Here is a 274394-nt window from a genome sequence, read left to right as displayed (position 1 = left end):
CAAAGGCTTTAGGGGACTTCCATGTTCAAGGAAATAAATTATTTTTGTAAAAAGACAAAGGAACAAATTCAGTATAAGCCCTTGACATCTGCTTCTGGCAGAATAGGGTATCTTTGCTTCACAACTATACATAACATACTTGGAGGCTGCAACTAGATAGTTTGTCAGCAAAGGCAATGCTAAGTAATTCCTTTTTTTTTTTTTTTTTAATTTATGGTACTCTCCATGCAGAAAAGGACGGTAGACATTATAATTTCTGAGGTATCATACTAGTTCAGATTTAACCAGGTCAAGAAGCCTGAAGAAGGTATTAATCTTCTAGAAGTCCGTGGCAGAAAATGAGATGATATTTCTGTGCTGGTTAAACTCACACTGTTTCTGTTAAGGAAGTATTTCATTATCTGGACAGGCAGAACCCCCAGGCCCTGTAAGTTATATAGACAGCTGTTGCCATCTTTCCAGTCATCCTGAGATTTTTCCTTTGAAAAAAATATCCAAAGCACTTGTTTCTTGCTGAAGGTATAAAAATGGTCCACAGCTCAGAAGGGAGCAATGGGGGAAATTGAGGCAAATTATCAACAATATTGTGAAACAGGATGCAGAGGCTTATCTAAAGCAAAACCGCTTTCACCACGTCCTTTCTCCCCTTCCTCCACTAATCCCTACTCTTCCCCAACCCTAATGGGATACCAGAGGGCCAAGAACTTCTGGTTTAAATCTTGCTTGTCTGTGTTGATACTTGAAAAATACATTTTACCCACATGACCATTACAAAAATTTTAATGTGCCGTTGAATAGGGTCCCTACTGGGTATGCAATTCCAGTGTAGATTACTTCCTTTTTTAAAAATTGCCAATGCACAATTAGCAGCTTTGAATCTGTTTAATTTTCTTTCCCAGTTGGATTGGAATCCATTTTGAATGAATCATGGAAAAGAGAGAAGAGGGAAAATGTCCACCCTCAAATGTAATTGCTATAGATAAATTTCACATGCAATGCCATCCATAACAAATTACTTCATTGGTCATTGCCCAGATATCTCCTCTTTACATCCCTCCACAAAGACAACAATGTCATTAGTCATTTCTCTGGCATCTCTTGCTCGGCTACTGCCTTCTTTCCTGGGCTCATCCCCAAACTGGACCCTTGCAAACCAGCTCATTCTCCCTAGAAACTGAATTGACTGCTCCTGTTCCCCTTTTGCCTGTTTTTCTGATGGCCAGACCCATTTCTGCCTTTCAGACAAAGCATGGTAGCAACAAACCTATCAAATTATTCTTGGGGAAAACAGGCAGATAAGGAGATGATGGAATTACCACTGCCATTGACATTTTTTCCTTTTACCTTTTTGCCTAATATACAGCTGGTACATTAGGTATCAGCAGGGAAATTACCTTTTCTTATTTCAAAGCATTTAAATAAACTGTTTTCTGAATAGTAGTCAAAATCATAAGTACATTGGGGTTTTCGTTTTAATTACACTAGATTTAAGAATTAGACGGTGTATATAACAATCTTCACTAAAATACTGAATGAGCAATCTTCCATTTCACATGGGGTTTTTTAATTGTAAATTGTCAGAACAGCACACATTTCTCCCATTAGCAGGGCAGTGCATCACTAACTGCTTTTGACATTTCACTGACATCTTACAAGTGCCTAAAAATATCTGGATAGATCCTCAGCTGGTGCTGATGTTATCTTTGTAAAAGTCAATAAAGGCATCAAAACTATTGGTTGAACAGAGGCACTCCTGTCTGACTGCAATGGGAAGGAGAGAGTCACAGTCACTGTCACTGTTTATATAATGCTTCATGCCATTGAAGAACAAGTACTATTTCATTTTCATTGCACCATACAAACCATATTCTTTAGCATAGAATTTGAGTGATGCTACAAAGTAGCATCTTTATCATTCTACAGAACAAAACACTGGTGCATAAAAAAAATTCTCTCTGCTACCAATGCATTTAAGGAACAGGCATTGACTAAAACCCTGAGTCAAGGACATGCCATGGGAGCCTGAGGGCTTTGCTTCTTTATAGACATTGAGGAGCTCTATTACAGATATTGTTCTGGAGGATATTACTTTCCTTGGACAGAAGGGCTTTTTTTTTCCTCCACATTTTTCAGAGTATTCAGTCTTAGATAGCCACGACATTTTTATTTCCTATGTAACCCAGGAGAACTTTCCTGTTCTAGTTTGGGGTATGAAGGAGTCAGAAATTAAAACTACTTTTGAGGTTAGGATGAGTGCATGATGGACATCTGACTGGTGATGGCCAAGTGATCCCAGCCTGCTGAGTTGCTCTGTCAGCTGAGCCACAGTGAGTGACAGACATGGTGTGCACTCTGAGTCTATTCACACTGCAAACTGAAATGCTTTAACTGAAACTACTAAGAACAACTCACTCAGAGGTTTAATCATTTTTGTCATGGCCTTTATTCTTTTAATACTTAAGGAAGAAAAAACCCCAACCTTGTCTGAATATCAGCTTGAATCACTTTAGCTAATAATTAATTAAACTGAATATCTCCACAGGCATTTTCAGTCTCTCAGGTTCATATTTCAGTTTAGTTAGAACTCCACCTAATTGATTTAAGTGAAATAATTCTGTCTTACAAGGGAATATTATGAGATAGGTTTTTGCAACAGTTCTGTGCAGGTCAGGCTTATGCTTCTGCTACATTCTCCACTCATGCTTCTCTAAGTTTGCAAGAGGAAACAGTTAGCATTAGGTTACCACTGCGTGATGGTTGGTATTTAATTGTCTTTCCAGTCAGACCTGGCTAGAGGAGGACTTCAGTATTCATTTTGCTGAAGAGCCCATGCCTATTCAGTAGTGTTAACAGCAATCAGGAAATTTAAAGGAAGTACCTTGACTATCTGCTGCTTAGATAGGTGGGTCTTATTACTATGAAAGAAAAAAAGAAAAACCAACCAAGCAAACAACATTACCAAATAACACGATACTTCAAGAGAAAATCTCTTTTCTAGTAAATGAGTACAAGAATCATTATTTAAAGTATGACATCACACTAGCTGCTTTTTTGTAGTATTTCCTAGCTATATTCAATTAATATGGCACATTAGACCTTGTAAATCAACACTATTAGCTTTGAAAGGAACTGCTTGTTTTTTGAGAACATTCCAGGCCACAAACACTTTTTCCAGTGAAAACTGAACAATTACAATAAGATTCTGTTTTGGTACGAAAATAGGAAATGATGCTAAACAAAAGGGAATGTTTATTTAGAAATTCCAAGGCCATTAATTTATATTAAGAAACTGTTTGTGCTCAGAGGCCATAATCAAAAGGTGATGTGAATCATTGATCACAAAAGGACTTTATAGATAAGGAGCAAGTGCAGTGCTGGGTGATTGTATTATATATTAACAACTTTCATGAACAGCTTTTGCTGATTCATTTGGCAGGAAGTGAGCTGCCAAGAGAGATTTCTAGGGGAGGAACAATCAACAATATTTTCATATAAAATAACCTCCAGTTACTGTATTGTTCTCACAACATTTGATAATGAATGTTTTCCTGTTCAAGAAAAAAAATGCATAAATTACAAAAACAAAGGCAAATCTGGTTTAGTGTTACACTGCTATAAATACACACACAGGCAAAGTAAGGGCAGGGTCTGATCAATTAAAAGATTGGAAAAATGGTAAGTGCTCCTTGTGAAATTGCTGCACAGTTTGGAATTAAAGATACAGTAAATGCTATCCTTTTTGGAGGAAAAAAAAGTCACATCTTTATCTTTGTTCTTGGCTCAGAAGCTCAGTGGCCGTGACACACCTGGGATTTTGTCCAAAAAGCAACACTTGGTTTCCATTCAGGAGAGCAGGACCTCCCCAGCCAGCAGTACTGAGCCACACTGCAGGGTAACACCTTGCTGGGAGGCTGTACAAATGGTAGGAGAGCTTCATGCTTGAAACATTGCAACTGAACCACTGCAGGCAGACCCAACACAGCAGCACATCCACCACAGCCCAGAACATGAATGTCACCAGGCCAGCCCCCCCAGCAGGCTCCAGAGCACCCCATGGCACGGGGACAGCTTGTGCCCTGAGCAGCACAGCCAGCCAAGGAGGGGGGGCCCACTGCTACACCACTCAGGAGAGCTGGGACCTCTGTTACAGAAAGTGCACCAGGGACAGTCCACACCGAGGGGACACGGTGTGTCCGTGTGTCCTCTGCCATCTGGCCCACAATGCCAGCAGGCATCATTCAGCTTTCTTAAACACTTTCAGTGCTACCACTAGTACAAATAGAGAAGAAAAAAAATGCCTTCAATTAATCTTAGTTATAACTTGATGTGTGATGGCAATGCCCAAAAGCAGTGAATTTGGGAAGTCATGATGGAGGAAACAGAACAGGAGAGAAAGCATGTACAAAGGAGCTTCTGAGAGGAAAAGATGCTGCAGTATATCTTATAGACACTTTCTAGCTGCTCTTTCTGCTGGTTAGATGTTACTCACAACCAGTTGTGTAGTTCTTTAACACAAACTTTCCTGTTGTAACATTTTCTACAGTTCTTGTCCTTAGATGCAGGGTAACTAATCAGAAGCAGATTTAGGAAGCAATCTATTACAATGACTAAGAAAAGTTTTAAAGAATTTAAGAAGGAAAAAACCAGAAGCCAACTATGTTGGCAGTTGTGGATTTTCATTCAGCACAGACCTGGCAGAGCTCTGGTTCTTTATCTTCCTTTTTTTTTATTATTATGAAACATGTAGCTGTTCTCCAGTTCAGGAAATACTAATTAGGCAACCATGGAAAGGAAAGGCAACTCTTGCTAAGGAAAAGTGCTGTGTGATAAGCTGTCATGAAATTTCACTAATTCTACCACAAATGATCACCAGGGAAAATACTGATTATCAAAAACCTGTTAGTCCAACATGTAAAAATATCCTAAAGTAAGGATTTAGAGAGTTTTTAAAGCTGGAATATCTTGAAATGTTATGTTCAGTAAGCAAAATCTATTAGCATAACTGGAGTCTGAAATCAAGATAGAGTTTGTGTACAGTTAATGTACATTCAGACTTTAGAAATGGTTTAAAATATCACGCATTGATGCCATATGAATACTCACACTCTCACTTCTCCTGGTTGATCTCATCCTGAGAACACAGATAACAACCCATTGTAAGATTTAGGCTGTCCTGATAATGTAGCTCATCTGAGTGACAACTCAACAAGAAACTATAGTCTGCTCATCAAGCTCTGCACAAAAGAGAAGATTAAATAATTAATCAAGGCAAAGCCCAGCTAGTGGGAATAGCAGAAATTCCTGACTTAAGAATCATTGTTAATAAAATATTTGAAGCTATTTGCATACTGGAACTTACCAAGACAATGAGGGTACTATAAAACAAAATTACAAAATCGTAGAACAACAAATTGCATTCTACAATGTAAGCAGATTTTGGTAATTAAAAAAATTAAAGTCCAAATTATTATTTAAATTGTATTTCCCCCTTTGCATACAGCAATCTACCTGAGATACTAAAATTCCTGGAAATATTATCTAGTGAAATTAATGAATAACAAATTCGTATTTTTAACACATCCTGTCTCCAATGAGTCAGGAAAGACATTAAAGATATTTGGGCCATGTTAAGAATAAAACAAAAACATTTTTTACATCAGACTTGACATTAGGAAGCAAGGGGGATGCACTGAAAAGATTAGAAAAGATTAATTCCTCTTTTCATTATCCAGAGGGGTACATTTATAAGAGAAATTAATAAAAGGCACAGACAAGATGCAATTCATGGAAAACACGTGATAATGGACCTTCAGCAGTTCTGGGAAGATTGAGATTTGCACTGTATATAGGGATTCTCATAATGTTGGAAAGCAAATAATTATCTCAGAAGAATTGCTAATGATAATTTAAAAGATATTTTTATTTTCTCTTCTCTTCTTTTATTACTGCTGGGTGAAACTGTCCTACAGTTTGATAGTCCTATCTATTTCAAAAATTGACAAGCTGAAATAAAAGGTGATTTAATATATTTATATGCTCATATGTACACAACTTGTATGTTAGCCATTACCTGACACCCTCCTCCCCCATCTCTCAGTGTAACATAAGCTTTACATTTACAGTTTCCTTTTCCTCTTAAAGGCAGTGTATCATTTTCAGAGGTTATGAGCCCAACAGTGTAAATTTTGCAGCTTGAAATGTAGCATATACATTGTCTCCCATGTCTACTTCAAAATGTTAGGGGAAAATTTGCCTGATAGAGACAAAAAGCAATTAAGTCTTCAGTTTTATGAGGGCTTTTTTGATGCTTTGACTACAAACTTTCAAAAGGCACAGAGGTATTTTCCTTGCCCAAGACAAGCAACTGGCAGACTTGGAGCCTACCACAGACCACTGCCCAGGCACAATGGGAAGGAAAATCAGTCTTACCTCTGGATTTTCCTGTGTGTTTAAATCAGACACTTAATGATTTTGTTTTAATGTAGGGTTTAAGTTTGAATAGTACTTTAAGCACTGAACTGTCTCCTTAATGTTTGGAGGGGATTAAGTTCAGAGTTCATTGTGTTGTCTGTCATTTTAAAAAGATTAGATAGTTTAGTTCGGCTCCCACTGGCTATGTAAAAGTCTCTGTATTTATTGACTGTCTGGAGTCATTATCAAAGCTTCTAAAACCAATCGACACCTTGTAAACAAAAGTCCCATTATTTTAGTGATCCTGATAAGATTTACATGATATCCACATTTTTGTTATGATCGATTTAACTGTTAGAGATATTCATACTGTAACAGGTTATGTGTGATAAATGATTACCAATTCAATTAGCAAATTAGGTTTTACATTGGTTTGGAAAATACAAATTAATGTAACCCATCCTAGTCTGTCAGATGTAACTTGTAGTTTTGAGTTTGGATCAGGAAAATTCTAAAAAGTTTCAAATATTCTTCCAGGAGAAAGAGATCCTTTTGAAGGGAGAAAATTATATTTTAAACTTGGGGGTCATTCTGGTGACTATTAGTAAACTGAGAAATAATGTCAGGTGGAAGAGTCTGATGTCATAAAAGAATAGATTTTCTTTCACATAGTAAGAAAGGTGTGCACCTTTAGACTACTACTATACAATTGTTAAATTGTATTAATTGTTTATTTTCCACTTATCTATACAAAAATCAGTTGAATTAGAGATTTCAGAGTCATTCTCAAGAAATGACTAAAGGGTTTTGGTTGGTTTATAAAGGGGCAAAGATAAATTACAGGCTGTCAATTGAACAATCACATTGTAAATATCACTGACAACCAGTCCCATTTCTGATGCCCCAGGACTTCCATTTGTAAGTCATGTGCTCCAAACACAGCAATGAATTGCAGTCTTTCATAAAGAGAATGATGCATTTCACTGTATTTAATTAGAAGATGGGTTATAAAACCATAAAGCATAACTGGCAGACTAAGCAAGTTCCATTGGATTTTAAAAATTTGGCATAATTTTTACAACTGTCATGGGAATGGTTTTTTCACCATTCATGTAAGGAGGTAAGTTAAGGTACTCCAGGAGAGGTAAAAGCATTTTTTTAGGCCTGATGGTACAGTTGGTTTAAAAAAAACCCCTGTTTCTCAATACCCAGCTTATGCTGTGCATATCATGGTAGGGCTCTCACATAAACCGATTTTACAGAAAGCCTTTTCCTATTGAACTTCAGCTTACATTGTGCAACAAGTCATTTTTGTGGTGATCCATCTGCTGAACATTTGTTTGCTGACATCTGATAAATACTTGCTACTTCAAATGTTAATCAAATAGTGTTAATAAATCAAATGAGTTTGCTAAAACCTGGTATGTTGAAAGTGCCAAGGTATCCTGTAATCTATGTCAAAAGGATCAATAGAAGCACATGAAAACATTACCACTGTGGGACAATATTGATTTTTGTCTTAGAAATACTTACTTAGCTCCTGAAGTAAATCATTAAAATCAATGAAAAATCTTCCATTGACTTCACTGGATGTTGAGTCAGGTATTTAGACTGATGATTTCTGGTTCAGGTACTGTTTTTAAGTTTGCGGGTGTAGAGCAGAATGGGGGCCAGATCCTTAATGCCAAGTTCCAGGTATTTGGGTGATGCAAATTACAAGGAGTAGCTCTGGGAACAGTTCCATTGCAAAGTTTCTCAGGGAATACAAATTTGGAAGGTTTGCATGATAGGCAAAAGTTTAATCTGCCTCTATTATTACTGCTTCAGTTTGTGTGACTTGGTTTTTCAAACTTAAATAATCTTTTTCATCATTTTGAAACACAGTGCTTAAGTAATACACCTTCCCATTAGAATTATTTCTCAAAGAATTTATGGCCTTCAATGTAAAGGTCTGTGTAATGGGATTACAACCATAACAACTACACAATAGCATCATTAAGGGTACTTCAGTTGCATTTACTTTCTCAGTGCTTGAATTTATTGCTATACTGTAAAGTGTCTATTCAGAAAAAAAAAAAAGTTTAGTTCCATTTACAGAGCTGACTTTGCCTGAGAGAGATTAGAAGTAAAATTATTTGAGATAGAATCAAAGAATTCCATCTTTTTAATTAGTCTGTTAAAGGCAGGAGCACCTAAAACAAATATTTAACTCTGTTGTTGAACACTACTGCCAAAGTCATGAAGAGGAAATTTATAGGGAGCTCTAAAGTCACTTGACAATTATTTCCTTGGGTTATGACTTCTCAAATTGCTGTTTATTGCCAATAGCACTATATTTCAACATAAATAGGATTCATGGGATTAGTGCACTATCCTGGTAAAGATGTTTAGTCTTCACTTTAAATGAAATATGGTAATTGAACCCTTTTCTTCTTGTGTAAGAAGTGCCTTTAAACAAGGCTAGCTGTTTTTATACACACTAATGAATCTCTAGCTAAAATACCTTTTTGATCAGAAGCCAGGCTTGCCTTGTTACCTGATGTTCTCTGTAAACATAAAACATGAGGTGAAGAGGGGGAAGAGGAAGGGTAATGTTCTAATAAGAAAGAAGACTTAACCAATACTACTTAAAATACTTGATCAATGGGATTAAAAATGAGAGGGAAAAAAAATCTTTGGCCAATAAATAGCTAGTTCAAATCCAGCCAGTTAAGTGTTTTAAAAAAAGTAGTTTGAACATTCTTGTTTTGTTTTAATAAGCTTGATAAACTCCCCCCCCATCCCCCCCCGCCCTTTTTTTTTTTTTCCTTTTTGGCAGCTTAGTTTAGCAGAGAGACCAACAGGTCACCCTTAGAATGATCCCCTTGCAAGCGAAGTTAAAGAAAGCTCATCATTCACAATGAGATTTGCTTTGTCAGAGCTGAAACAGTTCCAAAACATGCAGAAAAATAAGGGACCCCATCTCCCTGCCTGCTACTTTAACATTTCTACTGGTTTCAAGATAGCAAGAATTTTAAGATCTCTTTAAAGAGTTGAGTGCATCACTGAGATGCTTATTGATGGGGCTCTGAAAGTCCTATGCCAATAGCAGTCAACATCTTTGAGAGTCTCAGAACACTTTTTCCTGAGTCCTTTAATTCTTCCTTAGCTATAGAGGTCATTGCAGGACTGTTTGCAGGACCAACATCCCTCACCTGAGGATCTCCAGCACAAGCTTTTCACCTAGGCAGGGGTTCACTGTGGGGCTCTGTGGGCACAACACAATGTCCTGCTGTCCTGTATGGCCTCATTGCCAGCCCGGCAAGGAACAGGATTGTTCTGCTCTGAGCTGGAGTGGGCTCACCTTGAGTGCTGAGGGCAGTTCTGGGGCCCACAATATAAGAGAGTTATAAGGATATTAAAGAGCACCCAAAGGAGTACAGCAAAGCTGGTGAAGAGCCTTGAGGGAAAGCTGTATGAGGAGTGACTTGAGTTGCTTGTTCAGCCTGGAAGAGACTGAGGAGATACCTCATTGCAGTCTTTGATTTCCTGGTGAGGGGAGGAGGAGGAGCAGACACTGATCTCTTCTCTCTGGTGGCCAGTGACAGGACCCAAGGGAACAGCCTGAGTTGTGTCAGGGGAGGTTTAGACTGGATCTTAGGAAAATGTTCTTCACCTAAAAGGTGTTTGGGCACTGGAATGGGCTTCCCAGGTCACAGCATCAACCCTGACAGAGCTCAGGAAGCATTTGGACAATGCTCTCAGGCACATGGTGTGACTTGGGGACGTTCCTGTGCAGGGCTGGGAGTTGAATTTGATGATTTTTGTGGGTTCATTCCAATTCGGGATATTTCATTAATCTATGATGATTCTGCCTGGTGTACTAGTATTTACCTTTTGGTAGTGGTACAGATCTGGTGAGATATTCCTCACGGCACTTGCTGATTAATTTGAGAATAAATCACTCATTGACTAGTGCAAGAATTCAGAGTTAAGGATTGGGATGGCATTTATGCAGTTAACCAAGTCTATGCACACACTCATCTGTCAATTGTTGAAGCGCTGGACACTCCCAATTTCTAGAGGTCTAGACAGGCTGTAAAAAAGGGAGTGTTTAGCAGAGTCCTGGTTTTTATAGGCTTAGAAGCTTCCCACTCACAAACCGGAAGCAGAGAAATTTACACAAACAGTAGAACTCTCAAAAACCAAACCAACCTCCAAACTCAATTCCTCAAAACAGCTTTACAAGGTCCAAAGAACTTTTGTCACTCACAAAAACTCTTGTCTAGCATAAACTCCCACATTTTCACAAATCAGACTGTTCATAACCTTACAGACATAGGTCTTCTATAGACAGTTCACCAGATGTGAACTTACTCCAACAAGGACTCCCATCAAACTCTTAAAAATTGTGAAACTAATTTTGAATTTTTTATGTTGGTTTATATTTAATATTGAGTCCAATCTTAGGATCTCACCCACTACTTCTGTAATGCAGTGCAACAGTTCAGAAACATATGTGGCCTATGCCACATATCCAATCATAACCCAAAGCCATTTGCTTCGGTTTTCAAAGGTCTTGTGTCAATCATACAATGTCACAATGCCTCAGTAACCAATAATCATTTTTTGGCAAACTTCATTTTAAAAATGATAAATGTGCCAAGCACTGAAAGCTGCACCATCTTACTCCAGCTTACTCAACTTCTGGGTTTTTAGTGCTTCTAGAGCAGTGAGCAACAAGTCCAGGTTCCAGGTTTTGCATCTACAACAAAACCACTTAGTTTTAGATGTCCAATTGGCTTCAATTCAAAGTACTCTTTCATTCATCATTAAAACATCCAGCAACGAAAATGCCTTTGACCTCAACTTCAGTCTTTTTATCTAAACTCACATGTGCATAAAGATATTCTTTCTTGCAGATAGTTTTTCAAAGACCACTTAATATAAAGTGGACAATACTATGAAAATTTAAAATAGAATAATACAGTAATTGTATGATGGTAATGTATTTATACAGGTACATAGCTAAGATTCAAAAGACAACTTAGTCATTTTCCAGTGATGAAGAAAAAATGATTCAGGGTTTACAGTAGCACTTAATAAAGAGCTTAGTCATTTTCCTGAGAATAATTTTAAAAGTCTGTGTTCTTAAGCACAATGGAGAAATACGTAAACCATTGCACAGTAATGTTACGATAAACTTTGATACTTGTCTTTTTTTAACTGCTGAGGCAGCTGTGATTAATTTTTTTCTGGGAATCTAATTACTTGTAATGTGCTTTGCTGAGTAGTTTGCTGCAATCAGTTTTGTTTGTACAGTTTGTATTTCTAACTAATGGCATATCCAGGATTAAATGTTTTCATTTTTGTATTTATTTAGCCCTTTCAAAATTTTGACTCATGAAATCTAGCAGGATATATTCAAAGTGCTAACTCATGAAAAGAGGTAATGTGTTAATAATTTGTTATTCATGCCTGTAATAAGTTACACCCCTGACTCCTAGTATCTTTTGACCGAAGAAACACCATGGAATTTGATGTGCTCTTAATGTAATAGCTGAGGATTCTGGTAGTGCTAAAAAATCCTTGTCAACACCTGGATCTGTGCTACACTTATTCTATTAATTTTTGTAAATACAAGTTCTAAAGAGCAAAACTGGCAGGTGAATTGATTCACCCTTCCCCAGGATAACAAGCACATTCTTCAGATCATTAACTGAGTCAAGGTTGATGAGAAGTTGTGGCTACCCTTCAGACATTAATTTATGTCCCACCTTTCAAATGCACCATTCTTCTGTGCATCTGGGATTACAGCTCTCCATCTGCAGAACACTCAGACTGGGTCATCAGAAACTGAGTGTGTGAGATGACAAGTTGATCTACAAAGCCAGGGCCTCTAATCTTAGGGTCAGATCATCCCTTCCCTGCCTGAATTCAGAGGCAGACATGTAGCTTATAGATGCACTGCCCAGCAAGTCACACTGCTGAATACAAGCATGAATATACTCATTGCTCAAGATTTGCTAACTTTTATATCTTAAAGAAAACAAAATTACAAATGTCTTACAAATGTCAAAAGACAGTACATCTTCAGTGAGTCCCTATAAAAGCCCCACTGAAGATGGGCCATGTAGCACATCCCACTCCAAGTCACCTGGCCAGGAGTGTCACTGTCACAGCACCCACACAGAGCTGCTTAGGACTGGGATAATATGTCTCCAGAGACAAATACAACAGCTTGTTCTCCAGCAGGTTGAAACAAGATAAAAATAATGATTCAGGAAACAAAAACGAATCCTATGTTTACTTAAACGTGACAGCATTTTGTTGTTGTTCTTAAAGAGTCTCTCTGTGCTCACAAACAGCTCTGATACCCACAGCAGTGTGGAACCACAGACTAGCTACTGGGAATCACAGAATATTCCCAGCTGGAAGGGTCCTACAATGATCATTTGGTCTAACTCTATAGTGAATGGTCTGTACCTGGATTGAACCTGTGATCTTGGCATTATGAGCATCCTGCTCCAACCAGCTTACTGCTCCTTCGAGGGAAAGAGACACCAGCTGTTTCACAGATGGGGGCCTGAAGCATAGACTGATTGCATTAAATACCTTGCCCAATATAAAACTGCAAATGAGTGGCAAAGCAGAAAATTGAACCCAGATTTCCCAAGGCCTAGCCCAAGATTCTCAGCACAAGTAGATGTATGCTTTGCAAAAGTGGGTGCCTCTGATTTATTTCTGGTACTTCTGGGTTCTGATGAGGCTGGAAATATTCCAGCAAAAGAAGGAAGTGGAGATGAGTATGAAAAGTGAAACAAATACACATGTAACCAAGCTTCTTTGCCAACCTTAAGCTTGGTTTAAACTTAGAAAGTTTTTTTTCCAGGACAAATTAATCTCTAAATAAAAGTCTATGACTTGTGATATGAATTTCCTTTTTAAAGCAGGTTAATAACTGTACCTAAAAATACGAAAGAGAAGAAAGCAATTTAGGAAGTCAGACATTCAAGGTTCAATCTTAACTTACTGCTGAGCATAATCTTATTGCTGCCCAAAATGTTGGATCTGTTGCCCAGGGCAAAAATTTCCTGACCTCTTTATAAACTTGATCAAGGAAGAAGAACAGCAGAAAATATACTGGATACAACTGCTTCTCTTTACTTTGTCCCTCTCTTAGCTGGCTGACTGCAGGGTCTGCAGCTATTGCTCCCGGTGCACGAAAAGCAGCAGAAACTGTGGCACAAAGATTGAAAGGGGGCTGTGCTTTGTCATATCATGTAGCTGGCTTTGTCATATCATGTATCATGTATCAAACTCAATTATGTGAGAAAAATTTGGTCGCAGATTAAGGCAGAAATATTTTTCAGACTGAGATGAAGAAGGGCATCTCTCTTTTGCTCTTACTTGCCTGAAGTATTTTTCCATACTGGTACCACCATGACTGTGCAAATGTCGTGGTCTTTTGACCAGCTATAACTTCTGTGGGATAGAGAAATCCATCTCTGACAGTCATTGAGTAAAAACAGACACAAAGTGAGGTCCACTATTACCCTGTCTTGTAGGATAAGTTAAGAGCAGGCATGATGGTTTACCACGATCACATACAACTTGGTAAATCTGTTATACTTGATATTTTTAAAATAATCCAATAAAAATAACTAACATTTACAGAAAGACTATATGCTCTGCTTAGTATTATGGAGCCTACATTTCTAATCAGGTACAACGTTCCAGAAACTCAAATTTATCTATTGGAACCACAGACAGAAATTTGCACACATTGTGTAGAAGCCTGTCTGCATATCCACTGTAATTGCTTCAGCTTCCAGAAGGCAGCAGATTGCTAAAATCGGTGTTTTTCAGTTTAGCACCATGCTCTCAACAAGATGAAAACAGCTTGTGGTAAATATAATAGCTAGCAGCCAGAACAATGGCAATTAGGACAAGAGCCTAAATCCTGTGGTGGCTCTGGAAAATGTGTGAACGGTCTTGCTAGTGTAGTGATAAGAAGTTTAAATTAACATTCATTAGCATCGCTGCAAGTCCTACAGCAGCTCAAGCCAAGAAATCATTAAACTGGTGCTTCTTCTTCCTGGCTAACCTTGGTTGGATTTAGGCAGAGCTGATGTCACCTTACATGCTTTTCCTAGCGGAGATAAGGGCTCTGAATTAGGACCGAAAAACCCCAAACTGAATGACACCAACGCCTCCTCCATGCCCCCCAAAAATACAACCCCTCTAAAAATAAAATTAATGTGAATAACTTTTAAAAGAATCACTGAAGGATTTCTATGTAAGGCATCAGCTTAATTAGAAAGATATTAATTAATAATTTGGTTGTTTAGACCTTTTGTGCCCACTCGAGTTCCCTAGTCAGCAAGCCATAGACTCTCCAGAGATGTGGACCTGCTGTACATCCTCAGTGACACTTCGGGTACCATCACCTACTTAAACATTGAAGACTTTATTAATAAACAAATATAAAAACAAATAAATAGAAAAGGGCAGTTGAGTTGTAGAGTGCAGTTGTAGGGTAGCGTGAGGCTCCACAAAGCAGAACTACAAAAAACTTCCAGTTTTCACTGTGCAAATGTGTGTATGTGAAAAACTATATGGCTGATTATTAGCTGTAAATTCTTTTTCACAACACTGATTGTTCATATTGATTAACAAAAGCAAGGTTTCCCTCACCCCCAGTGAAAATGGACATATTCTTCATGAGGCAACAGTGCACAGTTACTTCCTGCAAAGTACTGTTATTTTCAAAGTAAAACTATTTTGAAGAGCAGGACAAGTTTTCTTGAGGTAGGTTCCTGACTTTCACTTTTGCTATATAATCTAGCTGAAAGAAAAGGGGAGGAAAGTTCAACTTCTTTAAAAAAAGTCCTTAATTTTATGCACTTTCCTGTTTTCTGGTCAGCAGTGAAAGTTCATTCCTCACAAAGGACTGACAAGGCTCAAAATTACAGCACACAGCAGCATGTCCTACATTTTTTAAAAAATTTCCTCAGCTTTACTGAGTGCTAAGGCCCACATCACCCCTTCTGTGGAAAAAGTGGTAGGAGGCAGCAACCAAAGGCAAGAAGACAAAAATAAAGTGCCTCTCAGGGTTTCCTGGGCATAGCATGGCAGAGTGGGAAGGAGTGGAATTAGAAAACTCAGTTATTTCCCAGCTTGCATTCCAGGATTGACAGGATTCTACCAGTGTCTGCCAGGAGATCGAGCCATCCTTGCAGGTTTGGGCTTTGGGGTCCTTTGTTCAGATGGGATGGCTCTGCTCAGGTCACATTGCTGACTGGCTCCCCCAGCAGTTGTCTGATGGGATTTGGAGTAATCTCCTGATCATGTTCATCAACTAATAGAAAGTCAAAATAATTGGAAAAAGGAGAAGAAAAAGTCGTCCATCAGTTTCTGCGTCCACCTTCTAATAATAACTTTTTCTTTCGCAGGGAGAAAAGGAGACATGAAGAAAAGAGAGAGTTTTATTTTGTCTTTTACTGCTGAGTAATTTAAACGATTTTCCCTCCCTTGTGTAGTACTACAAGGTTTTACTAATCAGAGGTCATGTTACATCACGGACTTGAGAGTGGATACTATCCTACTTTCGTATTCTCAGGTCTGCATCTATCACGTGGCTAAAACACACAGCAGAAGTGTGCGGGAAGGGACAGACACGGACATGAAGCTGCAGCTCCGCAGCCTGGCCAGAGGGTATCGGGCTGTGCGATGCCCGGGCATTTATCAGCCAACCTGGAGCCAACTTGTGAGGAGCAGAAGGGCCAATACAGTTGAGCAAGATACTGCGAGGGGCGTGGGACAGGGTGGTGTTAAAAACCAGAGTCAGCGCAGAGGAGCTGCTGCTTGGAGCAGAAGTATTGCTACACAGTTTGAATAGACTTCCTGTGGCTGCCCTGAGACAACATCTGGCAGTGCAGCCTGCTGTGCTGGAAAGGGAACTCCTCTGGCAAGCCTAGAGAAAATAGAAACATAACCACGAAGGTGGGAAAGCAGGTTTGTAACCTGCACCCAACCTCCTACAGTAACTGTTTTTATTTGTTATAGCCTCATTAAGCTTATTTGACACATAGTTGTCTAGATAACCATCTACCATTTCGGATTTGTGGGAACAATAGCCAGCTGAAAATACAAGGATTCAAAACTGTAGAATTATTTTTTTTAACATAAGCAGACACCCCAACGGTGTACACCAAGTAAACCCCATCTGAGTCTGGGGTTTTCAAGTTTCTTTGTAGAAGCAATATTTTTGTTTTCGTTGTAGTTTACATAGTAAAACCAGGCAAACCATGTCACTGTTTAAAAAGCGATAAATTTAAAAACAAGAAGTGAAACAGTGCAGATACCTGAAACTACACCAATTCTGCTAGCTTTGCTACCCTACCAACAGAAATAGTCCTGTCCTGTTTAGATAGACTTTGTTTTGTTACATGACTGCATATGCAGTGAAGTGATATCAAGTCCTGAGGGTCCACTCCTTTGATGAGTTAAGCACACAAAGGCCCACATTTTGATGCAATCTGATATCATATATTTAAGTCCTAGACAAACTGCAACTGTGAGGAAGTGATAAACAGAACTTCCTGCACAAAGCTGCCTGAGATAACACTTTCCATGGACTGGAAAAAAAGAGACATGATTGCTACAGAACTAAAAGGGAACTGTTCTGCTCTTAATAAATAACCCTTTCTTTTTCACGTGGCTATTGCAAAAGCCAAAGCACAAGTGACTAAGATTCAGTAAGCTGTGAAGCTGTTCTACTCATACACTGCTGAAATGATTCTTAGAGGAACTACACTTAATTCTGAGCTCTAGATCCATGTTTGCCCAAAGGCTTCTGTGCTGCAGCTGCAGCCCTGCAATTCAGAAACCTCCTAGCTAATTTTTAAACTTACATTTTAAAGAAAGTTTTAAAGAAAATGAAACTAAAAACTTTAGTCAAATGGAGAAATAAGGAGGGATTGTTTAACGAATAAGGCTAGATTTGTCTTCTACAAGGGAAAAATCCTGTAGGAAATAGTATTAATTCCTTCTCATGGAATTTCCTCCCAATTTTGCATCAATGTCACCTCAAAGTCCAAGAAATTTTATATATTTGCAATTACTTTGAATTCATTTTGTGATTGTTTGAGCAGCCAAGTTTTCTTCATACAAAGTCGTGGGGGAAATGAGTTTCAAATGTGAGTATTTAACATACACCAGAATTTGTCTGGGTTTTTTATTAGAATTTAGAAAATATTTGAAATATGGAGGTATTTCTTCATATACAAACTGACTAGAGCACAAAATAAAAAATAACATGGAAGTTAAAGGCCCAAAGCACATGCAATTTCTAATACAAAGTATCGAGAATTCATAATAAACTGGTTGGTTCAAGGGGGAACCAACACTTGAAAAATACTTACACATTATCAAATGCACAGAGAAATCACTGAAGTCTGGAAGATATTCCACAGGTGCTTCTACAACAGGTCACCTACTATGCAGGCATCTACTCTCACCTCACATGGGGATGTCCTAGAACTAGCCTTGACATCAAGTGCTTCTTCTGAGGCACCAGAAGGCTCCAGATTCTGGTCATTACAACCTGTTCTGAATAAAGTATCTTATACAGAAGCTATATATCTTATCAGTTCTGTGCATTCCTTTTTAACCTTCTGTTTACATTATTTTTTGAGGTGGTCAAATTGTGTTAGGTGAGAGAAGGAACTGCAGTATTTTTAATATCAAATGCTACCTATTTTTGAGACTTTAAAAAAAACCCATCTGCTGCTATTGGAAGTTTAAGAAGTAATAAGGGAAGCAAAATGATTGATTAAATTAATGCGAGCGCTTTCTGGTGATATTCTCAAGGAATTGCCCTGTACAGTGTATCTTGACACATAAAGAGCCATAATATCATCATTTCTTCTGGTCCCTTTTGTACCCCACATGCTGCTGGTTGGGCCCATACCTTACCAGGGTCCCTGCTGCCAGAAATGGTCAGAGCAGTGCTGAAAATGCCCAGTGCCGAGCTCAGGCAAACCAAGGCACAGCTATCTATACAGGGCTTTCAGTCTGTGAAACACCAAGTTATTAAAAACAAAATGGCTTTTCAGCAGCCTTTTTATTTGTCTCGTTTAGAAGCTGGTCTAGAGCAGAGCCACACCAACAGGGCACAGCTTCGGCAGGAATCTGTGCATCAGGCAGGGAGGAGAGCAGGAGAATCAGATCTACTCTGAAGAAATGGTAAATGAAAGCAGAGTCCAGTGATTGCTGATAATTCTGCTGTCAGGGAATGTGGCTGCAGAAAACAGAAAGCCTAATGATTCTTTTTCTGATGGCCTCTTAGCTGCATACTTGAGCCAAGAACCAAATGCTATGGGTGACTACAGGCTTCCTGTGATTTATGAGACAGTAACTACCATAGGTGGCAGCAAAAAGTAAAAAAATTAAAATAATAAAATACTCAAGTGCTTGTCAATTAAGCATTTTTCCATTGTCTCTACATTGTATTAGAAATGTGGAAACGCACTCATTTTTGATCGAATTCAAAATTGATTGCTTTCCCTTTAACCTTGCATACTTCCTCATTTTATTCTAAGCACTTGTACATTCCCTTCCCTGGAGAGATTTCTCTTGCAGATGAATTAATCAGTTTGATAACAATTTATATGTTTCAGGTGCAAGTTGTTTTTGAATAAAAAAAAAAAATTAAATTACCTTTCTTTGGGAACTCAAGGGCTGCTTATTCACTTGGGAATTGTGGTAAAAACGATTGAACAAACATTTTTATCATTGTCAAAACAAGTTTCATTTTCATTATACTAGGTTATCTTGAAACCAATATTTAGTATAACACTTGAGTGACTAGCTTATTGTTACTGAGATAGCCCAGTGATAGGCACCTTAGAAAGAATAAAAATAGGTAGTGCACTAAACTATAAATGGCAAACATTCTCAGTCTCCTCCTCCTTTACTATGAATACAACTGAAAATCTTCACATTGGTGGTAATCTCTTAATGGACTTGAGCTCTTTATCTTGGCTATGAATTAATTATTGATTTTTTCAGCTGCAAATACAAGCCTGCCATGCAGACACTTGTGGCTACAGCAAGAGGGCTCATCTGATGTGAATCAGTGGACAGAGGAATATTGTGCGTCAGCAACTGATCCTTAAAATAAATTAAATGTCACTTAAATATTGTAAAAACAACAAACAAAAACCCATTTGATTTTTAGTGTTGCAAATGGAACACTGTGCCAACTTTGCTCTGCATAACAACTCTCAAAAAGCTCTGCTGGGAATGTTTATATTGTGTTTCTATCCAGATTTCATATTTGCTTTGAATTGTGACAACAGTTTGACCGTTTTCATGTTAAAAGTTTCCTGCCTTTGTCATGAAAGGCGCTTTTCATCAATACAGACAAGAGTCATAACAGGAATTCAGGACTACTGCTGAAACTTTATGAGCACCTGGCTGGAAGTGTCGAGCCTCAGCATCACCCCCACATTCCCCTTCAGCCCGTGTCTTCAGGCCGTGGCAGTGCCCTGAACGCCCCCGAGGAGAGCACAGGGCACCCGGGCCCAAATCCTGCTGCTGCTGCCCCTCCGGAGGGACAAGGGCCGGGCAGGAGGCACCAGCCAGGTCTGCAATGGGGGGACAAAGAGATGTGAGATGGAGAGGAGAGCTTGGGGCAGGAATCTGAGTGTAAGGGTGGCAGAGAAAAGGCTCTGCTAAAATGCTCTTGGAGATGACTGTCTCACATCCCAGCCAATTTTGGTCAGAATTTATTGTTGTGTAGGTGGTGCTTTCGAGTATAATCTGACAGAGGATTTCAGAATGGACTGTAACTGTCCTGCTAATCTTAACTGCACATTTCAGAGCCTCTGAGAATGCCACAGAAATGCTGATAACATTAAACTAGCTATGCTATCAGTTACAGAAAATATGTACATGTTTAAAAATTTGGGGGGAAATAGTAGTTTTCTGTTCTTGTATGATAGAATAAGAACTTTTGCAGGTGTGCTCAGATCCTTCTGCAGTGCGAAAAGCAAGCAGTAGAAAACATTTTAAAGAGGTTTTTATGTACCTCAATACACATACACTTGTATGCATAAATGGAAAATCCTTGGAAATTTAGAGCTCACACATATACTTGCATTTTAGTTTGTGTTTTGATTTTTTACATTGAACGCTGCAGAAAAGTTTGTTGTTTCCACATGCACCCCTCAAGTCAAGTAAACTACCTATGTCTCAGTATCTTGAAATATATTGACTTCCCCTTATGGAAAATTCTACTTGAGAGACAAGACCATGCACAAGACTGAAATAATACTGATCAGGCAGAAGTCACAGTGTCTTTGACTAGAAGAATTAGTTACCTCAAAATTCCATTGCAATGAAGAGAAATCAGAAAGTATGATTGGCCTTTTAGCTTGTTTTAGTTGAGTAACAAATAGACTGAACTTCCTTTTTTTTCAAAGTGTAGTCAAATAGAGATTATGCAAAGTGTACAATTCTAAACAGCTAATTAAGCAGCAAACCCAAATCTTTACAGCTGAATAAGCTGCTTAAAAAAAGAGGGAAAAAAAAAAAAAGCCAGAAAATCTGTGTCAAGTTAAAAAAAATCTTCAGCTTCTTTAGCAATTCATCTCCCTACCTGGTTTTATCTGTGCAAAAAACAACGATTTGAAGGAATCAGCATATTTTCCTGTCAGAGCACTCTCTGTCTGAAACTCCCAGGGGAGACATTGCTTCCTAATCAAGAAAATAAACCATCAAGAAGGTAAAAGAATAATGCAAACTACTATGATACAACTCAGCTTTCCAGTATCTCAGTTCAGGACGAAAACCTAATTACGTCACACCAAAGAAACGAGAGCGTCTCAAACTTTTCCAAAGGTCATTTTGACATGACCTATGAGCTGTGTGTGCTTTCTTTCCATCATATACATACAGAAAAAAAGAACAAAATATAAAAATAAGTTTTAATGATATTCATATACTTCGGGACACATGTGTGTCTTAGGATCTCCTAATGTATTAGGATCTCCTAATAACTGCATAGTAAAAGACAATTCTGAGTTTTTTCCTTGAAGTAGACTACACTTCTAGGACCATGTAATTCCACTGGGTTTAGAGAACTATTCAGCACAGTGAAAATGCATACCTCAAAAATGAAGTATTTATCCATGCTTCCTACACAGTGACCTTTATGTTATCATAGAGTCACTCTGGTAAAGCAAAGAGTAGTGGCAGAGTTTGTTTTCAATGCCTACTTGAAAAGTCCTAGGATTCTCTGGACATTGATCAGTCAAGTGTAATTTCTTTAAACTTCAGCAAAAAGTTACCATCATCTTGTAGTACTTTTTTTGAAACCTGAAGAGAATCAGTTCTTGGTCAAGCACCACATTAGTCCGTCACAGAAGGTTAACCCCTCAACAGTGTAATTTAATGCCTTTAGCTGCTCATTATGCACACTAATGGACACACCAAGCTATGAGAAAACAGCCAACACTATTCAGGACTCGTTTTAGCAGGAATTGCATTTGTAGTACTTTCTTTTTTATCATATGTAGACTGTTTCTTTCCAGCAACCATTATCGTAGACAGCTGTGTTCAGAGCAAAACAAAAGCTAGCAAGCTTTATACAAACAGGCACCAAAGCCCCTTACCACTCTCTTTTACTTTTTGAGGAAACACTTAGAAACATCTTGTCTGGATTAGGACACAGTTACTAAACCTATATTATCAATTTCATTTTCACAAACCTCCCATCATTTGTTTAAACATTTTCTCCACATCTACATTTGTTTAATGGTGAACTACTTTATGTTGCAGGTCATCCACTGCTGTTGGGGTATTTAAGCTTCTAAACAACAACAACAACAACAACAACAAGGTAATTCTGAAAAAATACTTCTGTAATAAAAAAAAGGAAAAAAAAAGACGACGAGAACTCAGTGCTTTTCCCATCTTTTATGATAGAAAAACCACTTTGAATAATGGCACTATTACTAGATCTTTACCTTAGCAGCCAGGAATGCTTATTCAAGTACTTTGCTTATATTATCCCGTTATCTGGGAGTGGGGTCTTCAACAGTACAGAAAACTATGTGAGACATTCTTGATACTCTATTTAACTTACTTTACTATGGCTCCAAGGTGTTAAGTGAAGTCTGTCACTGTCCCAGAAAAGTTCCTTAACTCTGTGGCTTTCACAAACTTATATAACCCACTTATCTTCCAATTCACCTGGGGATTACAGAAAACCTCAGCTGAGTCGCAGCTTTTAATGAGCTTACCCAGGAGCACAAGGCTGAGATATCAAGATTGTTCCTCCTCTGCAAGGCCATGGCTCAGACAGGAGTACAAAGACAACTGTGTCAGAGCACAAGCCAAACCTGCTTCCCTTCTTCCTCTAGCCAGACTGCCAGGAAAAGGCTGACTATTCCATTTGTGTATATCATCTCCTAAACATGGTGGGTCGCTGAATTTCAGCTAACTCACAACATCAAATTTCTACCTGTGCTGGAGGTTAAGATGCATGATTAACAAGCATCCTGAGGTTACATGCCTCAAAGGGCTTGCTCAGGTTACCTATCATTATCTGCACAAGCTTTGCTGAAAATTAGATTTCCCAGCAAATTGAAGCTAACCTGAATGCCTGCCGTGAGTGGAAGATGCAGCCCTGTACCTGCTCAGATGAGTGTTCTTAGCATGCCTCTTCTGAGTTATGAGCAGTCAGGAAACCATGCAGCCAGTTAGCTCAGGGGACTTCTGCTGAAAATTAACCTGAAAAAATACAAATAAAGTGGTTAGTTTTCACTAGCGGGAGATTTCACAAAGTGTGTGGGAACAATGACTGTGGAGAAAAAGACCAGAAAAACTATTTTGGCTGCAACTTCTTAAAGAAATGATGGTACCGTCAGGAAGGGACTGAGAGCTAGGCCCGGGCTTAGTGGAAACTCTTTGCAATGGCTTAAAACTGGGTTGTTTTGAAATAGTACGTTTGCTTTATATTTCTATGCTGCCGCCTGCTGAGGATGCTAAAGAGCTCAGCAAAGCTCACAAACAGCTCCTTGGTAGGTATTATCACTCCTGTTTTACAGGATTGAGGTTGTGGACAGAGCTTGGATCATTTGCCTACAGCAAAAAGCAAGTTAGTGGAAGGGAGACAGAAAAACAAAGCCACTGCTCCTTGATTCCCACCACTATGTTAATTAATAAGTCGATTGTGACCAACATGCAGAACATTAAGAAATGCCCCCTGAGCATTTACTAGCAGGTTAGGCAAATGAGCAGCTGTGTAGCCACACCAGTGCTTGCTCTGCTGCACAGAGCAGAGCACACAGGACCAGCACCCCTGGGGCTCTGCACCCTCCCTGAGGAGGCACCCTGTAAGTCTGGTCAGGACAAACAAGGGTAGGCAACTCAGCAAAGGCACAAGGTAGGATTTAGACACAGATACAACCCCAGCAGATCCTAACATCAGGTTCACATCCTGAGGGTGCAGAGTGTTGGCTGGTCTTAACCTTGTCCTGTCCATGGTGGGGCTCTGCACCCTGCACAGGATCTTGCTGGTCACGAGATACAGGAGGGAGCCACTGTTTTGTCATCCCTGACAAGTCAAGAGGAGTGTGCAAAGCCATGTGTGGCTGCTGTTCTGTTCTGTTCTATACCACTCCCAGCTGGGAAAACAACTATACTATAATGCTATTGAAGGAGAAAGAAAGTATTTGATTTTATTCCATTTTACAAACATACATTACAAACATAAGGGTACAAAAATCTTTGTTATTGCTTTAAAGCCCATATGAAGCCTTGCAATGGAGAAAGCAATACTTTACTGCTCTGTTTAGAGTGGTAAAAATCAGATTAACACCCACTTTATCATAGACCCTGCTGTTCTGTCTTTCCTTCACACCACTTTGTATTGACATGGAGGATGGCACACACTGTGGGGTAATGGATATTCAGATCTCACCTGTTCAAAAGGGAGTTGCTAGTTGGCTGCTAAGTATTTTTATCTTGTGGTTTTATTGCCTTCCCTACAAGAAGCAAACAAGATGCTTCTGCCCTTGAAACCATGAAGGTTCAAAGTTAACATGGCCCTCTGAGGTGGCACCAGAGAGGTAACAAGAGCTGATGTGCACAAAACATCTGTCTACACCAAGTTAAAATTTGGTGTGTACTGATTCATTTTCATCTGTTTTAAGTATTAATAGTGGTGTTTGTAAGCATTTTTTTCTTTTTGCAGAAGTCATCTTAACATCCTAATTCTCTTTTTATCTCTCAAAAACTTCCAGCTGAGGACCCTGTTATTTATAACACATGCTAAATTAAAAAAAAAAAAAAAAAAAAGGCAAACTCTTCTTTCAGCTAATTCCAAATATGCTGTATTTCATTCATACAGACTTTGGGCAATATCTGTTGTTCATTTTTGGAGGAAAAAAAATCACACATAAGAAAGACTTGGGCAGAACTGAGGCATTGAAACTTAAGTGTGTGATGCAGCTCCTTCCCCTAACAGCAGGGGCAGATTTAATTTCCCTGGCATTGAGCCTTTGCTGTGTGTATGAGCAGGCAGGCCTTTCCCAGTCTGACCACTGTTGCTGGCCTTAACACATCTTAGATATTTTGTCTTGTGAGTTTTCTGTCTGATGCTAGAAGGGGGGCTTACCTCTTTTACTCCTCACAAGCATTTCTAACCACTAATAGAAATGCTGGTTTATTGACCCAGAATGTTGACTCAGCAGAATCAGGTATTTCTGTGAGGACCTTGCAGCAGGATAACAGCGATGGCAGCCACAGGGGATGGGAGGACTACCTCACAACAAACCTGGGGGCTCTGGTGACACATCGCTTCTTTATGTCCAGCTTGTTCACAGGGGCTCATACGTCTCTGCAGTTGTTCTTGTTCTGCCTTGGCAGAAGCCCAGGAGTGAGAGCAGCAACAAGGATGGGACAGAAGTTCTTTGGAGGAGAAAGGTGACCTGTGTCCTGGCAGACAAGTGTTCAGTTCTTCATCACTTCCCAGATGCCAGGGGAACACCAGTCTGGAGATCTTAATCAAGGAAGCATCTGGATGTCCAATTTTACTGCCTTTCCCAGCCAGCTAGCATGCCAAGTGCTTCCTCTCAGTTCCTACACCAGGATGTGCATGAAACTGACCCATGACATTTAGACAAAATGAAGCCATAAAAGGGAGCAGAGCAATGTCTGAAAACATTCACTGGGCATGGATTGCCATCGGAAGTGACCTACATTAGGAGAGATTTTCTAGACAGGAACAGGAGCTAAAAATGTAGGCTCCAACATCTCATCAGCACCACAGGGTTTAGCAGCTCCTCTTTCTTTGTTTCCCACTGCATAATATCCCAGGCACAGACACGAGCAAACATTGTAAGAGAAGTGACTATAATAAATAACCTATATTAATCATGGAACTTTATAAAATAAAATAAACACTGTAGGAGTAATAGTTTCCTATGTCGTTTTATCCTCTGAATTTCTGGAGTTGATTGAACTGATATTTTACAGATATTTATCACAGCTTGATTTCAGATGCATCCGCATGGATTCAGAATAAACAGCACAGAAACAGTGCAGGAACTTTGAGCTTCCACTGCTATGACCAAGAGCAGAGCATAACCCAGTGAAGGACATCCTGAGGCCAGACTTGGGAAATGCTTAGAAGATCCAACACAACCAAATCCTTTCAGGCAGGAGTGCCATACTATAAACAATATATTAAAGGCAACTTCCTAAAACCTTTCCTGGAAAGAAATTTATGTCATAGTTAAAGGCATTTCCCCAGCATTTTCATCTTTGTTCTTTCAATCTTTGATAGTGTGGGAAGGAAATCAGACAGCTTCTGCTTATTGCTGCTACCCTTCAATTCTACTGATAATAGTTGTGGAAACATACACATAAGAATAACTTCCTGAATGAAACAATATTTAGCGCATATAGAAGCCTTTGTTCTTGCTGCCTAGAGAATATATAGTTATACACAATTATGGTGACTTTTACATGACCACTAGGATGTGTGAATGCTCTCTTTGAAAAAAGAAAAGCAGCCAAATCAGGTGGGTTTTTCCACACAGAAGGGACAAACAGATATGTGCTAGCTCCATTTTTCTTAAGCCAGTTTTATCATAACAGGAAGTATTACTCATTCTAAAATTGATTCTGAATTATTTTACAAAATAACTATGATTATAGTGAACTGAACAGTGGACAGAACTTTCCCTTTTTATTTTAATACCTTGAACAGATTGTTCAAAAGAAGCAGCTGGTGTGTCACTAGCTGAAACACGTTCAGTCACGAGACTGAAGATGTAGGGATTTGATAATCCTGCCCTCACAATTATAGAGAATCTACTTTTTTTTCTTTTTGACTCAAGCATAAAAATAAGAGAAATTTATGACAAATATACTTGTCACAGCAAGATGATAAAAATACGAAGCAATTTATTTTTGCCCAGTGTTTAGGCTTTCTAATTTTGTAAGACAGAATTTCCCCAGATTAGACCTGCAGATTTAAATCCACACTGTTTTGATATGGCTTTATGCCGTATCAGTGAACTGTAATAGACTTCACCAATGGTAACAAAACCAATGTTTTATTTCATTTATTTCAGCCTAAGATGGCAAGGACATAATAATATGTTTCTCCATCCTGCCAGTTGCCTGGGTAAACAGTAAATATTTACAAGATTGAGGCATGTGGGGAGCAGTGTTTAATTAGAGAAGCAAAGTAAAAATCACTCTTCTGCATTGAATATATTGGCTTTATACTTTGAACAAACGTAAGTGCTTTTTAAATTGAAGTCTGTAAAACATCCTGATGACTGCTCCTTTATTCTTTCTGAGTATCCTTAAGATTGTAACCTTAATATATATTTATAATTTTATTTTAAATCTTAACCTATGAATGTCTCTTCCTTTTGTTTTCTGACTGGGAGACTGAGTGTGTTATTTTGGGGTTGAGGTATTGCTGACAGTCAGATCTCCAGGAGGAGGCCAGGATGGCTTTGTCCACCACATAGGAAGAGAGGGATTTTATTCAGAAATTCACTGGAGGCAGTTAGGCTAAAACCAAATACTTGTGAAAATCTCATCCTAGTCAGGATGGATGGTCATGTTATTTCATGCTCTGTTTTGCTGTTAGGTGACTACATAGAGGTTTGGGGTTTATGCCTGCCCCATCTAAATGGTGGTTACATAAATAATACACTGGCAAGCCACCATGCTGGCCCATCAGCCAGTGAGTATGCCACCAGCAGCAGTGGTTGTGTGGGAAAAGGAGACAAGAAGTGAAAGAAGAAAAAGAAGTTGTGTGAGTTCTTCCTGCCCTTGGTTTGTGTCTTCTTTCTTTTTTTTTTTTTTTCTCTGTATGTCTGTGTGCCTGTGTCTCTGTGTGTGTGTCCACTCCCATCATTTCCCTACTAAAGCTGTGGCCAGGGCAACCCTGAGAACTGTGCATGTGAACAGGAGCATCTTCAGCACATTAGAGGACTTCAAAGCATAGCATTCACCATTTCCAGTAACAATGTTAAAACTGCGAGTTGCTCTGTTCCAGAAAAGTCAGAAAATTGAGAAAAGCATATTTGTTTTACACATCACATAGGTTCTTATTTGCATTACGATACTTTTAGTCCCTAGCTGCACATTTTCCAATTTCTCTTTGACAGTGTTACGGGGTCTTTGCACTTCTTTTTCTGTTTTTGGAAGGAGCTTTTAATGAAAGACCAGATTAGCACAATAGCAAGAAAAGAGACTGAAAACAAACTCTAAAACCTGGTGCAATAAAGAGTGCACTGCGAAGAGCTGGCGACACCTCTGCTGTGTGACCCTGGGCAAGCCTGTGCCTTTTTGCTCCCTTTCCGCTGAGTAAATAGATGCCAGAGGGGCAACTCTCTGTGTACCAAGCTCACACGTGAAAGCTGCTGAGACAGTGAGATCACAGAGACCTTTGCTTTGGTGTCATCATCCTGGAAAGACAGAAGTACTGAATCAAAGGCATCAGGTCTTTCATGTGAATAAAGTGCTGATCCCACAAGCTCTGGGGCCTCTGCTGACTGGCACTGCTGAGCACAGAAGAGCTGCCTTTCCACCAGGTCAGCAAACAAAAGGTGCTGTTCCAGTGGTCCCAGAGGCTGATGCCACCTCTGCAGGTTCCCATGAGAATGTCAATCTCCATGCTAGCACAAGTGCTGATCTCAACCCACCACACAGATTATTTTGGCTTTTGTAGCTCCAGTTGTTGGGCCTGGAGCATAGGAGGAAAGCAGCTACCTGGGCTTGTCAAACGCATACCATGTGAGTTGGTGTTGGTAGAAGGGAAGCTCTTTATCACTTTTAGCTACACAGATGACCCCATTTCCTAGCTGGAGGAGGACTCCAGGCCCTGAGAGCATCTCTGCCCCTCCTTCTAGGCCCTACAGGGAGGACAGGCTCTCTCACACACCCCAAATGCTGCCACAGCATCCAGCAAAGGCAGAGCCTCTGTGCCCCTGGGGACAGCACAGGGGGCGGAAGGGTGAGCCCAGGGAAGGAAGGAGTGGGTGGACTGCAAGTATGCACAAATATGCATGCCTCTCCTCCCACCTTCTAGTGGGTCTTACTGGAGAAATTGTTTTAATTCCCCATCTTCTGCCCTTCCCAAAGCAGAGGGAGAAACTAAAGCCCTGTTGCCCAAATCACCACCAGCTGCAGGGGAGGATTATCGTACCCTTGGCTGGTCATGGCTGAACACTATCAGCAAGGGCAGGACAGGAAGAGAGATAAGCGGCACCTGAATTTCTTGAAACAGTGTCCTCAGGTTCTGGACATCTCCACAGAGTATAAGCTGTCAGTGTTGGAACTATTTTTCCTTCTGTTTTGGTGGGGGGGAAATGAATTAATGCCCATAAATTGAAAAGCACTGTTTTTAACATCCTGAGTAGCTGACTCCACGTGTTTCCTTACCAAAATCCAGCCACCAAAGGCAAATGCTTATTTAGCTCATGCAGATGCTGACATCGGCTTCAATGGGATCAATCAGGAAAAAAAAAAAGCAAAGAAAATACGCAGCTGGATGAGTTGTACTCTTTACAAGTCAGTGATTTGACTGTCCTTGCACTTCTGGAGACAGGGCGAAGTTCAGGCTTGACCTGAAATTCTGCAATACATTTTGTTTAGCTAAGTGTAAAAATATGCCAGTCTTCCTAAGTAGACACATATATCGTATTTCTAATGGTGATACTACACTGGACACTGAGACTCTTGGGCAACTCACTCACTAATTATCCAAGAGTGCTTCAGCCAGTCCTGCAGGAAGCCATTCCCTGCCAGGGCAGGTGAGGGACCAAGCACAACATGTTTGAGTAGCCTTTCTTACTGGTGTCACATTTGTCTTTTTATTATTATTTCACCGATTTTATAGAACCAGCAAAGCTCTAATTCTGCGAGCAGAGCCTGATGAAATGGAAGTTATCACGAGAGAAACACAACCCCCTGTCTCATTTTTAACCCCTCCGGCTGCCCCAGCTGTCCCCTGCAGCCCAGTCAGCAGATGGGCGACACAGCACCCACTTCTAAACCCATGGAAGATGGAGGTGGATTAGGAATAAGTGTTACAGAAATGTTTCATTTACAACAAGATATTCCCAATGCAGATCTTTTGAGCACAGGATACCTGATACTGGCATACCCACATTATATGTAAGAGCTGGGGTGCAGGGTAATATGTTGCCCATTCTGACAACCCTGCCTGGGTAAAAGCACACACCTGGAGGGGATTTTAGAGCTAGAGGATTCTCTGAAATCATCTTGTCTAGTCAGCAGGGACCATATAATTTGGTCCATTTCAGTTTTGCCTTTTTTTGTGGAAAACCTTTTTTATTGCTACCAGTGCATAAAGGAAACTATTAAAAATGCCCAAGCAAGGGGAAAAAAGGTCCTATGAAGAAGAAACTCAAAATAAGGGAAGAAATGGAAATCCAGTGGTGGTTTTAACTCCACTTTCAGCTACCTTGACAGAAAGAATGCAGTATTTAGATAACTTTTGGCCACTTAGTCAATTAAAGCTATTTTTGTACCATTAAAACCTGATTTATAGTCTAGAACTTATCTACTGTAATACAGCCAAATGAACTTTAGAGATCAACCTTTTATAAAATTATCAAAACCAAAGGTTTTAGGCAAAAGACAATGGACTCCTCTCCATAGCAGCACAAGTGCTACAAGAGGCAGCTGTAATGGCATAAATGGACATTTTATCAGCTTTCTGTCAGGGACTGACAAAATCATGTCAAATGAGGCATTAAAGCTCTACTTTTGAAAAGTGTGATAAATACCAGCTAATCTACTGACATAATATATAGTGAGTCAAATATTTAGTTTTGCATTAAATCTAAATCCAACATTAGAGCATTTCCTCTTGATTAAAAAGGATAAAATGTAGATGTTATTTTATGCTCCAGTTCCCACACGTAATTAATGCTCAACATTCAGAGCTGTTTCTGACATTATAAATGTGTTAGTAAACATGTCAAGGAAAGGGGGGAGGCACAAAGGAAACAAGTGCAAAATCTATATGCTTAATTCATATTCCTCCATTTGCAGTGGCTAATATGTTATTGCAGACACTATTTGCAGACACTTGCCCTGCCAGTGAGCAGCTAACTTCCCTGATTGCTTGTATAAACAGTCTTCCAGATCAGGAGACAGACGCTGTAAGGGAGTTCATAGCTAATTTAATTTTAGTATCATTAGGAATTAAAAGCAGGGCATTAATAGATTCACAATAAATGTTGGCTAGGCGCTATAAGCATTGCATGATGTGACTATTAAAAGCCTTAGTATTTGTGAGTGATCACATGGAAAGGTTTTTCAGAAAGCTTATTGTCTTGGGAATAAGATGTACCTAGCTAGAGAAAAGATTACTGCTGAGATATGACAAAACATTTCAGTGGTTTTGTATCATATATTACTGATCTTAGTGGGCAAGGGAAAATTATGCTTTTAAATGTATACATATGTATAAGCTAGTTAATGACCTACTCATATCTAGAAGTAGAATGAGACAAACCCTCATGAATCACTGAAATATCTTAATTCATTATACATTATATTCCCAGCATTATCCTTTAGCTGGTTTTAGGAAGACAGAAGTTTGAGAAATGTGTTTTATAGGCAAGTACTATGACCTCAGACTCTTGTAGTTTCAGAATACACTGCACTTTAATTGCTTCTTTTCTAAAGAATATGTTTCAGAAAACTTAAATGCAATCCAGTGCTGTATAAACTGGCATGAGCTCAAGTCAACTGAAAAACAAATGAAAAACACAAAGTAATAAACACCTGCCACCTTCATTTTAGGAAATGTGTTGATTTATTTTTTAGAGAAAAGGTCTCTCTAGGCTGACACTCCTTGCTAAGTTTGACACATAAATCAGCATTGTGCAACCTGCAGGATTTGGTATAGCTCATGCTACCAGAGAAATAGTTCTTCCTACTCTGAAGAGCATGAAAAATCACTGGAAATAAAAACAGGATAAAAATAAATAAACACACAAACACAACAACAACAAAAAAGAAAAATACAAACTAAGAAGACCTTACAAGATGGTCTTCAGAATGAAGTCTCATTATATTCAAGAAAATTGCACCTTTATTCTTCTATTTTACTTTGAAAATAGAAATTAAATGGATGTCTGTGTATCAGCGTGTAGTCTTCAGGGCACAGGTTACTAGATATTTGGCATCTAAGAAGCTTCGTGAACTTTAATGCCAGTCAAATACCTCAAAAGTTGTTTATCAAGAGTAGCAAGGCAGCCTCTGCCAGTGCACAGGTCTGCAAGGGGGAGGAGATGGCACATGGAAGTGAACTCTCTCGCAATTCACCCTTTTGGTGGGTAGTTGTTTTTATGCAGTTTCCTCATTTTCTTATCTCAAAACCACAAAGACCCTAAGCAGAATGATAGCTCAGAACAGTTCTGCAAATATTTGGCCCAGGCACTTTCCTGAGCTGGCTACTCCTATAGCTTCTCTCTGCAGGGTCTCCTGGGCACGAGGACTCAGCTCACAGGAAACTTTCCAGGCTCTCCTTTCCATCAGGATGGCTTTCCTGGCCCACTTACCAAGCAGGAAGTCAACCCACTGTTGATATCAGCTATCACCAAGAATTACCTTTGAATCAATGCTTAAAATGTTTAACTGTTCCTGTAAAAAAACACATCCAAATTTGCTATCATTGCAAAAACTGCAATGGTAAACCGAGTTACACAGGCTATACTCCATCCAAAAATGAGTTTGTGCTATTTTAACCTGAGAAAAGTTGCAGCACCATTTTGGACAGACTCATTGACCACAATAACACTGGCACAACAAACTTCTCTGGCTTGACAGTATGAGTGAGTCTTGGAAACGTTCTACACAACTTCTACTCTTTCTGCCCAATTTTAAAGTCAACAAAGAGCAGTGCAGGGCCAAAACCTCCTCCACCCCACACCCTTAAAAGGCAACACCCAAAATAATAGAAAACAAACCCAAAGTCCAGACTCTGAGTAGTTTTGCCATCTGAAATATCTAAATCAATGTTGTTTTATTAAAAACTGGGTTTTGTCCTTTTCATGCCCACCATCTTGCATAGCAACACAAAATACTTTCTGGCACCTACCTAATATTAAGGAAGACTCCCTGTGAATATCCTCAAATTTGAGTATGAGGATATAAATCTCATAATTTATATCACTGCTTTGTGCAGAATGTAATTGCCAATTTACATAACATCAAAATGCAACACTAGCAGTTTTATTTGCCTTGCACTTTGCACTTGAATTAAAGTACCTAAAAACTTAAGTAACAGCCATACCAGTAGTTTAGGAGATACTGATGTATGGGAACTTCAAGAAATAACAGGTAATTATAGGAAGACAGTTATATTTCCTAAGAAGTTTGGAGGTATGTGCTCCAAGATTGGGAACTGGCACATTTCCTTGTCCATGCTGTGTGCTTTTGTTCCCTTTTATATTCTGAGAGTCATTTTTTACTCCAAAGAGGTTTTAAGTAGCATGTGGACTGGCACAGAACCAGAACCAGACATTGATGGGAATATACCCAAAAACTGTGAAATCTTGGTGTTACTGAATTTCTTCTAAATTATTTCTCTACTACTACTACTACGTCTTATTAACCCTTTGCAAAGGGGGCTAAAATCAATCCAGGTCTTCCTTCATCGCTCATTCTGGGACTTGTTCATAACCTCATTACATCTTTGCACTGAGAGAAAAACATGTCTAGCTCCTTTCTGAGAGTTCATCAAATTCATGTGTCTGAAGTCACACTGCTTGCAAGAATGAAGAAATTCATCCCAGATTCCTTCTGCATGGAAACCAGCTGTCTTTCTCTGAACTGATTTAAAAACCAAACAAAGTACACAAGGACAGAACCTTTGACCCATAGGTTTTGAAAAAGGCTTCCTGCATAACTGTATGACCATTGATTATTGATCACTTACCTTTTCTGGCACAGGCATCTTGCAAAATGAAAATGTGCTAACCTGAAAGAATATGTTCCTATGGTGTCTGAAAATACAAAAAGTGCCACTGACTGCCCGCAGTGCTCACACCAGCACTGTGCACACTGTGGCATATAGAATCCAGGAGGTGCTGTGCAAAGTCCTCTGACAGCTTCCAAAGTAACAAGGCGAGGCCCAGGATGAGTTGTCCTTGCTGCTCTGGAGTCCTCAGAGTATCATCACCTTATGCTGCCCTGCTGGTGTCTTCAGCATCTTCACAGTGTGGGGCTTCTTCCTCTACAGGGATGCTAAATGCTGTCTTAGTTTACTTTTATCCTTAAAATAACTTCTGTTGCATTACAGGCACTGAATAATTTCTTGCATTTATATTTGAAATAGTTAGGATATTAAAAAATCGTTATTTTCTACTTCTATATTCCACCCTGTTGATAAAGTTCGAATAGAAAAAGCCTTAAAATACAATAGAAAAAACCTTAAAATATTTAGAAGTGGTAGTCATTCAAAATTTCTCACGTGGAGAAAGCTCATTCAGATGCTAAAAATATCACATGTTTACACTTGTAAATCACCATTAGCAAATGATTTTCCTAATGCTTCAGACAATATAGTAGCAAAGTGCAGCTGCTTCAGCCCGAATGGTATTTTAGTGATTTTTAAGAACTTAATGAGATCAGGTAATTGACTAGTGAAGCTAAAAATTTTACCTTCAATTTAACAATCAACAGCTCAGTACATCAGCATAATCATCTTTGCCCCTCCACCTCACTGTTATTAAATCAATATGTGGGTAGCAGTTGTCTAAGAAACCACTTCCTCTGTGTTTCTAAACCAGGGTTCAGGACCCATTTTAAAGCATTTATTCAATCTGTCTGGTGTAATTTGCAAATAATGGAAAGTATGTAGTAATGCAGATTCCGTAATCAACTAAGAAAAAAAATAAGGCCATAATTCATTTGTTATTTAATGGCATTATTTATCCTACATTTGTTCTGTTGCAACCTACAAATAACTTATTACTTTACATACATTTTAAAGTATCATCGTGTGTGCCTCATTTGCCAGTGCGAGATTTTTCCTCATTCATACAGGAAATCAGATTGTATGGGTTGTGTTACTAAATCCTGTGACTGATAGCTCAGGAGACAGTCATGAGGCAAAAGTATAGTCTTTGAAAAAAGAAAATACAAAATGTCAGAAAATAATTTTGTAGGGAAACTCCTTCCAAGGGTTATATTACAACACAGCAATCTCATTTTGGAGTGGTTGATGATGAATCAATATAAACCGCCCTCTCCAACCACAACTGTGCATGTAAGATATTTATTACTTCAAGCACAAGAAACTTCTGCTGTCTTGCAAAAGACCCTGAAGTTGGCCAGTTGCATCCTACCACACACTAGTCTCAGAAGAGTTCTGGTGTCATATCACCCACGGACCTCTGTGGCATAATTCTCTTCTCTAGAAAAACATTTGTTTCCATATGCAAGTAGCATATATTTTGCTACAGCAAAAATAGCAGTGAAGGTTAAAAAGGGATAAAAACACTGTACTTTTCCATGTAAGTATTTTTTTAAATTAAGATATAAATATATTTTATTGTAAGCTGATATTCACCCTCTGCACTTTCTGTGAGTATACCCCGACTGCCCATACACTCCCAAAGGCTGTGGGGTAGGGGTAGCTGGTGGAGCAAACCAACACTGAGCATCGTGAAGAGTATTCATTATAGAGAGTACCATGGGCAGAAAATGGGTGTCTTTTGTTCAGCTATTGCAGTGTCAGCATTCTCTTCCCGTACCACAGTATAGGAAGCGGTGAACAACACAAAGACTATCTGCATACAGTTCTGACTGAGATTTTCGAAAGTGACTAGTGATCTGATGTTGAAAAGAGTTACCATAATGAAAACATCATCAGATGAAAACATCTGATGATGAAAGGAGTTACAATAAAGAGAATGATTTGGGGGAAGAGCTGTACATCTCCTGCCTGCTAACAGAGGTGAGAGAGGTGGCAGAGACTGCCAAGAGCTGCCATCTTTGCTGCTGCCACTATTGCTGCTGTTCCACTGAATCAAATTAGAATGCTTCACTTACAGTAAAATGTTCATGAAGTTGCAGGGAGTATTGCACCAAGGAGACAATATTGTACCTGGTGAATTACTGTAAGTAAAGGGCCAAAGCCTCAGGAAAGAGTTCAGCTCTGCAGGGCAGACCTAGATCCCAGGGACTGTACTGACCACTAGTTTATCCCAAAATCTTACTTGGATGGAAAACTTCAGCCTGGTCCCTGACAGACTGTCAGATCAGTCTCTGCCCTTTACCCAAAACAGCAACTTTCCATTATCTGACAAACTTCAGGTGGAATTTTTGGTTTGCTCCACCACCTGCATCAGGATGCCATGGGGCTGCAGAGCTACTGTCCCATCCCATTATTTTTGCCCCTGAAGCCTCTAATACTACAGCTCAACTCCCTTGGCTGTTCTCACCCTGACTTATACAGCCCCGTATTTGTTTTCAGCCAACAGAGCAACTCATTCGCAGTTCCTGCCCACATCTCACTGGCACTGACATGCTCAGAGATAAATTTAATCTGGTGTCTTACTACCACAGAGCCCAGAATCAACCAACGAAACACCCTCAATGAGCCAAACTTTCTCTGAAGTACTGGCGGGGCTTCAACATCCACCAGCCAAAAATTAGTGCAGACCTTTTCCTTAAAGGGTTATCATCTCTAAACTCCTTACAGCAACTTGGGCTATTTCCAATGTACTTTTGGGAAGAACTGCTAGGGTAAGTCCCTGGGAAGTAAGCTCAGCCACTGGTCCATCCTTTTGCAGAACTGGGTCCTTCTATACCTTAAGACTACAACAGATCTCTCTGATTGACTTTGTGTGCTAGATTAGGCTTTTGGCAGTGTAAGAGGGTTCCTTATTACACAGAGAAGGAAGTGGAAGAACTGATGTGGATAAAAAAAGTTACTTCTTCCCCTTTTAACCTGTGATTTTTGTCCTGATAGTTGCAGTAAGTCATTGAGATACAATTGCAGGCTAATGGGCAGTCCTGACTCATTTTAAGATGGCTCTACCCTTATGTGGGTGTATTCTAGGACAAGAACTCTCAGTATGTCTAGACTAGGATAAAAGCTGTGTTTTTAAAGACACTACCTAACAAGGTTTGACTAACATGATTTGTAACCTTGCATAGACAGGACAAGTCAAATGCTAAAAGGTGTTTAAAAGTGTTTGCTAAGCCGTTCTAAAAATACAACTTTTATACTTGTCTAGACAACGACAGAATACTCCTTACAATGGCATGCCCCCTGCAACAGCCAAGGAGTATAATAGCATAGGAAAGGATCACTAAGAATTTTCTCCACGTAGGTTTTCAAAGCAATGGCACAGATCGAAGTGCAGGGAAACCCTGAAGGGTCTGTCTAGACAACCAGGTAAAGAGGATCCTTTTTTTCAGTAGATTTAGTTCAGTCTGGAAGTCTTTTTTCAAAAGCAAGACCTACTAAGAGTCTACTGATATAATCTGCCAAGGTTTAGCAGGTCATATTCTGGGCTCCTCCCTGACTGCAACTCAGCCTGCCTGTTAAAAGTTTTGAGGTCTATGTGTCAGTCAGATGGGGATTTTTAGTCCTTAAATAAGCTTGATTGAATTAAGTCTCCTGGAAACGGCCCCTTCCCTAAGGCTGATGAGATGGCAGCTCATTTTTCATGCCCATTCAGTCTTTTGACCCAAATAATTTCCCTAAACTGTACCAATAAATGCAAAGTTCAGTTTGTCTTTAGTGTCAGTATTTCTACCTGACTGCGAGCACCAATCCATTTCCTACAGAGCAATTCGTTTTGACTTTGACTTCGTTAGCACCAAAATGTGCTTGGACAAAACCCTTGATCAAACCTGCTCCCTTAAACAGCTACTTGAAAATGTCTAGCCCACATGCTTGCACACACACCCACTCTAACAGTCGTCTTGTAAAACGTCAGCAGATAAATACTTAGTCATTAATACATATCCTTACACTGGTTTGCTCCTATCAAGCTTACTGGAGAGTGAAAAAATCAGAATATCTCTTTCCCAGAATTGTGCTAGTATCTTTGACAAGTTGAATAATACTTTCAAGAAAGAAAAAAGAAAAAAAAATGAAAAATGAAAAAGTCACTATGACAGTTCTAAACCAAGCATAAGCACAGCCTCTCAGACTGTTTATTATCAGGCTCTGTCCTGCTATGCAAAAAAAAAAAAAAAAAAAAAAAAAAAAAAAAAAAAAAAAAACCTCCACAACAACAACAAACCGAAACAGAAACAAACCCAAATAAACAAAACAATAAAAACCCCAACATACCCAAACAAACCTTTCCATTCTATTTATTATTAAGGCTTAATGACATAGGTGAGTATCAATCTATTAGGAAAAAAGACCTACCTCTCCATTAGTCCCATTAGAGATTATGTCTTTATAACATGGGTGGGTATCTAACATTCAGGAGAAAATTCACAAGTCACCAACTCAATTGAAAGACTCTGCCAAATAATAATTTGCTGGTATAATTCAAAGTGACCAAAGTAACACAGTCTGGGTGTGCTTGAGACTCCCGGGGTTTAGTGGTCATTTGTCAATAGCTCTCAGACAATGGAGCTGTGAAACGGAGCCACTTAAGTTAACATGATAAGGCTTTTACACGATTGTGTAAAGTTTTTTTGGCCTTGACATGCACCATCTGAAATATTTTAGAAATACACATTGGTTTCCTGTTTTGGATAAATAGGAATAAGCAAACCTCCTATGCTCAGGAGGCCTGGATCTAGTCCATGATTCAAAATAAGACAGAGACTCAACTGTCAGCAAAGCCTTTTTGGTAAGCTGTTATCACCAAAGACCTGGACAAAGTCCTTACTAAGCCCAAACCACTGCTAAACGTTAATGGGAAGTTGATCTGAATCAGATCAGCATGCTCTGACCTGCTGTTCATGCTTCTTTCAGGTTTACAGCTCTGTCTTGAAACTTTCTCATGTGCTAAAATGCTGACTTCAAAACCTAACATTTTGCACACATATATATATATATATATACACATACATACGTAGCTAAAAGGCAATAATACCTATGCACAGATTTTATTGTCTTTTTTTTTTCTTTTTTTTTTTTTCTTTTTTTTTTTAATGTGCTCTGAGGAGACATTTAATAGCAGATGTCTTCCAGGCCTAATACCATTTCTTGTCCTCCACTAAACCGAGCGGATGGATAAAACTCCTTTTATCCGATATGACCAGAGGAAGGTCCTTTTCAGCGAAAGCGAACAATTAGCAGCCCTGAGTTATTATTTCCTATTATTGTGCAATAGAAGAGGCTCTGGACATTTCAGTGTGAAGGATTAAAGCGACCTGCTTTGCAAACATCGCGTATCCGCCCTCCTCCTCTCCCCGCCCCCGCGGCAGCACGGCCGGCGGGCGCGGACGCGCAGCCCCACGCGTGTCCCGGCCGCGGGCCTGGCTCGGCTCTGCCCCACCCGTGGGCCAACAGCCCGGGCCGGGGGCTCCGACCACCGCCACGGCTGCCCCGAGCCGGCCCCGGGGACGCGCCGGCTCCGCCCGGCCCGAGCATCCCGCGCTGTGCCCGCCGCCGGCCCGGGGACCGCGCTGCGCACGGAGTCAAAGTACACAGCGGCTCGGTCGATAGCCTATTAGGCTAGAAACAGTTCTGCATATCAAAGGCCGACGAACCTAATGACTAAAAATATAAGTACCTGACCCGGAGGATTAATCACACACTGTCAAGCTGAAATTGGTGCAATTCTTCCAATCATTAACGTTTTGCTTACAAAAATGTGCTTTTCTGTTTGTTTTTCTGCTAAATGATAACCATTTTCAAGTTGAATCGGCTGATAAAAAAGTCGAAAACAAGACGGGAGTTGTGCTGGAAAGGTCATACGTGCCAGTTTGGCATGGAATAGCCAACGGGCAAACAAACAGGACGGAGCAGGGTGGCACGGAAGGGGCTCGAAGGTTTTCCCGAACGGTGTAAAGTGCTTTGGCTGTTTTTCTCCTGCCAAAGAGACCGCCCGTGGAGGGACACTCGTCCGCCCCGCTGTGGTCTTCCCCACGTCGGTCTCCCACGCGTGGAAATGAGCTGGGGGAATTAAGGACAGCTGCTGGGGGATTAGATTACTTCTCGCCGGCAGCTCGGCCGGCCCCGCCGGTGTATTTTACCTCCTAACCCCCCTCCCAGGGTGGGCGGGTGAGCAAGGACCCGACTTTATCTACTGCCCAGCCTGGGTTACAGCGCTGTTTGTCACCTGTCGCGACACCCTGGAAATCCACATCCCTGGCCAGGCGGCTGAAGACGGCGCATCTGCGCTCCCCACCTGCGGGGAGCCGCCAAATCCCTGCCACGGCTGGGAAAGCTCCCGGGCTGGCGAGCCCTGCTTCTCTGAACCCCGTTTCATGGCCCGGGACGCGACCCCTCGCCGTTCCTCGGGCAGGGTCCCCGCCCCGCCCATGGCACCAGGCCCGGCTGGCTCCCGGCTTGTCCCGGCCGGAGAACGCCGGCATCAGCCCGTGTGGAAATGGGGTTTGCCCGGCGTCCACTCTCAGGAGCCGCCGCCGGCTGCCCACGCCTCACGGCCGCTCTATTCCACGCGTGTTCCCATTTCCACGCGAAAGCACAGCCATAACACGAAGTCGCGTTGAAGAGGTAACGCCGGTCTCGTTCACCTTGATACCGGTCGGGACCGATAACAGATAAACAGGCGCGGACGGCATCTTCCCGAGCGCTCTGTGCTCCGCTTCCCGCCCTCACGACCCCGTCACCCTCCCCTGCGCAGCTGCCGGCACTCAGGGCGGGCTGTCCCCGTCCCCGTCGGCACCCGCGTTGAGACTCGCGACGGCAACCCGAGCGAGGGGAAAGCCGAAGGATGGAGGAGCGATCTCCTCAGCGCAGCCCCGCTATGAGTTGTCTGCGCCCGTCACCGCTGGGGCTCGATCCCGGCGCAAAGGCGGACAGGAGCCCCGGAGCGGCGTTTAACCAGGGGCCCGCGTCCCCGGGGCCGCCGTGCGAGCGGGGCCCTGCCGCGGCGCCGACCGGAGCAGCTCGGGGGGCGGCCGGAGCCCGTGCGCGGCGGGCACGGGCAGGGACATAGAACCCCCCGATCACTTCTCCTCGGGCCCCGCTCATGAGAGCGGTTTTCGAATAAACCAAAGTTCAAGCCACTTAGTCAGAAAACTCAGCTGATGTTTCTCAAAGAATTAACTCGCTTAGAAGCAGCATCTTGTCTGCTCTAAGGGCCATCCTCCCTCGCCAGTCACAATATCTTTCTAAAAACATTTCTTGGCACTAATAGCCTCCGTGACACTTGGCCAGGTGTAAAGCCCTGTTCTCTGGGTACTCACTGTGGCACCTGGAGGGGCTGAATACCCACGCGGGTGCTCACCCAGGCTGCCGCTCCTGGGGCGATTCTCATACCCCGGGTTCCACGCTCCTTCCCCGGGTCGACGTAATTTCGGAGAAAGGCCGATGAATAACCACTGTTGACTCAGGTGGGTCAGCGTCTGCCCCGGCTGGGGTCGATGCCCGGCCCTGAGCAGGCCCCGCCGGCCTCGCTGCTCCGCCAGCCCGCACCCCTCCTACAGCCCCCCAAGGTCAGGGCGACTCGGGGGTCAACACCCACGCTTCCAGCCTAGGCTGGCCAGCCAGGTTTTCCTGCTCCTCCTGCCACAGAGCCCGTTTCGAGTGGCCATGGACACAGATAAAACCAAAACACGGGGTGGGAGGCTGAAACACAGCAAAAAAATATAGGGAGAGCCCACACGAGACTCCTGCCCAGAAAGCTGTGGGGTGACTGGCACAGTACTGAGGGAAAAGCTACTTACAACACACCTGGCAGAGGAGAGATTTGGGGTTTCTCCTGCCAGTAACTGGACAGCCAGTGCGGCGAGTGTTGCAGAGTTTAGGTTTATTTCACAGATATGTCCATCAAAAATTAAATACCAGGTTTTGCCTTTTTTTTTTTTTTTAACACTGAACAAATATGTACAAAATATGAACAATGTGAGGTATAAAAACCACAAGACTTTTAAAGAAAACTAGTATGTACAGAAGCAAATATGTGTACGATAGGCATTATCTTCCCATGGCTGTGTGCCTCACTTACACCCTTGCAGCTGATACCAGTTTCTGTCCTGCAGCAGAGCCCTATTGCTCCCTGCATTTTCTTCTCCAATATGAAATCCATAAAAAACAGTCCTAGAGCTTTTAAAGGAGAAAATTTTTTTTTCTGCAAATGGAACCATCCAAACTTTTGGATGAGGCAAAATTCTCAAAAATCTGAGAAGGCACAGTTCATCTCGCATAGGAAGAAAAAGGAATCTGTCCGACAACTCTACCTGACAAATCGAGGGACGTCTCAGTAGAGAGCACCACGGCACATAAAAGGGTGTGAGCATAAGGCACTTCTCGGGATGGTCAAATGCCTCCCTATTTCACAGAACATGTTTCTCTGCTTACAAAGGGCGTTTAAATTAATCTATTTAAAGTACGTTTGTTTACACATATAAAGGGCTTATTCCTGGAATCCATACTCATTTCCACACTAGTCAGAGCTTTGCCTGATCACTGACAGCAGCTGATTCAGACCCTCTCCACCACCATGAGTACAGACAGAGTGCAGGATTATATTCCAGTTAGAACATTGATTATTGTACAAACATATCTTACAAATAATTAAATACAAACCACGGTCCTTTAACCAAATTAGATGCCAAAACTGAACTGTTTGCAAAAAATACATCTTTCTTTCTTTCTTTTTCTGCTCATTATAAAATTAAGTCTATTTGGTGATGCTTTTTTCTTTCAGTGTAACGGTGAAAGTTTTCTCCTGTAGCACAATATTCTTTCAAACCAGCCCCTGGTAAAGTGCAAGCCGAGTTAGGGTCCACTCTCTGCATGGGACTGTTAGTGGGCAGCAGTAAAATAGCCTTTATCGCCTTCAATGTCCACTTCTTGGTCAGAGTCATCAGAGACATCTGACTCCAGCTCCTCCTGTGAGGCTGGTGAGGGGGTGTACTGTGAGCCATCCAGAGAGACCTCCTTACCCTTCTGCTCAGGGCTCTGGCAGCTCTCCGGCCTTTGGTCACTGTGACTGTCAGCACCTTCTAATTCTTCTTTTTTGGTGGCCTGGGGGTTCTCCTGCAATGAGAGAATCCTGCTTGGTACAGAACTACAGGCCACAGAGACAGGAGGCTCAGGAATTCCAGGTGTGCTGTGTGGGAAAACCACCTCGGGTTTCTTGCAGAAAAAGGCAGGTGTCCTGCTGCCTCCCTGGGCCTCCTGCCTATAAACCTGCCCGAGTGGGACAGGGCTGGGCGAGGGCTCTGATCCCACTCCCTCACAGCCACAGGGGCTGCTGCCGTGAATAAGGCTCCTTGGCGATGGTTATCACAGCCACTTCAAAAGAGTCAGGAGCTGCTGGAGCCCAGGAACCTCTGAACTTTTGTCTTTAGCAAAGCAAATGTTTATTATGAGTCTACAAACACCGACACACAGCTTCCTCCTGCCCTGATCTTTCTTTAATTACACCCGGCAGCAAGTGGAGGGATGTTGAATCTATCAGTGGCCCAAAAGCAAATGGAAAAAAATTACTAATCAAGCTAAAACTCAACATTAGAACAGTCACCACTAAAACCTGACTAAAACCCTAATTTGTGAAGGCAAGAGTAGCCCTGTGTTGGCACTTCTCTGGAGAGCCCAGTCCCCTAAGGGGGCATGAAATGCTACTCTAAAGAAAAAGCAGGCAGAGACATGCACCCATGATATAACCTCGCGAGCTCAGAGAAATGGATGTGACTGAATGAAAAGGAGGAAATGACCTAAAATGGCTGAGATCCCAAGCGAGCTCTCCGGACACTGTGGCATGGGTTGGGCCATAGCTGGTCTCTGGCCAGAATAATAGGACTTTATTAAAAAATCAACTGAAGATTGACTTAAACTCAGGTGAAGGTCACAGAACAGATTCATCTAGAGCATGGTACTGTGATTAGTTTTCTTTTCTTTTTCTTTTTCTATTAAAAGCTAGTTTGCCAGTAAAACTTGCGAGTCCATGTCACAGTTACTGAAGCCAGACTCAGGCCAAAACATTGGAATTTTTCAAAAATATTTGAGCCAAGGGACCTCAGTTTTGCTGAGCCAGGCACAGTCCCTATATGCCATAAAAATCCCTAAATAATTATCTGCTTGAGCATGGTTTCTATGGGAAGGGAAACTGCTTTAACATCTTAGCCTCATATGCTGTAACTGCTTATGGAAGGAAAGTTAAAGCTACTCAATTTTCCATGTGGCTCCTCAAAACAAACAAGCTGTTTGTACCTGCCTTCTCCCGATGTTAGCAAAATACATTGACTTCTGTTTATTAAGAGAGGGCGTTTTAAAACACCAGTTAACATGCTCAAAAAAAAAACCTGCCTAAGTAATTTACTGGCAATTACTTATCTTCTCCACGTTAATTGGCTAAACAACATATGGGTTTACAAAACAATTAGTGTGGAGTTTTAATAGGTGGTGTGTGAAAGATAGGCATAATTGATATAGGAACTGCATTAGAAGCTTTTAACGTTAGTGCTGCCTGAACGAGCCCTCATGGATTCCAGCATGACTATTTGTCTTTTTAATCAAGGTGAAGAGGTTAAACAGCCTTTCAGATGACTTCTGCATACAACCTGGAATAGGCGAGCACGGGCGTAAGATAAGACAATTAAAATACTTATTTCTATAGAAACAGAAATATCTACCTACCTGCTTTAGACGCCTCCATTTGGCTCTGCGATTCTGAAACCAGGTTTTGACCTGAGCAACGACAACGAGAAAAGGTGCGGGGTAGTCTTAGAGGCAGTAAGTGCCTGGAGCCCTACCCAAGCCACAAGCAAAAAGCAAGGACCTGCCAAGCACCCCTTCCCTGCCGACCCGACCAGATTCCCGGGAGCGACGCACCGACAGCAGCTGCAGGGCAGGGCCTGGAGCGGCCGGGAAGGGGGTGCGGTTCCCCTGGGCGGGGGCACAGCCTCACCTGCCTCTCGCTGAGCTGCAGCATCTTGGCCAGGCGCTTCCTCTCCGGTGGGGAGAGGTATTTCTGCGTCTCGAACTTCTTCTCCAACTCGATGGTCTGGTCGTTGGAGAAGCGGACCTGGCCCCCTTTCCTCTTGTGCAGCGGCCGCTGGATGAAGGGGCTCCACAGCAGCGGCTTCCCTACAAAGAGAGGCACAGCGCCGAGGGTCACTGGCCGGCCGCGGACACGCGTGACCGGGGAGCCCCGGCTCTGCCCGGGCCCAGGCCTGGTAGCGTGCCGGGTCCAGGGCTCGCTAATTTCCTTCGCCTGATTTTGTTTCTCCCAGTTCCTACTCAGATCTTTCCCCTCTCTGATTTTTTCCCCTTCGCCAAACAGACCAGTTAAAGTCACTCTACGGGCTTTGGCAACATTTCCGTCAATGTGTTTCCTGTTGGTCTATCTCGCAAAGAAAGAGACGAGAAAAAAAAAAAAAAAAAAAAAAAAAAGACCTTTGCTTCCTTCTGCTCTTTCACCGCGATGCCCTAAAGAAACTGACTCCCTTTCGCTGAGCCAGTGCTCGGGCCCCTGCGGGGACATCGCGGGGCTGGGCAGGGGTGATGCGCCAACAGGAGGGCACTGTGTTTCTAGGAAGGAAAGCTCCCATGTCCCCCACCCCGGGCTGGGTGTTTGCCCTCCAGAGGCCGCGGGGCGCCCGCCAAGGCTCAGCCCGGGGCAGGGTGAGGGGCGAGGCGGCGCAGGCAGCGACACGCCGGGGAACCAGCCCCACTGCGGAGCCGCGACCGCGTCCCGGGGCAGGAGGCTCCGGCCACTGCTACTGAGTCACGCTGTTTGTCTTTCTGCCTGCACCCTTTGCAATTTGCTGCATTGTTTTTCGAGATTTTGCTTGCGTCAGGCTTTAGTAATTCTGGTGCAAAACAGACTCAAAAAAATAGGAAGCAACTGGTTATTTTAGCTGTCATAAAGTCACATCCCACACAGAGGAAATGAACAATATCAGAAAAACGGATCCCGGCTATCAGAAGTCGAGTGTTTCCTGAATTTGTCTGTATTGAGGATGTCGATAAAGTAATCAGCAATGTGCACGACTCCCGGGGAAGAGCCTGCTTCAGGCGGCCAGGAAAACACTTAACAGCTTCTGAAACCAGATTTACTCCTATCGAGAGCTCAAGGTTTCCTGTATGAACGGAAAGGGTCAGCCTCTTTCACTGCACAAATGTGGTGAGTCAGGTCCAGTTTTGCAATCACTAAGAACAAGTGCTGCAGCCCGGGCACGGGGCTCAGCCCCCGCAGAGGGGTCGCTTCCCCCGGCCAAGGGCGCGAAGCAGCCGCCGGGGCCCGAGCAGACCCGCGGAGGAACCTCGGGGGCCCCAGCGAGCGGAGCCGGCCTCCCGACTGTTTTTCAAGTCATATGCAGGAAAGACTGAGATCTGCCATGCGATCTCCAAAGCACAATTAAAACTCCCCACCAAAACCACACGCGACATTACTAAGGACACTCTCACAGTCACTTGGTTTGAAGGAAAACAAATCTGAGTCACCGCGGCCGCGCACTGTGGTCTCGCTGACAGACCCGGAGCACGGCACGTCTTTAATTTACTGTAAATCAGACGGGGGCCGAAGGGAGCCGGGGGAACACAGAGGAGCGGCGGGGCGGGCGGGAAAGGGGACCGCTTTAGGGCACTTCCCATTTACCCCTGCCCCGACGGCGGGATGGGGACGAGACGCGGCAGCCGCGAAGGGCGGAGAGGGGGGACATGGCTTACCCAGGGGGTCCTGCCGGATCAGGGCGTGCGCGTAGTCGCCGACGGCACGGGGGAAGGAGTAGAGAGGCCCGGCGTAGGCGCCGGTGCCATAGGTGGCGGCGAGGTGGTGGGAGAAGGCCGGGTGGACGGGGGTCGGCTCGTAGATGGGGGTCCGGTACGGGGACACCAGGCTGGTGAAGGAGGAGTTGGGCGACGGCAGCGTCGGCGGCGGCGGGGCGGGCAGGGAGTGGGGGGCCGGGGCGGCGGCGGGGCCGCGGCCCAGGATGTCCTCGATGTAGAAGGGCGTGGGGTGCGCGGGCTGGAGCAGCGGCGTGGGCGCGTACAGCGGGACGCCGACGCCCAGGGCCGCCGGCGCCGCGCCCGGCGGCTGGTACTGCATGGCGCGGTCGCCGCCCGCGCACCCCCGCGCCCCCGGCCGCCCCTGCGGAAAGCCGGCCCCGACCGCGGCGGCTGGGTGCTGGCACCGCCGCCGCGGGTTTCTCTGGGCTCGGGTTACCCTTCGATAGGTTTCTATTGGCGCGGGGCGGAGCCCGCGTGGTCTCTGTCCCCTTCCTGCCACGGCGCCGTCTGGCCAATGAGCCCGGCCAGGGAAGGGGGAAACCACCCCCCGCCGGCAAACACTCCCCCCGCCTCCCCGAGCGAGCTCCCCGCGGCGCCAATCAACCACCGCCGCGGCGCGGGGGAACCGGGGCCGCGATCTGCCGCCCGCCGGGCCCCGACGGCACAGGGGCCCGGCGCCTCCCGCAGCGCTTCCCGCTCCTCTGCCCGCGCACGGCGCGGCCTCACCCGGTTCTCGGGCTTCCCCGGGGGTGCGCCCTGACCCCTGCAGCGTGGCCCTGGCGCGGACCGAGGGAGGAGGCAAGAAGCGGACGGGCACCCCCCACCCGCCCCGGGGATCTCTCTTTTGGAAAAGTCGGCGCGGGCGCTCCGCCTGACTGCGTGGACCGGGAGCGAGTGGGGGAGTGCGTGGGCGGCGGGGCCGCACAGGCTCCTGCCCCGTGCCCAGGACAGGGCCGAGAGCGCGGCATGCCCAAGCAGGAAGTCGCGTCGCGCCGCTCGCGTCCCGCCTGGCACCGACGGCCGGTGCCGGGCGGCAGACTGGGGGGCCATGGGGCGGCCGGGGGCCGTGCGGGGCTGGGGACCCAGTGCCCGACAGCCCGGCCAGGGAAGGCGGCATGACGGCCCGAGCAGCGCCACCTGGGCTCCATCGATTAAATTTTTAAGATCCCGCCGGGTGATTCCGCCTGTCCCGCAGCCCCCAGCGAGAGACACTCGCTCCATCCGAGCGTCGCCGACTCCGCTCCGCGGGGCCGCCCCTCGCCAGCACCGCTGTCGGCCGGACTTGGGCCAGGGGTGCTGGGAGACGTGAGGAAGGGGAGCGACCCCCGCTCTGCCCAGCCCCTCAAGCCTGGGGGGCTCGTCCCGACGGCAGCGGCTGGCGCAGCCTCTCCCTCTCCGTGCGAGCGGAGGCGGCAGGTGCACCCTGCGTGTCCGCGGACCCCGCCGTGCCCCGTCTCCCTCACACGCCCCCGTGCTGACAGCGAGCACGGAAAGCTGTTAAGGAATAGCAGGTGCTGGTATAAGTCAGCTTTTTTTTTTTTTTCCTTTTTTTTTAAGAAAAGAAAAAAAGGTCTTCAGTTCAAACCCACGAAGATCTTAATAACTAAGAGGCTCAGAGCAAGACGAAAGGGTGTTGGTGAAATGAAAAACAAAAAAAATTATATTTTTATAATACAGAGAGGTTGGGTTTTCATTCTCTATACATTGTTAACAAACGCCAAAACTCACCTTTAAAGCGTGGTCTTGTGTCTTGTAAATCTCAGGTACACGTAAAGCGAGCTGACAGTTTTGATTATTTTTTCTCTCTGTTCAGTCTCCCAGGCATTGCTCTTTCCAAGGGGTTTAGTTAATGTTTTCATCTGGAAGTGTTGGATTTGCAGCTTGATTTACTTAATAAATGTACAGTAAACCGATGACCCGTTGCCCTCTGGAATAACGACGTGCATGATATGAGGCAGCAGAATGGAGGGCCCCCACAATATTTTACAAGCTGTCGATTCAAAATCTTGAGAAGAAGTTTATGCGAAAAGAAAAAAAAAAATGTTTTGCTGTATTATTGGAAAACAAATAAATAGAGGAAGAGATTATTCCTTTCTGACTTTTATACAAGCAATAGGCCTTGTTAAAAGGAAGTTTTAATGACACACTTATTACATTCCACTACCACTGCATAATCCCTAACAAGAAAAATGAAGCACTTAATTTTGCAGTTCCACAGAACCACCCCTTTCAAATTCAATTGTTAGACCTCAGCCTTCCTCCTTCCACGGGTTGGAGACTATTAAATCCGCATTCATGAAATGTCACATTTATTGAACTACATAATTTTTTAATATCACTAGTGCAGGTTTTATAGTTGATTTTATTGTTTTTATGGCCATTCGGGGCTCTAAAACCCGGATTTTTTCAATGTTGTCCTTATAATTTTTTTCACACAGTCAGAACTAATAAAATAGAACAGTTGTGACTTTTTAATGCAAGAGGTCTCGGAGTTTCAATATTTTCACTCTGCTGGATACTAAAACCAATAAAAATACATGAGATTTTAATTATTTTCTGGATTAAATAAAACCTTTTCCTTTGCGCTTGGAACATACATTTTGTTTGTAGTTTCTGTCGTGAGGGAGACAATGCAACTTCGGACAAAATGCATTATTACCAGTATTGTTGCAATGAATACACTTTTGACCGGATTTTACAGTCTAACGGGCATTTAAAGTAAGGTGCTGTAGATCAGGGCAACCAAGACAGTGCTTGAGTATTTCTGTTATTTCTTCTCCAGTTTCCCTCTGGAAAGCTCTCCAATTTATCTGGAAAACCCTGAGCGAGGTGGAGGGAGTGGGGGAGGAATAGAGAGAGAAGCCTTGGGAGAGAGAGAAAATATACGCCTTGCCCGATTAAAAGAAGAGGAATGCTTTCATATTAATTTTCTTGGTATGCACTTGAAACACCACCAAGTTTTCCTGCTAATCTGGGGATTTGTGGAGGGCGGCGGAGCGGGATGCGTGCATCCCTGCACTGGCACGGTCTCAGCCCGAAGGGATCGGCTGGAGAACTCATTATTTTGTGTAATAACTTCGGGGCCCTGTCTTCCCCTTCACTTTCCGTGAAATCACCCGCCTTCGAGGACTTCTGAGCTCAAGGAAAAAAAATAATAATAAAAACCAACACCCCCCCCCCCCCCCCCCCCCCCCCGTGCTGCAGGCGGCCCCGCTGCCAGCCCCGACGGCGGTGCCGGCGGGACCCGCGCTCCGCCGCTGCCGCCCGGGCGCGCTCCGGGAGGGGCGCACAGAAACAGCAGCTCTGGCCGGAGGAAGCCGGTGCCAATGCACTGCCTCGTGTGTCCCCTCAGGTCGGCGGGGAGCCGTCGGACGGGCTCCCCGGGGGAAGCAGCGGGGTCACCGGCCGCCCCACGAGTGATGTTGTCGCGCTGGCCTCGCAGGACGGCGCCCCCGGGGCTGTGCTGAACGCCCGGCCCAGCCTCGCTCATCGGCTGCTTCGAGCCGGTTTCCCTCCCCTTCCAGCCCTTGTCCTGCGTGGAGCCCCGGGCAGCTTTCCCCAAGGCCGGCGCTCCACAGATGCCTCGAGTGGCCACGGGAGAAGCCTTTCCCGGGGGAAGCGGCGCCCACGGGCTCCGGTGGGGCTCTGGAGCCTCCCGCCGGCCGCCGCCGCCTCCGTCCCGGTGCTGCGGGGAGCCTGCAGCCCCGAGCCCCGTCTCCCACTCGCGGTCCGGCTGCGGGTGGTCGGATCTCCCTCTGCCCCAGCCCCGGGGCGGGGCCCAGCACCGCTTTAATTTAGCGTTTATGTGTCACCGTGCTCGTCGTGAGCGGCTTTTACGGGGCGGCGGTAACGCGAAACACCTGGACGGCGGCACCGCGGGCGCGCACGGCGGGGGCGGGCGGCTGCGGCGGAGGGCGCTGAGCAGCGCTGGCCTGTCCTCAGGCCGGTGCCTTAAAATAAAATAAGAATTATAAAAAAAAAAAAAAAAAAAAATCAAACCCACAATCCCCCCTCCCCCAGTGTCAGAAAAATCAGGAAATGAAAGCTTCCAAAACTAGCGACGCACGCCAGGCGGTATTTCCACCGCACCCGTGATTATCTGTGATAAACGCCCCGATAAACAGAATATTCCTGATCCCTGGGGTGGTTATATCGGGCAATACATAAACTGGTCAGCAATTCATAGGTGAGTGTGTCTGGAATCACAGAACAGTTTCCTTTGCCTCACGGATTGTTGTCACTGACATGTACCTTAGCTGGTTTCTGCTCTTCAGACTGGGATTTTCACTCGCAGTCACACCTTCTGTGACACTACAGGCTTCGGCAAAGTTACACCAGAGATGGATCATTCCTAGCTGCAATAACTGCATTTGGCTGTACAGAATTAGTGAGCAAATCAGCAAAACTCCATCTTTTTTAACGGCTGGAGCAGGCTACCGGCAGCATCATTCCCTCACGCTACAGGGCACTTTCCAAGAGGATCCAGCCCACAGCCATTCCACCTCTTACCATTACTGAAAATATTTCAAGACACTTCCAAGAGAGGTGAGGCCACAGCCTTGAACACCTTCCAAGGAGGAAATAGGAGGGAGTTCACCTCTCTGATTTTCCTAGCATCATGGAAGCCAGACTGCTCCAGACACAGGCACTGCACATTGCAGGGTGATGTCAGTAGGTGCTGCCTTCTTCCAGATAACTCATCTGTTAGATATTCACTTCTTACAACTTCCTCCTCCTCACCATCATGATTTGATTTAATAAATGAGTTACAACTGTAATAAAGGCAAGTCAGTCTTAAAGGAATTCATATAGATATAGCAGAACAAGACAAATCTTGGTCTAAAAAGGGGTGGACAACATATAAACTATTATTCTAGGCAGAGCTAGCAGGAACTTAAGGGTTTTTTGTTCTACATTGCTACAATTTTGCCAAATTTAAATCATTCAAGTGAAAAAATTTCTATTCTGAGGGAATCTCCATCATGCTGAGTATATTTAAGATTTCAGCAAAGTAAGTTCAGCCGTTTCTGAGCACTGGGTTAGAGGAAAGCAGACTTTTTTCTCTTGACATTTAGACATCCTTGCCTTGCCCTGAAAACCTGCAGAGCCCCATCACAGAGAAAACTTCAAGAGATGAAAGCCACAGGCAAAAAGTTAGCTGGGGTTGTCTCTTCAGTTCCACCTTTGCTCTTTTGCTTGCAGTTGTGGTAAATAATCAGGGAAAATAAAAATCCCAAATCTCCGCAGAGAGACACAGACACGTCAGGAACGTTTAAGCAATTCGTTAATGTTAAATTAGTATTTGTGGGTATGAGAGATGTGCTGCCACCAGCAAGGGCACTTCTCACCTATGCTGTCACCAGCTCCGATGGGAAAAAAAAAAAAAAAAAAAAAAAAAAAAAAAAAAAAAAAAAAAAAAAAAAAAAAAGCAAGCTACAGAAAAGCTTTAATGGTGCTTTTGAGTCTTGTCAAAGATTTCCAAGGCAGCACATGCCAGACCCTCAGGGGAACACATTGTTAAGGTGCTTCCATTTCCTGTAGCCCCCAATATCATTAATATCTCTTCTGGGATACCTTGACTTGCAAAGTGGAATAAGCAACATTTATGGCTCTGTGCTAACTAAAAGGAAGGAACACATGGCCCCACATTATAAACATAGTTTAATACCACTTTCTTTCTGGACTGGGCTGTCTTAGTGATTATGGTGATACAGTATCTCTAAACCAGTTTAATTCAGCTGAAATGTGACATAATTCACCAGAGTTTTCTTCTGAATTGCAAAGAGGCATCCTATTAAACTACATAGATTGTAATGTTTTTTGAAATGCACTTTTCTAACCCTTCCTTGGCCTGAAAACTTTCTTATCTGACCATTATGAGAATGTAGTGAACAATGCTATGAGAAACAAAGCAATATATTGTTCCTTATAGGCTCGTATTTCCTATATATCTGCCACCAAAAACATGAGCTGTACTGGATCCTGCCTATAAGTGCGACTGAAAGCTGCTTGTTTAATTATATTTATTTGGGGTGATGGCAACGGTAACATGTTAAAACTTCTCTATATTTTTATGTGTTGGCTACACACATAAAGATTACGCCCAAAACCATATATAATTCCCAGGGGCTAGATTGCCTCTCACATCTTGCACAATCATTTACGTAAGTGCAAACTGAATCTAAAATGCTGCTAACACAGACTGCTGGCTACTGTACACCCACTCTGTGTTGATATAAATGACTATAACAAGACACCAGACAATGGAATGGAGAATCTGCCTAAACTACAGTGATGACAAAACTTCTTTTTATTTTTTTTTAATTTTTTTTTTTAACAGAGCAATCGGAACACAAATATTGTATGTTTCAAAGAGGACTTGTGCAGCAAGACTTTTCACGGTAATAGTTCCAATGAGTCCAAAGTACACACAGCTAAATTTGATGTCAGTAGGAATTAGGTATGAATAGGGAGTGCTACTTAGTTATTCTTGTTAATGTTTTCCAGAGCTTACACATTCAGTCTACATTTTTTAGCAAACTTTATCATTTTGGCATCATAAAATCAATCCCCAGAAAGGTTTGCTCTATATGGAGCAGACACACATATGCAGTTGCTGTTAACAGTCAAATACAGAAGCTTACAATAACCATCTAGCTAACTATTAATGGTTGTTTAACAGTGGGGTTAGAAGGATGGATCCAAAATCTGTCTTCATCTGAAAAATGGATTGCTAGACTCTCAGGTGCAGAAACTCTTCAAAAGGCTTCATTTTCACAGGTAGAAGCCAAAATACTTGAGTAGAATTTGCTCTAGAAGGCTGGAGGAATTGCCTTAGAGAAAATTCAGAACTCCTGCACTGGATTTGGAATCCATTGAAACTGATGATTTTCATAGGCAAAGAATTTATTTTTCATAACAGACTGAGAGAATGTGCCTCGATGGTTGCACAGAGAAATATCTCATAAAATACAATATTAACAATAGCAGAAAGGAAAAGAAGAATGATTTTCCCCTAAGGCAAATGTCTCCCCTTCTTGCTCCTGCCCCTGAGCTGAGGTGTCCCTGTGATGGAAACTGCTTAGCCCAGAATCAACTGACAAAATACGGCAACATCAGTCACAGACAGTACTCAGCCTCAAGTCTCTGAGCCCAGAGACCTCATCATTTCAATTACACTGCTAGTTCATGCCAGAGGTGTCAGGAGCGTTACACAACACAACTTCCATTTATTATACTACTTCTCATAAAAACAATGAAAAAAAAAGTTGCACTTGACATGAACATAAATATGCCAATATAAAATCTGTATATATCTAATGTCTGTATTCAAAACATTACAGTACTTTCCAAATACTTTAAGGGTTGGACTTGACCAACAGTTTGGAACAGCTGCTCTTTCTTAATCCTTCCTTAGTGTCTATCTCATAAATTTACCTCATCTCAGTACTAGGGTTGGAAGTTGTAGGTGTGAACACAGAAGTTTGAGTGTTTAGTAGAATCTAAACCATAGCCCAGATGTTCCCTTGAAGTCAAACCATGATACCAGAGACAAACCTGATAGAGATGCTAATTGAAATCTTGATCTCTAACCATACTCTGTTCATTTTAAAATGCTTACTTTAAAACCTTACAGCAAAACTAATATGAAAAGATGTAAATAGGTGTCTGAATAGTATCCTCAGCAGACAGACAGGTGACACACAGCTGCTGAGAAGAGGCAGGTGGACTTCAACCCAGAGCTTAGTGCTATATCCTAAAAGGTGGACAGCTTGTTCCTGTGAAGCTCAGCTGCTGCACTGTAATTCAGAGGCAGATCTACAGACCACACTTCTGCATCTAACTCTGCTGGAGGAGACACACGCAGGAAATGCCTGGAGAAGGATCCTGCACTACACTGGGGATCCCCTTCCCCAGCACTGCCAGTGAATCCCCACCATTCCAAAGCATGACTGCTTCCAAGGCAGCCACAGACAGTGCAGGCTGGGGGGTCATTCATACAAAGAGCAGTGAGAAATGTTGTGCATATGGGTCACATGCCAATTCACACAGTTCTTCACACATCAAGGTACAACCAAATATATAATCTGTACAAAAATGGGATTTTAAATATCTGTTCAGACTCAGAACATTTGGAGAAGACATGCAGAAAGCAGATGGTTCATCAGGACAGACTTCAGAGATCCTGTAGATAGTGGGAGAGACCCACTAACTACAGCATCATAATCAACCAAAATTATTACTTGTATAGTATTACCAACATCTACTAGAAATTAACTGGAGAAATCTCTTCATTTTCTATACTTCTCTCTGTGTAGCTGTGCGTTTTGCTTTTGTGTAATATTTGGGAAATCTATAAATTTTCAGTAATATTCTTGAGAAGGTAGTGCAAATTAAAGTTTTAGGAGCAATTAATATGATAGAACCAATTAAAACTGAAGGTAGAGGTAGCTCACATCTGTCCTTTGAAGAACATCTGCCAGTCTGGGAAGAGCTGTGCGAACCCTTTCTGACTTTTGCCATTACATTACCTTCTAAGAGATTTATTCCTGAAGAAAAAAGGTCTTCAGTCTCAGATGTACTGGCCATAAATAAAAACAGATTTAATTTGACCGTGATTACAGAATCAAGTCAGAGTACTCTACTTTTGAAGATAAATAAGCAATTTAATATTAAAATGTGTGTCAACTAAGCCCTCTGTATAATTTAATTTCTGTGGCTTGCCAAGCTGTTTTTCTACTGGTTTTGTCTCTTTCACATTATGTTACATTTCTCCTCAGGGCTCAATCTATTTGATTCAGTCCTGAGGGGAAATGTAATGTAATGACATTGCTCTTATGTAGCCTTCATAGCACCCATCTGACACCTGTAAAATATTAAACTGTAAGAATGTGTGTTAAAGTCAGTTAGCCAGGATAAGTATGTTCTACAGATAAATGGGTTTGTTTGGGAGAGAGCACCACAACCTCTGTCTGTATCACTGAAGGGTAAATTCCTAAAGAGTCAGGATGCTGTAGATAACCATTAAATCACAGAAAGCAGCAGAAGAAAGTCATGTCACCTGCAGTGCAGGCTCTTCCAACCCTGCTGCAGTTGAAACTGTTGCAATACATTGCACTTTCAGTTTTGCCTGTTCCATTTTCTAGAGTTTTCTTCATATTTAGTTCACATAGGGGTTTTGAATACTTAAGTCTCACTGTCTGGAGGTTTCATGATGTGAATAGTTTCTTAGAAACTTTCAATAAACCTCAAACAAGATCAGTCTTTCCATGTCTGCCTATACCCTAACTTAGACCTAGGGGTGTGCTTTCTCCAGAGAACACCTGAACCAAAGTCCTGCCAGCATTGCCAGAGACAGTAATGTGAAGGGGACATGAAGTGTGCTTCTCTTGCTTTTGGGACATGTAAGCAACATTTGAGCCCTCTTCATGGTGTGGGCAACGGCACTGTGGAGTTTGTGGCCACAGTTCTCTCTGCTGGGCAAGAGCATCACAACCTGTGTGCTCCTGGCAAACATTACATGCTGAGACCAGGAACACCCAGGTCAAACCCACACATGGGGCAAGGCCAGGGATGATAAAGCCTTGTTATTACATTTTCTTTCTGTTATGCCTGTCACTACTTATGTTACTGTCTTGTCCCACACTAACCTACTTCCTCTCATTCCTGCAGGTTTATACTTAAAACATTACTCGACAGTTATTATGTCATCTTACTCCCTAAGCGTTGGTTAGCAAACAATGCTGTCAGCTCTTTGTACTTTTTCTCAACAGGCACTTCTTCCAAGCATATAGCTACAGTTGGCTCCTCTTCTCTGAACTTCCTCCAGCTTGGCTTCCCGGTAACGAGGTGCAGAGAACTGCACTCACCTTTTCCAGATATTATCACACGTCAGTTCCAAGAAGAGAGACTCACTTGCTCTTTCCCTGTGGTGTGTCTCCATGAGAGCCCCAAATCATATTGACATTTTTAACTGTCACATCACTGAGAAAATTCAAATACAAATTCAGAGGCCCTCCTTGCTCAGCACAGCAGTCACCATATCTTTTCTGCCCTAAGAGAAAAAGAAGACCTCAGACCTCATCTTTCTAACAAACATTACTATTTCTGTAGAGACCTCAGATTGTTTTCTAAGCTTTCACGCTAATCATGTGAATTGGCTTATTTATGACAGGGAGAGGAACGATAGGAAGTATTAACTAACCCTGTACTGGTGGTCAGAGCAAAGCTAAAACAAAGCTGGTTTCCAGTTCTCTGCTCTGAGACTGATTTTCCATTGTCGTTCCACATTATCTTCCCATTTAAGTCTGCTCATGCAATTCTGTTGTGCATCCTGTAATTCTCTTTTAGTAGGTTTAAAACAAACAAAAGGAAGTACTTTTTCACACAGCGCATAATTAAATTATGAAACTTGTTACCATGGGAAGCGCTGAATGCCAAAAATCTAAATGGGTTCAGAAAAAGAGAAGAGAAATTAATGGAGGATAGGTACATTGATGAGTATTAAACATAGTAGCATGCTCACAATGTTTGGCTCAGGAAGCCCTTTCAGAGCTGTTTGATGAAAGCAGGAAAGGATTTTTCTGCTGATGCCTGTTGCTCCCACAGCTCCCCTCAGTAGCCTCTTCTGGTCGCTGGCAGGAAGAAAACATTGGAGTTAATGGTCTTAGTAAAGCAGCTTTAGTGCTCCTCTCCTAACGAGACACACAGATGTCAACAGATGCCCATAAGTTTAAAAAATACAATCTTTTAGCCAAAATTTGACTTTGGACATTTTTATCAGATCTGATCGAGCTGACTTTGATACATGTTGTTTACAGCAAAGTACATGACTGAAATGAGGAATTTTAAGGTTTCAGAATGGCTTGATTTTTTTGGCCCAGCCAAAAGTATGATTTTGCAGATACTAGAGGCTGGATCAACTTCACTGGGGACTGATGTCAAGAGGAAACCTGTTATCTGTGCTGTGAAAGTTGTATCTGCTCCTGGAGCTCCCTCCTCTCACTGAACAAATGCTCCCACCGGCCATTGTGGTGCCATCTCTTCTTGTTGACTTTGCTCAGTAATTGCTGGTTTATCAGTCCCTCCTCAGACTTCTCAGTTTGTCCTGAGTAACAAGCAAAATGAACAGTCGTATATGCACACAGAGGAAGGACAGGGAGGCAGGCTGGTGAGGAAGGAGAGGAGGGCAGGCTGGTGAGACAGGGAGCAAGCCCTGGCCCTTTGGCTGCCGCTCTTGTTTGGGCAAAGAGCTACACCCCACAGGCTGCACCTGTTGCACCAGTCTGTGAGGGAGGGGAAACTGGCCCATAATTTTGATAACATCATGAGTTGCTTTAATTTCTCGTTCTGTGTTTGGCTGCAAAACATGTTGTCTGATTTCATCTGCATTGCTTTGTCGTGGAGGTGTCTTTCTTTCATCATTTAGAATGACAATATTTCATTTTGGTTACAGCCTTGTTTCCAATTGTCTCCTGCATTAGCTCAGACTATGTGTAACAGCCTTAGTTACTGCAGGAAAAATCACTTAGGCATGGTAATGAATAGACTGAAGTGATTTATTTCTATTGGTGAGAAAACTGTATGTGTTTATCTACATTATGTTGTCAAAATGCACATAGTTGAAAGCCAGAAAACAGTGTGTTGGCTGAGGGCCTGCCTCACTTGGAAAGTAATGACAGTGCAAAGGAATCAAATTCAGGGGCTTAATTTTCTCTTTGTCACAAGAAGCCTCAAAGTACAGAACATTACCTTTGATTTTGAAGAAAATTTCAGATCCTTTGGTTGAAGGAAGGAGGTCAGACTGCACAATCTGACTGAATTATCCACCTCCTACTATAGCTCCATCCCATAGTACTTTAGCATCTCAAAGTTATGGACTCAAATTTCCTAAACTTTGCTATAGTTCATTATCTTGTATGACTCCTGGAAGTATGAACTTGTAGACTCTATGGAAAGAAAGCTTACATTCAAACAAAGTCTTAGGAGCAGCACTGATTCTCTTTTTTTGTCTAAGTGGTGCTAAGATGGAGAGCATGAACTCCCTGGAGGGATGCAGCAGTGACTACAGCAGCACTGTGCTGCCAAATGAGGGGGAGAGGACTGTCGTTCAGCAACTCTGGACTGGAAACTGAGGCCTGGACATCTACCTTTGTCACATTATGCTGCTGTTGGAGTTCATGTCACGTGAACTGTTCATGCTTGTTCACCTGCTCCCCAACTTTTAGACTAAATTCTTCTACAGGGATGATTGCCATTCAGTGTATCTTGATGGGAAGCTCTTGGAATATCCCTAATTTAAGTACTAATTAAAACATAAAAGCAGCTATCTAAATGTTCAAGCCAAAGTCTTGAAAAAGCTATTAAAGTATTTATTAACCCTGCTTTGCTAACAAGTTAAGATACCCCATGAAAACTATATTTATATCTGTTGATCAGTTATTAAAATACCAGTCCTGAGCTTTTCCAGTGCCAATTATTCTGGTATCTGCAGACTGGGGTGCACTGTTCATGCTGCAGAATATTCCCTAGAAATAATAGGTTAAAATAAACAACCAACCCAAGCCCAAAGGCAAAGAGCTAGTCCTGGACAACAGGCAAGATAATCAGGGAATAACTAACATGGATAATCAGCAAATCATTCAAATGAATTGATTTGGCTTTGGCTGGCGTCCCTGTTTCTGCCTGAAAGCTTCAGTGAAATCTAAATAAGTGGCAGTTATCTTACTGTCTCTTCCTGTTATCTGAATCTAATGACAGCAGAGGAGAGAGGGGAAATCATGTCTTTGAACAGGATCATGGCCTTTCATTTAAAGTAAATACTGCATCAAAATGGAAACTGCCTGAAGAGCAAGTCTGTCTTGGCTTAGTCCTGAGCAGATTAAGTAATGTATTAAAACCAGACAATATCAGTTTCTTGCAACGCCTTCAGCACCTTCACTGCAAATGTGCACACAGAGAATCAGAAAGTGCTGTTTATAATGACCTGAAGGTGGCTAACAGGACAGCGTGAGGTAGCTGTGAAGAGTTAAAATTCAGCCAAGGCATCTGTATTTTATGTTTCAATAAATGCTTTTAACATTAAAAAAAGTCACAATAAGAAAATTTAGGGGAGTGATGCTTATGCCAGATTCAGCAATGCACTTGTAGCATCCAAGTTAAAATCACTGCCTTCATAGGTTCCCATGTAGCTGATGAGGAGAACACCCAGGGCATCTAGCAATGAACCATCCCTTGAGGCTCCTGCCTGTGTCCCCTGGTGCTGGAGAGATCAGAGTATTGAAGGTTCTGACTTAGGTTCCTCCATACAAGTGTCTAAAAGAACACAGAGAGGCTGAATTCAGGCCATACCTTACTTTGTGAGGAGAACTGGGGACCAAGAGCTGGCTTGACCATGAGAAGACAATATCCAACAAAGCTTCACCTGGGCTGCTGAGCTCCATCAAAATCAACCACAGCTGCTGGAGGGATGGTGAGGATTGAACTCTATCCTCTGTCACTCCAAACTCCAGAGGAATGGTTTTAAGATTGGGCCCCTCAGCACACCAAACACCAGAGGAAGCAGCTCCATGAGTACAAGACCAAACTGTGGCATGGGAAGAGGAATATGTGCTGTGCTTTGACAGCAGCGTTTGTTAGCAGGCCAGGGAGGCAGCTCTCAAAGCATGGCAGCATGAATTGCCAGCACTCCTGTGCTCTCACCCTTCTCACTTTCACCAGGAGTGGGTTCTCACTTGTCAGGGGCTGCTCACACAGCAGCAATGCCACAGAGAGGAGGAATTTCTCTGTAATACTTGGATCCTGGCTGTGCAAAATTTGTACTTTCCCTTAAAGCAAGAAGTAAAGGTCCAAATTAACTTCCTTAATAATACTCCTTTTAATTCTTAAAACCCTCTAAGTGTCAAATTTTATTGTAGACCCAACATCTTTTTCAACAGAGTCTGAATCATTTCATGACAAAAATGAGAAATGAGAAGACAACATAATACGTTTGTACTTAAACCTTTGTTTTATTTTACTTCTATAACTTTAAAAAAATATGTTTTGACCCTGTTTTATTGGAAGCAAAATAAACTAAAAGTGAGGAGGCTTCAACCCAAACAGTTTTTCACAGCAGCAGGCATAAACTCTGGAAAATAAAATGAAGGCTAACAGTGTTCAGGGACAATTAAAAGTAATGGAAAAAAAAACACCTATCACTTAGATGAAGTTTTGCTGCTAAGGCAGTTTTATGTTTGCTATTCTCAGGTACTAACATTTATGATAGTAACCTTTATAAAGTCAATTTAATTATCTTTATCTTTTTACAAATAATAAATTTAGTTGTCCTACAATGAAAATCAATTGTCAACATAAGCTATGGTTAACATCTAATAAAACAGCCCTCTGTAAATCCATGATTAATAAGATTGGCTTCTGTATTAACTAACAGACATCATAAAATTTTCTTCCTTGCGATAATTTGTATATTCAAGGTTCATCCTGCTGGACTGAGTTTCCTAAAATAAACTGTTAGAGTGAATGAACAAAATTTTGGCACCTATCATTATTATATTATAACCATTTAAATATATATCTGTAGCTGAATGGTTTCCAAATTAATGTCATATTTTAATTAAGTCAGAGAAGATGGTGGCTATAGCAAATGATAAGTGATTCACTTCTTTGTTTCCTTTACCTTCCAAACATAATGACAGCGCTGCTTAGGTTTTAGTTTGAACGTTAGAGGAAGCTAATTGAAATGTGATAAACCAATTTCCCAAAACAATCTTTACATATGACAGGGATTACTTAAGGTCTTCTGTGTTCCCAAAAATACCCCCAAACCAACAACAAAACAAGCCACTGCCCCTCCAAACCCAACCAACCAACCACACCAAAAAAACCCCAACCACCAAACCCAAAAAACCCCCCAACACTTAAACTTACTCCCTTAGAAACACGTTCACAAATTTCTACTTCCAAAGTGGGAGCAGTGGTGCTCAGATTCAGCATGAAGTTATGTACTATAAGACAGAGGATCTCTCTGCCCTCCCTGTGATACACACTTTGCCTAAGGATTGTTATGATGCAGAAGCCACTGCAGGCAGTGCGGAGGTCCAGGTGAATTTGGGTCTAGTTTTTAAGAGCAGAACAATAACTTCACACCTATCCTGAAAGATGCCAAAATTATTTTACAAAGTAGGGGAAGTAGATATGCTTAAAATACCTGTAAAAGAGCATTCGGAACTAGGCATGAAAACTACTTCCCCCCTTCCCAGACAAACCCTTCCAAATACCATGGAATCTTTTGGCCATAGGCCCTGTTAGGTCCCTTTGATGGTTTGTGGGTTTTTTAGGCATCATTTTCACTCAGTGTGTACTTTGGAAAATGGAGATTCTGATCCTTCATCTTAGTACTTTACTGTAAGTCAAGTGATTGTAGCAGAATTAGCAAGACTGGACTTGTGCAGTGAGAAATCAGTCCTTGGAGAAGCACCAGTCATTATTATTACTTGAATGGAGGAAGAGAAGTATCTCAATGTGTATTTAATCTGTTTTTAAAATGCTAAAAAAGCATGTATTAGTTCCTGCTAGTTGTTATTTTTTGCTTCACAAAACTTCCATGTAAATTAGGGAAAAAACTATGTTTTAGATTTAACCTCCAGCAATGAAAAGAAAATTCTTTATCACATTAAAAAATTAGCTTTAGTGCTCTGGACATTCTCTGAATAAAATTTTACATATATATGTGTGTGTGTGTATATATATATGTTAACAAGAACTGAGCAGCTCTGAAAAAATCAAGTGTACTTCAATGTGATATTTCTGTTGATTTTATTCCTTTATTTCACCATTTTTAATAAAGGAAATGCACTCAACAAGTTCAAAATTTTGATCATTGTGCCTCATTCTCTGAAGTACAATGATTAAGTTATAAACAGACCAAGAGTGACAAAAGCATTTCAAGTATAACTAAGGAATTCAAGGGAATATTTATATAGGTTTAATATTTTGGAGAAAAAGAATCTAATCCAGTTAACTTCCATTATTTTACAAAATTTAAGTTTGTGCCACCTGGAAACCGAAAAAATCTCATAAAGCTGGAAAAAGGGAACAATTTTCAGACCTAATATGAAATAGACAGCTTGTTTCTAACCTCTTTCCTGACGAGAGACTGCCAGACCAAGTGTTTGCTCCTTTTTATCGGTTTGAAGAGCATTTGTGTAGCTTTCTAACCATGCCCTCCTGTTGGTAGCTGGACCCTTTTCTAGGGAGCCAAAGAGTATGTTAGAAGTATAGAAATGTAACATAGAAACATCAACATTCACTTCACTGCATTTGCTGTGCTCATACTTTTAACAATTTCAAGGCTCAGCACAGCAGCACTGCTTGGATTGAGCTTGTGCTCACCCTCCAAGGACAGCCTGCTTTGCTAGGTGGTCTGCATCTCACCTACAGAACCCTGTCACTCAAAGCCTATGAATGCAAAGCACAGTGTGATTTATTGTTTAACTTTATAAAGTAACTGCATGGGTGGGCATGCAGTTTATAGAGCATTGCCCTCTACCATAAATAGTTTGTAACAGAGAAAGAAAAGAAATAGTCATCAAATGTTTGTAAACACCTGTTTAAAATGCATAATTTTTAAAATACATAGTTAGCAAATATACTTCTTCTCCTGTTTTTAATGCTCTCAAACATTAGAACTTTCTTTTTTCCTGTTACATCTCATTTTGATGAGAAAAGAATATTAACTTCATTTTTCCAGTTCTTCCTGGTTGAATTTTTTTTCTTCTATCACTCCAAAGAGTTAAGGCTTCCTCTTGCTTCCTCTACCCTTTTAACAGCTAATTGCAATGCTGACTGACACCTAACAGAAAAAAGAAAAGCAGTCTAGCAACTCTGCTCCTTCTCCTCACTCCTCTCTAGCCTCATGCAATTGTTTGATACTCAAAATAAAGGCACTCATCAACAGCAGCCAGTCAGCTTCATCTTCTTTTCTCTCTTCAAATAAACATTGCATCTCCTGACAACTCTGATGCAGCAATTGCTGCAGCTCCCTGATTTCCAGCAGGGAGCAGGAAGTTTCCTTTCCTTGCTTTCCTCCTGGCTCCTCACTTTTCACTAGAAAAGGAAGCTGGTGATGCTTAACTGTGCTTCTTGCAACCCTCTTACTGTTGTCTGCATTTCACCCTCTACATGCATTTATTTTTCCTTACTTCATTTCCCCACATTGTATTCATTGTTCTAATTGTGTTGGGAAATCAAGAGCTGCCTCACTTAACCATTAATCTAGAATCCAAGCAGTACTCACCAGCTAATTTAGAACATGGCCACAGACTACAGCCCCAGTCACTACAACTCTCCCTCCTGCTCAGCTGGCTTGAGTCAGTCTGGGTGTGACCTGGCTAATTATTCTGTGGAAATGGCTTTGTACCCTTCTTGCAAAGGATGCCTTACACAGGATAAAATCAAACCACCAGGTAAGTTAGTCTGGACAGTGCCACTTCTTCCCTCTGCATTAGATCTGTGATTACAATGAGTGCACACAAGAAACAACTGTTGCTTTATTTTTCTTATCCTTCTTTTCCCTTTGGCATGCATCACACAATACACTAAAACAAATTAGTGTTGCTTTCTGCTTTGGGCAATGCCAATTTGGTGGGGAACAGAGGGCAGGCCAGGAAAAGAATTCAGTTACCAAGAGAGTCTACTGGTCCTGCAATAAAGCCCAAGACATACACTAGATGATCTTTTACACAAATGTGGCTCTTCCTATAGCAATCCCCTACTCCAGCTTGAGTATAGAACCTCCCATATGGAAGCATAAATTCAATATTAGATCTTGATTTTTTTTTTTTTTTTTTTTACAGATGCTTGAGGAAAAGCTTAGCAAGACCCATATTTCCAAGTCCTGGTTAGCAACCAGTATCTGGGCTCAGACCAACCTTTAGTGTTAGGGCCATCTAGTGGGAGAAGAGGCACGAACAGGGAGGCTGGGATGTGTTCTGCATCCAGATTCTTCATCCTATTCAGCTGTGGTGTGGCCTCCAGATACCTGGGCCAACGTAACAGCGATCAGCAGATCACTGGTGGTATTGCAAACAAAGCACAGCACGACTTTGAGGGTGACTTTAGAAAGTGTGAAGCAGCCCCTGGAATTTGTACAACTATTAAGGAAAGCAGGCTGTGCCCACACTACAGGAATCAAATGGAGAGGTTCAAAGAGGATAAAGACAGGGAGCAAAAAATATGGCATGATTTTGTGGATGGAAGCCTGCTCAGTTACTGGCTCTTCGAGTTTGTTTGTTCATACTAATCCTGTCAAGTCCACAGGGGAGGATATGCTTGTGCAAGCCTCTCTCACTTTGGTTAGGCTATTCAACATAGCCATAGGATCAACCGTTGGGGCTGCTTTTTAGTTAAAAAAGGATTTCTTAAACCACTGTGGAAGATTATGCTAATATCTAATCAGTGTCAACAGCCACGTGGTGCAAGAAAATGGACCAAGCCTGGAGAATTAAGCCCATTAATTTTTTAGGTACCAGAATTTGACAATACTCCAAACACAGAGTCTTCCAGCATCCAGTGTTTCAAGTGCCTTACAGCAGGAGAAAGACTCAGTGTATAAGGTAAGTACCAAGATGAGACTAAGTTGCCTCCCACTTAACCCAAGACACCCAAAACAAAGCTGTATTTGATCTTCTTAGGCATTTGAAAGGGAATCTGAAAGCAGGAGCTTTTCCTCCTGCTACTGAACTATCAGAAAGGAATTAGCTTTGCCCACTCACTGCTGTGAAAGAGCATAAATAATAAGAGGCAAGACAGGTGTTCAGACAGACAACTGATTAACAGACTCCCTCATGCTAGAGTTCAGAGAATCAGTGCAAGGGTGACTTCAAATGATGTCCTTCGGGCTCTAGCAAGACTCCAAAGAGTTGTCTGAATGGTGTCAAGGGTATAACCATTAATACTTGGTCAAAGACAAATTACAAGGATCACCTATTTGTAGAAACATCAATGCTAAGCCTTTCAACACAGAAAAGTGAACAATCTCCCAAATCATGTTTGGACAATTAGCTAAGAACAGTGCTTCAATGTAATTAAGGTTGATTTCCAGTGTCTCTCCCTATTCCCATCACAATCATATTCATCTACTTTGGCTTGTAGCAGCTCCAAGTTTTTTTCAAATTTCCAGGGGAGGAGCATGAAAGGAACAGCTGGTCAAATGCTCCTGTAGATTAGTGGAAACTGATTGTTATTACACAACACAGATGCAAGTTTACATGTTTTAATGTTAAGAACCCTAGATCTTAAAGAAATGCTGCCAGTTTATGATACAGAACCTGAAAGAAATCGTGTCCCAACCATCATGACACACCTGCAAGTTAAGATGAAGAACAGTGGGGTTCAAACAAAAAGCCCAAGACCCAGCAGTAAGATTTCACAGAATTAAGAGACACTGAAATAAAGCTACTGTCTTTTGTGAAACAAGGGAGAGAACCATCCTCTTCTGACAGCACAAGACTTATGAAAAAGCTGATGTTTTAGCTAACTTAAAATGTTTTAGCGAACTTAAACCTGGCACCATAAGAAAGTTCAATAAGTTTGTTTTACTCTGAGGTGCTTGTACATCTGTTTTCCATGTATTAATTTATTTGAAGTATCACAGTAAAAAGAGAGGAACTGGAATAAAAAGCAGGTATAAAACCATAACACTTATTTACAGCTAATTAATACATAAAATGGTAACTCATAATGCTGACAAAGCATATTTCCACATCCTTTCTGGTATTTAAGATTTACTGAGAAACAGAAAATTTATTACTTGACAACATACATATTTAACGTAACAGCACCATAATCTGCAGGGTTTTGTTTTTGGGGTTTTTTTTTTAACTTCACAAGCTGCAACATATAAAAATGGGACCAAGGCATGAGATTGAGCAGGGAAATCTATTGATTCAACTTTACATCACTACTGAGAACAACCAAAGAAAGTTATGGCTCAGTAAGAAAGAAGTATTCAAAAACAGGGATCTGCAGAGGATATATCTTAGTTCAGCAATCTTAAAGGATGCTTAGATTTCTGAAGAAACTCTTCTGTCATATCCTCCATTTTGTTCTCCACTGGAGCTGCAGATTTGTTCTCCTTACCCTTTTTGAGACTTCTTTTGTGCTGGGATTTAAAGAAAATACCCCATGTTAAGAGAATACAAAGAAATTAAAAGTTCTTGTTCACGTGAAATGCAGTACATAAGTGTTCTAAGAGAAAAAGTTGACATAATTCCTGAAAAAGGTTCCTAATATATTGCATTTACTGAAGAGACTGACTGTAGGATACAGAAGCTCAGCAGCTATTTTTAAAGAGTCCACAACAAGAAAATATATTCTCCCCAGCAAGAAAGCCCCTAGACTAATATACCAAGCAGTTTACACTGATACACTGGTAGAGCAAAAGGGTTAGAAGCAAGTAAATAAAAAAACCCCAACCCCATGAAGACTTAGAAGTGCCAATATTTATGTCAGGCCTCTAAGAAAACACTCCATGTACTTTCAACTCTTCCATTAACAAATGTCTAGCAAATTGTGCCAATTTTCTTTATGCAGGATTATTTGCTGAGGAGTTTTCAACTGTCTGGCCAGCTTTCAACTTTCTGTCCATGCAGAAATCTGCATTATTTTATCCACTATGAACTGCTATCAGAACCTGAAGTTAACAAAGCATTATTTACAGGATTTGAACAAGTGGTGAGACTACCTGAAAATATAAGTGACTTGAAACTACAGCACTGTTATGGAACAATAGTATTTCTTCTCTGGAATATACAGCTGTTTTATTTGTCTGTGGCAATTACCTGGAAAAAAGGAATGCCACCATTTGTGTGGCAGTATATATTTGTATCCAGTAAGTATTTGTCACTAGCAAGGCTTTCACTGGGTTCTTGCAACTCTCCTTCCTCTTCCAACAGGTCCTAAAACAGAAGGTTTTCAGAAAGATGTATTTAATGTCTGAATTTTCTCAATGAACGTATTAAGCACAATCAGATCTATAAAAGACATGGAATTTCCATGTTTGAAAGACAGGGATGAAACCTAAGTTATTAATATAATTGCTTATTTTTCAAGAGATTGTTTCTGCCAAAAGCTCAGCACGCTTGAGTCCAAGTGCACTGTAAAAGGCTACAACAGCCCTGGGGTTCCAGTCAATTCTCCACAAGGGCATAGAAAAAACCTCAAAGATGTGAAATCTTCATTCAAGAACCTTATTTACCATTTATATACATACCTGACCTGCATTATCCTCCACTTCCTTTACCACACTTCTTAGCACAGCATCAAGATTTGGTTGCTTTTGCCTTAATTGCTCCAGAAGTAGTTCCCGGGGCTCTGTTCTCACAAGTGTGACTGGATAGAAGTAGTCTTTTCTCTGTGGAGTTGTCCCTTTAATGAAGATTATACACTTTTCAGTGTTTGCTTTAATAGCAAATCCTCAATTGTACACCAACTCATTTACAGAAATCACGCTTTGCTCAGTCACCATTATTTGCATACAGCTTAAAAAAAGGTATAAGGCTGCCAGTTATATTATGTCACCATTAACTTTCCCTTAAGAATCCTGGAACTCAAACTGTTTTCTGTAAGCATTCTGTCCCCAGCCTGTTTCTATACCTGTTGGAATATCGACTTTGAGATCCTCTTGCAGGAAACCATTAACTTGAGTGAGTCCATGCTGTACTTCCTCCTGAAGTGCCAGCTTCTGCTCCACAAGTATCTCCTGATCCACCTTTACCTGATCCAGAAGGCCATTTAGCACATTCCCCTCAGCAGCCTTTTGTCTGCCAATGTGGTCAGTGATTTCAGCTACTGCTTTATTGCAGTTTTCTTCATTTTCCTGAAAATGAAACAAAAAAAAAAACTCAACTAAAAATACCAAGTTAACAGGAAAGGCAAGACTATGGCCTCTTTTCTAAGATGTGGTGCATGACTAGTGACATGACCTGAAACGAAACAACTAAGACCTCAAATTGAGAAGTTTCAGTGCCAGTTTTACACTCTCATTTTGAGAGCTATCTTCAGAAGAAAGTCAGTTTCTTAGAAAGTATGATCATTTTAGAAAGCTAGTCACAAGAATAAAGATGATGCCATCTGGCTCAGACTCCTCATGCATCTATGCACAAACCCTGCACAGAATTAGGATATTCAACTGAACACAAACATCCTACAAGCACTAGAACCTTTACACATTTTCAGGGGAAAAGGAAAATGTGTTTTCAGCCATTCCCATTGAAATGAAACTCCTGAAGTGTTCTGCGGGTACAGCAGATACAGAGATGTCTTGAGACCACAAAAGCTTTTGGTTTAGAGTTGGACTTGATCCTTGGAGATCCCTTCCAACTCAGAATATTCTGTGTGAAGGAAGTTTTTTGTTGAGTTTTTCCTTCTCAAAATTCGCAAAATACTGGATTTACCTATTACAACAATAAAACAAGGGTGGGATGTAAAATTTGTGATGAAATTAAAATAAAACCCAAAAATGTGAGAAACTCTTATCTAAGAGGCCAGAACTTGTATATACTTAAAAGGAATCTCCCATATTGATTCAATCTGACCAAAAAGGTAATCTGCATCCTCCAGGAAATAGCCTGCATCTGATCACTGTGCATCTGCCAAAGACAGTACTGTAGATAAAGCTTTAGAATTAGAGATAAACACTATCAAGATGATATAAAATGCTCAGATTACAAGTTAGCTGTATTGCATTAGTCGTGAAACCAGTTTTTGATGTTATGGGCACTTGATGTTCAAAGTCTCCTTCTTAATTTAGGCTTTTGATTTCCTCTAATTACATCTTCTTAAGCTCAGTAGCATGAGTCTGCTATCAAAAAACCCCCACAGTTTTGTTTTGACTATAACCAAGAACTTTTTTCTCCCCTCTACAAGTTCTGCAATAAAGTTTGTCTTAGGATATTGCATCAGACTACAAATGACTATAGGTACCTTTTGTAAATACTGAAATTGCTGTTTCTCATCCTTGAAAGACAATAGCTGCTGATTAGTAAAGTTGACCATCTGAACAGTTGTAAATTCACCCCATGCACTACTATCCTGAGACACTTTTTTGAGATTGTTGAGAAGATGTTGACAGTGGTCATTGGATTCTTCCAGCATTGTCTTGTTTTCAGCATTTATGCTCCTGAGCTCTTGAGAGAAATTATCCAGAGATGCAACAAATTTGCTGTGATTGGAATTTGTACTGCTGACTAGGTCAGTAGTTTTCCTGCAACAATATATTTGTAAGAGTTCAGAGATTTTGCAAGGTAGATTTTAACACAGTATACTTTTAGAAATATGAGACAAAAGCCAGTGAAATAGCACAGTTCTATCAAACCAGTTAATTATAATACTGTTTTCTACTTAGTAAATTCACAGCACTTGCAGCAGAAGATTTGCTAAAAAAGAAAAAAAAACCCACCAACCAAAAAACCCAAAAGAGAACCAAGGGACCCTAACCACAAACTAGAAGTAACTTCAGCATAAACATCAGTTATTCAGTCTGCTATTGAATGAAACATATTGCCACAGATATATTATTATGCTTCAAGTTAAACCTTTATAATATGGAGTTTTGATGTCCAGACCCTGAGGGACACTCCTCAGCATATTGCTCCCAAAATGATCCTTTCTTATTGCAACATGCTCAGGAGACAGGTTCAAGGGCAAGCTTTTTAGAATTACTGTTTACTCTGGGGAAAGGCCAACTATTATCTACACTCTGTGGCAGAACCCAGCTCTAACACACAGGCCATGCCCAGCAGGCTTTATAAGCACATAAATATGAAGAACATCCAATTTTTAAGTTCTCTTATATAGTTTATCTTAAGTAAGTGTACAACAAAAAGAATCCGCTCCTTACAGGTGAACACTTTCTTGCATAGCAGTGACGGTGGTCTTCAGGCTTCCATTTTTTGTAAGTACATCAGTTAAGTTCTTTTGAGTCTCCTGAGCAAACAGGTCAAGCTGGCTTTGCAGTAAAGACATCAATTGGGCTGCACTCTATCAAGAAAATTACCACAAGTTCCACTGTTACTCTGCACTGTTTACATCTTAAAGGGTACTTGAATGCCTGAATTATAACTGCTGAGTTTTGCAATTCTAAAGCAGAAGGTACAATTTTTGTGTAATGAAGATACAGACATTTTGCTTTTGGAGACATAGATAAATGCAAGTATACTGGATATACTCACAGCAAGAGAAAATTTTTGCTACATAAACTACTTAAAGCAGCTTAACAAAAGCTGAATAGAATTAGGATCAACTTACTGTCCTCCTAACGTTTTTTCTGAAGCAAGTATAATGGTTTACTACCATATAAGAGTTTAAATCAAAGCAAACAATCACACTTGGCATTAGGATGTTTTCCTGCTCTAAGGATACCTTTCTATGTGCCAGCCTCATCATCTCCACTTCTTCTTTTAAATTGTCACAATTATGCTGGAGCTGAGCAAAGCCACCGGCTGTTTCCTCCTGTATTTTTTTCAGAGTGAGAAAAAGATCTCCAAAGAAGGTATCCATTTCCTTTTTATGGCCCTCCATCTTAAAAATAAAAAAAAAAGTTTTACTTATTTACTTAGTTAGATTTTTATATCTTTATTTAAGAAACCAATACTTTCCTTAGCATAACTGACACAGAAACAAACTCTGCCCCAAGGAAATTGTCAAAAGGCATTAATGAAGTACTGTGCATACAAGGCAGAAAGTAACACTTCAAATCTGAAGTTTGAGGCTGGAACTTAGTGTGGAGGCTATTCCAAACACAAAATTTGACATGAAAGGTAAACAAAATAGAAAAGTAGACAAGGAACAGCAAGAGCTTGTGGGCTATGGACTACTTGCTGTTTAAGTCTGAAAACCAATAAAAAGCTTCCAGACTAGGGGAATTGATTTCTCACGAGCTGTAATTGACAGGAAGGGAAAATGTTTCAGTAAGTGACACGGGTCACCAGAAATAAAGAATTGTTTTTGACAAAATAGGGAAATAAAAATAAAAAGAAGAATTAAAGTGTTCTTCTGCAGTAGGCTGCAGTTCTACACAAGTATCATGAGATAGACTAGAATTATAATTTGAAGCAAAGAACTTCAGTAAGTGCAGTATTGTTCGTACTTATGGTTGTTAACAAAATAAAGCTTCACATTTCCCAGGAATCAAAGGGACTATAGAAAAAGTTTGGTAGAAAAGCAGAAAAATTTTGGAGTGGTAAGACTTGCCTAAGTTGACTTTTTCTTCAGATTTCTAAAATACAGGGGGAGAGTATATTAAATGTATCATCAAATAATTGATACATAAAGATTTAAGCATCTGTGTTTTGCCATTCTACTGTGGCACTTAGGCAAGCAGCTGCGCCAATATAGAGAACAAGCAAATTTACCACACTCAAGGGAAAAAAAACTGTGAAAGAAAGTTAGAAGATAGAACTCGTTGGACAAGATAAGGGGGAAAAGGCTGGATGAGAAGTGGAAACACTGCCATACTGCAGAAAAACAACCAACATACTATGTGTAAATTAAAAATAATAGAAGAGCACAAGGCAAAGATGTTATGGGCATTACCTGCTCAGCCACAGCAGAATATTTCTTCATGTTACTCTGGAACTGACAGTTTAACCCCAAGACAAATTCCACCATTGGTGTCAAGCTATTTACTGCTCTTTCTAATCCAGTTTCATGCTCCTCCTAGGAAGAGAAGAAAAAAAAAAATAACATGGCTGTTCCTTCATCTACATTTGTAAGAAGCTACTGTGTACATATGCACATATGCATGTGCTCTATTATGGCAGTATATGCTATACAGTACATTACAGCTTGTGAGGGTGACATGGGAGGGGAAGTTGGGGGGGGACAATCATGGTGGTGAAGCAGATACAGGTAAAGAGCATCAGAAAAAAATTCTATACATTTAGAGAATCCCTTATGATCAAAACCAGGTTCATATTTAAGTAAGAGTATGCAAATGTACTAACAATTAATCTCAGCAGCTCTGCTTTACAGTTGAGTGAGAGATTCTCATGCTGTGTTATTTTTTCAGATATGTGAGAAACTTTAGTAGACACCACTTCTTTAAGAGAGGCAAAAGATGCTGATACAACTGATGCAAGAACATCTGCTGTAGAAGAACTGGCAGACAGGAGGTCACCTACAAAAGAAATCCAGAGTTACAAATTTCCTTTAAGTTCCCCTGTAAGACAGAGACTCTTTTTATTACTCATCACCTTATTGCCCCTTACAGAAAGGCTGTGGATCATTCCAAACACATTATTATTGGTGCAACTGTAATCATTATGTTGCTTAAATAAAGCCACCTCTTTCCTAAAGCAGATACATTTTAGGAAGTGGTCATTGAGATTACTACAGGATGACTACTAATAGAGATACTACACTTACCTATAAAATTTGTGTAAGATGTCAACATCTGTTGCTGCTTCAAACTGTTTTCAGTAATTGAATCTTGTATTTTACTGAACAAAGCATTCATTTGTCCTGCAAATGTATTTTGGATGACAGCATTGTGCTGATCAACAGCGTTCTTACGGTCCAGTTTCGCATGGAGCCCAGATACATCTCTTGTAGTTTCTTCAACTGTACTTAGCAACTATAATTTTAAAAGTTATTTCAGTAAGTCTTTAAACAAGAAGTCAATCACATGCCATATAACGAAAAGCAACCACAGTTCTGAGTTAAAGAAGTTCTCTCTGAGAAGACAGTTATTTCCCTTTACATCAGCAAATTACAACTGTTCTGGATCCTGGTATGTCATTTGTGCTTTTAGATCATGGGAAAAAGTTACCAACTAAAGACCATTTGTTCTGGCGTTAAAATCAAAGCATTAATAAATTACTCTCTCAGTATTTAAGGAATAAAGGCATAATTTATCCCAGAACAGTAACTGAAAAATAGCTGAGTATTTTAACTTTTTTTCTGAACAATCTGACAGTAAATATATTCTTTAATATAGTACTCAAGCAAGATGTTTCTAGTACTAGTCCTGTGATAAATAATTTAGAATTCATATAAATAGGGGAATCCTGGTTTGTAGCGAGCAAAAGTAATTTCTGTACCTATTTGTCTCAAGCACTCCATAACCCACACATAAAAACCAGGCATTCCCTCCTAAACTTACAGGAATCTAAATAGAAAGAAATTGTCATTCTGTCTGAAGATACAAGTTTCATCACTTTGCAGTTTAAATAGCAGAACACTCTCTCACACCTACCTCAAGTTTGTTTTGATGACTATGAGTAATCTACAAACACATGAAAGCCATACCCTAAAATACAGAGGGGACGGGACAACATTATTCAAAGCTTTTTGCTATTTTTCTACCCCAGTTCATAGAATAGTTTGGGTTGGAAGGGACATTAAAGACCATTTAGTTCCAAGTCTCCTACCATGGGCAAGGACATGTTCCACTAGACCAGGTCTTTCAGGTGTGCATAATTTACTGTTCTGCAGGACCAACTATAAGATTTTGAAAGAAAACTACTTATTTTGCAAAAAACCTCATGATAATAGATCCTGCAAAGCACTAGAACTCCCATGACAATCTGGCATAAGGGAAAGTTCGTTGTAGATCAACCAGAGTGTTTAGCAACTGTCAATACTACCACAGAGAAAGTCCTGCAATCTAATCCTAGTTTTCCATCTTAAATTCAGGTCTCGTCTCATTCACATAATGCTTTAGCAACAATTGGTTTCCTTGAACAGCCCATGAAACTCCCAAACGTAGGAAGCTGCTTTACAGTAGATACAAGAACTGTGACAACCTTGCTAGCTGTGCCATGAAGTTTTTGTTCAGTATTTTCCAAAACTGAAACCACATATTCTTCTTCAGCCAGTTGAACCTTGGTTTCTTGTAGATCTTTTTGTGTTTCTTCCAGTTCTTTCTCCTTGATTTGCAAATCTGTTTTACACTGTTCAAGTTCACTTTTACTGACTCTGAATAGTTCATTGACCTAAATAGGAAGACAATTATTAAAAAGGCAACACTACTTTTTATAAATCTGACAGTCTCATTTCACATCTCTCAAATTACGTGACAATGACAGAAGGCAAACTGTCATCTAGCAATGTAATTTCAGCTGTGAGACTCAGCTCTTAAAGCCTAAACTACAGGTTTGTATAGCCTTTGTAATCACTGAAAATATCAAGCCAACACCATTCTCACTGTAATCATCACTTGATTCCCCTCTCAAAATACAAGGCTAAACTACTGTTATAGCACAAGGAAAAGAATCCCACTGAGCAAATATAACCAGATGGACTGAAAAGAGTCAGTAAAGCTGATAATACAGAGGAGTTACATATACCAGCAAATTAATATCTACATTTCTCTTAAACAAGGAGCTCAAATTTTCATGCAACTTGTTAAAAGGAAGGTCATGACCTCTCTCCACTCATTCTTTGCTCCTAAGCAGACACCTGTCAACTGAGTTGATACCATTTTACCAGCAGATTTTTTTGCTGAAAATTCAGCAAAGCAAATTATAGTAGTAGACATAAAAACAGCTTTAAAAATAAGTATTGCAACCCGAAACTTCAAATACATTATTTCAAATTCCTAACTTCAAGGACTAGGAAGCTTCCATTCTTAACTAATTGGGGAACTTTAAGAACAACAACAACAACAACAAATATTCTGAGTGTTCTTCCCTCCTTTTGAAAAGAGGACTTAATTTCTTCCAATTTTTGGCAGATTTAAGCCACAGTTGAAAAACATCACTCACCCTTTTCACTTCTTCCTCCATGGCACTGATTTTGTCAATATACTCTGTAATTTGTTCTTCCTGAACCGTCAGCTTTCCATTAAGGGCTCTCAAGTAAGGATTAAAATAAACAAACAAATTACTAAAGTAAGAGGGTATTTTAATATTTTATGCTGCATTTTCAGTAATTTTGAAAAATAAGTATTGCTAAATTATATATGAATAGCAGGTAATTTTCACTTAAGGCAGAAAAGATTTAAGACAATTTTCTATTGTAAACCTTCTGTGCAACTAGCCCTATCAAAAGCAAAGTTGAAGCTTACTGTCTAGTATTAGCTTCCACTGGAAAAAAAAAAAAGTTGCATGTGTAAATCTGCATGCTACCTAATGCCCATGGTAAGTTCCACACTTACATAAATTTCTCAGTGTAAGCCTAGTAGATTTTCTCTCTATAATAATTGTTCTAACTTTTTCGTTTTCTGATGTTTACATTTTGTACTGGAGCTTTCCTACGCATTGTAATATAAACAAAGAGTAATGTTTTGTAAATCATGTATTCCTTCCAGAGGGAAGAACAAATTGATGAACTTCTAAGTTGACCAGTGGGGTCAAAGAGGTGTCAACCTCGTCCTTCAATCCCTGATCAAACTCCAAAGACTATTATTAAAGTCAGAATCCAAAAATAAACTTCTTTCTTGGCTGCCCTGACACTGTGTAAGTGTCCTTCTTTTCCTGTCTGTCTGGCAGCAAATAGGAGACTTAACTGCTTGGTCAACTTTTTCTTTCAAAATTAATTATCTTCAACTTCCTGGATTAAAAATAGATCTGAAAGTATTTCTGTATAAGGATAGACACCAGTATCTAAGATTTGTTGCCAGTTACTTTATAGAATTTTTTCAGACATACTCATAGTTTTCAACAGAAATATAGACTCCATTTTTCTCTCGAGCAGCAGCAAGGTCTCGCTTCAGACGCTCAATCTCTTCAGTGTATTCCTGCATAAAGAAGCAATCACACAAACCTGAAATTTTCTGTTTCGGTTTCAATATCCAGCTTAACAGATACTTTACAATGGTAGTGCTCTACAGAAGTTTTGCATAAGCACAAGAGCAAAGCACTTCACCTCTGTTCTAGGTTCAGTATAGCATCATTTAAATTCGTATCACTGCATATATATTGGCTATACGTAGTGTTGAAACCTTCCATTTGAAGGTCATACTTGGCTGCATTTAGCAGCTCACAATGGGAAAAACAGCTTCCTTTACACTGTCTTCTCACTTGTACTTACTGACAAGCTCTCTTTAATGCAGGTGTCTTCTAGGGAAAGTGCAAAATTGCAAAAATGTAATACCCACAGTCACAGCTAGTAGCAATAGCCCTCTGTTCAACTTTTGTTGTACCAACAGTCCCAATATCTGCAAGGACCATTGCTATATCAGTGCAGCTCTAGTTTAAAAGCATTAGCTCAGTAATTAAAATCACTTCAGAAAAGCACTGCTACTAGTTACAGCTTCTCCCATACTCATAACTCCCGCACAGCAAAGACTACATCAACAAAACATCATGCCTAACCTGTAATTTAATCTTTTAAATTATATTTCTAGTTACCTTAATAAGAGCTTTTTTTGTTAGCTTCTGATTAACTTCAGGCTTGTTCATGATGTTCTTTGCTCTATGGGCATATTCCAGTGTACTCAATGTTTCCTGTGAAAAACAGATGTAACACTCGGTCAAGCTGAGGAATTAACTCATGTTTCTGTACCATTAACAAAGTATATTATTTATTTTAGGAATAGGTTTTCTGACTTGAAATTTACCTCAAGATTTACAGATGCAGGCGAAATTGTGGCGATTATTGATGTTTTTGTTCGTCCTCCAAGAGAGTCTTGAAGGATCCTTGTGAGTTTAGATTCCCTGTATGGAATGTGAGGGGCTCTTTCCACTAGAGCAGTAATAACTCTTCCTAGTGTCAGCAGAGATTGGTTGATATTTCCAGCTTCACGAGCTCTTTTGTCAACAGCCCCAGACCGACCAATGTTTTCACTTCCTGCAAGATCGACCTGAAAGGCAGGTTATGCTTCTGTCTCAATCACCCTGAAGAATGCCTGCCCCAAAGTCTTGCAGAACACATAAAAGAGCTTACTAGTTTTTCAGGAGACACTGAGGTGATAAGCAGGACTGATATTTTTCAGAGTGACAAACATACACTTTATGAAAACACTAATTTTTCCCCTTTTCAGGAAAAAACTCTCAACTCTAGTATATGGCTAAAAATTCTATTAATGACACTTAGTTCAAATACTTACCAAGTTTAGTTTTCCAATTTTAACAAGTTCTTCTCCATCCACTGTTGTCTCTTTCATATGGATGGTAATTGAAAACACAGAGTGGGAACGGCTGCAAAAGAAACCAGTTTCAGATGTTCCATTAAAGCCAAATATCTAGTTGTTAAATGACTGCTGCAAGTTCTGTGGTCTTTATAGAGAATACATTTAGCCCGTGAACTCCAAATTACATTTTCAATATACAAAGTTATTCTGCTAAGTATAATTTTGTGTGTGTACATATGAATTTAAAACCAGTGATGAAACAACTGGTTGTCATTTGACTCTTTCAATCCTATAAATTTTATCCTATTTCAAGGAAAAGCAATGGAAATGCCTTGGTTTTGCTTACATTTGTGTATTTTCAACTCACAAGCATCTCATGAAAACTGACTTGCAGATTTTTTCAGTTCTTAAGCTATTCACAGAACTTGAGATTAAAGAACATAACCTTCCTTATGCAGGCTAATAAAGCCCAGCAACTAGCTGAATCCAATACTAAAAATTTAGAATTTCAATTAATTTTTCAATCAAAAATAGTAATACAGTTTAAGATCATAGAATCATGGAATGGTTTCATCTAGCTCCAACCCCCTTATCATGGGCAAGGACACCTTCCACTAGACCAGGCTGCTCAAAGCCCCATTCCAACATGGCCGTGGATACTTCTAGGAATGGAGCATTCACAATTTCTCTGGACAACATGCTGCAGTGTTTCACCACTCTCATAATAAAGATGATTTTAGGTTTAATTTATGCCTTTAATAAGTTTTTACTACTGGAAGCTGACATATATAGAAAGCCATAGATATCAAATTATACCAGTTGGACTTTACATAAAACACTTCAGGCACAATAAATTCTCAAAATTCCCTGTAATCTCAGACAAAATGAGTTGTGCTCCAATCAGTGGTAGAAAATACCCATTTCCTTCCACCAGTAGACAGACACGCTCAGTATATCTTGAAATTAAAATACAGTACAGGCAGGGTACATTCTTTACAACACTGGATCACTGCTTGTTCACAGTGATACAGATATCACATCTGCAGTTCAGGAATGTGAAGGCAGTAATAAAAAGAATGTCCAACAGGCACTGTGTCCAGGTGCCTCTACTTCCTTCTATGACCTGCAGCCACATGAAGCAGCCCTTATTGCTACCCAATCTTAACCCAAACTTCCACAACCTAGTTTTGAGATTTTACAGAAGCCAGATTTTGAAATGAGAGTCTTGTGTTGATCTGTAAAAAGCAGATCTCAGCAGTATTTTGAAATTCCAACTTCAGTAACAAATCCTAATGTATCATTTTCTACTGCTGCTGCCGAGAGGAAAGGACACTCAACCCTTACATCAAGTTTATTTAGTAAATGGAACTGGCCAAAACACCCAACCATCTAGAATAGCCAGAATAAAGACGATCCCCCCCTAATACAGGTCTATCAACTAAACATCTTCCAAAATTGAAAGGAATCTTCTTTTAGAAGATGTACAGTATTTACTGCAAGAAGTATTTATCTAATGCTAGTACATGCAATGTATTTCACTTATGTAGCTGTCAGATTTAGGTCTTCTGTTTTCACAGGCATAGAAAGCTTTGAAAAAGTTGATGTCATAACTTTGAGTTAAACTTCAATATTCCAGATGTCTAATTAAGAACATTACAATACTTTTATCTCAGCTAGAGTTAGGCGGAATCCCAGGGCTACTGTTCCAAATAGACACTGCAGAATTATAAAGGATATATTAATTACAAAGCAGGCAAATGCAAAACAAGAGAAGTTTAGGTTAAAAACAATGCAGGGAGAAATAGCTTGTCCCTTTTTAACTTGAGAAGCATTCAGATTTTATGGTGCTTTGTACTTTTTTGGGGGGGGGAGGGGGCGGGAGGGGAGGGAGGGTGGACTTAGTTTTCTTCACAGTGGCTGGTATGGGGCTGTGTTTTGGATTTGTGCTGCACACAGGGTTGATAATACAGAGATATTGTCATCAGGGCTTTGCATGCTGTGACGCTGGCAAGGAGGTTAAAACTGCATGGGAAGTTGGGAGGAGACACAGCCAGGACAGGTGAGCCCAAATTACCAAAGGGATATTCCAAAGCAAATGGCATCAGGCTTAGTATCTAAAATGGGAGGAAGAAGAGGGGAAAGGGGAGGGGACATTTGGAATGATGGCATTTGCCTCCCCAAGTCACGGATAGAGATAATGGGGCCCTGCTCTCATGCAGATGGATTAACCATGAGAAGCAGTGAATTCATTTCTTGCTTTACTTGTGCGCACAGCTTTTGCTGTCCCTATTAAACTGTCTTTATGTCAACCCATGACTTTTCCAGCTTTTACACTTCCAGTTCTCTCCCCAAATCCTGCAGGTGTGGGGGTGAGCGAGTGGCTGGGTAGGCGTGGCTGCTGGCTGGGGTTAAACCACGATACTCCTTCATACACCTATTGCAATCATCCCACAGCACATGATAAGGAATAAATTGTAACTCCGGCTCCCTAACCCACATTTGACACTGTCTGCACTGTGATAGACAATCTCAAGATGATGTCATGTTTGCACTAGCTTCTTACCTCTTCAGTAAGATTTTATTTAAGAAAGAACAAAACAAGGTTTCTGAAACAGGGAAGATTTGTACCTGGAATATGCGTTCATGTAAGTAGCTGCAGTTGTTCTTTTGGCTGCACCCCTTTCCAGGATTTGGTAAACTTGATTTTTGTTGTGTACAGTTACTTCTTCCAAGCCTTTAATAATTACACCCCTCTGTCAGAAAGTAATGCATGCTTATTATATGTCTCTCAACAATCCTGAAAGCCTCAAGGTAACAAATTTTGTAGCACTAACCTTGTTTCGAGGATCATCAAACATCTGCAGTCTTTCTCCAACATCAGGAGTAGGATTCAGAAGATCAAAAAGCTCCTCATTATAGATTTCCAGAAGAGAGACTTTCACTGAAAATTCAGTACCATTTTCTGTGAGTTTTTCAAATATTTGATGTAATGTACGGGGTATGATACCTGCTAGTGGATCCTATAAATTAAAAAGACATATTTAATTTATAAATGTACTAAAAGAGATTTGGAGCTAGGGGATAGAGTTTCAACTAAACAGTCTGACTAGATATAAACAAGAAAAAAGATAACCTTCCATATAAAGTCACCAAGAGTTGAATGCAATACATAAAAGATGTAAAGTTGTCCTTTTCATACAAATGAGTGAGATTATTTGTTAATCTACAAACATTTAAGGGAAGTCAGCTTCAGAACTTGAAAGGCATTTGGGTTTCTTTAGCCTTCTGCAGTTTCTAACTTTGAGCTACAGTACAGACAAGAGAAATCTCAGGAGTGAAAATATACCTCTTCCCAAGTATATTCTTCATTGGGTGACCGTTCCCCTTCCATTGTGAAGGTCTTACCAGTACCAGTTTGGCCATAACTGTAAGAATAAAAATTAAAATGTAAACAAGAAACTAAAATTAAAAAAAATTTCCTAATAATAATTATTGGCTCACTTACGCAAACACTGTACAGTTGTAGCCCATAATAACTTCATCCAAAATGGGACACACAACACTCCGGTATACATCAATCTGCTTTGCCTGAGCTCCAAAAACCTATTGACACAAAGACAACACATCCCATTTACCCATACAATAATGTACAACATCACATTAAGCACTAGCTTGTTTCTACAAGTCCCCAACCTGGTAAACAGTTACCAACCATATCAAATGTGTAAGTCTTTCTTGATGACTTGTCTGTCACTCCTCCGGTGCGGACACTGACTTCCTTTCTTGCTTGATCACAGTCCACGACAGCGTAGGAGCTGACTTTGAGTTCTGAGGCATTAAAAGGCCTAAAAGGACAGGAGTCAGGAATAGCAGATTGAAATCATTACTAACAAGAACACAGATGAAGTGGTAATATCACTGGGCAAAAAGAACAAAGTTTTTAACTTTATCTGTTTAAGGAAAAAATTCCACAATTCAGCAGTTTACAGATCCTGTTTCTCCTTTCATCCACTGTGAGACAACTCAGGCATCTCCAGCTTTTTTTTTGTTACCTACATATTTTTAACAAGCCTATAACTACTTTCAAGATCATATAGATGTGCACACAATTAACAGGCATCAGAACATGTTCAATTACAGGGGGGTAGAAGATGAAACATGACAAATTCCCTAAATAAGAGCTTAAAAAAAAAATTTATACACGCAAGTAATTGCAACAGTGAATCAAATGCTGATGACACAACACTCTAAAGGACCAAAAATACCAACAGACCCTATTAATTGTAGGACAGTAAGCAGCAATACCAGAACCTTTATCATACTGATGCACCTGAATAGTATTCAGTAAGACAGAACATCAGATCTGGAGACAGAAAGTCCCCGTTAAAGTCAGTCATAGTAAAAAGATTTAATAGAGGGACAATAAAATTTTTGAACTTTATGGTGAGCACCTTGTTTCACCACTGAGTGCATTCAGACTTGGTGCACACCATTTTCCTTAAAGGGACATTTGCCACTATTTCTCCTGAAATGCATGGAAATCCCCTAAAAAGCACAAAATCCTCTTTTGTAGGATTTAGTAGTGCCAAATAGGAATCATATTTAGTAGTGCTACGGCACTGAATGTCCGTACTACCTATATAGTCAACCTGAGCAGTCAGCTTGAAAACATAACTTCTACAATCTTGTACTCCTTAAAATACCTTGACACTAGAGACACTTCAGACACTCTTTAAATTATAATATTAAAGAAAGAAAACACCCCACAAAACACAAGAAAACCACAAGCATACGACACCTCAAGTTTCCTCAGCCTTGTGGCTAAGGTTTCTCCCTCAATACATCATTGAGGCTGAAGCGTCAGATCCTGAACACACCATGGAACACTTAGGTGCAAGATGGACTAATAACAACCGAAGATCACTAAAATCTTGTTCACAGGAGCAATTTACAGCTTCAGTTTCATGACTTTTAAAGGAACAGATCAACGAACACATTCTCCTGTGTAATCATGTAACACTGAACCAGTCCATGGCAGGAGGTGCAAGAGGAGCACCCCAATTTCTAAAGGTGTTTCAACCACTATATGTAATGCACTACCAGTATTACAGTCCTAACATACAGTGCTTTAAGATTATTTAAATAAGTAATTCCTTAAAGCCACCTCAGAATTACAAAGAGAACCTAATTTTATGATACACAAAATTTATCACTTCGTACCAAAAAGTAAATTAATCCTATCAACCTAGACATTTTTACTTCAGCGATAGAACCCCATCCCATTGCTTGTCGCCTGGAAAGTCTGCATCAACGAAGTTATGCGACAGATACACCATAGCAGACATAGCAACAGTTACGTAGTTAAAGCTCGGCAACTTCCCACCGCAGCTCACAGAAGGGCAAAATTCACCCTGGGTTTTTGTGTCTCGGATATCATACTAATTCTACGTAGCTCTCCTTGAGCTTTCTACACAGCTTCATACTGGGTGTGCGCTGAATCAAGTTCGGAAACTGCAGCTTTTTACCCTTTTAAGCTATAACAAACCGTTCCCAGGAGCCTTACTTCTGCAGAAGCGCCACTTCCCCGCGGGGCACACGGGGCCGCCTCACCCGCACACCGGCGCCCGGGACAGGGGCCCCCAGCGCGGGGCCGAGGCCGCTCAGGGCTACGGGCGGCTCTCGGGCAGCGCTCCCCCTGGGCAAACACAGAGATCCCCGGAACAGCTATCGGCAGCCGCACACAGCGGCCAGGCAGAGCCACAGCTGCACAGTGCCCGTCACACGGCAACCGCCTCAGCCCGCCAGCCCCGCGGGCGGGGAACGTCTGGGCCCGAGTCCCGGAGACAGGACGTCCCCGGGGCTTGCCCGCGGACCGGCCCCCAACGCTCGCCCAGAGAAGGGCCGCCGCACGTACCTGCACCGCACCACCACTTGGATGTTCTTGCCCTTCTCCTCCTTCTTGGTGCCGCCGCCCAGGGAGCCGAAGGAAGCCATGGCGGGACGGGGACAGACGAGCCGAAGCACAGCCGCGCGGCCGCCACCGCCGCTTTGAACCGCGCACCGCCCGGCCCGGCCAATCAGCGGCGGCCGCGGGGCACCACGGGACGGCATTTCAAATCCTGGGGGCGGCGCGCGCCGGGAGTGGCAGTGCCGCCCCGCCCCGCCGCCGGTAGCGTGAGGCGGGTGTGCTGGACCGGCCCGCGCTCCCCCGCCCCGCGGCTGCCCGTCCCGCCGCACCGCGAAGCGTACTTGCCCTACGGCTCGTCTGTGCCGCCAGTACCGCGAGGGGCCAGCAGGACAATGTCTGGCTTCTGCGGCTGCTGCTGACACCTGCGGGTCTGAGGGCAGCCAGACTCCTCGCCCTGCTATCAGTCTTCAACCGTCACGTCGTCCATATAACGCTTTCTCACGGGTCGAGCTCTCCGGCCATCCGTTCTTCTGTCCCCCTAGCTCTCTAGCTAGCCCACCATTTCTTTAAACACCACAACAAATAAACACACCTCGTCAATGCCTTGTGGAAGTGAAACGTTACTTGCCCTGTTTGAAACAAGGAACGGGTTTCTATTTACGCAGCGGGGCACAGTGCTCACCATCCCCAACGAGGCGCAGCTGTCCCCTCGGCCGGAGGTGCCCAGCGCAGATTGGCAGGCAGAGCCTTCCCCCAGCCGTGCACCTCTGGTCATGCCTGCAGAGCACTGCTCGACTCCCTCTGTGCCTTGTGCAAGCTTCAGCTCAGGCATCCAGCACAACCTATGTCAGTCTGAATTCCACACCTCACCTTCCACCTAGTATTGCCTTATCAAGTAGGGGGAAAATCCTATGTAAGAATGAAAATAAGTAGTTACAGGCTCAGGACAAAGCACCATTTAGTGCACCACATCCACCCTTTTACTTTGAAACTATATCATGTGAACCACTTTGCCAGTTAGGTTACCCTGGCTTCCTTGTGAGAGCTTCCTCTGAGGCACTATTAAATGCTCTGCTAGGTGGAGATCTATGACAAGATAACAGGCCTTGTGGGTAGAGGGGAGAAGCAGATGGTAGAGGAGATCAACTCGTCTGATGTGCTTTTTTTTGTTAAATCTGTACTGGCTCCTACAGATTATCATCTACCTGTTACAGCCTACCGTGCTACAGTGCTTTGCTCTTGTTTTGCGGCCTTCGCAATTTCTGAAATTTAGATTGCCCATCTATAATTTTGAAGGTCTCCATACACTTTCTCCCCCTAAAGTTAGCTGCTTTGAATGTTATTATAATTCTGTCCTCCATGAGTTTTTAAAGTTAGTAACACATGAATTCTAACCCATAAGGCTTGCAGTAATTTTCCTGACAGTGACATGAAGCAACATCCCTTTATGCTCCTCTACCATTTAGCTGAAGAGATAGAACAATGTCAGAGCCAATCAATCTTACATTAGGCACAAAGAACAAACAATAAACACTAATAATCACAATAACACATTTTGCTTCAGCTAAGTAAAGATTTAACCAAGCAGGAAAATAAATATAATCCATAGCAAACATACTGAGACCACTTTTATTATTTGCTTCCTTGTATTCCGTGTATGCTAACAGCAAAAGTCACTTGTACTGGCAATTGTGTAGTAGCTACTGCTAGACTGAAAAGTCAAATGCAGTTATGCAAATAATCTAAATATTTACCTTTTGCTCTATACTCCTTCATATGGATCACACAAAAGAAGGCAGCACCAGAATAACAAAATTCTTCCAACTTCTGCTTGTTTGTTCTTTCATAGTATGAAAGTCATATTTTTCCTCAAAATATAACACCCCTCACAGACACAGAAGGAATCATTCAAACCTGCATTGAAACAGTAAGAATTTATTTGATTTAACTGAAAGTTAAATTTGGCCAATAGCTACCTTTGCTATAGCTGTAGTAAGTGGAAAACATATTTCTAGTAATCGAGTTAGCTTCAAAAAGCATACAGTTTAATGGCTGCAAGTCTGTTTTACAAGGTCAGTTTATGGCATAGGCTGTACATTTTCTTAGACTAGGTAGAACCTAATGATAGTAATACACTATAAACACAAACTGAGCAACAGGGAGCCAGCATTTCACAAGCAATAAAAATAAATGTAAGAAAAAGGAAACAAGAATATTTAGGCCACAGTCTTAACAGTCGTTGGGAGAATGACCTTTAAGAAGACAGGTACTTGATCTGTGACAAATGTTTTATTTTGTTTAGAGAGACAAAACATTACAGAAAACTAAATTATATAATAATACACGCAACAGCAAATGTAACAGTTTCAGAAGATGGTATCAATCCCCAAGTATGAATCAAGAATTTTTAACTAAGGCTTGCAAACAAAAAGTCTTTGAATTACAAAGATATTCACAGACAAAACATCGTTTTCCTAAGGCCTGTATCAGATCACTTGGGGAATTGTAGGTATGGAGGCCTGAAAAGTAGTAAAGTTGTTTACACAGTACATGATTACTTACAAATAAAGAAAGGTTATATAAGATATAATAATGGAGAGATATAATTAATACAAATTAAAAGGTTGGGTGAGACTTCTTCAAGGCTTAGTAACACCTGATTGCCAAGATGCTACACGATGTATCAACTATATTGAGCATGTGGAGAGTTTAATAATTAATACTACCAGTGACACAGTAAAAAAATTGCTGATTAATTTTATATTCACATGAAAGGGGAAATCACCTGCACCTCAGATAAACATAATGCAAATTCTAGCCTTTGAACAGCCTGACCAGTTGGCCAGTAATATTCTAAAGTCTGTTCTCCACATACAGTAGGGTAAACAACAAGGACATACACACACAGAGTACTGGTATATTCTCAGCTGAGGACAGGGCTCTCTTTCAGTCAAGGTAAAAACATAGCTATGTCACTGTCAAAAGAAAAGAGAAAATACAATAAAATAACTACCTTCTTGTTAAAAATTAAGGACTCAATGCATATAACAGGATTAAAACCAGAACTGATTTCAACTAACCAGGAAAATACACAGAATAAAAGAGTTCTTTTTTTTAGGCATGTGTGCCAGATCACTGTCCAACATAGATGATAGCACTTTTACATCTTTTTACAGTCACTGTAATAAAAAAATAGTGGTAACATAGGGGCATGTATGCATTTGTGTGATTAGCTCAGAGTTAAGCAAGTCATTTTCCACACAGTTACCTATTTTCAGTTAAGACGTGCAGCTGGATGACATCCTTCAGGTAACAAGAAAAGAAACAATGAATAGGAGAACTGGAAACACACAGCCTTGACAGCACTGACTGAAGTCAACAGGAAGTCTCTTTCACCTCACAATCTTTTAACTTAATTATTTTATTAATTTAATTTTATTCATCCAGTATTTTTATACCGGGAACAGCCAATAGACAATTCTTTTTTCATATATGTCTTGTCATGAAATTGCTACTATTTATTTTGGAGTGGAAATAACAATCATAAGTTATGCCTTTTTTTTCCAGCCCAAGGCCAGTTTGCTACAAAGGTCTATTATACACAATTACAATTTGAATTTAGTCCAAAATTTTATCTATGTGGAAAAGACATACTTCCATTAGAAGCCTAACAAGACAGTACTTAAGAGTTTCACACTTTTGTTTCTCAGCTTTCAGGCTAAGATAAAATACTGTTTTATTCTAAATTATTTTCAACCTACCTAATTTGAAGATCATTTTCCCTCACTGTACATTTATGTCACATATCCTGAAGAGGGATCTCTACGCTGCTACTTCACAAGGTTTTTTTATGGGAGTATTTGAATAATTTCCAAATTTACTCTAAGTTATACTTAGGCTCATTTGGTCTTTTAGGCAACACCTATTTTTCTACTAGGGCAGATGAAGAGGGCAGGACCAAAAGCGCCAATTGTCTGTGAGCAATTAAAGTTTCATGGGGAAGAAATCTTAGTTGCAGGACCAGACTGAGAAAGGAGTTTCACAAGTCCTTTTTATTTTGCTGAGAGTGTCCTATCAAAAAGATCTTTAAAACATGGAAAATATATCCAAAACACTGTATGACTGTAATTTTGGCTAGTATAAATGGACATAGAGAGGGGCCAGAGTATAAGAACATAACCTGATTTGAATAAACACCAGTGTGTTCTGGTTTTGGTTGAAATAGAGTTAATTTCTTCTCAGTGGCTGGCACAATGCTGTGTTGTGGATTCAACGTAAGAATAATGTTGGTAACACACTTACATCTTGGTTGTTCCCAAGTTGTGTTTATCCTGCAACAAGGACTTTCCTGTATCTCATTCTCTGCCAGTGAGGAGGTGCAGGGGAAAAAAAAAGCTGGGAGGGAGCATAGCCAGGACAGGTGACTTGAACTGGCCAAAGAGATATTCCACACTGAAAAATGTCATTCCCAGAATATAAACCAGGGATTTATATAACCAGAAGGGCCTGATTGGGCCTGGGGGCAGGGTCTGGCATTGGTTAGCAGGTGGTGAGCATTTGTATTGTGCATCACTTACCTTTTTATAATCATTACTATAACTATTTACTATTACTATTATAATTTACTTTGTTTCAGTTACTGTTCTTGTTTCAACCGTCAAGTTCTACTTTTGATTCTCCTCCCCATTACACCGGGATGGGCGGAGGGCAGGAAATAGCTGCCTGATCCTTACTTGCCAGCTGGGGTTAAACCAGGACACACCAGTGACTTTGAACAGCCGCTAAATAAGCTTACAATGGATAAAATAGGTGTAAAGTACAGTAGGCGTGACCTCTAGTGCATACCTCTGCTGCAATAACTATGTTAGATGCACGAGGAGGTGTGATCTTTCATCACACCACAGAAACGGAAGTGCTTGTTTTAGATTCTTTTTAGCAGACCACCAGAGTCTTGCTGGCACAGTCTACCCTGCTTCCCCAGGATTGCCCCTGTATGTACTAAGCAAGATTTATAGGAAAAGGCAGGATTTATTAGAGCAGCTAAATATAGATCAAGCCAGCATTAGCTAAATATATACTACATCAGGCTAACAAACTCAGTGTTGGGACCCAAGAAGAGAGTAAATTGCCTGAAACAGTATAATTCCATAGCATTCACCCCTACATGACAACTGTATTAACACCAAAGGCAGAAGTATTTCTACTGTACATTCAATTTAACAGAACGACTCCAATTCACAACCTCTTAATCCCCCAGCTGCTCCTGAAGGGGAGGAGACAGATTGTGAAGGGGCACTAAACTCAGCAGTCCTTCTGTCAGACACCATGGGATGAGCCTCTCTGACGCACCGGCAATAGCGGCAGGGTGGAATTCAGATTTAACAGCTCACCATTTATCCTGTCCTCTTTCTGTCCAGCTTGGTCTTCACTTTTACATGCACTAGGAACTGGAAAAAACCCAGACTGCCTCAAACTAGAATCCCATGAGGACATTTTCACAGGAGTTAACATACTGTGTTAAAATTAGGCACCCACACATTTCTAAATCCAAACAGTTGATTGAGGTGAAAACTACCAAATGCCTTGCTCCAACCAGGATGAGTTAACTTGAGTTCCATGTCTAAACTGAGGCCAGAAGTGTGGGTGTACTTGATGTAGGCACAAATGTTTTAAACTGAGAGCTCAGGTAGGGGTAAGAGCATCTCTATAGCAGCACAGACCTCCCTGGAAACAAGCAGACAAACATCTACCCAAATTCCCTGACAGATTTTCTTGATTCTCTGTTGATTCTGCTGACCATATGAAGCAGTATGTTGCCACACCTTAACAGTAATTTTAACCAAAGCTGACTAAAATTTAAAGTTACTTCTGATACCTCTTCAATTCCATCTTTGAGTACAGAAATAACATTAGGTAACTCATCTTACAACGTCTTTCTACCTTTTTATGACAGAAGGGTTCTGTGAATTTCCACCTGTGAGATATCCCATCATTTACAAAAGGCAAGCACTCAGGAAGCTAAAATCAGGCATTAAATGTAGCACACTGTTTTTGTCTCACCTTTTTCCCCTTCCTAACTCTGAAAGATAAGACACAGAAAAATAAATACACATGAAGAAAGTGTACTATCAGACCTTCAAACAGTGGAGGTTTTTTGGGCTTTTTTTTTTTTTTTTGGGGGGGGGGTGACTTGATTGGTTTTTGTGGGGTTTTTTTAGTTTAGTGGGGGTTCTTTGTGTTTGATTTGGTTTCTGTTGTTGTTGTGTGGTTTGGTTTTTTTTTTTTTTTTTTTTTTTTTTTTTTTTTTTTTTTTCTTTTTAAATTTGGGAGTTTGCTTTTTCCTAGAAAGGAATTAAATCAACCAGCTACATCCACACGACTTTCCCATAAGAAAATCTACCAAGGGAAAAAAAAATCTCCCTAGAACCCCAAATCTACGGTTTTTAAGCAGAAGTTCAACCTTAACCAGCATTTACAGCTGGTGAACGCATCCTGCGAGGCGAGCGCGGTGGTCCGGGGCGGCGGGGCCGCAGAGCTCCGCGGCAGGTGAGCGGCGGCAGCGGGCGGTAAAGGGGAGCGCCCGAAGGACGGAGAGCTGCCGCAGAGTGACCTCTCCCTGGGGGACGGAGGATTTTGACACCCGAAATCTCTGCCTCCCAGGACGGCACTGCACCCACCGTGCTCAAATTACGAGGGGTCTAATTACCTTTTGTCTTGGCAAACGCCGCCGGGGACGCGGAGCGCGGCCACCAGGAAGCGGGCGGGCCACGACGCGGTCCCTCCGCGGGTGCAGCCCGGGGCCGCCCCGCCGCCCTTCGCGCCGCAGCCCCGGCCGCCTCCGCCGGGCGCGGCCCCCCCGCCGCGGCGAGTGTCGCCCCGGCTCCCCGCCCAGCCACCCACCCCCTCCACCGCCTCCGCCTCCTCCCAGAGGCCCCCGGCCCCCTCCCCAGCCGCAGCCGTAGCCGCAGCCCCGGCCCTCCCGGCGGCAGAGGCGGCAGCTCCCGGCACCCCCAGGTACGGGTCCCGCCAGGCCCGGGCGCGGAGGGCGGACGGGACCCCGCGGGCGCCGGGAGGGATTGGCCGGGCGGCGGGGGGAGGCGGGCGGAGAACATGGCGCCGGGGAGCGGCGCGTGCTGAGGCGAGCGCAGCCGGGCCGGGCGGCGGCGGGGAAAGGCCGGTGCTGGCGGCGGGGCCGCCAGGGATATGCGGCAGCGGCTGTTCCCTGTGCTGAGCCGGGCTCTGCCGGGCTGGACGAGCCCCTGGGCCGCCCCGGCCTCGCGCTCTTTTCCTCAGGGCCGGCGGCGCAGCTCTCTCGGGTACGGCGCGAGTGCGGCGGGGCCGGGGCAGGGCCGCGGGTCTCGGGGCCGTGTGACCCGGGGCCGTGAGGCCGGAGGGCCCCCGCGGGGTTGTGTAAGAGGCGGCGGCGGGGCCGGGCGGGGGCACCTTGTGAGTCCAGGGGAATGCCCGCCCTGCCCCGAGCGCGGCGGGGAGCGGGGGAGCTCGGGCCGCGGAGCGGGGCTGGCGCCGGAGCCTTCCGGGGAGGCGGTGGGCGAGATGGGGGTGGCGGGGCCGTGTCTGCCGAGAAGGCCTGAGTCCTGCCTTGAGTCCTGCCTTGAGTCCTGCCTTGAGTCCTGCCTTGAGTCCTGCCTTGAGTCCTGCCTTGTGTCCTGCCTTGTGTCCTGCCTTGTGTCCTGCCTCGAGTCCTGCTCTCCCGCCCGGGAGAGTCCGGGCTGACGTGCTCCGGTGTTTGCAGCTGCACCTCCTTTGACAAAGCAGGCTTGGTCATCAGCCGTGTGGCTTTCGTTGCCCGGGGGCTTGCTTTATTCTTCTCCTTCCCTCTCAAAAACCTCCGTGAATTGTCGTGTTACTTAACTTGCCATGCCTTCTTAAGGTATGATAATGAAAAAAAAAAAAAAGAAAAAAGTTTAAAATCTTTGAAAAGGGACTGCTGTCGGTTACCCAGACTTGGTGGGAGTGGCCTCTTCAGTTTCTGCCGAGTTATCTGGCACTGGCATTGTGCGGGGTTAGTTATTGCGTGTTTGTGTTACCAGTGTCACCAGCTCCATTGGAGAGAGCGCAACTAACTTCGATCAAGGGAGGAGCGGGCGGGAGGTTTAGCAGAGCTCACTTTGAGAGGCAATTTAAACTGCGTAACAACTCGGCAAAGTTTGTCCGGGAAGGGAGGTGGGGTAAGGGACAAAGGCTAAGTTGTTTTCTTTCTTTCATTAACACTGTATCTGTTACCTTAGTAGCCAAACCTATTTTTAGTACTGCACAACTTAGAGACGTCAAAAGTAGCATCTTTCCCGGGAAAAAAAGTGAGTTATGATGACTCATACTGTCGGCGCTCGTGTATCAAAATTCGGATGCGCTGTTACTGATCATTATTGCTATTTATGCTTCAGAATTGTAAAGGTAATCCACAATGTATGTTCGGAACCAATACTTTTCTCAGGCTGTAGTTTCTCCTGCTAGGTTACTCCTCTTTATGCATGTGAATATATGCAGTATTTGGACTTAACGTATGTGAGTAGGCCTGTTGTGTTTTCATACTGCCTACAACCATGATTTAATCATCCATTTGATTTTAATTGTGAATTAGGATTTACATAAATGGTAATGAAATGAGAGCAGACGTGATAATTTTTTAAAGATGTGAAAATTTAAGAATCTTTTTTCATTTATATGTTCTCTCTTTCCATCTCTGTATTTTGTTCATGCTTGAATTTTTTCTTTTCATAACGTTTTTAACCTTCATCTCTATGTCAAGTAGCAAGATAATTTCTCAGTTACAACTTACCTGCTTTTCATCTGATGTACAGCATTAAAATTGTCTATTCTGATTGGGAATTCTATGTTTGCCTGCTTTTTTTGCTCGCTTTCTCCTTTCTGTCTTCAGTGTAAGGCTGTGGTTTAATCTCTTGGATGAAACGGTGCCTTTGAGAATTGGTTGAAGTGTCAAGTATGTAACTTATTTTGCACATGAATACAGAAGCACTCCCCTCCCCCGTTAGATCCAGAAGAAAGAGGGAAGGGGCAAGAAGTTCATTACGTCTGGTGTTTCATAGTACTGGAAGGTATTAGGTTCCTGGCTATAGGGGTCATTGCTGGTTATTGTAGAAGTAATTTACTAAAAATGCAGTCAGACTATTCGAGAAATGGCATCTGGGGTTGATATTTTTGATATAATTATTTTATTGTATTAAATGCTGTTGTGCTAGTAACTTTGGTGTGTTTGGTGTGTGCTAGTAACTTTGGTCTTTTAATAGCATAGAAAGCAAAAAGTTTGTAATAAAAGTCTAGAGAAATTGCTTTAATCAGTTTTTTGTCTGGTTGTGTATTTGTATATGTGTGATCTGTCAGTGAGTATCTTTGCTTTCAGCTTTTATAATGCCCATATGTTGCTAGAATATTCTTATTAGATAGCACTGTATGTATGTAATAAGGTGAGTTTTGATGGATCCTCTTTGAAAGTGGCTTTACTACAGCTTTCTACTGAAAAGTTGCCTTCTGCATCTTGTTTTTTAGAATGAGTCAGAACTATAGCATGCCTGAACAATTGATATGGAAAAGAACGCTGTAGAGCCGAGAGTTTATTTTTAATTTTAACAGTAGAACCAGAACTGAATTGTCCAAAATTGTAAAAACTAAACTCCAGAATAGGTGAACAGCCAGGACTTCCTTTGTTGGCTGACTCTTGTCAACTGCTCATTGTTATGGGTTTGTTGCGCATGTCAAAGCTCTAGTGTTAGATAAACAGTTGCTTTTAATGTGGGATTACAGTACTTTTAATGATTCAGAATTTTAAAGTTCTCTCTGTTTTTGTTGCTAGATCAGATTTTCTTGCCAGTTCTCTCATCTTTCTGTGAATTTCTTGTTGTTATGCAGTATAACTAAAGTTTTAGTCTCATCTTGTTTCTTGGGTTTGTTTTTTTTTAATTCAAATCTCACAAGTTTTTCTTTTTGAGGGTATAAGACAGATGGTAGCATAAAGCATTAAGTGAGTTGGCTCTACAAAGAGTTTTGGGCAATCTGATGTGCTACTTGCACATAAAACTTATGAAATACCCATCAAAACTCAGGATAAAGCACAGAGGTCTCTCCTGTAGCATCCAGTGTAACATTTGCCGTTGTGTGTGCAGGGACACCACCACAGCCCTGGGGTTGTGAAGCAAGCCCAGCAACTGTAGGGTGATGGAAGAAAAATGTCAGGGGGGAGGAAGAGAGGATGAGAGCCATTGGTCTGCAAGTATTCAGTGAATAAAGCAATTAATTGAATTAATGAGTACATTTCTTAAGAAAATGTGTAAAATATGCTTTGAAGCTGTTGGTCACGTAGCACAGAAACTAGTCTGATCAGTCATGTTCTTAACATGCTATTTGAAAATACTGCTGTAAGCCAAATTACTATACCAGAAATCGGTGAAAATTTTAATGGTACTATATTTTAATGACATCTAAATATTAAAACCAGATAATTTTCTGGTTTCCCCCTTCCCCAGGTCTTCCAAATAACCAAAGGCTTCAAAACAGTTTTGGAATTTTGTAAAATATTGAAGCAGAGAATTGTTAGGGAATTTGTTTTGGTTTTGGTGAATGCAGTTAGAGCTTGTTTACCTTGGAGGTTGTGTTTGGATGAATTGTTTGGGGCAATTTTTGAGGACATAGGAAAAGTAAGCTCAACTTATTTAGAGATTAAAAAAAACTTACTATCCTTCATTGGTCTGTGTAACATCAGATCGTGTAAGGTCCTTCCTTTTCGTTTGACTTTTTTACCCAGTGCGTTGGAAACTGTGGAGTAGTAGGACTGTAGATTTAGGGCAGTAAATTAGGTTTATGGTGTCTTGATTGTATATTCCATCTCATTTTGCCAGCACATCGCTGTTCTTCTCAGGCTAGTTACTCAGCTGGGGCCTGATCTCACATGTGAAAATACCAGGGCCCTTGTTTTTGCCAAGGTCACACGTGGTAAGGTCTCATTAATGCTACTGGTAATTCCTGTACACCGGTGTTGCACACCAGGTCTTCTGCTGTCACGTTGGCAGGGCAGCCTGTGGCAGACCAAGTTTTACTGCTGTGAACTAGAAGCTGCAGAAGCTGGACTCTGGGAAACAAGAGCATGGCAGGCATCTGCCCCGGCCACCATCGTTAGGAGGGAATTTTCTAAGTCAATTACAGACTTGGCAAAAAGCTGCACACTGAGGTTCTGAAAATGCTTTAATTGTAGCGAGACTTTAGAATTTCTTCAAAATGAACTGTTCAGAACAAAACCTCATAAATATTCATCATCTTCCAACTTGCCTGATTTGGCATGATTAGTTGTTCTTAATAACTTGAGAGCACTGATTAAATCATTGTGAGGCTTTGTAGTTGGATCTTTTGTGTATGAAGTAGTATGCTGAATTCCTGATGAGTTTAAAAGTGATAAAACATGCTAACATTTTGCGCAGTTTATCTTATGCAGTCTGTCTGCCTCTGCATGCAATCAGAATTATTTAGATCAGCATCAGGAATGTGCTGGGATCTCATACATTCTCTTGCTTCATGACAAGCAAATTCACACAAGATTGATGCTTTATGGATGTTGAATCATGAGGTATTTTAATCTCTAAGTGTCCAAAAGAATGATTGATGAATGTGTAACCTGAAAGAGTATGGATAGTCTCCTGAAGAATCCCTTTTGGTAGTGTTCACCTGAACTGATTTAACTTTCCTGCCCACAGTTAAGTCTTAAACGCCCCCCTCCAATTTTATTGTAATATACAGGTGATTAGAAATGTTAAGAGAGTAGGTAGATTCTTACTGGTAGATAATTCTACTGTTGTCGTGGTCAGAAGTAGGTGCAAGAGACAAAGAGGAGCAGTGCAGGGCTGTGCAAGAATGCAGATTTACTTGGTTGTTGCAAAGCCACGGGCTTGCAACTGAAGAAGTTCATAGGCTCCTCCAGAGTGCTCAGTTTGGTGCTGTCATCCCTGTAAGAGGTGAGAAAGCTCTGGCTGGTAGTTCTGCAGCACTGGGCCTCCTGCCAAAGCACACAGTACTTCTTTCACTCCACACGTTGGCATCTGGAGAAATCTTCATGTAGCCCAAGATGGATTAGTAAACAACACAGAGAACATGTTACCAATGGTAACTCCTTGCTGGACAGAAGGGAGGTTCTCACTCTGTGTAGGTTTCACTTCACTCTGGTAAATGGTAAGCAGTTAGTTGGCATAAAAACTTCGAAGAGACGTGAGCTTTAAGGCAACTGATAGAAAGCAAGCATCAAAACATGCTGAGATGGTAGCTTGCTTTTCATCTGGAGCGGACCTGTGTGCTAGCACTTGATTTCGGTATGTGCATACTATCATGACAAAAAAATCTTGAGAAGCACTTCAGAGTTTGTGCCTTGGGGGTCATATTTTTATTAGCTAGTCACATTCTTGCATTGAAGCAACCCTCAGGAGTTTCTGTTAATTGGTTTTCAAATATGGTAGTTTAATTGTTCAAACACTGGACTTAGATTTGACTACACAGGCTAATTTTTAATTAAAGTAACTTCACTAAAATAACTTGGAGAGATTAAAATAGTGAAGCAGAATCATATATCACTTAATCCCACTCTGTAATACTCTGTTTGCAGGTGAAACCTGGCATCCCCAGAGAGCCTTGCTGGTTCCAAGGGACTGCCTGCCTAGAAATGATTACAAAAATGAAACCTCAAAGAGTAGAATATAATTTCACTAGAAGTGCTGTAATTGAAAATTCACTCTTGCTTTTAACTGATACTTTTCTTGTACAAGTGAAGCAGTTTTGATGAGGAGGAAGAATATTTCCTATTCATTGAGTAGAGATGCTGTTCTCAGTTCAGACATCCCTATTCTTTTTTTCTTTCTACCTTTGTCATCTTTCCACCTGTAATTTTTGAGCCAGTGGAAGAATTTCCACTGCCACAGTAATGCTTCTTATTGTTCCTCCTATTTTGGCTTTATCGCATCTTTCTCTGTTGCTTCTGTTTTCTGAAAGCAGTATGGCAATATTTCTTTTAATGTTTTTGTTAGGCTCTTAGCTCTGCAGTAAATATAGCACCTTCTTTGTGGAAGAATTGTTTCACTACTGACCAGCAGCATCCAGTGCTCGCGGTAATGACAGTACAGCAAGTAGCTATAGCACATGGACTTGAGGAAAGCTTCTGAACATGGCTTTAGAAATTAAGCTACTTCTCAAAAAATAAGTACAAGACTTCTGGTTTTCTTTTTTTTTTTTTTTTTTTTTTTTTTTTGTCTGTGGTTAAAAGCAGTTCTGTTGTCAAAAAGTGATTTATAGGGTTTTAGGATTCTGGTGTGAAAGAATGGAATGTGGTATTTTTGTAAAGCAATTGCACTTATTAAAAGATGCACAGGAAAACAATCATACGAAGGAATGTTTAGTATTGGGTGTTACAGTTTACTTCTTAAGAAGACATAATGATATAAAAGTTCTCTCTAAAGTGAATTTTTTTCTTCTCACTTTTGTATTGTAATAACCTATCAGCAGGAGATCAGTACTTAAGCAGGAAGGTGTTGGTCTTGTCCTTTTGACGTATTTGCCTTCCAGGAGTATTGCATAGTTGATCAGCCCTTGCTTTTATTTGAGTTGTCTGGTACTGTGATTCACTTTACAGCAAAACAATCATAGGTAATCATGCAAACCCATTTGAAATTAGAGAATGTTGTATTCACAATGCCCATTGAAATACCAGTGAAGGTGGAGATACAAATTTCAGTCTTTGGTTTGAAGGCTTAATTACTGATGTCATCCTTTTGAAAATTGTAGGTTTTTCCTGTACTGGAATTTCACAACCAAGCTGGAAGTAGGCTATGAAGGAGGCCGAAGTAGGGAATCATAATAAAATGAAGTGGAGGTGTACAGCTTCACAAGACATCAATTGAAATCTCATAAGGTTTCATAGCTGTGTAATTTGATGAATCACATTGGAAAGATGAGTCATCTGAACAAACAGTAAAGTTCTGTGGCTTAGTGATGTGGTGTAGAAATAACAAGGAGATATCAGATGACAAGGAAATTGTATAACATGTAAAAAAAAAAACCACAACTCGAGTAGTTTATAGTATATATGTGTCTTCTGACAAGCAACTAATATCTTACTGAGAGAATGTTCTAGCTGAAAACCAAGGTGTTCATTAGCAGATATGGAATCAGGAGCTTAAGGGACGTCCTTGTTCTCCCACATAGTTAGATTTGTCAGTCCAACTAATGTGCAAGTGAAAAACAATTAAGAACAGTTTAGTTACTGGTTTTCATATATGAAAAGTATCTATTCCTACTTCAAAAATTTTACACAGTAGCTTAAATTTAGTAGAGTATTTCTTAAAACTCTGAACTTTGAACATGGAGGCACTTTTTAATTGTTAGCATGGTTTGTATTAGTGCTGTTGATGAAGAGAAAGAGATGTTGTGGTACTTGGAGTAATCTTCATATTTTAATGGTATCTGCATTTTTTTTGGTGGAAGAAGGCCCATAGATATTCCAAGCAGGATTAGCCTGAGCACAGGGTAAAATAGTGGATAAATGACCAGTGTAAGTGAGGGTGTACGCATTTAAATTTAAATTCATATTTCAGCTGCTGTTTAGTGATTACATTTGACTGCACTTTTGTTTTTTAAAGTATTTCATAGTGAGAAAACAATGTTTTACTAGTTTATATGTTTCCTTCTAAAAAGCATTGAACTGCACATTTTAGTCTGTTAGTAAAATTTTGTTTATTTGACTATCAGAGTTACAACACTCGTAATATAATCAACAATTCAGATACATGAAATACTTTCCTGAAGTTTGAAAGTATACTTGAGATAACAGCATATGCTTGTTTTATTTAATTTTTATCATAATTGAATAAGAGGATGACGTTTATTAAGTTTGGGTTGCTTAAACTGCAGTTAATGTGATACTTCAAGCATTTGATTAAGTGATCTGCATCTTTACTATGTTTCTTGGTCTTCAATGTTTCTTTTTTGTTTTAGCAGCAGTATCTTTCAGGATCTGAATTTTAGGCAAGTTCAGTGAATTTTGCACCTGATAGAACTTCTAGCTCTTGGTATTGCCCTGTATTGTCTAACCTAATATTAAAGTATTAGCAAGGCTTAAGTGAAAATAATAAGAAATTTCTTCTGTTTTCTTTAAGGTTTCTGAAGGAGACAAACAACAAAATGAACAATCCAGCTATTAAGAGAATAACAAATGAAATTATCAAATCACCTGAGGATAAACGAGAATATCGTGGACTGGAACTGGCAAATGGCATTAAAGCTCTTCTCATTAGTGACCCCACCACAGATAAGTCCTCAGCAGCACTTGATGTCCACATAGGTATTCAATTCATATTGTGTTCATTATGTCATTAATAAAAATGCTTCAGGTTTTGGTATCTTGATGCACATAAACTGACAGGAATGGTATGCAGTTGGCAGCCTAGCCTTTTATTGTAATTTATAGTTTATTTAATTCTTTGACACATCACGTTGAAAATTACTAGAGCTAAATGCTGTTATTGTCTTTTGTGTTTACTCAAGTGTAGCTCAGTCAGTTGAAAGACTGCTTTTAACCATTAAGCTTCATGTTATGAAAGATGTTTTGTAAGCAGAAAAGGGGAGGGTGCATGTGGAATTATTTCAGACAGCTCCATCTGTCATGTCAGACTTTCCTTTTTTTTTTTTTTTTTTCATGCTAAGTTGTTGATGTGTAGAGGTGAGAAAATGCTGTAGTGCTAGAGAAGTTAGAGGGGCACTCCCTGACTTCAGTGGTGCTTATGTGTGCAAATAGAAATATGGGAAATAGGAGGGGAAGGCAATTACTTTGACTCTTTGGAATATTGGAAATCTTTTCTTATATCTGAGGTATATCTCAAGCTTCTGTAGTTTTTAATTTGGTTGTAGAGTACAATGATTCATGTGTGCATAACCTAAACACCCTCTTGCCATGTTTGTAGTTGAGAGCTTCTGCTGCTGTTTGTTCTGTTGGGGCAGAAGTGGTAGAGGGACTTCAAAAGCTTCTGGTCTTTTTTTGTTATGGGGGTGGCTGTCCCAGATCATTATCTAGTTCAGAGCATCCTGAATGTGATTTTGTTTAGGTCCTGTGACAGTGATAGCCAACTGCAGCATCCAGTTCCTGCCCCTGTGCTGAGGAGATGTATCTGTGGCCTTCATCTCCGTTCTCCCATTGCACATTGCTGGACACTCTGAGGCAGGACTACCACTCTCAAACGTCTGCCTTTCTGTCTTCCATTATTCCAAATCATTCTTGTCTTTTAATCTGTTTTCCTTCACACCTACTAGCTGGTCATCCATAGCTGCTTGTGTTCAAGCAAGTACAGGTCATCACTCATCCTATAAACCATAGGATAAATACCTCTTTAATTATGGTTGGCAATTGCTGCCTCTTAACACAATGCATTTATTAAAGTCAAGGTATAGATTTCAGAACAGTGTGATTTGCCAGGTCTTTACAGATTATGAGTCATGGACTTCAATTGAAAATCATCTGTATAAGGAAGTGCAAGCTGATCTGGAGAGGCAGTTTGAGACACTAATTGGTTCAGTTACTAATTTTAATTTTTTAAATATTTTTTGAAGATTAAGTTTAGTTGACTGTAGTTACACAAGTATCTTCTTACAGCCACGAAATGGATATAATTGCTTGAAGCAACACATTATAATATAGGGTACTTTAATAGACTTAATGGTTTACTTTTTATGAATGGTTACATGAAATTTTTCCTCTTTGCAGGGTCCTTGTCTGATCCCCCCAACATTGCTGGGCTTAGTCATTTTTGCGAGCATATGTTGTTCCTGGGAACCAAGAAATATCCAAAAGAAAATGAGTACAGCCAATTTCTAAGTGAGCATGCCGGGAGCTCAAATGCTTTCACGAGTGGTGAACATACCAACTATTACTTTGATGTGTCACATGAACATCTAGAAGGTGCACTGGACAGGTAAACACATTTTTTAGTATTTCAATTTTTGTTACAGAGGTTCTACTTGAATTTATTAGTGTAAAAGTTTTTTGATACTTCTATCATTATAATATTAAAAAAGGTAAAAACCATCTTTTGTTAAAATTGATAACCAGATATTTTTCAGTTTGAAAGTCTTACTCAGATTCTTTTAATCTAGGGGAGTTCTTCATCGAGACAGAATTTTTGAAGTTTAAATGTTGTGTTTTCACTGAATATTTTTGGAAATGTGGGGCACAGAATATGATCATGAATTTACACGTTGTGCAGATACTGAGATGGTGCAATCAAATGCTGTGCTTCCCATGGGATCCATATTGACAGCAAAACAAGGCTGAAGTCTAGAAATATTTAAGGATGCTCTAAGTAGAGGGAACTTGTTGAAATCTCAGTGTTTTGTGGGAGGGGACAGAGATTGAAAGGTGTGTAGTCAGTGAGGTAGAGTGAGTTTTCTCTTTGGCTTCTCCCTGGATGTCTGACAAGACTTATTTGATTGGAGAAATTAAGAGCCTCTTGCAGCTAAACCTCAGAGTTGGAGAAATTTTTACTGTGGGAATTGTGATGTAAGGCCTCTGATTCTTGTACTACCTTGTATGTTGAGCATGTTGTCTGCATTTATAAACAACGAAATTGAGAAATAAGGATACTAAATAATTTTCAAAATGTATGGAACTCATAAGTTCTGCATTAAAAAATAATGTATTCAGCTGTTTTCAGGAGGTACCAAGCTTTACACTTCTCTGTTACAGTTTATGCACAGTGCTCTTGACTTCAACTAAATTTTTTCTCTTTAGATTTGCCCAGTTTTTCCTGTGCCCCCTGTTTGATGAAAGTTGCAAAGATAGGGAAGTGAATGCTGTTGATTCTGAGCATGAGAAGAATCTGATGAACGATGCCTGGAGGTTGTTTCAATTGGAGAAGGCTACTGGAAACCCCAACCATCCCTTCAGTAAATTTGGAACAGGTTTGTCAGAATGTTCCAGTGGAGTTCTGTATAACATACATAGTATTATTATTTATATAAAATTGCTAAAGACAGACTAACAATTTTCTTGTTTTCCTCTCCATGCATGTTTATTATGGTGCTTTATCACATTTTTCATGTCATAGTCTAAACAGAGCTAGACAATAGCATAGGAAAAAGAGAGATCCAAGACTTTGACTACAGTGATGAAGCAATTACTGCAGCGAGTGCTGTTTTCCAGTTACTGGATTTGTCATAATTTGGTACTGTTAAGTCTTTGTGTATAACAAAGTGAACAAATTTTGTTTAAATTGTTGTTAGCCACAATTCTTTTTGTTATTTATTATTGCATTTAGACTAGATGACAGCGACTAGGTCAGATCAGAAAGATCAGCAAAATACTGTGAAAATTACTGAGTAGGAGTATAGAAACAAAATCTGAACCATAGAGCACAACAGTAGGAGACAGACAAAATGATCTTGGACAAATCCCAATCCTATGGCTGTATTTTTGTTTTTTGTTCAGGCGAAAGTACTCACAGAATGCTTAGCACCAATTTAAAATAAACACCACAAAACCTCAATTCAAAAAGCATTAAAGTTACAATACCATAGTTCTGGACAGAGCCACAAATGCTTAATGCTTTGGTAGAAGTTTAAATGTTGGGTGGTTTTTTTGATGCGCATTATTTTCTACGTGAATTCCATTTTGAAACCTTCAAAGTAACAGGATTGCACTGTTTAATCATTGAGTATAATGTTCTCAAAAATGTGTTTTGTGGATGGGTCAGTTTGCTTTATGAATAATTGACTCAAATATTTCGTACAGTAGGATGATGGGAGAGCAGATAATGGGCTTTAAGGTAGTGGTTTCTTCCACTGTCTCTAAAAAGACAAGATGGGCCTTTACATCTCTTGATGGAGAGCATATTTATGGGTCTGGTATCCACCTGCCACAAGAGCAGGTATTGCTCTGTTGACCTGCAAAGACAGACAGGCTGTCTGTAAAAGTGAAAATGTAACTCCATTCTCCAAACAGGTAAATTTTAAAATAATGCCTTGGGCATTATTCAGGCAGGTGTTCAAAGTACATTCTGTAATCTCTGTTATTGAAGACATGATTGAATCTTTATGTAGCACACAGAAAACATAAGTGGAAATTGCAGAAATAGTTTTGTACAGTTTAAGAAGGTTGTCTAGCTCACACAAGTGAAATGTTTTCTTGGGAAGAATACCCAAATTGTGCTCAAATTCAAAAGTAATAGTCATATTCCTATTCTGAAATTAAATTACAGCACATAGCCTTCTAGTAGGTATGACTTTGCAGAAATAGGGCTAAGCTTTGATGGGTTTTATTTACCCAAAGAGATGACAACTGCGATGCATTTGGCATCCTTTCTGTTTCCTTTGGATCAGCTGAGATGATGTTAATCCAGCAGAGTACGGGAATTACTCCATTTGATGCTTCAGATCACTCCTCATTGCTGTGCACCCTGTTTGGTCAGCAAACCTATTATTCCTTGTCTGTCCATAGAAATGCACCTTCCAGTTTTTTTTTTAAGGGTGTGCATTTTTCCCCAGATATCCTTCACTGATGTCCCCAAATTAATGCTTGTGATAGTGATTCTTCTCCATCATTACCCTCAGTGTCAAGTAATTTTCCAGGCACTTCTGCACTGGCTAGTGTCCATTTTTCTACATCTGTAAGGTGTCTTCTGGCTGCTGCTTCCTAATGTCCTCCACTACTGTAACAGCACAGTTACTGACTGAAGCTTTAACTGTATTTTATTTTAACTTATCTGTTGATGCTGTGGGAGTAAACAGAGTAGGTTGTCTAGAACTTCACCATTTAATTTGTCTCCAGATGGTGAGGAATATAGACAAAATATAAAAAACATAAGACAGTATTGATCCAGTCTTCTTATTATGTATATTGATTATTTTTAAAATTACTACCCATCCAAAGGAAAAGCAGACTGATTAGTTGATATATTTCTTTTTGATCTGTAAGTTCATAAACATTAAACATTGTTAAGCATCAAATCTTATTAATTGCTTTTATGTTACAGGGAACAAATTCACTCTGGAAACTAGACCAACTCAAGAAGGAATAGATGTAAGGCAAGAGCTACTGAAGTTCCATTCTACTTACTATTCATCAAATTTAATGGCTATTTGTGTTTTAGGAAGAGGTGAGTTTGTTCTGTTGGTTGATTAAGACTTTATGTATATGCTTGAAACAGAAAAATGGAGCCTCCAACTGCTTAGAACCTTCGACAGCTGAGACGATGTTTTATGTAGGTTTGCCAAAAGCTTAATAATAGTGTGTTAAAAACTGCTGTTTGAAAATGCACTGGCAGACTGGTATTTGTCTGGTGTTTCACAGTAATGCTCGCATGGTGAGTATGGATGGAGGAAAATGAGCTTTTTATCTCATCAAAATGATGTTCACTGAGGACCTGTACATGGAAACTTTTTCAGTAAGAATCACCTTGGCAACTGTAAATCTGTACTAAAGAAAGCTGTCCCTGCAAGATTAAATGAATGTTTATTTTGCTAATATGCACAAAACCTGATGGGTTTTGATAGAATAGCATGCAGTTCACAAAATTCTACTATAATGAACCCTATATCTAGAACCCTGTTTTGTTAGTCTTTTTCCCCTGCACAGTTCTGTTAGTGTAGTGTAGGAGCATGCATATATTGGGCAGGAAAGATTCTACTTTATACTTTGAGACGTCCAAGAAACTGATGTTTTGTTTCTTCCAATGCCCACTCTTGGAAGTCTTTCACTAAACAACTGTCAGAAGAATCTTTCTTACCTTATGCTTATTTTGAGAAGTGCTCCAAAATGCATTTCTTGAGGCAGAAGGTAACTTGGGAGGCAGAATTTCAACAGAAATTGTCTAGGTCAGTTTAGGTGAGTTAATGCACATCATCATATTCTTTCTGCAAAAGGTCCTCTCTCATTCTTTCAAGGTACTGCAGTCACAGACTGAAATTAGAAAGGATGTAAAATTAGAAGGGCTTGAACAGATCACACGTGTGTGTGTTTTGGGTGCTAAGGACAGACCTGGCTCACAATATACCTGAAGTACTGAACATGAGCTGAGGCTAAAGAAAATTCAAGTTTTGGCTAAGCTGCTTTCACTCTAGAAAATTTGCAGCTGTAATTCTGTGTCCCTTAAACTTTTTGTAAAATGTTTATTTTTGTAAGTGTTCAGTATCTTAAGTATCTTTCTAGCTTAGTTTAATCTGTGACATGTAAAGATAACATTTTCAGTTACAGGATTTATTTTAATCATGATTGAAGCCTTCCTTCAACAAGCGTACTGCTTCTAGCATGTTACAGTTCAAAATTTAAATATGATTTTTTTCTCTGAAATTAAAGATCATAACACCATTAAAGCTACTTTTCTGTATAATTCATGACTCTCCCAAACAATATTAAAAAAAAAAAGTTTGTCAGAATCCTTATATAATGACTGTGTTTTTCCTAATGTTTCTTTATTCTAGAGTCCTTGGATGAGCTGACTTGCTTAGTGGTAAAGTTATTTTCAGAAGTAGAGAATAAAAATGTCCCTATACCAGAGTTTCCTGAACATCCTTTCCAAGAAGAGCACCTCCGGGTACGTACAGAGATACGTCTTCCATCCCGAGTGTATATTTCAAGGGTTATTTTTTATGTTTCAGTAACACATTGTGCACTGCACTACTCTCTTATCAATGTCCCTATTAAGTTCCATATTTTATTGATTTCCCACCCACTTTTCCATGCTGAGTATAGTTTTGTATAGTTTATAGTAAAGGTTGCACATTTGATTGTAGCTGTAAGCAACCGTGCGATAATTAATTTTCTTTGTTGGTATCATGAATGGCTGAAGTGTTGCCGTAAGTTTTAGATATTTTTGAGATTTGGGAGATGTGCTTGTGATGTGTATGTGTGTAAAGGCAACATGGTATATGCTCCTGACATGAGTACAGTAAATGAGTTTCCCTTTGATTATGGGTCTTCTTTTTTTTTTTTTTTTTCCCTCAGCAACTTTACAAAGTGGTACCCATTAAGGACATTAGAAATCTTTATGTCACATTTCCTATACCAGACCTTCAGAAGTACTATAAATCAAACCCTGGCCATTACCTTGGCCATCTGATTGGGCATGAAGGCCCGGGGAGTCTTCTATCAGAGCTTAAAGCCAAAGGTAAGTCCTTTAAGGGTAGAGAATGTTTGATCAGACAGGTTTTTTTAAGTTTAGTTATGTTTCACTTCAAATAGACATCTATATGTTAAAGCCTTTGTCTGTTTGTCAGGACCCTTAGTGTCTGGAAGATTATGATGATGGACATTTTGCTCTTTTACTTTATATCATTCTGTTCCAAACAGAAGTAAATTATCCATTAACCAAATGATGCTGAGTTTGTCATATCACTCTGAGTACAAATTCAGATAGATCTGACTTGTGTTATGTTTAATTTGCACTGTTGCTGTAGGCATTAAGGAAGTAAAGGAAAACATGTAAATTAATCAAAATGGGTTTCTAAAAAATTAAATTGCCAAAGCATGCAAAAAGTTGCATAAATTGTTATAGATTTGTTTATGTAATATAGTTTCTTTTTAATGACATAGGATGGGTAAATACTCTTGTCGGAGGCCAGAAGGAAGGTGCTAGAGGTTTCATGTTTTTCATCATTAACGTGGACTTGACAGAAGAAGGGCTTTGTAAGTGAAGCACTGTGTCTGTATTCTGTGTTATTGCCAATGTGATGGTTTTGTGTTTGTATCTGAAGAGACTAATTGTTATTATGGCTTGAAAGCCAGTTTGTTTTAGTTAACTTGTTGTTATTCTGTGTTTTCCTCTAAGTATGCTGACACACTTCACTTAACAAAAGAAATCAACTTACTTAAGGTTATATTAAATTAGTTAATTAAATACCTTAAATAAACTACTTTAAAAGAAGAGCTGTGGGCTACTTATTCATACTATTTAGACCTGCGTTAAATTATATTGTAAATCAGTATTTTTACATAAAGACATGTTCAGTGCAGTTCTTGGAATTAGCTTGGGATATGAACACTTAACTTAAAATCATGTCTGAGAAAAGCAAGTTTTAACTTTGTTGGTAGGATTGCAGATGTACTTAAGGATCATAATGTATCGAAGTGTAGTTAAAAATAAAACTGTATTTGTGTTCATTAAATTTCTTCTCTGTGCAGAACTGAGTGAATTATTAAGTATTTTTTTCTTTTTAGTGCATGTTGAAGATATTATTTTGCACATGTTTCAATATATTCAAAAGCTACGTACAGAAGGGCCTCAAGAGTGGGTTTTCCAAGAGTGCAAGGTAGGTAACTGGGGCTGCACCGTATGTGGTGGCATCAGCAGCTCTTGTCTTTTTGCAAACTTCTTTTATTATTAGATTATTTGACCCGGTAACTAGCATTTAATAATCACATGGTAATTAGGTTCATTAATTTTTAGGATGGAACATGACACAAATGACAAGTGCATTCAGTGGGAGCGTAATACAGGTGGGAAATGCTCTTATAGAGCTGGAAGTCACAGTAGCATAATGGACGTGAAAGAAGAACGATCTTGCTCTGTCCACAAGGATTTTACATAACTTTGCTTAGTCTTCACTGAAAAAGGGGGAAAAAATTTACTGTGAGGAGTAACAGTGAACTGGAAATTAAAAGGGCTGCTATTCTGCCTCTCCCTTCTTTCATGTGTCAAATTGTATAGTTGAGATTGTAAAGGCAAGAGGCCATTGAATCTGCTGTTTGTTACCCTCATCTTTTAGAAGAGGATAGTTCTTTCACAAGCCTGGATAGTTCTGTGTCCACAGAGCAAAAATGTGAAGTGTCCTATTAGATGGCGCTGCTCTTCTCAGTGTCAGTGTGAAGCAAACCCAGTTTTATTTATATATGTAGTCTCATTGGTTCAGTACATGTGCTTGGGTAGAGATTTCTTTTCTTATCTCAGCTTTGTTTGATCCAAACTGTTGAGTCTCTCTGAAAGTAGAAATTGTGCATCTGGATTAGCTTTGTCTCATACACTTTGACACTGTATACCTTTGAAAGTAGTCTGAGGTCTTGTTATCCTCTGCTAAAAGTCCCAATGGATTTGTTTCACTGACAGAGTAAGCAAATACAGGGTTTGGAAAAGGTAGTTCCATCTTTCTGTATCATCCCTGTGCTTTGCCTTGCTCCTCTTCTCTTAGCCCCAGCACTGCTGAGGCCTTGGGGTGAGTCAGAGAGCTGGCAAACTAGTATGAAAAGAGCCTTTCTGAGTTTACTTTCAGCTGAATTGTTGAGTTAATCAGTCTCTCTGCATGGTTTCATGGAAGGGTGGACTGTTCTTTTCATTGGCTTAAAAATCAGATCTCTCTAATTCACCCTTGCCATTGTATCTTAAGAATGATGTGTTTTATTTCTATGGCTGAGACAGCAAGAAGAAACACACATTTTCTGTCTCTAAACGTACTCTTGGCTGACTGAACAAAAGGGGGGAAAAGGAAAAGAGAGGCTTCAGTTCGTTAACATACGACAGGCATTGCACTGGAACAGTGTGTACTGGTTGGATCAGAGTTGGTGTGTTTCCAAATTAGCAGGAAATTTCAATATATGAGAGATGAGGCTGTGTGAAAATGACTTACAAGACGTGTGTAACACTTCATATTATGAGACTATCACAAATTGCTTGTGAGTTTGATGCAGCTTCAATATTACTGAAAACTTATGTTGTCTGCTGCAAAATGGATACAGCAAAAGTACTTCCTTTTCTTTCATTATAAAAAGGAATTAAGTATCCAGTAATTATTTTAAAATAGGTTTTCATATATGCTCTTTAATCATTCATATATTGTTTTGTAGGATCTAAATGCTGTGGCATTCAGATTTAAAGATAAGGAACGACCACGAGGTTACACATCGAAGCTTGGAGGAATGTTGCATGTAAGTGGAGGGGATTGTTTTTGTTTGATTGTTGTTTCTTCTAATAATAATTTAACAGTGTGTTTGATTATCCACTTAATAAATACAGGCATATGTGAAGGTCCTTTGCACTTCTTGTATGCTGCATGGGCCTTAGTTTTGGCAGTCAGTAAGTCACATTTTGTTCACTCCACTGTTTTATACTTCTGTACTTGGTAGAACTGATTGTACGGTAAGTGGAGGTGCTATTTGATCTGTTTCAGTGTTTCTTAGGACATAGGTACCTTGCCATTGTGTTTGTCTGGTAGCTGGGTGTTCTCTAGGGAAATATTGGACAAATAATATTTTATCATAATGTGTTCCTTAGTTCATAGTGTTGAAATCTGGCAGTAAGCAGATACGTCTGTATTAAGATTGCAAATCACAAATGCAGGACTTTATTGATGTGATTGCATATTGGTACTGAAAGAATCATCATGTAGCTTTTACTTGGTCTTTAGTACTTCTTGCAGATTCCCTCATTTTGTGCTAATGAGAGATTTAGGGTGTTTACTGATTTTTTTTGGTCTAGTGAAATTATGCAGTTTTTATACACTGCAGCCATTCTTCATTGCATAGCTAATGTCAGCATCTATTCAGAGAAATTTTTGGTGTCTTTGCAGGAATTACTGGTTGTAGACCTTTAATCAATAAAGTCTAAAATGAATCTTAGTTTTCAGATTTTCTTTCTGTTTTCTAAAAAGCATTAGACTTAGCTGAAAACATGTAAATGGATATTTAAAGAGCTCCTGCTTGACATGCTGTCTCTTGCTGTTGTTCTGTTAAGTGCTTAAAATCTCTAACAAATGGTCATCTGACTTTTGAAACAGTCTTTCAGTGCCTTCTATTTATTGGATCATTTCTGATTACAATTGCTGTCTCAAAAAATCAGGCCAGGAAGTTGCCAGCAGTGTTCCAAAGAGCAGGGTATTGAATCAGGACTCTTTTTTTTTTAAACTGTTTTTCTTTTGCTTTGCTTTGCAGTATGAATGGTAATCTTCTGCTTTAGTAGTTAAATGGGCATCACATTCTGGATCTTTAGCATTCACATTAGAATTTTTAATAACATAGGTTTGGTTCATTATCCTGGATTTCCATCCCTCACCACCTTTCTCTTTTCCAAAATCCTTTTTGTGACTTACTCTCTGTTCTGGAAGTCATTCCACTGTAGTTTTTTTGTATAATGTAGATAATTCACAAAGCCGTTTTGTAATAATTCTGGTTGAAAAAAGTACACTTGTATGGCAAAGTGCAAGTACTCGGTGCTTATGCCAACTGGTGATTTTCCCTTGGTAAACAGGTGTTTATCAAGAAAGTGTTCCTGTCAACCACATTAATAATTTCCAGATGAATTTTAGCTTTATTTTTTTTTTCCTGAAGTTGCCATGTACCTTAAGAGATTTTCAGTTTTATCCTAAACAAAAAATGTTAGCATTAAAAGTCTTTAAATTTTTATTATGCTTTTGGATATTGAAATATAATTTCCTCTAACTTATTGTAAATAAGAATTATTAGAGACTTCTAAAAACACCTAGGGTTTTTGTTTCTTTGTTTTAATTTGCTTATTTATGTTTTGTTTTCCCCAAATGCACTCTAGTATTTGGTATTCTTTTATCTTCAGAAATATCCTGCAGGGGTCAGCATTTACCATGTTATTTTTACTTTAATCAAAATACCATTTAAAGGTGGGTGACTTTAATATTGAGACATAAAATATTTTAAGAGAGAGGTATGGTAAATATGCAGTATTTAAAATTGCCTAATACTTGAAAAACATGATTGCGTAGTTAGAATGTTACTCCCTCTTGTTTAGTTTTAAGAAAGATTTTAAAACATCCTGCACAATCCTAATTTGAAATTACCTAAGTAATACAAATGTAGTGACCAGAAGTGCTTGCTTTGGTTTCCTCTACTGAGCCATAGCTTTTTCATGCTTAGTTTTGTTTAATTCATCTACATATTCCTCCGCTTTGTTTTTTAGTATTATCCTATAGAAGAAGTATTGGCTGCCGAATATTTGCTTGAAGAATTCAGGCCTGATTTAATAGAGATGGTGCTGGATAAATTGAGACCAGAAAATGTTCGGTAAGTTAAACTGTATTTTGACACAAACATTATAAGAAAGCAAATGAACTAATGGAAACACAAAATCTTAGGTATCTCTTGCAGCTCCAAAGTAAATGTGATTGAAAAATCTTCACTATGCTTCTTTGTATGAGAAGGTCTTAGATATATGCTAATTTGTTTCCAAAGGTTGATGTATTTCAAATAATTATTGGATAAAGTCAGGTAAACTTGAATTATGAACTGTGTTTGCAAATGTCATGGGGTTCTGGTGTTTCCAGGGATGTGCAAGTAAAGATAGAATAAATGGAGTTGCCTATATCAGTAACAGTAGTTGCCATAGTAATTAATGCCCTTTAAAGAAGGGCCTATATCTCTGTGTGTGGGTGTGCATCTGTATGTAATCTGTGTGGGATACTTCAACTGAAGCTTGACTATGTCAAGAGATCATATTTTGAACAAACAATACTTGAATGAAAATCTCCAGTTCTCTTTCTTAAAGTATTTAATACTTCTCTATTTTGAATGTATTTTCATGTTACTCTACCACCCAAGTTCTTGAAAATTTGACACTTCTAACATGTAATCACCGTTTTTAGTGATTAGCATAGAGAATGTGTAATTACTTGCTCTCTGTACAAAGCTTAACCACATTCCACATGAATGTGAACGTTTAACTGGTTTTAGAGTTGTTTACAAGCAATAGGTAAACCTGAGCTGATGTGATTCAGTAAAGAAGCTGCAGGTGTCAATGAGATCTGATGTCTATTATAGCTTCACACAGTTTTGAGGTGTCACTCTTAGCATTGCAAGAAAATAGTCAATATTATGATTTATAATGTAAATTGAGTGTTTGTTACTACCCAGAGAACTTCCAACGCGTCTTCTTACTCAAGGATTAAAAAATTGCTGGAGGAAATTAATACAGGTACACACAAGCATAGATTGTTTATCTTGTCAGATGCCGTTGGATGCTACAGACTACTCACCACTTTTCTGTGTTACTCCTATTGCTGGCTGTGCCAGTCTTTTGACATTCTTTCCAGCTGTCAGTACTTCAGCATAAGATAGCCATTATGAACCTACTTCAGAAGTTGTTAGTCTGAGAAAGGAAAGTGTAGAGAATACTGGTAGAGGGAGAAAATGCAAGTCTATAGAATGCGGCCAGAAGCATAAGAAAGTGGTGATGGTTTTTAGAAGAATGTAGTGTGGTTTTTCAGCTACATAGCAAACATCTATTTCACAATGTTCTCGTCCTGTAGGTAATGTAGGCCTACATCTGCACTTTGCAATTCTGCATTCCTCTTTGTCTGTTGCTGGAATAAAGGGCGGGTCAGACAAGAAAAAAACAAGATGAGCAAGAATCTAATTAAAGAGGAAAAAGTAATTCTAAAAAGATACAGAATTTAGGTGTAGCATGCTTGAAACATTAGTAAACAAAGAAGATAATACCTTTCTCTGTTATGTGTCTTCATATAGTAGTTTTGTCGGGTTACATCAGTCTTCTCCCATTTGACAAAGTGACTTCTGGTAAATGGGCATTTTCTCTACACTTGGTAATTGTGGATTAATTTGAAATAAAAGCTAGATCTTTTTTCAAGATGAAATATATCTAGAACAGAGATGAGCTGGAGATGAGCTTCAGTATATTAATCAACTAATAATAGTTTGATCCTTCAGATAATGGAGATAGGTGTTTCAGAATTGGTCATTAGTAACCTCTGTGGGTCTCTGTAATTGTGGGCTTTAGATGTCATGTATCTCACCTTGCGTTTTTTCTAGCTGGTGCTTTTTGGATGCTGGATGTTATGTTCAATCTTCCTTCAGGACTAATTATGTTGTCTCTTCACCTTACCTGACTTAAGAAATAAGTGTCATTTAATAGATGAAGAAATGTGTCATTTTAATTTTTTTTATTAAAAGGGTGCTAAATATTGGGAGAAAAAAAGGACTTTCAGAACTGGAGTAAACCTGGTTTTATAAACCTGGTTTATTCTTCAGTTAACTGTTAAAGAAATTTTATATTGTCTTTGTTGCAGGCATTTTAGTAGGGCTTCAGTATAATAAATACAAGCAGGTTACTTCTCTGAAGTTGAAGTGCCCACAGCTCTGCTGACAGCTGTCCCACTAAGGCATAAGTGTAAATACGTAGGAACTAGAGACTGTCCAGAGACTGATTAAATGCAGGCAAATTCAGCAAAGCAGTGCTATTCTAACATGGATGGAATGAGGCCTGCAGGAGGTCTGTAATGATGTAGCAGCAGGCCTGCTTTGAGTTTGGGTCAGAGTAATGGGAACTGTATTGCTTATTATGTGTGGACTGAGATGGTGTTTGTACTTGCCACAAAAACTGTACATTCACATCTTAGTTCTCTCCGTGTTCAGACTGTTTGTGTTCTCAAGAATATAACTTACAAAAAGAAATGCAAAACATCGATCCAAATTTCGAGTTCTCAAATGTCATGTTGCTTTTTCCTACTGCCCTAGATAATACCTTTTTTCAGTGTAGGCTAAAAAGTTATGGTTATACTTCTGTGTGCTTTCTGCAGTGATACTGGAAGTTGATTTTTCTTGGATTTAAAAGTATAAGTCAGTTGAGTAGGAATTAAATTTTTATTTGGTGCATCAGATGTTTAAGGCCTGAGCTAATCAGACTTTCTTTCACTTGACTGAAAGGAAATACTCATTTGTGTATAGCACTAAATTCCTTTTAGATACATTTTAAGCATATATCCTGTGAAATTAGAAGTAGAAAGAAATGAACTGCAATTTTAAAAAATCTTTTACTTAACCAAGATACTTGGAAGTATAGTATAATATAACAGGAAATACAATTTTATAGTACTTCTTATTTTAAATTGTTGACAGGATACATTATCTTGGGAAGGGGAAACAAGTATTACTAAAAGTGATTTCATGGTACATTACAAAGATTCAAGAAAGCCACTGTGGATTTTATTTTTAGTGGGCTCTCTTGAAAGAATGAGTTGAGATTACGAATGTTAATAGAAGGGTCCCTTTGTGTTACACTTTTTAAAATTGCACCTGTATCTATGTGAATTTAATGAATTAGCAATTCAGTAGCCTGCTCCCTTATTTTGTCTTTCCTTGAGCAATTTTGTATGCTAATAAAAAAACTGTGTGAACATCTGTTTTAAATATCTCTATTGTTTGGTTATCCACCATTTATTGTATGTATGCTCATATTTACGTTTCTGTTCTCCCTTTTTATCATAGAAATATGTGCCACATCTTAACTTGGCCTGTTTGGCATTGTTTTCTTGTTTTTATTGATTTTTTTTTCCATTTTGTGTCTTCCATGCATTCTGTCTTGAGGTGGTTTAGTTGGCATTGGTTTAAATTTTTTTCTTTGTATTGTGGTCTTGTTCATCATTTCTTTTTCCTTCATTCACTTATACTAAGGACCTCTTGGCATAGCTATATTGTAGTAACTGCATTCAGTGTCTTTTTCAGAAGTATAGTTTTTCAGCTATTATTTTCTTAACAAACTTTGAGTTTAAAAAGTATGAAAAAAAATTCATACTCACAGATTGTAGGAAGTATGCATGTGCTTCCATTTGACTGAGCCATAACAGAAAGTGTTCATATTCCCCTCCCACCCACACACACTACTTGTTGCATTTAGTGCCTTAATTTCCCTAAGAGAGAAACTTTCAAAAATATAAGTATCATTTTTACTTGTTCGAACTGTATTGGGTTTTACCAGCCATCTGTGAAGATAAGGGAATAGACTTGGCATGTGTCACAATCTTAGCTGAAAAATGTAATTTTCCTATCATTTCCAAAGCATTTTTTCCCCTTCAACATCTGCAGAATAAATGCTCTTACTAAAATTTAAGAAGATAGTGACTCACCAGATTAAGCAGCTAAAGAACATTCTCCCCTGGATAGTAAGTGGGCTTTTTTCATCTCTTGGTAGCAGAAGTGCAGCACTAGTACTTTCCTAGAGGGAAGAAAAATAAAATGAATTCCAAAAATGTTGATAGAGAAATTTCTACCTACTGGAATTTCACAGACTCTAAACAAAGTTCTCTCAGTGCAGTTGGTGATCCTCACCCTGAAGATAAACATGCTAGAAATGTGTGTTTGTTTTTTTGATCTGAGCAACAATTTCTAAAATCATAATTTGTTCACTTATTTCCTCCCACAAATCCTGGGTAGCAACTTAGTTTTACTGAACCCTACGAAATAACTTTTGCTTCTGCAGTGATCAGAGTGCTGCACCCCAGCAGCATCTGTGCGTGTAGTTTCCCCTTCTCTGGTTTCTGAGGATTTGGATGTGAGGGGCTTTGAGTAGTGTGTGTTGCCTCACATCAGTTTTACTGATGTTTGTGAGGGAATTTAAGAATAAATGTAGGCTCTTGTTATTTTTGTCTCAGGCATGTTGTGTTATGCATTTGAGATAAAAGTAATTTCTTCTATTGTTTGGCAATATTGTAATTCGGATGACAAAGTTTAAATTAGGTCCAAAAAATCAATCCTTTGTAAGAATAAATTTGCTTTGACACATTTGTTTCTAATGTCACAAATGCTGATTAAGTTTCCTAAGCTTATTACTTTCGATCTTTAGAACCTTGAGTTTTGCTATGGAAATCTGGAGTATAAGAGTTGATAATCTTTTGTGGAAGTACATTCATTTAAAAGCGCACATTTTCTTCCCAAGTAACACTGTCCTGTGGATTTCTCACTTGTAGTGTCAATTTAGATTTCAGGAGAGTGAAAAACAAGATGGTATTTCGTAAATATGTATCGCATTATAAAAACCATGGTTGTTAATGAAATTGGGGATCACAGCAGTTTGCATGTACAAGAGTGTATATACAGAAGTAAATAGCATTTATAGTTTGTTGTGTTCCATATCCATGAGTAGCTCAAGCCTAAATATACTTTAAGCGAGTCCTGTTGAAGATCAGCTGATTGCCTTATCTTGTCTTGCTTTCCCAGTGCATTTCCACACTGTCTTAAAACATATGGAAGTTCCTAGTGCTATACAGCACAACAGAGAAATAAAAAGCAAAACTAATGTAACATAATTGGTGACTTTAGAGATGAATTACAATATATTGAAATACCTGCATGACGTAGTATTTCTAGTTGCATGCTTCTCTTTTTTCTGTCCTAGTCTTCATTCCTGTTGGTCTTAAGTGGTAATTCTTGGGCAGACAAAATGCCTTTTGATTTGTTTCTGTTGTTGTGGGTATGTTTCTGACAGCTCAGAATGTCAGTGATCATTCCAGTAGTAATTTGGGATAAAAGGAAGGCAGGAGGATCTCTTGAAGCAGAAATGCTTGAAGAATTACAATGTTGATTTCCACAGTTTTGTTTCCTGTACAGTGAGTAGGTGATTATTTTTAGCTCTTGAATTTTAGTATGTTCCTGCAGGAAATGTTTGGGTGCTTGGATTGTCACTACTGCTTGAGCACCAGTATGTTGAAGAAGGGTAGGAGGAGGAAATGCTGAATAACAGACATATTCTAAGAGTATATTCTAGCATAATACATCTTTGTCTTGCTACTCTAACCATAGGATTATTGTAACTTTATTAGGATAATTTTTTCACTTAAGACTCTTACTTCTTTTCTTCTTATTTATTTACTGCATGAAAAGACCTGGTAGGTTTCTCTGAAATTCTAGGAGACTTTATGGTTTTTGTAGTCTCTTAGCGACTTTGTACCTGTGTTGTGGTTTAACCCCAGCCAACAGCTGAGCCCTACCCAGCCAGTTGCTCACCCAACTGCCAGTGGGGTCATGGAGAGAATCAGAAGGGTAGAAGCTGGAAAACTCACCGGTTGTGATACAGACAGTTTAACAGGGAAAGAAAAAGAAAAACAAAACAACACAAAAAAAAAACCCCAAAAAACCAACCAACCAAACAAAAAAGGCAAAGCAAGGAATCAATTGGCTTTTTCCAAAGGGCAGGCAGACATTCAGCCATGTCCAGGAGAGCAAATAATTGTGCTACCTTTTTTAACCATTTCAAATTTCATAGAAACATCTAATTACTCTTGAAGCTAGCTACTTCCATTGAGTAGTCTTTTGTGTTGTACATTGTTCAATAGAATTAAAGCAACTTGTTTGATACTTATCATGTAGGCTACTAACAAAATACTGATAAGTTTTTAATTTTCTTTATTCTGGATTTAGTGTGAACTAAACTCTTAGTGTGAACTCTAACTCTTTTTAGGTGTGTTCTTTGGTTCAGGCAGCACCTGGATGATCTGTTAGTCACATGGTTTAGTTTTAGGTTGTCCTGCAAGAAGCTTGGACTTGAACGTGAGATGGTCATTGAGTCACTTTCAACTTGAGGTTATCTGAAATTCTGTGACACTAGGACTGGAATAAAATTTCTGTAACCAGTATTTTCATGTATTTGGATGTTCATATAGGTGGTATATAAGGCGTAATGGCTTCATCAGTTTTCTAGAAGATTGCAAGAACTGCTTTCTGTTTTCTGGAACAGTAACAGTCTTAAAAATAGAAATTGCATGCAGCACTACTGGTATGCAACCCCAGCTTGTAACACTTTAGACATTAACATGTAACACTTGTGACATTAAATGACTGTGGTAACCTAATTTCATGGTTAACCTTAGCATGTTGTTCAGTATACTTATATGTACTCTTGTACCCTGTAATTGTCTATGGACTGTGTGCAGAAATAAAGGTATTCTGGTGATGGAGCAGAAACAGTGATTGGAATAATGTGTCAGTCTTTTCTCAGACATATTCATGACAAAATGCTTTGTCTCTTTGTTTGTAGAGTTGCAATAGTTTCCAAGTCTTTTGAAGGAAAAACTGATCGAACAGAAGAGTGGTATGGAACACAGTACAAGCAAGAAGCAATTTCTGATGAAGTTATTAAGGCATGTTAAAATTTGTAAGATGCTAATATCTGCAAATGAAAGTTGGTGGTAAATTCTTTGTGTAATTTTCCATATAGTTGAAACCTTAAATCAGCTGTTCTTCATAGCATAAAAATCATACAGTGAGTCTGTTCAATGTTAAAGGAAGTAAGAATGTTATATTAGTCTTTAGATTTCAAATATTTATTACTTAGGATGGATATATTTTAATGGTTATAAACCATGTTAAGTACAGGAAATGTTATGCTATTTTTTCTGTAGAAGATCCCTAATATGCAATGGCTGCCTAAAAATGTAAGCATTAACTGGTATAAAATTAAAACTCTCTATTACATGTTAATGAGCTGGTCAGTACTTAAAAAAATGAATTTTTAAAAACTGTTATATGTAACTGTTTCTGAAGTTGATTTTTGCAATATAGAAAGCAAGTATGTTTTGCCAATTAAATGAGATTGTAAAAATCAAAACTCCAAAAAAGAAGGGGGCCAAGTCCTTACTGAAACTTGTTATAGTTCTAATCTAAGAAGAGATGGCTGTAAAATTTACCTTAGGGCTGAATTGAACCTCCTGAGAGTGCTTTGAGCAGACAGTGCATAAGAACACTTCCTTTAGCTTGACCATACCTATGTTCTTGTTTAGAATTCTTGGCTAAGTGTTTAGTTTAATATCTTCATTTACAGTTCAGAAGTAGTAGAACTGTAGCAGAAAATATAAGATATAAACCCACCCTTGCCACTGCTGTAAAGTTTTCAAAATTATTTATCTTTTGTCCTCCTAAGAGCAATTCATCACGCTGATAGCCTACTCCAACTTGTTTTCCCAGGTATTTCTCTCTTGCCCTGTCATCTTGATAATACTTACACATAAAGTAGTGGAATGCATTTTTAAATCTTTTGTTTCAGTGTAAAATAAATGCGCCCATATATGCTTTAATTAAGCAGAAATTGGCATAGCTTCATTGTTTCTCCTGTTGATCTAGAAATGGCAAAATGCTGACCTGAATGGGAAATTCAAGCTTCCAATGAAGAATGAGTTTATTCCTACCAACTTTGAGATTTTGCCATTGGAAAAAGATGCTACACAGTACCCTGCCCTTATCAAGGTAAACTGTCTGTATTTATCCTGTTTGCTGCCTAACCTTCTGGGAAGTTAGAATTTAATTCCTCTGTTTTTTAAAATACAGATCATCTCATATTCCATAGTATAGTAAACAAAAAAGTACAAAACTTCAGTATTTTGCTATGAAGAGAGTAGAGGGTTAATTCTTGCAGAACTTTGGATTATGACAGTTTGTGTTCCTAGGAAAGTGAATCTAGATACAGCATGAACTCTCTCTGCCCTTTTGAAAGTGTGTCAACAATTGATAAAAATAGCAACAAAGCTGTTTATTCAGCAGAAGGGTGACAGCCACTCTTACATTTTTTTGACCACTGTTGAGTAAGTTGAGGGTAGGCAATAGGCAAGGCTATTGTTTTGTAACTGTGTATAGAAAATGCCTGTGATTGTGAGGAAAAAGTGAGAGAAATGTCATTTAGTGATTTCGAAATGCAGTGTATATATATTCAACATATTGAATGTATCTGTATTCACAATATTTATTGAATATAGCAATTCAAGCAATATGAATTTTGGAGGGTAATTCTAAGTGGCAATTTGAAGTGGTGAAGAGACTCTTTAAAGTAGTAGCATATATTGCAGCTGAAAGTCAGATGACTTAACAAAACCTCTTTTCTTGACACAGGACACTGCTATGAGCAAACTGTGGTTCAAGCAAGATGACAAATTTTTTTTGCCAAAAGCTTGTCTCAACTTTGAATTTTTCAGGTATGCTATGTTAACTATATCACATAAAGACATGGCCAAAACTTTCTTGTTTCTTGGGAATCTGTGTTTGTGTGGCAGACACTTTTTTGCACATATTGACACTTGAGAATCTTTGTCCTTACTTTGAATATGTAATAAGACTTAGATGCAGGAAGGCACATCTAAAATATGCAGTTATTGAGTAGTAAGAAATTTGATGTGCTCCTTCTAAATTAACATGAAAAGCTTACTGAAAAATACTCCTAAGCCAAATTTCCTTTTATACTTTATTTGCTATACTTGAAATATACTTGCCAATAGAACCCACTGCATATTGCAATATCCCTCTTAATTGTGTGTTTTTAAATTAGTTACTAAATCACAGCTGTGTTTTCTTTATGAAATGCTGTTCTGTTAATAGTTTTAGGCTCAAATTCTATTTTCATTTGCATAATGCAGATCAGTTTAAAAAGTGGTTAAAATTTTGGGATTTTACTTAACTGACATCCATAACTTATTGTACTCTTTATTTAGAAGAGCGTTGTCTATATTATCAATGAATGTTTGATTCTGACCTCAAGATGTATGATAAAATGATATAATGTGAATTCTAGTCTTGCATGACTTTCATGATAGGAAGATAATCTTTTTTAAGTGAGCATGACAGTGGTGTACCTTCTTAGTGTTCCTTTCAAGTAATAAATTTCTGATTTTTGAATTAGAAAAATACTGCTGTTTTTAAAGTGCAGCTGTTTCTGTGTTGATCTTCTGTGAAGGCTAGGAAAACATTCAGGGACTCTCCTTTTGCCAAATTAAGTTACTTGGTTTACTTGGTGATGTTGCTGGAAGGGCTGTTGTGGGAGCTCCCATAGATGGGCTGTTGAATTCTTGTTTTGAGAGACCACTTGAAATTTTTCTTGCACGATATTATACAGAGGGTGTTTTTCAGTGTGTGTGGTGTATTGGTACTGATTCATAGGTTGCCTGGGCATGTTCTCTTTGCTTTTTGAAACTATGGGCCAGATGTTTCAACTGTTGCAACTTTGATGTGTCAAGAAATGGAGGATCAAAACTGGAACTCCCCATCTCTTTTTCAGACATCAAAATTGCAGTGCTTTGCCGCCTTTTCCATTCTTGGTGGCTTTCCCTTGTGCTATGTTTGGTCAAAATCCAAAGTAGGATTTTACTGATGGACACTGAATTTACAGTTGTGATGGTTTTTAAAATCAATTCAGGTGAACTATAAGTGGCTCAATCTCTAAGAGTTTGTGAGTGAATAAAAGATAATAATTTGGTTTATGTAGATGTCCTGATTTAGGGCAAATTTTGGGAGGAAACTTCTGAAGTGGCCCCTGTAGAAGTAAATTCAAGTGGCCCCTCCCTCCACCAATTCGAGAGATATAAATCTCCTTTGAGGAAAGTGGAAAAAACATGTTTATTTAACAAGCAGAGTGCTCATAAACATTAAAAAATTAATAATATTAAACAATGAAGCCTCTCGTTGTTCTGAAGAGATGGCAGATTCAGAAAGTCCTCTTGTAGTTCAAAGTCCTTTTTGTAGGTGTGTCCTCACCTTTCTCTCACTCCCTCCGGGGCTCGGGTGTGGTGTCCTGGCCCCAGCACAGCTTGGGGGGACCCGGGTGATAGCCCTGGTGTTCCCAGACCCAACAATAGCTGAACAGTCCCAAAAAACTTCTGGCCTCAGCTAACTAAAAAACAAAACCTACCTAAAAGCAAAGGAGAGCTCTCCCCCGCTGTCCCTGCTGCAGACGACTCAGTCCATGAGAAGAAATGCAGGGGAGCAAGTGCAGTTTCTGCAAGCAAACTGTGCGCTTCTTCTCCCCACCTTCACTGTCAGAACCAGTCCTAAAGGTGCAGAACTTAATATCCAGCAAAAAAAGAAAAGATAATTGGGCATACAAGCATTATAAAGTCACCCTAGGACAGCACAGCACACAAAGGTACACGTGTATGCAATACAGACAGTATCATAGAATCGTTTGTGTTGGAAGCCACCTTTAAAGGCCTAGTCCAGCTCTCCTGCAACAAGCAGGGATATCTTATCTAGACGTGTGGAGATGGTATTTCCCAGTTAGATTTACGTTTTCAACTCAGTGAGCCCTTATAAAAAGCCACAAGTACTTGAGCTTTGCTGACCATTGTGGTAGAATGATTTGCCTCTTTCTTCCTAGGAACAGTTCCAGGTTAGAGCTGGCTTTTTTCTTAGGGGGTTGGGAGTAAGGGTTCTTCCCTTTTCCTCAAAAATGAGATGGTAATTGTGTGCAAGCAGGAGCGAGGATATTTGACAATATTGGGTGCATCACCTTGAAAAGATGTCGTAAGCAGGTTTGTCTAGTTTTAATACTTAAAAAAACGGTTCTCAGAGAATCTGTCTCTATTTGGTCGTGCTGGTGGTTGTTGAAGGAGACAGTTAAATGTAGAGTGTTTATTCATGAGACTTGATGGAATGACTCATATCTCATGGGACCAAGTTAATTGGTGAATAAAGCCATCTTTATGACAGGGGTGTTCGTAAAAGGTCTAAGCCTCAGTTCTAGATCAGAGTATAAAGCCTGCACTGCCTTGTAATGGATTACAAGTTTGTTCACACTACAGACTGCTTCAGTTTGATTAAAAAAAACTAGGAGGATTTCTTCTGCCTGCAGCCTTGATCAACATGAAGCATAGAAAGAATTCTGGTCCGGATGTTATAGTAGCAATTGCTGCGTAGATAAATTAAGAGGAAGTTGCTGAGGTTGGTTTCTCCCTTAAATACATAGATTGCACAGAAAAAATACATGTATGAACCTCTTGAAATCACCTTGTTCCAAAACTGAAAATCCTTGTGGGCATCCTTGTATTAAAGAAACATCACAGTAAAAACATCTGACTTACTGCCCAGCCTAAAGAGGATGATAAGCATTAGATTTTCTATGAATTGCAACTTAAGAACTCAAAAAGTATCCTTTTTTAAAAGGAAGTAAAACAACCATGTATTGTGGTGATGCCTTGAAAATTCTTTCAAGGTGGTTAGCAACTCAGCACTTCAATGTGGATTCCAGCTTTGTCACTTAGAGCTGTTTGCAAGGGGAGAAGACTAGACTTTACAATTTTTTTTAAATGCACCATTAGTGATTGAATTGTTCTACTTCTTTAAGTCTAGTTAAAAACAAAACAAAACAACCTTTTTAATTCTAGAAATAAGCATTTGTTTACAAAACTGTCAGTAATAGGAAGCAACTCCCAGAACAGTGTTGTAATAATTTTCTGTTATGTTTTTTGGGGGGGATTAATGATGTAGTAGTTGTGATTTTTTTCAAAACTCCCAGTTGGCCTTTGCCAGCTATGTGGGAATACAGAATTTAAAACTGATACAGACGTAGTAATCACTAAAACTGATTAAGTCTGTATTCTAGTATCAAAATGGGAAATAATATAATGAGTCTAGAGGAAGGTTTGTAGGATTGACCTACATGTTGCTTTGAATTTGGTCTTAATTAAAAAATACAGCAATAATTGGATTTATACCATTGAGCATATTGAAGTTGCTCAGTTTGGGAAATTCTCATCGAGGGGGAAATGCAAATATCAGTTCTTTTGTCTGTTTTACTGACCTGTTTGTTTAATCTGAGCTAAGATTTCAGACTATAGCAGGCTCTGCTTCTCAGATACATATATTTGAATCTATTAATTTAGTTTGTTAAAATATCTTCCTGTGCTTCCTTTCCTTAATCTAAAAGGAAGGAGAAGTTAAAAACTACAAGGAATTTTCTTTAAAAAAAAAATCTTTGCAATGTGTTTTAGTTATCAGTCTGTGTGTTGTAGTCATGTTTTACTGCATTAATGTTGATACACAGTGAAATACCCTGCTGTATAGGTGTAAACATGTGTAATAGCCTGAATATCTGACTGCTTCAGGAAAAAGTCAGGTTTGAATTGTAAGCCATATCCTGACAGCAAATGCTTCAGATACTGCTGATCATTTCTGTGAAATTGATAATGAATTTATTTACATGCACTTCAGAGATTTTAGCAATACATATAGTACAAATAACTTCTCAAATCTTTAAAACAGACAGGTATTTAACAACTGGCATGGTTGAAACATGACTTGAGTCTTTGAATTGTATTTCTCTTTTTGAGAAGTTTGCAACAGTGTTGTGTGTGATCATGTGCTCCTACTGCAACAGTAGGTTTTGGAGAGTTGTTGCTATTAAAAAAATAATACAAAAAGCTATGGTAGTAAGAAAATGGATATTGCCAGAGTTCACTTCTGAGGTGACAGTGGCATGTACTGCATATTGTCACGCCACAAATTGTTGATCTCCTAATTTTTGAAGTAGAAACTGATAGTGTATGAATATTAATTACTTCAGTGTTTCAGTACATGGACTTTCATTTTGTTCTGTTAAATAATGTTGGTATATTTCGTTTCTTTTACTCTTGGTGAATTCTAACTGTGCACCCAAGTAAATAAAACATGTCTTGATTTATGAGCACAAATAGAATGTCTCTCTGTGATCCTGAGTACATTTAGTCATCAAACCATATGCAGGCTAGGTAACTCTTTTCAGATGTGTTCATATTTGTCTTCGAAATGAGAGTCCTTCAGAATGGGATCCAGCAGCATAAAGACACAGAAAATACTGTTTCCTTCAGATCAAACTTAAAAGGCCAAAAGAAACAGAGAAATTATTTTAAACTGCATATTTTACTTTCAACATTTTCTTCCAGCCCATTTGCTTACGTGGATCCCTTGCATTGTAACATGGCCTATTTGTACCTTGAACTACTCAAAGACTCCCTCAACGAGTATGCATATGCAGCAGAACTAGCTGGCTTGAACTATGATCTCCAAAATACCATCTATGGGATGTATGTAAGTACCCAAATCAAGGAAAAGCTTAGAGCCTTAAAACTACTTCCACTCATCAACATTTTTATATTGATTTGATGGAAGGACTTTGAAATAAAAAATAAAGGCTGTTACTCCTTTTGATCTTGGTTATTAGCCATCCTTTCTTTGATTTGAATTTTAAGTTGAATTTTGTTAAAAGTCTTCAACAGTCTTTCAGTTCTCATTAAGCAAATTTACTTCTTTTTTTATCATTTGTGAAATTAAGTAGTTTGTAAGATTTCTTCCTCCATTAAAAAAATATGCAACCCTAATCCAAGCTTACGTATTTATTGGTCAGATATCTACTAAAAACTTTCTGACTGATGGGGTAAAAGACCCTCTTTTCATGCTATTAAATAAATACTATACTTCTGCTTTCCTGTTCAAGAACTACTGATCATGAGGCTGCATATACATACTCTTCAGTCATGTTTCTTCATCCATTACCTTGTCACTGCCTGAGGTATCAAAGCATTTCTTTTGTTTTTCTTTTTGTTAGTCGCTACATTTATGCTGATCCTCTCCATTGCAACATGACATACCTGTTTATCAGGTTATTGAAGGATGATTTAAAAGAGTATACATATGCAGCACGCCTCTCAGGTTTGGTCTATGGCATTGCATCAGGAATGAATGCAATACTTGTAAGTAAGAAAAGAACGCAGGAGGAAACGAACAGCTTGGGAGTTGTTGAGCTTGGAGAAAACATTTGACTTATGCATTTCTAAATGAGATGGTTAATGTTTTTTTGGTTTTTCCTTGCATATATCTCATGAATTAAAGGCAATGCAAGATTGTATTTTAATCAGTACTGAGTGACCTGTTTAAGATTGCAGTGTCTTGTGAACATTTATGTAGTGCAATTGGTGCATTCTGGTTCACGTTTTTACTTGCTTGCATGATAATCTGGAAAGTACTATTGCTGGTTTCTGTATAAAAAGATTAACTTTTCTGTTGAATGAATCCTCAGATTTACAGATTTCATTATAATTCTCTAATTCTATTGTAGTGAGCTGTGGAGATGGATTGTGCATGTGTTCATTAGAATGCAGTGCTGGATATTTATGGCTTTTTCTTTTGTTTTTTATCACGTGTTCTATAATCTGTTCTAAAGGGCTAACAATACTTGATAAATACTGGTATTGTGATAAATGCTTATTTCTTAATCAGCTTCTCCTATGAGATTTATGATAGGAAATTTTAGTGGTCTCTCTTTAAGTTTGGGTAAAAGCTTTTGTTAGCCACTTTTATATGCCAGAATGTGTTTTGAAATATCCTGCAGAAGTATTACTTTCCAAAGCATTTTAGTAGAAGAATGTACCATACACTGTCTTAACATTTTCTATATGAGAGAGTGCTGCATTTTTTTTAATCCAACACAAATCTAATTTCCTGGTTGCATTCACCTGACTAATTGCAAACATGGTTATCCTCAGTTTCAAAGCTTGCTGGTGTTTCTGTGATCAGGGTTAATGCCTTTTTAAAAAAGTGTGTAATTTCCTTCATTTTCAGTCAGTTAATTTAAATATTATTTGAGAATTTTTAGTATTATTTTCCATATTGTGGGAAGTTTTATAATTAATAAGTGTAACTTATTAATGACTATATAGTGATGCTTTGAGCAAGGACAGATGCTACTCTGAGAAGTCAGATTGTTGAGCACTTTGGGTCCCTATGCTAATTTAGGATACCAGCATTTGTCATAAATTCATTTATGATAATTTTTTCTTCAATTTCATTGTTCAGCTATGTTTCAGCAACTACAGAACAAAAAAATTCTTCCTGCTGAAAAGCAGGAATTCTGTATGTTGGTTTGTATTCTACAGTTTAGTTTTACTCCTAATTAAACTGTACAAATCCAATCAAATTCCTGGTTCAAGATACCAAATTTTGAAATTTTTCTCTGCAAAAAAAAAGACCTTTTAATGCCTTTTTTTGCCAGATAATTTTTCTGTAGCTTGATGAAATCATACAGTAGTTCTTAAGTTTTATGTTATTTTTAAATGAGCAAGTCAATTTCATTTATACTTTCAAAAATATGTATGATCAGGTCAATATATTGTTACAGTTCCAGGATGACTACCTTGATGTTTCAGCTCAGCAGCATCCTGGTTATAAAGTGTGCTTCTGTTTATAGCACCCCTTTTTTGTAGTTTTGCTTACTTGCACTTCAGTGTTCTTTGATCAACAACACAGATATGAATCAAGGGTAAAAGTAAATTGGAGAGAGTATTTTAGGAGGTTGTGAATCCAAACTTCATTACTAAAGTGAGAAACCTAGATTAAAACCATTTCAGTACTCCGTAATCATTAAAAATCTGTGTTCTGAGTACAGTTTACTCTCACCAACATGAAATTACAATAATTCTGTGCATTTAAAACTCCTGTCTGGATATGCAATATTATATTTATCAGTTAGTTACCTTTTCAAGGGTAAAGGGATTTAACTTAAGAATGATTAAATGTTCCATAATGGTGAGTTCCGTAAGTATTGAAAAGTGCATTGCTCATTGAATTGTACAAGACTTGGTGATGGCTTTATTATTTTATGTTCCACATTTAAAGCAACTTGTGCGCTTTTTCCATAGCTCTCCGTAAAAGGTTATAATGACAAGCAGCACATCTTGCTCAAGAAGATCATTGAGAAAATGGCTACTTTTGAGATCGATGAAAAGCGATTTGAAATTATCAAGGAAGCGGTAAGCTGCGTGAGAAATTCACATTTTGGAGTAACTGAAAATTGAATGCATTGACCTGATAGGAGATCTGAGGGCTGTCTATCCATGGAAATAAAGAGTGAAATTCTGGGTTAGTGGGACTTCAGATGCTTTTTTCTTTTTTGTGCCTATGAGTTCCTCGGAGTTGTGTATATAACATTCTTTGGTTAAAAGTAACTGGTCCTGGAATCTTTTTTTAGTCAGTCTTTCTTATGATGTATCAAGGAAGCACAGCTTGCTTTGGTAGGAGTAGAAATCTAAGTAGAGGGATGGAGGAGAAAATCCTAAATTTATATCCTGTTTTGCAATTTGGAAAGGCTTCAGTAGGACCTAGCCATAGAAGAAATGGGAAATGGATGAAAGGGGAAAGAAGTGTTGAAAAAGTTTACAGCATTTCTTTTCCCCAGATTTGTCTTGGCTCCTGGGATGTGCTCCTTTGGTGCAGAGGCAACCACGTGGTTTTTACATGCTGATTTCTAGAAGTTACATCAGCTAGGGAAATTGTAGTTTTTTTCTGCATGTCTGTGCCAAACAGATAAGGGAGATACCAACTTCTGGCATCTGTTTGCAGCAGATAGAAGGAGATACATCCTCAGCAACCTTAGGCTCACTGTTGGTCACTTATATGCCCTGAAATGAGTTTTTTCCTGCACTGTAAATGTTTCCAGCTTGCCAAAACTATTAGTTTGCACTTTCCAATTTCTCTATTAGAGGAGAATGGTTTTGCTTATTTTGTAAAAGTGCAGCTGGACTAGAAGGGAGTTTTTTTGCAGAAGCTCTCTGGTTCTTCTCTCAAACCTCCTTTTTCCATGCAAAACATACAGATAATTTTCCAGATGCTCCAGATTTTGTATCACTGAGTCAGCCATAGGAGTTGACAGGGAGAAAAATACATTTTCTGTTAGCAGTGTTCCCCCACCCCAGTCAGCCATCATAGAAAGCAAATTTCCTGGGTAGAGCAACTTGATCTAAGTTCTTGTTTAACTGAGGTAATTTAATTTCTAGGCATTAATCAACAAGTTTGATTTCATGCACATTTCAGCCATCTTAATGGTTTCTGCTGAATCCAAAGGCTCACATTATTACTAAGGTGATATATATAACACAATAAGAGTTCTAACAGGCAAGAGAATGTTCTCAGTATCTGAATTGTATCTTTTTGATACGAAGTTGAAAGTACAATGTTAATATGTTTAGAAGTCTGTTTCTGAATTTCTAACTTGAACATGATTATTTTGGTTTAGTACATGAGATCGCTTAACAACTTCAGGGCTGAACAGCCTCACCAGCATGCAATGTATTATCTCCGACTCCTGATGACAGAAGTTGCTTGGACCAAAGATGAATTAAAAGAAGCTCTAGATGGTAATGTTCTGCCACTTAATTTTTTTTTCTTATGTTACTTAACTATTGAGGGCACCTGTTTTGAATTCTGGTCACTATTCAAGGGAAGCCCCTGCAGTGTCAGGCCTGAGCTGATGCTGGTCATGCTGCACTTGCCCTCCAGTTTCAAGAAAGTAGAGTAGCTGATGGAAAAGGCCTCAAATGGCAAAACTTGCAGGTAAAAGTTCAGGCAAAACTTGACTAACTTTGGGGGTATATGAACCTGGATATGGTGAATCCAATACTTAATCAACATCAGTAAAATCATTTGGCTCTTGTTGACATCTTAGAGGCAGATTGGAGTGTATCTGCATTTTACTTCCCAATGTGCAATCTGTTTTGCGTTTACCATTATTGGGGAATCCTAACTTATGTTTCTCTAGATAATACTTTCTGTAGATAATTGCAACAATAATAAAGAACATTGAGGCTCTTAACACAAAGTAGGTGCTCCACTATATTTAAAGGAAGAAGATATTTCAAATTAAGAGATTCAAGTGATTTTTCAAGTCCAGATGGAGTGGGGTTCTGAGCAGCCAGCCTAGTGGAAGGTGTCCCTGCCCATGGCAGGGGTGTCAGAACATGATGATCTTTAAGGTCCCTTTCAACTCAAGCCATTCTGTGGTAATTCTATGTTTGTAGTAATATCTGAAGAACTTTTCCCTACCTATATTTTACTGTGTCATATTAAAAGTCTGTTCCTAGGACAGTTTGCAGAATGTCTTCTGATACTTTCTTAGAATACACTGACATTCTTTTGAAGAAGAATATCTGGCTTTTATATTTATTTGAGGGGTTCAATTCTGAACACATATCCATGAACACCTCATCCATCCATCCTTCCTCTTACTCCATTGATTCTATATGTTAAACTATATTTTGCATATATACGTATGAAAACTGCTTTGCAAGGACAAGCTGTGTAGAATGTGTGTGTATATGTTGTGTGTGTGTCCTCTAGCATGTATTGCCAAAATATTTTTCTTGTGTATCTTTGTTCCAAAGTTAATATCAAAGCACTATATTTGAGTTGAGGTTCTTTGTTTTAGTCTGGATGATAAATGCACAGGGTCTTTCCTCAGCATTGTAAACTACATGCTGCTTGTTTAGTAAGTAACTAAGGCCTTTCCTTGGAACACCACCTGAATGATTGCAAGTGTTTTCTCTGGAGAATGAGTGCTTGTTCAGCATGATTGGAAAGGCAGCTTCTTCTTCTTCTTTTTTTTTTTTTTTTTTTTTTTTTTTTTTTTTTTTTTTTTTAAATCTGGGTCAAGACAGCCTGTGAATTCTAAGTGAAATAAGCTATATGATGAGTACTGCTGTTTAGATCTGGAAGCATTCCAATCTTGCATTTTTAAGGAGAGATTCACTTCTTCATAATGACAAATTTCTCCTCGTCTGAGAAATGCACTGTATCTTAGGATGTCTTAGGCTTAGGTCCTTCGTAATTTAAAATGCATTTGAGTGATTTAACTGTCTAAATATCTATTGTAGATGTCACCCTTCCTCGTCTCAAGGCCTTCATAGCACAGCTGTTGTCACGGTTACACATCGAAGCTCTTCTCCATGGCAATATAACAAAACAGGTTGGTCTGATACTTTCTCAATAAAACATTTTTTATTTAAAAGCAGCATGAAAATGGAGCACTAGTTTAATCTTAGCAGATCTTGAAGCAGTTTTGCCAAATGCGATTTCATAATTTAACTTCATACTTTTTTTTATCTTTATAGGAGTAGGAGAGTGTCTTTTTTTCCACTTTAGCTTTATTAGGCTAAGTGCTGCCTCTATATTGTTCTTGGAAATGTAATAAAAACAACTTAGGATCTAAGTATTTAGAAGTCTAAGTTGCATATCATTACTGTGATCAAGCTGCAGAAGGAATGATGTGCTGTAGATCTTGCTTTTTTCAGTTGAAAGCTTTCAGAATAACTGAAAGAAGAATCAAGTATTCTTCCAAATTAAGTGGATTGTACATAGCTAAACAGGAAATGGTAGACCATAAAAAGCCAAGTGTCAGCTCTCAGGGGAGTAGGACTCAGAAAACATTTGTTTTTATCTTCCATTAAAATAGTATGAGTTTGTATTTGAATATGAAATCTTGGGAAATACTTGAATATGTATACCAGTAGAAATTCTTATATGCTTTAGCATTCTTTTATTGTAAGGCTTATTTACAATATTTTGTGTTAGAACAGCTCTGGGGTAGTTTACTAGCAGGAGCTGTTACAGACAGTGCTAGTGACTGCTGAATGTATGGAGGAGAAAATTAACTCATAAGAAAGGAAAAAATAAGATTGGAAGACTCATGTAGCATGGAGCGACAAACTTTTTTTTGCCGAGAATGTCTGTAAAGTACTTGCTAAAAAAATTATAAATAATTTTTCTTTCTTCTGACAGAAAAAATAAGAAATAGTCCCTTCTTCCATCTTTATTTCTACATGTTTCTATAAGAAAGTCAATTGCTTCAGGAAATAGATCCAAATGCCCAGATTTTTTTAGATTTCTATGATGATGCAGTTATGACAGAGAAGTGTTTTGTTTTTACAATATCTCTACTTTCTATTTCTGATTTTTTTTTCTCTCACAGCACTATCATTAATTGGAAAGTCTTACACTGCTGTTAAATATGGAATAATTAATGATCATTAAAAATCCTCTTACGTTTTCTTTCCCAGGCTGCATTAGGAATTACGCAGATGGTTGAGGACACTCTCATTGAGCATGCTCATACAAAACCCCTCCTTCCCAGTCAGCTAGTGAGGTACAGAGAAGTGCAGCTTCCTGACAGTAAGTTAAATTATTTATTTATGATATTTAAGGCACATTAGAGATTTTCCTAGCTAACAGCATTTTAAAATGTATGTTTTACTGTGTCGCTAGGAGTGCGTTTTGAAGTCAAACTTACTTCAAGTTATTTTAAACATAAAATTCAGAAATGTAGTTAGGGTGTGATTTTACTAATAAAATTATGTACTAATGCATGACCTTTCTAGGATATTTGACAATTAATTTGATTTCATTTTTAGTTTGTATGTGTAAATTGGACTTCTTGGGATGACTTAGACGATCTTTTGGTGTCTGCCAACCCAAAGCCCTTCCATGATCATAGGATTCTGCACTTCAGTTCTAAGTCACTTGTTACAATTTATGGAAATAAGACCCCTGTCCCACTCTCCGCTACACATAGTATTTACATTTGAATTAACACCATTCTTTGAGCATTTCTGAGTATTAATTGACTATTAAGAATTGCGTGTAATGACTCTGAAAAAATGAAAAGCTCTTACACAAATAACTTTTTTGTCTTACGCCAATTCTTTTGTTTTTGTAGTGCTTGTATGCTTTTACTTCCATGGTGAAAAAAGAGTTTTTCATAAGAGAGGAGGTTCAAGTTATTCCTAGTAGTGGTGACATATGTAGCTATGTAGACAAGATAAATTACCCATAGTTGATAGTCTGTAGAAGCAACCATGTACAAAAGAAGTTGTTGGTATTAAATGCTGAATTTTTTTTAAAGTTCATAATAATTTCTGGCAGATTGTCTTTAGAAACTGTTTACACAGTAGAGGCAATGCAGAATATCACTACAGTTCCAAAAATATTTGCTTGAAGCGAAGCAGCCAGTTTCAATTTACTTGCTGATATTTCCAAGTGGCAACATTTTGATGGTGAAATAATACATTCTTTTCTTGTCTCATGAAAGGTATGCTCTTAGTGGAAATTCTGGTTTAACAGTCCTAAACCACTTTTTATAATTCCATTCCACAGACGTTGGACCATCATCTTTTTCATTGTGGATAGTAAGAATGTACACTCTCATGAACGTCGATGTTTTAACTTTGTCTTTTAGGAGGTTGGTTTGTGTATCAACAGAGAAATGAAGTTCATAACAACTGTGGCATTGAAATATATTACCAGACAGACATGCAGAGCACTTCTGAGAATATGTTTTTGGAGCTCTTCTGTCAGATTATCTCGGAGCCGTGCTTCAATACCCTGCGCACCCAGGAGCAGTTGGGTGAGTTCTCAGTGTGTCTGTGTGCACACGAGCTGTCACAGTCACGCGCTCGCACGAGACTTGAGGAGGTGTTCTCTCCCTGCTTGGTGAATGCCATTTAAAGGGCACTTGGTAAATGTAAACCATCTTAACTGCTGATGACTCAAAGAAATTTTACTGTGCACAGAGTCTAAAAATAAGAACAAGCAGGCATGATTTTTAAGATGTCTGAAATATCTGAAATCAGCTCCAACTCAAAAAAGTGTGATCATTCTACAGAAAACTTCATATTGGAATTTACCAAAGGGAGATTGGATCAGTTCCCTAAATTTCTACATTTTCTTAAAGAATCAGTAATATGATGTTTCCTGCTTGTGATCCTACTTATAAGTGCACTTCATGATTCATAGGATCACAGAATCCTTTAGGCTGGAAAAGACATCTAAAATCACTGAGTCCAACTGTTAAATTATAAGCCCTATTTTAGAAATATTGCCGTGTGGATAATGGTAATAGGCCATGTTGGTGAAAACCTAAATACATTTCAGGCTTTTTAAGACTATACTTGTTCACCGTAAGTACAAATAATTGTTATCTGAACTGCATGAATTCCAAACAGAGTAAGGAGGAGAGACAGAGACTTTGTCTGACAGCTCACATGATTGAAATACTGGTGAGGAGGAGTAAGGTTTTCCAAAGGTGAGAAGCAGACAAATATTTCAGTGCGATAACTGCCAGGGATGTCAGGCAAGATTAGGCTTTTCATGAGCAACTGGCAGAACCAACCATACAATATTCATCAGAGGGACTTCAACTGTCTATATAGCTGCCGAAAATAGGATAGAACCCAGGTTATTTAACAGGTTTTTGAAGTGTGCTTCTGGCAGATTTTGTATAGAAGTTGGAAGTAACAGCTAAAGAGAGAGGAGGAAACTGAGGGAGAACTGGATGAATCCAGCACTTTGTAATTGATAAATAAATAAAAGAGCTCACGAGACATAGGAGGGGAGACAGTAGAAATACCATCAAAATCCACTAAATTTCATGGAATTGTTAGTAAGATTTCTGAGAAAGCCTAGGGAGAAAGAAGTTCAAGAATTAGAAGTTTGCTAAACAGTAGAAGTAGTAACAAGAATTCTTTTAATGAATGGTAAAGCAGTATGAGAAAATGGAGGAGAAAAGTTCTCAATGATGGAAAAAAAATCGGTGTTCAAGTAATTAAAATCAGAATGTTCAAATCATCAGAAAATTCAGGATGGCTTAGTTAGTTTTCTCTTAAAATGTCACTGTGGCCAGATGGCTTCAAGGATAAACACTGGTGATCAAAGTTCATGTCTTACCTTTGAACAGGAAAATAACAGATGAATCAGATTTAATTAGAAGCTTTTAAAAAGTTCCAAGTGTGGTGAACTCTGCATTCTATTCCAAAGAATGAAATTAGGAAATCCTGGAATTAGAGCTCCTATAGTGAAAAATTTGTGCATCTTAAGGTGTTGGAAAGATAGACTCAGCTTTAGGCTACATGTTTCCTTAAAAAAAAAAGACAGAAAGAGAAAAAGCAGGGAAATTATAGATCAGTCAGTTTAATTCTAATTCCAGGAAAAAGTGGAATAAATTTTCAAGCTAGTTCTAAATTCACAGAAGGTAACTGATAGACACTTACTGAAGTACCTAGGTGGAAGAATTACACATTTGGGTACAGGACTTTGGAAGGTCATGACTGGAGAATAGAAAAAAGTTCATTTGGAAAAGTGTTCTACAGAGCTCTGCTGTGATCCAGTGTTCATGGTATATTCATCAAAATTCTAGATGATAGAAGAGTGAGGATACTCACTGAATCTTCAGATAATACTAATTTGGGAGAGGCTGTAAGTATGTGGGAAGATAGAGTTAGAATTTAAAATTAGTTTGACATTTTGGAAACATGACTTGAATGAAGATAAGATGCAATTTGTTAGGAACAGTTTGGCAGGAACAACCAATGGCGCAGATACAAGCCAGGAAGCAACTGGCTAGGTAGCAATTTTGTAGAAAACTCTGCAGGCTACAGTGGATCAGAAGTAGGACATAAATCAGCAGTGTCATGCTGCTGTGTAAAATGCTAGGATATATAAATGGAAGTGTTCAAGATGCACTCCCAGTAATATTCCTAAATTGTTCAGATAAAAACTCTGAAATACTGTTACCAGTTTTAACATGAGCATTGTGAAACTCTAGAAAAACGACAAAACAACATTTAAAAGACTGAAATGTGATAGATTTGTTATTAAAAGGGTAGAGGAAGACTGAAGAAAGGATTAGTTGTTCAGATTAGAAAATCCTGCCACAAAAACGAAGAGAATAATACTTTTTCCCTTAACTGATAAAATGGGAAGTAGTGGTCTTACATTGCAGCAAAGAGAATTCAGATTAGACATTATGAAAAAATAACAAGTTTCTAATGTTGAGTCTAATGAAGCACTAGAGTACAGCGTCATTTCTGGTAACCTGATCCTGATGACAGAATTGCTTTTGTTTTATTTTAATGTGCCTCATCTCCTCCTTGCTCCTTCCCTAAACTGATATTGACCTCAGTGAAATACAGATGTTCTAAAAAAATTCAGTCACACGTTTTGAAAACCTGCATTATTTTATTTATTACACAGAATTAAGTTAGCATAGTATTGCATTCTGGCCAAACATGCCGCGTTTGGCAAATTCAGTGCTACGACAAAGGATTTCTTTTAATTTGTGGCTGTTCTTGTTGTGCCAAGGTTACATTGTGTTCAGTGGCCCACGTCGGGCTAATGGCATCCAAGGACTGCGATTTATTATCCAATCTGAAAAGCCGCCACACTATTTAGAGAGCAGAGTTGAAGCGTTCTTAAAAACCATGGAGAAGTGCATAGAAGACATGACAGAAGAGGCCTTCCAAAAACACATCCAAGCTTTAGCAATTCGTCGTCTAGACAAACCAAAGAAGCTGTCTGCGGAATGTGCTAAATACTGGGGAGAAATCATTTCCCAGCAGTATAACTTTGACAGAGGTAAGACAAATGGTAATTCCTTTAGAACTGAATGCTGTAGTTTGGCTGCATTTGTGACTGTTGAGTGTCATATTCATTTGGGAACAACTTAAACTTTTACATAGCCTATACATAATTTACTGTCTCTTTCCCTGAGATGCAGTCAGATTCACACTGGCATTCCTGACAGTGAACACGTTTATATGAACCCTATTTCTCTTTGCATTGTGCAGTTGTTTTGAGGAAGTGCTAGCAGAGGCAACAGCAGGTATCTTAACTAATGTGCAGTCTGTCTCAGCTTAGAGTGGATTTGAAGAAATACTAATTTTTTTGCGTGGTTTTCATCTATGGTGCTTTGAAGGTTATAGGTTCGTAGGAGACAAAATGAGATCCAGCTTCTAGTTTTATTACTGAAAATGGACTGGCAGTTATTTACTGTGTGGTCCTACGTAATATTTAAATTGCATTTTTTAAAATACTTTTCGAATGCATTTCAAAATTTTTTAAAATTAGAGATACGTCACTAATACAGTTAGACACATTAGTAATACAGACTCTAACATTAAAAAAAAAAAAGTTTAGGTACAGATCAGTTTTTTCTGACATTTTCATGTCTCGACTCTTAGTAATTTTCTGTCTTCATGCATAATATGCTTCCTCCATAAAACTCATTCTGTATTCTGGGACTTCTCTTCTGCTTTATGTACGATGTATTGGCTTTCCATGATAGCAAATACAGTCTTGCTTCATGATGACTCACTGAGCTGTTTAATAATGAAGAGTTTTGACTTGTCTTCTAGCTTGGTCTAGAGAGAATAAGAGCTATTTATGAGGTTTCATGCCTGAGCGTAAGAAGTGGCATGGAAACTTATCACTTCAAGTACTTTTTATTTGTGTGATGAAATAGTCTGATTTTTCTCTGCCTTAAGTGGTTCTGTTTATTCCATAATTGGATCAATATTATCTCTCTGGAATTTCTTACTGCTAAGTGTGGCCCTATTTTTCATATCTAAAACCCACTTATTATTTCCCTTGACTTTTATATCTTTAATTCCCCTCTGCCCACTAGTAATTTTATGTCATTAATGGTTTTAATATGACTAGAATTGTCAAAATCAGAAATTCATATTCCAGCTTTAAGTAGTGGAAGGATTTTTTTGTTTGTACATTTTTAATATTACTACTTTTACTGTTTTCTCCCAAATTGTACCTAGTTTTCCAAGCTGGATTGTTGGTTTTTTATTTCATCCCTATGGAAATTCTATTATTTACTGTCTGCATTGCAGGCTTGTACACTGCCTGTTCTCTTGCACGTGTTTCTTCCTTGATCTTCTTGCTAATCCTAAGAAAAGGAAGCACGCCTACAAGAAACCTTTCTGCTTTAACAGCAGTGATATTAGGTGATTAGTCCATGACAATTTAATTAATATGAAGGAACGTAGCAACTGAAACACATTGTCCCCAGATAGGCGTGACTACTTCTTAAGGGGTATGTAGGCACCATTCCTTAACATTTCTGTAAAAGTGTGTCCTACCATCCTGTTTCATAACTCTGAATAAAAGCCATCTATAACCAATCTGCATTAGAAATGTGTAATTGATTTGAAGATAATATACAAGAGTAGGCCTATCTACTGAATATCCCAGGGTGCAATCAGTATTCTTCAAATGTGCATTTTTTAGTAAGTCAAATCAAATAGACTTATTGAAGTATAATTTTCTGCCAAGGTTCTACTGACACTTTTAGTGAAGCAAGTATTAACTTGAAATATAACAATGAAAAGCATTTAATTTGCAGTCAATTACAGTATCTGAGTTTGAAAGGAGTATACTTTGTATAAGCAGTGTGCTAATAACCAGCTGTGATCTGCAGACTTACTCTAATTTGTACTATTGTTGTGCAGATAACATTGAAGTGGCTTATCTAAAGACCCTGACCAAGGATGACATTATACAGTTCTACAAGGTAAGTTACTCATGCAGCTAAAAATGTTACTTAGAATGAGATGAAGGTACAACTGAATCTTAATTGTACATGCTCTGAAGGGATATATTCACACCCGTTTTAGGTAGATGATAAAATGGGTGCAGGTAACTTTTATTTCCTGAATATTACTTAGTTTAATAGCAACTGTAAAAATTGCACAGAATGATAGGCTTTTGTTGTGGTTTTTCCTTGCTGACTCTTCTTGTTTCATTTATCTTTTCTTTATGGATATAAAATGTGCTGCTCTATGACCAAGCCTGGCCAAAATTGCATATTTGTTCTTTTATCTTTTTCTTCAACCAGTCAGTGATTCAGCTTATTTAATGGGCATGAACTGTGAATGAAACAGATATTTTTAAAACTTTGTTCACTGTAAATCAGTAGGGTCTATGGCTAGGCAGAGTAAAGGAACAGCATAATGATGCAGTAATTGTACATTTTTAACTCAAATGGATATCCAATATAAGTGATCGAAATGTGTCCCTGTCCTGTCCCTGTCACCCCAACCAGTGTAAAAAAAAATTGGGTGTCATTCTTTCTGTTTTGTGATGTGTAATAGACGATGGTTGTTCCCTATATTGCTAAGTGCTCATGGAGCTTTATTACTTATGGAGCAGCTGGTCGCTCAGGGAGTTCTTTGGAAAGTAAGATCAACTTAATGTCTTCAGAATGTATTATTGGATGAAAAAATTTCTACCCATGAAGAAGCATGGCATGTGTGTGTCTGTCTTCTTTTTTCCTCTCTTGGGCAGTGGGGGTTGTTTACTTTTACTTTTAATAGTCCAATAGCATATGTGAAGTTAGGCAGCAAATACAAAGTTAGTAAAAGGAAATTCAGTACTTGTTGTTTAATAAATGGTAACTTGAACAAGTATGCATTCTCTGCGTTAGTAGGAATCTATACTATTTTGTTTACACCAATGCTCAATACATGATTATCCAGCATTCCAGAGCAGAAATAACAGGCTGGATTGGTGAGATAGTCCAGCTGAATTTAATGATTGTGTGCTTCCAGAAGGCTGCTAGGGATTGAAAATTCTGCAGAAATTTTAGGTTGCATTCCTGATACTATGATAGTTTATGGCTGAATTTCTATTACTTACGGTTTTTCAGAGTTCCAAGCAGGACATGAGCTGCTTAACTTGATTGTGAAATAATTCAGGAATACTGTATAGATGACTTTTAATAATATTTGAAGGCACATTCCAAAATTCATCCCTCATTTTAAGGCTTAAATTAAAATTTAAATGCTCTCATCCTTTTTACTATTTTACAATGGCTAAAAAATACTTTCTACACCTGAAGGACTGGCTATTTTTTACTGTAGGTGCTGTTGGCAATAGATGCTCCCAGAAGACACAAGGTATCAGTACATGTCCTTGCAAGGGAAATGGAATCTTGTAAGTATTGTGCTGAATATAATATTTAATCAATTCCTGGTCCAGCAAGTCATAGTTACAGATAGCTGTGTTATGTCATACAAATCCACTGTAAGAAAAACTCAGCTTTGGAGATGATACACCTTTCAGAGGAAGAAGGTGTTTTTTTTTCTAGATTTGCTTCACATAAGTGCTTCAGATTTTTTGTTGATTTTTTAGACAAGTTTTTCAGCTTATCAATCTTCTGAAGTACATTGATAATAAAACAATGTGTCCTAAAATATCACTTCCATTTTTAACAAGATATTTTAAAACAAACATTAAGCTTTGTAGTAGTCTTACTATAGACTAGTGGAAAAAACCCCCAACCAACCCAAAATTAGAATTTGCAGTTATCAATGCAGTGTGAGCATTTTTTTGCCAGACAAGCAAATGAAAGTCCACAATGGTATTCAAGCACCCTCAAAGGCGAAAACAAACAAAACCCAAAACCTCTGGGAATGTCAAACATTTTATTCAAACATAAGTAGGTCAACTTTTATTTAGGTTTTATTTTGAAGTAATATAGATTGGTTGTGCATTCTAAACTGTATTGTTCCATTTTGGAATTCAAGAAGGAAAAGGCTAGAAGTCTTTCTGGTTAATATGAATAAACAGAGGAAAAACTTCTAAGGTTTTATTTGTAAATCTTTCACCATTCTATACTGGACTTAAGTTCCAGCATCCATTTGTTTGCAAAGTCAAAAATACAAAAGGCTTGTCTGCAGCACAGAGAGAAGCAGATATTGCATGCATGTCATGAAACTCGCCTCTGCCTCAGAAGGATTGATTTTTGTTGTAGCGTAGAAATTGCAGCTTTGCAGCTGAGTAAGGAAGACTTGCTTCAAAGCACCTTTCTGGTTTTCATGACTGGTAATTGCTAAATAGAAATACTCCTTAAACCTTTCATATCTAGAGAAGACTTGTTGATTTGTAGTAACTGTATTGCCAGATCTAGTATTATTTGCTTGGAATGGTATCTTCCCAAGACAAGGGTGAGCTTGCAAGACAACCTAACAAGTGATTACTTACAGAAATTATAACAAGTCCTAAAACAGCTCCCCAGTCCTAAATCTTTTAATCTGGCATTTGGCCTCGCTTATGCCATGGGGGAAAAAAAAAAAAAGATACTAGAAATGCAAAAATAAGTTTTGGGGTAATTGGAGTAGGACGTGCATGGTGATAGGCAGGGAATACTTGAGTTTGCTGTCCAGATTTTTGGTACCTTTAGAAACCTCCACACTTCTGTAGATGTGTCCTCATCAAATGATGTGCTGTTCTTGCATTGCTCTTGTGTGTACCACTGGTGTTTGCTACTGTTCTCGTAGCAATTTTAAGAAGCAATTTTAAGTATTGATTGATCAACAGGTTAGTAGTTTTTATTTCTACATTCTCTTTATGTGTAAGTAAAATGAATAAAAGCCACTGCCTCAGCTCATGTTTTCAGATAAAATAATGGATTAGTATCTCTATTTCTAAAGACAGATGTGGAATATAAAAGTAAAATGTTTATAAAACCTTATTTAGTGTTATTTTAAAATTTAAATATTTAAAATTTTAAATGATTAAAGAGAAGTGTTTTATTTAGATACCTGTCTTATTAGAGAAAACAGTTCATCAGTTATGTAAAAGATAGTAATTAAATCATGATCCCAAATTAATTTTGCTGATGTTAAATAGGCCCTGTTGTTGGAGAATTTCCATGCCAAAATGATGTGAACCTGGCACCAGCACCACCACTACCACAGGTAAAAAGAAACAACACAAAAAAATCCTAGTCTGCATTCTTAATCTAGAGGTTTTGTGTCATTAAATACGAGTTTATAGGGAGAAACAGACCTTTGGAAATTCCTGCTGTCATGGGGCTGATGTTTTATCTCTTTTATACATGCATTTTTGTCCTCACTAACAATGGGGATTTTCCTGATTTTTCTTTTTATCAATTTGTCCATTTGCCTCTGTTCTTTTTAGTTATCTGAAATGAAAGCTATTGGTAGTAGTAAACTGCACTGGGTATCTGCAGTGTGGAGTAAATACCGATGACTGTTGTTGGAAAGTACTGATTCTGTATGATCAGATAAATCAGGTGTCAAGAGAGAGATGCATATGCATCAACAATGGTTTAAAAAACCCCAAGTAACCCACCAACCCCAAAGTAAGAACAAAACCAACTACTTGGTCATTATCTTAAAGCTTAAAATATTAACGTACAGTTCTGTCAGTGTGTTTAGTTGTGGAGAAAACAATTTGGCAAATTCTATTCATACAAGTATTACAGATTTCACTGTGATTAGATAGGACAGCACTGGGCCCTTACTGGGCCTTCAAGAATTTTCTTGAAGGATGGCAGTGTTTGTCTCAACAGGTGATTAACTTTTCACAGTGTGGTAGGTCTGTGTTCTTCATCAAACCTTACAGGTGAAATAACTGCCTTTAGAATGGGTAGAAATTTCTGCATGAACAGTACAGAGATATATTAGCCATTATAAAGAAAGAAGAAGCTTACTTTGTTACTGCATGTAAAAATAATAGTACATAGAATAGCTGTTGTGCTTATGATCTTACTCTGATATTCAAAGGACAGGTGGGGTGCTCTGAAGTAGAATGAAAATTAAAAGGTCAGCTCTGCTTTTATTGGAGATTCTGACATTATTAGCAATGCAGTTACTGCATTATATCTGTTTGAAGTGATGTAAATATGAAACCGGTTGTTTCATAAGAAATAACATTGCATTTTGGAGGTTCCTGTAATAATGAAGTATGAATCACTAATATTGTAGAAAAGAGCAAGACAGGTTTATTTATATGTAGCTGTAGCAACAGTTAAAATGAAAAGCAAGGCATTTGTCACTTTTCTGATTGAAGATACTGAGCAGACTTTCTTGCATGCACTTCTTTGCAGCCAAGTGTGATTGAAAATATGACAGAATTCAAGCGCAGTCTGCCGCTCTTCCCACTGGTGAAACCACATATCAATTTCATGGCTGCAAAACTGTGAAGAACCCCAATGGATGAAGAAATGCAAATGATCAGTGCTGACATGGTTTCAGGGGACTTTGCGATGAACAAAATTATTAAAGATCATTGGGATAAATGGTTCTGTTCATTATGAAAGTCCCAAATTCCTTCTTGGTTCATTTGACATTAGCTCTGTGTTAGGGATAGAGAGTATATAAAAATCAGTTGTGGTCATGTGTCATTTATATTACAGACAACCTGTTAAAAACCAAAATCAACTGAAACAATAATAATAAAAAACTTGTAGATGCAGTATATTTTTAAAATAACATATTCCCTTCAGATTTTCATTTTGATGAAATAACCCTCCAGAGCAAACAAAGTTGCTTGAAATGTGCTTGTTACTCCTGAAAAACACCATTTAGTATCCCAATAATTATTTTATTGGGAATTGGAGGGGGTGAGATAAGTAAGTCCTTTTTGGGATGGGGTCAACGATTTTTCTTAAAAATAGAGACTTTCACATTTTTTTGAAGTGACATGTTGAATGATACTTTTTTAATTGATCCTTAGTGTAACCAACATATTTTCTATTTAAGTTTTATGAAGACCAGTGGGGCTGAATAAAAGGAAATTTGACAACACAGTAATAGGTGAGGGAATTGTCTTGATGAGAATAATTGAAGATAAGGGCATGATTTTAATCTTTCTATACAAATTGGGGGACATTTTATATTAAAACTAGTAAAATGCTGGAAACACTGTATTAGTGAGTCTTATTTTTGTCACCAAAAATGTTGTCCCAGTCTCTTGATACTGTCAACATCCTGTTCAGTTTTACAGCATTACTGTGAACTGTCCATTTGGTATATCAAATACTTTATTTGGTGTCATTTTTTGTTTTCAGTTGCATAAATGCTAATGGAGAACTCAGTCTGTTTTGCCTCACCGGTTCTGTTGGGTCTCAGTCCAGCAAAGCACTCCTTAGTGCAAATAACTAAACACACACTAGTTCTTTACTCAAGAACAGGTGCATGTCAAATAGGGGCTCTCTAATGAGTCAGGTGCATCATTGTTTTGATACGTGGGCTCCTTCTTGTCCTTCAGGAAGGTGTTTGGGACTGTGCAGTGCTGAGGTAGCAGTGCTACAGCATGGCCGGTGCTTCAGGTTACATCACAAAGGGTTTGCTCCTGCTTCTGGGAAGAAGGCTGTGCAGAACTCAGAAGGATCAGTAACTATGCTGATGATAATGTTTATATATATATAGATATATATATATTCCATAATGTAGTAAAATGATAAAACAATATAAGGTGTCTCATTCTCACCAACTTTACTGACTTCAGCGGAGTGGTCTTGTGCATGGGACAGGACCCAAACAGGAAAAGGCAAGGAGCATTAAGTTCTACCTCTGTAATACATAAGAGATGGCACTAACTCAGACAGGAGAGGATATGTAAAGCACTGAAGATATTAAAATCTGCTCATCAGAGGTGTTAGTGAGAATTTGCTTCTTACTAAAAGAGCCTGAAAGTAATGCCCTGATGTGACTGGCATTTGTGTGAAACATCAGAATCCTGGTATAGTCAATAGGGCTATTCTGTGATTGAATCAATGTTGGTTCTTACATAGGCTCTGAGGCCAAATTAAATGAATGCTTGACAGGGCAAGGGCCTTAAGTTGGGTTTATTTGAGAGTCTCATCTAACTGAATAAATATGGTGCATTTAAAAGTTGTTTTAAAGGTTAATGGTACATGTTTCAGTATCTTTTTAATAAATTTGATGAGGGTTTGTGATGTAACCTGTGGCCAAGGAAGGCCACTAGCATCATTTTTAGCCTGATGAAGAGGAAAAAAAATTAAATGCAGTCTAAACAAAACCAGACAAGATGTCTATGCTGATATTATTCATGGATTCTTCACATGAAGCTTTTTGCCCTCTTGCATTTCACTTTTGTTTATAGTTTTCCTTTAGTAAAAGTATTTGTATTATATATATTAAAAGTTTTGACAACATATTATAAAACTATATTTTTTGGGATTTAGTATTTAAACATGCCACTCTTATGGTGAGTACAATGAAATGGCTCCTATTGTGTGTAAAGTATATATATATTCATGGAAATACTATCAACTTTTAACAGATTATATAAATAAATTGGGATAGCAGTGTATCTAACACAAGCTCACAGATCATGTTTTCCAGAGGGAAAAATGTATACCTTCAAAGTTCTGTGACTGGATGTGGAAGCCCATGTAGTTTTCCAACAACTCTTAATTGCTTTTAAGTGTTCTCCAGCATTTTACAGTTTCTGAGTTTGATATAGCAGTAAATTTTGATAAACTCAGGCATACTAATGGGTTCATTTTAATGGATCCAAAGCTGCAGTGTCTACAAGCAATAAAGAACTACCTAGAATACACTGTAATTCAATTTTAGTGCTTGTTAATTAGTTTATGTAAGAAAACATAAATTATTATTACATAACTGTAATTTTTGCAAGTGCTATTTTAAGCAGTTGATGTGGAATTGGGTGCATGTGACACAGCCAGTATGACAGAGTGCTAGAGTTATTCTGTTTACAATAAACAATCTGAATTTAATGTTTGGAGTTCTTAATTTGTTTCATTTTAATTTTTGCATACTGGTAATGTTACATCTATCAGTCTGTGCATGTTTTTTATTGGACGTGTTAAATGTGATTTTCTGCTATCCAGTTGGACTAGTTAGGCCAAATAACATTGCTGCAGAAGTGTTCTTGGACACTTCTCAGGAAGTTTCAGAGACTTCCCCATATGGAATCCCACGACTCTTAGGTAGACCCACCTCTGTTGCGCTCTAAGTGTATGAAAACATAGTAACATAAAGGTAGAAATATTTGCACAAGACAGAATTTTAATTATCAAATCTGAAACTGTACATTTAGGGCACAGCTGCAGCCAGACTGAATCTTGCCTAGTGCAGCTTTACAGTGTTGCTTTTGAGAAATTACTTTGCCTGGTCATTGTCTTTGTTCTATGCACACCAAAAGACTACGTTTCAAAACATTAGGAGTGTGTGATTGTTCAGGTAGTAAATCATGTCAGTTCTGACAGCATAAAGCTACAAGTCAGCAGGTCCTCCTGCTCTCCTGAGGGAGCTACTTGAAATAATACATGACAGTGAGCATGGTAAGAGAGACAGGTTTTGTCCTTGGCATTAGGAAGAGTGGCTGGTGCTCTTGGGAGAAAGAAAATACCAACAGCCCACTTGGAAAATTACTTGTCCCCAGCATCAGAGCTTTGTTGACTCCCAGTTGTTAGGGGTTGGTGTAGATCTTGACTTACTGACTTTACTGCTTTGCAAAAAGTCAAGTTATCCAAATCTACTTTAACTAATACTATTAGCCATAAAATAATAGTTTGAGCTTGTTCAGATTATTTAAGTGCTTGGATGTGAGCAGCCCTTATTGATAATGTGTTTCCACAGTAATCACAGCATCTGGGGAAAGCGTTAACACACCTTTTAAACTCCATTTATTATTTAGCTCTTTTTTTAAAACAGGATCAGCAGAATTTTACTTTACCTTTTCTCTCCTAATTAACTGGTTAGTATGCTTTTACTGTAGGCCTGCTGTAAAGTGAAAAACCATTATCTTCTGCATTTTTGTGCATATTTCCCATGTTTTTTCTATATGTAACCATTGAGCTGAAATGGTCATCCACAGTAACACTGGGGCCTTTGCTTGAGCTCATACCTAATGTGATACTCAAATCCAGCTGTGAAATACTTGATTTGGAAGTCAGTTTTTAATATTGTTGCTAATACAAGGCACCTCTGGGTATTTTAAAGGCAGAAGAGATCAGAAAGTCAGGCCCCTTTATACCTTTTATTTTTAAAGGAAAGCTGGCCTTTGTAGATTCTGCTGAAAAGCTTTTATTTGAAACATTACTATTTACTATTCAAAGAATATAAGTTACAGTACATGCTGTGGGTGAAATTTGAGTTGCAGTTTGAAGGAACAAAGTATATAAGGCCAAAAGCCCAGAAGATTGTCAAAATTAAATCAATGTGTTTGAACTCAAGCATCTAAACAGAATTTAAGACTGAAAATATTTATGGCTTTCTAAATTAACATTTCTAAGCCCAAGTGCAACATTAAACAATGTATATATCACACTGATGAGCATTTCCCACTGTTAATTTTTAAGACTGTCTTTAGTGGTGCAGTGCAAAATTCCTAGTTAAATTCCTTGACTGTGCAATGGATGGGAGAAGATACATAGTTCCAAGTACAAGAAAGTGACAGCCTTTGGGAAACTCCGGAGAGAAGCATCCAAGTTGAAATCCTACAGTTTTCTGAGAATTTGCCACCACTTTTCTGGGTGTTAGATGTGCTTCCTTCTGCATCAGATTTCTAGTACAGACTTCCACTGTCTGCTCAGCTTCCTTTTCAGAAAGGGAAGCAAGGAATTGCAGTACTTGTCCTGTGACAAGTAAGGCATATAAAATTTCACGGGAGTAGCAGCTGGAACTCAGGACTCTTTCCAGCCCTCTCCTCCATCCATACACAGAACTGGGTGTCCTGTGGTACCTGTGGGCTCAAACACACATCTGCTCTGGTGGGGAACAGTTAGAAAATCAGCACAGGTTCCAAAGAGGGGAATGAGGAGATCCTCAGCCTATGTTAGTAACCTGCAAAGTGGGAAGAACAGGCTAGGGAAGGTTCTAATAGAAAATGGAAATGAGGTTAATGTTTTGGTAACTTCAGCTAACCACTGTGTAGTGTATAGAGGAGCATATGTTTTATATGAAGTCTGTTTTAAAGGATGAACTGCTGTGGTAGGAGAGAAGGAAGAAGAGCTATTTGTGAATTCCAGGCAGATGTAGGAGACCAATACTAATGCATTTTACATGGTTAAGGCTGAGTCATCTCAGAGCATGTGCAAAAATGGTGCTGTGGGGTATTGAATGTAGAAAATCTGGGTGTGCAAATGTCAGTGAAAACTGAGGCAGTCCTTTGAAGATCTAAATTTTAGATGTGAATCCTTTTAGCATACAGAGGTCTTAGAAATACCCTGAATAGTACTAAAAGTGGTGCAGTTGACAAGGCCATGTTGGAACTAGTTTAAAACACCAGAAATACATAAACATTTCACAGTAATAGTGCTCAAAAATGGTTCACTTAGTCTTTCTTAAACTTTCTAACTGCCTTTGGAATGAAGTAAGTTTAGGAGGACAAATTTCAACCCAAATGATTATTTGTGCATGTATGTGAAAGTCAGGGAAGTTCACAAGCTCAATGCCCATCAGTGCTGTGGAGTCAGTCAGCTGTCAAAAAGTTCAGCACCTCACTTTATCTCATTGTCATAACAGTAACTTTCAGCCTGCTAACAGTTCTGCAGGGCCAGAGGAATAGAAGTGTGTTTTTGACAACCAATTTCTTAAAACTCATTACTCCAAGTGAAGTTACTTGACTGGGAGATACCGATATCATTCACTGGCACGTACCTATTAACGGAGAAGTTTCAAGAGTCTGAAAAAAAATCTGTGTAAATAGTTCTGTTCACGGATTATCTCCAGATAAGATTATAGGAAGAGAAAGTAATAGTGACAGTTCTGCAGCATTACATGTATTTTAGGAACACAGGAATCTGTCTGTGTAACTGGATCTGTCATCTCCACAAGCTGTTTAGTTCTGCTATTCTGTGTGTCACCTTCAAAGGCAGAGACACCGCTGCTCACCTCGCCTTGTGTGATGTCTCCCTGGCCAAGGTGAGGTGAGCAGATGCTGCCATTGTCACACCAGCCCAAAGTGTCACTGGTGTCCCTTCAGCACTGGCACACACCATGTGCAGGCAGCATGCATATGCTCTAGGAGTTTTTGTCTGTGATTAGAGCTCATCTTCTAATCCTGGAAAGCTTTACCCATGAAATTAAATGGCACCTACAGTATGTCCAAGCCTGGAGAGCCACCCTGGACTGCTGCTGGAGCTCAGCAAAGTGGGAGATTGTAGCAAGTAGAACTATTGCAGAAATAATTTGAAAGCAGGTGCTACTCAACTGCAGCAGAAGACTTCTGCTGATGTATGCACAACGTGATTCTATTGCTGTGAATAAGCTAAGAAAAATGTACCTTATGCAGCCTTTTCCTGGAAGTAGGAAGAGTAGAATATTTAAGAATGGAAAAGCTCATAGGCTCTGTGTAACTTGAAGAATGCATATATAAAGAATGCTTGTAGTTTGGATTGTCCACTTGAATTTAAATGTCAGTAATTGTTAAAGGTAACTATGAATGTGAAAATGCAAAAGATTGTACTAAGCTCTATGTATACAAAGTGTAAATGTGAGCTGGGGTGCTGGCCCACACCGTGGGCCACTTCATAAAAATAAGGTTGAAATGGAAGATAATGCATATAAGTTGCATGCCATTTTGCACTTCTTGTCTGATAATCATGTCTGTCTGTCATGTCATTGTGTAAAAATTATAAATTCCTGGGAAGAGGTCATGTGTTACTGTGTGAAGTACCAATGCACAACTGTGGCACTGTACAGCTAATAATGTGTGTTAGGCTTTTTTTAAATGTTGAATTGAGTAATTTTGTCTGAAGACCTTAATTTCAGGACAACTTGTAGTATCTAAACAGTCCTAAGTTTCTTTGAAAGCAGTAGAATAAAATTATCAGAATTTCTCATTGACTTTGTTAGCTCTACATTCTCTATCCCACAGACACCAAAAAAAAAATAAAGGCAATTGAGGTTATTGATAACTAAATCCTTAAGCTGGCCTGACAACTGGAGTAAATGTGTTGCCTTGTAGAATACTGGTGGCCCTAGATTATGAAATGAGTATATCTTAACAATGGTTTTCGCATACACTCTTGGCTAGTCATTTAAAATAGACTTAAACACTTTTGGAGTAGCTAATAGTCCTGGAAGTCTTGTAACATTGATGTCTTTGTTTTGATTTGAGATCCCTATCTCTATTTCTATCATACAGGATAGAAATATTACACAAATATCTACATAGATAGATACATTATTTCTTGGATAGAAATAATCAGAGTCCCATAGTTTCATAGACTGTTGGACTTTAATTTGGCGATGGTGTCACAGAGATCTGTGACAGAGATGTGTTACAAAGATGCCAGAGGAGCTGCCTTGCTAATCCCCCAGAGGCGCCATACACCATGCAAGCAATGCAAAACAGTGATGTCTGTCTACTTTTGTGAGGTATGCATTTGTAGTGTAATGAATTTGGCACTTTTTCTTAAGCTGAAGTAAATAATACACCTTCTCAGAACTGTGTGGAAAGATTTAATAGATCTGGTTGTCCAGCAGCTCAGTAGAGGCAGTTGTTTAGAAAATGGACTGCAACTCAAAATCAAAGCTGAGTGTCAATTTACATGTATGATAAATAAGACTGTAAGGGATAGCACAGTCACTAAACTTAAACTGTTCTACTTAGGCTGGTGGTAATTTCTGGTGCACTGAACATGCTAAGGTGCCCCCAGCAGCTGCACCAGAAATGTGCTGGCGACACTGCACAGTCCCAGTGCTCTGGTATTGCAGGACAGAGTGCCCAGTCTGGGGAGCTGTAATGAGAATGGAGAGTGCTACAGTGCCCACAGACCCATAGCAGCTCAGCAATATTTGTGATGTTCTTTCCTGGTCCTGAAAGTAAGAATGGCCAAAGCTATCAGGAGAGGAGAGCAATCCTGCCTTTATTGGCCCTTTGCCATCTCAGATGCTTTGGGCAAGCTGTAAAGTTCTGTTCTTGAGCAGCAACTGCATCAAATTAAATCTCCTTACTCAACAGGTCTTTCCTTTGGTCTGATTTCATGTTACATGTTACTACCTTTTTCTTGTCTAAAAGGAAGTTTAATTATTTCTCCTCTTTTGCAATATCTATAGTGCATTAATTAGTGCTATTTCCAACCAGTTACCTGTGCCTGCAGGTAACAGTTGTAAGTATTTGAAATTGCTTGTCACATCTAGTTCTTCATCTTTGAAATGAACAACAGAACTGGCTGGTTTATTTATGGTGATGCAAGAGAGTGAAAAGACCTGACGTATGAATTTTTGGGTCACTTGTTGAGTCTTTGAAGTTGGCACTTCTGAAAATATTTTTGAAAGTCAAGTAGTAGTGACTTATTGGACAGTAAATTTTGAACTCTTTAGTGCCATTTTTGTAGTAATAAAGGAGCAGTACTGTAGGCTTAAATTTTCAGAGGAATGTTCAAGTTCATGATGTAGTCATACATCGTCAATAATTACTTCCTGCTGTTTGACCAGGCTAGGGTAAGGGAAGACCAGGAAAGGAAGAGTTTATTTTTTGGCTTTGGGAGGTTTTTGTGTTAGATTTTCTTATATGTTTCAAAGTTCAAAATATGCTATGCAAGAAAATAAGTAAAATCTAATATTTTAATTTTTAGAAAGTGTAAAATTTTTAAACAGGTATATTTTAGTTTTTTAATGAGAAGCCTAATTTTCGTTGCTTGGAAAACAGCATATAGTTCAGAGTAAAAAGTCAGCCTAAATGATCTACCATGAAACAAGAAGCTTTTGTGGTACCTTTCTTTCACACTGTAATTAAAATTCTTCTTGGTGCTATACGATACAAGGTTTGCTGTTCTTCCCTGTAACAATGTGAGGAGTTGTGCATCTCACCGTTATGCATGAAAATTATTTCCTTCGTTCCGCTGAGGAAAATCGTGTTTGTACGATTCTACAGATAAAAACCCAAACGGAACTTTAAATGCTTAATCAGAGAAAAATAAATCACTTATAAATCGCAGAACTAGTCCCGGTGTGTGTTTTCTAAGGAGCCGGTGGACGTGACGTCCTTATCTGCACCATCTCCGGGCCCCGCGCTGCCCGTGCCCTTCAGCCGCGGCTCCCCCAGGGTTTTCCCGGCCCGGCCCCGGCTCTGCCTTCTCCTTACCGGGGGCTCCGTCGGCAGCCGGCTGCTCAGGGCTGCGGGGTGCCCGTCAATTCCCGTGGCCGTGTGAGGCAGCGCCGAGCGAGCCGCGGCCCTTCCCTGAGCGCAGGACCGAGCGGGGCCGCCGCGGGGCACCGCGCTGCCAGCGCCTGAAGGCGGCCGGGTGGCGCCCAGCCCCCGAGGAGGCTGCGCTGGGGCACTGCTGCCACTGCAGGGACACGGTGGGAACAGCCGCGCTTCTCCTACGGAGCAGGTTTGAGGAAAACAGAGAATTGCTCTGGTCTGTCTCGGCGTTTGACATAGCGGGGCCTTGATGGTAACGTGCTCCGTAGCACGAGACTGGGAGGTGTCATTGCCAGGTGTTCAGCGAGAGAAAAGGGAAAAGGGTCACTGCGGGACAGCTTTCATTCATGGTACCTGGTGACACCAGGCGCGTTATCTCGGGGGGACAGCCACGGGCCCGTCACGGGAGGACGCGTGTGGCCGTGCGATAAGCGGGCAGGGCAGCAAAGGGCCGGGGCGCGCACTCGCTGCAGCCTCGGATGGTGACGGACACACCGGGTTTGCTTCCAGACCGTCCCCGCCCCGCTTCCGATCCACGTCCTTCCCCTCCGGCCAGACTCAGTCCTCATCTCCTCACCCGTTTGTCACCTGCCTCCTTCAGCCCGTGTGTGATCGATATCCCCTACAGCCCACACCCTCCTGCAGCTCCCGGGCTCTGTCACAGATTAATGCCCACCGGCTCTCGTGCACTTCTCTCAGTGACTGCTCAGTCCCCAGCCTCTTTGTCCTTCCTTCATTACACGTGTTGCTGAAGCCACGTTTTACGTTTTGTCTTGGAGTAGGATAGGATAGGCAGGGAAGTCACCAAGAGCCTTTTTGCTTTCAGATCCAGCCGTACAGCACTGCAGGTGGCGATAAGGTGCTAAGATCCGTATCTTCTCTTAATGTGGCCCTTAAAAAACCCAAACCCTTGGGAAATTGCAGTTCAAACTGCACTCCAGTTTCATCCAATCCCACCTAAGCAGCTTCACCATTCAGATTTTCAGGGTGTTTGGAAGATTCCTCATACAATTCACAAAATACAACACCTCAATCAATCAGAAGTCCTCCCTACCACCTCGTTTTCAATTCTCTCCTTCAAAATTTTAAGACTGTCTACCATTTCCCATGAAGTGTCCAAACTATGACAGAAGAAATCTTCCACAGTTGCTCCCTGGGGCCACAGAGCATGGTGTTTGAAGCTCAGTATGAATCTTAGCAATTGGAAATATGGTCTTATTAAAGGAATTACCAGGCAACCAGGTGGTGATAGCAGCATTCCTGTGTCAGGTGAAGTGAAGGAGGAGGAGGAAAAAACATTTCCTTGCAGAGCTCTGTAACTTAAGGGTGACATACCCTTGGATGGAATGGGTCCTGCACATCTGCCTTCCAAAAGTCTGCATGAACAGCCTCCTCTTGGCTCAAGGCTTCCCAGTGGGGGAACTGTGACAATGTGTAGGTGTGTGCAGGCACGTGAGCGCTGAGGGAAGAGGAGCAGAATGAGCCTCAGGACAGAGCGCAAGAAGAGAAATTGGCAGCAGTATCTCTTTAACTGCACACTTTGCACAGTGAATGAAGAACAGAATTACAGAGCCACAGGCCCCTTCCTCTGTATTTTGCCATGCAGCAGGACCTTCCCTTTCCCCCTGGGGCAGACTTTTCTGCTGGGTGTAAGCATCCCTGGGCTGCACCTGCTGTGGTAACTCACTAATACATCTGCTTGGAAGAGATGCCTGGTTGGCACATTGAAAGGATAAACTGCTTATCCTGTTTTCTGTAATTCTGTCACAGGGAGCAAAAGCTCATCTGACTGCTTTAACTTAAGGGTAAATACAAGGCAATGTGGTTGAAGGAGATAGAAAATGGAGAAGGGACTTTGAATCAGCTGATTTGTATTTAAAGGCTTTATTCTGCTTGCTCTTTCTAAAAATATTTTTTTCTGGTTTGGAGAAATAATATATAAATGATACCCTGGCAAGAAGTGCATAAAATCTGACAGATGAATAAATTGCACTCTCCAGAGTTGTAAGCTTGAAAAGAACATTGCAGAGATAATGAATGTTCTTGGCTTGAGAAAAATCCTGTCCATTAGAAATACACCTCTCTGAAGATTGATCTGAACTTTTGAGCTTTCAGTTGAATAACTGCTCTTTGAGATTTGAAAAAAAATTTACTTATTTCATTTCCCATTCACCAAAATTGAATAACACTGCACTTAGTGATTTTAAATGTTGTTGAATTAATTATGACATTTTGTTAAATTCCCTTTTGTCTTTCCTTTGTCCGTTTTTTATTTCAAAGGCCTCAGTAATAGGCCAAGTGTATCACCCCAGTAGAGATGAGAGATGAGTCAGAGATTTGTCAGCTTGAATGGCCTTAGACCTGTGCTTATCCCTGCTGACTACCCAGATGCAAGTCTGAAGTGATGTTACTTGCATCTTAAAGAGCAAGACTGAGAAAGCTCAAGCTCCCTTGCTCAGCTTTGTTCTGACCTTCTCTGCTACAGCCTGTCATGGCAAACAGGTCAGGTTCACACTCACAGAGCTGTAATAAATAATCTAAATCTGGCAGCAAAGGAAAAAGTGAGAAGGGGTGAGTCTGAAGGGTGGTTTCATGAGTGACTGCATCAGTCTGATGGCTGTATCGGGAGGATCAGGGGTGTATCTGCCATCCTCCTTTCAGCCACCCACCTCACATTACCGGGCCTCAGGCAGGAGTTGGGAATGGACAACTCAAACAACTCCTGCAAGGAAGGACAGTACAAACCATTAGTACCCTGGCTCAGCTTAAACCATGCCCCTGCCAGGCAGATTTATGGAAGATCTAATATGATGTTACACACAGTATGAAAAGAGTAGATGAATCTGTTGTTCCAGCATCTTTCTTCATTCACTTTTAAATCCAACCTTGTAAATATAAAGTCTCCTTACATTTTAAAGTAGCAGTTACATAAGTAACAGCATTAGCCATGAATGTCCAGCCCCATTTGCAATCCTGAACATGATTATGGCACAGATTTCCATGACTTAGCAATATGAGTGAAATCTGTACACAAACAGCTGTTTTTGAAGCTGGACTAGGCAGCTGCCTGAGTCAGGCCTTTGACAAACAGACTGTGCTGCCTGCCCCTGCCCCTCACACCCACCACCTGAGCTCCAGTGCAGCAAATTTGGTCAAAGCTGCATCAAATATTAATGCTTCAGACCACAGGCATTGTTCAGACCACACTGACCCTTTCAAATGATCTGCCTCATCACACTGAAACCAAACGTGCTGCCCATGCTGAAACAAGAAAGGCCTGCAGCCATGACTTAGGAAAGCAAACTACAGCTGTGCTGATAAAAGGCCTGTTAAAGCCTTTTAGGATGTGGTATATTGGTTTGAAACATTTCAAATTTCAGCTGAAGACAAACTTCTTTGTTGTTTTTCTGTATCATATAGCTAATTTTTGTGTCATCTCTGCAATTTTATTGTTCTGTGGCATAATTTTCAGCAAGCTATTTATGAGACTAAAATAACTTAGCTTGGAGAAAGGACATAGTTTCTCTTGTATGTAATGGGGGTTAGAAGACTCTTAGAAGGTTCCTGTCCCAAAATGGATAGGAGTAAATGGATGCCTGTACAGGAAAACTGGAAAGTTTTTTTTCTTACAGTTTCTTGTTATCTCCTATTATTGAGAAGTCCAATTTTAATTTTAGGATTCTGTATTCTCTTTCTGGTTTAGGTATGCTATGTTGTATAGTCACATCATCAATGCATCAAATATTATAGTTGATGATTATTTTTAATTATGAGAATGATTGCTGCTGTATAAATTTTCCTGAGATGCTGTTCTTCATTTAAAAGGACAGGCATATGTTTTGCTACTCATCTGCACTTTGGTGCACTGGAGCAAAGTTTATTTCTGAGAAATGGGCTTTGCATATTTTTATATATCCTTTTAATACTTCATTAATATGAAGCATCTTTTGATGAGAGAGCATAAGAAGCTAAACACTAATTACCTCCCACAAAGCACCTATCCTTCGTAGAATAAGCCACTAGTGTTTGGTGGCAACCCCTTCACGATGAAACAGAATGCTGGATTTATGAGATACAATCCAAAGACAGCTGTTAATGAGACAAGACTTTACAAATCTGAAATGCACGTTTAAAACCAAACTAATTCATATTTTGGGCTTACAGAAAAAGGTGAAGGCTAGAACAAACTTCTACTGAAAAAAAAATAGTACATCCTCATCACCTTGAGGCTTGCAGGCAGATTCAAAAAATCTCAGTTCAACAGCAGGTACCCACATAAGGGAAAAAAGAGATCTTCCCTTAGGACTCGGTCATCAGACTAACAACATCCTGCTGCTTTTGAGAGAGGAGTTTGGAACACTGGATTTGCATTGGAACACTGCATTTGCATTGTGTCTGCGGAGGTCAAGGCTTAGCACAGGACAAAAACATCATGAATTTAGCAGAAGTACTAATTCAGATAAGTACAGGCTCAGCTGTTGCTAAATTGGCAATTATAACTAGATAGTCTCTGCTCCCCTGCCATCATCATTGTCGGCGCTGAAGTGTTGTCTCAGTTCAGCGAGTATTCTATTTTCTAAGCTCTCATTTGTCTTCTGTTTGACAGCTTACAGTGATTTTGTTTAGCTGTACTGATGAACTGCTGTCAATGGAAAAAACTCCAACCACCAGAGGCATACGAGGATTAGCCAAAATGTACAATTCCTACACAGTTGGAAAATGGGGAGATTAACTATAAAAGGACTGAACCAGAATATGAGATCAGATCATCTTCTCAGATACCGCATGTGTTTAGGATTGCAAATCCATATCCAACTATCTTTATCTCTGACCTTTTAAAACAACTTTTCAGCACAACTGCAGCTACTGGCAGAAGTAGCAGAAGCCTGAAAAAGAAAACAGTGCTGGCAAGTCCAGCATTTTACCTGCTAGGGACCTAGATCTGCTTTCAGCTGGTGCAGAATTTTGAATTCCAGCATCTGCTCCAGGCTTACATTGCTGTGATGAGAGAGAATCTTATTCTAGACATTAGATGAAATCTGAATCTCTTTTTTCCAAGCAGTTGGTATAGTTCCAGAATCTTGCCACAACGCTCTCATTTCTATCTTTTGTTACTCTGCACAATCTGAGGCCAACCTGGCTTCTGTAAAGTTGTACTGTGGTCCGTCTGCATTGGTATCAGATCCTTATAATGCACCACTAGAAGGTTTTTTAAATATAGTACCTCTGGGAAAAAAGAGGCCATGAAGCTTGTTCCATAGGTCAGATTACTCTTAGCCCCATCCTTCTTTGAAGCAAGTAACAGCCAGCTCAGCTGTTTGAATTTCGCTTGTGCTCTCCCAGTGCAGCCATGGCACGCTGTGCCCTTCACGCCTCTGACCCTGGGCACTCCAGCCACAGGACAGGGGCACTGCTGGGCACTGCAGCTGCTTCCTGGGGAGGCAACTGAGCCCAAAGGATGGAGCATCAGGATCTCACCCAAAAGATTCCCAACAGCATCCAGCAATCATGTGGAAAGTAGCAATGGGCATGGTACAGTAGAATTTGAAGCATCAGGTATCCATCCATCCATGGCTCATATAGTCACACAATTACTGTTTGTACATCTGCTTGTCCAGGAGACACCATTCCTGAGCTGGGTAAGTGCACACCTTAAACCAGCTGAAATTTAATTTGCAACAACATCCAGCTGTGATAATTTGTCAGAGGGGCTGCAGGAGCCCCAGTCCTCTGTGATCAGAGCTTATATTGACAGCTGGTTGCTTTGTTTCTATAGATGGAAAAGGACATTTGTAGGACTTCTGGAACTGAGAAAACAGACTGTGCAGCTAAAAGTGCCCTGCAGTCACTGCCTGTAGCATCTCGTACACTTGAGTCACCTGCAGGTTTTGTCTCAAGTGGTTCTTCCCAAGCTCCTTGGTGCTGCTTCCTCCAGCCAGTGGGACCCACAAAGGTGAAGGGAGCAGAACTCCAAGGGCAGCATGGCCAAGGCACTTGGCTCCCACTCTGGATCTCACTTTTGGTTTGGCATCAGTTTTGAACAAAAAGGCAGGGGGTGCGTGTGTGTGTGAGTATGGGTGTTGTGGTTTATCTAATACTGATTAAATGTTAATTTTTTAAAATGCAAATAGATTTTAAAAGTCAAAATTAACTATGTGCACTACTCAAGACTGCACCAAATTCACTTGTTAATAGTAATAAAATTTCATTTCATTGTACAGTCTCTCTGTCCTTCTGCTTCCTCACCTACTGGACAGGTAATATCACGTGTTGTTACTGTATTTTGATAGTAATACTGTTCAGTTCCTCCATCAGTCAGTTAATAAAAAAAGATACTTGACTTTCAAAAGGCGGTTGTTACAGAAAAAAAAAACCATTTTGAAGCCATCTAACTGCATCTCAAAAATGCAATCATTAGAAAAGAATATGCTTTTAGAATACAGAAAGTGTTACGATGCAAAAACACACTTCTGGAGTCTGCATACCATGAGCCATGTAATTGTGGTGTATATTTGACTTATTCTAGTTATGTTTCAGTATATTTATGCTTTTTGACTGGAGCAGAACTGCCACATGCTGATCAATTCAGCTTGCTTATGCCTTTTGTGCCTCTCCTGGGGTGTGCAGTCTGACAAGCCTTGTTCTGTTAAAAACAGAATAGCACTAAACCAAAACTAAACCCCACCATCCAAGCTGCACATCGTGGCTGATGCAGAAATACCAGTTTCTCCTGGTCGTGTTCATAGGTCTGCCAATGTGTTTCAACATTGGCTCAGTAGATGCCATTCATGAGGTGCAAGGAAAGGATTACATGGCTTCCCAGATGATGATTATGCAGCTGCCAAAAGGGATGAATTCATCTTGAGCACTACTTTTTTAAAATGCTTTGTTAATTTGCTCGTGAGGAATATCCAGATGCAGCTGATTGCCCTGTAATGAGGCTCCTAAAGCTGACAGTCTAACACAGTTTCTCTTGGTGTCCAGCTTATTATACAGCATTTTTTATTACTTTTAAGCTCTCTAAATTACTTTTAAGCTCTTCAGTACTCCTCAATAATGACCCAGTCTAAGGGAGGTTTATGGAAGTTAATGTAGCAACAAGGAAAAATAAAATAACCATGAAAGATACCTTCTGCTTGTCAGCTGAAGGTTTGCAAATAGTTACTTATGTAACTATTTGAATGCAACATGCAATAAGTCAAGGACTGGGCCATCACTTTGAAGTAAGCCAGTAACATGAGTTACTCCAAGCATCTTACAGAATTTTGGGAAGTGTTTGCATCTTGTTTCCATTCCTAGGAATATTCTGTAATTACACCATCTGCAAGACAGAGGTTTATCCCCATCTTTGTACTCGGTTGAAAAGACCAAGCAAGGCACAGAGAGCTCAGTGCTGCAAGCCCCATGATGCTGCTGCCCTGTGCAGGGGATGTACTCAAGGCTAATGGCCCGTGCTGCTCAGATTTTTGAAGAGACAAGATGAACTCCCTGACATGTGGGGCAACTTCCATTGTCTGTTACTGGAATCATCTCTAAAATGTCTCCCCAGGTGCTACTAGTAAAGCTGGTTTAGTTTTTCTTGATCCTAATCTGTAGATCAGGGCAAAATATTTCTGCGGGTTGCTAATAATTCTACTCTTAAGTGTTACATAAAGGGATTTCAAGACACAGTGTGTGTCATTTAGCTCAGCAAGAACTGAAATGCTGGAGGAATGTTATAGACTGTCTATGATCACCTACTCTGACTCTACCCAAAGAGCTTCCAACCTCAAGGCTCAGGAAATACACGTGGGCTTTGTGTCATTGGCATACTCTACACCTATGTAAATGCTGTAACTGTACTTTAAAAAGATAAAATAAATGGATGTAATGAGTCTTAGCACTTTTGAGCCCCTTAGAAAGGAAAACAGAAAATCTCTGTTTAAAAAAAGGATCTAGAGCTGAAAAAAGAAATGGAAGCACCCATACTTTTGAAATCGCTTGTCAATTTACTCTTTAATTTTGTCTGCATTTTAATTCATCTTTGAAATGAGATGAGAAAAGCAGCCTAATTATGAGTAAGGTGCTATGTAGCATGAATCCATAGCATAATTCTGTGTCTGCAGTAGGAGATGGGGCTTGGTAATGGAGGAAAGTCAGTTGTATTCCCCAGTAGAGAATTTATGCTAAGTTGGAAAGCACTTTCTTTTTCACAGTACCTTGAAATTTAAAAACATGCTGGGGTAGAGAACCCTGCTGTTAAAATATGCCATTTGCTTTTTCAAAAGAAACCAACATGAGAACACAAAAAAATTGGCTTGTATTTAAAAGGTACCAAAAAAAATTTAAAATCTTTGTTTAACGAAATTCAAACTGAGATATTTTTATAGGTTAGCACCAATTTTCTATGCTACGCTCAGCAATTAAAAAAAATTGCTCTTGTCTTGGTTACAAGAAATCCACTAGCCTTTCACAGCTTGGTGCTCAGGGAATTGGGTCCAAGTCTCTGATTCTGTATGTCAAAATGGCATTTTCTCCTATCTCTGTTTTATTCCTACACACATCCACCCTACCCCAAATGTCTTTCATCATGTAACTTGTGTTCATAGAGCTACTGCAGTGTCTTGATACAGAGGCAGTTAGTGTAGTATGTTATACTTACCAACATCTGTATTGGTTTAATAAAATAAAACACATAAGCCCCCTGAACCTGAAGTACAAATATACTGGATAAGCAGGACTTCTGCACTGTGGTCTTGTTTGAAACAGAATAAAGCAATAGAAATGCAGCAAACTATGATTAGTAACAAACTCTGAATTACCCAAGGGAATGATCTATGTTAACCTAGAACTGTGCAAGAGAGATAATGTGGTAGAGACTTTCTTCCATCAAGTTAGTCAAGCAGTTCTGAACCAGCCACCATTTTGCTGCAGAAAAGAACCCCAAAAATCACTCCTGCTTTGCATCAAAGTAAAAATGTTTTAAATTTTATTCTTATATATTCTATCACCTGTGCATGAGAAGTATCTAGAAAATTAGGAAGGGGAGGCTCTTTGAGAGGTATCTTCTTGTAACGATTCATGTCAGAGAAATGTCAATTGCTGACAAAACAGTCCTTAGACATACAGAAAATACTCAGAGCTGTGTATTCCTTTATCAGCTCCCATTAAGCTGCAGCCAAGGGTTACTGAGTTATAGTAAGAGCGAGGAACAGTTGAAAAACACTAAACACCCCAAACATCAAGCTGTGCATGCTCTACCACAGAGTGGTCTGAAGCCAGAAATTGCTTTTATTTTTTATTTTAAAAGCACATTACTTCTTATGGAGGACCACTGCTTAGGCAATTGCTTTTCCATGGCTTAGTCATCCAGCATTAAATGAGATGCCTGCACGATATGTTTTGACAGGTGCTGCTGAGCTGTTTGGTTAAAGCAGTTTCAAGTCATGTCTTCTGTTTGCTTTTAGTGGTACTGGAATGGAATTTTTCTACTGAACAACTTAGTACAGTACACCAGAAATAACTGTTTTATGCTCACAATATTCACAGGAGCAAAAAAAAAAATAAAAAATATCCAGAGCATGTGAATAAGTAACTGGCAAGAATGGACAGAGTGGCCACAGGTCTTCAAACCTTCTGAAGGCCAAGGAGCCATGGTTCAATGGGTAGTTCATCTCTGTTTGCAGAGCACAATTTCCCCCCTTCCCAGCAATACTTCCTCATGCACGTGTCCTGGGAGCTGCCCTTCTGGAAAGTGGTTGTATCACTCAAGCTCTTGCATAAGGCTTGAAATTAATTAATAAAGCCTATCTGGACTTCTCTATCTTAGTAAAGCAGAAAGAATGCTTGGCAATTTTTGGCACACATACTTCTAGGTTTTACAGCAAAGAACCACACAAGCAGGAAAAAAAAAAAAGTGAAGTAGGGGTCCATCTGAATCTAGGAGTTTAAGGTAGAAGAAAAGAGAGAAGAGGAGAAGCATCTCTTGTGTATTTACATAAACATGGTACAGGTAATCTGTGCCCTTATGTCAATGTAATGGAAGTCTAATAGAAACCGTATTACAGGTAATAGTATACTGAGAAATGCCAGACAACATTTCATAGTCCCTGTCCTGAAAGTAATGGGACATTAATTGGCTATCAGTGAAAAATACAAGTCCTTCAAGCAATATACTCTTTCTTGATGAAGAGGGATCAATGTATTGCCCAAATCAATGCTGCACATCAGCCAGCCTAAGGATATGCAGTCACTTCCAACTTCAGTTCTGTGTTACTGGAAGTTACCCATATTGCAACGCTTCTTTTGCTTTAAACGTTTAAGAAACACATTCCCCTACATCATTTATTCATTGCTAGGGAGGAGGGAAAAAATTCAATGTCAGACTTAAGTCTTAAAGTAATTCTTCATCACAAAGACATTCCTTTACTCTATCAACTTAAAATCAATTATATAAATCAGTATGTATTAAAACAAAACACGGTTTCTATCAGAAGTTTTGCTACAGGATTTATGTTCAATTGACAAAATACACTAAAGAGTGTAAAAAATATTTATTCAACCTAATTCAACATAACTATAATTTTCAATACTTAAAAACAAGATTTACAGAGTAATGACCTTTAACCACTCATGTGAAATCATCTTACAGTCCATACAGTATTTTATAATTGCATTTTTACAATAGCTTTAACTTCCAAAGGAGACAATGAGCTTTCCCATGAAACAAGTTTCAAACCCACTAATTTGCATCATTCAGTTCTCTCCATGAGACTTTAAAAAACAGTAATAAATTGCTTGGAAATATATACAGTGAAGACCACTGAAAAGCTGTTTTCTTGAAACGAGGAATTCTGTAAGAAATACATACTATACTGTTTCAAGACTATCTTACAGAGTGTAGCAACTTTCAGAGGCTGCTACTCAGTTTAGGTTTTATATAAAAGTGAGCCCACTAAGACAAATATAATCAGCAGACGTACAAGGTAATAGTAGTTCTTCCATTACAGCAAGAGCCTCAAAAGTATTTGATATTGATTGAATGTATAATTCTTAACACCTGTATAAGTTTTTAATACTAATTGGCCTTTATATACATTTTTGTACACTTTTAAAATATTACACCTTGGTAATTAAGATAAACATACTATAGAAAAGGTACCTTACTTCGAATTTCTCCTAACATACATTATTGCAGTCAAATAGGAAGTCCATTCTGCATTTACTTCATTTCTGGTGAAAAGAAATATTTACTTATGAATAATCCCACTAGAAGATTTTTAAGCCATTTTTCATGCATCTGCCATACTAATATAAACAAGAAAAAACTCAGAGAAAAACAAAGAAATTGTTGATAAGAAAGAACTTCAAATATGAAGTCTAGATTAAGTCTGGTATGAATATGCAATGGCTGTATTTTTTTTTTTGTCAGGATTTAACTTCACAAAACAGTCAATTTCTGCTGAAATTAGGTTTAGAAATACATCAAATAATGGAAGTGCTAACGTCTCTCTCAGCTGACTACTTTACACATATGGGATCAGTAAATCTTACTGTATAAATGAACTTTATCACACGTTCAAGATTTATCCTTTAGTCCTTTACAAAACGGAGCCAAGTTACCTTAAGAGCACCTACCCAGCTGGCAGGATGCTCAGCTCAGGTTCCCAAAGTGTAGCCCCTTGGAGCCAGCATTTCCACTAGGGCAGGAGTGCCTAGTCCTGAACAGCTGAGTTACACACTCAGGCTTGGATGCTTCAGGGGACCCCCTGCTCTGTCAGTTCAAATGGAGCTTTAGTGTTCAAAGCTGCTTTCTCACAGGTTTTCTATAGGTATTTACACAACAAAAAGGAATATGGAAACTAAAAAAGTGCTCTAATACTTAACTACAAAATAAGCAACTGAAATTTACTTCCCCCTTGTAATTATTTTACTCTGGAGGAAAAAAATGCTATCCAGCACCAGTTACAAACCAGTAAAGCCATGAGAAAATGACACTAGGCACTGCAGAAGATACAAGACGACACTGGAAATTACCAGTAATAAAATAGTCACCTGAAAGCCATGCTAATTTTAACACCTAATACTTAGGTGGTTAAAGCTGACAAATAAGTCCTGTACAGAGTGATCTATCTTCTGCTTTCTCTGTTATTTGGGTATTTCACACTCCCCATTTGATACCACCAAAACCCAAGGAAAATTACTTCTCCTTGGTAATGACTCACGCTCCCCTTCTAAAGCAATCTCCCCTCATTGTGTGAAATGCTAAACTGAATGACAGCGTGGGAATGAAAACACCTATAGAAAAGGCAATTGGATATAGCCTACGTAACTACACTTAGAATGTTCTGTAGTTGATTCTTTTTTTTTTTTTTTTCCATTCAGTATATTGGCTCAAAGAAAATTCAAAAGCTATTGCCCAACAGAAATATCAAAAAAACAAGGAAAGCCAAATCACATTCTTAGGTTCAGTTGTTGCTGAAAGGATTTACCCTGCCACAAGACAGTGCTTTATTGTATTTAAAGGAAAAAAAAAATAGAGGAGCAGCAACTTATCACAATTTTCCACTACTGTGCAATAACAATGGAACCAATACAACATGGAAACCTGTTAGGTGAGATTCTGTGACATCTGGAGGTTACAGCCTTATGCTCCTTCTTGCTCAGGATAATTTAAAATTTTGCGGTGAGCTTGGCGCAAATATTGCTGCTGCTTGAAGTAAACCTTAAAAGCTCCTTTTATAGCAACAAAAGCAATTCCACCCTGAAATAAAAAGATATTTTGAAAACCGGCACAGTTCAGTGTTATATCATTGCAAATGTTCCTAAAAATTTCCAGAGAAGATTTGTTTTCTAAACATATGGTATTTTCTTCTAAAGATTAACTAATTAGTAGAGTTCCAAATGAGTATCACAAAGTTTTCTGTCACAATGAACTATTACAGAGGTCAACATTACTTAAAGGGTTATTACAGAGGTTAACATTACTTACAGACTGAAAGTATGAAAACTTTTATTTCCTTGGGAGTCTTACCAGTATTCTAAATTTAAAAATCAAAATCTTATTTCAAGAACAAAGAAAATGCAGGTATGTATCTGCTTTCCTCCCTTCTCTGAATATGTACTATACATGGCACAAGGAATAGTACTGATAACCATTCTATAACTAGACTCTGAAAAATGGCACTTGCCAAAAGTGGAGTAAAATAAAATATTTTTGTAAAACAAACTTTTTTTTTCCCTCTAGAAAGCTTTATTATATATTTATCTCAAGTCTTCAAAATGAGACACCAAGAAGATTCTAGTCTGCATGAACATTTGCAATACCACTGTATGTTCCATGTAAAAGAAAGGGGTGTATAAACATGCAGGAATTGAAAATGGGCTGAAGGGACAGTCAGATGAGCAGGGATTCCATATTACCAAATTCAGTGTACCTGCCCTTGAAAGGCAGCAACCAGAGAGGTTATTCACAAAGGAAGAGATTGTCATTCCCCCTCCATTTGAATTCTATAGAGAGTTAATTTTCCTCTCCTTATTAAAACAAGAAACAAAGGGTTTCTCTAAAAATCAGTAAGTAAAAGCTAATAGAGAAAGCTAATATAAACCCCAGTCTTCCCTTACAGAGACTGTTCTTAGAAGATGCTGGCTCTTCATCTTCATTGTCAGCCTTAATTACTGCTAAGGCCTGCCTACTACAGTGCCACATAAAAGTTTCAGCCTTGTCATGAACTGAGATTAGTTTCAGTCATAAAACCAGTCTTTCACACACATGATATTTGTCCACTGCAGAGACAGGCAACCTTAAAAAAACCCTTCCTTTAATCAAATGCTGCTTTTAAAATTCTGGATCAATTTATGTTCCTTTTTCCTTTGCCTCCCTCCTTCACAACACTTCATATTCCTGTATTATATTAATTTATGAAACAAACAGTATTGAATCTTACCAAGATTGTCCTTTGTAAATTTGAGTTAACACTGCTGAACATCAGCTTGCCAACTATTGTGGCAATAGTAGGGAAAACTAGAGCTCCACACAGAATACGTGTGGCAGAGACGTGATCTGCCAAAGGGTTGGCCTCTGCTGGGATACGAGGAACAGGACAGCCAATGCCTAAAGGGTAAGAATGGGGGAAGAAAAGGTTACACTGCCTCAAAGAGAACCCAGAAAAGTACATTACTGCCCACTCCCCACTCCACTCCAAATCTATAGCCCAACTGCTTTTTGAGAACTATCCCTCCTCTCACTGAACTGAATATTCTGTTTCCATTAAATGACTGCAGTCATTTTTACTTTCAAGTAAGACCCATGAATTTTAGTAGCTTGTTTTGTTCCTAAAGCCTGAACTGAAACTGGCCCTGCTACTCCTGCCCCATCCTTCTGAGGACATACTGTACAAACACAATCCAAACAGAATGAACGTGAAATAGAGGGATCATGTTAATCACCTCTACTTAAAAATAGCAAAAACTACTTGCCTATCCCCATCTCCTAAAGGCAGAAATTCAATCTTGGCATTTCCTTTTAAATTTAATCACATTACCTGGAAATATGCTGTTCAAAATTTGTAGCTTATTAGAGTACTTGCGCCACAGTCTGAGCACATAGTCCTCCCAACGGATCATCTTGCCCAGTATCAGCATGACTGGGATAGTGGGAAGGCCAATCAAAAGGAATAAAGGATCAGCTCTCTCCATCACATCAAGACCTTCTTTGTGACCCACAACCTGGAAGATATGCATAGAGTTGACAAACATAACAAAGGCCACAACAAATGTAGCAATATACAAATGAACAAAAATGCAACTTTAAAAGTTGAGTTTGTTTGAAGCTGCCCACACATTTTAAGTTAAAGAAAAAAAGGAATACTGTTTTACCTAATTTACTCTGTTTTCTCCTGGTATCCTTGGTTGCTTATGGAGCATAAGGCAGGTGAGCTACCAGCCCTAGTCTGCAAATCATTAATCTTGCAGAGAGCTGTAACAGAATTCCCTACCATTGCAAGAAAGGTTTCATGTGTTTCTGGGTATATAAAAATGTAAACATCTGAAACACTAATAACATAGAAAGCCTTCCAAAATGCTTTTATGAATGTACAGTTTTACAACAACTAATTCTACACTCACAAACTGATCAGATACTACTGTTTAAAGGATAAATTGATAATAGGTACCTCAGGATGTTTTTATCAAAATTTTATGGTTTTTAGGAATACCTTACATAACAGAGATCACAGTATTCCACTGTTGTTTCCCTGGACAGTGCAGGAAGATGAACATTATTTTCAAGTGTAGTGGAAATAGCAGCATATCTTCATATGTACCTTATTTTCCAATGTAGTTGGTTCAAGGATTTTAAAGGACAGTTATTACTGCTGTGTGTACACTTTTCTACTGACATATAAAAAAATTAATCAGACTCGTCCATCTATAAAATGCACATATTAAAACTGTAACAGAATGGTGCCTTATGTTTTCTAAAAAGTAATTCTTGTTTTAATTGTTTTAGAATTGTTAAATAAATCTAATAGGACTGAGGATAAAAGAAATAGATAAAAACATTAGAGTGGTAGATATCCTCCAGAGTTGCCTCAATTTAAGCAGTATAAATGCTAATACAGTCCTTGAGCTACTTCCAGGAAGATCAGGCTCTTTCATGACTTTTTCTGTAACAATCTGGGAGGACTAAAAGCACTAAAATAATCATTATGTTTGTCAGGCACTGGATTTTCTGATGTGTTCTCTCATTGACTTCTCATTTCCCCCACAAATACAATAACTTATCAAGTCTTCATCTGCACAAAAATTAGAATTAGGAGGTAAGAACATGAAACAACAGCAAAATTTTAAGAAAGGAAAACAACAAACCCAGTACTTCTGGAATAGGTAGGACACAGGGAAGAAGCTATGATAATGTACCACAGTACCTTCAAACTGCACATTTTTGCCTTGCTCTGGAAAGCATTCCATGTTATGCCTCTAGAACAGCAAGTTATGTTATATACCACAGCCTCTATAAATAGGCATAACCAATATTGTTGCTGCCAAAAGATTATTCCTGAAAAAACATTCAGCATTTGTCTCCCAGTTTCTTCAGTATCTTCTGCTCAAGCTGTGAAGTCTGACACTATCCTTTTCCTCCTTATAGTCATTGCCCATCAAAAAAAGCCTCAGTATCCTGTCTCTTTCTGCTTTAGAAATTTTTGTATTTCTCTGCTTTCAGTAACTCCATCTGACTTGTTACTGACTTAGCTACCACAATGTCAATTCTGTATTTATTTTTCTGTGCCTGAAGTCTAAAAATAGCTTTTGTGCTTCTCTCTGGCCCTTCAACTAAAGGAAAGGAGTCTGAAATGCATCAGGAGACAAGTTGTATTAAACCCAGCAAGGTTGGAGTGGCAAAAGGGGTGGAATGGTTTCGCTCTACTACCCTCTCAATCTCCTCCTCTACAAGCAAAACTAAATTACTGTCTTGCCCAGCATGTCATCCATACAACCAAAACAATAAATCATGAAAATAGCTAATTCCTCATACCTGGGATTTGACCAGCTGCCTAAACTAATGTTTAGACAGATCCTCACTTCAAAAGCAAAACAACTTCAGAACAAAGCATTTATTTTTCCATTTGGCTACGGAGTTCTAGGGCAGCTAAAAAGGTCACTATTTCCTACAGAAAAAGAGCTCAGTGTAACAATAAGGAAGGAGAAAAGGACTGGTGCATTTCCAAAGTCTGGCTGTAGTACTGCAGACGGTTGCAATGTTCCTGTTGGAGCCACAAGAACAAAATATCCAATGAAAAAATATGTAAGTGCACCACTCTGTAATACAGAGACTCATCCATTGGAATGGAGATGGTATTGAAATCCACTACACATCACCTGTGACCCTTGGCCACACTGGTACAGGGAAACTGCAGCCACTCATGTGGGCTCCATTTCTGCTTTCAGATCACATAGAAACTGAACCAAAACAGCACATGATCTTGAGAGGGAGTGACCTGCAGATCTGACAGTACCACACATCCCAAGAACTAGTGCCAAATGACTTACAGGGAGAAGAACCAAGTTGTATATTTAAAATTAGAACTGTTTAGAGGAGTATTTAACACAAAGGTTTGTTAATTCTATCTACAGCTGAATTAGCACCAGAAATACTTCTGTGCTTTCAGGCAAAACAAAGATTATGGACTTGATAAAGGAACCAACAAATAAAAGGGTAACCAAAGTGCTTCTGACTGTACAATCTCTGAAAACCCTGGTCTTGTGGTTGGACTAGGATTGCCATGAACAAGTTAGTCTACCACCTGTCAACATTATTTTTCTATTTAAATATTTCTATTTTTCTCTTTAAAGTTTACAAGAAAAGAAACAGGAAAAGTATCTTCCCCTTTCAACTAATCATACAATCTGAAGTAATTAAAGCATTACTAATTTGCAATGTTTTGTATTTATTGTTTATAAATGAATTGCATCATTCAGAGCATGTATTTTCCTTTATACAATTTTAAAAAATCACATTATTAAGAAAATAATTTAACATGTTTCAATTTCAACTCTTTCAATGTTACTAGCAAAGTTTTTTCTCCAGGTAAAAGAAAAAAATTAAAGCTCATGTCTTTTGTGAAGAATTAATCATAACTAGGTGGTAACAGCACCTTTTCCATGAGAACAGAATTGGATTAACCAGTCTGTCATACACAGGGCAGCCAGCTAGAGCAGTACTGGTTTTTAGCTGCAGACTGAACCATGCCCAAACAGGCATACTTGCATTTATAAACTAGGACCAGTTAAACGTGAAAAACGATCTTGAACTCACTGTTAGCGACACTGAAAGTAGCTAAGCACATTTTAAAGCCAAGGAAAGAGGAGTCTGATTAGATTTTGCTTTCAAAGCTGGCAAGAAGAGGAAGACGTGAGTACCTGCATGACCGTCACCGCTCCGTACGTAACGGCTGTCCAGTATATGGAGCCCACCATAATTCCCGCTGCAGCAAAGGGACATGCCTTTGAGATCAGGCGATCTGCAAGATCCAAAACGTAAACAACTGGACCTATGATAAAGGAAAAGTAAGGTTTCAAGATAGAGATATACAGATACATACACATAAAAGCGTTCTGTAGAAAGCTCAGCATCACCAATACAAAAGAACAAATGAGGCAAAATACAAGTCTGAACATGTGCTGTTTAAGTGAGAATATATAATTATTAAAAAGGTATTAAGCTATACTTGTAACTTTTTTCTACCTACAATTTCATTTACCACATAACCTTTCCAGGAGATTGATACACTGCTTAAAGCAGTAATGTACCCACTGATTAGCTTCCTTTATGTTGAATAAGAATTGTTCTTTTTTAGAAACTACTTTAGGCATAGTGCTTTTTTTATTTGTTAGATATTTTAGTTTTCTAAAGGAAAAAAAACCCAAATTGTTGTAATGTACTTCATGCCCTTGTCTTTGACAGCTTCACCTGAAAATTCTGTCACTAAACTATACTGCTTGCAGTAAAAAGTAGCACAGTTAATACAAAAGATTCCTTCCACTGGAAGAGGCTGCATTCAGTATGTTTAGAGGATCACCTCTCAAAACACTGGATGAAAAAATACTCCTATTCAGGTTATTCAGTGCCTTTGCTAAGAACACATGAATAGGTTCATTGTTCTGTCTATGCACAACTGCACTTTCCAGACTTACGCAGGGCAAGACAATAAACACCCTGACTACCTTTGGAGAGATAAACAAGGGCAATGCCTGCATTTTTTCTTTGAGGGACTGTAAGAGTATAAGTGAAGCAAAAACCAGAACACTGAAATGTATATAGATAAGTGAAAAATATCATCACCATAATCCGCATTACTTTTGTATTTGTCAACAAATTCTACATACAGACTGTCCTCCCACAGCTCATATGCATGAACAGTTCCTGTGAGCTCCCTCCTACTTTTTCCTACCAAAATCAGTGACAATTCTCAATACCAGCCTACAGGCATTCCACAAGTAACTAATCCTCTATGTCTCTCAAAGTTTACCCACAGTGACAAAATTGTGACTCCATTTTAAAGACTTAGTTCTTTTTGCAGAGAACACCTGTATTCTGAACACCTGTATTCCCAGTTCTACTCAGCTTAAGTCAGCTGATGAAAAACAGCAACAGGAACATCCAGTTCAACTCTTAACAGTTGTGTTTGACTTTCCAGAACACTCTTAAGAAAGTGCTGGGATGTCTATCAGTATGCTGGAAGTAGCAACAAGGTCATAACTGCAAGTAATAAATGCACAGTAGTTTACACATCTTGACTGTTTCCCAGAGTCACTGGAAGAGTTGTTTGGTTGTATCATTTTCAAAACTTACGTTTGAAGACAGGAAACTCAAATGACACTGAAGGTTGCCTTATAACACAAGTACTAACAAGTTACACCAACTGATACTAATCATTAAGAGAAACTTGGCTAGAGAATTTGGTATAAAATCTTGAGAAAATACTAGAAAAAATTACTGAAACAATCTTTTAATTAGTCTTAGGAAGGAAGTAGTGAGAAAGGAGGACAAAACTGATTTTGCTTTTTAAGATAGTACTGAAGAAATAGGAAAATAAATATCACTGATATGCAAATTAAAGAAGGAAATATGAAACAAAAATATTTTTCCTTTTGCAAAAGATATCATGCTTTAAATAGTTCTCTTTTGCCACACTGTTTTCTGTTTATTGAATGGAATAATTATCTAAGAGATACTTTGGTTACTTTCAAAGTGATAATAATATTTTTCTATTTAGAGAAAGTTCTTAGAAGACCAGAAAACAACTTGCAAGAACAAAATTACCAGCCACCAGAACTGATAGGCAGTATCACATCTAAAATGGAATTGTGATTTTGAGATAGATCATGAGAGGTTGTTTTGAGCTAGTAAATACATAAAAAAACACCCACTTACTTATATTCACTGATGTCCCCACAAGTTGTTATTATGTCTAAACTATAATCATAAATTAAAATTCGTGTTGGGGGTATCCTTTCACAGAATTTTTAGAAAAAAGTTTCCAGAAGTACATTAGGAAAGTCTTAAAGAACTGTGACGCCTCAAGAAGGGTATGACCAATACTGTCTTCAAAAAACACCTGCTGCAGAAGAAACAGGGCCACTAATAAGGCTTCTTGGCAAAATCTTACTGACCTTACTCTGCCTGGTGTGACCTTGAACCACTTGTAGTTGAATTGTGCTATAACAGCTTTGAGTTATTAGAAAGAGTTACAAAAGGGCACGACAGGCTCCCTTGTTTAAGGCACTTCAAGGTCATGATTGATGTTCCATGGACCCAATTTCCCTGCTCTATTACTGATGTCTTGTGCACTCCCATACAAATCTGAATTTTTGTGCTCGTGTCTTTAAAAATGGAAAAAGATGGTATTGTGAGGGAAAATATATCAGAACACCGGAAGGGAGTCTCACATACCTGCATGCAAGAGCTGAACAACCTCATGCATGAGTTTAGGCCAGCTTCAGAATCCAGGAATTTTGGAATCTAAGCTTTCAAATACAGTATGCCATGAATTGCAGGAACAAATTAAAATGCCTGTTATGTTAAAAAATCCTGTCCAAAGTCGAGTTGCCTCCCCTTTTCGCCATTGTCAAAATAAAATGCAAATGCAGCTCACATTACAATTTCATCAGTCAAGATACAAGTAAGAACTTTAAACAATGTTAAGTTTTGTGGTGCCTTCTGTGTCCAGACAGAAACTCAGTTTTCCTCCCAAAGTCAATGCTAAATGTTATTGTTTACTGCCTTCTTCATGATGGAGATTTACCCCACTCTGGATGCCCGAATTGTGGTCGTTATACAAATAATTTGTACTAAGTTTCATACTGGTTTATGTCTTTTTTTTATATCAACAATACAGTATTGTGTATATTTTCTTCCCCATTACTCAGTGTTGTATCACGGTAATAAATGTCATCACTCAAAATTCCCTTGACACCTCCATTTCGTCAGCCCTTAAGCTAATAAGAAAGAGGTGCTGTCCCAAAGAACTGGCAGCGAGTTATTTTCAGCTCTTTCATTACTGAAATAAGATACTTTAAAAAAACCCCTTCTTTAAAATCCTCTCAATTCCTGCACTCAATTGCTACATCACCATTTCTTTAACAAGCAGATTTACTTTTAAACAAAATTTAAGTTTCCATGGCAACATTTCATTTTCTTGATTTGCTTAATATATCCTATAGAACACATGGGCAATGAGGGCTGAAATAACAGCAAGGACTGCTAATTTAAATACATGCAATGTACTGTGCATTGTTCTACTTGGCTACTCAATAAGAGACTCTGGAAGATCATGTCCAACTTTTTTTTTTCACCTTGACAAACAGAGCTAGAGCAGTACCCAGCAATCATAAATATTCTGCCTCTTGATTACAGGGCAATATTGACCCAGAAACACCTCCTGACCAAAGTCAAAGTATGTTTTTCCAGTAATACCATCTCTTGCTTAAGAAATTATCCTCTGAATTTCTTCTGATAAATGTCTCTGCAAGCTGAGTCAAAAAAAGGATGTGTTTATGTGTGGCAACTGCTGAAAGAAGTCACCTTCTGCTCAACAAGAAAAATAATCCCATTAGCCAGGAAATAATTACAGGTCAATCACAAGATCTATCTAAATACTTAAGTGGAATACATCCAAAATTTTTAGAAAGTATTTAACTAAGCCACCAAATAGGACGTAAGCAGAATATAAAATTATTTCTTTCTGTCTGGAAAAAGGAATAGGCAGGTTTCCAACAGAGCTCCCAGCACAAGAAAGGAAAAGAAAAAAGGTAAACAAGAACAAATAAATAAACAACAATTTAAAGGATCCATATCTTACCTAGCTTTGGAAATACTATTAAATATTCTGCATTGCACTGAGGACAAGCAACTCTAGCAGTACTGTTTCCTCTCTGCTTTTCATCCACCCAGCGCTGCAGACAAGTCTGATGCACCCATTTGGTGGAGCCCCTGCACCTGCAGGGTCGCACCCACTCTGCTGTCCGATCATCCTCATCGGTAGCAAAACAAACCCAGCAGCTTCTGTAATCACAGGAAGGAAAAAAGAGATATTTTCTGCTACTTTTACATGCTTAAAATAAACAATCATATGTGAAAGCATGCAGCTTTAGAAAATGTGCACCTAGAGGAGATGATGGTTGTTACTTCATTCTTAATCATTGGAAGTGTAAACATTTTGTACCACATTTTGCTATAAAATCAACATAATAAACATAATTTTGCAGATAGCTAAACAACTGCTTTATACATTCTGAATTATTAATAAAACTTTTAGATAATTTATGATTAAAGAGCACTGAAACTGTAGTCCAACCTTTGAATAATTCAGCATATGAAAAAATCCATATTTTTTTAATGTTTTATCATCTCCTTCTACAATATTTTGGTAAGTTTTTTTTAATTTTAAAAACTATAAGATCAATACTGTAGTCTGTTACTTGGGAAACTAAGTCCAATCCACTTAAATGATAAGACAACACAAATGATACAAGATATCACAAAAAATTCTAAGCAATTGTATCAAATTCATTTGCTCTCTTTAAAAAGATGACAGTATTTAGTTCAAACAAGTTGACTTTGTATAATATAAATTAAGTTACAAAGTACTTCAAGAATACTATTGCCCCAGTAGAGGAGAATTATGTGGACATGAAAATGCAAATATATTAATTCTGTAAGGAGAAAACACAAGACTGACAGTCTATACAATCTCGCCAGAAGTGAGCACAAACCCTAGGAACTCCCAGATATCTGGTCTGATGATTAGGCCAGACTTGGCCAACTTCCAAGAAAAAGCAAAATATGGATCTAAAACTAGGAAAATAACAGGTATGTTCAGCCAGTAATTTTTACTTTGAAAAAATTTGCTAGTTCCCATACTGAAGATATTAAAGATTACATAATGAACCAGAATCTATCAATATAAAATTCTTTCTTACTTTCTCTCTCTCTCTCTATATATATATAATGGTTTGATTTTTAAAAAATATTTTATGCAAGCCACTGCAATCATAGTTAAACCCTTACAAAGGAGCACAGCAACAGTATCCCTATAATTTAACTACCAAGACACAATCTAATTAGACATTGTGACCTAACTGAAGTTTTACATTTGTTCTCTTAACAACTTGAGTAACATCATTAAGATAAAACACTAAAAGGCTTCTTATGTGTAATGAGTAACAGACAGTAACCCAGGAAGACGAAACTGAAAAGTGCTCTGGCGCTCCTAAACAAAACAACTTTATTATTTGAGAATAATGATTGTGGATTCTGTGCCAGGATGTTACAGTGGTTTATGATGCTTTTCCTCTCACTTTTGTTTTTGTTTGTTTTTAACTTCTCTTTGAGGAAAAAGAAGGGGGAATCTGCAATGGGAAATTTCATTTTGTCAGGTTCCAACTTCAAGAAATGAAAAATATTTTTGTCTAACAGCTTTTTTTATGACTTCAATATTTTGGGTAGTATTCTATTTGTGAATTGAAAATGTTTTGTTACAGAAGAATAGCCATGTTTTTTTAATAGATATAACTCTGCCTATAAAATACTTGCAAGACATTCTTTAAAGCACTGAATCTTTTTAACATCTATAGTAGTAGAAGTATGTTGAAAAAGCTGCAAGTGCGCCAGAGCAGAAAGCAACCTGTAGCAATTTATTACCAGCATACTTGTAAAAGGGAATACAATTGGAGATTCAGATTCCAGGGAAGACTGGAGAGAAAGCAATTTAATATTGAACAATCCATAAAATGAACCTGTAATGTCCACATGTCCAGTTGTAAGTACAGAACACATTATAGTGGGTGCAGATGTAAATTTAAACTGTGGTGGTCTAAAACTAGAGCTGCCTCAGTTTGCATGTCAGAAGACTTTTCAGTTGATGACTGACTCCTGGAATCAGAACTGTAGTTTCTTCCATTCATCTTAATGGGAAGGTAAAATCCAAGTCTGACTTGGCTTTTTTCTGTCCTTCCCCACATTGCTTTTAATCAAAATTGTCATTCTATTCACTCCAGTAACACCACCGTTTTTTCTGCCTTCATGCTTCCAGTGTGCACCAACTGCAGTCCCAAAAGACACATTAACCTTCCTAAGCAGGAGGAGGAAAGACTGACAAGCCACAAGTTAGTAAAACCAAGATTAAAATGCTGAGGGCACAACTAAGATGTGTAAGGATTACAAAGCATGGCTGACATTTGGGTTCATCACCCTCAGTATCAAGTTCTTATGGAATACAAGTTGTCTCATTGTTCATTGATTTTTATTTACATTAAGAACCCCCAAATTTACTTTAGGAACAAATAATACCATACAATACTACTGATAATTGTTCCTCTTCAGCAGTTTTTTTCTGCATTACAGGTAAACATTCACTCACTCATTCCACATGCTATTTAAGTCTACAACTGCTATAAATTTGTAATTCAGGTTTTTATTTAAAAATTAAAGGCTTCACAACAAAGCTAATTAGCTCTGAGGATACCATCACAAAATGCAAGTCTAGAGTTTATTCAAATAATGACAGATATGAGCCTGAATATAATCTTGCTACACTGCAATTTTAATTCGTGAACTTGTCCAATGGTTATAGATTAAATTCTGTTCTCAAGTTCTCTTTCAAGGTTAGTAAGTCAAGAAAAATATTCCTTTTCTTTAATTGCTTCATCCAATTTCTTGCCAGTCAATCAGACCTGAAGACCTGAAAGACCTATGAAAGGAATAACAAAATTCTTTACAGACTTAAACCTTTAGCAAGTCATGAATAATGAACAGTAAATTCCCTGTATACTGTCATCAGCTTTATCTCTTCCCATTGACAGCAGCTGTAGCAGAAAGGACTAAATGAAACCATTCCAAAACAGGTATCTAGGCTCTTGCCAGATTTTCCATTTTCTTATACTGAATAAAATATGACCTTGATTCTTACCACTGAATCAGGCTGCTACTCAGATAACCTGAAATAGAAATGGCTGAAAAGGTGCAACCAAGCATTGTTCCTGATAGAAACTCAAACCTTTTTCCTTGATGACTTTCTACATAGCCAAATCAATAACACTGATGTATTTTTCCAGACTTCTTTGGCTCAAAAAAACCAAAATATAAATTAAAAAAAAAAAAAACCAAAACCACCACCAACAAAAACAAACACCAAAACCAAAACAAAACCCAAAACCAACATCAAAACAAAGCATACAAAACCTCAGACCAGTATCACTATTGCAACTCTGAATATAAGGTTACAAATGCTTTTTAGATTCAGCTCCCCAGCAGATGAAGCTTTCCAGTCTCAAAAATTCTATTCAGACTCTGAGAACAATGCATTTTTTGCATCAGTTTTTTTTCTCCAGCAAAGACAAACTCTTTTCAGCGCATTGCTTGCGTTAAGAGCAAAGCAGATGGGAGAAAGTTGTATTGAAGATCAGAGATCTTATACTCCAAATGTTACAAGATTAACCTAAGAAACCAAGGCCTGCCTAAAACCAGGTTCCTCCAAACCACAAGTTTCTTACCAGTAAAGAGCCCACTCTCTCTGGTATCTGGTTGGAGCAACAGCTCCAACACATCTGTAAGACCTCCACTATCAGATATACCCAGACTGCTCTCCTTGTTATTAACCTATACCCCTTCTGAAGGTTACTTTTTTCCAAAACCAGTCTTGGATGGGAGGGACTAACTAATGTTATTTAAATCAAATCTGACTCAACTTGTGAAAGCTGAATTCATCATGAAACAGCTTTGTTTTCAAGCAGGCGTGACTGTAAAGCAGTACAAAAAAGTAATTCAAAAGCAGTATGTTGGTTGTATATTGTTGTTATACACACTAGTAGAAGATTTGCAAAAATTTCTAAAGCCCCATAAGCCCAGCAGATACCCTTGTATCCACAAGGTATATTTAAGAGAAGATAATTTGCTAGACTGAGACAGCACAGCTGTTTCATTATCTGCTTTCAAATACTCAGTACTGCAAGTGGGAATGGAAACATCTTGGAATTTTCCCCTCATATTCAGTGGCATACAAATATGAATGGTCAGCAAAACCAGAAAACTTCTCAGAAAAGAAAGTTCTACTAGACTTTTAACTAACTCTTACATGGGAAATGCAAATTTGAACATGCATGATGCGCTCTAGAATCATGAGCTAAAAATGCATTTTCCCTCTCATTACAGTTCCTTCATAAAACAAGAAATTTTCTGCATTTCTCCTAGATCAAAATGCTCAGCTCTTCTCCTTCAAGTGGCAGGAATTTGCTGATGTCTTGCTTGCAAGATAAAGCATCCTTGTCCTGCTAAGCATGAAGTGTCTGAGCAGCTTACTGCAATTGAATTTCACATCCAAAAAGAAGAAAGTGAAAAGGCTGAAACATAACTGATAGCAACAATAGCACAGAGAGCCAAGTCAGTGAGGGGTGGTGAAAACATACCTTGAAAGAAATTACTGAAATCAATTCCAATAACTAGCCACAAAAAGGCACTGTTCTAAAGGATGACCCATAAGTCTGCCTTTTGGAAGAGGCATTTTTTCATGAGCTTCTATAACAACTTTTTATGTATAGCCTATGCTGACAGATAAAGTATCTTTGATTATGAATAGTGATAAGCTTTACACTAAACTTGCCAACTACACTCTAAGGACTACAAGATCATGTTTAAGTCGGAAGAACAGGATGTCAGAAAAATGGAGTTACCTAGTAGCATTAGGCTGCTTTGGAGTTGGCTGGATTATTATTGGGGGACAGCAAACTGTTCTCTCAAAAAGCAAGAGAACACCTCATTGCAAATGCTACCACTAAGCATTTCCTTTTCCTGAGTGTGAAGAACCAGCAGCAGTAAGATCTTATGCTAGAGGGCCACTGCCTGGTCACGAGAGAATGCAAGCCTAGCCTACAAACCGCTGATAAAGGCTACAAAGAGAGGAATACCATTAACCCAACAAACTTTAGCTTATGTCATGCTTCACAGAGGAGATTAAATGCCAGAAGAGATGAACTCACTTGTAGGATTATAGCTGGAACACTGCTCTTTCCCCAATATTTTCCTGGCCATCAAACACAGTGCAAAATACTTTTATCTTCAATCCAAAACCCGCCCGCCCTTACACTATCCTAAGGGGAAAAAGACACAAGGGAAATACACTGAGTGAAGAACAGACACAGTGCAAAAATAGCCACTCAGATGCTCCATCCTGACTTCAGCGGATGCTTTTAAGGCAGCATGGTATAGCAGCCATATGTCAGCCTGTACCACTCAGCTAGAAAACATGTTGTCACCTTGAAACTAAATCTAAAATTTTCAAAGGAAGTCCTGAAAGTCATCTGACCTTATACCCAATTCTGCTCTGCCTAGTCATCAAGGATAGTGTGCAATGCTGGGTAAAGGAGACATTGTTAAGGATCAGACAGAACAGTAACCACGCCTTACTTCAAAAGCAATGCTTTCAGTAGAAACAGCTCAAGTACAGAATATCAAGCTAATGTTGCTGTGAACATATGGTCACACAACTGGCACGCACATAGGTTCTGACTTCCTCTAACCTCAGGATGACATAGTATAAACCAGATTTTAAAAAGCTTTTAATAAATGCATGTGGATAACTAAAACCCAGTAAACAAACATATTAAAACCCCATAGAATAATTAATTAAAAAGTGTGCCAGAAAGATCTACTGATTATCAGAAGTTCAACTCAAGCTTTATTATACTCTCACTTATAGCTTAAATCAAGGGGAAATATTTTACACTTGAGTTCACTGCACTATATAAAGGCAGAGAGAAAGGACAGTTCAGTAAATCCTGCTGGCTGTTTTCTAGCTCGTGGGTAAAACGAAACCTTTGACTGCATCACCTATTGTGCCTAAATTGGGCCTTAGGAAGTTTTTATGGTCTTTGCTTCTAGCCAGCCTTAGAGTAAGGAATCCCTCCTCAGATCTAGCTATCTTGTTGGGTTTCAGTCTCTAGTTTGTCAAATCTAGACAGTCAATAAAAAAATTAGCTTTTCATTCTGTATAAATTAAACTTTTGGAACCAATTATTCAGACATATTCCTTTCATAAAGTCTTCAAAATGCAGTTATCTTAAAAGGCTTTAGTATTACCATACACTTACATTTTCAAAAGGAAAAGCTAAGAAATCACCAAAGCTCGGTGGCGTTGCTATTAGCTTTTAAATATGCAATGAATTTTGATGTTACAAACATTTATTTTATTTCCTAAGTGAAGGAGAGAGAACAGGGCCCTTCTAGACATGTACAAAGGACAAATCAGGAAAAACTACTACTCATACAATAAGCACTTTATTACTAAAACGTTATACATTTTGCTAACTGAACTCTTACTATTGTATATTAACAGCTTGGCCTATAAGTAACAATTTAAGCTACTGAGTGCCTGCTGGGGGTGGGTAACACCGATTCTTACCATCTTAGGAAGAAAAACAAAAGTGACTGAAACTAAGTGGAAAAAGAAAAACCAACCAAACAAAACCTAAACAAAGAACCTCATACACACACAAACCAATTTACTTCCAAAACTGAAACATACTTTGAACAACACGATTTGAACAGAAGGTTGACGTGTAGTCAAGTACATATACAGCAAACAGTGAAGAATTCTAATAGCATTAAATTAATGCTTTAAAAATTTAATGGATTTTTTTATAATGCAGATAGCATATGATACAATATAGGGAAAACATTTTCTCATGCACTGCTTGACAAATCTGCCAATAATCACAAACACAGGAAGTAACAGAGATGTGAAGCAACTAGGAAATTACATATTAGAGGCTATTTAAAGTTACTTCCTTGAATGTGATTTTAAACATCTTAATTATTTATTAATTACCTCTAAGATGACCAGACTCCAAATGAAGACAAAAATATGTAGTTTCTATTAACCAACAATGCTATTTTGCACTGGGGGAAAGGGGAAGGGAGTTGCATCAGAAAAATAGCAATCCTGGTATTCGTGGTGCATGTACAGAGTAGATGACAGATGCTACAAATATCAGGAGCAACCTACATACAGAATAGACCAAATCTGACCTGCCTAAAACTGTAACCATCTTGACATTAAGCTGTTGCTGTGATAAGCAAATGATAAGAAATGCAAAGTTATTCCAAGAGTCTATATCCTGTGAGCTCAATCTCCTGCAGCCATTTTCTAGTGTCACACAGTTAACACAGAAGTACAAATGAATCTTCAGGCACAGCAACTTCAGTTACGAAAGTAAATACATTACCATAGACATCTGTTAGAAACCAAACAAGGTTCCTTGCTTTACATTCAACTTTTAAGGAAAGTACTTGTGAAATAGAAGTCTGATTTTTTAATGTATTTCTAGAGAGTTTCATGGTTAAACTTACCATACAGGATAAGCAATCTTCCTGTTGTGTTCTTCCAAAGAAAAGAGGAGGAAAAAAAAAAAAAAAAAAAAAAGGGAAGTGTCATCCTCCAACTGCAAAAAGTGGAAGACTCCAAAGCAAGCAAACTGCTTTGGACTCAAGAGTTTATGACAGATACTATTACTCAAGTTATTCTCGGTTTATAGTTTCTATTTTTACCAGAAAATTTACAGCATAAGAGAACAAACCAAAAAGCTCTACTTAAGTCAATCATTGTACATAATCCTAATAATAAAAACTGGAATAATTCTTGACCTAAAAGGTACCAAAAAATTTAAATGCCTACGAGATAAATTCTTGAGTTGTTAATACCTCAAGGACAACAAAATCCACCTATCAAATGTGGCAGACATTGAAAATTTGGAAATGTCTTTACTCTGAATAAATATGAACAATATTGCACGGAGTCTGATCATAACATTAAGTAACTCTCCTCAACAAGCTGTGAACTGACTGCATGACTCACCAGTAGAACAGTCACAAGCACCCTGCACATGGTCTTCTGTAATTACATCCCTCACAGAAAGCTAACTGAAGTTGGCACATTTTAGCCCAATAAAAATATCCACTTCTAAACAAAAATATTCACATTCCAGGAGGCACTAAAAAGAAACAAATGAGAAGAGATCTGGAAGGTATATAATGACCACATTGCAGGTTTAAAATAGAAGGTCTTGTCTTTTTTGTAGAAAAATTGTGAAGAAATAATTAATTATATCAACATAGCTTAAAAAAACCCCACTGAATGCCAGTCCCTCTTGTCCATGACAACTCTATTATTTACCACCTTCCCACTGTGTTAGCAATTCCTTTTACTATATACACATCGAAGAAGAGCTGCATGGCCACAGGAGGAAAAAGGCAAGTATACATAAACTGAGAACACTGTTAAACAGTCCATATACTTCTCATCAGCAACCACCTGAAAACCTAGAAACACTAACAACACTTATCCCAAAAATTTGGTTTTGTGAAAGTTGTTTCAAAACATAAGCACACACAAGGATTCCCTGGTTAGCCCTTAAATCAACTGGTATTTACTTGTTATAGGGGAAACTATTATATAGCAAGCCAAATATTAATTTTTATGTTAACTTAGAAACAAATGGACAGCTAGTCCCTGATTTAATACAACTTCAGTGCAGTTTTTTCTTAAGCAGCATTTAAAAGTGGACATTGTGATTTTAAGTTTTCTTATCCTACAGTAGTGTTAGGCAGGAAGTGTCTAACCCTTCCCCCAGAATCAATGACACAAAAATCCTGAGTCTAAGCACTTCCTTTCAGTTTTAGAAATTTTTGACAAAAAGCACTCATATTAGCAATACCATGACAGGAGCAAAAATTCTTAAGAGAAAAAAAAAGCAAATTCCCAGTCCAACTAGACAGGAAGTTATCTCAACTTTTAGGTACAAATTTCAGAGCCAGTGCTAGAAAAGGCCAAGTGCAGATTTGCTAGAAGGTGTCAGTGGACTGTACCTCCCTATTGGCATCTCCAGCATAGTATGCTTAAATTATGCAGTGCAAATGATACTGTGTTGTCTTCCCACTTAAACTGGGATTGCAACTAGATTTGGTATCACAGAATTACAGCCTCGAGGATCTTGTCAGACCTGCCCAAGACAGAGGCAACACCAAATTCAGACCAGACAGAAAGCATTCTCCAGCTGGGTCCTGAGAAGGCCCATGAGCCTCACATTTGCACTGGGCAAGTTGTTACAAAGCTCAACTGCATCACTTCCATCCTCACATGCTGAAAACTTCTCTGTTCCAATTTACAGTTGATTCTCATCATCCTGCCAGGAACCTCCACAGTCAGCCTTCTGAACAACCTCCTTGGCAGGTAGAAGGTTATCAGATCTCCCAAGCCATTCCTTCTTCAGACAGGCCTAGTTCCCTCTAGCTTTTTCTAGGAAATCATGTGCTCCAGCCCCTTGACCAACTTATGTAATCTCAACAGTTTCAATTAGAAACATCAGCCAGAAGCAGTTTGCTTTAACCACTTCAGATTGAGTCCTCTTATTCTTTTGCACTAGCAATGAATTTGCCACGTCTGGTAAACTACAAATGCCAGTAAAAGCATGAGCAAGTCACACACTCTTTTGATAAAGGCAGGTATCATATCCCATAAAAATCTAGTACTTAGCCCATTCTGCTGCTGAGTGGAAAAAAAAGGTGCATCAGAAAGCACTTATTTTCACACCAGGAATTTTCCACCCTCTGTGCAATGCAGAAAGGCCATAAGCTGGTTAAGATGTCAAAAGCACCAAACAAGCCTCAAACAACTGGCATATTCATTACCACTTTAAGGCATTACTTTAAAAAAGTTGTTCCAAAATTGATACTTTAACCTTTTGATATTTGTCTGTAAATTTTTATGCATATATTTATTCAACACATTTGCATTAACTGTCTGAAGTTTCAACTTCAACGAGCACTTTAAGACACCATGGTAAAGGAAACCATCAGAGCTTTAAGCACTACTACAGAGTCTGAACACTTTTATATGGAAGAGATAAATAAACAGGGCTCTGTACAGCCTTTTTAGACAAAGTGAATATAACAAATGAAAATATTATCTGAATGCCTTCATAATACATGGAATGCCAAGAGTTTGAGTACAAAAAATTTTAAGTTGTCTCTCAGAAGTTTTTCCACACTTAAATAGGAAGAATAATTACCTACTGTCTGCAGGTATAATTTACTTGTTAAGCAGCAACTAAAACACGTACATTGCTTCCTAAGCGTATCAAAGCAGACATCAAAGATAAAAAAATAACATTCACAAGACCAGAGTGAAAAGGTTAAGATAGTTATAAATAACATGCTGACATCTGTATATTTCACAGGGGCAAAAGGCAGTGTACAGGTCTGCTTAAAGGCTCCACTAATCATCTTTACTAGTAAGACACAGGAACAAGTCAATCTACATAGAACCTTCAGCATAAAGTCAAGCAAAATACTAAGGGATGTACCTGGGATGAAGCAGTAACCAAAAAGCCAAACTATTATAAAGTTATTGTTGTTTCAAACTTTCTTTCTTGAAACTCATTCCCCAAGATATGTGTGATTTTGCTTTTTCCATCCTGTATCAACATAAACTTCAAATAATTAGGGTAAGGACAAGGAAAAACAAACCCCTTGTTTCCTTCCTGGTAGAGATTAACCCAGCACAGTCTATTCTCTACTCTTACACACCCTTTCCTTCTAAGCACGAATAACCTACTCTCAAGGAAGAACAGAAAGCCAGGTACATCTAGACAGTGACAGACTTTGACCAGAAATTAGGAAGACCTCTCTCAAAAGAGTTTAACTCTGTTGTAAAGAAAATAAATAATTAATTGAGGTAGGACAAGGAAGAGAGACATGCTTTATCAGTCTAAGTAGAACAGACAGACTGAGTAACAGCAGAGATGGCATTCTGTGAAAAATAAATATAACACATAAATCCTCTGTTTGATGTTGCTTATTACTCTGCATATCTTATCTGGTTGAACTCCACTCCTACAAAGAGTTACTTGTGTGTCACCTTCTGTCAGTGAGAGAGATCAGAGCACAACATACAGTACAAGTTTGAGATGGCCAGAATAAATAAACATCTTTAATGAAAGACCACACTGCACTAATTACATTGTCCAGGCTGTAGCATTAGGGTATTAATCCAAAACCATGCATTAGGTTACTAAAGTATCAACAGTTAACTGTGCAAATAAAACTAAATCAGTGCCTGCACTTTCAAAGAAAAAAGGAAATGACTGATATCAGTAGAGACACCACCACAAATGGTGACTGGAATGGAAAGAGAAACTGAAAATTATGTAAAAAGCCATTGCATATTTATTTCCTTGGGAAAAAAATTACCATGGACCCAGATGACAGTTCAAAAAACTGAAATAGAAAATCCAATGCTATTTTGCAATTTTTGAACCAAAATTGCTAGCATTTTTCCAATAAATCAGTGATCTGGCAAACAGAAAATTTAATTGCAACAGTACTCCTCTCTTGACAGTAAGAGTAATTTCTTAAGCAATCTACAATTTATTGTTTTATTGCTTTTAAAGTCTACCTGCAATTTCAGCTCTCTTGTCTCCTTTCAGTAGGGAATGGCAAGAGGAGAGGCTTTAAAGTCACATTATGTTGCTCTAGTTTTTATCAAGGATATTGACCACAACTGAACAACTACCACCTAGTCAGAAAATTAAGAATGCTGATTCAAAATCCATGCTAAAATTACCATTGTGTTGATCCTTCAGCATATACCTGCACAAGCCTTCAACTGATGATCCACCAAATTTTGATTAACATCTCTGAAGCCTGAAGTAGCAGAAAGCAGTGGTGACCATGTTCTGACCATGGCAAAGATACAGAAAGAAGGGAGCCGTTGTGTTTAATTTAGACAGTACATGAACTACCACAAATCACTACCACAAGACATGCTTTGAAAAACAGAACCCCAGCCTTCTGAAGCCTTGGTATAACCACACATAATTCAACTGAAGTCAAGAGAATAAAGCTTGAAAATATGAGTACATTACTCAGAATCTCCACAGATAATTTAAGCATGGGGTATGTCCCTTAAGATGAAGTACTGAGGGTTTTTATCTTGATCACCACTACAAACAACATGACAACACTTAGGTACAATCTTCAAAAACATCAGATGCATAAAAATCTGCTTATTCAGATGTAACCCTGCTCCATAAACCCAATATAAACCAGAAAAATTACTTACACCAACTGCATTTTGAGGTCCTGGTTAGCCCAAAATCCCTCCATTGATGTTGTGCTACACTCTGAATTAAATTAAAATCCTAAATACTTTGTTCCTTCTTACTACTACATTCACCAGTTGTCACACTCTTGTTTCTAAAGTTTCCGATAATGACCGCAAAGAATTCTTATATGAAAGCAACAGCCTCTCTTCATACCTCCTTTTATCCTACTTAGGTACTTCAAATTCTTTCACTGCTATCCTTGTTATTAAGGAAATCAGAGACGCTGTCCAATTACATACCAAGCTACTCCAAGTATACTAGGAAAAGTTTCTGAAAAGAGTCAGAGACACAAATCAAAATTTCAAAAAATTGAAAGGATACAAGAATATGAAATGTACATCAAAATCCACATCTCTGTTACAGGTAACAACTGAAGAACAGTAAACTGGTTAGGCAGTCAGGTAACTAATTTCCCTTTGTTGTTGTTGTTTTTGTTTTGTTTTTTTGGTTTTTGTTTTGTTTGTTTTTGTTTAATAGTTAGCCACAGCAAAGACTATAAACACCACCTCACAGCCATTTCCCAACAGGATGAACTAGGCCTTCAAAGTGTGATACAATAGCCATGGGAATCAGGACATCCACTCAGAGTATTATGGTTTCCTACAACTTCAAAACACTAAACACTACACATTACTGGACTTCAAAATCCAGGATGTAGATGAAAGTTTGTTATTTTACTGGTGGGGTTTTTTTTTTTGGTGTTTTTTGTTTTTTTTTTTTTATTTAGGAGTTGATTCAGCAATACTCTTGTAAGATAAATCATCCCTTTGTCATCTCTTACTTTTTCAGTTTTTCTACAACACAAACTTTCCCTCCTCAAACCACTTTTATCCTCTTCCTATATCAAGCTGGAACTTCTCATCCTCACCTTGCAGGCTGCACAACTTCCACCCCTGCCTCCCAAATTCTGTATTTCCATCACCTGCCTAATGACAGGCTGTATTTCATTAAACACCCTTTCCTTAGAGGTGACCTGGAAAGGAGAAAACCACCAGGGTTCTTTTGGACTCCTTATGATGAAAACTTGACAGGTTCACCAACAGAAACCTGACTGCTTCTGGGTCCCCACCTTCTGAGATCCCAGGCTATTACCACTCCTGCATAAACAGACTGTGCATGTGATTTAGTGTTTGTAGGGACAGGCTGCAAGGGCTTCCGGGATGAGTCCAAATCACACTTAAGGAATCTTAAGTGCTCAGTGGAACAGGGTGAAAGTGCTACATATTCTAGAAAAAGCATAAAGAGAAAACAAATATAGTAAATACAATTTACAAGTTATTAATTACAGAGGAGGAAACATGCTTAAGTCATAATAAGGTTGTAATTTCCAAGAACGTCCCAGAAAGCAATTGTAGGCTTTCTTCAGATCGTAAAACCAGCAACAAAACAATCAAGGCCGGCTAAGCTTAGGTCATCTTTTGGTGCCTCACTTTCCGCGCACGTCAGTGCGTTCCCTACCCAGAGGCTCTCCGAGAGCCAGGGGCAGGCTCCTGCAGCCCCCGGCCGCCCAGAGCCCGCCCGAGCTCAGGCACACACACACCTCCTGCGGCCGAGGGAGCGATCCCTCCTCGCCCCTCAGCTGCTTTACGACAGCGCTCGCACAACTTCTGCCACACCACCAAGGACTTTAGAAGGCAAAAAAAAATGAAACCGGACCGCGACACCGGCCCCAAACCCACGGCGGGGGGCTCACAGGCTCGGCCCGAACATTCCCTCCCCGTACCTGTCCATGGTCTGCGGCAGCGCCAAGCCCGTCTGCTCGGCCATGGCCCCAGGCGGAGGAGCGGGCCCAGCCGAGGGCCCGGAGCCTGACAAAGGCGTCACGCGTGCGGCGGCGGAGAAAGCGGACCGACCGGGAAGGCGGCAAATCCGCCCTTCCGAGGGACGGCCGGGGCGGCCCCTCCTTCGGCAGGCGGGACGGGGCGCAGGGCCGGTGGCCGGGGCAGGACGCAGCGCCCGGGCCGCCGCGGGGAGAGGCGGCGAGCGCTGAGCGCAGCCGCGCCGCCCGTCACCGCCGCCGGCCGCGCAGCGCGCCTGCGCCAAGGGCCGTGCGCGAGTCCGTGCCCGGAACGCCGGGAGCTGTAGTCCTGCTGTAGTCCCTCCGTAGTCCCGCCGTAGTCCCGCCGCGGTCCTGCCGCCGCTGGGAGCCGTAGTCCCGCCGCCGGCGCGGGTTTAAAGGTCCGGCGGGGCGCTCCCCCTGCCCTGCCCATGTCTCTCCTCGCCGCCGCCGTCGCGCAGTCGCTGCCCGGCTCCGCGCGCGGGGCAGGTACGGGAGCGCGGCGGGGTGGCCGAGCGGGGTCTGCGGGGGGAAGGTCCGCGCCCGGTGGCTGCCGCCCCTCCTGCCGCCCCCCGCCGCCGGCCGGGAGCCCTCACGGGTGCAGGGAGGGAGGGGAGGAGGCCGAGGCTGGGCCGCCTGCTCTGTCCTCTCTCCGCTCCCGCCGGGACCCCTCGGGCAGGAGCATCCCCCGTTCCGTGCCCTGCCGAACAGGTGCAGGCGGCCCCCGCCGCTGCCTGGCCGCCGGGCCCCTCAGGCCGGAGGGGACCCTGCCGGCTGCCGGCTCCGACCGGACTGCCCAGAAGGGCGGTGGCTGGAACGATGGAAGGGAAATTAATCCGTTTCAGTAGTGGTGTTGTCGATGGCAAGGATAAGCGCCCTTGTAAGTGGCACTTGGTGCTCGGTGGAGGCCCGGTGACCACAGGCTTCTGTGTGCGAGTGGGGTAAGGGATGGCACGGCCGGTGGTAATGGCAGTACTTTCTTTTGGGTTTTTTGAGGTGCTTCCAAATGGGAAAAAGTCCTTCTAAGGTGCTTTTAAAAGTTGCTGTATGTTCAGAAGTGAACTTAGCATCACAGTCTGAAAAACTGGAAATGTAGACGCTGAAGAGCCTTTGTAGAGCAAAGAGGTGGGTAGTATTTGGAAAAGAAGTTGCCTTTCCAGTTATCTCCACCACGGGTGTTTGTCTCCTGCCTTCACGTCATGCTCCCGAAGCAAAGGCAATGGCCTGTTTTTCTGAGGCTGTTGTGACGTGACAGATTCTTGGAAAGATTAGTCGGTAGAAATCAACTTTTAGTTTTCCTTTTCAGGTTATCTTTTTAAAGAATAGCTCCTATATTAAGTTTTGCTACATGGAACTAGTCCTGTACCTTGCGGAAATGATACTGCAGTTGCTGTTCAAGGTTGTAATTTACAGGGCCTAGCCTGGGGTGCAACTGTGCAGCTGCATCAACCTACAGCTGTTCAAAATCAAGCTTTTGCATGTACCTGACGACAGACATCAGGTGGAATAGGAAGGCAAGTTTAGGGAATATACTGGATTCTTTGACTGTGTTGCCTTAGCTAGGGACAAATCAGTCTGGTTTTGAGTCTGTGGGGATAGAAAAGTGTTGTCAAAATGTGTGTAAAACACTTGGTCCTGAAAGCAGTATTATGTGGATAATAGCGAGGGTGTTGGTTTTTTCTATATGCTACAAATACTATAAAGAGGAATCCTGAAGTATTTAGAGAGATGTAAATGTTCCTTACAGGAGGTATAGAAACAGATAAGAAGAGGGCAGTGACATCCTGTCCCAGAATATTTATTTTGTACTTATGCCTGGGACCATAAAATTCAGTGTAGCTACCACTGCTGAGGAGTGTCAGATGTACTGGTTTACCATGAGTAAACCACATGGACATGACCTCCTGGAAGAGATCCTAATACACACTGTCCCAATTACAGCTTTACAGTGGCATGTAAGAGCAATATTGGATATCAAGAGTTTCTGGTTCCTGTTCTTGGTCTGGACTAAGCTCATTGTCTACTGGCCAGAACACTGAGCAGCTAGGCTAGCCTAGCTTAGTTTTTTTGTATTTGTTCTCAAATGTTACAAATGGAAATGGGGAAGCTGGTTTTATTTCTAGGAGTATGTGCTTTGTGTAGTTTCTGTATTTGCTGTGGAGTTGAAAGGATATGCTGGTTGCCTGCCATTTATGATAAAGGTCGTAGTGGCTAATAATAGCTGTGAAGAATATTTACCTGAAGAAATGGAACCAGAACTCAGGATCACTTGGGTACCATTTGAGGCTAAGGAACTGTCTGTGACAAAAGTGGCTGCGTTGCTCTACCACTGGCACAGGAAGGTATGACAAGAGTGGACTGGACAAAACTTGATATCAGGTCAAATAGTGAACACTTGGTAGGTTTAGACATTTTTTAGTCTATTTTTTTCCAAACATGAAAAATAAAAACATAATAGGATATATAAAAGCATAATTGGACAAGCTTTAGTGGTTTTAAACTAAAAGATGGTAGATTTAGTTTGAACATAAGGAATAAATCTTTTATGATAAAGCACTGGCACAGGTTGTCCAGAGAGAGGGTGGATTCATCGTCCCTGGAAACATTTAAGGTAATGTTAAGCAACCTGATCTGGTTGAAGACATCCTTGCTTATTATGGGGAGGTTGGACTAGAGGAGCTTTAAAAATCCCTTACAACCCAAAGTATTCTATAATGGGCAGCCCCTTAACATCCCATAAATAGCTTAAAGATTCTGAAATCAAAAAACCGATTTGTGTTAACTGTTGGACAGCTTGGGGCATGTGTTCTTTGTCTGCTCTTTCCAGAACCAAAGTGTGATCCTAAAATACATATATAACCTAATGGTTTTAAATTGGTAAAAAGCCACTTCCTTACTTCCAGACAGAGCAAGAGTTGTCATTTTATCCTTCTCTGTTCTCCTTAGCAAGACAGGAAATGCAGCTGCTCTGTTAAAATGCTTGCTTTATTCACCCCTACAATCTCCTCCTTCACTCTCCCTCACCCCCTTTTCTCTTAATTTTCTTTCCACTTTTTGTTCTTTATGCTTCTTTCTTTGCAGTGGCAATTGCCACTGTAAATCTCAGATTGCCTATTGCAGTTTTTTAAAATTTTTAAACTATTGCCTCCTGTATTATTCCTTAATAGATCCTTCTTTGTTTCTTCCTTGCTTTTCTCTGATGTTCATTGCACTCTGCCTCACTCTGCCATCTCTTACCTGCACCTGGCAGCGAGTGGCTACCTTTGAGCTGAGAGAACCCTCCTGGGAGCAGGCTCCCTTTGGCCAGAGCAGGGTGAGGGAAAGTGGCTGCTCTTCAGGGAGCCTTGCCAGGGATCAGCTCCAGGACACTGACTGGAGGTAGCAGCCATTTAAAGGAAATCAAGTAAAACTGCACATTTGAAGGCAAGTACAGAACTTAATGAAAATCGCCAAAAGCAATATAGAATTTAGGGCTTAAAATTGAGCCCTAAAACTGACTATTGGATTTACTGCAGAATACCAACTGCTAAAAATATAAAATGGTTTGATAACAAATTTACACAGATTTAAGCTTTATAAAGAAGTTGACAAGAAATTACTGAAAGAATGAAGTGGAGGTAGATTAAATATATATGTATATATAACTATTCCAGTGAGGCCTGAAAAAGAGGAAAAAAGGATAAATACTGAACGAGCTGTACCTTGGTATGTCTCTTCTGATCTGGTAGTATTAAAACTGTGGAAATTATTGACTGTTTACAACAAAGCTAAGTAACCTGGCAATATAGGAGTATTCTATTTTGGCAAATCTAAATGTTAACTGCTACGATAACAATATGTAAAATTAAATTAGGAGATCAGTTAGGCATTTTTCATCTACTTGGTTCTATTTTTAAAAAGATAAGTAGCCCTCAATTAGTCTAAGGTGAAACTAAGTTGAAAAACATATTTCTACAATAAAATGTTCAGTACCATAACACTTCTTTTTTACCTTCAAGCTAGTTGGAATAGTCTCTTTCTGAAAGTCAGAAAGACTAGCATGGTTTGTTAGTCACAGGAGGCTTAAAGAGCCTTAAATTGCTTGATAATGAATTGCTTAAAATAAAAATACACTTTATACAATGTTAATTGAATTAGCTTGGCTTATTTGGGCCTTTCTTACATTTGTTTCTTTGGAACTGGCTCAGGTCAAGTAATTCTTGTACCAGATTGAATTAAGCTCTTGTGTTCTGATTCAGCTGTTGTTACTATCTTTTAACTTCCACTTATGAGGGAGCTGGTTGCTAGAAACAACAAAAAAATTGATTTTTTCTAGTGGCTAGTTGAGCAAAAACTGTCTTTACATCTTGATTTTCTTTGGTTCTGTAGTGCTTTTCCTTATTCTAATGATTGATCTATCAAGTGAATCTGGCTCCTGGGAAGAACTGACAGAAACAATGAGGTCCCTTGCATGCGAATCCTCAAATCATCTGAAAAGCAATAACCCACAAGTAAACAGGGACATAAAGGAGGGGCATAGAATGCCTAGAGGCAGCCCTGTGAGAGGTGGGATAGTACATAAAATTAAGTATTTTCAATTGCTGTAAAAAAGCAGCTTTGCTGCCTTTAATGATTCAGAGTAGCTCAAACAGGTTAGAGCAAGTGTTGAGAAATTCTTAATTACAGCCTTGATTTAGGGCAAGCAGACCGCACAGTCCAACATAAACAGAGTGCAGAAAGCAGAGGCATAAATGTTGGAACAACTCACTTTCAACTGCCCTAATTTATCTTTCTCAGCTTTAGTCATCTCTCTTTCATGCACAAAGCTATGCATATTTCATCCTTGGAAAATCAGTCTGCACTTTTATTAAACCCTGTTATTTTCACACTTTTGATTTCAACTATGTATTTCCTTATGAACATTACTATTTGGTCTGAATTCACTGAATAATTAGTATTATTGAATTACCCAGAATACATATGCAGAATAATTCATGCACTAATACAAAACAGAACACCAAGTGCCAGTGAATGAAATTCTGAAAATTTTACCCGACCTACATTAATGATCACAATATTAGTATCTTATGAGAGGAACTCCTGTCAGGCTGTGTATTGATATAGAGGCTGGACTTACGTAGATGGTGGGTAGTGAAAGGGAGGGAGGTGAAGTGTGGCACCACCATGTACAGAATAGGTGGAATGTTAAATAGTAGCATTCACACCTTGATTTTCTTCTGAGCAGCATTTTTGGATTTTTTTATTTTTTTTTTGGTAGAATTTTCAGTGTAGTAACATCTCAGTAATGAAAAAAATTGTAACTTGAAAATTGGAAACTATTCAAATAGTACAACGTTTCACCTGTGTTATGATTTTGATTTGTTTTTAAATTTTCATGTTTGACCTGTTTGTTTGAGTTTCAGAATATATTTAGAAATTATGACATATGATTATTTAGGATATTCTTCAGCTAAGCAACCTGACACGATTTCCTTTGTAATAGCTGTAAATTTTATAGCTGATGTGAGCTTATAATTAATTTCTTATGCTAGGAGTTTGTAAGGGAAGTTTGGAAATACTGGAACTGTTTTTTGTCTAGCAGCTGTTCTGAATAGGTGGCTATTTGATCTGGGCTTCTAAGTCAAACTGCTTAAGAGCTCATGTTTAGTTAGTCACTTTCAGCTCAGTCTGGCAGATATTTGCTCAGAGCTGATGATTCAGATTGCAGCAGTTTTCCCTGGGAAGAGGGAGTGTGCACATATTTTTTTCCTTTCGAGCTCTCTTCCTTTCAGGAAGCAGCTCTGAAATGCTGTCTGTAGGTAAGACTCCAAACCCCATGATTCCTTGGGAGAGCATGCGCTGAAAGCTTCCAGTTGTCAAAGTGCTCTTGCCAGAGTGGTCGGCTATTTGTCATATACCAAACCTGAAAGAAGAAAATAAATACACTGTCCTTTTGTTGATCGTTAAATACAGAAAATACAAAGGTAATTGTTCCTTAAACATTTCTGTTCTGTCTGCGTGGGTTTCTGCATGCATATGGAGCTGGTATTGCTATGGGGATATAGATTTCCTGTACTGGATTGTAGATTTGTACAAATACTTACACCAGCAAATAATCAAGAGTACTGCATACTGGTCCAACATTAGACATTGGCTGGCCTGTCTTTCAAAGTCATTTATTAACCAGTATTTTTTCATTTGGACTGCCTTCATTCATTAAAGGAAGGTCTTGACCTTGACAAAGAGGATTGAACTATGCAGTGATTTTTGCCTTTAAGAAGCAGTATGGAAGGGAATATGAATCACAGTCCTTAGGATAAAGTTCAAAACTAGCTAGCTAAGTCAAGGTACATATTTGAAACAACTGCTGTACTAGCCACTATAGATAACCTGGTGACTAACTCATTTAAATATAACTTTATTGACGACAGAATTTTAACATTTCAGCTGCTATATTTTTCTCTCTAAATGTATTTTTATACTGATAGCTCAGACCCAGGGGAGAGGGATTCACATAATCCTTTTCTCCCTCTGTTGTGGAGTCATCAGGAGTTTTATGTAGCCTTAGGAGTAATAGTGATGTGGGTAGAAATGAAGCTAATGGAAAGTTACACAGACAGAGCTTGGTATATTGTGGTTTACTGCAGTACTGCTTTAAAATGCCTTGCAAGGTTTTCTGCACTCCCAGCAGCAGCAGCGCTGCCTGGAACAGATGCAATGGTTTACCCTGTCCTTAGGAGCTTAACGTTGTCTCGCAGCATGGTCTGCTCAGGAACCTTTTGCTGCTCGCTTTACATATTGAACTGATAAATCGAGAGCAGCATAAGCAGTAACTTAATGCATACCAGAAACCTCTCCTGACATTCATTTTAACTAAAATGTGTGTGCATGCCTCAGAAGATGTTTCAAGAACAAAAAATGTAAGATACACCTGGACCATCTGGTGTCAGAAGGGACAGTGTCAACAGTTTCACACTTTGCTACCTTTCTTAAACAGTTTATTGATTTGGCTTTGCATTGTTACATTACAAAAACAGTCCTAAAAAATGCACTCTTAGGCATGTAAATGATGATTAACTGAATAGCAATGCAGTTAGGTATTCAGCAATGAACATCTTTGACATAGTTACTCAAAGTAAGTGATTTGGGGCTCGTTTAAAATACTTTTGCGATTTAAAATTATCTCCTCAATTGACTAAAAGCCTGCAAAATATGGAGGTTCTTGTTGTGATTTCATACAATTGCTGTTCACTGATGTCTGTATAGTATTAGTAGTATTGGGTCTCAAAATAATAATAGAAGTATACGATCTGCCCTGTTTCATATGGAGCACCTTTTCTAGCAGATGTTAGCCTCAACCATTCCACAAAGATTTCCTTTCTAAAGTTTAAACTTATGTATTGATTTAGCGAGTAATTTGCATCACTAGCCATTGTCTTGTGCATATAACATGCAGCATGTCCATATTGTAATTATTTCGATTTTTCCTGGTTTTATATTTCATCTGAAAGCATCAGAAAGATCATAGTGTAATAATACCTCCCCAGTCTGCTGATTTTGACCTTATGTTTTTCTAATGGGCAAATCACTGATGATTTCATATGTATGTGTATAAATAGAGCGGGTACGTATATAAATAGAGCGAGTAGATAGCTATACCTTCAAGTAAAGGACAGCTTTGATGTAAAATAGCATTTTACGCGGAGAGATCGTAAGGTCACCGAAGGCAAATCTACCACCCATCGGTGGCTTTGTACGCGAAGTGTCCCCGCCCCCGGCCCCCCTTCCCGGCTGTGCCATCGCCGCCGCTGCCCGGAGCCGGCGCGGGCTGGGCGCAGGAGCGGGCAGGAAGCGATTGTGCAGCGAGGAGCCGCTCCCGTATCAGCGCCGGCGTCCCTGCGCGCTTCGCTCTGATAAACCTCAATCACTGCAAGCTTGCTTGTTAATTAAGGAAAATCGGTACCCGGCTCCTTTAAAGGTGCCCTAATAGAAAAGGGGGTGGAGAAGAGCGAAGACTGGTGTCTTTTTAACCTTGCTGAAGGACGCAGCAGTATTTATTGACGTATGCAAATAACCAGGGGGAGGAGGTGGAGGAGGAGGGTGCTTGGAAAAACAGGAACCAGAATCAGTTTCTCATTGCAGGGTGAGAGCTCTGAGTTCCGGTGTAAGAGAAAAGAGACGTGGCGAAATTGCTGTATATCTCTGCCCTATAAGCACATCTCTCATTTAGACTGAAGGGAAACAAGGCATCAAAAAGGGTGAAGCATCTTAAAAAATATTTTAAAGGCAATCTAGCACGATCAAAGGTTACATATTCCTAAATGGGGGAGGGGGAAGATTACGGGTTTGCCTTGCAATATGCTGTGCATAGTACTAGCAATAGGACGAGATTTTTGGCAGGCAAATGATTAAAACGGACTGGCTTGTGGTATGAATGACAATGTTAATAATCTGTCTTTGTGGTTTTTTCCCCTACTGTTTCAGCTGCGCAAACCATGCAGGATGATTTACTGATGGACAAAAGCAAAGCCCAGCCCCAGCAGCAGCGGCAGCAGCAGCAGCAGCAAGATCCAAACTCAGCAGAAGCCCCCTCTACACCCATCTCGTCGGAGACACCCAAACCAGAAGACAACAGTTCAGTGACTAGTATCGGCACATCAGCTCCTTCCCAAAATAGCAAGGAGAAGATGCAGATGGAGTCCCCCATTTTGCCTGGCTTGAGCTTTCACCAGCCTCAACAAGAACCTGCAGCCGGCACCTCCTTGTCTCCCTCGTTTGGCAGCACCTGGTCTACGGGGACCACAAACACGGTGGATGATAGCTTTTTCCAAGGGATTACTCCAGTCAATGGGACAATGCTTTTCCAGAATTTTCCACACCATGTCAACCCTGTATTTGGTGGCACTTTCTCACCTCAGATTGGCCTAGCTCAGACTCAACACCACCAACATCAGCAGCAGCAGCAGCAAGCTCAGCAGCAGCAGCAGCAGCGGAGGTCACCTGTGAGTCCTAATCAGGCACCTTTCGCCCAGAGAAATGCTGCTTACAGCCATCAGCCCATCATGACCAGCAAGCCGTCTTCCTCCTCTGCCTCTTCTTCCTCCTCCTCCAGCTGGAATAACCATCAAAACGCAGCTTGGAGTACACCTTCCAACCCTTGGGGTGGGCTGCAGGCTGGTAGGGACCCTCGAAGGGCAGTTGGAGTAGGGGTTGGCGTGGGAGTAGGAGTCGGCGTGCCCTCCCCCCTCAATCCCATTTCACCCCTTAAAAAACCCTTCTCCAGCAATGTCATTGCCCCTCCGAAGTTCCCACGGGCTGCACCCTTAACCCCCAAATCCTGGATGGAAGACAACGCGTTCAGGACGGACAATGGCAACAATCTGTTGCCTTTTCAGGTAAATGAATACACGCACCTTCTGCATGATGACAGCTATCACAAATTTGTATTTTTTGTGGGGCTGTGTTTCATGTTACTGTTCTGTCTGAGTGGTATCTCCATAAGTCATATTTTCATCATATAGTCACCTTACATGAAAGAAGTGGGCTTGAACCTAGGGAGTGCATACACAAAGATTTCCAGTTCTAGCTTAAGGTTTACAATCTTATTTTTCTTGTAACTTATTGTTAAATGTAGAATATAGGAGCTTTTTGTTGCTGCTTTTTGCTTGTTTTTTAGCATCTGAAAGGTAGGAGCCTTCATGAAAAACAGGTTCGGCGGACTACGTTCCCTTGGTGCTGTGTTAGAATTCTTTTTCGTATTCTCCCATATGGGAGAATGCCGAGATGTTGAAATTGCTGGCTTCAGTTTTCTAACCGGGCTGTTAATTTTAACCAGAGGTGCTTCTTGACCTGAAATTCAGCTGATTATTTTATCACCACTGCAATAACTAATTGTCCTTATGTTGTGGTGGGATTTAACGGGGAGTCTGTTTGCAGAAGGCATCCATATGAAAAGCTGTGTACATCTAATACGTACACCCTGCTGTTATATTCACCGTTTGGAATACATCTCGAAGCAGCGTGGGTGTGTATGGAAAGAGTGGCGTATCTGTCCTTTCCAGTAAGGAAATGCCTAATACAATTGACATGATTTAGAAATGGCAGAGAGGTATTGTATAAAATAAACCATTTTATGCTGTTCAGAATATTTGCAGAGAAAAGAGACAATAGGACACGACCTTCAGAGCCATATTGCAATGGAGTCTATTTACTAGCTACATAGCTCTGAAATATTTAAAGCTGCAGTGCCCTTCACTGTTTTTTTTAATCTATGACGACAAAGCAGATCAATTGCAGCTGAAACTGGGCCAAATGGAAGATTTGCAATTTTAATGCAGAATGAAACCTGTCATGGTGTGAAATCCATTTTAAGTTTAAGAAAAGCAGAGCTTGCACTTGCAGTTATATGTATACTAGGTGAAGTGAATCTTGGACTTTTTCTATATTAGCTGTTTCGGTGTCAGACAAGTCAAAATTTTCTGCTTTGAAATACACTTAAATCATTCATATGCACTTGCTCTTTATGTATTTGTTTTCTCAAGAAAGTATGATCTCTCAAACATTTTTAACTTACCAGTTTGGTAAGAATATAATTTAGATTGACACTTAGTTTTAGAAACACAGTAAAAAAAAAAAAAATCAAACAAATGCACCCACACCCCTATTATTTTAGCAGACTGTTGAAGTAAAATATATGCACTTTCCAGGCCTATTCAAAGAGGACATCTTACAGTCAGCCCTGAAATTTCATTTTGCTGCTTCATTCTGTTTAAAGGGAGAGTTGCAATTTTTTTATTGGCTGCCCTAAATGAAGGTGGAGTGGCTTCTGGTGAGCTGCTGGTTAATGTCTCCGAAGCACTGAAGGCTGGAAGAAGGTTACACTTTAGACACAATATGCCTGGTGTAAATACTATGTTGCACAGAGCGCAGCACCACAAAAGCTAATAGCTCCCGGTCATTTTTTAGGAGTTGGAAATGTGTTTCAATTTACAACTATTCTTAATTGTTTACATGTAAGACATTACAAATTTTGGTATATTTGAATTAGTAGTGAAAACAACAGTAAATGAACTTATTTCTGTGGTTTGGTTAGTGAGATACATCTTTAATGAATACAGAACTTTATTATTGTGACTGTGAATTGTCACAAATTAAACTGGCAGATAGTTACTCATCACGAGGAGAAAAAAATAGCCAACTGCTTTTAAAGAAAAGTTCTTTTGATTTTGAAATTAATGTTTCAAAAAAACTAAAGTATTTGCCAATATGTCAATTTGGAAACTTGTTTTCTTCTCTGTGAATTTAACCTGATATTTTCATGTGCAACTGAAAGCAAATGCTTAGGCTATTCTCAGCACCAGCTGGTATAACAGTCTGATTTCAGAGACTCAGAACACTTGGTTTTGTTTTGTTGGTGTTTTTTGTTTTTTGGTTTTTTTTTTTTCCCTGTTAAGTTCCTTTTTTTTAATACAAGCTGCTGAATTTTGCTTAATGAAAATTGTAATCTGGGTTAATGTTAATTGCTGCTATACTTAACAAAATGCCAAAGACACCTTGAAACCATACTCTTGGTAGGAGGCAACTGTTCAGTTACACTGATAAAATTGAAATTCGCAATAGTCTCAGAGTTGAATATTTGCTTCCAAGGTTTTGGTTGTCTTCTTTTTTCTTCCCCCACCCCTAAATTGGGCAATATGTTGACACAGTAAGTTCTGCTTGTCAGCACTATCAAGTAGTTCTGGCAGGTTTATCCATTTGCATCTGCCACCCTCCGTAACTGCGTGGTTTTGAGCTACTTGAGAAATACCTTCCAGTAAACTTTCTAGCAGCACACTTATGCACATTAGCAAGTTCCTTGTGTTAACCTGTTATTTTATGTTAAGATTATGAGCCTTTCTAAGAAACAAGAAAACTATTAATGGGTTTACAGTTTGAAATAACATCAGGGAGAGCTATTTTGTAGTTCAGGTCTTTGCAGTGATCACAAATTTTAATCAGAAAACATTTATAACCAAGATTTGTGTTCTGAGTCTATAATATTTGAAGACAGTTGGTAGTCAGCTAATGATATATCTTGTTCTAGGAAAAAATGTTCAGTTTGAAAGTGTTTCTCTTAAAACATGCATATAAAGCAATATGCTAGATGTTTTCATCCCTTAATTTGAGTAATGCTTTAGTGCATCTTGTATGTCAAAACCAATTGGTCTCTTGTCCCAAGTAGTTGTGCTGCAGAATATATGAGAAGATTTAAAATACCACTTGGTAGGAATTCTGCAGGTGTTTGCTTTGTGATTGGTGTGGAAAGGCCACTAAAAATGCTTTGAAGGAAACTACATTCATATACTTACTCAGAAAAATTGACTGCAATGTATTAAAAAAAATGGAGATACAAAGCTGATAGTTGAAAGGAACAAGAGAAGTGATCAGTCTGGAATGAAATGTAATGTAGCAAGTAAGGGTTGGAAATGAGATCATGGGAACAGATGTGGAACTAGGCCAGATAGGAAATACAAAAACATGGTCAGCTTGTTCTTCTGAATATTCTTTGGCTTCTGAATGGTTCAGGTGAAGGGTCTCTGGCTCTCATGTGGAAGTGGTCACGTTGTGCTATTGTGTTAGGTGATCCTCAGCTCTGGCATTTGAGGCTGGCATGAACTGATTGTCCCTGGGATGCCATTCTCCTGGCACTGGCTCAGTTCCATTTTCCAGCAGAGTAGTGAGGCTTGTACAGAGCTACTGTCATCTCCTGCTTCTGAGCTGCTCCCACTGTTCTCTTTCCCTTCACTTGTCTCAGGTAAATAGTGCATTTCTTTTGGCTTTTGGCCATGTGAAGATACTGGGAGACAGCTTGTGGGGTTAGGAGGATTGATAGTGCCTGAAATAGATCCTTGGAGGCAAGGATAAGAAATTCTCTTTGCAGGGAAGATGGAGAAGGAATTAAATGTTTGCAGACCAGTATTCTAATTAAGAATGTCTACCTTGTGGATTTTTAATTATAGCAACACTGCAACAATTTTCCAGAAACGGTGCTGAGTTTTGCTGTTTTCCAAGTAATGTTCTTTAGAAACAAGAAATACATTGAAGTTTGTGCTCTGAAGATTCTGGCATGCATCAAACCATCCTTGGCAGCTTTACTGATAAATATTTCTCTTGCAGAAATAAGGTGGTGTTTATTGTGTATAAGGATAATTTTAACGTGCTATCTTTTGCAGGGAGACTGAGAAAGGGTTTCTGGGAAAATGTTTTGGTGTGGTGTTTTTTTTCCTCATTGTTTTCAATTGGAATTAGTCTGGACCATGTAAAATTATAAGCTAAATTTAGAAATTTTATAGAAATTCAATATTTCATACTTAATCAAAGTGCCAATTCTAACATGCAGTGTGCTTGTGTTTAAATATAAGTGAGTATATATGTATAAATAGAGTTTGAGTATTGGAACATTCATGAGTGTAACAAAGTTTTGTGTTTATGAGTAAAGGAGTTTTAGGGGCTGATAAGGTCTGGTGACTAATTTTAAAAAAAAGTTTTTTTAAGTCTAGAGGATTTTTTCAGTCAGAAGCAGTTGTATGCAACTATGTAGTAAGTCCATTTAAAGATTAATTTTAAAAACACTGTATTTGTTTAGTCTAAATTTATCATTCTGGGCTCTGGCTTCTTGACAGTTTAGTGGGTAACCACACTTAGTCGTGTTACTGTTGCCTTAAAAACTATTTCTTAACATGTAGTCCAGACTTAATTTTTTTTTGCATGATGATGCACGAGCACTGACAGCCTGCAACTTTATGGACAAAAAGAAAAATAAAAAAAGGAGAAAAATACCTAGGTCTGCTTTTATTCCCCCCCACCCATTTCTTACATGCTTCTGTTGGAACTATTAACTAGCACTGTTTGTAGCCAGATTCTGAGTACTAAAATGTGGGAGCACATATTGTGGTATCTCAGTAGTCTTCCAGTGTAACAGATAAAAGTAACACATGATGTTCTAGCTAAGTAATTGTGAAGCATTTTACAATTTTTTGTTAGATTTGAAATTTGATTGAATTGTAAATATCTAGGTTTTCAAATTAACTAAAACATAGTAATGTTTTAGTTAGAAAACATGGGAAAAAAGTACATGGCCGTTTCATATTCAAAGTGTGATGATTGAGCACTAATTGCTTATTGATCAGAGTTTTGGTTTGAAGTAACCAATCACTTAAGCTGTCAGAGTTAGTGAAGACAGAGCAAAGATCTGAGTTCATTAGGCAGCTGATATTCTGATCAACTCCATACAAAGACAGGACTTCCTTAAAAATACTAAAGGCATTAATATCAAACAGTGAATTAATAATTCTGTCTTAAAGATTTGATAAAGGATTTATCTGTCTTTGGGAGGAGCAGTAGAAGGGAAGGTGAAGGGCATGGAGTTTGTATTGCTGTTCCCCTTCTTGGATCATCTCTCCCAGTTTCATCTTTTTTTCCTAGACAGCTTTTGTGAATGGAATGTAAGTGGATGAGAGACCTGGAAAAGTAGTGTTTTCAAGGGAAAAAAAAGAGTTTGCTGAGTGAATGATGAATATTTCCATTTGTTAGCAGTTGGTAAAATAGTTCTCTTTCATTAAGGTCACTCAAGAGTAATTCTTAGCAGACCTATACTAAGGGGAGACTAAAATATAGCACTGCTTGGTTTAAAGTTTGACAGTGATCTTTAACAGTACATGTCTGAATTTTGCTTCTATTCTAGACTTTACAGTTTTAGGCCATCTTACACATTCTGTACCTAAATTTAGGGTAGCATTGCCATGTTTTGTTTCATTATTTTTTGAATCTAATTTTTCCATGTTTCACAAAAACGTTGCTTTTAAGCAATTGTTAGAATGCCGCACATACTGGTACTAAGTGGTAGTCTCAGTTAGAAGAATGTAAAATTTTTGTATTTAGAATTAGATCTTCATTTGTGCAATAATTTTCTTATTATGTGTAAATTTTAGAATTTTAAAAATGCAAGCTGTGAAAAGTCATAGAAACTTTGCTTGTATTTGTTCAGACTTGGTCAACATTTTCATTTTCCTGAGTTTGTTATACGATTTTGTCTTCTCCTACAAGCTACAAGTAGCATTTGTAAATCACAATTAATTGATGTCTTCCTTTTCCTCCTTGTTGTGAACAAGTGGCTTTGTCCCGCTATTGCGTGTTTCTCAAGCTCATTCCAGAGATAAAGTTGTCAATTTTTCTAAGGTCTTAAAGGAGAGAAGCACTGTGTCAATCAGGATAGATATTGATCTGCTTTGTCACAACAGTGTTAGAAGAGATGTTGTGAAGTCCATTCTACAGAGGTAAATAAGAGGCACAGCGTTTGGGAAATTAATTTTCTTCTCAATGTTCAATCTGAGAAGACTAAAAAATTGTAGTTTATTTCTGAAATATTTAGAAAATACATCTTTGAAAGCAAAACAGCCACTGCAGTCTCTTAGGTTTGCTGTTTATATGAATCTCAAATTAGGAATGAAAAAGTGAAGACAACAAATTGGTTCCTGTGGAAACTTAGTTTATGCTACATACCAATTACTCAGGGATTAGGAACTTTTTATCAGAGAAGAGAAAAAAAGCAAAATATTTAATTTCTTTGATACCCACTTTTCCTTTAGCTGTGGATGTTCTCTGCACATCTTCCAGATTCTGGAGAAGTCCTATTCCTGCTCTTCCTAATTCTTTTTTTCTGGATGGCTTTGCAAAATTTGCAAGAATTTGCAACAGTTTTCTTTTAAATTCTTAGAGTCTAAATAAGCTACTTAAGCAAAACCACAGATTCTGTTGCATGTTAGAATGATAAACTTCACATGATTCGTCACCCAAGTTATGATCAATTCTATAATTCTTTGTTCTTGGTTTAACAAAGTTCATGGAAGTTATGTGTACAGAGCACTGTCAATAGTGGGCATGGCCCCTTTTCTTTGTTTTATCCACCCTTGAACTGTTCAGTTGCTTTCAAATATCTGTTTCTTCGTGTTCTGAATTTAATTTTTTTTTCAATGAGGCTTCTCTTTGAGTTGGTCTCCCCTATTCCACTTTCTGTGTCAAAGTTTCAGGTTACAGAGGAAGGCCCAGTAAATCCCTGTAGCTGTAAGCCAAATTGTGTTCACTTAGTCCTATGCAAAATTAATAGCGTGAGGGGTTTTAAGTAGATTTAATCAAATTCAGGGAGAATGGAATTTTCAGAAATACTGGCTAGAAGTTCTAAATTCTAGAAATTTACATATTTTAACCAAGTGATAACTTGGTCTGAACATGCAGAACTGATTTTCTTTCCCTGTGCCCAAACTGAGCTTACGAAATGTACGACTGGGGATGGATTTTCACACAAATTGACAAAAAGCTTCTTCTGATGTAAATGAGAAAAGCATTCTTCACGGTTATATCATGGACTTTTTATATATGATTTTGTTTTATATCATAGTCACAAATGCATGTTCTGGTGAAATTCACCTTTCCTACATAGAATAATTATTGTAAAGGTGCTCAGCTTAAAAAGATTAATCCTAAAAAGTTATTTTTCATAACACTGTAGGCAACTTAAAGCTGATCTTTTAATGAGAAATGTCAGGCAACAAAGAAATTCACCCACTGTGAATTTCTGTGGGTTTTACTCTCTGGGTGAGGCTCTTTTTTGCAGGTAAAACTCATTTCCTAAAGAAAGTCTTGGGAATTGTAGCTTCTTCTGGAAACTGCTGAAATAAACAGAGCAAACATTCTGTTTTAAAACACTCGAATGGTTAAATATTGCTTTGGATTAAATGAAAATTCCTAATTCCTTGTTGAAAGTTGCTGCTTCATTCTGCTGAATGAGAATGTGAAAGAGAAGTGTTAAAAGCATTAATGAATTAACATGGAGGTAGCTAGTGTTACTCCCATTTACCACATGACCTTAACATTTGTAAAGGGTTAACAAATTTTTAATGTATTAACTGATTGTTAGTATGTTAACAGATGGCTTATAAGCAAATCTAGTATCATCTACTGATGTGCTAAGTGTTAAGGTGTGTAATAGCCAAATGTGTAAAATGTTTATAGCACACTTCGTGGGTTTGAAATTTTTTAAACTACTTATAGAGATAACTTTTAGTTTCAAGTCATAATGTCCACAGCAGTCTGGCCTAGTTATTTCACCTTGCTAAATAATTCTCTTTCTTATGTATTCTCTCCAGGATCATATTGTTTTTTCCTGTGACAATTGGAAAAAAAATTGAGAGCAGTGAGAGCTGTCACATTAACTGAGAGGGTTTTTCTTAAAATTCACAAAGCCTGAAGTAGCAGCTGACTGTGCAGCAGAACAAGAGAGTAGAGGAAACAAAAGTCAGGAACAAGAAAAAAGTAGGAGTTCTGTAGTACAGAATGCAAGGAAAGCTGTGGCATTTTCAAATATGGCAATCCAACATGACAATATACCTATTCACTTTCTGTGGATGAGAATTTCTGCAAATAAAATCTTGAAAAGTTTGGACCAGATTCAACATTTAGTGGTAAGGGTCCTCAGGTAGGTGGCTCCTGCTATTTTTGGCTGGTAATAAGTGAAGCTGTACTTCTGAGTTAAAAAGTGTGACTTCTGAGTTAAAAAGTCAGCCAGAATTGTCAGCAGATTTTACAGGTGATGTTTCAATGCAAGTTTCTGCAGTCTTACCTCCCTTGTCTAAACAGGAACACACTCTTCTGACGTGGTTTTAGTACTACTAAGTAGAAGATTACTTACATAATAATTTTTTCTTGCTAGGCAAGGGAGAAGTACCTGCTGTTGTGTATGCCATTCAAAACTACTCGAAAATTGATTGTAGTAAATTTCACAGGTTTTTTTAAAGGCTTCACTTTGTATAGAAACTGGGAAGTTTTTTTGCAAATTATTTTGCTTGCACAGTAGCTTTGTTTGAATATAAACTTGAAGTGGTGAATGTCACCAAATATAGCACAGTTGTTGGCTCCACTGGACATGTAGAGCAAGAACTAATTTTAAAGAACAAACACAGTGAAAATAGCTTTCTTTATGAATAAAGGTGTGCATAAATGCATAAGGCAGCTGTATGAGATGCATAGTTTTTTGTACAACCTACAATTTAATTTACCTTTTCACATATAATTTATATTTGTGGTTTATAATTGTCCAGAAATCAACTAAAAAACTCCTGTAATTCTCTTTTCTGAGTAATTATTAGTGGTTGATGAGGTCCCACTTTATGGTGAAGATTGAGTCCTTGAGGTTGTGGCCTTGTACTTGGTGCTATTAAATATCAGTCTGCTTTGCTGCAGTTCTTCAGCTCTTTTTGTATGATGAGCTTATCTCCTCTGGGTTGATGATGTCTTATAAATATTATTATTGTGTCTCTACTTTAATAACCGACATTACTCATCTCAAGTATCTCAAGTGATCTCAACAAAACTGGTCTCAAGATTTGCCCTTAAGAAACTGTATTATTCACTTTCCTTTAGCAGATTCTGTTGAGCACTAGCAGTTCTTTCCCTTTTTGCTATTTTCTTTCTTACCCCAATTGCACTGGTTACTTTTTTGTCTCCATTTATGTGATTACTTTGCCTGTAGCACCATGTGAAATGCTCTGTGGAAGTCCTCGTTAGATCAGCCATATCCTAATCTTTCAAGAAGCAGGAATCTTCTTTTCCAGGGCATTGCGGCAGTAATGCATAATGCTTCATTATTTCTGCACTGTACTTCCAAAGAGATGAAATCCTTGAGTTTCAGTCAAGAAAACTGGAAACAGTGTTTGTCATCTATAGTTTCATATCCTGCGTCAGTTATTGCAGTTCTTTCATTTTTTATTTTGCTGGTCATCTATACGCAGTACTGACATTGTTACTTGAACTGGCTTTAGTGGTTCCTCTGATGGCCTTACTGACTCTGGCTCCTTTTGATTATGATGTTGCCATGCACCATATCTGTTACTGACTTGGACAGATGACATTGCATTCTCTTACTACTTATCTGTCTTCTCACTTTAGCCTGGTTTACTTGATTTTCCTCTGTGAATGTGAAGAACAGCTATGGAGACTACATTATTTTCTCTTGACTTCTTCTGGTGTTTTTAAATTATTTTCTCAGTCTTGCTAGACTTTTTCTAGACATTTGTCATCCAAGGTATTCATGCTGACCTTCTTACAGTTTCCCTGAACATATGTAAGTAGCTGAACATCCTGGTTCTTTCCTTGTAGCAACATTTTCTTAAGGCACCTGTCAGTTTCTATTATCCTGTGCAAAAAAAAAAAAAAAAAAAAAAAAAGAGAGAGAGAGAATTCTCTTGCAAATCAGGCAGGCTTTTATCTCAAGACGTTTTTCCTGTCTGAAGCAATCTTTACTAAATTTGCCATGTGCTAATCAGTTTGGCTCTTATGATGTAAAAGGAAAGTGCTTTTCCTGCTCCTATGAATATAGTTTTAGATTTCTGCATAAAGGTTTCCTTTTGGTTAATTGGCTGTTCACACTTGTACTTGTGTCTTGTAAGTGATTTCTGAATTATTTTAATTAAATCCAAATGTGCAGCAGTAATTTCAATACTTAACACCTACCTGACAACACAACTGCTCATGGCCTCTTATCTAAGAGAAAGAATTTTTTATTCCGGTTATTTTAAAGAATTTTAACGTAAGCGTTCCTGCATTTTAAACATGATAGTTAGTTATTCTTTTCCTCATATCCTCTGTGCCTTTAAGCCCCTTAGGCAGTAAAAGATGGAAGTATGCATAGTGTAATTCAGTTACTATTTTAATATATTATCATATGAAGGTAACATATTTAATAAATTAATTCTGAATTTGTTATTAAATTGAATTTTTTTTTTGTATGTGGGATGATTCAGTACTTGCCACTGGAAAAGTTCCTTTGTTTCTAAAATTTGTTATGAAATGGAATTGCTTGGGTATAATTGATCTGAAGAGTTGCTTCTAATTAAAACATAATTTTAGACTGGGACTTTTTCGCTCTGCTTCTGCTCTTTCTTCCTCTAAGTGGAGCTCGATGTTACAAGTGGTCTTTGGATTGCTCCTGTCTGCTGTTTCCTACCTGTTCAGTTGCATATATGCAGCCTTTGGTAATTTTGCAGATGATCCAATATGTAATAGCAAATATTTTTAATTTAAAGTTTCTAACATAAGGACACTTTAGGAAGAGATTTACCTGGATCCCACTAGCTATACAGAGTCTTCAGCTCATGTTCAGAAGTAGGTGCACTGCTTGAGAAAGCCTGTAGTTCTGTTTCCCTTACATGAAGGTGTCTGAGGCAGCTTGGGAGTCTCTGATTGATTATGTCCTTGATCAAATCCCAGGATGGGCAAGATTTGCTGCCTAACTATTCTCAATCCCTTTAGGAGGAAGGTCATATAGTGGATTGTTGTGTGCCACAATTTATCATGCATATTAATCTTGCTATAATAGTATAAAGTTAGGACTTAGGTAGTTCACATGAGTAATTGGCAAGTAATTAGTAATTACAAGTATATTGCAACTAATAGCTTAAATTTTTTTCTTTAAATCCTGCTGGATGCAAAGTGACATCACACTTCAAAGGTCACCTCCTTGTCTTCTCTGGGAGCTGTTTTTCATTGCGAGTGTTTCTGGCCTGGTTCAGACCTGTGAGTAAATATTGGTGAATGGCCCCAATTCCCCCTAGGCCTTACAAACAACAATCCCCACTGTTCCATTTACTCTTCTGAAATGGGACATGACTGTCCTCTCTAAGGACATTTCTCCAGACCTGTAGGTGAGGATCTTGTGCTGTGTGAACAGATGAAACATGGTACCTCTCTTTTGTTGAAATTGCTATTTGAGTTCTGACACCTACAAGATTTTTGTCAGGAGGCACAGTTTGCTGAGCACAACAGAAATGGAACAGGAGCATGACATGGAATATGCCAGTTAGATGTTAGTCACATCTTTCTTAAAAGCACAATTATTTAGGGTGAGAGACAGTGTTTTATTTGTCATCAAGCTTAAATGTTTCAGTGACAATCTTTTTTTCCTCTTACCAATATATTGCTTGTCACTGATGATCAGTAACTGTAGACAAAACCACTGTTTCTGAGAAATCCTTGAGTTTGCTTTGTTTGGTGGCCATAGTAAATGAAGCTATTGGTCAATGGTGCTCCCAGGCATCTGTTTGACAGTGATTACTTGTGTTCTTTTCTATCTCCCATTTTGTGTCATTATGCTCTTCATACCACGAGACAGACTGTAAATCTCTGAAACAATAGCTTCCTTTTGCAACGTGTCTCTACTGTCTTTTACATTCTGTGGTCCAGCCTGTGAACTGGGTTTATTCAGATCCTTTCACACTGTAGCATCCCCAGTACTCCCTCCTTTGCCTCTGTGCCGTGCTTTCATTTTGTGAATTGAGGTTTGCACTTGTGCTGATTTTTCTGGCAAGGAGTTCTTCAGTCAATGTTACTTTTTCCTTGCTTTGGGACACAGGCAACATTCTGCTGAACAGAGTGGTAGAAGCTCAAAGGTGACTTACCAGTGCTGAACTCTTGCACAGCAGGCCAATGAACCAGTTAAATTATGTCATTTTAATAGCTCAAGAGTATAACGAATAGGCTTGTAAATTCTGATGCTGACATCTTTATTTTCCACTGGCTTGTTTTTGTGAATTGATGGTCATCTTGGGTGTAACTACTTTAATCTTATATTTTACAAGTGTTAGAACCATTTGTTACTGGAATCAGTAGCTATAATAGAAAGTGGATGCATCAGCTTTTTGAGATGCATTCAGCAGCAGGACTGATGAGCAGATTTTTATCTGAAGCATCACATTGAACAAAATATGACAAAACGTAAATCCTGCCTCTGAGTGCTCAGTCAGTTGTACTGTCTGCAGATCATTCCCTATAGTAGTGTAATGGCTGTAAAAATAATAGATGTTTTGTTCATTCTTCTGATTTCTTTTTTTTTGGTAGGGTTCTTGATTGGTTTTTTAAAATACATTGTTCAATTGTTTTCATGGCAAAAGATGATGCTTGAAATACTAATTGTATTATATTATCATATTTCTGTTTAGAAAGATGGTAGCAAGGTAAAAGATGGTGTTTCCCATTGCAGCATTTGACTGTGTGCTTGGTTGTCATTGAATGGAGAAATAACACTAGTGATCATGTCAATAGTATGCTTGACATATTCTAAAAGTGTACATTGGAAGAATAACTAAGTTATCAGTTCTATTTAGGAGAATGCAGAGTAGATTCAATAACTTTCTTCCCCCACTTTGCAAGCAATTATTGAGTATTCAGAAACTTGACAGGCTTTAGTGAGTATGATGCCGAGTCTCATAGCTATGAAGACTATGAGACTTCTTATATATATTTTGGACATGTATTAAGGGTGTGCAAAAAGGGAATCTCAACTGCAAAGTAAAGGGACATTTGAACTAAATAATATAATTTTTATTAGCTTTTGTAATTCTATATAATGCTGATTGTGATGGTATCTCTTCTGATTTCTGTGCTTTTTAGTTAATCTGAAAATAAAAATCACAAACATTTCACTAAAAGATTTTAGAACTCAGAATTTATAAGGGGTTCAAGTTTGAATACAACTTTACCCTTCTTTGTGGAAAAATTGCTTGAGTAGGTCAAGTTTTCAAGGCTTTTGGATTCAGTCCAAGTTCTTGCATGTTAACTATAAAAGTTTATATAGCACAGACAAGGTGACTAAATATTAACTAGAGTTTTGAAATGTTATTTTTCAAATTCCATGGAAATGTTTTATATTGTTTTATATGTGTATTAAACTTCTTTATTTTTCTTAGAAGCCTTCTTAATAGGCTTAAAAAAATTCACCTTTTGCCCAGTGAACTTCTGAACACCTATGAAAATAAAATGTGCTGGTAATGTTGAGAAAAGACAAATATATGAGAGGTTGATATGTTCTGGGCACACTCCAAGAGCAAAAAAAAAAAAAAAACCATAAGAAAATATTCCCCAATTTGTTCCAGTAAAGGAACACAATAAATCCACCTTAGTTTACTACTACCCAAAATTAACTGAAAAGATAAAAAAGAAAGTGGAATTCAAATAAAATTCCATTAAAACTTGGTGTTAGTAGCTATGCCTCATTATAGGAATAGACAAATTTACCCTGTTGTTCCATCCTATCTACATTTTATGTCTTCTTGTTTGGTTTGGTTTATTTAATTTTTTATTAAATCCAATATAAGGAAGAATTACTGAAATTTCTGGTTGTTCTAGTTCTGCATGCATCTGGGTTGTCAGTCATGTCATTGGCAGCATTCCAGCACCAAGCTGCAAAGGAAGAAACACTTGCTATTTACAATTTTTTTATTCTTTTGTACAATGATAATTTTACTTTACCATATGACTGTATTCCTCATTTCCTATAATTTGATTTCCTATACTTTGAAAGACTGGGGGTTTTTTTTGGGTTTTTTTGTTTGTTTGTTTTGTTTTTAACTTCCCCAAGAATGCAAGTGGGATTGCATCCCAGCTGAAGCTGCAAGAAGTAAAGGACTGCCCAGTGAGCATTTAGAGCATGCTGTATGTGATCATTCATGTGCACCATCATGGCATGTTGAGCATGTCCCAAGCTAAACTTCAGAATAATTTTTTTTTTTTTTTTTTTTTTTTTAGTTGTTGGTTTTGCTATTTTGAATTGAGATACTGAAACAAGACAAACTTGTTTTCCTTGTGTTCTCAGTAATAAGCTGTGCTGCAGGTGCTAGAACAGAGTGAGCGAGCCCTGTTTGAAACAGTGCTGGCACTTAACCCTGTATTTATTGAAAGCTATGCTTCCATTGACTTCAGCTTTGGTTGGCAATGCATAGCAATCCTGTCCAGCCCAATCCAGGTTTATGTCAGGCACAAAAAACCACAGCAGTAACCCTTGTGAAGAAGTTTGCACTGATAGGAAAGTTGTTTAAGCCCTAAGAGCTTAAACAGCTGTTCCCTAGATCTCATTGTCCTGATCAAAACGCTACGTGTAATGTCGCAGGCTCTGATGACTCCTGTGAGCCCCACTGGAGTTGTGGTATTCTGGAAACAGTTAATATTTCAGTGAGTTGAAGCAGTCTTGTTGCTCAGCAGAGTTGGGTTGTGTTGTGCCACATACTGGTGCAGAAAGCTGAAAAATCTAGGGCAGCATGAAAATGTAGAACACCAAAAAAATTACTGAAACTGAGATAATGTTCAGAATATAGGAAACTTAGTAGAAAGTCAGTGAACTGAAATATGTAGACCCAGGGAAATGTGTCTTTGAGAGGGTCTAGATGCCTGAGGAATTGTTGCTTGCACAATAAAAAATATGCAGATGTGGGGCATCTCTCAACTCCATGTGTATTTTATGCTATAGATGTAGATGGCCATGCCAACAAGGATTTAAAACATGCAATTGTGTGTTTCCTGGTTAAGCATTCTGAGTATGGGTGATAGCTGGGCTTGGGCACCGTGTGTTAGATTGTGACATGCATTCTTAGGGTAAAACTTGTCACTTTTTAACTATACTTAAAAATTAATGGTCAAGTGTCTTTTCTACCATAATCTGCTGCAGAGACAGAAGAAAATAAAAGAGCTTTTGAAACAAAATGCATGTCTCTGCCATGGGATAAGTCAGTCATTTCCTTTTTTAGTTCATTAGTTCCAGTTGCTTTGGACTACCTGTTCAAGCTGAGAGAGTTAGTGAGGAAATCAGGCTGTATTAAGATCCATTTCTCACCTGTGTGGTCCTAGCTAAAGATTTGATCTTGACATTGTCATCCATGATGTAGTCATATATTTTTTTCTCATTCTTTATCTTTCCCTCTCAGCAGTACAGACATGGTTTGTGTATCTACTGGGAGGGACCAGAAGTAGTGCTGGGTATGCCCTGCCCTTACTTGCCCCTGCTGTGGCACAAAGCCTACCAGGTTACAGGGTGCAACAAATGGGAAGGAATTCTTTTTATTTCAAATCTTCCGAGTGTGTCAATACTTCAGGTACTGCTAAGTAATATTTGTTTCATAAATAAGATAACTTCTAAAATTATTTTTGTCTTCCTGAAATTTATTGGTGCACTTTTTACAATTCAGTCATCTCCTGGAGTAAGCAACACAGGCATCTGTCCTAGAGAGAAACAGACCTCTTCAAAGCACTGTTCTGATTCATTCTAGAGCTTGTTCGTTATGTGTGTTGGATGGAGACTGGAGACATCTGAATAATTACCATGGTAGTGTAATTAAAGATAGCATAATACATATGCACAAAAGTGTAAGATTCAGATAAAATGCACATTGTTGTATTTTCTCATTTTATTTTAGTGTATTGACTCTGCAGTTATTTTTGGCAACTACTCTTTGTTTTTGATTTTTTTAAAAATTAAAAGATTATAGACACTCTATTATGTGACTTTTTTAATCAGACTTACAAGTAAGATATTTAGAGGTAGAAAGTTGAGACCCAGCTCCCACTAAAGGTCTGTTTCACTTTGTGATCCTTCAAAATCTTATCCTGATATGCATTTGTGATTTTTCACTATGCTTAATATGTCTGCTTTGAGGAAGTCCATGGCATGGATGAATGTATAGATAACAGCCATAAAGGGCTGGGATTTAAAGTTTTGGAACCTGTCTCTTCTCTAAAAGCTCTTATTACTAAACTGCTTTTCTTTCTTTCAAGACTGGAGAACTCTAAGAACTGAAATATGCTGCCATATGCACAAGAAGGAGCTGCTGTCTGCACACAGCAGAAATGCAATCCAACGTGGGCAGGCTGGACTTAATCTTTTGCTGACTTAATGATTATTCTGTAGCCAAAGGCAGTGCCTGGTAGCTGGAGATTTCTCTTTTATCCATAATGCAGTTTATCTAAGTAGGTCTTAGAAGCTTTGTCTTCTTTAGGAAGATATCCCAGCAAATCTTCCAGACTTGATGGATTTTCATACTTCTTTTCCAAGTTATTTATTATGCTTTATCACTCTGTATTTTTTATTTTGATTTTAGTTCATGGTCCTAGTCCCAGAACTTTCTTGCAAAGTTCTTATGTGCTGCTAAGGACCTTTATGAATTGTTTATGTTGTTGGGATTGTTTGGCAATAGATTGGTGGCCTATGAAAACAATGCAGAAGGCAAATCCAGGAGATGGAACAGTGTCAGCTCACAAACCAGGAGAACCTGTTCATGCTGAGAAATGAGGAAACATAATTGTGTGTGTGTGTGTGTGTATATATGTGCAGAAGCACCAGTTGTCTTGGACGAAATTGCTGAATTTAGAAAACAGTTTTCAAATCTGCTGAGTACAAATGAGTTACTACTGAAATGAAAGCTACTGAGAAAAATGGTAATGGCCCTTTTATTTAGGAGCTAGAATGTTAGCCCTTACTTGTGTTTTATCACCCACATTGCAAAGTCTGTAGTCAGCATGCCTTATACTTATGCAGTGCCACAACATACTCATAAAATCTGTTGTGTCTAAAATTTCTTTTACTAGATTTATCTTGCTCAAGTGCTATAATGGGAAGTGTTATAATTGCTTGGTAAAGGGTTTTGATTAAATCGATCTTCCTGTGTCTAATGTAGGTCTGTTTTAATCTTGAAAATATATTGCATGTTTGTGTGCCCCTTAAAAGGTGGGGAAGATGCAGCATTCTAAGAAGCCTGCCCTGCATAGCCTTGCTGCCATGCTCCAATTTCTTTCTCTCTTTTTCCACTTGTGTCCATGTACACAGCTCCTTGGCAGGTTACAGAACAAAGAAGGACCTCCCAGGGATTTGCTGCTATAGTAGCATACTTAAAATATAACCTACATATGTTAATGAAGGCCAATTAAATTCAGTTTGTAGGCTGTGTCCTCTTCTGAACTCAGTGCCTTCTGACCTCTAAGACTGTAATCTCAGGAATGTTTGAAGCTGGAATAAACTACCATTGTGGCAAAAGCAGCAGTCCTGCCCTTTTGCTCTCCTGCCAGCGCTGGTTTTGCCAGCTCAGCTCTGCTATGGCTGTATTGTTAACCAGATCAGGGCACATCCCTGACTGAAAAATACTTCCTTAGCCCTATTTAGGATATATCTTTACATTCATATTTTCTTTTCAAAAAGATGTTATTGTTGGGTATTGAAGCATCTGACCTCTTTACTTACGTGCAGTACATGTATCTAAAAGACACAAATAGAAAAGAACAACAAAATTCTTGCTTTGAAGGAATGATAGAGATTTTCTTTGATTAAGGAATGATATAGATTCTATTTAATCAATTTACTAATATATCAATACAATGGATTTTTTTTTCATGGAAGTTAACACTTTTTTTTTTCAATTTAGCCTTGCATTTTTTTTAAGGAAGTGATTATGAAATAAAACAAACTCTTCTCTCCTAGTGCATATTGCTAAGAAGTGGGTTGTTTTAACCAAACAAGTATTCTTTTTGGAAAAAAAAAAAACCCCAACCTCAGCATTTTGGATATTTTTGTTTGGTTTGAGGTTATTTTTTTCCTGTAGGCTCTACTTTCAATTTGCTGGACATACATTTTATTTTGTGTTCCAATGTATTGATCTACTTGGATAGGTGAGCAAGTATTCTTTTAAATATAGCATACAATTGTTGGAATTCTAAGCAGCTGTAGAAGACAAAAATCATCAACAATGAGAATTGGAAATCAGTGAGATCATTTGAACTTCAGTACTTAGTATAGCTTCTAACAGAAATCAAGTATTATTCTTTGAACACCATGTCTGACTGCCAAAAATGCTCAATAGATGAAATAAATGTGTATAGAAAATAATGGTAGTCCACTTATAGAAAATACAATATTAGCACATTGGATAAGGGAAATTGGGTCTTCATTTTAGGGTAGGCACTGTGGAAACATGAGATTTTTGACAGTAAGATTATCTGTATTTCAGAGTTTTCTGTAACAACAATCTTTTAATGATGTCTATTTATTTTAATTCCAGAACAGGAATATTAAAAGAAAGGTTAATTATACCAGTGAATTCCCTTCTCTCCTTTAGTTTTATTTAAAGATAAATAAGAACAATATGGTTCAGGGGAAATCATATTTATTAAGACAGAATTTTATTACTTTTTCTATGGATACTGCTTTTACTCTGAGGATTTTAGAAACTAGTTTTTCAAGCAAGAATATCTTCTAGTAACCAGCATGTAAAACATTGTTCCAGGAATTGTGGGGGCATATTACAATGAAGGTTTCAGTTGCAGGGTGGAATGTTATACCATTCTTTATCAACTGTACCATAATATAGTATACAACTCCCCTTCTTTTTTTAAATTACATTGATGAGAATAGGAAAATGATTTTTTTTTTACGCAACAGAATGACTACAAGGTGCCATTCTGTTATGCTGTTTTATGGTGTACAGTACTCTGGATACATGGACATTGGTAGATTATTTCCTCCATGGAATTGTTCCTGAACTTTGAAACTTGTTGTTCTAGTAGGCTCACTAAAGACTGATTCTGGATTTGGGTTTTTTTTTCTTTTTTTCTCCTTTTACTTACCAAAAGCAGAAGCAGAACTACAGTGAATTAAAAATGGGAAATTCAAACAATACAGATGAGTCCTTGCTCAGGTTTTTGAGTGCCCTACAGTAGAAGTGCTATCCTGGCTTGCCTTTTTTTTTTTTTTTTTTCCTTGCACCTAGTGTACTTTCCTTAAACCTGTCAGGTTAATGTTAGACATTTGAAGAATTAATTGATACTTTCTGGCACAAAGGTTCCTGCTTGAGCATTGCTTGCTTCTGCTCTGATATTAAGGTAGCACAGTGACAGAAAGCAGATGATGAAGCTGTAAACCAAAAATCTCAAACAATTTCCTTTCTCCAATGTAAGCATTAATACTGCTGTATTTCTAAGTTCTTATTAAAATGATAATGTTTAGAATTAGCTATTGTTTGTGTGTGTATTTTTAGAAATATTTAAAAGCCTCTTTACATAGCTGTACTGGTGAAAACAGCAAAATGAAGGGTATAATTTTAAACAACTGTAGACATATTTATAAATTTAATTTTTTTTTTCTTATAAAAAGTTCTGTCAAGAAGAAATGTAGAATTGGATGCTGGAATTTATATAACAGGAAATGAGCCTATATTAGAAAATTAAATTTTGCAATAACACTTGTCTTTTCTTCTTTTGTTTTCTTTCTTCTAGGACCGGAATAGGCCCTATGACACTTTTAACTTGCACTCTTTGGAAAATTCCTTAATGGATATGATAAGGACTGATCATGAGCCTCTGAAAGGTAAACACTACCCTCCCAGTGGCCCACCAATGAGTTTCGCTGATATAATGTGGAGGAATCATTTTACAGGTTAGGAATATTCATATGTCCATGCTTGCTTGGTATTTAAACAAAAATCAGCTTTTCAATATTTCTATAAACTTTTTGTTAATAAATGAGTTTCCATTTATGTGAAATTTCTGTTTTCCCATCTTAAGATAAACTTCTCTACTAGGGAGAAACGTGTATCCATTTATTTTAAGTGTACAATCATAGTCTTATCTGACTGGCACATCTGAAACATCGGATTTGGTATCAGCAAATTGTTGAGTGAGATCTCTTGCTCCAAAAAATGTTTCATGCAACTAAAGTCCAGTTGTTGTGTCCAACATCTTTTTCAAAGGTGTGGGTTCACTTAAGTGTGGGTTATGAGCTAGGATACACTGGTCCTAAACTGCCCACTGTATCAAGATTACTCTCTACAGTTATTTCAGGTTTCCTTTTAACAAATTTATCTTAATTTGGATTTCAAATTGTTAGGGGAAGCCAAAAGATATTAGATGTTGTTAAGTACTGGGAAAGTTTTGATTATTTATGCTGTTAAACTGTGTTTGTTCTACAAGGTGTTGTGTTAGAGATGAAACCATTTCTAATACTTGGCTGATAGTATAGTAAAAGGTGTGGCAGCATTTCATTGAATTCCTGATCAACCTGCACCCTCCTTTGTCTTTATCTTTCGTTGGTTAAGTTTAAAAATAGGCACACATTCTTGCTGATAGGCATTCTTGCTGACTTACAAGACTGAAGGTAGTTGTAAGCTGTATACCAAGGAAGTATTGAACAAGAAATGATTCCCAAACACTAAGAAGTCAGAACACAGAAGAAATTTAGTTGTGTATAGCACTTCCTATGCTAATGCTCATATACATGTTTTTTTGATGTCACGGCTGCCTCATTTATTCTCCTCTCCATTTGTAACAATATTTTTTCTTGGTCAAAAGTATTGTGCCTTTTTTGCCATCTTTCTGCCTACAGGTGTTTTTCACAGCCCAAACAAACTGGCTTCTGTACCATCTTCTAACCTGTGCTTCCACTGTCATCTTGAAATTTGCTGTAGCATAGCTTTCATGTGTCTTTAACCATTATTCATCTGTCTAAAATGGCAAGGAATATAGTCTCATGTCTATTCTGATCATAAACCTCTAAAATAAGGGTTAAAGTTGAACTTAAAAAAACCAAGCTCAACAAAATTGACATTTCTACTGGATATATGTTTCATGTGGTTGGCATTAGAACATTAAATAAAATTCAAATTGCTAGTAAATACAGTTAAGTATTTATTGTATTGTGTTAGATGCAATGTAATTTAGCTGAAACTCCCATGATTTTTGTGGGGTTTTTCAGTATTTATTTACATATACAAATAGAGGCTAATTTCTTAAGAATGAATTTCCATATGAATCTGAGTGTGGAAAAAAATTATAAAGGGTTAGAAATTGGATTAGATATTAATTGCTGAAATCAGAATTTCAAATTGTTGAAATTGTTGAAACTATGTAAAGTTTAAATTGATCTTTGCCATTTGACAGTGGGACCATTGCTTTACTTTTGCTCTAACAAAGGCTTCTGTCTCAGATTGGATGTGCTCTTTCTAACTATTCATTTTCTCATTCAGTGCTTCTCACCCCTTTTGGCCTTCCTGCCTTGCCAGTGAGCTCACTTCAGTCAGTAGCTGTTGGAGAAGTCTGCTTTTCTGTTGGTTACCTCCTTGGGTCTCTGCCTATCTGGTTGATGAGTTTTTTTCCCCAAAGATACAATTGCTTTCCCTGTCTTACTTTTTTCTCCTCCACTAAGTACAGGGCTGACATTGCCAGCCCCCAGCCTTGCCTTGGCCTCATGTGCACTTTCCCTGCTCCTGTTTTCACACTGCAGCATGACTGGAATATTTGTAGGAGTGGCTCTTTCAGGACACTTTCATTCTCCCTTTGCAAGAGGTGTTGCCTTCCTCTGTTAAATGGATCTGTGTTCCTAATTTAGCTGAATCCTTTTCCTGAAAACCATTCTTTGGCAAAATTTGATTCAATCCTCAAATCACTTCCTTACTGCATTTCTGCTGTTTCTTTTTCTGTGAAAATTAGTCTTGACTGTTTTCCTGTACATCATCCCTCTTTTTCTCTGCAAAGGTGCAGAAGGTTTTCAGCTGCTGTCCTCTGTGCCTTCCTCACATTTCACTTTGTCATCTTCTAAACTCACTTGCTTTTTCTTATTTATTCCACTCTCCTCTGACTCTCCCCCTTAAGGCAGTGGGATATTTTAGTCTGTTTCCACATTCACAAAGTAAGTGATCAATTCTGCTTGCTTTGGCTTGCTTTTAAGTCATTGCCAAATTTTCGTTTATTTTCACCTTGAACCTTTTTGAATACATTGGTTATGTACTTCAGCCTAATTTTTTTCAGTATCTTGTAGAGAAACCCGTGTGAATGCCTCTTGTGTGAAATGCCTGGAATATTACTAACTTAACCAACTCTCTGAACTAGTTCCTCTTCATTTTACCACCTCTGTCTTTTGTAGTAAACTGTTTATTCTATTTAAATCTTTACTTCCTCTTGGATCTGATTGTCCTCTCTTAGATTTGTGCACTGTTTCTTCTGTAGATACAAGATAAAGCAGCCACAAAAATCCTAATTTAAAATAAAGGTTTTCAAATGAGTTTTTAAAATGGTTGTTCTTTTGGTAAATGAGCCCTTTTTCCTCAAACGATCATGGCTAGCAGTGCTTACAGGTCAGTTTGCCCTACATTTACTGTCTGGATTTTTAAATGGAAAGGGTGAGTACCCAAATCCTGTGATTTTAAAAATACAGGAAGATTTGGTTCTAGAAAAACTGTATGTTTCTTGGAGCCTCCAGTGCATGTTACAGAGCCACTGGAGCTGTTTCAGGATCATTTCCTGAACCTGCTGCTGCCAGCAAACACTTATTTTTAGATGTACTGTCTGCATATGTATTCATGAGTAAAATATTGCAAGCAGTTTATCTGGAGTTTGAAACTTTGCTTGGAACATCATCCTTCTTGGCATATGTGTCCTTCATGTCCCAGCAGATACTTGGAAGAAAAAATAATTCTCTTAGGTATGGAATAAGAGCTCCCAATTAGAATGTGGGTGGGAGGATTAACCATAAAAGGTTCTGATGGGAAGACCAAATTGAAATGCTTCTGGGGTATTTTGTTCCTGTTTTGGGGTCTGAGTTCCTCATGCTCTGTTTGGTTCAGAGGATGCAGTGGAGAAGCTTGAGGTGAGAAAGGGAAAGTCTGTCCTCTTGTTTGTAGTAGCTGAAGTTTCACACCTTTCTCTCCCTCTGAAGTGTGGTCAGGCTTTGTCCTGTAGGCCATGGAAATTGAGTTTATTTCAAGGTCACCAAAGCAGATCACTTCTTTTTAAGCATGATCCACTTGGCCTTGAGAGGGCACGTGATTAAGTGACAATTTTTGGGAGGGACGTTTTTATTGCTTTCAAGTGTGGAGCAGAGCAGGTCTGGCAGATTGTTAGTGCAGCAGAAGTTGCCTGAGCCTCACTCTTGCGATGTTGAGTTACTTACATTGAGCCAGTCTGATTGGCAGCCTGGCTTGGTGCTCTGCAGCAAGGAGAGCTGGGGTCACTCAGTTACTCAAGTTCTTTTTGTGTTTTTCTTGCTGTAAAAGAGATCTGAAATCTAGCTCTGAGGTTTCTGGCCCTAAATTACCAGTGTATCCATCTAGGTTGTATTTTATCATGAGCCCAGTCTTGGGAGAAGGTGCTCAGTGTCACCTCTTGTTTTGCTTCTAAAACTGATTTCTTTTTCTCCGTGCTTTTCCTGCCAGATAGGGGAACCCTTCTATGTGTTCCTATCTGTCCTCATAGTCTGGGAACTGTGTAACTTTACAAATAATTTGCCATTTTTCTGCTTTGAAATTTAAGGAATATAAATTAATTGAAAAGGACTTCTCATTTTCATTTGTTCCAAGACACTTTGGCAGATTTCCCTATCTGCTTTCTCTACCATCAAGACCAGCTTCAACATTTTTTTTCTTTCAGTCAATGCTCATCAATACTTTCCCTCTTTCAAAAGGAGGGAAAAAAAGGAAAAAGCGTTGAGTAACGGAATTGTTAAGCTTTGCTTGGCTAGTGACAAATTACAGTGTATGGCCCAGGGAATCTGGCTGTTCCCCATGTCAATCATAACGAGGCCTCTTTGACAGAAATGTGCAGTATCTCCTAAGATGCTTTTTTTGAACAGTCTTACTTATTTTCTGAGTGGCCAATAAAATATATGCTACAAAAGTATGAGGGACAGTTTTGCTTTAATGTGGAAAGGTTATATTTGCAGTATTTTATAACCTTTTTTATTTACATTCTGCTTTGACCTAAAGGTGTAGGGCAAAAGTGAATTATCAGAATGGCTTTGGGTAGATGCCACTTGTCACTGACCAGAACATTTCTTTCCTACATAAAAGTGTCTCCTGTCTGTGGTGTGATATGTCACTGTTGCAATATGCTTATCCATGTCAAACTATTGCATTACAACACAAACAGAGGCATTCTGATCTATAAAAAATGTTTTGATCAGTAGTAACTAGCAGCTGCCTTTGTTCTATTTTTAAATAATTAAATAAAATATTTCAGCTGTGTTGGATCATATGCTGTGCACATGTACTACTGACAGGTCATGAAACTAAGTATAAAATTAAGGAGAGAAATCATGTCCTTCGAAGTATTTCTTTTAAATTTGTTGTTACACTAGATAACAGTAATGTTTGGTTTTTATTCTAAATCAGAGCAGAAAAAAACTTTGTAATTTATAAATCCTCACCTTACAAAAATTCTTTTTTATTTTTTAGAGTATCAGTGTGACACAACTTCAAATATAAATAATTAGGGACAACACATGTACAGGGAGATTTCAAGAGTAGGCTTTATTATACCTAATTTTAATGGATATCATACTGTAGAAAGATACATAAAGCGTGTGTTGATTATGTCATAATATTTCAGTAGTGATCAAGATGTTAAATATAAATGTATCACAGTTCAGAGGCAGAAATAGCATCTGTAGGGAAACTTTTTATCTTGATTTTCCGTACTTACTGTCATCCATTTATTTGTGAAATACAAAACTGAAGGTACTGCGTTCATAACTTTTGTAAAGACTCTATCAGGTCCTATGAAAACTAGGCAAAATTTAAGATTTCTTGTTTACATTTAGGTTAACCACATTTTTGACAGCCAAGTGTTTGAAGATTACATGCAACTTAAGACTGTTGTAATAAATACAGAATGGACCTTTATGTTTCCACTTTGACTTGCATTAATTTCAGTACATGCCACCTGATTTTGTTCAGCTGTAGGTGTTCCTAAGCATTTTGTAAGCAAAGCACTAAGTTTGCCACATGACCTAAGAAAAGTGAAGGTGAATGGATCATATTTGTGTTTGCAGTCAGCAGCTGAACACAAAGGTCGTGCAAATAGAACAGGTGTTGTCATCTCAGTCCTAGAAATGGTGCTACACTGTTGGAGCTTTTTGCAACACTTTCATTAGAAAAAAAGGGCAGTGTACCAGCACTTGCCAAAATCTCAATGCTCATCAGCCCCCTTTCTGTAAATGCTCATGAAAAACAGAGTGAGCAGACAGATGTGTTTGCATGCGTATTTGTGTTTAAAATTAGGCCCCTCATGCTAATCTTTTTGAAGGAAAGAGAGTATGTTGCCCTTCCATTTAAAGCTCTGCTTATTTAAGAAAATCCTCTTTAATTTTTTTTTTCAGGACAAACTGTGGTCATTAAATGCTTGATATTTCTTGAATAAGTGCCTTTTTGCAAGGATCTTGTAGAATCATCATACTTCCTGTTTTGCTACTGGCAACCAGCATGTCCTTGTCTTTGACCTGCTGAGTCTGTTTGGCCAGGAGTGGTGGGGTTTTTCGTTTGCTTTGTTTAGTTTAAGAAGTGCTTATAGAGATAACAAATTTTCCTTCTCTTTATTCCTCTTTTTTCATTGTGCTATTGTCACAAAGACCTAAAGCTGTTAACGCTTTTTTACTTACTCACTTTGCTACTGTTTTGAGGGTTTTGTATATATTAGTATAGATTGTTAATGGAAAAATCTGCTTGGATACTGTTTTATTTTAGCCTCCCCAAACACACCAGTGAAAAAATACCAATATTGCTCTTTTGTATACAGTTCTAGAACTTTATGTAGAATGAGCATATGTGTACAAATACTTGACAACCACTTAAAATTAATGCCAAATTTAACTTTTAAGTTCAAGTCTTGCTTTCAAAGTACTATTATCTTGAAAATAGCTGTTTTCAAGCTAAAAATATTTGTCCTACTTAAATGTATTCAAGACTGCTGTGTTTTATTGGAACAGTGTAATTTACTTATAAAGTCTGCATTTCCCTGTAATGTATATTCTATTTTATTTTATAGTTTTCTTTCCCTACTGATAGGATATGTATTCTTAGTCAGTGATAGGAAGAAGTTTTATTACTGATATTCATAGCTAATAATTACACACTTCACATTTCCACAATATGTTTTTGTGCAGTTAAAGTAGATACATGTGAACACAGTAACAGTTCTTCATATTTCCCTTCTGGCAAACAATAGTACTTTTGTTCTGCTCAGTATTTTAGGTTTTTTAAAGACCTGTTAAGTGTGGGTGTTTAAATTATGTATGGGAAGAAATGACAAATGCACATAAAAAAAGAGGGGGAAGAATAAAGTCAATAAACTTCCTCAGAGAGCTACCTTTTAGTTTTATATTTTTTTTATGTAGACCCTTGCTTATAGCATTCTTGGTGGTGAAATTGTCTTGGGCATGTATGTTGAGTTAATGTAGTATAGTTTCATGTGTCTGTAATTTTAGGGAAAAGGCTAAGGTCTTTCAGGTAAAAAATATTAAAAGTCTTGTCTATGCACAAGTTCTTCATGTTTTGTGGCCATTTGTGAGTCCTGGAGCACTTGCTCATGGCTGAGCCGGGGGTATGGGGAGATGAGAGAGGCTGTGTGGAGTTGTAGGTTGTGCTGTAAACTGGGCTCCTGAATACATATGAATCAGATAAATAATCTTATTTCATATGTTTGGGGTAATATTGTGGTCTTGCTTTGGTTTTTGGTGCTCTTCTGTGTTTAACTTTACCCTATCCTGCTTGCTACCTATCTATCCAAATAAGTATTGCTGTTTTTAAGTGCTTTTTCTTGGTACTAACTTGTAAATCATAGAAAAGAGTGATAAAGGAGGTATTATTACTAAAGAAATAGAGCAGACCTAGTCCTGTTGCCAGTTTCATTTGACCTTGCCACAAGATTATGTAGTCATAAATTGTAATTGATATCAACAGTGATCGTAAGAATTATGTGAGAGGAAGTTCTCATTCCCAGAAAGTTCAGGACAGGTCAAAAGCAGATCAACTTTGCTATTTTCTAGCAAATCTTATGCCAAATGCTAGTTGCTGAATTGGTGTAAGTGGTCGATCTTGGTACAAATAGTGAGGTATAATAGTGCAAGACGTTTACTCACTATATAAGCAATGAACATTGTTTCTTCGAATGTGGATTGTTACATAAAAAGGTTTAGAATTGATAACTGTAATCTTAAACGTCCTTCAGTATGTGAGTGTTCATATCCAGGGGTTGCACAAGTTTAAAAAACCATGAAGCACTTAGGAAGAGTAAATGAAGAAAAGAGGAAATGCAATAGTGGTAAAACTGTGTCTGATACTCATGTTTACTATTTCTGGAACAGCATTATTTCTCAAAACTGATCATGTAACTCAAAATTATCTAGACAAAAAAAGTTTATTTGTGGAAGAATCAATAAAGATTCATATGTGGGAAGGGTATACTTCCTTAAGTTGTTAGAAAGATTTCAGAATTCATTCAAGATTGTTACTCTCCTTCACAAAGAACAAGGTAAAGTTAAATTCCATTTACTTCTCATTTCCAATATAGTGCAGAAGAGAAGATGCACAGACTTGATGTGCTCTAAAAAGAAACTGGGCGCTCTGCCATGACAAGTATGATACTGCACATGCAGCAGAGCACCCAGGCAGTTCAGCCAGAATAAGTCTCTCCAAATGTTGTTAGGAGAGATAATTTCAGAAATTTAACTACTTAAGATAAGCAACAGTGCAGCCTTGGCAATGCAGGAATCATCAAGCCTTCACTTATGCTCTGAAGTGTTTAAAGAGCAAGAAATACACTAGACTTTTTTCTTTTTAATCTAGGAAGTACATGTATGTATAGAAATATAATTGAAAAGTGTATGTTGTAAAAGCACATAATTGAAAATAGACTCAGTAAATAGTTATGAAACCAAGACAGGCAGACTGAAAATGGCAGATGTACATTGAATACAAGCACTGGGGATGCTGTTACTGGAAGGGTTTCTATTTATGATTTCAGTGAACTGCTGGAATTCATAACTTCTGTGCTCTTAACTTCTCTACATTTCTGTTTAGTATGCTTAATCTTCTTAAAAAGGAAACTAGATATTTTGTTTTATAACTAAAATTAGAAATATGTGCTTATAAAGATTTTGTAAATTTTCAGATAGCATATGTGTTTTTCCTAAAATTGATTGTTTTCCAATAATAATTTATTTGTTTTGCCTAAATAGGTCTTTGAAAGTACATATTATTAATTACATTTCACAGTTCTACATTGCACCTTTAAACTAAAAAATTATAATGTCCTTTCTGTGCTCTCTTGTTGTTCCTTAGATAATTATGCAGTTTTGTAATCTGCAGATGGCTTCTTTTTTTCAATTGAATGATTTGCTTCAAGCAACAAAATATTAAAACATTATAACCAATATGAAAGGCTGTATAATTGCTCATAATTAATTTGTTGCCTTATGATTGGTAGATTGCCAGTCTATTTTGAATGTTTTTAATACAGGTGTGTTTTGAAAGAATTCCATTGATCTGTTTCTGTAGAGTTGCACGAGGGACCTCTGAGGATGTAGAGAATTATCCTGCATGCTGGCTTAGCTCAGTGGGAGAACATGTCCTTCTGCTTGTGCTGCTCTGTATTTTCTGCTCCTCTTAAAAGATAGCTGACAAGAACTGTTTAAAAATAGCAGGCCAAGGGCAGGTGACAAAATGTCACACAAGCAGCACCTGGTCCAGTGACAGCCTGGAGGGAGGAAAAAAACAAACCCAGATGTCACAGATAGGATTCTATTTCTGAAGCTGGTCAAACAGCAGAATTTCATCTTCAGTAAAGGAAAAGAGAAGGACCCATCCAAGTGTTATGCACTCAAATTTAACTCTGTTTTTTTCATAGTAGTTTCCTTTTTTTTCTTTCTAGTCTTAAGTATAAATTTTAACGTACAAATTAGTACAGACATCTTTTCTCTTTACAGGTAGTACCTGTAACCTCACACTCATTAGTACACTGTTAATTCCAAATGGAATTAATGTCCATTTGGAGAGATGTCTGAAGTATTTTAGCAAAGGTTATACTAAATGAAATTATAGCAGCAGCTTTAATGTTTCTGCAGTGCCAGTTTAATGTGAAAATATGTATAGGAGAATTATGTCTGTAATTAGGAAATGTGAAGTGGTTAATGAAGATCATTTCTTTAAGAAGCTTTGCTCAAGGAGTTGGAAAGTAAAAATAGAAATTCTATTTACCTTCTGTTCCCCACTTCTTTCTGAAGGTGCTCTCTGCTTTGTAGCCTTATTGTAGTGGCTTTTTTTTTTTTTTTCTAAAAAAAAAGGAGAAAACTCCAGTGTGAAGAAAAGATTTATTTACTTTTCCTAGCCTCCGGATGACTTAATTTCAGAAGTGTATTGAAACTTCATGCTGCATCTGTTCAGACAGAATATTCATTACAGCACAGCAGTTTCAGTGCCTGGAAATAGAAGGCTTTCATTATCAATAGGAACTAAAAATGTTGGAGAGGATTTGCTTTAGTTCTGCTTTGCCAGAGTTTGTTTGTTAAAACTTGGCTTTGCAGAAGTACAGGAATATAACCATTATATTGGTTTTTCAGTGTAGTGAGTGGATTCTGAGCTCCACATATTTGAGTGTCTGTGTGGTGAAGAAATGGAAAGTGACCTCTTCCTCAGCTCCCAAACTTAGCCACAGACCTGGAGATAGGAAAACCCTATAAATGGAATTACATTATATACAGAAAGTTACTTACAGTATGTAATTGAAATAAATTTTTACATGGCTATAATTATTCTTTTATGTTTTTCTCCAAGTAAGGACTAGTACAAATTACAGTTTGGAGATTTTCTTGGGTAGCTTGATATTAAAAGTCCTATGACAAAGTGTCTTCAGGATAAGGTTAAATGCTTCAACTCTTTAAAAAGTATCCAAAATTAATCTGAACAGCACTGCTGCTGTTGGCTCAATTCTTGCTTTAATAGTGAGAGTAGGACTAAGTCTTCTTTAGGTTAAGAACATCAATTTTTCAAAGTAAATATGAATATACTGCTTTAGAACAATATTCTTCCCAACCCAGTGTCTTATCTGAAATGGTAGGTGATGGGAGATTCATAGGGAAGAATGCAAAACCAGGGTAAGAAGTCTCTCTCCAAGTATCTGTTAACTTGAAAGCTTCTGGTGCTGCATGTAGTATGTAAAATAATGATTTATTTTACCAATTAAATTGAGTTTTGTAATGCTGTACTCATTATTGGAAGCCAACTATAAATGGCATAACTGCATCAAGGTTTAACTTGAGGCTTGTTTTGAAAGGGTAAGCATAATTCTTTCTTAGTGCAAAGTAAAGGAATGTATTAAAATAATTGTTTCATTGTTTATTTTTCAGTATTTTAAGTACATAATACTGAAGGTTCTGTGGTGTTTAATGTTTTAAATGTGTATTCTTGGGAAGTTACCTTCAAAAGGTGGAAGATTCAGCTACCCTGACTGTTCATTCCCTTTAGAAATTTTTCATATTAATGAATTTAATTCAGTTTTGAAATAAAACCATTGAAAATAGCTTTTGCTTACATTGCAGGGCGTATGGGAATAAACTTCCATCATCCAGGAACAGACAATATTATGGCTCTTAATAGTAAGTAGTTAATGTCTAGTGATTTATATTGCCACACTGAATATTTTTTCTTACATCTATTGTGTGTGTCAAGTCAGAGATAAATATATGTAATGTTTGCATAGAAGTTCGTGTTCATCCTTTGGAAATGTTTTTCATAAATCAGTCACCTCTGATTCTTTATATTGGCTCTGTAATGCCTTTGTGTCTCACTAGAAGCTTCATAATGCCTGCTGTGGAAAATTACAGAACAGTTTCTCTTGTTCCCTCTTTTGTGGGTGTGTATGTGTGTTAAAGCTGTAACTCTAATTTCTGATATCTCTCCAGACATACTTCTTCCTGTTGAGATGAGCTGTTACAAGTTTTGCATACAATTACATGGACTGACGGTGTTTGCTTTGTTGGTTTCCATTATGTAGACAGGAACTGGGAGAATGTTTAGACATCTAAATAATGAGGGAGAACTGCACTTCACTGAGAGATTATGGCTTTTTTTGTGTCAGGAAATAAAATTAAAAGTCCAGTCATGAACATACAGACTCAAAGAACCTGGCAGAATGGATCTGGAAGACAGTTCCTATGTGGGGAGGGTGGGAGACCGTGTCAGGCAGCACCAGCATAATGCTGAGCTGAACTATGCAAATCAAAGCAGAGATTTGTCTGTCTAATCCTGAAAAGTGCTAACTGCTTTGAAATGTCCATTTTTGTTTACAATGTTGTATTGGACATTGTTGGATTATTTACTAGCCTCTCTAAAATTTTTTTACCTTTGCACTGTCTGTGTAAGTTAGACTGCATATAGCTGAGAACTGCAGGGGTTTTTTGTGTAGTACCAAGCAAATAATTTATAGATGTGAAGAACCGAAAATTTGTAGTAGACAAGATGTAAGGTGTTTAACATTTGGCTTTAAAGGTCAGTTTTGAAACCTGCAAGACTTTACTTGTGCTCTTCTTTGTTTTACACTGTTAATGGTGAGCTGATATTTTGGGGAGTTTTTGTTGTGATAGCATATAAATCCTATTTTCTTACAGCACATGAAATTATGGGAAATCAAATAATTAACTGGGAGAAATATTTTGTTTAATTAAAGACTTTTATTAAAAGAGGAAGCTGTTCATTCCCCTCTGTGTAAATAAGGTCTACACAGTACAGTTGTCAGGTGTTTGACATGAATTCTGGTCTCAGAATGTTTTTGTTGTTCTAAAACGGTCATTTCAACAAGCTAACAATAGAAACAGATCTGTGAAGATGGGATGCTATGACTGAACTTTGAGTTACCTTTAAAAATTGACAGTTATGATGAAACATATAGTACTATTTCTTACAAAGTCTAACAGAATTTTGAAAGATGGGAATGAAAAAATGAAGTAAAAAGCTACGCTGTTTTGGGACAACTCACTTTTATCCTAAATGAATGATGTTTTTTATTCTGGTTTCTTTTTGATGAAAATAACAAAACCACCCTTTTTTCCTGTCTAATTTATTTGAAAAGTATACAGCAGCTATATACTCCAATAGTTTATAAAAAACAATTATCTTTTGTAGCTATAGTCCTGGTACATGGTTACAATATCAGTATAACTACCTGAACGACCAAAACTATGTATATTTATGCATTTGCACTATTAAAATATTATGGGTTTATTCAAATATTAACTGCTTAAAGATGTAAATAAGGCTGGAATCATAATTATGTAACTTATGCAAAATGAAATTAAGCACAAATCCAAAGTTTGAATAAGTTCCTATATTTTTTTCCTCTTCTGCAACTCTTCTCCCTTCCTTTCTTTACTAGGCAAGGCCGCACCATTTTTGGCCATCAATGAGAGCCGTAAGCTAGAATTATTTTACTGTGAAACCTGTTGTGTTTGGCTTTTAAATCTTTGAAGAGCTAAGAATAAAAGCAAATATTGAAGTACACAAGCTTAAAAATTACTTTCTGTGATTGAAATCCTTTTTTGAATGCAGCTAAACTTGAAAAATTTAGAACTCAATAATTCCCGTGTCATTCATTACCTTTTTCCTGCTGTGGGAAAGTATACCAAGGAAAATTAGTTCAAGATGAAATATACTTTTCTGTGCTGGAATGGCTGTTAAATTCGGGTTAAAAAAATAAAGCAAGTTAAAGAAAATTTCCCAAAAGATACTTCATCACAGTATTTTTTTTAATAATTTTGAGAATTTATGTAATGTCTTTAAATCATAATACTTGTCATATCTATGTTTAATTTCTGTGAAACCAAACACTCTCTGCTGAGTCTGCAAATCCAGCCTTCACATTCTATTTAAAGTCATTGCTTCATAAGCATTTTTCTCTTTTCCTGTGAAGGCATAGTCATAATCTTTAAGATTTATTACTCAAAGCTCAATTTCATAGTGACAATGTAGGCAATCTTTTGAAGTTGGAAGACAGCATATGCTCATGCCAACAGCAATGCAAAACTCCACATGCTGTAGGGAGAGAGGAAGTTTTCCAGGGGATGTTTGTCTCCAGCTCCTTCTCATCCTCTGTGGCAGCACTTTCAACTGTACTTCAGCTGTTATTCCTGTTTACTCATTACAGCCTTTTGAAACTGGGGATTTTCCTACCTGCCTGTCTTGAGCTGCAGTCTGTAAATGTTGGAGGGCATTGTCTGGTTTGAGGGAAGGTGTTACTTTTAGCTGGCAGCACAGGGGGAGCGTGCTACCACCGTTTTGTTCAGCATTATGCAAGGCTAAATCATCACAATCTTAGTTCTGAAATTCGTAGGGTAAAAGAGATTTCTTTTAAATGCACAATTATTATGAATCTCTTCATGTCATTAGTGACATTATGCTTGTGTACATACAGAGTTGCGCATGTGCATAAACATTTTTATATTATAAATGCTCTTGAAGTTGAGAATTAGGCTTCTGTTAGGGAATGCAATGTTCAAATATTCAGAGAGATCTGAGTATAATCCTAAAGAGCATCTAAACAAAAGGAGGATGCAAATATTAGATTGGAAGCATTTTTGAAGAGGAAATGGTATAGCTTTTGTCTGTACTAGATCTAAGTGAAATTTCTCTAATTGAAATAGTATTTTGAATCAATTAGCGACATAAGGTAATTTTTAGTAGTACCATTCATAGTGAGCTATAAACAGTACAAGAATTTTTATAAACTTTCGTCTACATCACTTTATTAAAATAATTGATACTGTAATTTGTAGAGGAAATGTGGCATAAATTTAACTCAAAGATGTCTCTTGCTAATATTCAATACCATTTGTAGCCATACATTTCTGCAGCTATTGCTCTCTTGAATGTATGCTCCTTTCTAATTAGCTAGGTAACTAGGACGGAGGGATCAGAATGAATGCATAGTCAGCTACGTGGTAGGTGGTAAGCTGTCTTTAGGGCTTCTTGGGAACTCCAGAAAGCCACAGTAGCTTCAGTGAGAGGGAAGTGTGGCAGGTGAAAAAGGGAGATGGGAATAAATGAAGATCTCTACAAGGAAGCACTGAAGTGTTGTGCTGGGATCCAAACAATCTTCTGTAAAATAAATGTAGTCTAAAGGTAGTTAAATGAACAAATGAGAAAGACCCCTTTGTGAAATGCTGGAATTTTGTTTTTTGTAAAACTCCTCTGTACAGTGACTTTGCAGTCCTGTTGGGATACGAATGTTCCATCTGCTTCCACTGTTCATTCTTGCCTCATACAAAAATGTGTCATCTGTGAGGTCTGGTACTATTTGCTCTCCATCTGACTGTCTTTTCTTTTCATTAGTGTAATTTAGTTCTATTTATTCAGAAAAAAATAATTTGAAAAAGACATTAGGAAAAGGATTTGGGGCACCTTTTTAGATGTCTGTGTTGAGACTTTGGTTTTGTTTTATTAATCCCATTTATGTGGAAAAGTTGTCATGCCATGACAGGAAATGTAATGACAACAAAGCTGTTTCATTTTTTATGTTAATGTTTTTGTTGTTTTAAAAATTCCCTTGTCTCCTTAAGAGCTATTGTACTTGTCTCTTCCTGATGTTTTGTTGTTGTTGTTTTCAAACACATATAGTGTTTAGATATAAAATTTGCTAAAGTAGCATTTTATATTTTAAAGTTTTGCCAATGCTACTGTTACTCCCTAAAATAATCTGCTCCAAATAGAAAGCTTGTTGGATTACTTTTGTCTTGCAAGATCTTGCGTTGGCAGTTTAATAGCTAATAAAAGCTTTCTATTTGTTGTGATAATATTCTGGGCAAGTATGTAACTGAATTCCAAGAGGCATCAATCTCATCTAGTAGTTCTTGCCAGTAGGAATTTGTGAGCTCTTTAGCCCAGTTGCCAGCTTGGGTTAATGTGTCACCATCTTGATAGAATAGATAGAATAACAGAGAGGAATAAAAAACACTGAGAGAACTTAACTAGACCTGATTTAGTTGTGAAGAGATCTGAGTTAATATAACTGGAGGGGAAAAAATGACTGATATGATATGTGAGGTAGCAAAGGCAGCGGGGTTCAGAGGAGTCCCAGAGTGTGGGAACTGTCACTTTGCACATCACCTTGTTAGGCTTGTCAGAACCAGCTGTACAAGCAGTTGGTATTGATGCTGCCTTGGAGGCTGTGAGGTGGGCTTGCTGATATCTCAAAGTCCCTTCTATACCCATTTAAATTTTAAAAAGGATGAAGGGGGAAGCATGGGAGCAATAGTAAGTGTATGCTTTTTCTTCTTTCTTCCTTTCAGTTTTTTATATTGGCATCTGCACTTCCAGAGATCCGATTTGGCTGTTACTGGAAGCAGTATCTCTTATCAGTGTCTGCTTGAGGCTTTTTCTAGCAGAGGAAGATTTCTTAAATCATCTTCCTCTTAATCCAACTTGGTAGCTCTTTAATACCTTTTTGTTTGTTTTGTTCGTTTGTTTGTTTTCTCCACTGCTTTTCCTGCCTCACAACCTCACCAATGTGCTTTTCTTTCATCTTTGTTATCCTCTCTATTTGTGGGTTAGTGCCATCTGTTTCCTCTGAATTTTAAGATTTGCCAGGCTACTCCAAGAGCATTATATATAATGCTAGAAGAGATGAAGCAGCCTGGCTGTTAAAAATGTGAGTTTTATTGTTAACTGATTTTTTTGAACTGAAAGAAAAAGATGAAAATAGTTTAACCTTCCCTCTAGCACAGTTGCATGGCTGCTCTTATGCCTCAGGAAAGGACACCTAAGCTAAGGTTTGGGGTATTAAATGCAATTCATGTGTTTGATCAAGTGTTTGAGGCCCAGTGTGTGGGACTTAGCTGCATACAGCTTACATGTAGATTGTGTTTTTCTGGTGATGGGATTCAGTTGTGTATGTATATGAGCATATGTTAGCAGGGAGATTGCATCGTTAGTATTGGGAAAAAAAATCAACCAAAATGGATCGTTGAGGTTCATAGAACCAAATTATTGTAGTAGCCATCTGCACATCCAGCCCATCTATCAGTGGAAGGTGAGAACCGCCTTTTGAACCGCTTGTAGATGAGTGTCCATCTTTGCTATTCTTCTGGGTGATCTCTCTGTGGCAGAAAAACACAGTGTATAATTATACTTGATTCTATCACCTTCCCTCAGTTAACTAATGCATTTTCCCTGATTCTTCAATTCACTTGTAAACTTCCAGATCCCTAAGAACTTCAGAGACCCTCTGTTCAAAAGCAAAAGCTTGACATATTTTCCTTTCTGATCTTAGAAAATCATTGCATAACTCATAATGTCCTAAAGCAAGTATTGTTCTGAACTGCTGACTGCTTCAAGAATACAAATGAGTGTTCCAAGCTAGAAATAAGATTCTGGTACCTTATAAATCAAGGAGGTTCCCAGTCTTGTCAAATAAACTTTCCTTTAGCCACTATAGCTCTAAAATTTCTAGTCTGGAAATGCTGATCTCTTTTTTTCGTAGAAGTAATTCTATTTTACTTCAATTTAAGATGCGTCTTTAAGATTTCCTTGTAGTGTGCATCTTTGATATTGTGACCACATAAGTGCATGAGCAAGATGAATACCAGAAGTGAAGAAAGAATGTTCTTAAAAATCTCAAAATACTTTCTATTAAGTCTTCCATTAAATGTGGTAATAGAAATAAATGTTGTTGCCTATTTCTAAATTTAAATTACATGATAAAAAAATCATTTTAACCTATGGTATGGAGAGCATGTGGATCTAGTCCTTTTCAGTTAATGTGTTGTGGTTTCACAAATTTATTGTTTCCTAGGACTGCTGATTTATTGTTTCCTAGTACTGCTAATTGTTTGATACAAATACAAGGTGCAGTTTCAGTCGCATATTATGATAAAACAGTCAAAAAATCCCCAAAAAATTCTTTTTCATCAGTAGCCTTGAGATGCAGTTAAAATCTGAGCAGTCAATTTGAGTGAGTTTTGATTTATTGCAACAATGGGCAATCTTAGCTGCAGGCTTTGAGGAATTCCAAAACATTAACACTGAGTTTCCTTGATTGCATTGCAAGATTTGAGGTTTGGGGAGTTTGTTCTGCTAGTTTGTTAGAAGCTTAAAGTTCTGTTATTCATGATGCAGTTTCATGCTCATAAAAATGTGCTTGGCTTCTGGGATGAGGTGAGTTAATAGTTTCAGGAGAGTTATCAGCAGGTGAAAAAGAATCTGCTCTTCCTTTGCATTTGAGGCCATGCAATTTGGGCCACAGCAGTTATGTAACTTTGTACCTGACGGTTACAGAACATTGCTAAGGATGGACAAACACCAACACAGGGACGATCCCGCTGCGAGCTGCACGATCTATCAGTGCACGTTTCACATGGGAAAATGTGCTCAGCCCCTCTTGAAGCACCTGGGTTTGCCTTAATCCTGTGATGATCTAGGTACTTAGGAAAGAATCATTTGTGTTGCATTTAGAAACATTTCAGGAGATGGTTTTCTGTGCAAAAAGACATTTATATGTGGCACCAAAACCAGTACACAGGGAGCAGGTGCATTGGTAGGGATACAGTTTAAGAAGCTCCCAGTTGCTTTTTGTCTTCTGTTGGAATTGCCAAAGAGAGAAAGTAACTTTAGATACATAGCTCTAGTAATTTCATTGTTTGTAATAGTCCAGTAATCTTCTTATTTTCTCCCAAATGTCTTCATTCAAGAATAATTTCGAAATTGTTTACTTTTTAAAGTACTTAAACTGGAGGCATTATGAAAATTTACCTGATTAACTATTCCTGCTGTTTAATCTGTTGTGCTGTGAATTTTTACTTGAGAGCACGATGGGCACTTTTTAATTGTTTCAAATGGCACATTCAAACTTGACATCCTGAGAAAGCAACATAATAAAGTGTGCATTTGAGGTTCTGAATGCTGCTTGGGAAAAGGTAACATTTTAATATAAATATTAGTTAAAACTGAGATAATCTTCAAATTACTTATGTATATGTACACAAAATGTAAACAACAATGGTGAAACTTCACCTTCTTTGAGTATTTAAATGTGATGCAGTGTTTTTAAATCAGCAAAAACTGACTTGCACTTAAACTTCGTTTTTAAGTGGATTGCACTATTTTGCCCCTGGAATTTTCAAGCAAATGTACCTTCAGTGAGTTTCAGTAACTTTTACGGACATAAAGATTGTGTGTGAGTGCAAATGTAGGATAAAAGTATTATTCTGCAGTGCAGTATTGCAAATAAGTGTTATAATACATGAGTAGCATTAGGGTATTCTAAAATTTACAGAAGCCTGTGGTAGATTTCTGCCATCACATACTGATCTTGATCAGAGCCTAAAAATTTACATTAAGCATATAAATCTTTGTTTACTTCAGAAGAAACACAGGAGCCTCTCATCTCATATTAAAATAATACTTCTTTATTTAATTTTTAGATTGATAATATTCTGAGAAACCTGTTTCAGATTAATTGCTCTCAGAATGTGTTCATGACCATACCTTGAAACATGCTTTTATGGGAATGTGGGCATTCATCGAGACAATGACTTGCTACAAGAGCTCTGACAATGATGACAATGATTCTTTGCCATCACAATAACTAATAAAATAGGGCAATAACTAGAAAGCAGAAGGACAAATTTTATTCTTGCTGCAAAGCCAACTCTAGTGTTAATTCTTACTATTGCCTGCTATGCACAAAGCAGAGTGTCTCTCAGGGCTGACCAGCCACCTCACTGCGGCTGAGGAGCTGTTCACACAAACAGCTCCTGCTGTCTTCATGTTAAACATAAACTACAGAGCAGGGTCATCATAGCCCTTGAAATTTTTTTAATCCTCCTGTGGCATACTCATTGAGTTGCATTTTTGTGACCTCACTGATAGTGGAAGAAAAAAGATGTAGGGGTATGGTGTTTGTTCAGGGCTTGAGGAAGAAGCTGCCTGGGTAGAAGAGAGGGGCCTGTGCTGCAGGAAGGCAAATCTTGCCCTGGTAGCCCCGGGGCCTGTTGGCCAAAAGAGGAGTAGCCAGGGAATGCTGAGGGGTCTGGTGGGACACCTGGGTGTGTTGGGCTGGACTGGAAGGCGCTGTGTTAGAAATAAGAGGTGGTGTTGGGAAGGAGCAGGAACTCTGATACTGTTACAATGAGGAGAGAAAGAAACAAAATTCAAAGCTCACTTCTGTTGAAAAACCCTGCTTGATCCCCACCCTTCCACATTTGATTTTCTCAGAAGGATAGATGGCTTCTGGGATAGATGGGAGATCCTATGTAGAAGGCACATGTTTTCCAGATTATTTTCTGTTTTTCCAACATTAGAGATCAAAAATGCTGGTTTTTACATTTGCCACTATATCACAAAATACGGTTCTAAAGTTGTCCAACATTGTGGATTTGCCATTGATGCATATCTCATTGAAATGCTGTGTTAATTCTGGTAGTTATGAAGGCATTTTGTCAATCTGGTTTTATTCATGAATGTACTGGCTATTGAGTTCATTTTAGTAGGATTTTAGTATTTACATATGGATAATTATTTAAATTGAAATGTAATTGGAAAATATGTTCTCCACAACTATTTACTAAAATGCAAAATTAGATGTTTGTTGCCACTTAAAACCATAATCCTAAATCATTATTTTACAATACTGTCCTATATACCTGATTTTTTTTTTAATACCTTTGCCCTTTGCTATGTAGAAAACTTGCACAGCAGGTATGTTCTTTTTTTTTTTTTTTTTTTTTTTTTTTTCTCTCCCTGGCTGTATCATCTTCAACCTTTTTTTCCTTGTCTTGGGTTTTTTAAATTTCATCTTGCAGTTTTAAATGTCTTTTCCTTCTTATGGTGGGAGGGGAAAAAGAGAAGAGGTAGAAGCTACATTTTCATTGCTTTTGGAGCTAAACCTAATGACAGCTGTACCAACAATTTTCTTCTGTGTTTACATGCAGCCAGGAGCTATGGGCGGAGAAGAGGTAAAAGAATTTACTAAATGTTTTGTCTGCTGAATAGTGGGAGAAATAAATATTTAGTTTTCATGTGATAAGATGATGTTACCGATTTTAACATTATTTGGTTGATCAATTGCTTAGTGTAAATCAATCTCATATTCTTCCCTTGCAAAACAGCTCCCTTTTAACAGCATCTTAAAGCAATGATGGTCCTGAGCTGATAACTTCAAGTGTGTTGCTATTACCAGAGAACTGGAGTATGACTGAGTGTAAAGACTCTCATGACATGTATTTGTGACTTGATATGCAGAATGTTCCAAGAAATGATCCATTTGGGGTTTATGTTTGGTGTTGGATTGTTTGTTTTGTAAAAGTGCAAAGTTTAACTGTTGCATTGAACATTAGAAAATTACTTTTTTTCTTACATGAAACAGCCTTTGCTGAATATTAGACTTCATTACATTGAATTGCCTCAGGTAGAACATGCGTGAATACCAATACCAGTAACTGTCCTCAACAGTGAATATTGATAATAATTTTGAAAAGATACAGTATTTGGGCACTGAGAGATGAACAAGGACAATAGCAAGTCCAACAGCTGTACCAAGCAAGCCACTAATTCAGCTTACATTTATGTCCTGTGCTGTAGCTTACACAGAATGGTTGTGATTGGGAAAATAACAGTGAAAATAGCAGCTTTTAACAGTTAAGGTTTAGGCAGTGCCATCTGCATGGGGTACTTTAGCATTAAACTTAAATTTGTCTTCCTTTCCATGGAGTTCTCTGCCAGCTATGCAGGTGACATTGCCTCCTTTACCAAATGTAGAATTTGCATTATGTTTTGAAGAACCTTAGAGACAGATGCATCCATCACACAGACCAGTAGTGTCTAAGGGCTTGTAATTTGTATGGATTGAGGTGGTAGACTGTACAAGCCATACTAACACAGTTTGTAATAAAGAATTTGCTCTGATTTTGTTCAAGGCTGACTCATTTTAGTGTTTGATAGCTAAATCTGAACCAAAAGATTCAAATTTTCCTCACAAACTTACCTTCCTATTTTTCCCCACCTGCAGAGATCAGGTTACTGTTAACAGATGTTGAAAGCATTCTAATGCTTAGATTTTTTCAGCGCTTTCATGGTACTGAAACAAATTGGAAAGTATGTGGAGTATATACAGTAGGGTATACTGTCTGTGCATGTGAACACTGTTTAATTTTATTTTAAGAGTGTAGCAGGTGTTTCCAGATTGATCAAATGGCACCAAAGTAGAGAACGAGGTAGTAATCAGTAGGTTACTATAAACTACTTGCAACTCCTGTTTACTTGTAAAAGCAAAATACAGTAATGCAGAAGTAATTGTGATAAATGTAATTTAGGCTGTTTTATACAAATTTTAGTGAAGACAAAACAGGGCAAGCAAGTTCTGAATGTGCTGGCTTTTCAGGGTTTTTTTTCTCGCTACTAAGAAGCATGTTTCATTCCACAAGACTTGTTTCCTGTGTGAAGTGCAGGCTTTTCCATACTAACAAGCAGATTTATGTATGTGTGTGTCTTGTCATTAATATTAGGGATTTTGACTTCCCTCATTCATATTAAAGTCTGTGATGTTCATGCTTTTTCATTACCTTGACTTCTATAATGTTGGTTTTGAGCTTTCTGAACCTTAAGCATGAAATTCTTCAACAGTCTGTTAAAAATGTGTTGGTTATCAAATATTCTCATATATCTCTCTCTATTATTGCTTTTACCATTTGCATTGGGATAATATGCAGAGTCTGTGCAAGGACTCATTTAATGCTTGTTATACTTGGATATTTTAATTAGCGTTTGAGTCTGTCACTGTGACTAAGCATCTTCAGTGAGAAGAGGTTTTGTCAGACATTTCTTGAGGCTTGCCATAAATTCTCAGTTCTCTGCTTGATTCTCTGTTTCCTTTGAGAAAAGAAATGAGCATTTCTTTGTAGGTATCATGTTTAGAGCTGTTGAGTCACATTCCTGGGACCTTGTTTTTAAACTTTTACAACCAGTTTTTCAGGTATGGATGTAAGCACCACTGTGGGAAATCAGCCCAGACTATTTTGCTACACTGACAACTCAGAGATGCCCAGGGATGGGTACAGGAGTATGTTACAAAAAAAGGGCCTTTAGTGACACTTTCCCATAATGTTCTCCCAGAAATTTGCCCCAGGGGGTCTCTTGAGGTGATGTTTTAATATTTATTGCTTTAGATTGTATTTTGCTCCTGTATTTACTCATTGCCTTTTCTAAGCTTACATAAATTTTTCAACATCCCAAGAAGTCTGTAGCAAGGATTTCCAAAGTTTGCCTTGCTTTCAGCCTTGGCATGTACTGATTGTGTTCAATGCAGTTTATTTTTCCCATACTGGAGAAGACTGTGAATAGTCATTCCCTATTCCCTTGGCTGTATGCTTTCCATTATTTTAAATGTATTTTGACATTTAGTTTTATACTTGACTTAGCTATTAACTTAAGGAACATCATTTGCATTTATTTAAGGTGAGTGCAGTGCTTATGGACCAGCAAGCATCTGGCATGGTGCTTAGAGGTGATACCTTGCTTTCTAAGCTGCTGTCAATTTTTATTATTTCCTTCAGAACTCAGTTTCCTCTGCAGATCTCTATTTTAGTTGAACATCTTGTTATTAATTTGATATGTCATCTTCCACTAATGGCTCATATTTCTTGTTTGTTTACTTTTTTACAAGATGGTAGGTTGATGGTTGGGAATTAAAAAATTATTTATCTCTTCAGTAATGTGAATCTCTGAGATGTTTTCAAATTTCCTGCTTTTCAATGAGTGTTCTGATGGGATATTTTTACACAGTTGTAGCATTTTTAATTATTTTTTCTCTCATGCAAATGTTTTCTTTTATGTTGAAATGCATATGTTTATACATGTGCATGACCTGATTGTCAATTAATGGAATATTCATCAAAAGTCTTTCTGTTTTATGCTCTAAACCCACCATTTCTGACAAGAAGTCTGTGAAAGGTAGCATCTCTACATCCTTCTCTGATTGTGGCATTTACCCTGTTTATGTTGATGTGTAAATGCACGGTAGGATTTTTGCTTCAGTGGATTTTTGTGTCTGTGATCTCTGTCAGTTTTTAACAATCAATATATTCTTTTTAATCAACACTTTTCTGGTGCCTGATGTTTGTAAAAAAAAAAAAAAAAAAAAAATCGGGCTGGTGTTGTGTGTCAGTGAGAAAATCTTTCCTGACTTTGTTGGCTCGTTTTCCATAATCAGGATTACTGTTTCTTTTTGTAATCTGTCCTTTGGTCTCGCTATGTCAATTCCGTGTGATCCATTACCTTTGAATTTAATTATGTGCACTTACAAAAGTGTAAATACATTTATATTTGTAATCAACCATTTGTTGATTAATGGTATAAACCATTTGTATCAATTAACTATAATTCCATCCCTGGGAGCAATCCTCCATGGTATGAGGGGACAAGTAGCCTTTTCAGAGTTGAGGTGTGGCTCCTATTTATATATCTCTCTATATTTTTCAACTCAGGTGTAGGGAATTGTTAAATTCCAAAGTTGGCAAGTGTTGCTTCTATGCAGTCTCTGAATATTTTTTAATCTTCCTTGTGAATATATCTGTTTTAAGATAATGTGTGTATACTTTGTTAGTAATAGCAACAAGTTAATCACATCAGATGGTTACCGATAAATTCTATACTTTTCATTAACAAACTGAGTAGCAGCCATTTATGCTGATTTTGCTCTTTCATTACTGAAAGGATATTTTAACTCTGAGTAACAAACAGGCTGACAAAACTGTTCTAGCTAACAATGTTTTCCTTCAAGTTCAAGTTTTTGTGATTTATTTAACAAGATTTTTTTTTCTTGTTCACCAAGTTTTTTCATTTTGTGTTTAATATCAACAATCCAAAGTTTTTCCATGTTTTTTTTTTGGTTTTTTTTTTTTTTTTTGCTGTTTGCCCTCCTCTCAGCATGGGCCTGTGTCCCGTGGGGATGGAAGTGCTGAGCCCTTGTTCTCTGGATCCTGTACAGCACTTAAAGAACTGTCCTGCTCTGCAGTGCAGTAGGTTGAGGGATCTTGAGACCATTCCTTCAAGATCTGTTATGGAAGGTGTAAATCTCTAAGAATTGGTTTGAAATGTAAATCTTGCAAAGGTTATTTCTATAGCTATGACAAATAATTTCATCAGATAATTTGTTTTTCATTTCTATCCATTTGCAAGGGCTTGTTTTAAAGCTAAATTAGGTTTATTGTCTTGTAAGGGTAATATGCTCTTGGAAAGAATAGAAACAATATTAATGAACATGAATTGGACAAAGGGACTACCTAGCTGGGTCCTTTAATTCTGTTCTGTTAAAGAAAAACAGAAAAAGGAAAAGATTTTTTACTGAACTATTTCATTCTGCAGCAAATAGCATTAACTGTAGAACCTACAAAATCTGTTGCAGGTCGGTCTTCACTCTTTCCTTTTGAGGACGGCTTCCTAGACGACAGCCATGGTGATCAGTCCTTGTCCTCGGGTCTCAGCTCTCCGACACGCTGTCAGAATGGGGAGAGAGTGGAACGCTATTCTAGAAAGGTGTTTGTTGGAGGTCTTCCTCCTGACATTGACGAAGGTACTGTGAATCACTTGCATTGCTGACATGTGGGAATTGGATTTCATATAATTACTATTACAAAGGTCAGATTTTCATAGAAGCAAATGGATTTTCCCAGGTGTGTCTATTGCAGTGCCTGTGGCATTACTTAGAACAAACACACACTACCACCCCCTGCAACACCCGAGAATTTACTCGATGTTCTTGTGTACTGTAGATGAGAAGAGATGGAGACAGAAGTGGTTGCACAGCAGATCTTCTGATCTGCATGTCTTCCCACGGCTGTCAAGTGGGAAAGCTGAAAAAGGGAACTTAGTGGGTACTGTCTCTCCTCCATAGTCTTTTCCTATTCTTGGATGTGGTTGACTTTAAAGACTTTCTTAATGCAGTCCTTACCAAAATACTGTGGGCTTTAAATAATCAGCTCTTATACCCAGCATGTATGAGGGGTTCAGATGATAAATACAGGGTAATAATATGGTTACAAAATAATAACCTGCTTAGCAAGGATGGTCAGAGTTTTTCCTCAATAATTATCTGCTCTACTTGTGTGTGCCCCACAAACTCTTACTCCCAAACTAAAATCATGACAATTTTTGGTGTATTTTTCACAGCTGGAATATAGCTGGAATCCACCTCTAGCTTCAATGGGCATACAGAGGGAATCTGAGGATGCCTTATAATGAAAAGAGGGAGATGTCTAATCTCAAATGCAGTTCCCAGGTCACAGTAAGAGTTGCAGGCCTGTTGGATGGGGTCTGGTGGGTAATCTGGATTTGCAACTGTAAGAACCAGCAGCCCAAGAGGGACAACTGAGGTGAACATTGCTGGGTCACTCAGAATCAAAATACATACCCAGTCTGTCCTGTGAGGAGGTAACATGGTTCTCCTCTTTCCTGAGAGGCCTCCTTCAGTAACCCTTTCTCCTTCAGCTCTTCAGGTACACAACATGTGTGTTCTGTCTCCAGATGCTTGAAAAATCTGGCATGAACTTCATGGGGTCAGAGAAACTGGACATATCTCAAACAGCAGTCCAGAAACTGGAAAACCCCACTGCCTTTTCTCCTCATGGCTTGTTACTCTAATCGGCCTAACATCATAATAGACACAATTTTAAACTAATTCTTTCTTTAAAGTAAATTTGAAAATGTATTGAGAAAATAAGACTTTTTCAAAGACAATTTTAAATACTTTTTTTTCTGAAGGATTTACATATAAAACAAAATTCTCCTATAGGGTGGCTTGTGATGTGTGTTACATGGTGATTCCAAATGGATGCTTAAAAAGTGAAGAAAAGACTTGGTAATTCAAGGCAGATTTCCTGAGGGGCCTGAGGAAGGTGAAATGCCCACAGTGGCATGACCTGCTGCAGCCTCTTTCTAGGGCAGGCTGCAAGGAGCAGCCGTGCTGACATGGAGCTCCTCCGTCAGTCCCATGTGGCTGCATCTGACCCTGCTTTGTGGCTATAATTAGAAATAGACCGCAGCTGAAGCATATTCACTTCTGATAGATCATGTTTGCATTTAATCCTGCTGCAGACTTCCACTAGTGGAATGTAAAATCACTTTTTTAAGCGGCCATGTACAGCATAGAGGCGAAAGAATATTTAGGCATCCTTTATTGACACTATTGCAGTTTTCACTGTTTTTGTTTTGGTTTGTTTTTTAAGACCTTTCAACCTTGCCACTGTCAGTTTTTACATTCTCTCTAAGGTGCCTCCTTTGTTTTTTTGTAGATGAGATCACTGCCAGCTTTCGTAGGTTTGGACCTCTTGTGGTGGACTGGCCTCACAAAGCTGAAAGCAAGTCATATTTTCCACCTAAAGGTAAACAGTTTAAAAAGCACATAAGAAGGCTGTTCTGGTAAAAGGAGATTACATCTGCCATGTGGCAATCCACTATAAAGCAAAATTTTGACTCTTTATGGTGAATTTTTTATCTTTCATCAAGCGTATTTTCAGCCATTGTCATGATGGGGGAAAAGTTCACAATTTGGTTATTGAAATGTGCTCCTTTGTGTATACTTCTTCAGCACTCCTTGAACCATGGAATTATGCCTGAATTTGTACCAGCAGTAGGTAGAATGGAGGAATGCTGGAATTTCTTAGTTGATTCTGTTGTGGTTTGCACATTGCAAAACCCATGGGGAATAAGCTGGAAGTCACTTGGATTGGGTCCCTGGATTGGGTGCTCAGAGTTTAGCAGGGAAGTGACTCCAATGTGTGCTGTGCCCCAGGAGCCGGGATCCCTCCCCGTGATTCCTTCCCGGGATCCTGAGCTCGTGTCGGGGCTCCCCAGGCGCTGAGCGGGCTCTGCCCAAAGGGCACCGCGGGCACAGGGCTGGGCCAGAGCTGTGTGCATGTGGGCCAGCCTCTTACCGGGCAGCACAGCGTTGTGCAGGCCTGTTCTGGGTGAGAAAAAACAGTTTATGGGAAATCTGTTTTGGGAGGGTTACTTGGCTAAGTCCAACTGCTCTTCATACTCTGGTCTCTCTGATTTTGTACAATACATTCCACTCTCTTTCTTATGTGCCCCTTGCATGTAGTTCCTGAGTTCAGTCATGATATGAAACAGTAGCAGGAAGTTGTACACGAAATTTCTGGTCTATGTACAAAGATTTTTATTTCTCATTGACCTTGGAAGCTCTTAATTGCTCATTAAGGCCACTGATTATTTTGGCAGAACAATGGGCTGCTCAGTCAGGGAAATAGCTAATCCTGCAATATTTTGATAGATCTATTTTGACTGTAAAAAGCACAAATAAAAGCCAACTTAATTAATTTGGAAGCTTAATTGCTGAAGGCAGGATAACACTATGACAAATACTTGCCCTGTGAACGTATTTGGGACACTTAAAATCAGAAGAGAAACTCGCCCTTAGAAGAAAAATACATGCTTCCTCTTTCCTGTTCCATTCTCACCACTCAGTCTGGCTGTCAGCAGTTTATGCAATATCTGTTCTCGAATTTAAAAACAAATCAAACAGCCCCAAAAAACAGCAAAAAAACACCCCAAACCACAATCCCCCTGCAATATTTCGAAGGACAGTTGGTATAATATATGCTTTTCCCTTTTTATGTTATTTTTAAAGATCTTTGGGGTCTTTCTGGCTAGTGAATTCTAATTGTGCCTTTGCTTAAAAAAACTTTTTTTAAAAAGTAGAAAAGCCAGCTTCTCCTTGTCCTTATTATCTCTTAGTATTTTCCCTTATTTATTTTTTTCGTCTTACTAATTCAATAAGTAACTATTTGTTGAATTAATATGAGACTTCCAATTTTGATTTTGTTCTGTATCTGACTGTGGACTGGTTATGCCTTGACAAACTTGTAAAATGTTTTTGAGTAAGATCTATTTTAGTGGAAGACAAGGGAGTGCAGCCTTACTTCTATTTTTGTTATGATTCTAATATAGGAAACAGCTTTCAAAGCCCCTGCCAGTTGCCCTGAACGTCTGTCTGAAAGTGCTAAACAACAGTCAATCCCAACTGTTCCAGATTTATTTATATCTGACTTCTTAGTTATCAGTCAGGGCTGCAGCATCAGACATCCTGCATGCCTGGCTCTGACATTCACTTACAGTCATGGTAAGCTCCATAGGTCAAATGTATGATCCACTACAAGGCAGCACCTACACAGAAGACAGAATATTATTTCCAGGAGTCAAAGGGTAAAGTTTGAATATCTGTTGTAATTTTTTCACAGCTTTTTGGTTTTTTGGGCTTTTTTTCATTAAAGAGTACTTACTTTTCAAGGTTATCACAGAATAATTTTCAGAAGTGCCACAATGAAAGGTCTCCAATGCTGGTTTTGATCAGAAGTTCCTTTAGACCTAAACTTTAAGTTGGTGGGCTTTAGTTTTGTGGTTTTTTAATTTGCTTTACTTTTTTATTTTAAGCTGTTTTGGTGCATTATTGGACATTTCCTTAAAAAATACAAAACCAGATATTTGAAATTATGCTTGATTGGTGCAAAACTCAGTGAGACTTATTCAGCTCTCAAGTACTCATGAATTCAAATGTTTTCTCCCTTCATTTTTCTAGATGTCTTCCATGTTGCATTGCTAGTCTGTAAATTCTCTGACATTTTGAATATGAGTCTTTCAAATGGAAAACATGTCCAAAAAACCAAAGGACAAATGAAATTATAGAGGAGAGAATGAGCTGGGGTTTGTATGCTAGCAATCTTGAAAGAAAACAAGAAAAATGAATTGTTGGAATGAGGTGGGGATGATGCAGAGGCAATTCACACATTGATAAAACCTGACCCTCAAGGCTTCTCCCACCTCCTTGAATATGCCCCAGAGACAGTAAAATTGAGCCCTGCTCTTTCTGAGCATATGTCATTACCTCCAGATGGACTTGAGTGTCCTTTTGATGGATGGCCTTTTCCATTACTGGAGGGTCAGACCGTTGGGCAGTGTCTGGTCTTTCAGCGAGGTTCAGGATTTTTGTCTGTTTGCTTTGTTAAGTGTTCACTGAGAGCTTTGGGGCAGAGAACATCAGCAGGTGATGCCATGGGTCAGCGCAGTCAGTGAAGCTTTATGCTGGAGCTTGGTTTTCTGTCTTCAGTTACATCCAGGTGATGCAACATCCCCTGCAGCCCTGAGTGAATCAATACAGATTTCCAGTATCTACTTAATGGTATAATTTACTGAATTCTGGAATGTTTGCTATGCTGGTGCAATACTTGAATTCCCTGTAGTCACCCTGCATTAGGAGCACTGTTGATATTCGTAGGGCTAGGAAGAGAAGGCTGCAGAAACCATTAGCCATGGCTAATCTGATCAAGCATGAAATCTGAAAGATTAAAATGTTGCTTACAGTCTAGTGACCTCCACTACCAGCCACCAGCCCCCCCGAGGGCTTTATCTGGTTAGTTTAGTGAGCAAGTCAGGCCATAGATGTGTAGTCAGTTCCAGCAAGCCTTATTAGCTAATTTATTCGTTGGTGGGGTTGATTAGCTTAACTGCAGTGGTGTATAAGCTATCATTGTTTCTGGACTCCAACTGGTCCCATTCCTGCAGCACTGAACTTGAACAAAGAAGGTTTTCCTGGATTTGGCATCCTGAGCAGGATGGTGTCACCACAGGTCTGCTCAGGCACATTATCTCAGATTTAGTGCTGGGCCTGATAGACATAAACATTTGTGTGTGAAATGATGCTGAGCTGGGATCTCCAGCATGGGCATAACACCAGGCTTATCCCAGTGTGGTGTCAGCAGTGCCATTTTGGACCTTGGGGGATGGCACAGCAACACACATGTATCTGCAAAATATTCCTCAAGCACATAATTGCTATCTGTATTATCCAGGTTCTCCAAGTTTTCCTGTTTTCCCAGATATTCTAGGGGTTTGTTACCCAAATGATGCCATTTGCCTGATGTCACAGAATACACTGATCACATGTTTGTGAAAGCAGTCTGGCTTTGTCAGCATCTGAGTTTTGGGCATTGTAAACCCCAAATCATTCTGTAGATCAAGCACACCTTACCTTACCTTGGTTCCCAGTGCATTCCATATTTATAGCTGCTGAGAGAACAGGGACACTCTTGTCACTGAAACTGAATATCGTGCACTTGGGCAAGAGAAACTGCCAACAGCTGACAATGTGTGTAAGAGGCTCCTATTTCTAGTTCTGAGCATCTGCATTGTTGCCTTAACATTTCTTTTTACTCCTCCTGTGCATTGTAAAGCTTAGCACTATGTTTTTATGTTTGTGTCATGCATGAGATGGTTGTTAATGCTTTGCCTCTGAATAAGGCTAATTCATTCCTATTGCCTGAGAAATCTTTGGATTACTTCCTTTGGCATCTGTTTGGATATGTTACTAACTGAACTGGCAAAATTATAAATGCCATGTGTTGGTCTTGGGTAAGCAGATGCCCAGTTCATAATGTGTTTACTTGGCTTTCACCCCAGAGTTTGGGAATTAAATGTGGTTTGTGGTTAAGTATCTTTTGAGTATGTATGAGACATTGAGAAATAAAGAAATATGTATTAAAGGATGCTATCAAAAGTAGTTGCACATTACCATGTCACAGTCTATTTATCCCTGGCAAAATCCAGATAATTCATGTTTTATTTAAATAGAAATTGATGAGATTTTCACTTATTTGCTGGTGTGCTGAGTTAAGCAATGCTTATGCTAACTACAGTTATTTTTTTTCTTTCTTTTTTTTTTAATGAAACAGATGGTGCCAACTGTTTCAAAACCATTTTTTCAGTTGTTTTTTTCTTTAACAGATTGCTAGCTTTAAAACAACTTTTAAAAAAAAAAATCTTTACTGGTTTTTCCTTGAGAATAACTAGTATTTTTCTAGTAATCACTGAGAACTGCACCATGTGTTTTGAAATGCCAAAAATTATGCAAAAATCCCCCCCGCCCTTTTTTTTTTTTTTTTTTTTTTTTTCATTTAGAAACATTGATGTTTGGATAGAGATGAGAATTAGAGTTAGAAAATGAAGCATGGCAATAGGGTGGGTTTGGAATGGGAGGAATGCTTTGGCTTTACAGTTGATTTAGATGTGTGATGCAGCAGTCTGATCCTTTTGTTTTCCCTGTTCTTCAGTTCGTTATCCTGTTATCTGATAAAATGAAGCACATTTGTCCCACTGCTCCATATGAGACACTACTGTGAGGGAGATTTCATGAAACACAAAACAGTGTAAGCAAAGTTGCACAAAGTAACATGAGATGCTTCTCATGCTTTAATTTAAAAACAATTGGTGGGGCAGACAGTGTGAGCCTCTCTGATTCTCTCCAAAGTACTGTTTAGATGGGAACACTGTCTTTGTAGTCTTGTGACTGATCTTGATTTCATGGATGAAGACCATTTCTGTGGTTAATTCCATTGCCACTGCAGTGGCAGTTGTAGTTTCTGCCAGAGGAACAAGAGTGAACAGTTGCAAGGAGAAGGTATGGAGTCATAATTCTAGTTTCATTAGTTATATTCACAGGAAGATATCTGGTTTGTCCAAATACAGCAGCTATTCTAGAAAACTGCCTGGCTTAACTGATCAAATATCATAGCACCACAGTCCAGCACAAAATGCCGAGCCAATTTTTGTATTTAAAAAACTGAAGTCAGAGATCATAATGTTTGTCAGAATGGAGACTGACATTCCCTATCCAGAGTTACATTATATGGCAAAGAGGGATTCTTGGAGGGTTTTTAGATGTTGTGTACATACGTTCCAACACATGTGTGTCAGTGTTAGTTGCAGTGTCACTGACATCTGAGGCCATGCCTGTAATTTGTAGTCCCTGTGTCTTCCCACAGCAGGGCAGCATAATCCCAAATCAATGCAAGTCACAAAATGTGTTGTGGCAAAGTGCAGTACACACTAATGTGCTCTTCTGTAGCTGTGTGACTTTAGCTCGGTTTTGCAGAGAATTTTCTTTGAGGTTTTTGGTGACTTTCATTTGAGCCTCCCTTTATTAAGCTCTTAACACTGTTTCATGTCTTGTCCTGAATGTTTGAGGATTCTTGATGGTGTACTGATAATGATGATTTTTAAACGTCTGTCTTTGAGACTGCTGTGCCAGGTAGCTAAGAGCATTCAAGGAGCTTGCTTCATGTGAGAGAATCTCTGTCTCTAAAATGATACCATTTGCAGCTGCTTTTTCTAGGGGAAAACAAGAATCTGGTGAGGCAAAATACAAAAGTATTTTTGAACCATCCCAGCCTAGGCAGAACAAATCTGATTCTGAAGTAGCATTGCAGGATTATTCTCTCCCAGCTTTCATGTTGCTTTCAACAGAACCTACTTTCTTTCAGAATTGCTAGGTTGCTATAATACAAGAAATCACAATTTTTAGCCACCATTTGACCCTTTTTCAGTAATTTGAACATATTTAAGTACATAAAAAGCTTTCCATGTTTACCTCTACAGGTAACCAGACAGCTTTTATCAAATGGAAGGAGTTAAATATTTGTCTTATTCTCATTAACCTCTCCTAAAATCCAAGTAGATTTTTCGGGGTTGTACATCTCATCCCTCCAATATTATTTTTATTAAATGTTGCCTTTTCTTTTGTTTTATAAATGGAAATACATTAATTGGTTTGTAAGTATTACGGCCTTCACGATAAAAGCTAGTCTTTTAATAGTACTGTTGAAGATTTAATATTATTTTGTGCTTTGTAGTAGCTTGTGCTATCTTGTTTTGCTAATAATTTATGAAGCCCCAAATTATCCTTTCAAATCACTGAAATATGTTGAAGGGGTTGTTGTAGGGGGTGGTGCAGAGACAGATTCTATACTAGCACTGCAGCATATTCATCTAAAAAGTAAGTTGTTCCCTACTCCCACCCCCAATCAGTTGTAATTATTTAATGCATAAAAAACTCGTGCTGTCTTCATGAAGCTCTACAGGCATTATATTTGTAAAATTATGTATTCAGTTCCTAGGATCACTTCAGTGATTCTACACGTAAAATAATGGTGCAGTACTCTAAAATTGGTGCAAGATCATTGGAGTGCACACATCATTGATCTATCAAAGGTAATACCCCTAATTATACTTGTCCTCTCAAATCAGAGGTTAGGACTGGCAGTGTGAGTATTTCAGGTGCTGGCTGTGCTGTGGGTGTCTCTGCCCAAGGCAGTGCATCTGCCTCTGATCTCAAAAGCTTAGAGCAGCTCAGAGCTGTCTCAGTGCTGTGCTTGGCAGTTTGTGTCTACTCCATACCATGCAAATCCTGCCTGGTTTGGGACCTACAATGTATCTGACTACTGATGACACCAAGAGTGGAGCCAGTAGTCAGCTGTGTGCCAGTGGAGGCTGGGCAGTTTCATTAATAAAGGTAAACACAACTTTTTAGAGGATTTTGTAAGTCCAGTATTATTTTTTTAATATATTATTTGTCAGGGACATGCATGCATACTCTTACTCACCAGAAGCAGTTTTGGGGTTTTTTGGAGTTTGAGAGTTGAATTTGTTGTTCAACATAATCCAATTTTTGGAAGATTCCTTCTGTTATTAAGGAGGGTTTCTCAAGCTGCATCTTAGAGTCAACAAAGACAAGAAATTTGAACAAACCAGAACCTGAAAACAATCCACATGTGCGTGAACATTCAAACCAGTTATTAGCAGCACCACAGCCGCAAATAACAAATTAATTACTTGATTAAAAGAAGGGAAGTCAAAGCTTAGTGCTGAAGCTCTGCATTCTGCCTTTAGAAATGTTTTACAGCTCACAGGAGAGTTACAATCATACAAAAATCAGAAGATATGTTACTACCTTAATCTGTGCAAATGGCATAGGGTGTCTTTTCTTTTTGATTGAAGTACTTTACTTTGAAGCTCTTGACAACAGTCCCAAATATTTTGTGTATCAGAGTTCTAGTAAGTGCTGCTTGCTTTCTTCTTTAAAAAGAAATGTTAAGAAAAACATATCATTTAAAGTGAAAACTATTTTTATTATAAAACCCAATATAAAATTTAATTTAAAATAACTGAAATCCAGCTAGCCTGGATTTTTGTACCGGTGCTTTCTTCCTCTGAAAATTCATTTTACCTCATGCTGATACTGGGCTTGAAATAGAAGCTGAAATCAAGCAGAGCATTTATATTTCTGTAGAATTTTTCCATGTTAATGTTGGTTGGAGTAGGACTGGAAAATGGTTTTTTTGCAAGGAAGAGTAACAGGTTTTGTTCAAACTTGGAAACTGATCTCTCTTAAGCCATCTGTTCAGAGTAAAATCAGCAGCAACAGACCTGACCCCCCCTAGATGATGATCATGAGCTGCTCTGCCTAGAGCAGTCATCATTGCATATTGCCCTTGAAAATCAAAATTTAAAAAGTTCAGTTCTGAATTTAGTTGGTTTTTTTTTATATTTACAAGTGTGAATGCTTGTTTTTTTCATGCTGCTAACTCAGTAAACTTCCCAAAGATAAACTTCCACCTCATCAAATATTTAGTCTTCGTCATATGAAATTCATGTGACTACTGTTATAACTACAGTAACCAAATTGTATGTTAGAGCCTTTCTTTTCTGTTTTTATACCCTTTAATTCTGATTTATAGCTGCTATAGATCATGTTGCAGTCTGAAGTCTGATGTTGAAAATGGCTGTGACCTTTGAAAGAGGAGACACTATAAATTTGCTGTTGAAATGTTTTATACTAGTTTAGAAGTAAAATGCCAGATAAAGAGAGGCTTTAGTATGCCTGTAGAATATTCTTTTGGTTAAAAAACATCGAAACATCCAAGTAATTTATTTCAGTCTTTTCTTTTTTAATACAAGTGGGTGGGAGTATTTTTACTACAGGACAAACTGAGATGGCATATGTGTACTGTTCTTTTGGGGCTTCTTTACCCATAAGTGGTGAAAGTAAAGTAATGATGGCTAGAAAATCCTTTCTGCTTCTTGACATGCTTGGATCTGAAAAGACTTCATAAATCTTTAGCTGTATTATTTACTGCAGCACTACAGAAATGTTGTCCTTTCTTGAGGAAACATTGGGGCACCTCTCCCATGTCCCACAAATAATGCATGTCCAGAAAGCAGAGGTTCTGTGGGTGGATTGGGTTTCTTCTTCCACTTAAATTGAAGATGTGGAGAAATATGCTTCATAATATTTATGACAAAATAGAATGTTTCTGTTTTCTCTGTCATTCGTGATATGGTAAGATCATTATTAGTAAGGGTTAAATGTTAGTTTCAATTCTTTTAGTGATCTCATGATGTGGGCTGTTTAGTGCTAAGACTGGAATTATGGAGACATGCAATTTATTTTACAGAAGCTACTGATGCCGAACCTCAGTTTTCATTCAGCTCTTCTCTATGATCCACTCTATTGCTGCCTTTTCTTGTTATGTCTCCTGTCTTCCATTTGACATGTATGCTTCATTTTATTGCTATTAAGATTCAGGATTCAATTATTTTTCAGTGTAACTGAGGATATGGATTACAATCCTTTAATTAAAATCAAACAAACCCTTTGCCAGTACCTGTCTGTAATGTGGCATATGAGGAATTTCTTATATATCACACCAGCCAGGCTTAGTCTGCTATTCATGAAAAACATGTAAAAATGTAAATGTGCAGAAATAGAAAAGTCATTGTAAGATTCTAGACTGTTCCTATTTCTTATACACCTTTGTTTTTTGGAGAAAAGAATCAGCTGACAGGGTCAAACACTGCCATATAAAATTAGACCAACTAAAAGAAATTAATCTTTGCAGCCCTGACTAATACATAATTTCACTCTTCCGCAGTAGCTAAGTGAGATTACAGCCTTTTCTATTTTGAGGTTTCTTAAGTATTTAAAGCCTTTGAAGTTTCTTGAAAATGCAGTCATGTCACTGCAATGTTTAAAGGAAAGTCTGCAGGTTTTTTTAACACTTTGGATTTTTATTTTTCAAAAATGAGTTTAATTTTTAATAGTCGTTTCATCTTTGGATTTAGAAATGTGTTTTATTCATGTTCAAAGCATCTTCTAATAAGATTACTAAGGTGACTTTGAGCAATGACCCTTGTCATCACATTAACTGATTTAGAAATTTGGTTCACACTGTTTCTAAATGTTCCTTTCCTGTGGGCTTTTAAAACAACTTTATTTTAAAAGTTCTGGTACATGCAACTATAATTCAGTTCAAAACTGTTTTTTTAAAATCTAGTAAAAAAAAAAAAAGGCAAAAAAGGAAAGTGAAATATTTATTTAATGGAAAAGTTAAATTTATTTAAATCTACTTCTTTGAGGCAGCGATTTCAGCCACCTAACATTAACCCTAAAGAAATGAGACTAGAACATTAATTTTGTTTGCCATTTTAACTCCATCCTTTTTTTAACATAATATGAGGTAGATTTATATATTGAAATAATTTTATAAGAAATCTGAGTTCAATGTTAGGTTTCAATGGAATCCTGAAGGTGACAAAAACATCAGAAATGACACTGTCTAAATGGATCAAGGATGTGCTTTGAAGGTAGCTCAGCTTGTTCCAAGCATAAGTGGTCCTTCCCTTTTGCAGATGAAATCAGTGCATGTGACTACCCAAAGGCTCTTCCGACTTGCTATGCAGAATGTAAAGAGGAAGTTCTTCTCTTCATTCTCTTAATTCTGCCACCCAACCTCAGTGTTGTAAAGCTGAAAACATGTGACCCTTAGATTATGATTCCTGCATCCAATTTTGCCAGTGGGCTGAATTTTGAGAAGTATGGATTTCAGATGAATTACATATGAAATCTATAGATGATATGCAGACATGTGACATGGAGATTCAAATACCTTTTGAACTTATTTATATAACTCTTCATTACAGCATTTCACTTTGTTGGAAAAGAGACCAGATTCTAAGAACCAGAAATAGGTTAATCCTTCCCTGTTGGCTATATAACATTTGCATGCCAAAATGCTGGCTTTGTACCAGAAGATTCAGCTCATGGTTGATGCATTTGAACAACAGTTTATCTACTGTCGTTCTCAAATGCAAGAACTTAAATTATTTATGAATTACTTTGAATATTCTCAAGTTGAGCATAAAATTTTAAAAAACTAATTTAAAGTGTTAAGTAACTAATTCAGATATTATAATAAAATTGAACTAATGTACAATTAACTGAAATTCAAAAAAAACCTCTTGATTAAATTCAGTCCACTCTGGACTTCATTAAGTGAGAGTTCTGTGTGTTACCCTATTGGTACCTATCTGAAATAATCCTGTACCACTAAATAACTAGAGACTGTCCAGACAACCTTTACTCTCATATTTGTAATTAATCACTTAAACTGAACAGAGTATAAAAATTCTAATATAACAAACTTCATTCCTACCTTCTCCCATGGGTTACAAAACACGGTGATTTCCTTTTACACCACCAAACAGAGCCTAACCTTGGAGCTGTTAGGTGTTACCTAACATGGAAAGGTGTTACCAGATTTAGAAAAATAAAAGAAAATCTTTTCTTTTTTAAACATGCTTTTTTCACAAATGCTGTGAAATGCAGTCAGGCTTTTTTTTTTTTTTCATGCATGGCAGGCATGAAGCTGGATAATCTTTAGCTCTTGAGAAATATTTTGCTTTATGTCTTTCCTCATAAACTCTGCCAGCTGTGGCTTGCTAAGTTGAATGGTGTCCACAGGGCCAGTAAGTTTATTTTCTTTCATGTGCCCAGTACATATAATGCATGTTCTGCCATAATAAAGGTACATGAGTCATTCTTTGCAGTTAATAACATTGAAGAAGAATGGGTAGAGTACATGCATAATGCAGTACTAGCTAAAACTCCAGTGTGACTGCCTGTAATTTGTACCAACATGCCAGTTTTTAAAATGAAAGTGTTCTTTTATTAGAAAGGCTGAATAGGCACCTTAATACACTTTCCATCTAGCATGTTGTTTTGAAGAAAGAGGTCACTGAAGCCTTTTAACAAACTGTGCTTACAGTAATACAGAAAGATTCCCATCATTAGAGAAGATATGCCAGTGTTGGTATTAATTGAACTAGAGATTTTTTTTCCTGACTGTTGAGGCTGGTTTATGCCAAAATGCTTATGCCAAACTAACAACTTTATTTAGTTCCAAGTGTATTTTGCATTTTAAGTGGCAACCTTGTTTCAAGTTTGTGGGACACAGTATATATGCCAGATTTTCCAGTTTATTCTCAGCAAGGTTAACTGAAATTAGACCAACTGGACTAAATTACCCTTTCATATGGAAATTGTGTCACTGTTTAGATGTCAGAATGGGACATGTACAAAGGAGCTCAGTTCTTATACTGCTTTCCATAATGAATCCTGGAACTCAGGGTTGAGGATCTCCTAGGTTGGCTTCATAAACTAGGGAAATTAATTTTCTCCTCATCCTCCCTCTGCTGTTTCCTTTGAAAAGTTGTAGTGACTTTTCGTACACCAAAATATATTGTTGCCTTTTCCCAGAGAATTGCAATGTTTATTTGTCAGCACTGCAGTGATGTGTTGCACCAACAGCAGAGGAGGAGCTGGATTGCTTCTGCTCTGCCAAGAATCCAAATACCTGTGGATAGAGAATAGTCAGCTGTGCTGAGGCTGCTGGGTTTTGAGGCCTCAAATATCTTGCCTGTTTTACTCTATGGAGTGTGAGTCAAGGGCGGTCCCTTGAGCCTTCAGACCTTTAGACTGTGGGGTCAAGTGAGAAAGGAGCACTGCTGAAGTTTGACTGCAACCTACTACCACAGTGTGCTACCAAAATTCTGCCATAGAGCATTAAAATTCTGAGGTTTATCAAATCTTTTACTTCTTGGGAAAAAATAGATACTTTTTAGCATGATGTGATATCTGTGAAGCACAGGTAGGAGAATATGCTGAAGCACACGATGCTGGGGAATTTGAAGCAGCTTTCAGCATCTGCTAAATTGCACCTAGTGTGTGATAATTTTTTATTCAATGCCAATTTTGGCGCATGTATTTTCCAATTTAGTTTTTTTTAATACTGAATTCAAATTTTTTTTGTACTGAATTCAAAGTGCATCTTCTGCTATAGAGTTCCAATCAAATGAAGTGCATCCATGGAAGCACATGCTTTCCTGGATGAACAAGTAGATGCAGCTCTGAACAGTGGCATTGTGATGAAGAGAGTAAGTCTTCAGTCGTAGGAATGCCTAGAACCGCTCATGGGGAAAAGCTGCACCCTTCTGAATTTAAGGTTTTTGCATCCCTATGTGCTTCTGGAAAATAGTAAAAATTCCTTTAACTTGGGCAGGTATCTTTCTTGACCATATCTGTTTCTATGATCCTATTATTATCTGAAGTTATGTTCTTTATTTTTCATTTTCATGTAGTCTTTGCTACTTTTAAGTACCAGAAGTCCTTGAATAATAGGAATAGATTTGCAGTTGCCAGATTTTGAAGTAGTGCTGGACATCATGTCATGCTAGTCCTGCCCCCTCCTTCTCTAGGTTAGCACAAGGCTGCTCTTTAGACAGCCTCTGTGTCTTTGGTGGATCCTTGTGGACCCCACAGCAGGAGAATGGTTTATTCATAGAGGTCTAGAGAAGTGAGGAGCTGTTACCTCACTGAACTTCATGGCAGGCACTAAGCCCAGGCTAGAAAACTGAAACCTCACCAACTTGGACTACTCTTCTAATCTAACAACTAGAGAAAAATAACACATATTTGTTTGATTTTAACTGTTTGGGGAAATTACGATGTTACCATTTACTGTACCCCAAAAATGTGCTTTTGTCCAACTCCCACATATGTAACCTCTCACCATGACCTAGTGATGCCCCTGAAAAAAGACACACAAATGGAAAAGATCACACCCAGCATGTTCACATTGAGAAAACTGTGCTGTAGTGATTGTGGAGCAGAGGAGCAGTGCCTGCTCCATGGAAGTCCTCTCAGCCAGGCAGCTCCAGTGATCCAGCAGCAGCCTGGTGTTACCTGGCTTTGCTGAGTGCAGAGAATGCTGTATTAGTTTCACTTCTCAGGTGGCAGAAGCGTGGGTTGCTTGGGTCAACTCTTCGTGCGGATTTAACAACATTAAATAGAACTCAAGAAAGTTTTCTTGGCAGCTGCATTCAGCAGAGCACTGAGTGCTACACACTTAGGTTTACTGGCTAATTTAAAGTCCTAAAATTCTGAATCACATGAAACAGTTTTAGTAGACTTTCTTCTTTCTTTTGAACTGCTTTATTTAAATATAAGTAACAACAGCAGGTCTTTCATTAATAAGAAAGCATAAAGCATGTTCTTTTTCACTGGGTTACTGTTTTTAGTGAACATTTTTTTCATATTTAAGTGTGTATGCATAGAATATTTTTCTGTTTCCTGCCCACTTTCTTAATCCTCTTTTCTAGAATATATTAATTGTATATAGTAAGTAGACGTTTTGTACCTCCATTGTAAGATGTTAATCACTGTTACCACTGATGAATAGCTTCAACACAGTTGGATAATAGAAACCCTCATTCACCAGCCTCTATTCTCACTGCTTAGAATCATTAATTAATCAAATAAACATCCTCAGATGCAGAAAATACTCTTGTTTCTATTCTGAGATTAGTACTGTGGGGATCTGTAATGTGGGGATATGTTCAGTGAATTTAATTTATGAAAACAAACTACCAACCTTAACAGTTATTTGTATCTTGTGTATCTTACCCACCTCTCCAGCTTGTTTGTTTAAAAAATGCTCTATAAATAATCTGTTACTTTGCTTTCTTGTTCCCTTTTCCTTTCCAAGGTTATGCCTTTCTGCTGTTCCAGGAAGAAAGCTCTGTACAAGCTCTGATAGATGCCTGTCTGGAAGAAGATGGAAAACTTTACCTGTGTGTGTCAAGTCCCACAATCAAGGATAAACCAGTAAGTAGCTTATGCCATGACACTTATGCTGGCTGCTAACCCATTTGCTGTTACCCTTTTCAGTTAATAAAAAATACTTAGAGTTATAATAATGACAAGTAATACTTGCCATTTCCTGTTTCTGACCTTGCTGTTACATTGAATTGACTTCCTGTATCAGCATAACATGGCTTTAGCATTTGCTCTTTTCTGATAAATGCCATGTTCAATTAACTTCTATATTTGGTACTCCTGGTATGCTTCAGGAGTGTGCATCCTTTTACAGTGTTAGCTGTAAAACAATGGAATGGTAACTTTTCATCTATTTGATTTGAGAGGAAAGAAAGCCTTATGTGATGAAATGAAGAAATTTGATCCTGCCAAATTAAGATCCAGATAGCATCAAATATCCCCTGTATTTCATTAGTGTTTTTAATTATTATTTTTATGCATTCAGTAGCTAATCAATATATAATTTAGGCCTCATTTACCTTATAGAACCATGGGGTAAAATTAACTACTGCAGACAGCAATAGCAGAATAGAAGACATACAGTATCCTGTTTTTATTGTTCACATCTCTAACATTCTTTAATGCTGGTCTCTTTTTGTGCCTATGGAGATGTATGAAATGAAAACTGCAGATGAATAAGATAAGATAAAAAAATGTGCTGCCTTTTAAAAGTACTATTAAAAATCTTGCAGAGATGAATGAACAACCGAGGATTGCAGCACAGTGAATGGACTTGTGTGACTCAAATGGATCAATAAAATGGATTGATGAACAGCTTTATCTAAATAACTTCTGAGCAGGGTTTTTTTGTGTGTAATCTAAAGATTTCTTATCAGCTGTGCTGCTTGCTGCTCAATAGAAATAGGCATTCACATATCATACAAATTCCTTTTGTATCCAAGCACAGAAATTAATTTTATCAGCTCATAACAGTGCTTTTAAATTTGTGGACCACTGTATGTGATTTCAGGGAAGCCAGAAGCCCAAACTGCAACTATAATTGCACATACATGGTAAAATGTTCTGAAAGTCCTTTCAGAGGTTTCTTACTATGATGGTGATTAGGGGCAAGGAATTAATGAGCGTAGGAGTTTGTGATGAGGAGATTTAACTCAAGCCTGGCCTCTAGAGGTGGTAAATGAGTTGTCCCTCTTCTTTCAGATACTTAGATAAGGTACGTCCTCAGATTGTCTTGGTTCTCATAAAACCAACTTACTGCTTTTGAAAAGTTAATGCTTTTTGTTTTTAATTATAGGAAGATTTGGCAGGTTTTTCTTAATTTTAATTAAGTGGCCAAGTTCCTCTGCTAAAAATGATCCTTAATACAGGTGCAAATTCGACCTTGGAACCTAAGTGACAGTGACTTTGTGATGGATGGGTCTCAGCCTTTGGATCCAAGAAAAACAATCTTTGTTGGAGGAGTTCCACGGCCTCTCCGAGCTGGTGAGTAGAAGGAAAACGTAGGACATGTAGCAGATTAAGTAGAAAAAATGAAGAAAGATAAATAGTATCTGTAAAAGATCAGAAAATGGACCCTGTATTTTCCAAAGATCATAGCTTGCTTTCTAAGACAAGGAGTATCTTCCCGTTTACAAAATACAAACAGTGAACATTTTTTACCTTTTAAATAGGTTACTAATTAGGATTGCCAGTAGAGTTTTCCCCAACTTTGCATAATATCCTAAAACTTGGCTGATTTTTTGTAATGTAGACCATCTTAATCAAAACCCTTATTTGTTTGCTGAGGTGCAGGCAAGTTCCCTGTCCTTTGACTAGAAGACAAAGACTAGACCCATCTCCCAGACCCTTTCCAAACCAGCTCCAACCTCAGGTCTATGATTTCTGCTTCACTTTTATTCAGCTCTTACCTTAATTCTTCCATGGAGCTATGGGCATGGCCTCTCAGCTGTTGTGCATTGGGAAGAAAAATTTCTTCCGACCCAAGTCTCTTGGTGGCCTCACATAGAAGACCATTTTCCAGACTTACTCCTAATGTAGCTTCTTCCCCTCAATTTTTTTTTTTTTTTGTTCTTCACCTTTAGCTCTCTTTCTTCTTTTTTATTTGTAGAGCCATAGACAAGGCTCCTTAGCTTTTGGTCAGAGCAAAGATTTATCCCAGCCCAGGACTCCTGGTAGTCCTCGTTTTGTATTGAAGGCCCCATTTGAGCACTGCTCCCAATTGTAACTCAACTCTCATTTCTTTCTTCTAATCCTGACATTTTTGGTGAGCCAATGACCAAGTCATGAAGCAATTTAAAACATTTGTCCTAGCCAGATCTTTTGGCAGCCCTCACTTCTGTGTATATTCCCTTTCAATCCTCACTCCAAGGCAGCTGCATGGTTTGTCTTTCTCATCCTCTCAACCCTAATCCAAATCCTGATCCTAATCCTGGGAAACTGTGGTAGACAGACCTCTCAGTCACTGTCTGGAAGAAAGATGTTCCTTGTAGCCCTCAGTTTCCTTCAGCAGCCACTTTCCAGCCCACTGGAACTTCAGCTCCTTACTTATCTTTTGCCTATTCCTAAATCATTGGTGCAGCTTTTTGAGAAGCTGTACCAATGTACCCCAGCCATTGCTGACAGTAAGATTTCTCTTATTCCAGGTTTCTTGGCAGCTTTCACTTTCCTCACCGTCTTAAAATAAGGTCCAGTTGTAAGGTGGTAATTATGTAAATAGTGACAATTAAACATCAGCTCATTCCTAATGATAGCCTTTATAAAACTGTATGCCACTTGGCCTGTCATAGATCACATTTGAAATGCATTACTTTTGAAAACTGATGCCTTTTAATGGTAACTTCCCCAAAGCAGACAGTTTCCATTTCTTCTTGTTTACAGCTTTAAAGATCAGATGCAGAAATTTTGCCTGAGATATTTGAACACTGCCTGGTTTCCTTGCCCTGGAATCCTATATATTCCTTCTCTATTGGCAGGAGTAACTTAGTGGAACTACAATTGTAATTGTGTTTGTGATGTTTATTCTGTACTGTCACTTTTTGAGATCACTATCCAAGTGATGATTTCAAATCATTAGAAATCAGAAGGATCAGTTAATCACAACATTATGCTGGTAGTTTTTCCTTTCTCTTTGGAGCAAAAGTATCGCTCCAAATTACCTGGCTTGCTAGAATGAGTCAGACATTTGTTTGCTCCTTGCAAAAGGACAGATTAGCATATGGTCTTCCCTGCACACAGATTTATACAAACACATATACCTATTCAATTTACTAATGAGAATTTTGTGAGAACTATGAGAATTTAAATATTTAGTACTTGTGGGTTTTAATTTTATCTTAGGTAGTTAAATGGTAACTTGCTACAGAAAGTGTTTTCACATATCAGCACTAGGAAATGGCTGACTTGGCAGGGCCTGTCCAGGCACAGTGCATCTGACAAATCCGTGGGCCTATCAGGTTGTACAGAGAGCTTGGCTCAGTGACCATACAACCTTGCACAATTCACATGGCTCTTCCCTGCTTTCTTCAGCCTCTTTACTACTGCCTTCAGTTCTTTCCCTTAACTTTCCTTCTCTATGTCCTCAGCCATGCACTCAACATGTCTGATTTTATGAATATTTAAAACTTCTTTAGAGTTATTGTTAATACCATAAAAAGCAACAAACCATTTTAAAAGATCCACAATCAAGGTAATGTTCTACCAAAATACTAATTTAAATTGCACTAAAATATAGGCTTGCTTTAGCAGCAGGAATTTCAGCTGTTTCACAGATTTTTGTTTCCAGTGTGAAACACAACTTGATATCTTTTGAACCTTAGTACTTATATCAGATAAAGATCAGATTCTAAAAACAGGAATATCCGAAAGTGATCTTACATGTAAACTAGCATTAAATAGCCCACCAAGTACCAGAGTTTTATTATGCAATATTGTAAATGTTTGTTTATCTGATACCTATTTTAACAGCATAACTCTGCAGCTTTTTCACACTTCAACCATATCAACTTTTTTACAGATTCTGGTTTTTGCCTTTATATTTTACCATAATTTATGTAAGATTAAATCAACCTGTGTTTCACTTTGCAATTTTAGACTTCGGAAGACACATCTGATAAGGCAAATGGTGCTTTTTTAAATGCAACAATCCAAATGCAACAACACCATTATTTATGTTAAATCTATTATATTTAACAATTGACTTCTTGCAGTTGAATTGGCAATGATTATGGACCGTTTATATGGAGGTGTCTGCTATGCTGGCATTGATACTGACCCAGAGCTGAAGTACCCAAAAGGTGCTGGCAGAGTGGCTTTCTCCAATCAGCAGAGCTATATTGCTGCTATCAGTGCTCGCTTTGTCCAGCTCCAACACAATGACATTGATAAACGGGTAAGTAAAATGGCATGCAGCAGAATGGTTGTTACCAAACTGTACAGGTATTTAAAAAATCTTTATTGTGTTGGAGAATATTTTAAGCTCTGTTCTTCAGATGACATTTGTCAATTTTTTAAAAAGCTTATTTAAGCATCTAAAGCAGGGTGAAAAAATGCTTTAAACATTTTAAATAACCGTTTAGTGCTAAACCCAGAAAACAGTTGACTGTAAGCTCATTTGTCATTGGTTCTCTTTTGAATTCCGTAGCTCAAATTCTGTAGCATTTCCCAGCTTCTTTCTCCTCCTTTAGATGTTTGCTTATTGTGCATCATTGGCTTTTAGTTTAGTGACTACTTGTAAATCTTCTGATAGTTTTGCTATTATTAGGCCATTTTCTGTCAGTGGTGTAGGTCTAGAGTTGAGGGCCCTAAAGCACAGGTTTATTGTAAAAATAAAATTGGTAATGCTGACCTCAAAAGTCTTCAGAATTATTTAACTAAAACCGAATGCCAAGAGATGCTTGATAGGCAGAAGGTGGGGAAACGAGATGGGTTTGTTCAGTCCTTATGAAGTCCTTAAAGGGCTTTTCAAATCTAGAGTGAAGTTACAGTATTCACTGAAATTTGAATTGAACACATTAAAAGAAAGCATTAGTTACTTTGCAAATTGTTTTTTTTTCTTTAGACGTTCCATCTTCACCTCTTGATTACACATGCAAACAACAGCCATGTTTCTGAGGGCTCTGCATTTAGAATTACTCAAAAGGACCCGCAGCATGCACTGCTGCTATGTGTTTTTCTGATAGAGATGGCTTGTTTTTCTCTTAATTTGGTGTAAATGGTTTCTTCAGAAGTCAGTTTAACAGGTATTGGGTGTGTCTGATGTGTGCAGTATGCATATAAAGCCACACAGCTGCCAAGTTCAAACTATTTTGACTTTGTCTTTACAAATCTGAATTGTACTTTCTGTCAGTTTCAAGGAGGTCATGGAGTTAGTTATAAGTCCTCAAACAATTTGTGTGTGGTGGTTTACACCATTAACTAAGAGAAGGCTATTCCTAAACATTTCTTGTCCATTAGATTCTTAAAAATCTCACAGAGAGATTGAGAAGATTACTTTTGCACATTGAACCCTTTGAGATTTATACATCAGCCATGCTTGCTAGAGGGTATTTTCTAAGCTTTAGGCTAAAGCCACAAAAGGTGACTGGCTAGTAATTTTTTTCGTCAGTCTGTTCTTTTTCTACTTGGTGAACTGATAATTTAAGTTCATTTAGTTACCTTTTGTATGTTTTTAAAATAGATTTATGTGTGAGTTTGAAGAAGTATGAAGTCTCTTAATGAATATTATTTTTTAAATCTATTAGATTGAAATCCCTGTACAGCAAACATTCTTAAAATTATTTCACTAGTAACCAATGCAAGAAAAGATGAGAGAGAGAGAGAGAGAGAGACTGTTTGAGACCTTCACAATTCATGCTTGGGAAATCCGAGTAGGTGGGGATCTAGAGCTGTACTGGACATTGGACCTGCTTTCTTCCAATTTCATTGGAGACAGTGCTGTTTTATTTTACATGATGCTTCTAATTTTAGTGATATGGCATCTGATATGCAAAATGGCAATTACTCAGACTTGTTCCATGCAATACTAGTAGTAGGGTGCAATTAAAAAAAAAATAGATTGGCAGCTCTGGCTGTTCCTTAGGCAAGAAATGTAACTCACTGTATAAGCTTTACTTCAAAGGAGTAACATTTGTTGAAGTGTGATCAGGATAAGCTGAAGTAAATTCAGCATAAAGCTTTTTTGTAGAATGTTTCTTGTCTTTCAGCTTAACATCTCATTCTATGTTTCTTTAAATCTCTATGTATTTAAGTGTTGTTACTAGAGTAAGGTTTTTTTTTCTTGCAGTATACAAACTGTGCTGGACTGGAACTTGCACAGTTACAGCAAAATTATTTATAATAAATGTATGGTTCAATTTTTTGTCTTCTCTAGTACAGTTGACCGTACTTAAACCACTTTATAGATAGCATCAGAGAGCTATAAGAATTAGACATGCATGAACTCATTATTTCCCTGGAATGAATGAACACTCAATTTAAATGTGTAGGCACAATTCATAGGAACATATTCAACGTCTGTAATAGCATTATTGCAAGTGCCTAATCATGCATCAGTCCTGCTGTGTTTGGCACAAGTGCTTTAAAAACAAAAGGCATTCCAGCCTCAAGTTGTTTACAACTGAGTGTAGGACAAAAGTCAGCAGCTCTGTAGACTATTTGTAATTGATGGCAAGGCCCCAGTTGGAACTACGATGCAATTTTATTGCACCTCAAGAGCTAAAAATCTTTAGGTAGGGATTTTTTGCCAACAAAGTGGAGAGTATTTAATCTATAAGTTTAATTGGAATTTCTTACTAGTCTGGTCCTACATTTTGCAAATCACCAAAAAAAAAAAAAAATCTTCTGTGGAAAAGAACATCTGAAACTTGTAGACCTCTGAAGTTTAGAAATATCATTTTGTTCATTGTAAGTTTTCTTCCTAAATGCTGCACTCATGGCCTGCCCCTGTAACAACTCTTTTCAGATTCCTGGAATTTTCTTAATGGAAAATCCTTGGAGATTTTTACTGTACTTCCATCTCAGTACTTTCCCACACCCAACTTTTCCAAGGAATGTTGAATAGTCACAAAAGCACACCCTTTTTTCTTGAGGTTTTCTGACAGGGTAAAGTGCATGGTATGAAAATTTAATACCAACCTCTTGGGTTAATACTGCATCAGTTGGAACCCTTCAGTAGAGCCAGAAAGAATTCAAATACTGGGGCTTGTGTTCATACTTAGCAAAACTGAAACATTCTTACAGTTGTTTTCTTGTCCCTGGTGCAGGTGGAAGTGAAGCCATATGTGCTGGATGATCAGATGTGTGACGAATGCCAGGGCACTCGCTGTGGTGGAAAATTTGCTCCATTCTTTTGTGCCAACGTGACCTGTTTGCAGTATTACTGTGAATACTGCTGGGCCAGCATACACTCCCGTGCTGGGCGGGAGTTCCACAAACCACTGGTAAAGGAGGGAGGTGACCGGCCCCGCCACGTCCCGTTCCGCTGGAGCTGAACCCCGGCCGCGCCCAGCGAGAAGTACTGGAGTAAATAAAATTGAGTGAAAAGAGAGCGCTGCCTCAGGGCTTAGTGTTCTGGAAATCTGTGCATTCGTCCTCGACTTTAATGAAGAAATGGGTCTTTTTATTACTATTATTATTATTTACAGTCACATTACTGAACTCAGTGTCCAGTATAATACAAACCGGCAGAGTGTAACTGTACTGATTTTGCACTTTGATTCACACAAACATCTGCTTGGTACCTTAATTTCCTACACAAGACTTGTCACTAGTGACATTATGTAGACTGCCATTCTCATCAGTCTTCACTGGGCTGATGTGTATGTGATGAAGATTTTTTTATTGTAATTATAATTATTTTTATTTTTAAACTGGAGCATGCACTTATTTTCAGAAATTTAGACTTGCCCCTAGCAGATGACTTACCAAAGGTAATATTCACAAGTAGGTGGCAGATGTAGCAAAAACTTAAACAGATATTCAGCAATCATTAGTTTGGGTCATTTAGAATAGTAATAACCCTTAAAGAAAATAAGCCTTTAGTTGCTCTCGATTTTGACTTGTAAGGATGATACCTCATAAGCTGGATCAGACTTTTTTCTTTTGTTTTGCTGAGGGGTTTTGTTTGTTTGTTTGTTTGTTCTGTTTTGTTGGGGTTTTTTTGTTTTGTTCTGTTAGGTCTTTTAGTGTTATGTAAATGTATGCTGCAATAGCTTTTGCTGCTATTAAAATGGTATTACTAATACCATAATACTCTATTCAGGCTAGGGTATCAATTAAAAATGAATATGTGATTAAAATAGTGATGGCTGCTGAAAGGAGATCAGTATAGCATACAGAAAAGCTTCCAAGGAAGGTCAATATTTTTTGACTGCATGTTTACTTAATCAGGTTGCTGCATGCAATAAATTTTATATATGTCTAATATAAAACCTGCCCACAATGCACAAATTATGAATCTACGTAGGCTACAAAATGCTCAGTAACAAAAAAAATTGATTACTGACTGGAGGAAGGCATGCCTCAGTAAATGTAATGCTTCTGAAATTAGGATCAGCCCATTACAGAATGACCTATATTACAACAAATATAAAAACTAGCTGTAGGATATTCTTAAAAAAAAATTGTGGATGGTAGATGAAGTACTTTGCGGTGCTCTGTTATATATCGTGCAATTTATTTTATATAGTAAAGTGATTATGTCTAGTACTGTGATCAAACTTAACTGTTAAAGCCTCTGTATCTGACATTACACATTTTTGACAGTTCATAACAGGTACATAAACAGAAATGAGCTCTTAGTTACAATCTCTCTCCTAATGCTTGCATCATTTACGTAGCTGCAGACCTTGTCCAGAAAACCAAAGAGCTCATGCTGGCGTACATACACTACCGATTAGATAGTCTGTCAAACTACTAACCTAGGCACATTTAAGAAAGTTAGGTAACAAAGTGGTGCTAAAGAAATGTCTGCATATAAAAGTAACGTGAGATGTCTGCTCTGTGGACGTGGCGTTATCTCTCTAATCCCTGGATGTATCCTGTGAAGCTTGAATACAATTAAGACCTGCTAACACAGTGGACATTTTTTTAGCATGAACTATTGGGCTGCAGATAGCATATAAATATAAACACACTTGGTATACTAATGATTGTGAGAATGTGTACACTATTTTTTGTTTTCTTTTTCTTCCTTTGTTTTTGCAGTTCTGGGGACAATCTGACTGGATATGACACCGCATAGTAGATTTAAATGTTCTGGGTTTTGTTTGTTGTGATGTCCTTCTTTGTGTCTAATTTAGTAAGTTGGTTTTCCCAGTGTTTAGTTGCAAGTATTGGCTTTGAAAGGATTTTTTCTGTTTTTGGAGAAAAAAAAAAGAAAAAATAGTTTTTTACTGGTTTAAAATGCTTATTATAATTATCCCTTTTGAAGTTACTTCTGGGCAGTTTTGTGATATTGCTTTTCCCAGCCCAGGTGTCTTTTCTGTTTTTTTTCATCTGTACAAGACATTTTGTTATGCACTACTTTTTGTATCTAGACAGTTTTCAACAGTTGGCTGATGATTTTTTTTAAAGAAAAAGGCATGCTTTCTGACTGACATGATCTTTTGCAATACCTCAATTTTGAAATATAGGAAAGAAAATGATATTTTCTAAGTAAGTTTATTCAGAAAAATATATATTAATTTAATTCTGCAAGAAAAATGATTTAACAGATGGGTAACTTTATTTTTTTCATGCTTATTTGAGTTTTTTTGAAAATGAAGAAGTTAGAGCTTTATAACTGTAATATTAAAAATCATAGCTAACCTACAGAAGTCTACCTAATTATGTGAAAGAAGTAAACCTTTTTGAAGAAATACCCCTCTTTCATGTAGAAAAATACTCCCAGAGAGAAAGAGAGCGAGAGCGAGAGAAGCTGGAAAATGTACAATATAGCATAATGTTGGATTAAATCTGAAACAAAATCATCATAAAGAACAGGTGTAAACACAAACTCCATTTGGTGCTGAAAGTTGTGAATAGAAGGTGAAAAAATATTTTCCCTTAATTTGTATATTTATAATCAAGTGTGATTATGCACGACTGACCAGAATTGTGAGAGTTCTTCTGTTTGTATTTTTTTAAAGAGAACTTTTTTTAGTTTATTAAATTATGACATGCTCCCTTTTGTTTTGTAAATGAATGTGCCCCTGAGTTGTTAATATGTTATATTAAAAGAGGGTCCTTCAAAAAAAGTTATTTTTTAAAATATGGAGTTCTGAACTGCAACTTGACTAAGAAGCCCCTGGGTACAACAGGTCCTATTGTGGCCTTTTCTGATGTGAGACTTGAACTAGTCGATTTTTTTGAAGGCTAACCTAACCTCGACTATTTGTTGTTATGTGCAATACTGTTTGTACTGTTTGTATAAAAAAAAAGAAAAATGAAAAGAAAAAAGGCATAAATCTTTATTGCAGATTTATTTTCATTGCAGACTTTAGACATTGTGATTCACTAAAATCATTTTTCTACTGTCAAATATGTACCTTTTCTTCATGCTGGTATTTTTTCAATAGTAATGTAGCCTTTGTACTGAGACAAATTTTCATTGTTATTTTTAGAAAGATTTTTTGCTAAGAAAAAAATTAAACATATTTACATATTTTTCATTTTTATTTCGTATTTTCTTTAAGGAGTGCTTTCTCAACCATTAATATAGTTGTTTCTGGGAGAGACTTTCATATCTGGTCAATGTCATTAATATTATTTTGTATTTTTACTTGGAATAAATTAATTTTATGATGCTGATTCTTTAAAAGTTTATTTTTTTCATTTTCAGTTATTTTTGAAGCTAAAATCTTTGTAATATTGTTACTAAAGTGTCTAGTTTTTTGAAATGCAAAGCTTTATGTATTAACTTGCTGATGTGGTTTACAATAGTGTGGCAATGATGAAAATGGTTGGTTATGTAAAGTGATTGGAAAATTGTAACAAAGAATTGGGCAATAAAATGACAGAATGAAGCAGAAAAAACGTGATATTTTGAAAAGCCTTTTCCTTTATCAAAATGATTTAGGGAGATAATAGGGATGTCACAGTACCAGTTCGCTGTCTAGATTTATACACCACCAGTGTTGATGAAATACTATTGCCGTTATAAGGAACTAAATCTATTGAACAATGGGTTTTTGACCCTGCCCATTCAGCATAATTCTTCATTACTTTTCTTGTCATGAACTCAATAAACGCTCTTTTCAATAGCCTTAGATTGAACCTCCTAAAATATCTATTCTTCATTGTATTTTGCCACCGTGTTGTTTATTTAACGAAATTGCCCCTTTCCCGCACAAGCCCCTCTCTGCATGCGTTTCTCAGTGGCAGCGTGGAGCAGACTGTCGGTGCCCACAGCGTTTCCTAACCCAGCCACCCCCCGTGGGTGGGAGCTGCCAAGTTAATGCAAAATCCTCTCTGTCCATCCCCCGGTAGCAATGCAGTAACTCATATTGCCACCACGTCTGAACATCCGTTCAGCTTCTTTGTCTTTCTCTGTTCTTCTCTGCCTCTCTTGTGTCTTTGTCCCTTTTTTCTTTTGTATTGGCAATACCAAGGGCCAGTATCAAAACACTTTTCACCTCCATTTCCATCACCTTTGTTTCCCTATGCAGCCAGAAGAAACCCCTTCCTGAAGCCAGTGACTCTGTTCTGGCACCTGAAACAATCCAGACTAAAACTGGTGTTGCGTAAACAGGGCATACAATGACTTTCTCTAGACAAAACTCTTGCTTCCACAAGTCGCTGATGACCTTTTAGACTTAAGTTCTGCTCGAGTGTTAGAGTGGCTTGTCCGTGACTTGTGGGAAGAAATGTGCCCAGAGTTGGTCTATTGTGTATCCTCTGTGTGTTCAGTTCTGTAAGTAATGTATAGACTAGATCAAATAGTGAAGTAAAATTTAGACTCAAATTAGGTACTACTGGTTGGAATGTACACAAATTGCAAACAAAGGAGATTAAGGAATGAAGAGGGAATAAAAAATTCCTGCTAAGTGGTACAAAGTTTATGCTTATATTTCTGCCGACATGCTTGTATTTTATAGCCTGCTAGCAAGGCATGGGCTAAAACAAATTGTATTGCAAATATGCAGTTAGCAAATAACTTTGCTGATTTCACTATCTGTTATCGTATTTAAAAAAAAAAAAAAAAGAAAAAAAAGAAAAAAAAAAAAGAAAAAAAAAGGCGCTTAACTGGGAAAAGCTCCCATGTTAATATTTCAGTATTGTGACATCTCTACTTGCAAGGTATGAGTGAAAGATTAGTCACAGATTTGTAGAAATGTCTCTTTTGTTTAATCTGCTTGTATGTAGTTGCTTTTATGCTAGTTTGTATGATGTCAGCTAAACCCTTTTTCTTTTCCTTCCTTTCTTTCTTTTATTTTAAACAGACAAACTTCTTAATCTCTGCTGCTATAGTGTTCTATCATACCACGGAGTATTTTATATTCATGTTAGTGACTACTCTATACCCCAAATGGGTAGCTGGTCAGAAGTCACATTGGTCACATAATTCTGACACACTCAAATTTACATGACAAAAAGTTCATCAGTAAGTAGAAAACCAGGGTGCTAACAAGAGATAATTTTTGCTCTTTTTTCTTTCCTGGATGTAGTTCTGTTGGGGTATAAAGTATTAGATATTTGTAATTTTACTGTCAAACTAATGGACATAACTTTTAGAGCATTCACAGCTAAGATCTCTGTACTTGTTTTTCAACTAATTTTAAATGTACTGTATCTTTTATTACATGTTCTCTTAGATTGTTTTTGCTAGTAATTCTAACAAGGCTTCTTCCTTTTTGGCTTGGACTAATGCTTGTATGGAACTGCAGTACTGTGACTAAACATGGAGCTCAATGCTGCTATTGCTTACAACTGCTTAAACTTTGTAGTTTGGACTTTATTTTTTTCTGTAATAACTTATTAAATATAGTTGTATGAAGTACTGATATTTGTCATCCTTTGCACATGCTAAGGAAATCTTGGGATATGCATTATGGGAATGTAAATTAGATACAAAACCCCAAAATCTTGTGGAAAACTGTTTGCTAGGTAAGGTTAAGCAAAGACACACCTTACATGCACACAAACTGTCTTTTCTAGTTATTTTATAATGCAAGTATATGGTCCACTTAGGTATTCTCTCTAAAATGGAAAAGCTGTCTTAAAAGAGTATTTGTTACACTAAACTGAGTGTAAATACAAAAATATATATGATGGAAATATTTCTGGGAATGTAGAATCAAGTGCCTTGAGAAAAGGAACTGTTGAATTATTTTCTCTGAGCTAAAGGAAATTTGCTGGCCAGCATACTGCCCTCTTCTATTAGCAATTTAACAGTGGTTGCAGGCAGAAATTAGACTGATCAGTTAAAAAAAGAAAAAAAGCACTGCAATAGAAGTTTGTAAAAGTTTATTTTTTAAGAAGAGGAGACAAAGCCTCAGCTTTTAGCTGCAGCTGTTTAGAATGCTACAGGACACTTCCTTGAAAAAAAATGTGAATTCTTCTATATCAGGGCAAGTGAAGGCCTCAAGAATAGTGCATGGTCTGTCACTGATTTCTTTCAATGTCTACATAAATGCAGCTCAAGAGCCCTGCTGGAACAATCAGCACTAGAAATTACAGGCTGACTTGTTTTCAAACTGGTGGTGAATAACCGTAACTTTCAGGAGAATGGCCCTGCTCTGCCAGGACAAGTGCTTTTGCCAAGCAGTGATCTGTAATATTCATTCCTGGCCTGAATAAATGTATGAGAAGCTGTGAGCTTCTCCTTGCTTCAGAGCTAAATCTGAGAAGGGAGTTCTTCAAAACACCTTCCAATTAATAGCTTAGTGTAGCTTCTCACTGAACAATGTTCCAAGTCCATCTGGACAAAAATCAGTCTGAGTTTAGCTCCTCCTCAGTTCAAGAGGACAACTGTGGGAAGAAGTGCAGCTCCTCTGGACCTTCTAATCCCCAGTCATTCACTTCTTGAGGAAGTCAGCCATGCTGCTGGCAAGGTACATTGACACAACTCTCCTCTCCAGCTGATGACAGCGTTTACCTCAGCCTTTGCCTGCATTAAAAAAAGGCTGCAGGAACTTAATTTAAGCCAGTGTGCTTAAGTACAAAACGCTGCATGGCCTCTTTTGCTTCTGCTTGGTATGTGTTATTTTGGCAAACTTAAACTGAACTAAAATAGTCACCTATGTGACTATGGGAGTGTATTAAGCCTATTTAGACATGCTCCCAAGCTAAATGTTTTTGCACTCAAGGCACCAAAGCAACATGTCCCCCCTCACACAGACCTGCAGAAAAGCTGGAGCTTAGCTCTTAAAAGCCATAATCTGCTTTCCTCTGTTTAGCAAAAGATAACCAGCATGAGCTCAGGGGGAGAATTGCTGCATTCTCTCCCAGGGAGGAATCAAGAAATTGGTTTTAAAACAAGAAACTTATGTACCCTGTTTTCATAAAAATGTCGCAAGCTACTCGCAAAACCCTTATAGAACACAATTCCATTATGAACACAGGACAAAGTTGGATGCACCAGCTGCACACACAAACAATGCCTGTTCAAATGAGTCCTCTCTCCCCTCTGGGGCAAGCAGATTTTTGCAGTTTATTTTGGATGACAAACTGCTCATCCAGGAATTAGGGAAGGAAACATGATAAAGGTCCAGAAATCTCCTCCTTTTCCTGTTTTTTGAAGGAGAAATAAACTACCAGCAAGTATAAAGTCATATGGCAGACGCTTGGCAAACAGCTGGGACAGAATTAGTGCTGTCCCATCCAGAGCACAGTAGCTTCCTGGTGTGTCTGTGCCTACCAGTACCTGAGAACCATGGGAGGCACTTGGGGCTAAATCACTAAAGCCAAGTCTCCATTTAGGAGCTTGAGTGACGTTTATTTGCTACCAACTTCCTAAAATCCCCTTTGAGCTGCTGCCCTAGCATTGCTTGGGCCTATGTTTTTGTGAACAGGAATATAAAACTACTTGTGTTGTAATACTTCTCAATTGTTCAATAACTTAAGATCTACCTAGATTCTCAGGGTATTGCCCTGGGTTGTTTTTTTTTTTGTGTGTGTGTGTGTGTTTTGCTTGTTTGTTTGTTTTGGGGTTGGGTTTTTTGTTGTTGTTTGGGTTTTTTTGGGGTTTTTGTCTGCAGGCCTAAATACAGAAAGCACTTGCAAACACATTTATTATGTTTCACATACTGGAGAACAGAGGTGTATTTCTCCCTCTCTATCCAATAGCCTGAGTGGTCAAAACACTTGGGGATATCTTTATGTTTTTTTACTATTTTCTTTTTCAAAATTTCCTGCACTGTGGAGCAAGAACTGAACCTATTTACTCATGGTTGTGACAATGGCTCTTAACTATTTTATGATATGTATTTTGCTCTCTACCAAGAATGGTCTCTGGAAGAACATAAGCATCACCATTAAGGTAAATAAGCAAAGTGGTTGTTCATAAAATTATATGTAACAAGATTCTGCCTTCTGAGATACCTTCTTGACTTCCTTGCCAGCTTCAGCTTGTACCCACTGAAATGAAAGTCTGAAAGAGATAGAGCTGGTACAATTCATATGCAAAATAATTCTGCAAAATACTCCCAAAAGTTGTGGCAAAGATAAATGATCTCATCTAATCTGTCCTCCAAAATCTTTGCCTTTCAGAGTTACAAAACCCTCCCTAATCTCATTGTCAGACTACAGAACATGGTCAGAGTCAAATTACAACTGTGAAATTCTAGGAGATAGGCAAAATCTTGTTCACAATGTACCTAATTCCTCCAACTGTGCCTTGTGCATAATGTTGTTCTCAGGGCCCACAGAATCACAGCATAGACACATGTGCCAGAAATGTCCTGCTGAGTAATCTGCCTCCACCTTTCTTACTTCGGACTGCACCTGCATGCTACCATTTGTAAATGGGCGAATTTCAGTCACTCTGACAGAAATAAGCAAGAGTATTTGATTATTACACTGAACTCAGAAACAGGGCAGAAAGCAGAACTAACAGCTCCCCCCTCCCAAGTGGGTTTCCAAGCCTTTCAGTTAGTAAGTCATTCCTATGCTTTACCCTCTTAGTCCAGAGAAACTCAATTTGTTTTATACAGAAGTGGAACAACAGAAAGGAAAAACCTTACTCAAGTCACAGGCAGAATAATGCAAGAAGACTGCAAGAAGACTACAAGAAGAATGTAAGAAGAATGCAAGAAGCACTACTGTTGTGAATATAAAACACTGTGTGATAAACCACCCTGAAAAGCACTAAATTTGCCCATGCTAAAGCACCTTGAGTATCTCTGCATCACATTTACTTACTAACTCAAGGACCAGGATTATGCCGTGGCCACCACAGTCTAAACAATTAAACATGGTGATGCTCAAATTCAACATCACTGGCATAATTTGTAGATTCAGCTTTGAGACCTTGACTTGTTTTTCCTTTTCTCAGTTCAGATTTTGTTGAAATGTGTACATTAGGTGCTTAGGTTGTTCTATTCAAAGATGCTAAATATTGATGCCAGACAACAGCAGAAAATACATATTTCAACAAGCACTGAAAAAAAAAATTACCTGCCACACAGAGGAAAATTACTCTAAAGTCTTAAAGTGCTGAAGAACCTGCACTCTATGAGGCCAAACATGAAATATTTGATAATGCAATCACAGACCCTCACACCCCTCCATGCCCCTCACCCCAATCCTACAAAGGACAAAAAAACCAAATCCAGAAATAGAATGTTTTAGCACTTTTCTGTTGAGAGAATTTAGAGGCAGAGAAGTACCATTACTTTATGGCCATGTAATGAAAGCACTACCCTCAGAGCAGGATAGGATATAAACATGACAAACTATAATGGTCTCTTGCTAATGTTTTTTTCTGGAAAAATCCATCAGATGCCAGGGAATTTCAGTGCTACAATTCCTTCAGTAAAACTACTTCAGATACTGCCCTGAAAAAAAAAAATTAATATAGACTATATAGTCAGAAGGCCAGAAAAAAAACTGGTCGTGAGGAGATATGACTTATTGAGCCTGGAAACCTTTATACCATTATATAACCCAGTAACTTCTGTAATTAACTCCCTGCTGTGTAATGGCTGTTGACATCTAATCCTCAATGAAACTAGGGGTTGTATGAGACAAAGGAAAACAAATGCTAAGATATGT

General features: G+C 38.6%; 5 protein-coding genes and 3 long non-coding RNA genes across 17 annotated transcripts; 3 read left to right on the top strand and 5 right to left on the bottom strand.

Annotated features, from left to right (window-relative positions):
* Positions 1-41868: 41868 nt before the first annotated feature.
* On the bottom strand, positions 41869-47227 carry HHEX (hematopoietically expressed homeobox). The gene is made up of 4 exons (XM_066323826.1): positions 46754-47227; positions 44991-45169; positions 44720-44770; positions 41869-43117 (listed from the first exon to the last, which is right to left on the bottom strand). The coding sequence occupies exons 1-4, from the start codon at positions 47130-47132 to the stop codon at positions 42884-42886; spliced, it is 843 nt and encodes a 280-aa protein (XP_066179923.1). The 5' UTR covers positions 47133-47227; the 3' UTR covers positions 41869-42883.
* An 18843-nt stretch (positions 47228-66070) lies between these two features.
* Positions 66071-83915, bottom strand: KIF11 (kinesin family member 11). Its single transcript, XM_066323817.1, has 22 exons — positions 83800-83915; positions 81598-81730; positions 81391-81488; positions 81232-81310; positions 80720-80905; positions 80514-80638; positions 77862-77952; positions 77373-77615; positions 77164-77259; positions 76462-76550; positions 75577-75664; positions 74617-74805; positions 73238-73445; positions 72817-72989; positions 72407-72529; positions 71234-71392; positions 70713-70852; positions 69797-70076; positions 68468-68690; positions 68085-68239; positions 67654-67770; positions 66071-66974 (listed from the first exon to the last, which is right to left on the bottom strand). Exons 1-22 carry the CDS (start codon positions 83877-83879, stop codon positions 66852-66854), a joined length of 3198 nt encoding a protein of 1065 aa, XP_066179914.1. The 5' UTR covers positions 83880-83915; the 3' UTR covers positions 66071-66851.
* Positions 83916-86069: 2154 nt separating this feature from the next.
* On the bottom strand, positions 86070-89951 carry LOC136364157 (uncharacterized). Its single transcript, XR_010744109.1, has 2 exons — positions 89734-89951; positions 86070-89240 (listed from the first exon to the last, which is right to left on the bottom strand). It is a non-coding gene; the product is annotated as an uncharacterized lncRNA (long non-coding RNA).
* Positions 89952-90680: 729 nt separating this feature from the next.
* Positions 90681-144440, top strand: IDE (insulin degrading enzyme). Of its 3 annotated transcripts, none has more exons than XM_066323816.1 (25): positions 90681-90807; positions 98958-99142; positions 100559-100766; positions 101582-101751; positions 103821-103943; positions 105268-105380; positions 105791-105953; positions 106379-106471; positions 107003-107094; positions 108623-108703; positions 110703-110806; positions 117567-117669; positions 118649-118771; positions 119411-119493; positions 124207-124351; positions 126958-127068; positions 128331-128451; positions 129964-130055; positions 131146-131257; positions 132321-132488; positions 135221-135493; positions 137377-137438; positions 138787-138859; positions 140558-140625; positions 141780-144440. In XM_066323816.1, exons 2-25 carry the CDS (start codon positions 98983-98985, stop codon positions 141873-141875), a joined length of 2937 nt encoding a protein of 978 aa, XP_066179913.1. In that variant the 5' UTR covers positions 90681-90807; positions 98958-98982; the 3' UTR covers positions 141876-144440. The 3 variants fall into 3 exon arrangements, with proteins under 3 accessions (XP_066179913.1, XP_066179912.1, XP_066179911.1); XM_066323815.1 differs by lacking the exons at positions 90681-90807; positions 124207-124351 and adding exons at positions 90907-91109; positions 124869-125013; XM_066323814.1 differs by lacking the exon at positions 90681-90807 and adding an exon at positions 90908-91109.
* On the bottom strand, positions 99584-114750 carry LOC136364156 (uncharacterized). 2 transcript variants are annotated; one of them, XR_010744108.1, is made up of 3 exons: positions 114661-114750; positions 104574-104746; positions 99584-100158 (listed from the first exon to the last, which is right to left on the bottom strand). It is a non-coding gene; the product is annotated as an uncharacterized lncRNA (long non-coding RNA). The 2 variants fall into 2 exon arrangements; XR_010744107.1 differs by lacking the exon at positions 99584-100158 and adding an exon at positions 102230-102732.
* A 6521-nt stretch (positions 144441-150961) lies between the features above and the next one.
* Positions 150962-157040, top strand: LOC136364152 (uncharacterized). The gene is made up of 2 exons (XR_010744106.1): positions 150962-151073; positions 155427-157040. It is a non-coding gene; the product is annotated as an uncharacterized lncRNA (long non-coding RNA).
* Positions 157041-161337: 4297 nt separating this feature from the next.
* On the bottom strand, positions 161338-187045 carry MARCHF5 (membrane associated ring-CH-type finger 5). 2 transcript variants are annotated; one of them, XM_066323812.1, is made up of 6 exons: positions 186735-187045; positions 172660-172862; positions 168719-168849; positions 165343-165526; positions 164746-164912; positions 161338-163562 (listed from the first exon to the last, which is right to left on the bottom strand). In XM_066323812.1, the coding sequence occupies exons 1-6, from the start codon at positions 186776-186778 to the stop codon at positions 163446-163448; spliced, it is 846 nt and encodes a 281-aa protein (XP_066179909.1). In that variant the 5' UTR covers positions 186779-187045; the 3' UTR covers positions 161338-163445. The 2 variants fall into 2 exon arrangements, with proteins under 2 accessions (XP_066179909.1, XP_066179910.1); XM_066323813.1 differs by having other exon boundaries at positions 186705-186916.
* A 13-nt stretch (positions 187046-187058) lies between these two features.
* CPEB3 (cytoplasmic polyadenylation element binding protein 3) lies at positions 187059-268217 on the top strand. 6 transcript variants are annotated; one of them, XM_066323806.1, is made up of 10 exons: positions 187059-187277; positions 195252-196162; positions 215886-216045; positions 226969-227025; positions 240816-240983; positions 242701-242790; positions 257137-257255; positions 258575-258689; positions 261413-261594; positions 264467-268217. In XM_066323806.1, the coding sequence occupies exons 1-10, from the start codon at positions 187220-187222 to the stop codon at positions 264692-264694; spliced, it is 2088 nt and encodes a 695-aa protein (XP_066179903.1). In that variant the 5' UTR covers positions 187059-187219; the 3' UTR covers positions 264695-268217. The 6 variants fall into 6 exon arrangements, with proteins under 6 accessions (XP_066179903.1, XP_066179905.1, XP_066179902.1 ...); XM_066323808.1 differs by having other exon boundaries at positions 187176-187668; positions 215886-215976; XM_066323805.1 differs by having other exon boundaries at positions 187176-187668.
* The last annotated feature ends 6177 nt before the right edge of the window (positions 268218-274394 follow it).

This window comes from Sylvia atricapilla, chromosome 8 (assembly GCF_009819655.1).
Source record: "Sylvia atricapilla isolate bSylAtr1 chromosome 8, bSylAtr1.pri, whole genome shotgun sequence".
Lineage (NCBI taxonomy): Eukaryota > Metazoa > Chordata > Aves > Passeriformes > Sylviidae > Sylvia > Sylvia atricapilla.
The sequence above is the reverse complement of the archived record's forward strand: the minus strand, read 5'-3'. Positions and strand labels throughout refer to the sequence as shown.

Coding starts and splice junctions, on each gene's coding strand:
- HHEX (XM_066323826.1), bottom strand. CDS start 47,132: ATGCAGTACCAGCCGCCGGGCGCGGCGCCGGCGGCCCTGGGCGTCGGC. Junction 44,771..44,990: donor TGCAGCTCAGCGAGAGGCAG/GTGAGGCTGTGC, acceptor GTCGTTGCTCAG/GTCAAAACCTGGTTTCAGAA. Junction 43,118..44,719: donor AATGGAGGCGTCTAAAGCAG/GTAGGTAGATAT, acceptor CTCTCATTGCAG/GAGAACCCCCAGGCCACCAA.
- KIF11 (XM_066323817.1), bottom strand. CDS start 83,879: ATGGCTTCCTTCGGCTCCCTGGGCGGCGGCACCAAGAAGGAGGAGAAG. Junction 81,311..81,390: donor TACAACTGTACAGTGTTTGC/GTAAGTGAGCCA, acceptor TTATTCTTACAG/TTATGGCCAAACTGGTACTG. Junction 80,906..81,231: donor AAGAATATACTTGGGAAGAG/GTATATTTTCAC, acceptor TTTAATTTATAG/GATCCACTAGCAGGTATCAT.
- IDE (XM_066323815.1), top strand. CDS start 90,997: ATGCGGCAGCGGCTGTTCCCTGTGCTGAGCCGGGCTCTGCCGGGCTGG. Junction 103,944..105,267: donor TATTTGTGTTTTAGGAAGAG/GTGAGTTTGTTC, acceptor TCTTTATTCTAG/AGTCCTTGGATGAGCTGACT. Junction 110,807..117,566: donor TTGAGACCAGAAAATGTTCG/GTAAGTTAAACT, acceptor CTTTGTTTGTAG/AGTTGCAATAGTTTCCAAGT.
- MARCHF5 (XM_066323813.1), bottom strand. CDS start 186,778: ATGGCCGAGCAGACGGGCTTGGCGCTGCCGCAGACCATGGACAGGTAC. Junction 165,527..168,718: donor GAGCGGTGACGGTCATGCAG/GTACTCACGTCT, acceptor CATATCTTCCAG/GTTGTGGGTCACAAAGAAGG. Junction 164,913..165,342: donor TTTGAACAGCATATTTCCAG/GTAATGTGATTA, acceptor CTTACCCTTTAG/GCATTGGCTGTCCTGTTCCT.
- CPEB3 (XM_066323805.1), top strand. CDS start 187,608: ATGGAAGGGAAATTAATCCGTTTCAGTAGTGGTGTTGTCGATGGCAAG. Junction 258,690..261,412: donor TCCACGGCCTCTCCGAGCTG/GTGAGTAGAAGG, acceptor GACTTCTTGCAG/TTGAATTGGCAATGATTATG. Junction 261,595..264,466: donor ACAATGACATTGATAAACGG/GTAAGTAAAATG, acceptor TCCCTGGTGCAG/GTGGAAGTGAAGCCATATGT.